At 39.8% G+C, this 288,358-nt stretch overlaps 1 protein-coding gene across 5 annotated transcripts; it reads left to right on the top strand.

Moving 5' to 3' along the window:
* Positions 1-51,127: 51,127 nt before the first annotated feature.
* fbxw7 (F-box and WD repeat domain containing 7) lies at positions 51,128-286,921 on the top strand. 5 transcript variants are annotated; one of them, XM_052010116.1, is made up of 12 exons: positions 51,128-51,782; positions 158,493-158,987; positions 261,485-261,567; positions 263,962-264,106; positions 270,899-271,033; positions 271,456-271,579; positions 271,781-271,917; positions 273,704-273,820; positions 275,421-275,602; positions 275,807-276,032; positions 280,530-280,740; positions 283,557-286,921. In XM_052010116.1, exons 2-12 carry the CDS (start codon positions 158,562-158,564, stop codon positions 283,823-283,825), a joined length of 2,055 nt encoding a protein of 684 aa, XP_051866076.1. In that variant the 5' UTR covers positions 51,128-51,782; positions 158,493-158,561; the 3' UTR covers positions 283,826-286,921. The 5 variants fall into 5 exon arrangements, with proteins under 5 accessions (XP_051866076.1, XP_051866075.1, XP_051866071.1 ...); XM_052010115.1 differs by lacking the exon at positions 51,128-51,782 and adding an exon at positions 99,138-99,333 and having other exon boundaries at positions 263,965-264,106; positions 273,707-273,820; XM_052010111.1 differs by lacking the exon at positions 51,128-51,782 and adding an exon at positions 99,138-99,333 and having other exon boundaries at positions 263,965-264,106.
* Positions 286,922-288,358: the final 1,437 nt, after the last annotated feature.

Raw genomic sequence — 288,358 nt, 5'->3', positions numbered from 1 at the left:
GTATTTGATTTACCTTCGTCTCATTTGCTACCAATGTGTATTTATTTTTCATCACTGAACACTGGACAGCAATCGGACATTAAAACCTTGTCTATATTTTCTGTAGACCAGATACATTAGTTTAACTGTAACATCTCAGTTATTTAACATAGAACAATTAATATATTGTTGTATATTAAATAACTAATCTACATTTAGGAAAAATGAGAGGAACAAGTTTTCATTTGGCACTGGCCATGTCATATTCTGCCTTATATAAATCAATTTCATCCCCCTTCTGCGCCCCTCCCCCTTGCTGGCACAGGCCGTGACCTTGACCAATCGCCAAATGTTCTGACCCTCAGGTATCCCTGATGGAGGCCCAACCCTTACACTCCCTGGGCATTTGAATATCAACTCCACTTTTGATCCTTGCTATCTGATTGTCATCTCTCCTCATAGACCACCCTTGCCTCACCAATCAGCTCCCCACTTCCTGAAGAATTGCCAACCTAACCAATCCCTCCACCTGGTTCTGATATGGTCAATCAGACCTGGTACTCTCTGCTCCCTGACTCCCTGTACCCAGCCTTGATTCCAGAAGGGACACTTTCCTTTCCATTCTGTAGCACAACACCAATGCAGCACCAGCTGAGGACTGCAGCCATGATACAACAATTGAAACAGTTAGAAGCAGACTGCGCAATGATCACACAGCACGCTTATAAAGACTCTCTACAATTTCTAGGCCAATCTGTTTTCATGTTATTGATGGAGGGATAAATATTGGCCAGGGCACCTGCTTTTCAAACTAACACCATGATCTTTTACATCCACCAAATAGCAAATGGGACTTTAGTGTAATTAGCTTGTCTGAAAGACATCTCCTCCAAAATACCTCAGTGATGTATGGGAGTCCCAGTTTAGAATTTTTTGCTTCTGGTATTGGTATTGGTTTATTATTGTCACCTGTACCGAGGTACAGTGAAAAGCTTGTCTTACAAACTGATCGTACAGGTCAATTCATTACACAGTGCAGTTACATTGAGTTAGTACAAAGTGCATTGATGTAGTACAGGTAAAAACAGTAACAGTACAGAGTAAAGTGTCACAGCTACAGAGAAAGTGCAATGCAATAAGTTGCAGGTCACAACAAGATAGATCGTGGTGTCATAGTCCATCTCATTGTATAAGGGAACCGTTCAATAGTCTTATCACAGTGGGGTAGAAGCTGTCCTTAAGTCTGGTGGTACGTGCCCTCAGGCTCCTGTATCTTCTACCCGATGGAAGAGGAGAGAAGAGAGAATGTCCCGGGTGGGTGGGGTCTTTGATTATGCTGGCTGCTACACTGAGACAATGAGAGATAAAGACAGAGTCCAAGGAGGAGAGGCTGGTGTCCATGATGTGCTGGGCTGTGTCCACAACTCTCTGCAGCTTCTTGCGGTCCTGGGCAGAGCAGTTGCCGTACCAAGCCGTAATACATCCAGATAGGATGCTTTCTATTGTGCATCGGTAAAAGTTGGTGAGAGTCAAAGGGGACAAACCAAATTTCTTTAGCCTCCTGAGGAAGTAGAGGCACTGGTGAGCTTTCTTGGCTGTGGCATCTACGTGATTTGACCAGGACAGGCTGTGGTGATGTTCACTCCCGGGAACTTGAAGCTCTCAACCCTCTCGACCTCAGCACCATTGATGTAGACGGGTGCATGTACACCGCCCCCTTTCCTGAAGTCAATGACCAGCTCTTTTGTTTTATTGACACTGAGGGAAAGGTTGTTGTCGTGACACCATTCCACTAAGCTCTCTACCTCCTTCCTGTACTCCGACTCATCACTGTTTGAGATATGGCCTACAACAGTGGTATCATCTGCAAATTTGTAGATGGAGTTAGAGTAGAATCTGGCCACACAGTCATGAGTGTATAGGGAGTAGAGTAGAGGGCTGAGGACGCAGCCTTGTGGGGCACCAGTGTTGAGAATAATCGTGCCAGAGGTATTGCTGCCTATCCTCACTGATTGCGGTCTGTTTGTTAGAAAGTCAAGGATCCAGTTACAGAGGGAGGTGTTGAGTCCTAGGTCTCGGAGTCTGGTGACAAGCATGCTTGGAATTATTGTATTGAATGCAGAGCTGTAGTCAATAAACAATAGTCTAACGTATGTGTCTTTACTGTCCAGATGCTCCAGAGCTGAGTGTTGGGCCAGGGAGATTGCATCCGCTGCGGACCTGTTTCGCCAATAGGCAAATTGCAATGGGTCCAGGTTGTCTGGTAGGCTGGAGTTGATACGTACCATGACCAACCTCTCAAAGCACTTCATGACGGTGGATGGCAAAGCCACTGGTCAGTAGTCATTGAGGCATGTTACCTTGCTTTTCTTTGGTACCAGGATGATAGTGGTCTTCTTAAAACAGGAGGGAACCTGTGATTGAAGCAGGGAGAGGTTGAATATGTTCGCAAATACTTCTGCCAGCTGATCAGCACAAAATCTGAGCACGTGGCCCAGGACACCATCTGGGCCAGGTGCTTTCCTCGTGTTCACTCTCCAGAAGACTGATCTTACGTCCTCCACTGTGATCACAGATTCAGCTGCGTTGGTGGCTGTCAGGGTGGATGGTGACAATCCATTTCCCTTTTGTTCAAAACGCGCATAGAATGCGTTAAGTTCATCAGGAAGGGATGCGCTGTTGTTAGCTATGCAGCCCAACTTCGTCTTGTAGCCTATTATGGCAAATAAGCCCTGCCATAACTGGCGGCTGGTCAGGGACTCTATTTTGAGTTGATATTGCCTCTTGGCATCCCTGATAGCTTTCCGAAGGTCATATCTCGATTTCTTGTACAGATCAGGATCACCAGATTTGCGTGCAGCAGACCTCTCCTTCAGAAGGGAGTGGATCTCCTGGTTCATCCATGGTTTCCTGTTTGGGAACACCTGTATTGTCTTCTTTGGTACACAGTCCTCCACACACTTGCTGATAAAGTCCATGATGGTGGTGACATACTCATCAAGGCTGGCAGCTGAGTCTTTGAACATGGACCAGTCCACTGTCTCAAAGCAGTCACGTAGGAGCTCAACTGCTTCCTCAGACCGGCACTGCACGACTCTCCGTACCGGATCCTCCTGTTTCAGTTTCTGTCTGTATGCAGGGAGAAGGAGCACAGCCTGGTGGTCTGAAGTTGATCTTGAACCCACAACCTGTCAACAAGGTAGGCAAGTTTGCTACCAACTGAGCAACAGCTGACCTAATACCTAGAAATACAGAGGAGTTTCTTTCACTGTGGAGTTTTAAGAAATGAAAACTGAATTTAATACTGTTCCATTTCTGGAATAATTTATGAAGTAAATTTTCATTTTAATTTTCCAGTTGAATGATTTTTCTGGCAAAAGTAATGAACCAGTGATAAAAAAACATGTAGTGTCCAGGTTTCTAATATTATGTATAAGCTTTCTTATGGTAGCTTATCAGTTATGCAGGAGACATCTATATGTTCGATCCAATGACTTATTTATATGTAAAACCCTAGTAGGCACCTTCATACAAGAGGATGAATAATCCACACATCAAAAATTTCATTTGAATGTAATTTTATGTGGATTGTCTTTGGTGTTTCTTATTAAACTAAAGAAGTAATAAGCAAAATCTATCACAGTTCTCTGATGTAGCATGAAATGCAAACCTAAACATAAGTCAACACTAGGGGGACAAAAGCAGAGGAAGGTACAATAATTTTACTGTAGTACCCAGAATGTTAAGAGATTTGGCGAAATAAGCAAAAATAAAGGCTTGTTAATTGCAGGTATTGTGTAACAGTGATTATAGGGAAGTAGATAAAGTAAATAGTCAAGCAAATTGTTTTGATCCTCACAGTCTGATACCCAAGTTAACTTGAACACAATTCCATAAGCACTGCATGCTCCATGAGAGCTTAATCAAATAGCCATTTATAAAATGTAGTCTCTTTTTTTGCTGATTTATTTCCTTTACTGAAGATACTGACATTTTATGGAGAGGGGAAACAATGGTTTTATAAATACTACACCAAATGGTTATCAACAATGGTTGGAGCTTCTAGGGATGCTACAGTTTCAGTTGATTTGCTGGCATCTATCCTGGTAAGTGTCAGAAAGTTTTGAGCTCTTCTGAGAAAGCATGGGAACTTCCTGGCAAAGTTCTGGAATGGACTTCTCATAGAAAATAGAAGCAGAATGTAAAATTGCTTCAATTCCCCAGAAGTTACGTGGGGGAATTTGCCCCTCATAACTGCATCAGGTTATATTTGGCCCAGGAATAGTTAATCTATTCACTTGAATGAAACATAGTTGATTTTTTTTAAATTACTTGAGCTTGCCTAAATGTTCCCAATTGCTTAAAAAGAGTGTGCAAGTGTTTCTGTCTTTTATTTTAAAAATTTGATAGTTTATAACATTTATAAAATTGTTTATTTAGGTTTAAAATATTTTTTGTATGTTTCCAAATATTCTGAATATCAGGGACATTAAGAAGGATTCAAAGTCTTGACAGATTTGACAACTGGACCCAAAGTTCTTTTTCAGCCTTTTCATGAAGCTATTAAGTTGCTCAAGGTCCTGACTCTCAGGGCTTCAACCTTTTGGATCAGGATGGTTTCCGCAAGCATGTTCACAATGGTAGATTCACAAAGGTAAATACATGCTTACAATATTTGTCAACAACAACTGCTGACAGCTCACTACTAGCAGCGAGGTTTGGCTTTAAAATCTGGCAGCTAGATTTTAGCAAGCAGACTGTTACTGTACACTTGTGGTAATCCTAACTAGGTTTAATTAAATCAGCACTGACCAGAAAAAATGATCTTGCTCAATTCCACATCAGAGACCCATTTACCCACTGACCCATTATTTGAACTTAAACATATTTGATAAAATACACAAGTGCAGAAATGCACGTGAAAATTATATTTGTCCTGATACCTTTGAGATATAAAAAATGCGTGAATATCTTGTAAAGGGCTGTTGAACTTGGTACAAGATACAGAATAAAAATTATTAATTAACCAATTGCTGTAGTGGTTCAATGTACATTTATCAAGGAATTTAGAGGAAAAACTGAATAATTTTACCAAATGTAAATATCCAAAAAGTGCTCAGATATTTAAAATGTACTGCTGTTTCCACACAACACTATCTATGGATAGTTTTCACGCACTGAGAAAACAGAATTGAACTAAGTTAACTGACACCATGATTCTCCAACAAAGGAGGGAAAAGGAAATGAATTAGTGCAAAGGAATTATATAAACGCATTCTTACTTTGCACCATAAACAATATGATCACTGTTTCATTTTCAGGCCCTCTCACGCGCAACCTTATTTTTTATCATATTGCATTGCTCCCTCTGAACCAGCCCAGCAACCATCAGCCACTCAAAGTTTCCTGCCAATGTGACATGATAATCAACTACACAGGAGATTGGTGTAACGTGCCTTCTAATTTTTCTACTCATTCTTTGGGAACTCACTTCTCCTCCTCAACACTGCTCTGGTCATCACAAGTTAACAAAGTGTGGCAGGGAATCGTTCATGAAAATGTAAGTTGTATTATCCTTCTCTTATCCTCCCACTCATTGGGCAGAAGATACAAAAGCCTGAAAGCACATACCACCAGGTTCAAGGACAGTTTCTATCCCACTGTTATATGTGCTGAGCTGCGTCCACAACTCTCTGCAGTTTCTTGCGGTCACAGGCAGAGCAGTTGCCATACCAAGCCTTGATACATCCGGTTTGAAGAAGGTTCATTTTCATAAGTACAGAATTTCAGCACACTGAACTATTATTTAAATCACTTCTATTTTACAGAGTTACTGGTGCAAGATGTCCCATTTTCCTCCCACATGCATCATCTTGATGTTGTTTTTTTAACTATTTTGAAGTCCAAATATTTAAAGGATATGGAAGCTTTAAAGAGGGTGCAGAGGAGATTTACCAGGATGTTGCCTGAATTGGAAAGCATGTCTTATGAGGATAGGTTGAGTAAGCTGCTGTTTTTCTCTTTGGAGTGAAGGAGGATGAGAGGTAGCTTGATAGAGGTGTACAAGATGACAAGAGGCATATATCGAGTGGACAGTCAGAGACTTTTTCCCAGGGCGAAAATGGCTTACATGACAGGGCATGACAGGGTGATTGGAGGAAGGTATATGGGAGATGTCAGAGGTAAGTTTCTACAAAGAGAGTGGTGGGTGCGTGGAATGCACTGCCAGCAGAGGTGGTGGAGGCAGATACATTAGGGACATTTAAGAGACTCTTAGATAGCCATATGCATGATAGAAAAATGGGGGCTATTTGGGAGGGAAGGGTTAGATAGATCTTAGTGCAGGATAAAATGTCGGCACCACATCATGGGCCGAAGGGCCTGTACTATGCGGTAATGTTCTATGTTCTATCACTTCAGAATGAAGGGCATAGGCAGTTGCTGGCCTGTTAGAATGTTCTTTGGTACTGGGCTCTTGGTGTCTTAATAAAGTAGTTTCAACTTATGAGAGAAAGTGATCAGTATTGACACAATTGTACAAAGAAAGTCCCCATCAGTGAATTTTCACAAACTGTTAATTAACTGTGTAGACAGAGTATACCCACTATTCATGTATAACTCATGATCAGTGGCATAAAGAGGAGGATACGTGACCTTATTTTTTTCTGTTTTCTTTTCATGGATGACCTTCATTGCATCCAAGGCAGAAAGTTGGGACTATGCAGCCCAGGGAATTTTGTCAGTGATCATCTGAGATCAAACAACACACAATTGCTCAGAAAATTGCTTATAAAATCTTTTTTTTATATGTCATCAATACTTCTTCATTGTTGCATGTCAAGAGATATCCATTTATCTAACCTAAAGATTTCATAATTTTCCTCCTTTTAGTCACTCAGTAAAGAAATGACAGAAAAGCATTTTCTTCAATCCACAGAATTTTTTTCTAAAATTTGTGCATATAATTGCTTTCTGCTCCTCAGGTGAGGGATCACAACACTGGAAAACTGAACCTCTTTCATTCAGCATCAAGGTAAAAGACTCCAAGAGTAGAAGCATTCACACATGTTTAATAATATTTTCTGATAATTAGCATGGCAATTTAATTTGACACACTGAATATCCCAGTGATTGAATAAAGAACAAGAAGCACTGTGAATGTTCATCCTCTAGACAATTTATCTGCATAAGACATTTCATCCCATCCTAACTAAAAGTAAATGAAATATATTAGGAGAGTATATTTTGATACTTGAAAAAACAACAAGATGCTGGAGGAACTCAGCAGCCCAAGCAGCATCTGTGGAGATTGTCAAAGCAAACAGTTAACGTTTTGGGTCAGGACAGATCCACTCCTCCCCTCCTTTCCTCCTCCCCCACATCCGCTGATCACTATCTCTTATGTGCAGCTACCTATCACCCCCTTGTGCCCACCCCACCTTCCTTCTTTTGTCCACCTATCACTGCTCTGTTCCTCCTCATTATATATTGGGCTTCCCCTTTTCCTATTTCAGTCTTGAAGAAGGGTCCTGACATGAAACATTGACCGTCTGCTTTTCCCCACGGATGCTGCCTGACCTGCTGAGTTCCTCCAGCATCATAGTGTTTTTTTTCATCTAGATTCCAGCATCTGCAGTCCTTTGTTTCTCTAGTATTTTGATACTTGCAGGATAACAAATTATTTTGTTGTTCCAGAAAGCTTGGCCTTCCGTCTTCTTAGTAAAGCTTTTAAGAGCCAGGAAGGACATTTATAGTCTCAGGGTCATGAGACATTTAGAATGGAAATGGGTCCCATGGCCCATTGTGTCTATCCCGTCATTAAGTACCCATCTATACTAATCCTATTCTCCAGCACTCAGCCTGTAGCCTTTAATGTCATGGCATTTCAAGTGCTCATCTAAGTACTTTGTCAATGTTATTACAATACCTGCTTCCACTTCCATCGGGCAGTGCATTCCAGATTTCAAACATCATTAATTCAGTAATTTTTCTATTTATGGTGTGGATGCCATATCTAAGTACCTTTGAGAAGATGGCACATTGCCCACATCTAATTACTTTTGAGAAGGTGGCAGTGAGCTGCTTTCTTTAGAACTGCTGTAAATCTTCTGGTTATGGTACTCCCATTAAGTTGTTGGTAGAGTTCCACAATTTAGACCCAACAACAAAGAAAGAACAGCAATATATTTCAAAGTCAGTAATGGTGTATGATTCAGAAGGAAACTTGCATGTGGTAGTGTTGGCATGCACTTGCCAACTTTGTTCTTCATGAAGGAGGTTTGGGTTTCAGAGATACTGTCAGAGTAGCCTTGGCAGATAATTTTGTAAATAGTAGATACCCCAGACACAGTGTGCCCGGTGCAGAAAGCATGAATGTTCAGAAGGGTGGATTATGTGCTAATCAAGTATGATGTATTGTTCTGGGTGGTGTTGAGCTTCCTAAGTGTTGTTAGAGCAGCACTCATTTGGGGAAGTGGTGAGTATTCCAACATATCTTGACTGCCTCGATAGTAGAAAAACTTTGTAGAGTCAGGAAATGAGCCACTTGCAGCAGGATACCCAATCTTTCTTCTGCTCTTGTTGTCAATGGATTGATGTGACTACTGTAGTCACTACCTGGTGATGGTAATGCCATTGAAATCAAGAATCAATGATTAAATTAAGAAGCAAAAGAACAAATAAAACTGAAATATCCTGTAATAACTTTGGAGAGAGAAGTAAAAACTGGTAATATTGCGTTCCAAATGCTATCTGTTTACTCAGCTACCTTCATGTTGCACCATTCAGACTCCTGCAAAGAAGTGGTCTTCTGCATTCATGACAACAGTGTATAAGAGTGAAGGATGAAGACACCAGGGATTACACAGTCTCTTCAATGAGGAGCAGGAAGAGGAACTAGAACGTGACCTTGCTGCCCAGGTTGTTGCCTTTCTGTCAAGTTTGGTTAGCCTCAGACCACAAAACTAAGACAACATTTAGGCATGGCTGACAAGTGACAAGTGACATTTATGTCACAGAAGTGCCAGGCAATGACCATCTCCAACACAAGAGAGTCAAACCGTTTACTCTTGACATTCAATGGTATTATCATTGACGAGTCCTCTACCAACAATATCCTACAAAAGTCACCATTAACACAAATACAGTGGCTACAAGAGCAGGTCAGGGGCTGGATATCCTATGGCAATTGACTTACTTCCCGCCACCCCAAGGTATTTCTACCATCTACAAGGCACAAACTAGGGGCATAATGAAATACTGTCCACTTGCTTTGATGAGCGCAGTGCCAACAACTCTCAAGAAACTTGACACCATCCAAAACAAAGCAACCTGCTTGACTGGCACTTCATCAACCACTCTAAAGATTCATTCCACCCGCCACTAGTGCACTAGTGGCTGTGGTGTGCACCATCTACAAAATCTACAAACCCGCAACCTTTGCCCCCAAGAAGGACAATGGCAGCAGGTGTATGCATACACCACCACCTGCATGTTCCCCTCCGAAGTGCACATCACCCTGACTTGGAAATAGATCACCATTCCTTCATCATCACTGGATCGAAATCCTTGAACCATCTACTCAAAAGCAGTATGGGAGTTCCTTCACCAGAAGGACTGCAGTGGTTCAAGGAAGTGATTTATATCCACCTTCTCAAGGGCAATTAGTGACAGACATAAAACATTGGCCTTGAAATATCTCAAAATTGAATAAAAGTAAATCCCGAGTGCTCCCACCATCCCTGGTACTTTAACCAACACAGTACAGCCCTGCAGATAGCCAAGCTAGCCTTCACTAATGCTAAGTGTCATTCCAGTCTCATGCTACACAATTTATAGTCTCATTCTACACAAGTTAAAAAGCCATGTGCCTGTCACTAACCATAAATGATCCTGACCTGAAAGCGTTGTCAGCAAATAACTTTTGTGCAAATCCAAAAACTGAAATGTAACACTCTAAGACTGTATAAAACACCCATATCTTTATCTTTATTCAACTACCAACAGTTGCAGCCTCTAGACCTCCCACGATGTGCCGAAGGGCCTGTACTGTGCTGTAATGTTCTATGATACAACTCTTCTGGGTTCAGCAAAGGTCCTTCTTCTGATTGCTGAGTTGCTCTTAGCCTATATCTTCAGGGTTTTGTAGTCCCACAATAGAGTGCCCCACCTTCACCTGTGCGGGGGCAGATTCAGAACAGTAGGCTGCCGAGAGGGTACCAACTGAGGAGGTGTGGTGAATGTGAAGCAGAAGTGTTTGATCGAAGCCCCTTCTGCCATGACCCTTATCACCATTGACTTATCCACACTTCCCTGCCAGCAGTGATCTGCTGAACACTTGCTACTGATCAGTAAAGCTTTGAATGATTAAGGCAAGCTTACCTGTCATCCTGCTAAAGCCAGCATTTATTGTGCATGCTTCCATGTGCTCATGTGATTGCTGCATTTGATATTCCATGAAGATCTCCACTGTTTGGACAAAGGCATCATTGCAAAAGGTATACAAGAATCAATCCAGCACAGAAGAACAGCATTCAGCCCAGCAAATCCATGTTGCCTCCTTCAAGAGTAACCTATTTAGTCCCATTTCCCCACTCTTTCTCTGCAGCCTTGAAAATTGGTTTTGTTCAAATGCCTATCCAACTCTCTTTTGAAAGTCCTAATAGATTCTGTGTCCACCACCCCTTCAGGCAGAGAAATATACTTCATACCACTCTCTGCACGAAAAATTTTCTTCGCAATTCTTGTGTCTTTTTCCTCGAAGCGTCCGCTAATGGGAACAGCTTCTCTCTTTACATCCTTTCTAAAATGTCAATCTTGCAATCTTTTATCAAATTCCCTCAGGAGTATTTGCATCTTTGCATCCTTTCTTAAATTTTATGACCATAACTGGATGTGGCCTAATTAATGTTTTATAAAGATTGAACATAATCTCCCTCTTTTTGTATAGTGTGATTCCATTTATAGAGTCACAGAATTATACAGCATGGAAGCAGGCCCTTTGGCCCAACTCATCCATGCTGACCAAGTTGCCTACCTGAGCTAGTCCCATTTGCCTGTGTTTGGCCCATATCCATCGAAACCTTTCCTATCTATGTACCTGTCCCAATGTCTTTTAAACCTGCCTCCACCACTTCCTCTGGCAGCTCATTCCACATACCCACCACCCTCTATGTGAAAAAGTTGTCCCTCAGGTCCCCTTTAAATCTTTCCCCTCTTAAGTCTTCCCTTCACCTTAAGTCCATGCCCTCTAGTTTTAGACTCCCCTACCTTGGGAAAAAGACTGTGACCATTCAAGAAGTCTTAGATTCTATTTCTTTATAAGCTGCTCTTTCAACATATCCTGCTGCTTTCAAAGCTCTGTCTTTACTGCTGTTTAGCTCATACTGCCTCTTTTCATTCTTTCTGCTAAAATGTATCATTTTTCTCTCTCCTACATTAAATTTCACATTTCAAACGTCTGCCTAATTTTCTAGTCTATATCCTCTTCCAGTCTATTACTATCCCCCTCATTGGTTACTACACCTCCCAGTTTGGTGGCACTTACAAATTTGAAATTTTACCCTGTGAAAAAAAGCAATGGTCCAAATCACTGACTCCAGGTGACCACCACTGCCAAACATCCCGCAGTCTGAAAAATGTTCATTTACCACAATGCTCAGATTTCAGTGCACGAGGCACTTACTTATCCATGCTACTCATCACTCATTTATTCCAGGGGCATCAATTCTGATAACCATCCTTTTATGCAGTACTTTGTCAAATGCTTCTGAAACTCTACAAAGGCATTGACTGCATTCCCACCATCAAACCATTATCTCATTAAAAAATTTCATTCTGGTTTGGGAACAGCTTAGCATAAATCTGGGTTTCCATTAGCAAAAATTCTTCATGATGAATATCCTGTTATTATTACATTAGGGAATAATAAAGAAATTGTGTGGAACTCATTAACATGCAAATTAGCTGCAATATTTAATTATTAATTACATGATATCTGAAAAAATGCCTTGGCAATATCTGGAGGGTAGCTGAATCCAAAGAGAACATAACCTTGTTTGACTGTGCTCTATTTTGTAACTTTGCCTTACGCCAAGTTTAATAAATAAAATGGAGGAGACTGGGGCCCATGGCAGAACTATATTAAAATTGATAATTAACTAATAATTCAAAATATAGGTTATATAGTTTAATGTTTACCCACTCATTGTCACATTCCTTCACATTTCATCTCTATTATAACTTGCTGTTTTTTTTTGCTGATTCTGGATTTCACAACAAAGTTAATGACTTGGAGTTTATGGTCAGCAGTGAACCAAAGGCAGTAGCTGCTAATCTTGAAAATAGTTCCCCACAAAGCTCCAACAATCTCTCTGGTGTGGCTTTCCCCTTTCCCAACATCATCAGGCATCAGTTCAATTCAGCAGCTATGAGGTCCAAGAGCTGGCTGAGCAACCATTAAAATCCCCATAGTCAGTACAGCCAAAAGCAAGAGGTGTAGAATATTTTACAAAATGCTAATGGAAGATTGGACTGTAAGTTTGATTATGGTAAAAATAGTATTTTTATTTTAAGATCTGTTAACTTTCAAAACATTTATCTGTGAAATGTACAACCCACTTATTAAATTAGATATTTAGTGACCAAATATTTGCAAAGCAGTTATTGTTTTGGGTTGCCATTAAAAATTCATGGACTTCGTGCACCGAATTGCAACATTTTCAAGACACTGCACAATCAAACTAGTTTGTAAATTGCTTAAAATTTGATCAATTTAAATAATTTCATTTGATTTTGTTGGAAAAGGCAGTAAAGAGCACAGATTGTGGATAGATTCCATCTCATTAACAACTTTAGGATTGCCACATTAATGCTTCTGCAGAAATCTGAAAGTTGCTGTCAGTTTCACACTGCAGTCATAGAAACTTATAGCACAAAGGAGGGCATTCATCTTATTGTGCCCATATAGGCGAAAAAAGTGTGACCACCAATCCCACTTCCCAGCTTTTGATCTCTAGCCTTCAAAACACTTCAAGGTACTTTTCAGATGTTGTACAGTTTCAATGGTTGCAAAGGTTCCTTTCCCTGAATTGAGTTCCAGACCCCTCCACCCCTTGCACAAAAAAAAATGATTCCTAAATTCCTTTCTAATCTTTCCACTGTCTACGTAAGATCTATGCTAGAGGTTATTGTACTTTCTGTGAATAGAAATAGATCCTTCCTATCCTCTCTATCTCACAGAATACAATCATAGAAATGTTATTGCCCAGAAGGAGATCGTTCTGCTCATCATATAAATGGCAGCATGTGTTAGAAGAATCCTGCCAGTCCCATTTCATAAAATTATAGTAATGACTCGTACAGCACAGAAAAGGGCTGTTCAGCCCACTACGTATATGCTGACCTATCTGCCCATCTAGACTAATCCCATTTGTGTGCATCAGGACTGTATCCTTTTAGGCCTTACGTATGTAAGTGTCTGTCTAAATGCCTCTGAACATAGTAGTTGTGTCTGATTCCACCACCTCCTCTGGCAACACATTCCAGATATCCACCACTCTTTGTGAAAAAAACTCACTCCTCAAATCCCCTTGAAAATTCTTTCCTCTGACCTTAACCCCATGCCTTCTTGTTTTTGATAGCCCTACCATGGGGAAAAAAATCTGATAACTACCCTATCTATCTCGCTCATAATCTTATATACTTCTATCAGCTCACCCCTCAGCCTTCTTTGCTTCAGAGAAAACAAGCCCAGCTTATCCAAACTCTTCCCACAACTAAAGTCCTCCAATCCAGCAACATCCCGGTGAATCTCCTCTGCACCCTCTCTAGTGCAATCACATCCTTTCTATTGCATGGCGACCAGAACTGCACACGATACTCCATATGTGGCCTAACTGGTGTTTGTAAAGTTGCAATATAACATCTCAATAATTTCCAGATGATACAAGAGTAGTGGGGAAGGCAATCTGTGATGATGATACGTTTAGTTTAAAAGAGATATTTTTGCTCTTTAAAAGATGCCACTTTGTTGATGACTGAGAGATGATTGACTGGGTGGTAATTAGACAGATTGGATTTGTGCTGCTTTTTGTAAAATGCACATACCTGACAATTTTTCACATTTTTATGCTGGTGTTGAAGCTGTGCTGCTTGGATAAAGGCACAGCTAGTTCTGGAACACAGGCCTTCTGGAACAGAGCAAAATGGTGAATATTGTCTCTCCTATATTCTTTATGGCAGCCAGTGCTCTCAGCTGCTTCATGGTAACATGTGGAGTGAACTGAATTAGCTGGAGATTAGCTTCTGTGATGGTGGGGGAAATCAAGATGAGTCATCTATTTGACCCCAAAATCTCTTGGTTATTTCTGTAATTTTGCTGAGGTTTTGTCAAATAGATCCTTATCACTAATTGAGCAAAACCTCAGTCTCCAGTTCGTTCAATGTGATAGCTTATACAATATACACAGTACCATGATAGCTCCTTTCTTGCTTTCTAACTCTAGTTAAATGGATTCTGTACTTGACCCCTCAAGGACTTCTTCTGTTTCCAGCATGATGAGATGTACTTGATATTATTCTCAGGCACTATTGTTGCCTACACTCCAGTATTACTTTTAGTCCTCCCACTTGAAGATATACCTTCCTTATTCGGTACTGCCACTCCAATTCTTTTAACTGCTTCCCTGTCTTTTCTGAACCTCTTGTATGCCCATCCAGGAATATTAAGTGCCTATTCCTTTTGAGGTCCCTACAGTGACCCTACATCTCAACTAAATCTCTCCTTAGCCTTCTCTTTCCCAAAGAAAACAATCACAATAATTCCAGGATGCCCTGATACCACATTTCAGCACAATTTTCCTAAATCAAAAAGTTTACAGTCCTCACAATATCTTCATAAATCTTTTTTTTCTTGTGCTCACATAATCTTCTTGTTAGGCACTGAGCAGAAGTGGTGCAGTATTCTAATTCTGGTCCAACTATCTACTTATATAATTCTGGCACAAGATTTCTGCTTTAGTCAACAAAGAAAAGTACCCTATTTGCCTTTTTGGGAACTACTGACTTTTGGCACTATATTTAAAGTGAAATGTTGGGAAGTGCCAATATTTTCAATCATTGCAAAACCAGACTTGCGGTTCAGTCACTGAGAAATGATTCAGTTATATTTACATTTGGCACTCTGATTAAATAATCCGTATTATGTTGATGAGTTTCCTGCAAACATAGTTTCAAAATTTTATTTATCCCAACCAATTATTTTGTCATATTATTCCCCACTTTCCTGCCTCATACATCTGCTCTTGAAAATAAATAGTTATGTCTATTTCTGTAGCATTACTTTCAAATAATTCTATCAACTTCAAATTTATATTCATATGTTCTTAAAAGTTAGATACATTGATACCTCACGTCGTGCTCAGGATGCATTCCCAGAAACAAAAGCAGTGATGGAATCAGCAGTTAAAGGGATTACTATGGCACTACATATATCCAGATGTGCTACTGACAGGGTTGTTGATCCATGAGTCTGCGATTCAGGGGTACTAGTACAAACCCTGCCCTCCCCACTGCAGTGACTGATGTGCTGGGCACCAGAGAACTTCTGCCCTCCATTAACACAGTAATAAATATGAATCACCCATGGCTTGGTATGTCATGGCTGGTGTGAGTGGTGCGGTCACTTAATGCTGCAACGTGGAGCATAGAGCTGCACCCTGGCCAGTAATGTGAGTGCAGGCCATTGCTGGTGATTTGCAGCACCTGCTCAATGTGATGAAAGACCACCTGGACCACATGGTGTCATCACCTCCTGTTGAAGGTTTGTTATCTGCCAGGGATTATTCAGGAGTTATGGAATTATTGGGGTAGCAGGCATTAAAGCAAATGAGAACCAGTCTTCAAAAAACCTGTTGAAGGGTAAAGTACGAGCAGTAATCAGCTTGAAATTAAAAGGACAGCTATGGAAACAAACAGTGCTGACTACAGAGCACTGGCCCACAGCAGGAGGCTGCTCATGAGATATGGTTTGTAAACTGACATGACCATGAGACATTCTCATATGCATCAGTCAAATGTAAAACAATAGGGTATGTTAATTGCCCTACATCAAACCAGACACCAGACTTAAGGACAACTTCTACCCCACTGTAATAAGACTGTTGAACGGTTCCCTTATACAATGAGATGGACTATGACCTCACGATGCACCTTATTGCACTGCACTTTCTCTGTAGCTGTGACACTTTACTCTGTACTGTTATTGTTTTTACCTGTACTACCTCAATGCACTCTGTACTAACTCAATGTAACTGCACTTTGTAATGAATTGACCTGTATGATCGGTTTGCAAGACAAGTTTTTCACTGTACCTCGGAACAAGTGACAACAATAAACCTATACCAATACCAATACACCTGCTAAGTTATTTTGTCACCTAGCACATCAAACATGGTCATAGGCACCTTTGCTCTCCCTATCAATAATTGGCATAATTGTGTACCCAGAAGGTCAGCTCTCACAACATTTTGCGTATCTGGGTTCTCTGTCTTCAGATGTTCTTAGACCACCCATGTGAATTACTTTGTCCAAGCAAGAAGTGTTGGAACATTTAGAGGTGTCTTGTCAGTTAGGATGTGCTCCTTTCTGTAACTATGTACCTCAATGCAACCATTTGTCAGACACAAAAGATAGAAGGAAACAATGTCGTCGTAGCTATTGAACTTGTATTGAATCACCTGCTGTTACTTTTGTCCTTACCTGTAGAAGTATAAAAATCTGATGTACTTTGAGTTCAGGGAGGTTCTACTGGAAGCGTCTCCAAGAGAATGTCTGCTTGTCGTTTCCTTTAAAAAAGTTTTAAATACTGAATGTATCGACCATGAATGCATAAGTTTTTTGCATTGTTTCTTCCTCTGTATATATTTTCTGTTATGAATAAAGACACAATCAGAAGCACAACAGCTGTGGCAGGGTTTACATGTTAGAAACCTAACAGCATAAGTGGCAGTAATGCTTCATTCCCCAATGAGCTCAATGCCTTTATTGCACGCTTTGAAAGGGAGAATAACACTACATCTGTGTGAATCCCCACAGCATCTGGTGACACTATGACCTCTGTCTTGGAGGTTGATGTCAGAACATCCTTCAAGAGGGTGAACCTTTGCAGGCCCCAATGGTGTACCTGACCGGGTACTGAAAATCTGTGCCGACCAACTGGCTGGAGTGTTCAAGGACACCTTCATAGTCTCACTCCTGCAGTCGGAGGTTCCCACCTGCTTCAAAAGGGCATCAATCATACCAGTGCCCAAGAAGAGCAGGGTAAGCTGCCTCAATGACTATCGCCTCGTAGCACTCACATCTACTGTGACTAAGTGCTTTGAGACGTTGGTCATGGCAAGAATTAACTCCTGCCTGAGTAAGGACCTGGACCAGCTGCAATTTGCCTACTGCCACAACAGGTCTACAGCGGATGCAATCTCACTGACTCTCCACTCAGCTTTGGAGCACCAAGACAACAGCAATACATATGTCAGGCTGCTGTTTATTAATTACAGCTTGGTGTTCAACACCATCATCCCTTCAGTACTAATCAACAAGCTTCAAAACCTGGACTTCTGTACTTCCCTCTGCAACTGGATCCTCGATTTCCTTATCGGGAGACCACAGTCAGTGCGGATCGGTAGTAACACCTTCTCCTCACTGACAATCAACACAGGTGCACCTCAAAGATGCATGCTTAGCCCACTGCTCTACTCTCTCTACAGTCATGACTGTCGGGCTAGGCACAGATCAAACACCATCTATAAATTCGCCGATGACACCACTGTTGTTGGCAGAATCTCAGATGGCGATGAGGAGGCATACAGGAGTGAGATAATTTGGCTGGTTGAGTGGTGTCACAACAACCACCTCACACTCAACGTCAGCAAGACCAAGGAATTGATTGCCGACTTTAGGAAGGGGAAGTCAGGAGAACACACACCAGTCCTCATTGAGGGGTCAGCGGTGGAAAGGGTGAGCAGCCTCAAGTTCCTGGGCGTCAACATCTCAGAAGATCTAGCTTGGGCCCAACACATTGATGCAATCACAAAGAAGGCATGCCAGTGACTCTACTTCATTAGGAGTTTGAGGAGATTTGGTATGTCACCCAAAGACTCTTGCAAGTTTCTACAGATATACAGGGGAGAGCATTCTGATTGGTTGCATCACTACTTGGTATGGAGACTCCAATGTGCAAGATTGAAAGAGGCTGCAGAGGGTTGTAGATTCAGCCAGCTCCATCATGGCCACAGCCCTGCCCACCATCGAGGACATCTTCAAGAGGCGGTGCCATCAGGGAGGAGGTACAGGAGCCTGAAGACCCACATTCAACATTTCAGGAACAGCTTCTTCCCCTCCACCATCAGATTGTGAACAGTCCATGAACCCATGAACACTACCTCGTTATTTCTCTTTTGCACTATTTATTTATTTTTGTAACTTATAGTAATTTTTATGTCTTGCACTGTACTGCTGCTGCAAAACAACAAGTTCCATGAAAAATGTCAGTGATGATAAACCTGATTCTGATTCTATTTTTGAAATTAAAAAAAGCTTGTCATTTTGAATAAAGACCTTCCACATCTACCAGTTTCTCCAGTGACAGCCACAGTCCAGTCCACTCCAGTCACAGTCACAACATCTTGGCCCATTCGGGTACATTGTGACCCAGTATGTGGCTAGCAACTTCAGCGGTCTAAGGAGGTAAACATTTTTAAGTGTAGCACCCCATCTTTAGATCTGTTCAGGCCAATGACCACAGGATCACGAAGTATCAAAGAACATGGCAGAGAGCTGCAGAAGTAGATGTGAAAGTGTGGTTGTGTGTCTGTGTGTGTGTCTCCAAGAGAATGTCTGCTTGTTTTGAATAAACACCTTCCGCATCTACCAGTTTCTCAATTTTTTCCAGTGATTTAGTAACAGTTGCAACATTATCTATGGTAACAAATTCAAACCACAGAGAAATCTCCAGGTTGGAGAGAGCCAAATAAATGGAGAGAAATCAGCAGCTTCTGTTAACATATGGAAGAGGTACTGCATGAGTGCCAGTAGAGGGGAGGGGTTCACACTCACTTCCCATGACAGTGCTCAACAACAGGGGGGCTGCTACACCAGTGTGCACCATAAGGAGATGTCTGAAAGTATGTATCTGCGAGTGTTTGGACTAGCTCTACAAGATATCAGCGCTTTGTGGGGTAGCACTAAATGGGGTACCACTTCCTCTCATAATTATACCATTCATCATATGGCAACATTGAAGGAAAACAAGACACAGTTCAGCAGTTTTCAACATGTGCTTCTCTTCTGCTGTCATTACATTTTGTACTGGCCACTAGAGGGAGTTGACAACAACAGAATCAGAGCACCTCTTAAAGGAACCCCTCCCATCAAGGACGACTGCATCTCTTCCCCCTTAAAGTGGATGAGAACATAAATATCTAAATTGCAGTCAAATAAAGCACAATCCTACAACACTGTAATTATTAACATTTCCACATTTACTAACTCTGATGACCTTAGCATGTTGGAGACACAAGAGACTGCAGATGCTGGAAATCTGGAGCAACAAACAAATCGCTGGAGGAACTCAGCAGGTCAGGGGCATCTATGGGGGGAAATAGACAGTCAACATTTTGGGTTGGGACCTTTCATTAGGACTGGAAAGAAAGAGGGAGATGGCTAATATAAAAAGGTTGGGGAAGGGGTGGAGCAAGAGCAGGCGGGTGATAGGTGGAGCCAGGTGAGGAGGGTAATAGGCAGATGAGGGAGGGGATAGAGTTGGAGTGATGTAAGAAGCTGGGAGGTGAGAGGTGGAAGTGACGATTCTCTAACTTCTTGTAACCACTCCACCCGTCCCCCTTTGTTCCCTTATCCCACCGGGCCTCATCAACCCATCTCTTTCCCCTCCCCACCCTTTCGATCTGCCCATTACCCACACATTCCTCCCACTGGTTCCCCTCATCACCTCCTTTCCTTTATTCCATGGTCCACTGTCCTCTCCTAACAGATTCCACCTTCTTCAGCCCTTTGTCACCTCCACTTATCACCTCCCAGCTTCTTACATCACCCCCACTCTCCCCCTCCCTCACCTGCCTATCACCTCCCTCACCTGGATCCACCTATCGCCCATCAGCTCTTGCTCCATCCATTTCCCTCCATAGATGCTGCCTGACCCATTGAGTTCCTCCACTGTTTTGTTTGTTGACTTGAGCACGTTGTTTCCACATTAAAATGAGCTGAAGGGATGATGAAATTCACATCTATATTCAAAATGTCAAGTCGATTGAGGAATTGAATTTTTGAAAATCAAGGACCTCAGAACTAGCATGGAGCTCATGGTCTACAGGGCAGCAGCAATCCCTACCCACCTCTATGCTCCTGAGACCTGGACAATCTACAGCAGGCAATCAGGACACTCGAAAAATACCACCAATGCCGTCTCTCCAAGATCATCCAAATTCACTAGAAGGACAAGGAAAGGAATGTCAGTGTCATCTCCCAAGTTAACATTCCCTGCATGGAGGCCCTTGTAACATTTCAGCAAGACATATTGTTTGTATTCCCAGTATCAGATCCCAAAGAGACACTGTAGCCATACACGGCGCGTGGCAGAAAAGAAAACGCAGAAATGCGGAGGCTGGACTGGAGCACACTTTACTGACTCAAACAAAGCGCGCATGCTCGCTAAAGTAACCGAGAGCCTCTCCGGCGGAAGTGATGTGCGGTCCCCGCTGGAAGGCCCGCCCCGCGGTTAGTCTGCGTCGCGCTCCCGCGCATGTGCCCGCAGCTGCTGATGGCGGTTCGAGTCCTGTGGGTCAGGGCCGCTACACCACCCCCCCCCCCCAAGAATCGCCCATCGGGGGTGTGGGATCCCCAGTCTGTGTGTCCCTTTTAGGTGGCCTGCCCCTCCGGCGCGGTGAGGGCACCTTCACAGGCTGTCTGACATCCAAATGCACCGGTTTGAGGCGGTCCACTGTGAAGGTCTCCTCGCGGCCCCCCACCTCCATGACACACGTAGATCCGTTGTGCCAGATCACCTTGAAGGGTCCTTCGTACGGCCTCTGCAGAGGGGACTTGTGCATGCCCCTGCGAATGAAAACGTACTCACAGTCCCTGAGATCCCTAGGAACAAAAGACGGTGTAGTGCCATGTCTGGAGGTTGGAACCGGTGCCAGGATCCCCATCTTGTCCCGCAGCTTCGTCAGCACTTCCACCAGCATCCCTGCTGGACCTTGGGCCAACAGCATGAACTCGCCCGGGACCGTCAGGCGGGTGCCGTAAACCAACTCCGCCGAGGAGGTGCCCAGGTCCTCCTAGGGGGCTGTGCGGATGCCCAGTAGAACCCAGGGAAGTTCATCTGCCCAGTTGGGCCATCTGAGGCGCGCCATCAGGGCTGACTTGAGGTGCCTGTGGAAATGCTCGACCAAACCGTTGGCCTGTGGGTGGTACACTGTGGTGTGGTGTAACCGGGTGCCCAGGAGCTGTGCCAGTGCTGTCCACAACCCTGACGTGAACTGTGCCCCTCTGTCAGAGGTGATGTCCGCTGGAAGTCTGAACCTGGCGATCCAGTTTGTGATGAGCGTGCTGGCACAGGACTCCGTGGAAGTGTCCACTAGCAGCACGGCCTCCGGCCATCTGGTGAACCTGTCGACCATGGTGAAGATATACCTGGCGCCCTGGGAGACAAGCAGGGGGCCGACGATGTCCATGTGGATGTGCTGAAACCTGCCGAGCATCGGTTGGAACTGTTGGAGGGGAGCCTTCATGTGCTGCTGGACTTTGGCGGTCTGGCAGTGTACGCAGGTCCTGGCCCAGTGTCCGACCTGCTTGCGCAGACCATGCCAGACGAATTTGTCTGAGACCAACTTGATGGACGCCCGGATGGACGGGTGGGCCAGGCCGTGTAGTGTGTCAAACACCTGCCGCCTCCATGCTGTTGGCACCACGGGCCGAGGTCTGCCAGTCGACGTGTCGCACAGGAGCTGAACCGCTGTAGGGCCGACGGGGACGTCCTCCAGCCGGAGTCCCAAAACGGCAGTGTGATAGGCCGGAATCTCAGTGTCTGCTTGTTGTGCCTGCACCAGCGCCGTGTAGTCAACCCCTGGGGCTGAGGTGGTCACTGAGTGGATGTGGGGACAAGACAGCGTGTTGGCAACCACGTTGTTCTTCCCCGCGATGTGGCGGATGTCGGTGGTAAACTCCAAGATAAACGAGAGGTGCCTCTGCTGCCAAGCCGACCATGGGTCCGATATCTTTGTGAGGGTGAAAGTGAGGGGTTTGTGGTCCGTATATGCGGTGAAATCCCTTCCTTTGAGGAAATACCGGAAGTGCCGAATGGCTAGGTAGAGCGCTAGCAACTCCTTGTCGAAGGCGCTGTACTTCACCTCCGGCAGTCGCAGGTGTCAGCTGAAAAAGGTGAGCGGTCGCTCAGGCCGTCCATGCGCAGGAGACACGCGGCTCGTTCGTGGCGGGAGAGTCTGAAAGTGCAGAGGAGGAGTGCCTTGATTTTAATGTACCTGTCCTCCATAGGTGGATGGTGCGGGAAGTCGATGATCCGCGCTGCCATGTCCTGGTTGAGCGCGCTGACCACGTTGTAGTACCGCGTGGCGTCGGCTGTAATGCCTCTGATGCTGAACTGGGCCTCAGCCTGCTCGAACCAAACATGGGGCTGAGCGGCCCCGAAAGTCGGGAGCTTGAGCGAGACTGCGTTGTGCGAGTCGTTGGGATTCATGTCGCGGGTTCCAGATGCCGTCTGGGAGCGTCGGGGTCACCAAATGTAGTCGTACACGGCGTGTGGCAGAAAAGAAAACACAGAAACGCGGAGGCTGGACTGGAGCACACTTTACTGACTCAAACAAAGTGCGCGCGCTCGCTAAAGTAACCAAGAGCCTCTCCGGCGGACGTGACGTGTGGTCCCCGCCGGAAGGCCCGCCCCGCGGTTAGTCTGCGTCGCGCTCCCGCGCATGCGCCTGCGGCCGCTGGTGGAAGTTCAAGTCCTGTGGGTCCGGGCTGCTACAACACTTTATTTCAAGCCCTGCCCTGGGAAGAGATTACCAGATGCACAGAGGAAAAGATTCCAATGTGCTGAAAGCCTCCATGAAGAAATGCATCATCCCTCTGACTGTTGGGAGTCTCTGGCAGTCAAAGTGGATAATCTGCCACTCGAAGTGGTGGAAGGAGCAGACCGCTTCACAAACTACCCATTTGTCCATCTTATCCACCTGCCCCCCTATGAAAGACTCTAAAGCTCCTACATTAGTTGCTTCAGAATCCACAAAGCCATAGCAGAAGCAAGTCATCCTCTATCTTGAGGAACTGCCTACAAAGATTTACAAATTCAATCTCTCTGGTGGTGTCCTTGTTTGTTGTGAATGACACAAATCAGTTTACACCTAACATCACTAGTAAATGCTAACTACACTACATCAATTTCAGTAACAGGTTAGGAAACTCATGAAAAGCAAGCAACACTTGCTCCTGTCATCATCCTGGTTAATCTTCTTTACCTCATTCTCAACGCCAATTATCATGACAGCATTGTTCAATGCAGGCAAACTCTGAATATTAACAATAGTTGAGCAGTTTTCATCATGTGCTTCAGTGTGCAAAGCTATTTTGTTTTGTGCTGATCTCCAGCCACCAGGAGTTAATAATTTCAGAAGTACAACAGCCTTAAGACAGACCAAGAAGGATGACCACATTACTGAACAGCATATTTTGAAAAGAGTGTGGAATTCATACATCACACTTCACAGCAAGAGACTGAAGGTCCTCTTACGGGTTTTACCAATTCTATGCATTTGCAATGGGATTCCAAAACAGATCTTCTTAGAAATTAAAAACAAAGGTACAACATAATAATCTCAGCAGATTTCAATACCCCTTTTACATAGCAATAATAGATTATAACACATTCAGATGAAGAGTTGTAACAGCTCCTGGATATGGAGATGGAGGAGTCCAGCAAGAACAGCAGTAATCACATCTGTATCAAGTGGCTGCATCTAGGCAATCCTCATCTCAGAGATTTTGATCTAGAATCAGTGCTGCAAACATTGCAATGCTTCAGCAAAGTGAAAAGTTTTCAGGATAATTTGATCCAGGAAACAATCACATCCATGAGTTAAGCAGTCTAAATAAAGCTGGTCAACAGACAAGGACAGCAGTTGTGTTTTCAAGTCAGATAATAATGAAGACCTAGTATTGAAGGATCTTGAATCTTTGATCTTGTTCAACAGGTACAGAATGAGAACAAACACTACATGAAGGATGGGCAATGTGGCCATGATACAGGAGGCCATTCAAGTGGAGATGGAGGGTGGGAGTGAAAAATTAGTATAAGGGTTGGTATAGTCTGAGGATTACATGTTTTCTGTTTCAAAGACTGTGTTGCCTGCCTGGTGCTGGAGTTAAAGATATCTCCTTGCAGCTGGAGAAGACCTGGATGGAGTGGGAAGGTTCCAGTTAGCACGGTCCACATAAGAATCAATGATATATGTGGAACTAAGATTGAAGTTCTGCTGAGAAAGTCTGAGGAGAAAGGAACCAAAGTGAAAAACAACACCTCAAAGCTAAAGATCTCTGAATATCTGAGTTATGCATAAAACTGGCACAGTGGAAAACAGATTAGAGTTAACTATGTGGCTCAAAGATTGAAGTGGAAGAGGAGGTGAAAGGGGTTCAGTTCAAACAACATTAACACTAATGTCAGGCTCCACTTAACTCCATTTGTACCTGTTTCCTGGTGAATTGATTAACTAGGCGTGCAGCCAAAGTCTAAACTAATAAAAAAGATTTTGGTTGAGGGTAGATATTGGGTTCAGGTGAGAGGAAACATTGGACTTTTGAATTTAATTAGATCTTGGGAGCCAATTCCAAAGCACAAGTGTCCATAAGTCAGGCATTCCTGACCCAGGATGGCCTATACTGGGTTTTGGAGCTTGACTGAGATGGCAAGTAGCCTGATAGAGCCTAACTCCCATCTCTTGCAGGTGGTTATAGAGCCTTAGAGTAATACTATATGGAACCAGGAGACCATAATTTCTGTTCTGGAGATAACAGGTGTTTTTCTGCACTTTATTTGGTTACAATTCTATCACAAAGCAACTACTGAGTCAGATAACAGCTGCCATGCAAGCATAGGCAGCAGGCACTCTACATTTTACCTGTTCGATGCAGATATAGCAACGAGTCTGAAGGATAATTTAATTGTGCAGTCTGGGTTGCAGCAGACTGGAACATCATTGTCTACATGGTCTTGAGAGATTCCCTGGCATGGAGGAGCTAGATACTGCTGTCTGCCATTCATGACATCAGCATTTCCCCTTCCAATACTGCCTCTCAGACAGCATACACACTATCCTCGAACTTCAGTTGGCAGAGGTCATCGGTATGAAGCCAACCATTAAGGATGAGAGCTACACATGGGCATCAAGAACATAAGCAATAGGAGCAGGAGTAGGCCATCTGGCCCGTCGAGCCTGCTTCACCATTCAATAAGATCACGGCTGATCTGGCCGTGGACTCAGATCCACCTTCCTGCCTTTTCCCCATAACCCTTAATTCCCCTACTGTGCAAAAATCTATCTAACCATGTCTTAAATATATTTAATGTAGTAGCCACTACTGCTTCCCTGGGCAGAGAATTCCACACGTTCACTACTCTGGGAAAAACAGTTTCTCCACATCTCCGTCCTAAATCTATTCCACCAAATCTTGAGACTATGTCCCCTAGTTCTAATCTCACCTATCAGTGGAAACAACGTTCATCATGGATATCTGCAAAACCTATCAGTAAAAGGGAAGAGCTACCAGCAGCTTAGCTGCCAGCACAGAAAGGGGCACTGCATTATAGTGCTAGGCTATCGAAACTCAACAACAAGGTGGTCAGAAGAGAACATCTAGGGTCCTTTAAAAACTACGGTGCTGCTGTTCTAATCTTGTGAAATATATCATGGTGATCAGAGACTTGTAGAAACAGACTAAATGATGGGACACCTCACTAGAGAGCTATGGATTGCCAAGTTAAGCCTTTGCCTCTCAAAAATTAAATCTATCATCTGGAATTGTGCCAGCGGTTGATATTTTTTTAAACATTCAGTGACTGAGATCTAGAATGTTTGTAAGTTCCATATGCCAGAAGCTCAAGGACATGCTTTTAAAAACTTATAAATTGCACTTTGTTCGATATACATGGTGCTCTAAAATTAACAGTTCCCATACATGGTATTTAGTTGTGCCAACACAGGAATGAAACTCCTGATTTCCAATTTCTTCATCTCTCAGAAATATCCTCCTCTGCATAGTATATTCTACAGAGCATTGACATTGCACCATCAGCAAGAAGAATTCTTGTGAGAGGCTTAGTGCTGTGAAAAACCCTAATACATATGAGTGTAGTGTCTCCTCACTGCAATGTAAGGTCATCCTTAACTCTGTTTTTTCGAGAGTGCTAAATGAATAGATCTGCTTGTGAAAGTCAACAGTAAATGCCCATCTAAAAGGTTCTTGCTGATTGAGTATTAACATTTGATTTACATGAAACAAATGAAAGTTGATGATCCTGGTGTAAAGCCTCAATCATTAGCTCATCTTTTTGCTTCTTGGAGGGTTCAGTTAAATCGATTACTTCAACTACATGACTCAATGAGTTCTGTGAGGGCTTTCCTCACTGCTGATTGAGCAGGCGCTTTGTAGGCTTGGAATGTTAAAACCCTCTTTGTAAAATTTTATCCTCTCCAGTCAATGTAACTGAATATATTTAAATATCCATTATTCCCAGCTGTTGTTGTGCAGGTATTAGGTGACCACAGATTTGCTAGTTAGATACAGTACATGATGAACTGCATTTGACCATTGGTTCTTTTGCAGAATCTCTCTCCTATGAGGAACCTTAATACGTGCAGGTTGGAGAGGGCTATATACAATGTGCCATCCTGAAAGACTAAGTGACATGCAGTTGATAGTAATGGCTTGAACTTGGTGTGACATTAACATGCTGAAAGTAATGCAGCTGCATGTGTACAACAGCATCTGAGGGGAACTGCATCTGTATGCAGTGATATTTTGTTGTTTTGTGCTGTTTCTAATTCCTATGTGAAGGTGGAGATTGGAGAGCATTGTGAGGAGATAATCAAAGTACTCTTTCTGTTTCTGCTGGTTGCCTTCAAGTGGCTCCTGTTCCTTTGGTGCCTCATCTCTTGGCTGGATTGCTTCAGGCATGTGTTGTGCTTTTCTGTTGGTGAGATTATTGAGCACAAAGGAAATAATTACATAAGTGTAGTGCAGCCCTGAACTCATGGAGATTGCAGAATCTTAGTTTAAGAAAGCTGTTAGTATTCTCCATGCTAACCTCATGGTGCCATGGTTCTCCTTGTGGCAATGCTCATTGGGAATGTTCAGACTGTGTACAGGAAGCAGAAGTCAAGTAATTAGTGAGTAACCTTTGCTTCCCAGGACCTATCTCTCAGGGTAATGCTGCCAACTAAAAATGTCCAGTGCAGCAGACTCATTAAGAATGAAGGAATCATGTGAGTTTCCAGAAAGTGTATAAAAGGACAAGGGAATATATAATAAATGGGAATATACTAAGAGGCATGGAAGAATGGAGCGGTCTTGGAATGTATATTTAAAATGCTTAAAGCTAGCACAATTGGTCAATGAAGTAGTTACAAAGGTACAGTATATGGGACACTTTCTTATATTAGGGTAGAATATCAGAGCTAAGGTTATTCTGGAATTGTATAAAACACTATTGTATTATATACAATTATAATTAGTAACTTGTAGTTTCTTTCACATTGTTTGTCACTGGTAAATAAGCTTCTTGTTCATGACAGCTGCACATTTAATTTGATGGCTAGCAAGGACTGATTACTAGCTGCTGATTCATGTTTTTGAAATTTCATCTGGTGAAAATACACAAGAATTTTGCTAATGCACCATCAAGTAGCACAGAATCCACATTTCCAGACCACTGCTACTAAAGAGTTCAACACTTGGGATTATGGTCAGTGGGAGATTGCACTAAGAGGAAAAGGTACTGGTATCTGCTTGGTGAGCTAATTTAATATATAAAGAAGCATGGAAAGGCACCTCATATCTGTGGAATGCACATCCTGTACCATGCAGGAACTCAATGAAACTTCCATGTCCTGCTCAACTAAAGGTACAGGAAGTACCATTAGCTGACAGAGCCTGAGCTTTGGATTTTCGGAGCGTGAGCAGCCGCTGATGTCAGATAAGCTATGGCTGTTTTCTTTGGAACAGAGGAGGTTGAGGGGACTTTTAAGTGAGGTGTACAAGTTAAAATTAAGTTGGAATTTGCATGTTTTCCCTGTGGATTTTCCCTGGTTACTCTGGTTTCCTTCCACAAGCTAAAGGTAGGTTAATTAGCTACTATAAATTACCCCTAGTGTAGGTGAGTGGCAGGAAAATCAGGTGACAAGAATTGATGGCCATGTGAGAGAGAATAGATTACTTTGAAATATGTGGGAGAATGGGATTGATAGATTTGCTCTGAGAGTCACTGAGCTGAGAGGCTCCTTCTATGTCTTAGGAAGTAGTTAGCCGAGATAAAGTAAATGGAAAGGGCACATTTTCCTTAACAAGGGTTCAAAAGTTTAAAACAGTATGGTAGAAGGATTAAACTAGGGATGATAAAAATATCTTTCACCCAGAGGGTAGTAGGGGTATAGAATTGCTGCTTGAAAGGGTGGTAGAGAGAGAAATCTCTTCATACTTATAACATGATTGGACTTGAAGACCTGTAACCTTCAGTGCTGCAGACCCAATGTTGGATGATGGAATTGGGCTGGAGAGTTCTTCTTTGACTGGCCCAGACAAAGTAGACTGAATGGCTTCCTTCTGAGTTGTAAATTTTCTATGATTCTGATGGTAAACAAGTCTTACTACTATTGTGCAATTGGTGAGATTACACTGGGCATGTTGTGTACAGTTTTAGTCTTCTTATCTAAGGAAGAATCTGCCTACTAAGGTAGTTGCATCATAGAGCCAAAGCGTGGAAACAGGCCTTTTGGCCCACTATATTAGTGTCAGTCATCATGTATCCATCTACACTAATCCTATTTTCTATCACTTAGTCTGTAGCCTTCTATGCCACGGCATTTCAACTGCTCTTCTGGTAGTACATAAATCTTGTGAGAGTACCTGTCTCAGGCAGTTGATACCAGATTTCAACCACCTATGGGTGAAAAAAATGTTTTCCTCAGATGTCTTTAAACCTCTTATCACTTACCTATGCCCACTAGTTATAGACCTGTCTAGTACCGGAGAAAGTTTCTCACTATCTACCTTATCTATGTCCTTCATAACTCTGTATACTTCAATCAGGTCCCGCTTCAGCCTTCTTCACATCAAGGAAAACAAACCCATTCTATCCAGTCTCTCCTCATGGTCAAAATACTCCATCTCAGGCAACGTCCTGGTGAATCTCCTCTGGAACCCTTCCAGTGCAATCATTTTCTTCCTATTGTGTGGTGACCAGAATTACACAATATACTCCAACTGCAGCCTAATTAATATTTTTATATAGTTGTATCATAACCTCTTGTTTCATATATTCTAATCCCCAGCTAATGAAGGCAAGTAACCTGTATGGCTTCTTAACCACCTTATGCACATGTGCTCCAGCTTTTAGGAATCCTTGGACATGTACATTAAATACTCTGTTCCTTAGCATTTCCTCATATTCTACCAATCATTGTGAGCAGCTTAGCCTTATTATTCCTCCCACAATGCAAAACTACATAGTTTCAGGATTAAATTCCATCTGCCATTGCTCTGACCACCTTACCAATTCATCAAAATCATTCCGCAGGCAAAAATTATCCACTTCACTGTCAACAACACCACCGATTTTGTGTAAATTTACTAATCATACCTCTGGCGTTCATGTCCAAATCATTAATGTATATAACAAATAGCAATGGTCCCAGTACCAAACACTGCAGTATAGCACTAGTCACAACTTCCAGCTGTAAAAGCAAACATCCACCATCACCCTTTGCCTCTTATCATCAATCCCATTTTAGATTCAATTTTCCAAAGTGAAGGACCTGGGTTCCTTGGGCACTTACTTTCTGAACCAGTCTCCCATGTAGGAATTTATCACAGGCCTTATTGAAGTCCATGTTGACTACATCAAGTGGTCTACCCGCAACAACATATTTACTTACCTCTTTGAAAGATCCAATCAAATTAGTCAGACAGGATCTCACCTAAACAAAATCATACTGATTAATCCCTACCTCTCCAAATACAGATTAACTCTGTCCCTCAGAACTTTTCCCAATAATTTCCCTACTGCTGATATTAGAATCACCAGCCTATAGTTCTATGGCCTATCCCTGCTGCACTTCTTGAATAGAGGTAACATGTTTGCTGTCCTCCAGTCATCTGGCATCTCTCCTGTGGTCACAAAAAAATGACAATTTCTGTCGGAACCCCAGCAATCTCCTTCCTTACCTTCCATTGCACCCTGGAATACATCTAATTCCTTTTCGTTTTCAATGGCAATTCATCTGAAATTCCACTTCTCTCTCCCCAAATTCTCCAACTATGGTGAACTACCTCACATGAATAAAGATGTGAAGTATTCATTAAAAACCTCACCTACATTCTCTAGCTCTACACATAGATTGTCTCTTTGGTCCCTAATGGGCCCTACTCTTTCCTTGGTTACCCACTTGCCTTGGAATTTTCCTTAACCTTGCCTGCCATTGCTATTTCATGTTCTTCTTTGCTTTCCTAATTATTTTTTAAGTACCCCTGTAAACTTACTAAGCTCTTGCATGATGTATCCTGTTTTCAGTTCTCTATACCTGCCATAAGTTTTTTTTCCCAACCTTCAATATCACTTGACATCAAGGTTTCCTTGGATGTGTTGGCCTAACCTTTTAAGGCTTTCTACAATTTTCTCACAATCCACACTGCTGCCCAGCTTGGTATTGTCAGAAAATTTGGCTATATTACGCTTGGTCAAAAATCATTGAAAAATGTTATGAATAGCTGGCGCCCAGCAACTAAACCTGCCTGATCAGAAAATGTCATGTTTTCTGACTGTTAACTTCAATCCACTGCAGTGTGTTACCCCGATCTTGTGCACCCTAAATTTTAGTAACTTCTTGTGTGTACTTGATTGAAGGTCTTCTGAAAGTCCAAAAACAGATCTTCTGCTAAGTACAACCTCAAAAACTAACAGATTTCTCTAACATAATTTGCCTTTTGTAAATCCACATTGACTCTGCTTAGTCTTGTTATCATTTTTGAAGTGCCCTGATACCACTCCCTTAATAATGAGATTTCTGCATTTTTCTCCACTTCTGATGTTGGGCAAACTGCTCTCTGGTTCCCCATTTCTCTATCCTAAATAGTGGGGTTATGTTTGCTACCTTCGAGTCTGTGAAACCATTCCACAACATATGGAATTTTGGAAGTTGACATCCAGTGCATTCACTATCTCCTTGAGATGTAAGTTGTCAGGTCCTAGGGATTTCTCTGCTTTCAGTCCCACTAATTATTCTACTAACACTACTTTTTGTTTACTGATGCTCATTTCTTTCAACTCCTCATTCATTCTGGAGGCCTGCTCCACAATTTCCCAGAGGTCTTCTGTCATCTTCTTCTATGAAAATAGGCACATAGTATGTTTAATTTCCCTGGTTTTTTCTTTATTCTTATCTCAGTTTGCAAGGGATCCACATTAACTTTTTACATATCAAAAGCAGCTTTTAAAGTCAGTATTTATGTTTCTCACCAGCTTACCCTCACATTCTACTTTCCCTTTCCTTTCAATTTCTTGGTCCTCTTTTGTTGATTTCTGAAATGTTCTCAATCCCCAGGCTTACTGAACTTTTGGTAAAAATTATAAGCCTTTTCCTTTGATCTAATATTATCTTTAACCTCTTATTAGTCATGGTTGGACCACTTGGGTTTTACTACCTTAAAGAGATATACATTTGCTGTAAACAAGGTATTAAATCTTTTTATGTTGGTCATTGCTTATTCACTGTCATACCTTAATACGTTGTTTCCCAATCTACAGTAGCCAACTCACACTCTGTATCTTCAGGGTTTTGTTTTAGATTTAAGACATGGTTTCAGATTAAACTAAATCACTCTCAATCTTTCTATTATATTATGATCACTCTTCTCCAAAGGTTCCTTAACTATAAGATTATTCATGAATTATTTCTCATTGTTCAACACTAGTTCATGAGCTCATGGAGTAAAAGTATTTTTATGGTGAAGTTTGGTGACAATATAGATGGGGGAAGCAGTAGAGGTCAAAGAATGATCTTTATTTTGGAACAAAAGTCTTGGGATACTGTGTGAAAAGTCTACGTTCAAACACGTTGCTCTGAATCTGAATCATCCTGCACTTTTCTCAGTGACTTGCCAGGGTACTGAACAATGACAGGTGCTTGTGAAAAATTACCGATTGTCAATAAATGGAATGCTTCCCTACATTCAACGTTGATTTCAAGTGGTATTTCTATTAAAATATACAAATATTTTCAATCCTAACCACATTATCTCTTCACCTGAAGACTAATTTTCTTTAAATGTGAAAGAAATTGATCATTAGATTCAGTTTGTGAAAACAAAACATTACTGGGAACATCAGGTAAGGAAGCCCTCCTAATTCTTTTATAAATGCTGTGTTAATACTTAAAACACATACTGGCAAATTAGTTCCTAACAACACTTAACACATGCTGGAATAAACAAAACACATGGAACAGTTCCAGAATAACAAACAGCAAAACAACAATATGAGAGGAAACAATGAAAGCCAAACCATTGCAAAATTGAAAAAAAATGAAGAAAAAATTGGGTTGGTGATGCAATGACGCTTTCCTTATGGCCAGGACAAGGGATGGATGTATGAGGTTGAGATACCTTCTTAAAAGTATTGACAATCTAATAAATGAGTAAGGTAATCAATTAAACTGAGGGGGTCAGATGGGATAATTAGTAAGAGTTTTTTTTAAGGGATTCACCTCTTTCCATTCACTCCTATTTTACAAGTAATTGGTCAATAATACAACAGATGAAGTCTTGAGAGTTTGCTGAATATTATCATATTCATTGTAGTGTGTACAAGGATTTGTTGGATGTGTTCCTTCTGGGTTAGCAAGTTTTAAATTAAAATTCATTTTAATTTATTTTACTAAGTTTAAAATGAGAAAGAAAAACAATAGCCAAGCAAGATAAAGGGAATTATATCATGATTGGGAAAAGATTGATTCTTAAAACTCAATGAAAAGAACTGCAATGAAAAAGTGGCAGAAGATCCATAAGAAGATCAAGAGTTTTTATTTCCAGCAGCCAACTTATAAGGAAACTCACCATTAAGTTTAAGCTTCACTGATAGTCTTACACGTGTAGAATTTTTGTTTATCCAATTGAAACTACACAATTCATTCCCACTGTGGTACATCTATTTAAACAAATCCAGAGAGCACAGACATTGTTACAGAGCCAATGCATCAGGAGTACAGGTGGACCATGAAGAAGAATCATATTCTAAAACAGACAAGCAATTGTGTTGGAATCATAAGAGACTGTAGATGCTGGAATCTGGAGTGAAAAAACAATCTGCTGGAGGAACTCAGGAGATCAAGCAGTATCTGTCAGGGGAAAGGAATTTCCATCAGTCCTTTTGCAAGTTCTCGACTTAAAATGTTACCAAATACTTTGCGCCCCCCCCCCCCCCCCCCCCCCGACCACAAGTGCTGCTCAACCCATTAAGTTCCTCTGGAAGTTTGTTATAAGCCATTTTGTTTTTTGGATCATTTTAGTAAAACGCCTGTGTGTGATTTCATTTAACATGGGGTGAACTTTGCAGCTACCTGACATGAGCAAGATTTTGGTCTAATGGCAATGGGATCTATAGTATTGGAAACCAGACGCCACTGCATGGATTTAACACTGCACATATATGGATGCTAATTCACACTCTAATGACACACAGATGTACTCTGAGCACACACACACACACAAGTAGGCAAACAGGCATGCTCTCGCTGAAACCCTCTTCCTCAACCTTCATCTCTCAACCTCCGTCACTTAATCTCCTCCCTCAGCTCCCCTTCTTCTAATTCTGCCTCCCTCAGTCCCCCTTCCATCTTTCACTTTCCTCTGCTCGCCCACTCCGCAGCTGTCAGTTGCTTGTTCTCTCCCAGGATGAAGCCCCTATTCCTCTGGATTGTCACTGTTTGTCCTCCCCAAGGTCATCTTTTAACCACGATAATCCTCTTCCATAGTCCCGGCAACCACACCCAGCAGGGGCTGTTGCTTAGAGGAGTATTCTCAAACCTCTCCAATAAAATTTAGAAAAAGCATTAGCCACCCAGCCAATGCCATCTCTTGTCAGCATATCACTCACTGGTCTACAGGCAGGTTGATAGTTCCCAGCAAGTTTTCACTGGCCAATGGGGGCTGCATCATTCTACGGGAGCAGGAGAGTCTTCCTCAGTTAATGCCAATATTTTTTGGGCAACCATGCAATCAGATCACTGCCCTCTGACATTATTGGCTTGGTTATATAATTTACCATTCAACTTGTTGCATGTTGCCCTGCTATGACTGTAATGGCCTTGTACATACTAAATAATCACTGACACATGTCTACAAGCTCCTCCACAAGCACAATTATTGAAATACGCAACAGGTCCATGCACTCTAGGAAGACTTCACATTCACTCTTTGAGGTGAATAAATTAAGCTGGCAGAGAAGATGGGCAAGATGACTCAGTGTCATCGTCATAATGAACGCATAAACTACCCCACCAACTATGTGGTGGTCCATCTTTGTCAATATCAGGATCATGTTCAACATCTTGGGGCAGAGAAATCTACAGAGTAGTTTCCTGGCTTAACCTGCAGAATCTAAATTTTACATTGATAGGTGAGACTGCAGTTTCAGTTTTCAATGTTACAATGGGTTAAAGTAATAGCTATAATTTGGTAGTAAAATTATTGTACTGAATAGAGGCAACTTGAATAAGTGACATTTCATTTGAAAAACAGCTGCCTGGAAATTTAAATATTAAAAAGGGTCTGTGTATTAGGAAAAATAACAAACAACAAACTGAAGTACAGTGGCACAGTTAGAACAGCTGCTGCCTCACAGTGCCATAGACCCGGTTCAGTCCTGGTGCTGTCTGTGTAGAGTTTGCATGTTTTCCCTGTGAATGCCTGGGTTTCCTTCAGTTCTGTTTTCCCCCACATCCCAGAGACATGTGGGTTGGTAGGTTAATTTTCCACTGTAAATTGCCCACACTGTATTAGTGAGTGGTAGAATCTGGGGGCGAGTTGATAAGAATGTGGGAAAAATAAAAAAAATGCAATTAATGTAAGATTACTGTAAATGGGTGATTGATAGTTGGATTGGACTCGGTGGGCCACACAGCCTGTTTCCATGCTGCATCTTTCTATGTTACATGGAAACATGAAACTGAATGTTCCTAACTCAGAAATAGAGCAAGTAATGTGCAATGTGTGTCCACAAAGTAAAATTAAAAGAAGTTTAACACAGAATTATTAACAAAACAATGGCTGTGATAAGAACCATGGCCATGACGTGTAAAAGAATAAACTACAGAAAATAGGATGGTACTGAAATTACTATCTATCCATCAATCCTTTCTTTTAAAACATTAAGTGGACAAGTTTAATCCCCAGAAATGTGTGGGTCAGTGGGGTTTTTAAATGTTAAAAACCTGCATCCTGACCTTTGGTTCTAACAGAAGCTGAAACCAGATATTGGGCAACCAACCAGCTTCCTAGAAGGCTGTTTGGCAAGTTATGTGTCATAATTAGGCTATGTGCCTCATATTTAACTACCATTTCAAATTTACCTTGGCCAGCCGAATTTACAGTACCCTGGATAAACTAGTAGGTAAAAGGAGTCGGGCATGGTTGGATCCGGCAATACATTTCCACTTATGACTGAATCTAGTTTATCTGCTTCAATAATTCCTACAATCCTTCCTATCTTCTCTAATAAGCCCCAATCCATGACTCGACCCTTCCAATCTCCATCAGCCTTAGTCTATCTCCCAAATCTCCTCCAATCTTGAACACTTTTCCCTACCTTTCAGGTCACTCTCTTCTTCCTCTCTGTTTTCCAGTTACTGCCTGGTGCTGTAAGCATAAAAGTCTGTCTATTCTACTAGATTTCAAAGCAGCAAACAACTGTGACCACCTCTTTCTTCAACTAAATGGTTTTGTGGTTAAGTTTGCGGATGACACCAAGATAGGTGGAGGAGTAGGGAGTATTGAGGAGACAGGAAGGTTGCAGAGAGACCTGGATAGTTTAGGAGAATGGGCAAGGAAATGGCAGATGAGATTCAATGTTGAGAAATGTGCAGTTGTACACTTTGGAAACAGAAATAAACGGGCAGATTATTATCTAGAAGGAGAGAAAATTCAAAGTACAGAAATACAAAGGGACCTGGGGGTACTCGTGCAGGATACGTTAAAGGTTAACCACCAAGTCAGATCGGTGGTAAAGAAAGCGCATGCTATGTTGGCATTCATTTCGAGAGGTATAGTGTATAAAAGTAAGGAAGTGTTGATGAGGCTCTACGGAACACTAGTGAGGCCTCATTTGGAATACTGTGCACAGTTTTGGGCCCCATATCTTAGGAAAGATGTGCTGATGTTGGAGAGGGTTCAGAGGAGATTTACAAGGATGATTCCCGGAATGAAAGGGCTTACGTATGATGAGCGTTTGTCAGCTCTTGGACTGTACTCACTGGAGTACAGAAGAATGAGAGGGGACCTCATAGAGACATTTAAAATGTTGAAAGGACTGGACAGAGTAGATGTGGTCAAGCTGATTCCCTTGGTGGGTGAGTCCAGGACCAGAGGGCACAATCTTAGAATTAGAGGGTACAGGTTTAAAACAGAGATGAGGAGAAATTTCTTTAGCCAGAAGGTGGTGAATTTGTGGAATTCCTTGCCACGTACAGCAGTGGAGGCCAGATCATTGGAGGCGTTTAAGGAAGAGATAGATAGATATCTAAATAGTCGGGGTATAAAGGGATATGGGGATAAGGCCAGAAATTGGGGTTAGAATAGTGTTTTTTTTTGCCCCCCCCAATTTCTCATTTCTTTTTCTTTTTTTCCCTTTTCTTTGGAGCAGACTCGATGGGCCGAATGGCCTACTTCTGCTCCCTTGTCTTGTGATCTTGTGAACTCCAAACCTATCCCCCCCGTCACTGCTCTCTACCTGCCTCCAAATTAATATTCCGTTCCAAATTTGATTGACACCAGTGGTATGAGGGCACCAGGTTAATTAATTAACTTGGTTTGTACTTAATAGCTTCATGTGATGCTAAAATCATTCTGCAGTCCCAGGACCGGGGGGGGGGGGGGGGGGGGTGAAGTGGGGGGTGTGGGGCTGGCATTTAAGATATGAGAAAGTCAGAACGTACTACCTGATAATTGGGAATTTTTGTCCAAGGTATCCTGTCCGCTTGAAAGTAATTAAGCAATCAATGACAACTTTTCACCAACCTCATAGTAGAGCATTCCACCTTGAGAAAAATCTAGCAGCACCCATTTGGAACCACTTATGGGCATAGAAAAATCTGTTGTTTGAACACTACCATCTTCCATTTGAGGAACTTGTATGGCAATAAGGGAAGTTTCCTTTCCTGAAATATCAGACTTGCTGAGTCTTACTGCTTTCAACTGAACAAACCTCTGTAACTTAGAACTTCAGTACTTGATTGATTATTGTTACATTGTTCAAAATGTCCTGCTGTGTCAGGATAAATACTGCAATCACAGTTAATTCTTAGAAAATGGAAACTTTTAATCAATTAAATATTTTTGTTAGCAACCTACCGAAACATAGATCAACTGAAGTAAATTACTTTTATACATCAAAACGTCTTACTGATTTGTGACACTGACCATAATTCAATAAATTATGGCATGGAGCTTTCCATGTTTTTATTTTGAATTAATCCATTCTTGCACAAAGTGAAATAGTCTCAAAGCAAATCCTTGTCAATAATTGATCATGTTTTTGTAAGCCTGAATAAAATAATTTCTATTAATGCTTAGGTCCTATCCAGTAAAACTTACTTTTCCTGTGCAACGAATTCTCTCTCCTTTCGAAAACATTAATTTCAATTTACTCAATGAAGGGGTGAAAGATCCAAAATCTCTTTCGTGGTGTGAAAAACAGTAGAAACTGTTTCCTTGATATTGTAATGAATTTATTCAGACAGTAGCTGATCTTTTTGGCCATAATCCCTGATCCATTGTTCTTTTCAGCATGTTCTTGACTGCATGACTCTCACAATAATTATCAACAAGTTAAAGAGGCCAAGTTCCCATTTCTGATTAGTATACCGTAACTACTGTTGGAAGGGCATATGCGGATGTTGGGTGAGGTTAACAAAGACAGGACTCAGCTGTGATATCCTGATTTTTGAACAGACCGTTAGCATACAATGCCAAGGCTCACCTTTGAACAATATCCTCTTATTGATGTAGCAAAGGGCAATAAGTCTGTGCATAAGAGACTGTTAGCAGACTCTATATTTAGAGAAAGGAAGAAAACTAGCAAGAAAGGGAATAAAACATCTTTGGAATCCGGGCAGATTTACTTTCAAACTTCCTCTTTATTTCCCAACTGAATATTTTGCAAGTATTTGGATTAATAAAGCCTTTCGACTTTTGGATCTCTGGTCAGTTATGTATTTTACAAAAAAAGTTTTGTAATTTATAGAACCATCTAAATTTTCATTGGATGAGGCCATTCAGCCTTGTGTCCCTGCTGGGCAAAAATGGACTAAGTTAATCATACTTCTCAGCCTGTGATCCATAGCCCTGAAGATTATAGCTCTTCAGCTGATCATTCTCAGTCCTCCAATTCTTCTCCTCTTAATATCTGTCTTCCTAAGTTTTGTTCTTGCTGCTAAAGGAAGTAGACTCTTCCTATTCACCTTGTCTAGACCTCTAATAATTTTAGGCATTTCAATTTAATCTCTCAGATTCCTTTGTTCCAAAGGAATGCATCTCAGCTTTAATCAATCTCTTCTCAACTAGGCCTGGCAACATGCTTGTAAATCTCTCTGCATCCTCTCTAGTGCTGCCACATCGTCCTTTATTAGGGTGACCAAAGCTCTACAAACTGTTCTATCTGTGGCTTAACTAGTGTTTAATACAGTAAAAACATGACCTTCCTGCTCTTATATTTGATGCCTCAACCAATGAAGTACCCTTTCCATCTTTTTAACTCCCTTATCTACCTGTACTGTTATCATTATGATCTGCGGACAGATACTCCAAGATCTCTCTGTTGCTCTACACTTCTTAGTATTTATTGTGTATTTCCTAAATGCTTTAGCTCATTCTTCTAAGATGAATTCCATTCTGGTTTATGCCCACTTAACCAGTCCATTGACATTCTCCTTGCCCTCAGACCTTATTCCTCACGAACAACCATGCTACCAATTTTAGTTTCATCGGCAAGCTCCTTATTTATGAGGACACAAGAGAGATTGCAGATGCTGGAAATCTGGAGCAATACACAAAACGCTGGAGGAATTCAGCAGATCAGGCAGCATCTATGGAGGGAAATGGACTGTCAATGTTTCGGTTGAGACCCTTCATCAGGACTGGAAAGAAAGAGGGGAAATAGCCAATATAAAAGGGTGGGGAGAAGGGGTGGAGCAAGAGCTGCTGAGTGATAGGTGGATCCAGGTAGAGGGAGGTTAAAGGCAGGTGAGGGAGGGGGAGAGTGGAAATGATAAAAGAAGTTGGGAGGTAATAGGTGAAAGTGACAAAGGTCTGAAGAAGATGGAATCTGATAGGAGAGGACAGTGGACCATGGAATAAAAGGAAGGAGGTGAGGAGGGGATCTGGAGTGAAGAATGATGGGCAGATTGAGAGGGAAGGGCAGTGGAGGGGAAAGAAATGGGGTGATGGGATAAGGGATAAAGGGGACATAGGGGAGTGTTTACTGGAAGTTAGAGAAATCAGTGTTTATGCCATCAGGTTGGAGACTACCAAGGGGGAATATGAGGTGGTGTTCCTCTAATCTGTGTCTAGCCTCAACTTGGCAGTAGAGGAGGCCATGGACAGACATGTCGGTGTGGGACAGACATGTCCTTATTTATGACCCTAAATTAACACCCAACTCAGTTATATATACAGTAAAAAGCAAGGTATCTAATGCTGAGTCCTGTGGAACTCCACTGTTGGAATTTTCACTTCTGATCCATATATACTTTTCCATTCACCAAAACTCCTATCAGCAATTACGCTCTACTTTTCCCCACTGAGACAAATTTTAATCCACACTGCTTTCCCTTGGATCAGTCTATACTTTCTGAAAAACCATAAAATGTCAACAACCTTCCAGTCCGTAAGTCGCCACATCCAATCCACTTTTGCTAAAGCAGATCTCAGCCTGAAAAAATTGGCTTTTTCCTAATTTAGGACATTTACTCCTGGTCTGCATATATTGTACCTCTCCAGTTACCAAAACTCCTGTCAGCATGTATCCTTTGCTTTCTCCTTCTGATTCATGTTTTAATCCAACTTGCTCCTGTGATTGAAGAGAAAGGGGCTTTTACTTCCTTGACAATTCTACAATGTGGGATTTGTCATAAACATTGCTAAAAATCCATGTATGTTATATCAAATGAACTAAGCTCATTGACATTCCTTGATAATTCCCCGTAAATTCAATTAAGTTTGTCAGACATGACCTTCCTAAACAAATCCATGCTGGCTGTCCTTGATTAAGTTGTATCTCTAAATGGTGACTTGCTCCATCCTTCAGAATTGTTTTTAACACTGACTGGCCTAAACTACCCGTTTCTTCTTTTTTGAAATCAGCACTATGTCAGTTTTTCAACTCCATTTCAGCTAAGTCAGATCTCAGCCTAATGAAAGTAGCTATGTTCTAATATGGAACTTTTACTCCTGGTCCACTTTTCTCCTCATTAGTCCGTTAAATCTCACTGAATCATTATTGCTGCTTCCATCATACTCCCCCCCACAGTAATCTGTTCCATTAATTCAGGTTCATTTCCTAAAACTAAGTCAAGTACTTCCCTCTCTCGTTGGGCTTGACACATACTAATTAAAATAATTCTTGAAGCATTTTAAGAACTCATCTTTTTTTAATGCACCCTACACTGTTACTGTCTCAGTTAATTTTAGGGCTGTGTTGCACAACATACAGCAGCAGGCAACATCTGACCTGCAAAATGGGTGTATCCAGTCTGCACTTGCAAACCTGCTTCTGTCCCATCTGGCTGCTCACCATGTTTGTTTCCCCCACATATTCTTGCCACAATGGCTGGAATGGTCTCCAGGACAGCCCCAACTCTTTAAAGGGTGTGACCTGTGACATCACCAGGAGACCAGAGGGAGGGTTTTGGCTGAAGGTAGGAATCAACTTCCTTTGCTGCCTGCCTGGCCCCAGTTCCTCAGAGCCTAAGTGGACTGTGTTTGGATTCCTGGGGCTCAAGCAACAGTGATGCAGACCTTCATGCCCACCTGGACAAGGGACCTGATTGGGCTGAGGACTGGGGTCAGATATCCAGGTACTATGTTGGGCCTGGTTTGATTCTCTGGTCTCGAGTCCAAATCCAAATTCATGTTCAGCTCTATAAACAGGTGTATACTATTGGTAGTCATGGATTTGTTACAATACTCACGTGTATGGGTGTCACTGTATGACATGGGTTCAAGGCTGTTGGCATAATTCTTTCACTGTATAACACTGGAGAACAATGCTGGTGAGCACAGGTCTGATGGAGTGGAAAGATGTAGTGAATGGACCAATGAGGGGACAGTAGGAAGGCAGCAGAATGGTAGTGAAGCAGCAGCAAGTAGACCAGTAAGGACCATGGTATTTCTGTCTTTAAACCGGACTAAACAATTTGGTATCTGGTATTGCATGGTTAAAACAAAGTGTGCATCTCATGAACGGCCCCTGGAAATGGAATGAATTTTAAACCTTGTCCTCCCAGCAAAAGTTGTGCACCGTGATGTTAGGGCTTTTGAAATCCTTTACTATAATATCCTTGTTATTTATTATCTTCTTAGAAATATACCAACAAATGTTCTGAATACCTCTAAGTCTAAGGTAGTGTAGCAGTTAGCGTAACGCTGTTACAGCGCCAGCAACCTGGGTTCAATTCTGCTATTGTCTGTAAGGAGTTTGTACGTTCTCCCCGTGACTGCGTGGGTTTCCTCTGGGTGCTCCAGTTTCCTCCCACATTCCAAAGACGTACGGGTTAGGAAGTTGTCGGCATGCTTAGATAAGCATATGAAGGAATTTAAGATAGAAGGATATGTGGGAGGAAGGGGTTAGATAGTCTTAGGAGTGGTTTGGAGGTCGGCACAACATGGTGGGCCGAAGGGCCTGTATTGTGCTGTATTGTTCTATGGTTCTATGTTGGTGTCGGAAGCGTGGCGACACTTGCAGGCTGCCCCCAGACCATTCTGCGCAAAAGATGCATTTCACTGTGTGTTTCGTTGTACATGTGACTAATAAATAAATAATTTTTTTTAAATTACGTACTTAGGAGCCTACAGACACACCAGGCAAAATAATTGCCATAATTTTACTCTAAAATTCAATCTGTTAGGGATTATTCTGGAGTTATGAAATTATGGATAGCATAATTATGGATTAATTAAAATGAGAACCAGTCTTCAGGAAATAAGACTTGTTCACAATTTAACTTCAACTGATGCTTTAAGGCTATTGAAACCAATCATTGGGTGTGGGACGTTCTGATTCTGTCCCATTGAAACTACACAGGGGAAGACAATAGGTGAATGTTCATGTTAATTGGTAGTCATTGAAAACTTCAGGATGAGATCAGGGAAGGCATTAAGTGACCATCTCCTGTATTAGCTCATTGTTAAAGGCATATCCCTGCCACTTAATGCACAGTTCAGGACAGGTCTGCTTTGTCACTCACTTAATATTCTGGCTAGTTGTATATTCAAGGAGCCATCCCTCAACACTGTGACAAAAGAGGTATATTTTGGGTGTCTGGAGTTTGTGCTCAGAAGCTTTTGAAACAGACACCAGTATTGAATATTCAAAGAGATTCTGCTAGTTGGGATATGCTTCCATTGTAAGTATGTAATTCTGCAAATTTACCTAACTATATTCAAAATGTTAAGGTTAAGTAGATGATTATAGCCATTGAAACCGTAGTTAATTGTTTATTGTTATCTTTGTGTTTAAACAGTATAAAACATTGTGTCAGGAAAGTGAGATTCTCTTAGACTCTCTCCAGAAGATCTGCTGTGTGAATAAAGACTTCTATATCTCCCAGTTACAGCTTCCCTGTGGCCCAGTTTATTCAGTTACAACATTTGGGGGTTCATCTGGGGTTTGAACCCAGGACATCCTTGCGGCCTCATTTGTTTATTTTCCTAGCAAATTATCCTACCACACAGCTGTACTTTTTTCCAATATTGCTCTACCTCCCCCATTTCACCTTCCAAAAAATAATTTCCAGAAAACCTGTAGTTTAGCTGACACTTTAAGCCATGTTCCAGTAATGGCCATGATATTATACTCCTATGTCTTTCTGTGACTTAGTTAGGTGTCTTCATTTCTTAACTTCTTACATTTTCAAGAGGTCGTGCCTCAAGAAGGCAGCATCCATTATTAAGGACCTTCACCACTGGAGACATGCTCTCTTCACGTTACTAACATTAGGGAGGAGATACAGGAGCCTGAAACCCACACTCAGCATTTCAGGAACAGCTTCTTCCACTTCATCATCAGATTTCTGAACGGTCCATGAACCCATGAACACTATCTCATTATTCCCCTTTTGCAATATATCTTCAATTTTGTAACTTGTGGTAATTTTTATGTCTTGCACTGTACTGCTGCTGCAAAACAATAAATTTTACAACATATGTCAGTGATAATAACCCTGATTCTGATTCTGACCTGGTACACCACACCTGGTAATAATTGAAAAACTAGTACCATTGAGGTTCTGCTTTTTAATCTCCTCCTTAGCTCCAGTTAATCTGCCTCCAGAATCTTCTGCCTATATAATTACCATAATGGACCATGAGTTCTTGGCTGTTCACTCTTACACCTTTGAACGTTCTGCAAAGACCCAGTGACATTCTTGATCTTGGCACCTGGGAGGCAACATACCATCTACCATCCAGGAAAATAGCCTGATATTTTAAATAATACGTGGCCAAAGAAACACCTATCGATCTATCTCCCTAACGATTGATCACTTTAGCACCCCTATCCTTTTTACCTCCACCCCATAAAGCTGAATCATTCACGGTACTATGGACTTGACTCTGGTTATATACTCTTGAGGAACATTCACCTTCTCCACTATTCAGAGATAAATACTGGTTAAGCAGCATGGTGCATTTAGAGGACTCCTGCTTGGTTTATCTAGCAAACACTGGAACTACAGGATAGCCACCACCTGGAATGAACTATTAACACTCAAATTTGTGGATATACTCCAGTGATGCTCACTGTTGTTCAAGGTCAGAAATCTGGATCTTAGTTTCTACTTGTTACAGATAAGACTTAAAATCCAACAACTCTCTCAGGCAAACACTCACAATACCAGGCTAATGTATGTTTTAATTGATTAAATAATTATTATTTTCTTCCCCTGCTTCACCAAGTTTCCATGTTTACTACATCTGCAAACTCCAACTCTTAAATTTTCACTCAGATAAAGATGCACCTATTTTGTTTGATCACCATTAACCCACTAAAAGCCCATTTCTATGTATTTTACCTTTTTAATACAAACAATATCTATGTTCACATATAGTTTTCTTATCAAGTCACCGCACTTTTAAAAACATCCATATCCTTACTTGAACCATCACCATTGTGGACAAGGTGGCCAACAGTGCCAGGATTTTATCATTCTTATACTCATTTCTAAACCATTCTACAAACTCTTCCCTTCCTACCTTTTAATATTTTTCAGTCCAACAACCCTTGGAGATTGCTAATTTTGGCATCTTGAATCTCCTTGATTCTCACCTCTCTACTACTGGCAAATGTGCTTTCAGCAGTTTAGGTCTTAAGCTCTAAAATGCTCTCCTAAACATAAAACATCAGTGGATCTCCACAACTTTTTAAACATATTTATTAAATAAATGAGACATTTATTAAAATCTGTCCCATTGACAAAGCTTTTCCTTACCTGCATTAATATCTTCCAATATGGGTCAGCGTTAAATATTCTTTGATAATGTTTACCTGAAGCATCTTGGAAGATTTTACCGGATGGCGGCAGATGAAGAATAATGTGGGAAAATATGAAGTTATTTACTTAAATGGGAAGGATTGAAAATCACCATTTTTATTTAATGATGATAAGAAACAAATGTTGTTCAGGTGCACCAGTCTGTGAAAATTAACAAGCAAGATACAGCAAGCAATTCATAATAGAAATAGTCTGTTTCCCTTTATTGTGAAGTACAAGACTGAAGTCTTACTATAAATTGTACATGGTGTTAGTGAGACTTCACCTAGACTACTGCGTTCAATTTTGGTCAGCAAGGATAGATATAGTTACATTGGAAGCAGCACGGAATAGAAATATTAGATTTATTCCTTGAAAAACACAATGCTGGAGGAACTCAGCAGGAAGCTCACCACCTCTTTCTGCCTTTCGCAGGGACCGCTTTCTCTGTGACTCCCTAGTTCACTCCTATCCCCCACCCCCACCCCCCACCCATCCCACCCACCCTGGGAACTTTCCACTGCCCATGCCATAGGTGCAACACCTGCCCCTACATCACCTCCATCCAGGAACCCAAACAGTCCTTTCAGGTGAGACAGAGATTCACCTGCACCTCCCTTAATATCATCTATTGCATTCAGTGCTCCAAGTGTGGCCTCCTCAATACTGGCGAGACCAAACACAAATTAGATGACCGTTTCACAGAACACCTGTGCTCCGTCCATAACCGTGACCTGCATCTCCCCATTGCCAGTCACTTCAACTCCCGCTCCCGCACTGTCAGTCCGCAGCCTCCTCCACTGCCAGGAGAATTCCAAGTGCAAACTGGAAGAACAGCACTTCATTTTCTGTCTTGGAACCTTGTAGCCTAATGGCATGAACATTGAATTCTCCCGCTTTATGTAATCCCCGCACCCTCCGCCCACAACCATCCCCAACCATGCCTCTTCTTGTCTTCCCTTTCCTAGCCTCTCTCTCTTCTATCCCTTTTTTTCCTCCTTACCTTTGACCCATCTCCTAGTGGATCTGCTCTTCCCTCCTCCCCCGCACCTACCTATCACCACCTTGTGCCCATCCGGCCTCCCCCCACCCCCCCCCCCCATCACTGCTCTGCTTTTCCCTCCTATATATTGGGCTTCCCCCTTTCCTATCTTCAGTCCTGAAGAAAGGTCCTGACCCGAAACATTCACCGCCTGCTTTTCTCCACAAATGCTGCCTGGCCTGCTGAGTTCCTCCAGCATTGTAGTGTTTTTCATCCAGATTCCAGCATCTGCAGTTTCTCTAGATTTATTCCATCATGTGAAGAGAAACTGAATGAGATTGGCTTAAGTTCATTTGAGTCTGGAAAAAATTAAACTATTCTGAAAGGAATGGACAGGTAGGTCCTAGGAAGCAATTTTCTTTAGCTGTAGAGTTCAAAATCAAGTTACGTGGCTTAGACCTGCTTCACCTGACTGTGCCATTCAACCTGAGGGCTTCTCAATCCACCAAATGGACTGTACAGTGTCCTCTGGCAAAGTTAGAGGCGGACGGGTCTGCTTCTTAATCAATAACTCGTGGTGCTTGGACATAGCAGTCCTGGCGAGCTCCTGCTCACCCAGTCTGGAATATCTGACGGTGAAGTGTCAACCATTCTATCTGCCACGGGCGTTCACTTCAGCTATCCTGTTGGCAGTCTACATCCCACCTCAGACAGTGATGAAGCCTGCACTCAATGAAATATACTCCGTGGTCAACAACCTTGAGACAGGATACCCTGAGGCCCTCTTCATTATTGCAGGTGACTTCAACCAGGCCAACCTCAAGAGTGTATTACCAAAGTACTACCAGCATGTCTCCTGTCCCACCTACATTAGACTATTGTTTATTGACTACAGTTCTGCCTTCAATACTATAATTCCAAGCAAACTCATCACCAAACTCTGGGACCTGGGACTCAGCACCTCCCTCTGCAACTGGATCCTTGACTTTCTGACCAATAGACCGGTGAGGATAGGCAGCAACACCTCCAGCATTATTGTTCTCAACACTGGTGCCCCACAAGGCTGCATCCTCAGCCCTCTGCTCTACTCCCTATATACTCATGACTGTGTGGTCAGATTCTGCTCTAACTCCATGTACAAGTTTGCAGATGATACCACCGGACTGGGCCGTATCTCAAATAATGATGAGTCGAAGTACAGGAAGGAGATAGCTTAGTGATGACAACACCTTTCCCTGAATGTCAACAAAAGAGCTGTTCATTGACTTCAGGAAAGGGGGTGGTGTACATGCACCTGTCTACATCAATGATGCTGAGGTCGAGAGGGTTGAGAGCTTCAAGTTCCTCGGAGTGAATATCACCAATAGCCTGTCCTAGTCCAACCACGTAGACGCCACACCAAGAAAGCTCACCAGCTCCTCTACTTCCTCAGGAGACTAAACAAATTTGGCATGTCCCCTTTGACACTCATCAACTTTTATTGTTAACACCATAGAAAGCATCCTATCTGTTTGCATCACGGCTTGGTATGGCAACTGCTCTGTCTGGGACCACAACAAACTGCACAGAGTTGTGGACACAGCCCAGCACATCATAGAAACCAGTCTCCCCTCCATGGACTCTGCCTATACCATTCGCTGCCTTGGTGAAGCAGTCAGCATAATCAAAGACCCCACCCACCCAGATCATTCTCTCTTCTTTCCTCTCCCATCAGGCAGAAGATACAGGAGCCTTAGGCACATACCACCAGGCTCAAGGACAGCTTCTATCCCATGGTGATGACTATTGAACTGTTCCCTTATATAATGAGATGGACTCTTGGCCTCACAATCTACCTTGTTTGCCCTTGCACCTTATTGTCTACCTCCAATGCACTTCCCTGTAGCTGTGACACTTTATTCTGTATTCTGTTATTGTTTTTACCCTGTACTACCTCAATGCACTCTGTACTACCTCAATGAACGGTGTAATGAATTGATCTGTACAAATGGTATGCAAGACAAGTTTTTCATTGTACCTCAGTACAAGTGACAATAATATACCAATACCAAGTTAGCTTTTTCTCAGGATAAGGGGTGAGCGATTTAGGGCTAAGATAGGGAAAAGGAAATAAAGGGATTTGGGGACTGGGTGGGAAAGTGGATGAAGTACAAGGTTTACCATAACTTTTACATATGATGAAGCAGGTTTGCAGAGCCAGATGATCATTTGCTCTTTCTTCTCATCATCTTATGCTGGTGCAGAGTACTATCTTAAATGAATTACCACACGAAGGGATCAGCTGATAATAGTTTGTACCAGGTGGTAGTAAAATACAGATTTTTATTAAGCTATGTTGTGGATGTTCATTCAACAACAGTTTGTATTTACACCTGCGACCTAAGAAAATTTCCCAAGACACATCACAGAATCCAAGGAGGCAAGAAGGAAAAGTGACAATTTCCATTAATGCAGCATCATTAATGTGGTAAAAGCAACTGAGGCTTTCACAAGAGCATCAACAAACAAAATTGTCACTGAGTCATGCAAGGAGATCCTAGAATAGATTTTAAGGGGAATTTAAAGGAAGAAATAGAGACACAAGTTTAGGGAAGGAATTCCATTGTCAGGAATTGTCAACTTAAGATAATGGTTGAGTGATTCATTTCAGGGAAGCTTGAGGCCAGAATTGGAGGATTGCAGGTTTTTCAGATCAGAGGCTGGAGATTATAGAGAGGGAAAGGTGAAATCACAAAAGGATTTGAAATTAAGTAATAAAAACTTTGACTTGCACTTAAGTAAATCTTCAGTTTCAAGGTAGGTTCGAATACACTGGGATGAAAGCTAAATGGAATTTGCTTAGGATGTGGGTAGCTGACTTTTCAAATGACATCAAGTTTACAAAGAGTATAATAATGACGGTTCTGGAATTGTCAACTTCAGAGGTAAAATTAACTACCAACAATCTCCTCAATGGTCCCCTACGTTCTTCACAATCTTGTCTAACTAATATCAGCTAGTGAACCTTTATATTACCAAGATGTTCCCTCTTGCCCTGGCCTACCAAGCTCAACTACAACCCTGAAATTCCTTGTTACTTACTGTCCTCTCCCCAATGCAATTTCTCCATGAAACACCTGCTATGCACTTACTTCCATTTTCACAGATTTTCTGACCCAGTCTCCATATCTACTAGTCTTTTAAAGAGAGTCATCAGTTCCCTCCTCAAAAAACTTGTATGCTATTCTTCTCTCACCCAAATTACCATCTCACTTCCAACAAAATATTACTCTTTCCAGATCCAGGCCTATCACCCCAAAGCAATTTTCCCTAGCTACGTTGTTTTCAACATTACCTTTAACTGTGATCATTGTGCATCGTCTCTCAACAATACCATTCTTGCACTGACCTGCTCCAATTACTCTCTTGCCTGGCTCACTCAGTTGAAATCTTGGATAAATAAATATAAACAAAAATGTTAGAAAAAAAATCAGCAAGTCAGGTAGCAACTGCAAGGAGAGAAATTGCTAACATTTCAGATCAATATTCTTTCATCAGACTTCTTTTCTCACCTCCACAGAATCACTTTTTAAATCTTCCAAGGAACCATCTTTATCCCCATCCTCTCTTCATCCATATGCTTCTCTTTGGCATTTTCATCATTATATGTGAACATGAATCACTTTCTCCTATATATCCAACATCTATGAGGTTTTCTACCTACCTATACCTTTCTTGCTCTTTCACCGCCTCAGTATTATCCAACATCAATCTTGGATGAGTGATAATTTTGTCTGGTTAAATATTGGGAATACCAATGCATCATCTTGAGCTTCTGTTACAAAATTCCTAAATCTGCTGCTAATTTCACTTTCCCCTTTGGCTATGGACTCAGTCTGAAACAGATTGTGTTTAACTGCCTGAACCCTTGCAACCCTGAGCTGAGCATTCAACTGTATATAACATTCATTACTGAGTGTTCCTATTTACATCCCCATAATATTCCAAGCCACTGATCCAACTACATTCATGCCTTTGTCACCTGCAGATTTTGATTAATGCAACATTCTTTGTAGCCTACCTTTCAACATCCACCATCTACAGACTGTTCGTCTAGAATGCTACTGTACATATCCAATTCTAAACTAAATTCCACTAATTTATCATTGCTATATTGGTTCAAATTCTGACTTGTGCCTTCTACACATGCATTTAAACTCTCTTAACTATGATGGTGAAAAGTCTTCCAAGATCTTTTCCAGTTTTGTTGCATTTTATTCATTGTAATTTTTTCCTTTCATTCTCCCTTATGCTTTCTACATTAATGCACCTGTATTTCAGCTTCTTCTCGTGCTATTAGTTATTATTTCCAGTGTCAAAACTTTACCTTTCCCCTTGGTCAGTGTCAACAATCCCTCATCTCGTGTTAATCTATAATTTCCCCCAGACCCTCACAAATCAACATCTTGGGTGTAAATTCATCAAAGGTGTCCTAGTTTCTACTCTTCCCCCCCCCCCCCCTTTTATAAATCCTTTGCCAGAATTCAAAAATAATCACCCTGAGGACTCGGCTGCTAGTTTGTAAACAGTTTTAATCATTCCCAGAATTAGTTCAAATAATCTGAGCGCCTGATCCTGCACAGTAAGTGTTGCATTGAACTTTCTCATCAGCAGGATGGGCGACCCTCCTGAACCACGGTGAGCTCAGAACTTGACAACCACGAAGACACGAACTACCATCCTCCCCTGCACTTACTCATTGCTTCCCCCGGCTGAAGTTTGAGCATTGCCATGGTTTCTCCTCCCTCTGCCTCTGACGCAAGCTGGTCAGTGGGGCTGATGTCATTTCCCCGCGCCGTGTGTGTGTGTGAGTGAGTGCTCGCTGGGGCTCCCTTTCCTCCGGCTGCCCCTCCCCCCTCATCTCCCAACTTCAGTGGAAGCGACCAGAACACCCGGCTCGCGCGCTGGGCGGCCCCACGGCGCGAGGCTGAGGTGCGCCCGCGCGCAGGGAGCCGCCCCCTCCCCGCGGCGAGAGCGGCATCGAAGGGGGGGGGCGATGCGAGAGGGAGAGGGTGGGGGGGGGAAAGGCGAGGAGCAGGGAAAGTTTGTAGGCAGCCCGGCTGGCCGGCCGTGAGCATCCGCTTCAGGATTTGCGCTACAAAAGAAGCGGCCGAGCCTGCTTGCTGCTTGGAGTGGGGTCGGCCTCCCTCTCCCTTCCCCCCCCCCTCAGTGTGGGGGGGGGGGTAGGGGGCGGGGTCGCCCCTGATGTTGGAGGAGCGAGGAGAGCCGGTGGCACTTGGCACAAGTGACGGGCGCCAGTCCAGTCCGCCCGCTTGCTATCCCCCGACTGAAGTACTGAAACTGAGCGGGGCCCGTGGTCCACCCCACCCCAACCCCCGGCTGGTGGGGGGGGGGGCGGGGGGTGGCGAGGAGAAACCGGGGCGGCGGGAGCTGGAGGTGTCGTCGAGCCGTTGTGAGCTGCACTTCATCTGGAGTCGGAGAGCGTCTTCATTCTCCCTGCCACTCGGGTAAGTTTCCTCATTCACACGCACATTGTGCTGTTGGTTGGGACCATCGAAGGGAAGGAGGCACCCTTGGGTGTGTTGGAGTGGAAAGGAGCGAGATCAGTAGATGTTGAAGACCGTAATTCTGTCCTAAACCTCATTCATTCGCCAGGTAGGCATCTCAGCGATCCCACTAGAAGTTGATCTACGCGAATGTTTGTTAAATTCAGATTACGAGATCAATTGATGGCATTTGAAATCAAAAAAATCATCGGCTCTCATTACCGTTAGAGGTGTCACGGATGTCTGGAGCTCCGATAATTTAAACGCTTTAATTCGTTTCTGTTGTGTGTATAATATCCTTTTATGTCTCCAGTTAAAAGTGCAAGTGTTGAGGCAAAGTGAGGTTTACAGCATAGTGCGCATCGCAGCCTTTGGTACCTAATCGTTCAAAGCTCCCCGCTGTTTTATTGGTCAAAATTAATTTAAAAAGATTTGTTTTGAATGCAATTATCTAAACTTGGCAAACAATCTTCCAATGGCTCCACTTGGTGCTCTCTCCCAAGATAAGGATCTGAATATGGGTTGTTTTGGATAATGTCATTTTGCAGGATAAATCTATAGTTGTAGTACGTATATGTTTTTTGAATTTAAGTAATATAATCATTACTTGCTCCTGAAGTCTGTCAGGGTGATCTCCTTATTGTGGCTTAGAATATTGTTTTTAATAGGCATTTATATTATACAAGATTAAATACTACTTTGGTAAAAAAAACAATGGTAAAATATACCTGTATGATTAAGGAAAACAAGAGAGTTTAACTCAGTTACTGCCAATAAAGTCATACATTATAGTCATTACCATCTCACATTGAGCAATTTCTTTATTAAGACCTTAACACCTAAGTTCAGTTCTCTCATGTGGTGTTTGTGTGTGAAGGAGGTTTGAGAGGGCATTACACAGCAGCCTTTAGGCAAAGGTCTTCTGCGTAAGTTGCATCTTGCCTGAGTGTGTCCTGAGTGCATATTCCTGAACGAGGGAGTGCGAGTTGGCAGTGCTTGGTCTTAAACAATTCTTTGTACTGGAACACCTGACCACAGGATTCCTTTTACCATGTTCTTGGTCTTGTTAGATATGTCTCTGGAACAGTTGGTAGAGCACAGATTCCTTTGTTATTGAGCTGTTGGAGATGAACTGGAACAGATTCCAATGCATCACCCTGCACACAGTAATGTGAGATTGCATAGAAAACTATGAAACCCATCTTTGATTGCAGAATTCACTATTGTAAAGTGATTAAGGCCAGAACTGAGAGATTCTTCAAATTCAAGGTATCTAGGGGGTAAGAGAGAAGTCACAAGTGGTGGTGCAGAAAACTATTAAAGTCCTGTTTCAACTACAGGAGTCAGTGGTAGTTGTTGTCAGGATAGTACTCTGAGGTGAAGGGCCAGGATGTCTTGCTCTTCATTCCACGGCTTCTAAGATCACCTTCCTGTCTGGAGTTCACTCTGTGAGGTAGGGTGAGAAGTGCTTGCATTTCTTCTGACGGGTGCAGGGAGGGAGTTTAATAATCCTGACACTGAATGAGGAAGACTATTTAGTGACAACCACGCAGTTCAATGTACTGGGGATCAGTAAATCCTTTTATTACTGAGGTGCATAACACAAAGTCCACAAACTGTATGGTATCTTGGAGCATATTATCCTCTACCAAGGAGGCCAAAGAAGACAGTGTACAAGTCTGAATATCCAAGGCTATTGCCAACAGGCACAGAGTTGCTATGGAGCAAATGACCCATTGTGGTCAGATCTGTGCTGTACCCGTCAGAGAATTTCCTGCTTGGCTTGTACTGATCAGCAATGTGGTCATCCATGTTGAGGACAAGTGGGGGAAAATGCCTTCCTTATCAGCGTGGAGCATGAGAAATCATCAACAAATTATCCCATGCCTGCATGCTGGAAGTGCCCAGCAAAATGAATATCATTCAGGAAATCTGCAATTGGAACTAACTGTTCTATGCAAATGTTCACAGTAATCAGTGGATAAAGCAAAAACCTTTCTGATTAAATCCAAAGATGGGTAGGGCTGCTGTCAACCCCCACCCTCAAACCACTACCATTGCCCAAACTCCTACCATTGCATCATGCTTGGTCCCATTTGTCAGGAGTGGTATATACACTGGGATGAACAACTCCACTGAAATCACTTTGTTCTGATCAGTAGTTGATCCATCTATGAGCATCTGATTGTTTTGAGCTGGTGAATTTAAGTGAGCAAGAGAAAGCCCTATTCTTCAGCACATATGTAAGGCATTCCTTTGTACCCTTCACCATTATGTTTGACTACTTGCAGATGCTAGGGATCTCGTTCTTTGGGGCCCAGGCTTGTATGAAAAATAGGAAGAATGAGTAGCCAAGAACAAACGGAAGCTGAACTGGTGGTAGGCACTTGCTGATTAGGTTTGCGATATCCATGGCATTGTTTGATGTACTCTGGTTTGGTCATTCCTGATAACACTCCTGTTGCATCCTTTGAGATCTTTCATTTTGTCAGGAAGTCTGAGGTAGAATGTGTACAGTATGCCACACAGTGAAATCTAGAGTACCAGGTCCTTTATTAATTTATTATTGTCACATGTACCAAGATAGAGTGAAAAACTTTTGCATGCCATCCAGATAGATCATTCTATACAAGTACATCGAGGTAGTACAAAGGGGCAAAGAGCATAATGCACGATATAGCGTTACAGTTAGTGAGAGAGTGCGATGCAGGTAAACAAATAAAGTGCAAGGGCCATGACAAGGTAGATTGACAGATCAAGAGTTCATCTTTAGCGTCCATTCAAAAGCCTGATGACAGCAGGATTGAAGCTGTCCTTGAGCCTGGTGGTACATGGTATGATTTTTGGGGAGGGGGTGGGGGAAGGAGAGAATGACTGGGGTGGGAGGGGTCCTTGATTATGTTGGCTGCTTTCCCAAGGCAGCGGATATTGTAGATGGAGTCAATGGAGGGGAGGCTGGTTTGTGTGATGAACTGGGCTGCATTCACGACTCTCTGCAATTTCTTGCGGTCTTGGGCAGAACAGTTGCCGTACCAAGTTGTGATGCATCAGGATAGGATGCTTTCTATAGTGCATCTATAAAACATGTTGAGAATCACTGGGGACATACCGAAGTTCCTTAGCCTTCTGAGGAAAAATGGTGGTGTGCCTTCTTGGCATCCATGTGGCTGGATCAGGACAAATTGTTGGTGATATTTGCACCCAGGAACTTGAAGGTCTCAACCATCTCCACCTCAGCATCATTGATACAGAAAAGGGCATGTATTCTGCTCTGTTTCCTGAGGTCAATAACCAGATGTTTTGTTTTGCTGACATTGAGGGAAAAGTTGTTGTCTTGACACCATGCTATGAGGCTCTCTATCTCCTTCCTGTACTCTGTCTCATCATTGATATGGTGGTGTCATCTGCAAATCTTGAAGAAAAGATGTATCATAATTGGAGGCAGTTCAGAGAAGGTTTATCTGCACAATCATTGAAATGGAGAGATTGTCATCTGAACAGGTTGCTTCTGTACTATTTTGAGCTTAGAAGAATGAAAGATTATCTTGTTGAAACATAAGATTCTGAGGGGGGTTTAGGGTAAATGCTGTGAGGGCATTGTTCCAGAAAAAGAGATGCCCACTTAAGACTGAGATGAGTAAAAGAACTTCTCTTAAAGAGTTGAGTCTTTGGAATTCCTTACCCCAGGGAGCTGAATTCCTGAATATATTAGATTTTGAGTTAGATTTTAATCAGCAAGATAATCTAGGATTATGAGGATTGAACAGAAAAGTGGATGAGGAAAATTGGATCAGCTATGATTTTATTGAATGGCAGACCAGGCTTGTGGGACCAAATAGCCTACTTCTATTCCTATTTTAATGATCTTATGGTCCAAGGTGCCACACAGAGAAGGAAAGCATTCCTATTAATCCTGATGTCACTTTTGTGAATGGCTACCTTTTGTTCGGGGGTGGGATTGTGGAGCCCCATTTTACAAACAAAATGTTACGTGATGAGGTTTCCACTTTGACATGGATGGATCTGACCATGCTAGCCTACCAGACAAAAGATGTCCCAGTTGACCGAGCTCTCAATTGCATATCCTCTTTTTTTTCTACACATCTGCTCTCAATCCTCCTTTCAGCCAAATTAAGGAAATGGTTCTCCTTGTCCTCACTTTTCACCTCACCAGCTTTTGAATTCAACGGCTCATCCTTCATAATTTTCACCACTTCCAATGGGATTTCAACACCAGACACGTCTTCCCCTCCTTTACCCCTTTCAGCATTCCAAAGGGACTGTTCCCTCTGTGGTTCCCTGGTCCACTTTTCCATCTCCACAAATCACCCCTTTCTCAAAACAATTTCCAATACAACTGCAGGAGATTTAATATCTCCCCTTTCCCCTCTTCCCTTCCCACTGTCCAGGAAGACTTAGTCTTTCCAGGGCAAAAACTAGTCCATTGTACTCAGTGATCACAATGTGACCTCATCTACATGGGACAAAGCAAATGCAGATTGAGTGACCGCTTTGCAGAACACCTTTGAACACTCTGCACAGGTGATTGTGAACTTCCAGTCCCCTGGAACTTTAATTCTTTATCCCTCTCTCACTCTGATCTCTCTGTCTTTGGCTTGCTGCATTCCCCCAACAATACCAGCATGAGCTCAAGGAACAGCAACTCATCTACCAACTAGCTACCTTGCAACCATTGCAACTTAACTTAATTAAATGTATTAATTTCAGAGTAAACCCCATTTTTACCAGTTGGTTATGCTTTAAATTGTTGCTGTATTATTTTGTTCTAATTGACTTTTCTTTCGAAAAAGTAATTGCAACCTTGATAAATTTGGTTTGTACCCTATCATAGATAATCCAATTGTTTTTCTTCGCCTCGCCCTCTCTCAAACTTAACATATACTTGTCTTCCCACTCTTACAGGTCTGACCCAAAACATACACTCTGTTTCTCTTGCCATTGACAGTGCTTGACTGCTGATTATTTCCATCTTTGTGCCAGTTTGGTGAATCTTTATTGAATTCCCACAATTCTTTTTCCTTGGATTGGGAGACCAGACCTACAAACAACATTCCAGGTGTGATCCTGGGCCATATTATAATTGAAGTAAGATGACATTATAACTTGGATCCTCTTGGAGAGGGATAGGAGCAGATGATATGGGAAAGTAGTTAATTGGGGGAGGGGGAATTATTAGGCAAGAACTTGGGAGTGTAAATTGGGAACAGATGTTCTTGGGGAAGTGCAGAACGGAAATGTGAAGGTTGTTTAGGGAGTACTTGCATAGTGTTCTGAATAGGTTTGTCCCATTGATGCAGGGTAAGGATGCTAGAGTGAAGGAACCATAGTTGACAAGAGATGTAGAATATCTCTTCAAGAGGAAGAAATAAGCTTAGCTAAGGTTTCGAAAGCAAGGATCAGACGGCTCTGAAGAGTTACAAGGTAGCTAGGAGAGAACTTAAGAATGGACTTTGAGGTAGAAGGGGGCATGAGAAGGCCTTGGCGAGTAGGATGAAGGAAAACCCCAAGGCATTCTACACGTATGTGAAGAATAGGAGGATGACTAGAGTGAGGGTAGGACTGACCAGGGATAAAAGAGGAAACATGTGCCTAGAGTCGGAAGAGGTAGGGAAGGTCCTTAGTGAATACTTTGCTTCAGTATTCATCAGTGAGAGAGACCTTGACATTTGTGAGGATGGAGTACAACATGTCGACGTGAGGAAAGAGGGTGTGCTGAAACTTCTGAAAAACATTAGGATAGATAAGTCACTGGGGCTGGATGGGATATATCCGAGGTTATTATGGGAAGCAAGGGAAGAGATTGCTGCACCTTTGGCGATGATGTTTGCATCCTCACTGGCCACAGGAGTAGTGCCAGATGATTGGAGGGTGGCAAATGTTTTTCCTTTGTTCAAGAAAGGGAGTAGGGATAACCTTGGGAATTACAGGCCAGTGAGTCTTACTTCAGTAGTGGGCAAATTACTGGAGAAGATTCTTAGAGACAGGATTTGTGGGCATTTGGAGAAGCATAGGTTGATTAGGGACAGTCAGCATGGCTTTGTGAGGGGCAGGTCATGCCTCATGAGCCTGGATTGACTTCTTTGAGGATGTGACAAAGCACATTGAAGGTAGAGCACTAGATGTGGTATACATGGATTTTAGTAAGGCATTTGATAAGGTTCCTCATGGAATGCTCATTCAGAAAGTCATGAGACATGGGATCCAGGGAAACTTGGCTGTGTGGATTCAGAATTGGCTCACCCATAGAAGACGGGGTAGTTGTAGGTGGAGCATATTCTGCCTGGAGGTCAGTGACCAGTGGTGTTCTGCAGGGATCTGTTCTGGGACCCCTGCTCTTTGTGATTTTTATAAATGACTTGGATGAGAATGTGGAAGGGTGGGTTAGTAAATTTGCAGATGACATGAAAGTTGGTGGTGGTGTGGACAGTGTAGAAGGTTGCTGTACGTTATAACAGGACATTGATAGGATGCAGAGCTGGGCTGAGAAGTGGCAGATGGAGTTCAACAGGGAAAAGTGTGAAGTGATATACTTTGGAAGATCAAATTTGAAGGCAGAATACAAGATTAATGGCAGGACTCTTAGCAGTGTGGAGGAAGAGAGGGATCTTGGGGTCCACGTCTATAGATCCCTCAAGGTTGCCGCGCAGGTTGATAGGGTTGTTAAGAAGGCATATGGTGTGTTGGTCTTCTTTAGCTGGGGTATTAAGTTCAAGAACTGTGAGGTAATGTTGCAGCTCTATAAAACTCTGGTTAGACCACATTTGGAGTATTGTGTTCAGTTCTGGTTGCCTCATTATAGGAAGGATGTGGAAGCTTTGGAGAGGGTGCAGAGGAGATTTACCAGGATGCTGCCTGGATTGGAGAGCATAACTTATGAGGATCGGTTGAGCAAGCTAGAGTTTTCCTCTTTGGAGAGGAGGAGGATGAGAGGTGAAAAACACTGATGCTGGGGGAACTCAGTGGGCCAGGCAGCATCCATGGAGAAAAGCAGGTGGTCACTGTTTCAGGTCAGGACCCTTCTTCAGGACTGAAGATAGGAAAAGGGGAAGCCCAATATATAGGAGGGAAAAGTAGAGCAGTAATAGGTGGACAAGAGAGGGGAGGCGGGGTGGGCAACAGGGTGGTGGTAGGTAAATGCAGGGAAGAGATAGTGATAGGCAGGTGTGGGGGAAGGGGAGAGCAGATCCACTGGGGATGGGTCAAAGGTAAGAAAAGTGAGGGGGAGAAGAGAAGTAGTATGGTGGGGGGGGTGGTGGTGGGAGGGTTACTTAAAGTGGGAGAATTCGATATTCATGCTGTTAGGCTGTAAGGTTCCAAGATGGAAAATGAGGTGCTGTTCCTCCAATTTGCGCTTGGAATTCTCCTGGCAGTGGAAGAGGCTGAGGACTGTCATATCACAAACTTTTCCCCCCAGACACAACCCCACCCCAACCATGCTGCTTCTCTTCTTCCCCTTCCCAGCCTCCTCTATTTTCCCTCTCTTCTTACCTTTGACCCATCCCCCGGTGGATCTGCTCTCCCCTTCCCCCGCACCTGCCTATCACTATCTCTTACCTGTGTCTACCTATCACCACCCTGTGCCCACCCTGCCTCCCCTCTTTTGTCTACCTATCACTGCTCTGCTTTTCCCTCCTATATATTGGGCTTCCCCTTTTGCTATCTTCAGTACTAAAGAAGGGTCCTGACCTGAAACGTTGACCGCCTGCTTTTCTCCACGGATGCTGCCTGACCTGCTGAGTTCCTCCAGCATCATCGTGTTTTTCATCTTGATAGAGGTGTACAAGGTAAGAGGCATAGATTGAGTGGAAGGTCAGAGACCTTTTCCCAGGGCGACAATGGCTAACACAAGGGGCATAATTTTAAGGTGATTGGAGGAAGATATTGGGGGGATGTCAGAGGTAAATTACTTGCACAGAGTGATGGTTGTTTGGAACGCACTGCTGGCAGAGGTAGTGGAGGCAGATACATTAGGGACATTTAAGAGACATTTAGATAGGCACAAGAATGATAGAAAAATGGAGGGCTATGTGGGAGGGAAGGGTTAGATAGATCTTAGAGCAGGATAAAATGCCGGCACAACATTGTGGGTGGAAGGTCCTGTACTGTGATAGTGTTCTATGTAAATGTAGTGTGCCTTCATAAATGTTGTACCCTTATTCTAACTTTGGTCTTAACTCCAATACTGTTCAATCTCTCACCATTTTACAAAAAATACTATTTTCTATATTTTAAAAAAAAAATCAATATTTTGTACCAAAGTGGGCAATTGCATGTTTTTTTTTGTTGTGTTCCGTCAGCCATATCCTTTCCCATTCACTTACTGCATCTTCCTCATAATTCTCACTGTCATCCAACTTTTTATATCATCAACCTGATTGGATATATCATACTTGGTACGTTCATCCAAGTCAGTGATGTAGATTGTGAAAAGCTGGAGCCTCAGAACTGATCCCTGTGGCACTGCATTAGTCATGATCTTGCAACTCAAAAATGGTCTGTTTTTTCCTATTCATTGTCTTGTGTCCATTAACCAATGCTCAATCGAAACAGTATGATGAAATTTAATCTTTCATGATCTCTTGTGTGGCATCTTATTAAAGGCCTTCCAAAAACCCAAATACACCACATCAACTGGTTCCTTTTTATCGATTTTATTAGCCAAAATCTCTAATAGCTTCATCTAACATAATTCCTCTTTCATAAATGCATATTAACTCTGCCTGATTTCAATTTGTTCCCTAAATGCCTTGTCACTACTTCCTTAGAATAGATTGTAAGAATTTCCCCCCTACCTTTGTCAGGTGAACTGCTTTGTTATTCCCTGTTTTTCCAATAATGGGGTTATATTTGCTGCCTTACAGTCTTTGGGAACAGTTACAGAATATGTGGAATTTTGAAATATGCAACCAGTGCATCTGCCATCTCTACCACCTCTTTAAAAATGTTGGGATGCAAATCATTGGGTCCTGAGGATTTATTCGTTTACAATCCTATTAATTTCCCCTTTTTTTTTCACTAATACTAATTTCTTTCAGATTGTTTGTTCTCTTTGGTCCTGTTATTCACCACTAATTATAGGAGGTTTATTGTGTTCACTGAAGACGGAGAAAATATTTGTTTAATTTCTCTGCTACTTCCTTGTTCTGCACTATAATTTCTCTGGTATCAGTTTGCAAGGGACTGATATATCAAATTTTTGTCTGTAAGCTTAGATTTCTTTTGAAACTAGATGCAGATTCAAATTCATGTAGCTACTTTGGAGCGAGGATATCCAAGAGTATGAAAACAAATTCAACCAAACTATAAATTTTATTGATTGAGTTTACCAGTGAGAGTTATGGTCATCAGCAATTTCACCTTGTTTTTTTAAAGAATAAACAAGGTGGCTTGTATTTTATACTAAATCCAAGGAGGAGGGTAAATACAAATGTGTTGCTTGGTGGGGGTTGTGGAGAAGAAAAAGGAAAGTGACAATGCAAGGTAGCAAAATTGGTAATGGTATCATAGATTGTCAGAAAGGAACAGTGTTTACAAATGTAACAATATACCTCAATTTAGTCAGAGGAAGGAATAATGGTACAAAGACAAAATTGAAGGCTCTTTATCTGAATGCAGATAACATTTGTGAGAAGGCATGTGAATTAAAGACACAGAAACAAATAGGTATATTCTGGTAGCCATTGCGGAGACATGGTTGCAAAATGATCAAGGTTGGGAGTTAAATTTTCTAGGATCCTTAAATGTTCGAAGGGCTAGGCAAATGTATAGGAATGGAGATGGGGCAGTGATGATTTTCAAGAATGGGATAAAGGCATTAGAGAGGGTTGATCTTTGTTCAGAAAATCAAGTAGAATCTCTTGGTGAAGTTACAAAAGAGCAAGGTGCAGAAAACTTTGCTGACAATTGGCAGATGGAATATAATGTGGGGAGAAAAAAGAAAAATCCAAGTAATCCCCTTTGATAGAGGAAAGGCAGAGTGTTTTTGTTTTGAAAAAGTAAGAAATTGGAAGGTGTTTTGTTCAGAGGCACCCAAAAGTTCATAAGCAGGCTCAGCTAGCAATGAGGAAGGTAAATGGTATATTGGCCTATTTGGTAAAAAGACTTGACTACAAGAATAAATCCATCTTAATACAATTATAAAGCACCGATGAGACCCCATCAGCAATATTGTGTACAGGACTTGTCTCCCTATCTAAGGAAGGTTATACTTGCCAAGTTCTACTAGATTGGTTCTTGGGGTGGCATTTTGTCGTGTTAGGAGAGATTAAGCAGACTAGGTCTGAACTCTCTTGACTTTTGAAGAATGAGAATTATCTCATTGTAATGTACAACATTCTTAAGGGGTTTGACAGGGTAGGTGAGGCATTGATGTTTCTTGAAGGTGCTATGGTGTCTAGAAGTTGGGTCACAATTTCATGCTAAGAAGTCAGCCATTCAAAACAGATGGGAAGAAATTTCTTCACCAAAGAGTGGTGACTCTTTGGAATTCCTTATCCAAGAGCGTTAATAAGGCTTAATCCCTTAGCATATTTAAAACAGAGAGCAATAGATTTTTAGACGTGTAGGAAAGTGGTGCTGAGATAAAAATCATTCATGATCTTATGAAATGGTACAGCATGCATAAATGGATGAATTGCGTATTCCTGGTTCTATCTCATAAGTTCTTAATAAAATTTTATTTGTGTGCCTGGTTTTGAACAGTACAGGTGATGGAGAGCTGAAAAATGGGGAAGTTTGTCATAATGTGATATTTCCTTGCAGTATAGAAGAAGGCTATTTGGTCCATTAAGTCTATTCAGGCACTCAGCATTTCCAACAGCTACATTTCCACCACTTCCTTGTAACCTATTGTTTCTCACATTCCATCAACTCCCCCATTTGCCTGCTGGCCATTTGTATTAGCAACAATTTACAGAAGCCATTTGACCTACCAGCACATCTTTGGGATATGAGAGGAAACTGATCACCTAGGGTTTATCCACGCAGTCATGGGAAAAGCTAACCGTGGCACCACTGTACCGTTGAAGTCATAGAGCAATACAGCACGGATACAGGCCTTATGGCCCAACGAGTCCATGCTGACCACGGTGCCCACCCAGCTAGTCCCAATTTCCTGTGTTCAGCCTATGTCCCTCTAAGACCCACCCCTCCATGTACCTATCCAAGTGCTTCTTAAATGATACTGTTGTACCTGTCTCAACCACTTCCTCTGGCAGTTCATTCCAAATGACTTGCCACTCTGTGGAAAAAGTTGCCCCTCAGATTCCTTTTAAATCTTTTCCCTCTCACCCTCAATCAATGCCCTCTAGTTTTGGACTCACTAACCCTGGGGAAAACACTGTAACTGTCCACCTTATCTATGCCCCTCATAATTTTAAACATTTCTATAAGGTCTCCCCTCATTGTCCTACATTCCACAGAATAAAGACCTAGCCTGGCCAACATCTCCCTATAGCTCAGGCCCTCTTGTCCTGGCAACATCCTTGCAAATCTTTTCTGCATTCTTTCCAGTTTAGTCATATCTTTCCTCTAACAGGGTGACCAAAACTGTACACAGTACTCCAAGTGCAGCCTCACCAACAACTTGTACAACTGCAACATAATGTCCCAACTCCTATACTCAGTGCCCTGACTGATGAAAGCTAGTGTGCTAAGCACCTTTTTCACTACACTGTCTATCTGTGATGCAGTTTTCAACAAACTATGCATTTGTACTCCTCTGTTCCATTACACTCCTTAGTGCCCTACCATTCATAGTATAAATCCTACACTGGTTTGACTTTCCAAGATGCATCACCTTGTACTTATCTGTATTGAAATCCATTTGCCACTCCTCTGCCCACTTCCCTAACTGATCAAGATCCCCATGTAATCTATGATAACCTTCTTCACTATCAACAACACCTCCTAATTTTGTGTCATCCACAAACTTACTGATCAAGCCTTGTGCATTTGCGTCCAAATCATTTATATAAATAAAGAATAACAAGGGTCCCAACACCGACCCATGCGGCACACAACTAGTCACTGGCCTCCATTCTGAGAAATAACCTTCAATCACCACCCTCTGCTTCCTACTTCTGAGCCAATTTTGAATCCACCTAACTAGTTCTCCCTGGATTCTATGGGACCTAACCTTCCAGACCAGCTTACCATGCGGGACCTTGTCGAAGGCCTTGCTAAAGTCCAAATAGACAACATCCACTGACCTGCCCTCGTCTACTTTTTTGGTGACATGAAGTGATGTAATGCACTCACTTGATTTGGATAGCCTTTACTGTTACAACTGGTAGTACACCTTAGACTTAGATATTTTATAATTGTTTTTCTGATGGTTGCGTATAAGCTTCAAAAAAAAATTTACATGTGGGAACTTCAGGAACTTAAGTACGAGAGCAAACCTTTCATCAAGTTGCACTATTTACATCTGCTTTTACTTGCCCTGGGTCCATATGCCTGACTACCCTTGCCTAATAAAAATCTATTACTTACAATTAACTGAACTTTTTAATGTAAGAATTCCAGATTTTTAATTATATTTTGTGTGAGGAAATGTTTTCTGCAATCATTCCTGAATAGCTATTTGTAATTTTAAAGTTGCGTTCTTTTGTTCTGGATTTCCACCAAAGCAAATAGTTTCTGTCTACCAATCCTATGAATTAATCATCTTAAACCACAAATTAGATCACTTCATATTTTTCTATACTTGGGAGAATACATCTAATCTAAGTAATTTGCCCTCTTTAACCACTTTTGGTCCTGATATTTTGTTGACTGTGCACTGCATCTTTCATCTAATGCAACTATATTAACATTCATACTTTTATAATAGAATAGAAAGGATGCAAGCCTGTTTAACCACCGAAGGTTCTTGGTCTTAAGATAATTCTCACAATTGTAATTCTTGTATTAGTTGAACAAAACAAAATCTACAGAATTAATAAGATTTTTAGCAGGTTTGTTAGAGTTGCACAGCACAAAAATGAGTCCTTCAGTCCACCATGCCCATGTTGACCTTTTCGCTGGCAGCAAGTTTTAGATATCAAGCACTCTCCATGTATAAAGACTCTCCAGTCAAATCCCCTATAAAACTCCTTACTCTCACCTTAAACCTATGCCCTCTTGTTTTTGATACTCCTACCATGGGAAGAAGATCCTGACTATCTACCCATATTTTATCTATCTCTTTCGGGTCACCCCTCACCCTCCTTCACTGCAGGGAAAACAAACCCAATCTATCCAATCTCTCTGCATAATTAAAGTCCTCCAAGCCAGGCAATATCCTGGTGAATCTCCTCTGCACTCTCTCCAGTGTATCCACATCCTTAGATTATGATGACCAAATCTGCACAAAATATTCCAAGTGCGATCTAAACAGTATTTTGTAAAGTTTTTATCTAACATCTCAACTTTTATGTTCTATGCCCCAACCCATGAAGGCAAGCATGCCATATACCACCTTCATCACCCTACCTACTTATGTTGCCACTTTCAGGGAACTATGAACTTGAATCCCAAGGTCCTTCTGTTCATCATCATTCCTTAGTGCCTGATCACTTGCTGTGTATGTTCTACTCCTATTTAACATCATGAATTACATCAACTCACACTTGTCAGGATTAAATTCCATCTGCCAATGTTCTACCAACTTTCCATCTGATCTGTATCCTGCTGTAGTCTTAGACAACTTTATTTGCTATCCACATCACCAATTTTTGTGTAATTAGCAAACAAGTAATATATATAATGACTTTTGGAGTGTCTGATTGCCTTACCACTGATTTGCATTATACCAAAATCATAGGTTCTTTTTAGTTAAAATACATGATGGATGCATGGTCTTTGTGATTTTTTAAAAAAATTAATGTCCTTATTGACTACAGTTAAATCATTTCAAACTGAACTTAAACCAGTAACGTGAAGTGTAAATGAATTAATTGGAACTGTAAAATCATTTTTATTGAATATACCAGAGCTCTCATTGTGGGGGAAATATCCATGATGTATAATTTAATGTGGAAGTATATTACCTATTAAATGTCAGCATTGTCATCATTAATCACTGCTTAAATTATTCTGATTAAAATTGTCCTTTAAACTCTTGCTGCATTGTGCTGGTGCTATCCTATTGAGACCAGTCATTTAATACTCTGGTTTACACTGGTTCAAGCATACATTGGTTTCCCCTGTCCTGAGAAAAGTTTTCTGCTATTTGTATGTGCTAAGTATTTCTTTTAAAAATTCAAGTTTTCAGAGAGTTTGAGTGGTACTTTATAAACACCAGGCAGGTGTAAGATTTAGCATTCAGGAGATCCAGCTGTCATGACGCAAAACAGTTTCCAATTTGCAACAACTCTAAAGCTGCAAAATAATATAGAACATAGAATACTACAGAAAAGTCCTTTCGGCCCACCAGATCTGTGCTGACCATCATTGCCAATCTAAATCGATGCCATTTCCCTAAACAAGGTCCACATCCCTCTATTCCCTGCCAGTATATGTGTCTAAATGCTTCTTAAACATTACTATCTTATCTTCCTCCACCACTTCCCCATCTAATCTAGTCCCATTTGCCCACGTTTGGCCCATATCCTTCTAAACCTTTCCTATCCATGTACCTTGCCATAGAGGGAGTGCAGGCAGCTTCACCAGATTTTTTTTCCTGTGCGGAGAGATTTAAGTAGACTGGGCTGATCTTCTGTTGAGTTTTAAACATTGAGAGGTGATTTCTGTGACATCTACAAAACCAATGCAGGTCTTGGTAGGAAAGGTATTGGGCCAATGTTTCCCCTAGCTTTTGTGTCACAAACCAGAGGCTGCAGTCTCAAAATCGGGGATTGGCCATTCAGGACTGAGATGAGAGAGAGAAGTCTTCAGAATCAGGTTTATCACTGTTGTATGATGTGAAATTCATTGTTTTGCAGCAGCAGTACAGCGCAAAGACATAAAATTACCATAAATCAACAAAATAAATAAACAGTGCAAAGAAAGGAAAAAACGAGGTAATGCTCATGGACCATTCAGAAATTTGATGGGGAAGGAGCTGTTCCTAAATTGAGTGTGGGTGTTTAAGCTCCTGTACCACCTCCCTGATGGTAGTCATGAGAAGAGGACATGTCCATGTTGGTGAGGGTCCTTAGTAATGGATGCTGCCTTCTTGAGGCACCGCCTCTTGAAGATGTCCTCGATGGTGAGAAGACTTGTGCTCATGATGGAGCTGGCTGAATCCACAACCCTTTGCAGCTTCTTATGATCCTGTACTTTGGAGCCTCCATGCCAGGCTGTGATGCAACCAGTCAGAATGCTCTCCACCATACATCTATAGAAATTTGCAAGAGTCTTTGGTGACATACCAAATCTCCTCAAACTCCTATTGGAGTGCATTCTTTGTGATCACATCAATGTTTTGGGCTCAGGATAGATCCTCTGAGATGGTGACGCCCAGGAACCTGAAGCTGATCACCCTTTTCACCACTGACCCTTCAATGAGGACTGGTGTGTGTGCTCTTGACATCCCCTTCCTGAAGTCCACATTCAATTCCTTGGTCTTGCTGACGTTGAGTGCGAGGTTATTATAGTAACGCCACTCAACCAGCCAATCCATCTCACCAAACCAGTTCAATCCATCTGAGATTCCACCAACAACAGTAGTGCCATCAGTGAATTTATATATGGGGTTTGAGCTGTGCTAAACCACATAATCATGAGTATAGAGAGAGTAGAGCAGTAGGCTAAGCACGCATCCTTGAGGTGTGCCTGTGTTGATTGTTAGCGAGGAGGAGATTTTGTTACTGCTCCACACTGACTGTGGTCTCCTGATAAGGAAGTCCAGTTGCAGAAGGAGATACAAGCTTGTTCATTAACACTGAGGGGATGATGGTGTTGAATGCTGAAGTGTAATTGATAAACAGTAGCTTGACATATGTTTTGCTATTGTCTTGGTGCTCCAAAGCAGAGTGGAGAGCCAGTGAGATTGTGTCCGCTGTAGACCTGTTGTGGTGGTAGGGAAATTGCAGCAGGTCCAGGTCCTCGCTCAGGCAGGAGTTAATTCTATCCATTAACCATCCCCTCAAAGCACTTCATCACAGTAGATGTGAGTGCTACCTGGTGATAGTCATTGAGGCAGCTCACCCTGCTCTTCTTGGCCACCAGTATGATTACTGCCCTTTTGAAGTAGGTGGGAACCTCGGAACGCAGCAGTGAGAAGTTGAAAATGCCCGTGAACACTCTAGCCAGTTTTTCAGTACCTGGCCAGGTACACCATCAGGGTCTGACGCCTTGCAAGGGTTCACCCCTTGAAGAATCTTCTGACATCGACCTCCGAGACAGAGATCACAGGGTCGCCTGATGTTGTGGGGATTCACACAGGTGTAGTGTTATTGTCCCTTTCAAAGCATGTATAAAAGGCATTGAGCTCATCGGGGAGTGAAGCATCACTGCCATTTATGCTGTTAGGTTTCACCTTATAGGAAGTAATAGCATGCAAACCCTGTCACAGCTGTTGTGCATCCAATTTTGTCTCAAACTTCACAGGCAATTGCCTTTTTGCTCTCACGATGGCCTTCCATAGTTCATACCTGGACTTCTTGTAGGATTCTAAATCGCCGGTGCTGAACGCCACAGATCTAGCCCCTAGCAAACTGCAAATCTCTTGGTTCATCTAGGACTTCTGGTTTGGGAAAACCCGGTATGTTCTCGAAGGCACATCGTCATCCACACAGGCCTTGATGAAGTCTGTGACGGCTGTGGCATATTCATTCAGATCCCCAGATGAATCCCCAAATATGGTCTAGTCCACCGATTCAAAGCAGTCCTGTAAATGGTCCTCCGCCTCCCTTGAGCACACCACCGGTGCTGCAGTCCTCAGTCTCTGCCCAGACGCCAAGAGTAGAAGTACAGCCAGGTGATCGGACTTTCCGAAGTGTGAGTGCAGGTTGGCAGAGTAAGCATTCTTGATGGTGGTGTAACAGTGATAGTGTGTTGGCTCCTCTGGTTCTGCAGGTGACACGTTGGTGGTAGTTGGTCAGAGACTTTTCAAGCTAGCCTGGTTGAAGTCCCCCGTGATGATCAGCAAGGCGTCAGGGTGCGCTGTCTTGTGACTGTTGATCATGGTGCTCAGCTCCTCCAGTGGCGGTTTGATTTTTGCCAGGGTGGAATGTACACCGCTACCAGAATGATGGCAGAGAATTCCCTTGGCAGGTAGAACAGACGACACGACCACCAGATATTCCAGGTCGGGGGAGTTGGACTGAGAGAGAACTGACACGTCTGTGCACCATGATGAGTTAATCATGAAGCAACTGCCATTGCCTTGCCCTTACCTGATGCCACTGTCTGGTCCATGTGGTGGATGGTGAAGCCTTTGGGTTGGAGTGCTGGGGGTGAGCCATGTCTCTGTGAAGCAGAGTACACAACAGTCCCTTGATGTCCCTCTGGTACTGCAGTGTTGCTCTAAGGTCTTCAATTTTATTTTCCAGAGACATTTATTGGGTGTAATGTACTCTTCATAATTCTCAATATCCATGAGGTTTGGGGAAGGTTCACATGTTGAGTACATTCAGGATTGTGATTGAATGATTTTCGGATGTTAAGGGAATCAAGGGATATGAGGTTAGTATAGGAAAGTGGTATAAACTCAGTCATGATCTTATTGAATGCTATAGCAGGCATGGGGGGCCGAACTGATCTATGCCGACCAAGATTCCCATCTAAGTCAGTCCCATTTGCTTGTGTTTGACCTATATCCCTCTAAATCTTTTCTGTCCATGTAACCGTCCAAGTACCTTTTAAATGTTGTTAATGTACCTGCCTCAACCACTTTCCCTGCCAGCTCATTCCTTATATGACCATTCCTTATAATGGGTGAAAATGTTGCCCCCTCAGGTTCCTATTAAATCTCTCCCCTTTCACCTTAAACCTACGGCCTCTAGTTTTTGATTTCCTCAATCCTGGGGAAAAATGTGTGCATTCAGCCTATCTATGCTTCTCATGTTTTTATACACCTCGATAAGATCACCCCTCATTCTCTTATGCTCCAGTGAGAACAGTCCCAACCTGCTTAACCTCTCTCCATGATTCAGTCCTTAGAGTCCCAGCAATGTCCTTGTAAATCTCCTCTGGACTCTCCAGCTTAATTGCATCTTTCTTATAGCAGGATGACCAAAACCAAGGCAATATTCCAAATGTGGCCTCATCACCATCTTGTACAACTGCAACATAACATTCTAACTTCCTATACTCAATGCCCTGACTGAAGGCCAGCATGCCTAAAGCCTTTTTCATTACCCTGTCTAACTGTGATACACTTTTAGGGAACCATGTACTTGTATGCTTAGATCCCCCTCTTCTGCAACACTCCCCAGGGCTCTACCTTTGACTGTGCATGTCCTACCCTCATTTGTCTTTCCAAAATACAACACCTCACACTTATCTGAATTTAACTCCACTTGCCATTCCTTGGCCCATTTACCCAGCTGATTAAGATCCCTCTGCAAATCCTGATAACCATCTTCACTGTCAATGACACCACCTATTTTAGAGCCATCTGCAGACTTACTAAATGTGCCTTGTACATTCTCATTCAAATCATTGATATAGATGACAAATAGGAATGGGCCCAGCACCAAGCCTGGGGAACACCACTAGTCACGGGCCTCCAGTCAGAAAAATAAACTTCCACCATCACCCTCTGCTTTTGACCATCAAGCCAATTGTGTATCCAATTAGCTAGGTCTCCCTCAATCCCATGCAATCTAACTTTCCATAGCAGCCTACCATGCGGAACCTTATCAAAGGCCTTACTGAAGTCCACATAGACTACACCAACCACCCTGCCCTCATCAACCTTCTTGGTTAATTCTTCAAAAAACTTATCAAATCTGTGAGACGTGATCTCCCATGCACAAAACTCTGCTGATTATCCCTAATCAACCTGTCTTTCCAAATGCTTGCACATCTTGTCCCTCAGAATCTCCTCTAGTAACTTGCCTATCACAGACGTTAGGCTTACTGGAATATAGTTCCCAGGTTTTTCTTTTCAGCCCTTCTTAAATAAAGGCACGATATTAGTCACCCTCCAGTCTTCCGGCTCTTCACCTAATGGCCTAATGCCGCTATTTCTTATGTTTCAACCTATTCACTGATGCTTGGTTTGGGTTTCGCCAGAACCAATTGGCTCCAGACCTTTTCGTAGACTTGATTCAAACATGGACTAAAGAACTGAATTCTAGAAGTGAGACGAGAGTGACTGTTTTTGATATCAAGTCAGCCTTTCACAGAGTGTGACAAAAAGAAGTCCTGGTAAAACTGAAGACAGTGGGCATCAAAAGCAGAATGTTCATGGTTGGAGACAACTACAGCAAATGCCTGAAAAACCCAGCAGCGCAGGCAGCATCTGTGAAAAGAAAAAAAATCAGTCAATACTTTAGGTTCTGATGAAGAGAGTTCACTTGCAATTATTTGATTTGTTTATTAAATTGACTTGTAATTCTTCAAAATTAAGTCCTAACAGTTGTTGTAAGAATGACCCTTAAGCAAATTACTGTTTTAATTTTTGTTCCCAACTAAGTTTTCTTCATAATTTCCTTCATGGGAGCAGATGAAAAGGCAGAAGCATTCACAACCATCTTTGGAGAGAATAGATAATCCATTTCAGCTTCCTCCTGAGATCCACATCATTACAAAAGCCAGTCTCCAGCCAATTCAGTTCACTCCACATGATCTCATGAAACAGCTGAGATCAGTGGATCCAGCAAAAGATACGGGACCTGACAATATTCAGCTTTAGTACTGAAAGTCCTATGCTCCAGAATGTGCTGTGCCACGAGCTATTAGTTTTCTGCATGGGAAATCTTGTCTCATGAATTTGATAGCTTTTTTTTGAAGACCTGGCAAAGAGGATTGAGGGCAAGGTGGTAGACGTTGTCTACGTGGACATTAGCAGGCCTTTGACAAGGTCCCACATGGTCGGCTATTGTAGAAAGTTAGATCGCATGGGATCCAAGGGGTGAGCTAGCCAATTGGATATAAAATTGGCTTAGTGGAAGGAGTCAGAGGTTGGTAATGGAGGGTTGTTACTCAGATTGAAGTCCTGTGACCAGTGGTGTGCTGCAGGGATTGGTGCAGTGCCCACTGTTGTTTGTCATCTATAGTAATGATTTTGATGACAACGTTGTTAATATGGTTAGTAGGTTTGCAGATGACACCAAAATCAATGATGTAGTGGGCAGTGAAGAAGATTATCTAAGATTACAACAGGACCTAGATTAACTGGGGAAGTATGCCAAGGAATGGCAGATGGAATTTAACTCATAAGTGTGAGGTGTTGCAGTTAAACCAGAGCGGTACTTTCACAATGAATTGTTGGGCCCTGGAAAGTGGTGTAGAACAGAGAGACCTTCAGAGAACAGAGGGGTTCCCTGAAAGTGGCAAAATGGGTATACAGGGTGGTGAAGATGACATTTGGCCCACTTGCCTTCATCAGTCAGGGCTTTGAGTAGAGGAGTTGGGATGTCATGTTACAACTGTACAAGTCATTGGTGAGATCACATTGGGAGTATTGTGTACAGTTATGGTTGCCCAGTCATAGGAAGGATGCCCTTAAGCTGGAAAGGGTGCAGAAAAGATTCACAAATAGGGCTTGAGTTATGAGAGGCTAGATAGGCTGGAACTTTTTTCCCTGGAGCATAGAAAGTTGAGGCTGCTCTTAATAGAGGTGTATAAAATCATGAGGGGAGTAGATAAGATGGATGGTCAGTCTTTTTCCCAGGATAGGGGAGTCTAAAACTAGAGGGCATAGATTTAAGGTGAGAGGGGAAAAATTTTAAAGTGACCTGAGGGGCAACTTTTTCCAGAGGGTGATGGGTATATGGATTGAGCTGTCAGAGAAAGCTGTAGAGGTGCATACAATTACAGTGTTTGAAGGATATTTGGACAGGTACATGGATGGAAAAGACCTAGAGGGATATGGGCCAAACACATGCATATGGGACCAGCTCAGATAGACATCTTGGTTGGCAACGACAAGTTGGGCTGAAGGGCCTGTTCTTTGTTGTACAACTCTGATTCTGTGATTATGTTTCAAAGTTGTTCCAGTGCAGTTACAACAGTATGGAAAGTTTGCCCATGTATGTTCTGTTCAAAAAAAAATGCAGGACAAATTCAGTCCAGCTCATTACCACCTGATATCCACTCGATCTTCAGCAAAGTGATGGAAACCATTGCTGACAGTGCTATCAAGCAATATTACTTGACAATTACCTACTTGCTGATGTTCAATTTGAGTATCCTTTAAGGATATTATTTGACCAAGTGTGGCATTGAGGTGACTTATTACAAGTAGTCAATGGGAAAACATTCTAGTGTATGAGGTATGACTCCAAGCAAAAGAAGATGGTTATGGTTGTCAGAAGGCAATTATCCCAGCCCCACAACATCAGTGCAGGAATTTCTTAGGGCAGCATGCTTGGTCCCATCATTGACCTTCCTTTCATCATTAGATCTGAAGTGGGGATATGCATTGACAATTGCACGATGTTCAGTTCCATTCACAACTGCTAGACAAAATGAAGCAGCTGCCATGCCTGTATGCATATGACCTAGACAATGTTCAGACATGGCTTGATGAATGGCAAGTAACATTTGCATGACAAAAGTGCTGAGCAATGACCATCTTCAGCTGGAGTGTCTAAACACCCATCCTTGGTAAAGGTAATGCAACTGGAAGTTGTGTCCACCACCATCATTATGGAGGTGACTTGACCAGAAACTCAAATAGGTCCATTACATCTATGGCTGGATATCCTGTAGCACAGACTCACTCATTCGTAAGGCCTTTCCTCCCTCTGCAAGGTTTAATTCAGGAATTCTTATAAGATATCTTTATTAGTGACGTATACATCGAAACACACAGTGAAATAAGTCTTTTGCGTAGAGTGTCCTGGGGGCAGCCCGCAAATGTCACCACGCTTCTGGCGCCAACATAGCATGCCCACAACTTCCTAACCTATACACCTTTGGAATGTGGGAGAAAACTTGAGCACCTGGAGGAAACCCGCGCAGAGACAGGGAGAACATACAAACTCCTTATAGAAAGTGGCTGAAATCGATCCCAGGTCACTGGTGCTGTAATAGCATTATGCTAACTGCTGCACTACTGTGCCTGTCCATCTAGACATGTGCAGGTCCAACAACTTCTAAGAGCCATAAAGGACAAAGCAACCCACTTGATTGGCACCCATCAACCCTCCCTAAATGTTCATTCCCTCTACTGGTACATGATAGATGCAGTTTATCATCAACAAAATGCACTCCAGTTACTTGCCCAGGCTGCTCTGACACTACCAACCAGACCCACGGCTTCTACCACCAAGAAGGACAAGAGCACCATGAGATGACCTACTGGTTCCTGTCCAGGTAGCACAACAGTCTGTCTTGGAAATTTATTGCTGCACTTTCACCAGTTTCGGAAGACAGCACACGATCATCTTGTTAAGGGCAATAAATAGCTGCCATGCAGATGATGCCCAGGTCCTGAAAATGAATAAAAATACAAAACAAATTATGCTAAAAGGCAATTTCACTTGAAATTTAGGTAGTTCTGTCATGTATTCTCTAACTATTTTTGAATCTTTAGTTATGTATCTACGGTAATCGTTCAAGTTAGGAAGTGGTGATCAGATGATTTAAGAGCTTATATTTCTTTTGTATTCACTTTTACTTGGTTTTCAATGTAAATGCATTCAGAGAATAGTGTCTCATACTGCTTCTGCATTGAAGAGTGATCGAGTGATGTAGAAACAACAGTTTTGTGGTGGCTCACTTTCCATGACAAACCAAATAACTGTACACGTGTGTTAGTTATGGCCAACAAGGAGAAAAGTTTTGTTTTAAACAGGTTGCTGAGTGAGGAAGGCAGAAGTGTCCCAACTTCTGTGGCTCCTCAGTCTGTGAAGATTTTAGCCCATCTATGTTGTAAACAGTCTATGTTTGTCACACTAACATCCAAAGATATCACTGAAACATCACCCTATCTATGGTTTGTAATGTCACTGTGACAACATTTTAGTACCGTTAACATCGAAGGGCTGGTGGGTAACATTGTAGATGGCTGAAAATCTAGTATGGCACCTGCATGCTTGCAAATCAGTAATGTAGATGCAGTAATAGCATTTGGCAGTTTCATTACACAATGAAATTTGTTTTTGAGATCATATGAATTGCACAACCATCTGCAGAAATGAAAATTTGTATGGGTTTTTAAAACACTCTTCTGGGACAGGTGTCAAGAAATAGTCACTATTGACAGCTTCACGGAGTTATCCAATCATGTTCACTCTGTCTTGGAATACATCATGATATACAGCCTTCAAGAAATGGTTGCTTCTCATTGTTAAGCTTTACCTCAACCATGTAAGATTCCAGATTCAGCATGAATGAATGTATTTATAGTATGAGACAATTATCCAACCACTTTCTTGACTATGTTGGATGGATTGTTAAGTTGATCTTTGATTTCCTCTCATCTCTGCATTGATACGTTTTAATTGAAAACTTAAAGGAAAAATGTCAACCTAATATTTTTGTTAAAGCTATTTGTAATGGATATTGTATTATACCTAATTCCCATATGAAATCAATAAATTACATTTTAAATGCTGTTGGCTGTGTCCTTCCCAGAAAAAAATTCTAACTAAATTTAGCAAGTCGCACTGAGCAGCCAAAACCACTGAGGAGAAAGTAATTTCTCTTGTATTAGACAATTTGAAATTTGGTTTGGAACTTTTAAATTTTGTTATCCTCAATTTTCACCCTTAAAGGTGTTGTTTGGTGACATCCAGCTGCTCTGTTACTCTGCTGGCTGCTAGCAGGTGAAGTGATTTTTGAGATGGTGGGGAGAGTATGGGGTGAATTGACAATGTGCTGCTTCTGCAGGTAAAGGGCCTGTCTTTTTAAATATTTTTCCCCTTTTACTTTAAAGACTCATTGTCCATTTTGTTTACAACTGAAGGATTTATGATTCAGTTGACCATATTTTGGTGGTCAAAAACTGACTTGGATCAGCAATTTTTAAGCTGGTTTTACTGCCCATTCCAAAGTTGTTTTTGAAGGCATTGTTAAGTTATCTTGGACTTTGAGCCAGTAATAATAAAGGAACAGTAATTATATGTCCAAATTGGGATAATGTGTGATGTTGATGGGAACTTGATAGATGATGTGTTTCCCTGCACTTCCTGCCCTTGCCCTTTTAGGATGGAGATAGTGAGCTTGGAGGTATAGTCAAGATGTTGTTCCAGTACATTGCTGTATTGGTGTACCGATATCAGAAGGATTTGATATTTGAGGTGGAGAATGTCTGCTTGATCAGCATCTCTGGTTTTGAACTAGGTGCCGTTGAGCTTAAGTGTGGTTGCATTGTCTCGCATTCAAGCAAGTGGAGTGTTCCATTACACTCTTGACCCCATGTGTTGTAGGAGTCGGGAGATGAGTTCTTGCTGCAGAATACCCATCCTTTGACCTCTCTGAATTATTGTACATTGTTATTACTTGAAAGGTTTATTTTTCATTTATTGCCAAAATGGGTCCTATTTAGCTGGAAGAGCAAGGTGATCTGCAGCATAAATTCCTCAATAAGCCATGCTAATTATATGATCTCATTTGATGGATGGAACAAATTTGCTTGTAAATGTAATGCTAATTGGATCCTCCCACCTGGTTGTATGCCATTGTAAGAATTGTCATACTACCATAATGTCTTAAGGATTGGTAAGGATGAAGTATAAAGTGTGAAAATTGTGATTTAAAGACTGAAGTTTGGGCCTCCCTCAGAAGCAATAAGAATTTTATTTCGTACTATATATTGTTTCAGCAGATTTTTTTGCATAATTTTTTTTGCTTTTTTTAAAAAAACTTTTAATAAACTCTGTCTGTGTCAGGTGAGAGTGCAAGTGTGCAAGCTACCACATTTTCTAACTTCAGCAGTGCTTCAACATTAACTTCCTGTACACATATCTTTAGAAATGGATTTGAGTCTACAATGTGAAAGAATGTGGTTTTGCAGCCAGATGCACATACTCCAATATTACACACATTCAGTATTTGTATATGTTCCTTTGTATGAGCAAATGATATGGAGACATTTTGATAAGTAGCCTGTGTAATTGTGGTGCAGCTTGCAGTCGCTCTTTTGCCACAAGACTGCATATGTGCTATGACTAAACAATGGGAATTGACAGTGATGACCTTTGTTTTGTGAGCTCTCAAGACCACTTTCTTCTGGCACATTCACACAAGCTTGGCATTGTTCCAAATTTATTTCTCCTTTACTGTCACCAAACTTGTGGGTGTAAGTAGAGTTCAAGGGCCTTTTTGATAAGTGGAGTATACTCTTGGCTTTCACCTTCACCTAGCTGGGACTTGATTCCAGTTTGAATGGCATTTGCGTTATAATCCAAAGCTTTGGTACAGTGCCAATGTACTTACTGACTTTAGACCTGTATCAGAATTTAGCACTAAGCAGCAACTGGGGACCAAAAGTAAGTTGTGATTGAACAAATGTAATGAAGTAATGATCCATTTAGTATATATAATAAAAACACAACTAATGGCTTATTTTTGATGGAATGTTGATGACAATTGGTGGGTTAAAATATAATATTCTTCTCTTTATACTTGTGATATGGACAACATTGACAAGGCTGGATTTGTTACCCTGAGAATGTGATGAAAGTTCAAAATACTGTTCTGCAGTTTTTTTCTTGGCTCAAGAAGTCTTAACTTTTGCTTCAGGCAATAATGTCTCTCTCTCTCCCACTTATGGCCCTTATCCAGAAAAGCCCTGCTATAATTTTCTAGATGTTGGTTGAGGACAGGATTTGGCTGATTGGCACTGTAGTGCATTGCCCATGGAATTTGTCCTAAAGAGACTTGGTGTCAAAGTTAATGGGGTTGGGGGTCAAGGCACAGGGATTGCAGAGGGGAGACTAATCTACTGTGTGTCTTGGAAGTCAACTATGTGGTGTTCAAAAGTGGCAAGGAGCTGGAAGCAGAATATTCCATCTACCATTTCTCAGCCCATTTGACCAACACATCAATATCATCCTGTAGCCTAACAATACCATCTGCACTGTCAATAACTTCACTGATCTTTCTGACATCTGATCATGTTTCCAACATTAATATCTAAATCATTTACGTGCATTAGGAACAGCAAGGGTCCCAGCACTAATCCCTGTGGAACATGTCATAGGCATCTACTATCGCCCTCTGTTTCCTATTGCCAAGCCAATTTTGGATCTAATTTACCAACTTGTCCTGGATCCTGTAGGCCTTAACCCTTTGGACCAGTCTCTCCTGCAGGACCTTGTCAAAGACCTTACTGAAGTCCATGTAAACCACATCCACTGCACTGCCCTCATCAATACACTTGGTTATCTCTTCAAAAACAAATTGTCATATTGGTTAGGTAGGATCTGCCCCTGACAAAACAATGCTGGCTATCTCTGATTAGTCCCTGCCTTTCCAAGTGATTATTAATCCTGTCCCTTAGAATTGTTTCCAATAACTTCCCTTACTACTGATGTTAGGCTCACAGATATGTAATTGTTAGGCTTTTCTCTGCTACCCTTGAAAAGGGGGACCACATTTCCAGTCATCTGGTTCCTCACTTGTGGCCAGAGAAAATTTTAAAAATTTTAGTCAGAGCCCCAGCAATCTTTTCTGTTACCTCCCATTAACAGTTTGGGTTAAATCTCATCCAGCCCTGGGGATTTATCAACATTTTAAGACTGCTACTGCATTCAGAACCTCCTCTATTTATGGAGACTTGTGCTAAAATTTCTCCTTCCCCTTTTTTTTGAATCTTCCAACTATCAAGTCCATTTCTTTTGGGGATACTGATGAAAAATATTCATTAGGACCATCTATATACATTGTCTCCATGCACAGATTGCCCCATTATTGCAAATTGGCCCTTCTCTTTCCCTGGTTATTCTTTTGCCCTTAATATACTTAGAAAATGCCTTTGGATTTACTTTAATCCTGTCTGCTAATGTTTTGTGACCCCTATTTTCCTTTTTAATTTCCTCCTTTAGCACCTCCTATACTTTTTATACTCTTGATGGGGCTTTCCCATCTATATTCCTCTATACCTGCATATGCTTCCTTTTTTCCCTTTTATCCAGCTGCCAACATTCCTCAACATTGTTCTCTGTGCTCGTTAACCTTGGCTTTCACCCTTGCAGAAACACATTGGCCCTGAATTCTCATTATTTCTCATTTGAATGTGTCCTACTGTGCAGATATAGACTTAACTACAAATAGATGCTCCCAATCTATGTTTGCCAGGTCCTGTCTTATTTGAATGAAATTGACACTACCCCAGTTGAAGACCTTTCACTCCTGGTCCATCCTTATCTCTTTCCATAACCACTTTGAAATAAATGGAGTTATGGTCCCTATCTCCAAATTGCTCCCCCCACTGATACTCCTTCCACTTAACCGGTTATGTTCCACAAGATGAGGTTTAGTAATGCTCCTTCCCTCATTGGTCTATCAAAAAGGTTCTTTTGGGCACATCTCAAAAATTCTGTGAGAGGAAGGGAGAGGAAAAACAATAAATGGGATGTTATTTGAGTGAGATTATTTAAGTAGCGAGGTTGAATGGATGGTAATAAGCTACCTTGAATAGGTTTAAAAGTGATGCTCTTTATTGGTCTTGGATTGCAGGTCTGCTTCCTTGAGTTTTACCAATTTGCTTTTATATTTTGGGGTTTCCAAACACGAGACCATTTTCTAGAAATTCAGTTTGATAATGTATGCTTTCATGTTTAACTGAGTACCTCGTGCTGTGTGTAGCAACTGGTCAATTGAATAATCTTGTGCACAATCTTAACTCAAGTCCAAATGCTGTAGGCTGTAAATCTATTAAAAGAAAATTGTGACCACTGGACTAAATGTAGTGCAAACAGGCTGATGTGTCGAGGAAGATCAGGAAGAAGTCTTATATTAAAGCAGGATGCTGTCAGTGTAAGATTGACTCCATATCTATGGGTCAGAATATACAGTGGCATGCAAAAGTTTGGGCACCCCTGGTCAAAATTTCTATTACTGTGAATAAGCAAGTAAAAGATGACCTGATTTCCAAAAGGCATAAAGTTAAAGATGACACATTTCTTTAATATTTTAAGCAAGATTACTTTTTTTATTTACTTCCATCTTTTACAGTTTCAAAATAACAAAAAAGGAAAAGGGCTCGAAGCAAAAGTTTGGGCACCCTGCATGGTCGGGACTTAGTAACACTCCCTTTGGCAAGTATCACAGCTTGTAAACGCTTTCTGTAGCCAGCTAAGAGTCTTTCAATTCTTGTTTGGGCGATTTTCGCCCATTCTTCCTTGCAAAAGGCTTCTAGTTCTGTGAGATTCTTGGGCCGTCTTGCATGCACTACTCTTTTGAGGTCTATCCACAGATTTCCGATGGTTTTTAGGTCGGGGGACTGTGAGGGCCATGGCAAAACCTTCAGCTTGTGCCTCTTGAGGTAGTACATTGTGGATTTTGAAGTGTGTTTAGGATAGTTATCCTGTTGTAGAAGCCATCCTTTTTTCATCTTCAGTTTTTTTACGGACAGTATGATGTTTGCCTCCAGAATTTGCTGGTGTTTAATTGAATTCATTCTTCTCTGTACCAGTGAAATGTTCCCCGTGCCACTGGCTGCAACACAAGCCCAAAGCATGATCGATCCACCCCCGTGCTTAACAGTTGGAGAGGTGTTCTTTTCATGAAATTCTGCACCCTTTTTTCTCCAAACTTTCTTGCATCCTCACCACAAAATTCTGCGTCAGAAGTTTGCAAAGGAATATGTAAACGAGCCTGATGCATTTTGGAAACAAGTGCTGTGCACTGATGAAGTTAAAATAGAACTTTTTGGCCGCAATGAGCAAAGGTATGTTTACTGTTTGTAAAAAAAAAAGCTGAAGATAAAAAGAGGATGGCTTCTACAACAGGATAACTATCCTAAACACACCTCAAATTCTATAATGTACTACCTCAAGAGGCACAAGCTGAAGGCTTTGCCATGGCCCTCACAGTCCCCTGATCTAAAAATCATTGGAAATCTGTAGATAGACCTCAAAAGAGCAGTGCATGGAAGATGACCCAAGAATCTCTCAGAACTAGAAGCCTTTTGCAAGGAAGAATGGGTGAAAATCGCCCAAATAAGAATTGAACGACTCTTAGCTGGCTACACAGAGTGTTCACAAGCTGTGATACTTGCTAAAGGGGGTGTTACCTACTACTGACCATGCAGGGTGCCCAAACTTTTGCTTTGGGCCCTTTTCCTTTTTTGTTATTTTGAAACTGTAAAAGATAGAAGTAAATTAAAAAAAAAGTAATCTTGCTTAAATATTAAAGAAATGTGTCATCTGTAACTTTATGCCTTTTGGAAATCAGGTCATCTTTTTCTCGCTTAGCTATTCACAGTACCAGAAATTTTGACCAGGGATGCCCAAATTTTTGCATGCCACTGTAGATGAGAAATAAGTGGTAAGGAATAGATCGTAGGAAGTGAATATCATACAGGAGATTTGTTGGCAGAGATTAAAATTAATAATAAAATTAGATTAAGTCATTTGCACTCGGTGTTAGAGGTTTTTGTTGTTGATCAAGTTTAAGAATGAGGAAGGAAAATTCATCATGGTCGCATGTGATGGGTTTTGTGATTTTTTTTTAAATTCTGATTTGGTCCAGGTTTAGATTAGAGATCTGATTGGAGGGGTACAAAAGAGGTGTTGCAGGAAAAATGAGCACTGAATTGTAATGCATTTTGACAACTGAAGTTCAGCAAAAGTTTACAGATGCTTGTATTTCTGCACAAAAACATGAAGGTAGGGATAGGGACATTTTGTCTGTACTCCCTAGTTTGTGGAAGGAAATATGAGAATGGCAGAGGATCTACATTTGGTCCAGAATCCCCAAATATACAAGGTACTTGCTGCAATGACATCTCCTGGAAGTGTATAAAAGGTCAAGACAGTGATGGTGCCAAAGCAGTGATTGTGCATATGAAGTTTTAACATGTTATGGGAGGGAGAAAGTGGATTGAAGAGGGGGAGAGGATAATCTGGTTTACTTTGGTACCACAAGTATAATGAGAATATACAAGTTCTTTTTTCTCTTTTTTTCAGGATACCCAAATGTTGAGAGAATTCGCTGGATTCATAGAAATATGGATGTGTAATGGGGACTTGATTTTAACGGGAATGTTTCAAGTAGCTACTGTTTGCACTATAGGACATATTTGGAAAAAGTTGTTTCCAATTTTTAAATTTTCATTTTTTGAGGTTTATAAAACTTGCTACAAACTTTGCCCAGTTAAGTAATATCATTCAGAATTTTGACTTAGCCGCAAAAATACCTTGATCCACAAGAGTAGGGACATCATGTTACAACTGATAAAGGTGTTGGTGACAGCACACGGAGTATTGTGTGCAGTTCTGCTCATCTAGCTATTGGAAAGATGCCATTAAGTTGGAAAGGGTGCAGAAAAGATTCACAAGGAGGGCTTGAGTTATAGGGAGAGGCTGGATAGACTGGAACTTCTTTTCTCTGGAGTGTAGGAGACTGAAGGGTGACCTTGTAGAGGTATATAAAATCATGAGGGGCACAGGTAAGGTGAATGGTCACAGCCTTTTCCCCAGGGTAGGGGAGTCTAAAAGTCGAGGGCATGGAATTAAGGTGAGAGGGGAAAGGTTTAAAGGGAACATAAAGGGCCAGATGCACAGGATAGTGGGTATATGGAACGAGCTGCCAGAAGAAGTGGTTAAGGTAGATACATTAACAATGCTTAAAAGAAATTTGGACAGGTACATGGATAAGAAAGGTTTAGAGGGATATGGGCCAAACACGGGAAAATGGGACTTGCTCAGAAAGGTCAGCATGAATGAGTTGGGCTGAAGGGCCTATTTCTGTGTTGTAAAGCTTTTCTCTATGACAAGGTCAAGTTTGTGGACTGGCCACGGTGTATACTGCAGCCAGCAGAAGTTTACACATTGAATGCAAAGTCACAGGAAAAAAAAATTGCTGGAGGAACTCTGCCGGTCAGGCAGCTTTTGTGAGGGCAAAGGGATAGTTGTGGTTTCAGTTCCAGACCGTGCATCAGGATTGAGAGTGTAGTGGGGAGATGGCCAGTTCAAAAGGGGGAAAACACAGAAGGGCGAGGCAGGGGCTGACAGGTGATCTGTGGAACCAGATGAGTAGAGGCATGATGAGCAAGTGGGGGAGGAGTGTGGAGTTGGGAGACAGTAGCTGGTGGGTGATAGGCAGAGACAAATAAAGAGAGAGGAAAAGAAAGGAGGCTAATAGAACCAGGTGGAGGTAGAGGCAGGCTGGAAGGTGATGAGACAAATAAGCTGCAGATTGTTAGACTCTGATAAGTAAGGAAGGTGGAACCATACAAGAGAAGGATGATGGGTAGATGGAGCCCTGTTTGCTCATGAACCCACTCCTCACCTGGTTCCACCTATGACCTGTCAGTCCTGCCCTCCACCCCCCCCCCCCTCCCCCCCCAAACCCTGTCTCTATACTGGCCATTTCCCCTCTACATTTTCAGTCCTGATGGAGGGTCATGACCCAAAATGTCGACTATCCCTTTCTCTTCGCAGATGCTGCCTAAAACCACTGAGTTCCTCTAGCAGTTTCTGTTTTGCTCCATATTCCAGCATCTGCAGTCTCTGTGTCTCCAAAGTTATAGAACCTGTCAAAAATAGAAGGCTGGAGATAACAGCATTGTTTGCTGTTGCTCTCAATTTGGATCTCAGCTGCTAAATGAGAGGTGACAGTTTATCTGGGATGTTCTCTACTAGAAGGCATGTAAACGGGTCTAACGAATGCCAAATTGGCATTCTCTTCGTTGTGAGACACAAGTATGCTGAATTTGCCCCTGTATTAGAGCAGTTGATTTGTATATAGAGTTCAGTAAGTATTCCAGTGTAGGCTTCCCTACCATTAGAACATGAATTAGGATCTAGGCTAAACTGTTCATCCCCTCAAGCCTGCTTCACCATTGAATAAGATCATGGTTTATCTAATTGTAACTTCAACTCTGCATTCCCATATATTTGCAGTAACCTTTTTCCTCACTTACCTATCTACAGTACTTCTTCCTTAAAAATATTCGAAGATTCTGCTTCCACTGACCTTGTGAGGAAGAAAATTTCAAAGACTCGCAGCTCTCTGAGCAAAAATGTTTTTCTTTATCTCTGCCTTAAATGGGTGACCCCTTATTTTTAGACAGTGACCCTAGGTCTCAATTCTCCCACAGGAGGAAGCATCTTCTCCACATCCACCCTGTCAAGATCCCTCGGGGTCTTGTATATTTCGGTTAAGCCCCTCTCTCTATTCTGAACTCCAGCAGATGCAAATCTAGTCTGCCCAACCGTCCTTCATAAGGCAACCTGCCCATTACACCTCCAAACTGCTTCCAATGTATTTACGTCCTTAAATAAAGAGACAGCCACTACTGTACAAAGTATTCCAGATGTGTTATTAATGTCTTGTATAGCTGAAGCATAACCTCTCAATTTATAATTTGTAATTATTATAATTTGTATTCAAAATTGATGCAGGGTTTTGACCTGAAACAACAAAAATTCCTCTCCTCCCACAGACGCTGCTCAACATGCTGAGTACCTCCAGCAGATTTTGTTCCTTCCAATTTATAAAGTTAATTGGAATGATGTGTGCTGTTGCACCTGCATACTACTCTTTAGTGAATCATGCACTGGGACACGCAGATCCCTCTACACCTCAGAACTCTGCAATCTTTAACCATTTAGCTGATGTGGTTTCTTATTTTTCCTGCCTAAATGGACAACATCACTTTCTTTTAAGTGATACTTCATTTGTCAGGTTCTTGCCCACTCATTTAACTTATCTACATCCCTTTTAAAGTCTCCTTAAGTCTACTTCACAACTTATTTCCTACCTACCTTTGTGTCATCAGCAAATGTAGCACCCTACCTGAAGTACCTACATCCAAGTTAATTATATAAATTATTGAAAGTTGAAACTCCAGTACCACTTGTTACATCTTGCTGAACAGAAATTCCATTTATGTCTACTGTGTCCTGTTGGTCAGCCAGTCTTCTGTTTATGCTAATATGCTTATTACGACACTGAGCTTTTATTTTCCATAATATTTTTTGATGCTGCGTCTTATCAAATTCCTGCTGGAAATCCAAGTATTCCCCTTTATCCATAGCATGTGTTATCTCTTCAAAGAATTTCAATAAGTTGGTCAAATGTGATTTCCCTTTCACAAAACTATGTTGACTTTGCCCGATTATCTTGAATTTTTAAGTGCCCTGCTTAACTAGCTACCCTGTGATTCTTGCTTTGTCTCCTTTTTTTTGAATAAATGAATAGCATTTGTTGTTTTTCAATCTAATGTAACCTTCCAAAAATTAGGAGAATTTTGGAGAATTAGATCCACTGCATCAACAGTCTCCACAGACACTATTTTAAGACTCTAGGTTGAAGTCAGTCAGGACCTGAGAACTTGTCAGCCTACCGCTCCAGCTATTTGTTTGATACAGCTGTCTTGGTGATTAATTTTCCAGAATTCTTCCATTCCTTCTGACTCCTAACTTAGAAATATTTCTAGGATGTTACTTGCATTCTCAATAATAAAGATTGGTGCAAGTACCTGGTTAATTCATCTGCTGTCAACTTATTTTTCATCATTGGTTACCAATGTTCAATTTCTGTAGAGCTGTTGTTCACATTATTAACACTTTTTAAAATATCTGTAGAAAAGCTTGTGATCTGATTTAGCTTCATCTTGTCCTCTAATTTTTCCCTTTATTCTGAATGCTATGTCTGAGAACTCTTAAAAGTAGGGATATTGCCAACCCTGGAAGAAGTGGGATCTCTGTTTATATTGGTGTTGGGAGGGATGGGGGAGTGGCATAAAACATCTGGCCTTGAGTTCTTTTGCTTTATGCATCTGTGCAATCAATATATAATCAAGGAATCTATAAATCTTGGTTTCAAAATTGGCAGGCAGGTCTTCACTCACATACCTAGTTGCACATGTATGTACATACTTTTGCTCTTGCTCTCTTCCCCCACCTCCCCATCCCTTTTGGGTTCTTGTGACACATGAGATTGCAAAGAAACAAGATCTTGAAACAAGTTCTATTACCTGCAGTTGGATAATGTCAGTAGAGCAGATAGGTAGCCCTTCACTTCCACCTGTACTGGGAAGGCAGTGGGAGTAGAGGGAAGGGTCTCTGGTCCCAAGTCCAGTCTTAGGCTGTCAGTATTGTATCCTAAGAAATAGGTTGTGGGCAGAGCTGGTAGACAACAATACTAGCCCTGATGATAAATATGTACTTAAATAATAAAAAGAAACACACTTGGCATTGTTTCTCTATTCAGGAAGGGGAATTGATCGGCAATATTTTATTTCAAAGTATTTATGGAAGCCCAGGGTAATGGAGCCTTTTCTACAGATGATCACTTGCTCAATGAAATAATGTTACTGCAGACCATTTTTTCTGAGCCACCCCCACCTCCCCCTCCTCCTCCAAGATTCTATTGGTTCTCTGGTTCTATTGTTATAGATCAGAGTAAACAGCATATCATGGTCTGCATTTGAATTCTAACCAGGTAATAATGGCATTCTTATCACCTCATGACCTTTTTTCTGTGAAAATGTCTAATTTATATGATCAACTCCCTCCATCCCTTCAGTGATCCTGATTTGTTCTCTTTGTCATTTCATTTGCCTGCAGTATCCTGTTTTGTATTATAGTGACTGGAAACATACAGCCACACTACAAATACTGTGTATGAAGTGGCAGTATTACTCATTGTTTTGGCTCAGTATGAAAACAATCCAGTGCCTGATTGCCTTATTGTGTCCAGGCATTGTTGTAATAACTTCAGGTTATTGTTAATCGGCTCCCTCAGATCATTTTCATTTTCCATGCACACATTTTTCCAAAAAATAGTTTTTAAAAAAAAATAGTCCCTTGCAGCTGGCGATTAATACAAATGTTTTGTAAAGCCTTTATTACCAATTCCTGGTTATGTAATTGATTTCCATTTGCCTGGAATCATGGCACATAAAGCCTGAGGGATGTTTCTGTCTGGTGAGTGGCAAGCCACCTACTTGATATCAGCTCTCCCCTATCTTCTCTCATGGCTACGATGGGAGATGTAGATTAAAAATTCTGACATAATCCCACTAGTGGCCCATATGACTGAATCGATAAGGACATCAGCCTCTGGAAAGGTAAATCTGGTGGAGTTCTCCTGATCAAATATTTGGTATCCTGGTCTTGTTATAAGAAAAACATTAGATTTTATTGGAAAAACTAGCACAGGGGACCTGATTTTCGGAAATCCGACTTTACACATTTTCCTATACAATTTTTTAAAACATTTTTCATGATGTAGTGGTAGTAGTAAAAATGTTTTGTGGTATTCATTAATGACTAGATATAGTATATATTTCATTAATTTAATTATGGCTAATATTAGGTTGAATATTTGAAATGAGAGAATTATAGCAAGTGTATGAAAAGTGATATGATATGGGTAGCTGTAGAAAATCAGTTACAATTTCTGATTTACAGAGAAATGGGCTTACGGACCATTCTTGGGAATGGAACCCTGTGTAACCTGTGGATGAGACCTTATGGCAATACGCATTCCAAATATTGGAACTTACTGGATTATGTCATTGTCTGAACAAGGGACCCCAAGGTGATTTATATCACTTGCACCATAAGAGCTGCCAATGACTGTCAAACTGACCACTGCCAATTTGGTCTGTCATTTCTACCAAAGCCCTTAAATGATAACAGCAGTGACAATGTCACTGCAGGAAGATCCATGTTGAGGGTCTGAGGACCCTACAAGAAACAACTCCAGGTGTCTTAGGGACAACCTGGTGACTCTTGACCAACTACAACCTCATGTTTATAGTACTTGGTCTACTTTGAAGTCTACCATGATTAGCACCCACGTGGAGACTTTTACCTTCCCTGCCAGGAAATATTGAAACTGGTTTAATGAGAATAACCAGGAGCTCCAGGAACTAATTATTTATAAATGCAAAGTATGGGAGTGGACACATCAAGTCTCAAGGGAGACAAAAAAAAATCAACAGGCATCTGAAGGATAAGCTCCAACAAAAAAAGATGAACTATAAAACAGATTGTGGGTCACAAGAATCCAGGAGGTCCAGAAACTAGCCAATAAGCACATAATGCCTGGATTCTTAAGCACTCTTTAGAACATACGCCGCTGAAGTACTGAAGGACCCACCCCACCGAGGGCCAAGGATTGACAAAAACTTATCAGGGATAGAGAAGCAGTTAGTTCCCATCTTGAAGGAGCAGGCCGATGTGCTCAACTGCAACTGTCTTTTGACATGAATGTCCCTGATTTCATCCCACAGCACATTCTTCTGCAGTCTTGATGTTACCTCAGTCTGCCAAGTGATCGAAAATGCCATCCAATATTTTAAAAATGACAGGTCCTCTAGAGAAGTGAAGTCCTATTGAAGTACTAAAACATGATAGAAAAATACTTCTCATATAAAGTTGTGACCTCAAGTCCTAATCTGGGAAGAGAAGAACATATTGGGGGATTTTGGAGGAGCTGTAAATATGAACATTGAGAAAGGAAATGTATTTGAATGTGGTTACTACAGAAGGGTCTGCTTGCTTTTAGCCACAGGAAAAGTAATCTCATGGATACTCTTAAACTGTGTCTTCCCTATGGATAAGAGTGTGGTGAATACCACTTCCTTCACACACAGGATAAATTCCTAGGAACAAGTGTGCTAATGGAATCAATCAATGCAAGCAGGGATTATAGTAGAATTATGTGTAGATGAATGCATTCCAGGTTGTGCTGCTGTACCAGGAGCCTGGTATGATCCCCTGCCCGCTGTGAAGGTAGTGCATTTGATCAGGCTAAGTGGATTTTAGCAAGGTGTTGATAAGGTCACAAGATACAATGAGGACAGGTAGATAAGATAGTTAGGAAGACGTGCAGAATACTTTCTTTACTGGCTGAGGCATAGATTAGAAGCAGGATGGTCATGCCAAAACTAAATAAAAGGTTAATTGGGCCAATGCTGGAGTACTACATACAACTCTGGTCATCACATTACAGGAAGGAGGATTTAGGATAAGAGAACTTTCAGGAGTGATTTTCCTTGGATGTTCCCTGCCTTCCTGTATGCTTCTGAGACATGTACTACTCACAGCAGGCATCTGGAAACAAACCATCAACTCTGTCTCCTCAAAATGCTCCAAATTCACTAGAAGGCCAAGCAACCCAGTGAGAGTGTCCTCTCCAAGGCCAATATCCCCAGAAGTGAGACTTGAGTTGAGGAGAAATTATCTTCTTTGGCAGGCTGTCATTCACATGGCTGACACCGGACTCCCGAAAGAAACAAACTATTCCAAGTGCTGTCATGTGAAGAAAATACCAGGCAGACAGAGAAAAGTTCAAGAATGTGCTCACCGCCTCCCTGAAGAAATGTAATATCTTTCAATGACATTCCCTCTCTCATTCTTCTAAACATGGGGATATATGGACTCTTCAAACTCTTGAAATTGAATAATCCACAGGAATCAATCTGATAAACATGGTTGTATTCTCTCTAGCACATTTATCCTTCCTTGGGTAGGGAGACCATACCTATCCATGGTATTCTGTGTGCAATCGCACCGGGGCCTAGGTTTTGTAGCCAAACATCTTTATTCTTGTATTCAAATCCTTGTGATATAAAGGCTGATATGCCCTTTACCAATTAATTACCTGCTGTTTATTCATGTTAATTTGCTGAAATTCATGTGCAAGGACAACATGATCTTTCTGAGCACCAATACTTTTAATCTCATTTAAAAAAAACACTTTTCTACTTTTTCACCAAAGTGGATGATCTGTTTCCCATGTTATATTTTCTCTAACACATCCTTGCTCATTCACTTAACCTCTTTGAATTCTCTTGCACTTTTGCTGCATCCTCCTTGTAACTTACACTGCCAAACAGCTTTTAATCATTAATAAATTTCACTATTTAATACTTCCCTCCCTCATCCAAATCATTGATATAGATTGTATGCATTTGGGCACCAGTACTGATTCTTGCAGCATTCCACTAGTTCCACCCTTCCAATCTGAAAGTGATCTGTTTATTCCTTCTGTGTTCTCTGTTAACCAGACCTCAATCCATGGTAGTAAATGAAAATTTTTTTAAAAATGCATAAACTGGAAATTTGAAATTAAAATGAAAAATGCTGGAAACCGATCAGGCAGCATCTGAGAAAAAATCAAGTTAATGTTTCAGGGCGAAGACCCTTTGTCAAAACTGGGAAAGTGAGAAATGTTGGATTTGAATTGCAGACGTGGAGAAATGAATGGCTGACTTATGGACGGACACCTGTACATTAGCATGAGCTCCCATAAATATCATCAAATTCAAATAAGAATCAGTCTTGAAAATCAGACATGTTTACCTGCAACCTCCCCACAGCATTCAGACACTTATCTTTTAAGAACACAGGCTGCTAGTTTCACCATAGGAAGCTACTTAAGAGTGTTGCTTTGGCAATTGACAAGCAATCACTTCGATTGACACTTGTGCAATGATACTCTATAAACAATGCAACTTGCACTGATACTTCAAGCTCATCAAAACCAGCCATTGAGCATGGGAATCTTTTGTACCTATTTGCCTAGTTACCGTTGTAACTCAGTAGGGAAAAATAATAAATAAATGCTCATATTAATTGGCCCTTGCCATCGTTCATTACAATACCGTAGAGGTATTAGTACCATGTCAAGTGATTTTGCGTATTTCCCAACTTACTGACAAAATCAACTCATGGACTTCTGTGAAAACAGAATCCATTTATAATCTGGGTCAGCCTGGATCTGTGAGACTGTTGTGGTTGCTTTGTGGACAAAGTCGTTGATGAAGATATTTGGATAATGAGTTAATGAGTGCAGTTGGAGAGAGAAAACAAAGGAACATAAAAGCTGTAAAATAAAATGTGGAGGAGGAAGAGAGTGAGAGTGTAAAAATGTAAAAGCTGTGAAATGCAGGGCTTCAGGAAATGCACAGTAGGTCACGGGGATAAAAAACGAGTTATCTGAAGGTGTAGAATTTGACCTAGAGGTTGGAAGGCAGCAATTTGCCTGTTGCTACACCTGTCTTCTTGCTTCTTGTCTTTCTCCCCACCATCCAAGAATAACTGCTTCCAGGCGAAGCTGTGATTTACTTGCACTTCTTCCAATTTAGTGTACTGCATTCAATGCTCAGAATGTGGTGTCTCCATTGGAGAATCCAAATGCAGATTGGGTGAAGGCTTTGCAGGCTTATTGTCTTATCCATCCTTCCTACCTTCTTTGCAACTTAAATCTAACTTGTTTTCTCCTATTCCCAGTTTCAACAAAGGGTTTTTGACCTGAAGTATTGACCGTAATTCTTTCTGCAGATGCTGCTTGACCTAGTGAATGTTTCCAACATTTTTCAGTTTCTTTTCCAGTTTATTATTCCCCATCCAAGTGCTGTAATTTTGTACGGTAATCTCTTGCCTTGTAAAAGTGCAAATGCACAATATTCTTTGGTTTCCTCCTTATCTATTCTGTTACCTACAACCACAAAGATATGTCAGACATTGTATCTCATTTATAAATCCACACTGAGTGTCTAATTCCATTATTATTTTGAAAGTACCCTGTTACCACTGTCTTAATATTAGATGCTAGCATTTTCCCTATTACTTATGTCAGGCTATCCCAGATAATGTCAGTTTCTTTCCTTAATTACATTAACAGGTTATAGATTACCTAAATATCTTTGAAATATCAGTTGTGACGATTTTTATGCTGCTGCATATACCAAGTTCATTTTCAATGCAGCTATGCCTATAAAGTGCTTGAATTATTTTTAAGCAGCCTATGGACAATCACCATTGAAGCTATGGTTCATCTGGTAGTTCTTCATAACATCCTTCTGCATAATCAATAGACTATTCTGCTTTTGCTTGCAATGCATGGTTAAGAGGGAACTGTCCTGAACCTTGTCCAAAAAGATTGACCTCCAAGGCATGTTTCATATTCGGCAATCTTCTGCAGAATTAGTTGGCTGCCAAATAGCAGGAATATGCCTTACTCAAATAAAAATATTCTTCTAAGTTAACTCTTTGTGTGCTAAATATTTTCTTTGGCAGCCTACAAAGTTCTTGCCATTTTACCTGCAGCCGCTAGAGAAAAGGTAAGTTGGCAAGTTACTTGAGCATGAATAATTTTGCTTCTGCAGATTACAACTCCAGCTGTCTCCAAATGCATTGGATAGAGGAATGCTGCATTTCCCTCATCAATCCTCTTAGTTATTCAGGAAAGCAGCTATCAGTTAAGCAAGACAAGATTTACTTTTAACAAATCTATGTTGGCTTTCTTTAATCAATTCACACTTATTCTGTCCTTGATTGTTGTATCTGGAGCTTTCACCACTGCAGAGGCGAAACTTGTCTGCAGCTTCTGGGTTTATCCTTGCATACTTTCTTGAACATGCTGCTTGACAGACAATACTCTGAACTGAACTGTGGTTCAATAATAAGATGCCCTCAAGAGTCTTCTGAACTACTTAACTGTTCTATTTTGTCTCCTTGGTAATTACCCATTCCCCTTCTGCCTGTATTCTTGAGCTGTGGAATAACTACCACCAAAGACACGCTAGCCACAAAACACGGCTTCACAATAGACTGCAGTGACATCAGCTTTTGGTCATGTTCCAAATCTTGGAGCCCAAGCTCTTCCAGCTAATATTTTCTGCATCAGTAGTTATCGAGGACATGGAAAGTGTCCTGCATTCTTGTGATGCAGGATGTGGGTTCCATTGGTCTGGAGTGCCCTGCAAGGCCAAATGGAGAAGGCTCCATGTACATTCAGAATCCCTAAGATGGTGAAGCCCAGCAAGCAACTACCATAGACTGGCCTGATGGATTTGCAGCTATTTTTGGCCTAAAGTATCATGTGGGTGATCTGTTCCTGCATTTTCCTGAAAACCTTGTCATCTTCTACTAATTCATTTCAAGTGATGATAAGCTGGTGGAAGCACTGGATGTAACAAAGGCTTCAAGATTAGGCAATATTCTTGTACTGTTGAAAGACTTGGGCTCTGGAACTATCTGGCCTCTCACCAAGCTGTTCCTGTACAGTTAACAAAATTGATGTTTGCCTAACAATGTGGAATATTGCCCAAGTGTATCCTGTTCACAAAAAATGCAGGATATATCCAATTACTGCCCCATCTATTGATTCTCAGTCATAAGGAAAGTGTTGTCAACAGTTTCTGCAAATTGACATTTTCCAATAAACTTACCGATTCTCAGCTGAGAGTTGCCAGGGCCATTCAAACTCAGATTTCATTACAGCCTTTGTCTCAACATAGACAATAAGTTTGGCCTGTTATGAAAGGGAATTATAGAACTATTACAGTTTAGAAGGAGGCAGTTTAGTCCCTTGAATCAATGCAAGCTGCTTGCATGAGAAATTCACTCAGTCATATTCCTCCTCTCATTCCCAGTTGCTCCACAAATTTCTCAAGTACCTTAAGTTTTTTTTCATATCTCCCTGATATCTTTTGCCCATTACTTTAAATCTTATGTCCTCTGGTTCTTGCGCTATCTATTAATGGAAACAATTTCTTTTCCCCATTTATTTTTTCTCAACATGTTACGTACAGCTCTGTCCAACCTCCTGAATCTTTTCTACAAGGTAAACCATCCCAGCTTCTCCAAAATAACTTTGTAATTGAAATTCCTCATTCCATGAACCTTGATTCCTTGAGCTCTCTGCGCACTTGTTTGGGCCTTCACATTGTTCTACTGTGGCCTAACAATTCTAGCAAGATTCAACAAATAATCCCATTTTTACATCTGCTTCCATTTTTGAAGCCCAGGATCCCGTGTGCTTCACTAACTGCTCTCTAAAGTCCCTCCATTTTCAATGATTTAGGCACTTATACAACAGGTTCCCTCCATTTTTGCACTTTCTAGAACTCTGTCATTATTTCTCATTCTTTCTGAAGCATGTGACTTCACAATTGTCTGTATTTAATTTAATCTTTCACATACCTGTGCATTCTGCCAGCCTATCTAGGTCCTCTTGCCGTCTATTACTATTCTCCTTGCGATTTACCACAAGTTTCATCATCTACATATTTTGAAATTTACCCTGTGCTCATGCCCTAGTGATTGGAAAAGAAGTTTTCTTGGTACTGATACCTGGGAAACAGTACTGCCAGTCTTCATCCAGCCTGAGAATTAACAATTCATCATGGTTCTATGCTTTCTGCCCATTGACCACTTCCTTCTCTATGAATCCCAACACCCATTTAATTCACTGGGGCTAATTTATTGCTTACCAGCTTTTATGTGAGATTCTATTAAACATCTTGAGAATCCAAATGGGTACATTTACATGCATTCCATTATCAGCCAGCTCTGTTGCCTCAAACAAAAATGCATCATGTTAGCCAAGTGTTGTTTGCCTTTAAAGAATCTGTGCTGGCTCTACTTTTAATTTGAATGTGAGGGGATGTTCTTCTAGTTAGCGTTTGGCCTAGCCCTGGCAGTAGAGAAGGCCAAGGACTGGCAGTCACTTTAGGAAGGGGAGTTGAAATAGCATGCAACCAGGATGTCAGGTTTCTGGTTCTCCTATCCTCTCCCCTGAACTGGTTCTATCTGCCCCTCATCCCTCCCTTTATCTGGTTCCTTATCACCTTCCTTATCAGACTCCAGCATCTGCAGGCTCTTGTGTCTTCACATCACTATCCAGCCTCAGTCTCTCCCTCTCTCCCCACCTCCCCTTCCTGGCTCCATCTGCACCCATTTTTTCCTGTTTCCTTGTTTGTCTCTACCTATCACCCACTGGCTACTGTCTACTGACTCCACTTCTCCCCCTCTCCTACCTGGCTCCATCTGTCCATCTCCCTCATCACCTGGTTCCACTTATTGCCTGCCAGAGCTTGCCTTACCCCTCCCTTTCACCTTTTTATACTGGCTATCTGCCCTCTACACTCTGTCCTGATGCAGAGAGTCGACTCAAAACATTGACTATCTCTTTGGCTCCACAGATGCTGCTTGACCTGCGAAGTTCCCCCTGCAATTTGCTTTTTTTCTCCAGATTCCAGCATCTGCAGTCTCTTGTGTTTCCAAAATGTTTAAACCATTGTTTTTTATTCCCAGCTCCACCAATTACCTGTCTGATTAATATATCCCTCCCTCATATTTTATACAAGAGTTTCTCTGAAATGCCTTTAGGACCTGAAAGGACATAAAAAGATGGGTGTTATATGCACCATTCCAACTGCTGTCTCATGTGACATGTTTGGTAGCCTCAAAAAAAACACACCTAAATTGAAGCATGAATTGGGAAAGAGAGCTATTTATTTTTGATGAACCAATGCATTTCTGAATTTTCGGTAATGATATGGAATTCTAAAAGTTTGCTCTTGTATTAGTTTTACTGGTCTAAAATTGCCATTTTTGTTGTTCTTTTCCTTTTGATCCATGGTTCTGTCTCTCTAACCTGGGGTGCAATTTCTTCATTGAAGTGAACTGAAAATATTGTGACTATAGCTTCTGCATTGCCATTTCTATAGCCAAGAAGCATATGTTTAAGAACTGAATATAGTAATGGGCTCTGTTACAATAAGTTCCACAGTTTTGTAACATGGTGCCATTTTGTCTTCTGGTTTGAATCTGGAAAAAGGAACTTGATTGATGCACTGGAGGCCTCATCCCATTAGAACCTAGCTTAGGGATATGCCTTCATGGAAAGGGGATGGAATGGAAAATGGAGAGCAGCAGATCCAATTGAAAATAAATTGTGATGTTGAAATATGCCTAATTTGATTGTAAACCTTCAACATTTTAAAGATGTTTGTTTTTCCTGCTAATCAAATGATATAATTGGGAAACAAAATAACATGGATTGGCATTTGCATTTCATTCTGGTGGCTGCTCATGAAACTTCTGAGATGGGAAAGATTTGAGTGAATAGTACCCAGCTGGGACAGAATTGTTTTGATTTAGTTGCTTAGCTTCTTCTTCACTGCTTGGGCAGTCCCTTGGGATTGAACAGGATTTGTTTCTGCTTCAGCTCTGAGAAATGGATGACACCTGAGCTTGAATTTTTTTAATGTGGGGTGATTATTGCAGACTAGCTACCATTTGCTCTTGAGTGAAGTTTTGGGCAAATGTTAAGGAGGCCAAAAGTAATTGGAGACCTGGCCAAACACATCTTATCCACACTCCTCGGTGGCTTCCCCTCCCCCATACATTCTCCCTTCACCATCATTTTGATTCTATCCCTTTCTCAGTCCCTCTTCCTTTAGTCTACCTAATTTTGTTCCCTTATTTATCTCTCCATGTCTCTCTCCTCCCACTCAATTCCTTTCCCTTTCACACATCTTCTCTGCATATTCCTCTGCTCTCTGTACCCTCCTACCCCATCCACCTGCACTCTCCAGTGCTTGCTGGTCACTGTCTCCAATGGTGAGACTGCTCACCCTCTTGCCACGCTCCAGTTGCCAATCACTTCCCACCCATACTGGGTCCCAGAAACCTCACTTCCTGAAGCCTTTGGCCTAGCCTAGAACCCTCCCAATAAACGTTGGAAAAATCTTCAGCTGCTCACAGCTGCAACCTAGTGTCATCTAAATGTGGTCTCCTAATGCTCTGCAGGTGGGCTGGTGAGTCTAGGGGGCTCTGTAGAAGCAGATACATTCTGTAAAATCAGGAACATTTTAGTTGTCAGATATCATGGTGCAACAACAAAGGGATTGGGAGGCATTCCATAAAGTAGGATTTACTATAGATTTTCTAGCCAACATTCCTGTGTAATGTTGCAGGCAATTTCTTTTGAGGCAAACAATATAAAACTGCAAACACTGCAGTTTTAAAAATAAGATGTCTGTTTCCACAGATCTTGAAACTTAATTATGTGAGGTTGACAAATAATTTCATGAGGCATTATGTACCAGAGGTTTACACCATTATTCAATTGCCTCAAGTTATCTTTTGCATCCATGCCAGGAAGAAACTGTCTATTTTAATTCCTCTTGGACAAAGGCCATACAACTAAGTAATTTGGCCATATTTAAAATATAGCTCATTGGAAAATGTAAAGGCTCCTTTAAGAGGTGTACTTTGGTGCTAAATTATTCTGTTTGAATCTACTTTCAAACTAGCTCATTTGTGTTGTGATTATATCTAGTTATATTTATTTAAAAGGATTTGCAGATTCTGACACATTTTCTAGGGATTTCTAGTTTGGGATCTTCTGTCAAAGACTGTGAAAGCCCAACTGAAAAGTGAATTTTGGGGCTGATTTGGCCAGAGAAAAATATTTATGTAACCATTTTAGTGCTATTTGAATATATAACTAATCATATGGTGTTTTAAATCTTGCTTAGTATGGGGAACTATACTTTATATCATTGCACAACAGTGGTCCAAAGGGCAACAAAACTGTGGGTGAATTTTTTGTACCTGCTCAGTAAAATAGCTTAGATTACATATGAATTCCTTGATTACATATGTTCTAGCTCTAATATTGTCATTTACTGCTGAAATTGTGTGAATGCTTGTAAACCTCCAAATACATATACAATTGCTGTTAATGAACATTTGCTGGGAGCTGCTGGTAGCTTGCGATACACTGTTTTTATTTTACACTGTACAGTGGCTCTTTGAATGTGATGTGATAAGTGTTCTGTCTTTGGGAGGTGGCTTTGCAGTAATGAAGCTTGCTAGCAGATTTATGTAAAACTAGCTATTTTCCCCTCAATTTTTAAATCCAGGGCAGGTATGTATGTTTTGATCAAATTAATAGGATCAGATGCTAAGGCAGCTGAATCATAACTGCCGATTAAGGCTGAGGATTCCAAGCAACATAGAGCAGTAGATTAGCAAAAGGTTAAATCATTTTCCTCTCTTCGTTCACAATGTAGTGTGATGCTTTAAATTCATGAGTAAAGGTATCATTTTCAAAGGAACCTGAATCTTGGATTTTGAGAAGAGTGATAAATAAAAGGAATCGTGGAAACTAGCTAAATGACAGTGTTGTATGTTTTTGTGATTTTTTTTTCCCTGTTTGGGCTGGTATTTAGGATGCAGTACTTTAAATATCGCTTTTAAACTGAGATGACAATTACATGATTTTAATTATGATATTACTAAAATAGTTGCATGATAGCTTTTATTTGTAGCTGAGATTGAAGGACTTGTGCACTAAGAGGGCTAGTTATTTAAAATCTGTTTATCTGGTGAGTAATCAGGTTAAGTGTCTGAGGCAAGATAAAGGCTCTAACCATTGTGAATTTCCAGGGTGGGGGTTGAAAGATCCACTATGAACCTTAACATACACAAAAGCCAGTTGCATGTGATGGGTGGATATTATTCATTTAATATGCTCACATGCATTCTATATCAAATTGAACTCGATTATCACCAAAAAACTGTTATTGTATATGGAATACATTTTATTAGTTCCAAACTGCAACCATTTTTAATTTCATGTAAATAGGTATCTCTAAAGGTTTCCAGTTTTTTATATTAAACTATCAATTGTTTCAACATAAATCCCTAGCGAGCAAAGCAGTATAATTATCTTCTTGTGGTTCTGACTGTGTGATTGACAGTTGTTTAAAGGGTAGTGTCAGGAAGGGTGCATTGGCTTTAACTGGGGGTGGAGAGGGAGGAAAATACATTGTGTTTTCCTGTTGATTTAAGCACTGCAGCAGCAGTCCTCTTTAAGGTATTGAGCAGATTCTGGGCTGGGGACAGAGGGGTGTGGCCTACTTCAATTGAATGTTGGGAACAGCAAGAGTCCAGTGACTGAGGGAACAGATTGGTTTGACTGTGCTGAAGTGGCATATAGCACGGCCGGAAACATGTGTTAAGGACTGTTTATCAATGGCAGTGGCTGGAGAGAGTACTGTCACTTTCAAAGTCTTCCTCAAATTTATTCTAGCAACAGATTCTCAGCTTTTGTTTCCTGCTGATTCCAGTATTGGAGAGAGGAAAGAGAGCCAACATCACTTTACCTCCCCCAGCTGTGATTAGCTAACCAGTCTTTACTGACAGTTAAATTGACAATGAGATTACGACTACTACCTTTCCAGGAACTAGGGGGTTTTCTCTTTGTCAGTCGTGATTTAAACTGGAGAGCTGTGGAACGAGGCACTTGGGCATTTTATACATGTGAGATGATACTGATTTACTGAGAATATCTGAAGAGAGTTGTCTAATTCAGTAAGTCAATGTGTGGCTGTGGTTGCAGTATAATTTCTTCTTTAATGAAGAGGCTGGGACGCCCAAACTGCTGCAAAGATCATCTTTCTTGCAGTTTTACGTCAGGACAACTAGAAAGACTTTCCAATGGTTTGGTCAACCATCAAAAGGTAAATACGCTCAAGTTCATTACATGTCCACAGTAATTTCCAATATATTTGGTGCAGTATGGAGTGAAAAAGGATTATTAAGAATATGTGCCAGTTCTCCCTGACCTTGCATGTAGCTATCCAATATCATATTTGGCCATGATCAGTCTGTGAGCAATAGAAATGTACTGCAGTAATTGATTTTGTAATAGGATCAGGTGATTTACTGACCTTCCTCAGAAGTTCTTTCCACTGGAATAGTGCATCACCACCTTAATGGTTTCTGTGATTTGATGTTTTAATTGGTATTAGTCATACAAGTTTCTGGAAGTTGAGACATGTTTAATTTTGTATAGCTGATGGTGTTTGTATGCGAATGTCTTCTTAAAAAAAAATCAACTTCCCTGCTATGAATGCTGTACTTGGACTAAAGTAATTATCTAACAGTTTTGTGTGCATATAGACGTTAAGATTAAGTTACTGGTCATAATTGTTGGATAGGATTAACAAAGTTATTTGTGCTTTCCATTGTTAAGAAAGAATTGAAAAGCAACTTGTGGTATTTGCATATGCAGAGTTGAGGTCTAAAATCAAAATCACTATTCGGGGTCCTGTTTATTTTAAGCTTTGTTATACCATATCTCTCATGAAATTTTGAAGTTGCAGAACTGCCCACTAGAGATTTATAAACCACAGCAGAAAGAGTTGCGGCTTGTCCATTTGAGTGTAGATGAATTTTCAACAGCATGATATATTAATATCTATTGAGCAGCCTCACTAGCTTTGCAATTTAACTTTTACATCTGTAGTGCCTCATCCTTCAAATTTTAATAATTGGCGATTTTATAAAATTGTAAATATTTGCTTTTTCTCTGGCCCTTTTAATCTTTATAACCAACATGATTCTCCTTTGCATTGTGCACTCTGATTTTGCCTTGCATTAAGTCTCTAACTTGCAGGGCCTAAAACAGGAAGTACTTGGCCTTGTACAGATTCTTCAGTCTGACTGGTGAAGAAGAACAAACATGGTACACCTTGTTCATACAGGTTCCAGATTCTCTGTCAAGAGTGCCATACTGTTATGTCACCCAAAAGTTCAGTAAAGTCAGTTTTCTTCACTTAAAGTTATTATCTCTCTCTCTCTCTTTTAATATATATTTAGTTCTGATCCATCCTACTGGATATCACAATATACATGGCAAACGTTTAATATTTATTTGTTAATTTACTTGAAAGTATGGTCTCTATGTCTGTTTAGTAATTCAATCTTATTCGTTAGTTGTGCCTTACATTAAGGGGCATAAAATGTAGTCATCGTTACAACAGATTTTTAAAAAATGTGGCAAAAAACATAATCCTTAATGTAAAATCTACTTTTGTAATTAACCGGTGAATGATTAAATGTTGTAATTGTTTACAGCTCTCCATTCTTGGCATGTAATTTTTCATTTAGCAAAAATTGTAACTACTGAGATGAAAAAAAGCACTTCTGTGTATATATGGCTGTGGGTAATTTCTCGATAGAAGAGGAAGCAGCAACCAGCTTGCTGCACATTGAACGCTCTTTTGGTGAATGAGAGTTTAACCTTGGACTTGCATTATGTAACAGAAGTTTTTGTTGTTATGTGGGGATGGGGATACTGAAAAGTTATTAATTTCTCCACATCAAATGCAGTAAATACAAAAGGTTTTGAATCAGATTGCTGCAATCTGATTCGCAGCTTTCATTTAAATTCTTCCATTCATCTGCCTCCCATTCTCTAGTGCAGGTATTTGAGCAATTCATCACTGCACTATCAATCTCTTAGAAAAGAAGCAAGGGGTATTCTGAGACAATTCTTTTACACTCCATAACATAAGCATTAAGGGTCCCAAGTTTCATTCCCTAAATTTAGAATCTTTTCATTGTGAGTCTTATGTATGAATAGCAGCAGGGCTTTTTTTGCTTTAAGAATAGTAACATTGATTTCCAACAGCAGCTATGAATCTGCAGAAAGAGGATACAACAAGCAGAGGATTTGTTTATGGGAATCTCAAACACAATTTGAGGTACACAAGGTATTGATGCCTTTGCAGTGTGCTGTAGTTTCTCAGCTTGTTCTGTATCTACATAATCCTGCTTGAGATTTGTGATTTTTAACAACATTGAATAATGAATAGTTGCACTATAGAATTATGAAAAGCCATTATTAGAGTTCAACAGCAGAGAAATGGCCCTTCAGCCCATTGTCCATGCTGACTATCAAGCTTCATTTGCACTAATCCTATACTAATCCCATTTTATATTATCCCCACAATATTCATGGCAATTAATTTACCAATCTACATTTCCTTGGAGAAACCTAAGTACCCAGAGGAAGCCCACACAGTTCAGAGAAAACATGCAAACTCCACATAGATAGCACCAGAGATCAGGATTGAATCTGGGTTTTTAGAGCTGTGTGTCAATCCTTAGTTGATGACAAAGTTAAGTATAGGACACACCAATCAATCTGTTGCACCAGAGATGGCCAAACCACAACCTGCAAGATGTCTATTGCTCTTTTACGTTCGAAGTGTGGCCTTCAAAGATGGATACTCACACGTGGATATTCTAACTTCGTCAGACATACATCAGAAGGACTGTGACTTCCACTGTATTCTCTAACTTGACATGTTTCGGGGTTGGGAGGGTGGTTGTTGTTGCAGTGGGCAATGCGATTCAGCCCAAGTTGCCCTCTTGCCTCATTAGATTGGCCACAAAATGATCAATGTGTGTTGCATTGCAAGCTTATGCCATTAGATTGTCGAGGAGTCGGGCTGTATTCAGCCTTTTTAGGAATACATGGTGTTTATGTGATCTTTCCGCAACATATTTCTATAGAATACATAGTCTGTGGATTACAAGATATGCTTGCTGCTCCTAAGATTTTGAATGTTAATAGTCCTGCATTAATTTCAAGGATGATCATGACATCAAATTATAAGAAACTTGGCAATGGAGAAGAAAATACAAGTTTTAGCATGAACTTGTTTCTCCTGCTAAAGCTGAGAAACTGCTTTACCTTATTTCTCATTCCCACAAAGAAAAATCCAGACTGACACGAATCCAGCTTGGAGCAGGAATTCACTGCAGTTCTTCAGCACTTCTGCTGGGGTATCTGCTCACCAAATCTGCAGCACTTTCAACCTAGCACAGTAACAGTAAGCCAATTAATTTAAATGGAGAGAAACAACTTTGGGTAATACATGTTTTGTATTAATTGATTTTAGTTTTGATTTCAAAATTCTAATCATTTTTTGAGTTCTTTTTGTTTCATCTGCGTGGGTTTCCAGGTGCTCCAGTTTCCTTCCACATTCCAAAGATGTACAGGTTAGGAAGTTGTGGGCATGCTACGTTGGCGCCGGAAGCATGGTGACACTTATGGGCTGCCCCCAGAATACTCTACGCAAAAGATGCATTTTCACTGTGTGGTTCAGTATATGTAACTAATAAAGATATCTGTTCTGATCTTATCTGATCTGAGTTTTGTATGTTTTTAAATTACAGCTATTTAGAAGCATTCAAAATCCTTGACATATTTGACTACCAGATTAGCAGAGAGCATGACTAAGCTAGTTGTCAATTATTTTAGTTATTACAGTAGTTTTCTGGGCAGGGCTTACACTGGCCTGCCCATGTGATGCATTACATTATACAATATCTTGCTGCTGCACAAGGCTGATTATTGCTTATGTAGGTGGCACGTGCCACAAATCCACTTATGTTAATTATCTACTTACCACCCTAGTCAGTAGAGTGTGCAGGGCTTGCAAGTCTGATATCTGCAGACAAGCCCTTGGTAAAACAATTTCTCATCTCTAATCTATTTCAGTGTATCTAGTACCTTTTTCTTTTGTTATAACTACCTCATGTATATTCCTCCTGGATATGTTCCAGATTTAGGATGGTATGTGTCATGAATGCCATACCCACAATAACCTCTCTCTTAATCCTTGGTTGGAACCAAATGTTCCTTAGCTGTTTCGAAATTTATCCCTCTTTGCTAATCTCCACCTTAAAAGATATAAGCAGAACTGGCTTTTCTAAGCAAGAACTTACTCTGAATCTTTGGCTTCACACAATTCAAAAATCCAGAATATTTTCTTACATAAAGCTATAACATGGTGCATGTACATGTAAATTCTTTTCCTTCTGAAATTTTTGCACATTATCAGCTGATGAGTGAACAAAACACGTACACAAGATGGCCAAATTGTTAATTTATATTGACAGTCTTTGAGGAAGTCAAGCTTGGAAAGGTTAAGAGTTTTAGAAACTGGCATGGTAGTGTTGTGGACATGGTAAATTCATAGATCAGTAGACAGCATTCTGGTTCATTAATCCATAGTCATGATTGTGCTGGATCCCCATCATCCTTTATTTCTATAAATGCCAATGTTGGGGGGGTGGGGGAGGGGGAGGTTTAAACTAGTACAGCAGGGGTACGGAAATCCATGCAGAAAGACAGGGAACCAAAGCAAAAGTTAGAAAAGAGAAAAGTAAGAGTGGAGTACAGAAAAGCCAAATGCAAAAGACACAAAGATTATTAGATTCTAAAGGGACAATGTGTGTTAAGGGCACTTTATCTGAATGCCTGTAATATTTGAAACAAGGTGAGTGAACTTTTGGCACAAAGCCATTACAGAAACTTGGTTGCAGGGTGGAGATGATTGGAAATTAAATATCCAAGGGTATCAGGTAATACCGAAGGATAGGCAGGAAGATAAGGGAGGTGAGATAGCACTCATAATTAAGGATAAGATCAGGGCCATAGTGAGAGACGATGTAAGATCTAAGGAGCAGAATGTTGAACCCATATGGGTAGAGATTAGGAATAGTAAGGGGAAAATAATCACTGGTACGAGTTGCCTATAGTCCACTAAATAATGACATTACAGTGGCACAGGCAATAAACCAAGAATGGAACAGCAGTTGTCGTGGGGAGCTTTACCTTGCACGTAGATTGGGCAAATCAAGTTGGTCGAGGCAGTCTTTAGGAGGACTTCATTAAAGTGCATCCGTGATAGCTTTCTTGAACGGCATGTTACTGAACCTACAAGGGAACATGCTATCTTAGATCTGGTCCTGTGCATTGAGACAGGTAAAATTAATGACCTTGTAGCTTGGGACCCTCTTGGAAAGTGATCACAATATGATTGAATTTCTCATACAAATAGAGGGTTAATAGTTCGATCTAAAACCAGTGTATCATGCCTAAACAAGGGAGACTACCTCAGGATGAAGGAGGAGTTAGCTCACATAGACTGGGAACACAGGCTATATGGTGGGACAGTTGAAGAGCAGTGGGAGACTTTCAAAGAGATTTATCACAGCGCTCAACTGAAGTATATTCCGGTTAAAAGCAAGGACAGTAAGGGTGGGGAGAACCAGCCTTGGATAACTAAGGAATTAAGGGAAGGCATGAAACTAAAAGCTCATGCATACAAAGTCACTAAGAGTCGTGGGTAACTGGAAGATTGGGAAAACTTTAAAAATCAACAAAGAACCACTAAGCAAGCAATAAAGAAAGGGAAGATAGATTATGAAAGTAAACTAGCACAAAATATAAAAACAGTAAAAGTTTTTATAATTACATAAAGCAGAAGAGGCTAGCTAAAGTGAACATAGGTCCCTTGGAAGACGAGAAGGGGGAATTAATATTGGGTAATGCAGAAATGGCCGAGGCTTTGAACCTCCACAGTTGTCTGGGTTAGAGTATTCCAAAGATTCAAAAGTTTCTTGTCTGAGAGAAGTTTATTCTTGTCTCCATCTTGCACAAGAGACTTCTTATTCTAAAGCTATGCTCTTGTAAATCAAGACCCCGTCTCAGCATCTTTGTTGTCAAGCTGCTGTGGTATCTCATGTTTCTGTAAGATACTCATTCTTCTAAACTCAATGTGTTCAACCTTTCCTCATAAGATGACCCCTTCAAACCAAGAATTTATCTAGCAAACCTTTGAACTGCATTCAATGCAAGCATACCCCACTTAAATAAGAAGCAAAGGTGTATATATAGTGCTTCATTTGTTATCTCAATAACCCTGTAGAGTTGAAGTATGACTTCGTTTAGTCCTCCATTCCCTCTGCCATAAAGATCATCCTTCTATTTGCCTTCCTAATCAACTACTTGCTAATCTTATGTTTCATTTATGAGTATGTCCAGATCCCCTTCTGAAGCACCATTCTGTAGTCTTTCTATATATAAACAAAAAGGTGCTTTTCTGTTCTTCACATTTCCTCACATACTCAGCTGCCAATTTTTCTCAACTCATTTAAACTATACATCTTTGCAGACACATTGTGCTTCCTCAAAACTAAATATAGAAATTCCTAGGAATGCGATAGAATTCAAGCAGAACTTTGAAAGGTTTGTTCAAGAATAACAACTTAACACTGCAATTGAGGATGTTGACTGCCAGTAGTGAGAAATTCTAGAAAAAGCTTTGGAAATTCGATGTTAAAAATGTAATAATTCTTATAGCCAACAATAATGACAGTGGACTTTACTAAATAAATGGTCTACTCTTTTTCCTTATCCCTCTGATGCAATGAATTTGAATTTACAAGAAAGAGTGATTTAACCAATTCGTGTTTGAGATCAATAAGATGGGATACTGTTTGCAGACTGGTTATCAAATTAGTTACCTGAACTAGAATTTTTTTTGGAGTCCTGCTACATGCAGGCTGGTGTTTTTGTTTTCTGCTGTTCTTTGATTTTTGAAGTTCCTATCACTAAAATCATTAGCAATATATTTGAAAATTTTGGGGGGGGAAAACTAACATAACCTGAGATCACAAATACTGATTTAAAATTAACAGAATTTAAGTAATTTAGTGTAAATCATTGGTTTAATTCAACAGGTTTGTGAAATTGTTTGCAACTCATATCAGTAACTCCAATACCCAGATGGTGTCTTTAACCTTGAGCATATTATCTTGTTTTCAAATCGCAGCTATCTAAATACAGTTATTCCAGTGGGACATTGAGCTGAAAATTTAAAAAAAACTGCCTTGCTGGAAATATAAAATAAAAACAAAATCCTGGAAACACTCAATAGGTCAGGCAACACCTGTGTAAAGAGAAACAGAATTAATGTTTTTGGTCAAAAACAATTTGTCAGAATTGGGAAAGAAAAAGCCATATAGTTTTCAGTCGCAGAGAAGGTGGGGAGGGATGGATAAGGCGATGGGAATATCTCTGAGAGGGTTTGGTTAAGGTTGCTGAAGAATAAATTGTAAAGGCATTGAATTGTTTGGTGAAGAATTTGCTTTGGTTAACAGGTCTGTTTATCTTGTGTATGAATTATTTTATCAACAGACTGAATCGTTACATCTACGAAGCAAACTGCTGTAGATGTTGGAAATGCAAAATAAAAACAAATTCCTGGAAATGCATGGGAAGAGCATTATTTGTGAATAGAAAAACAACTACAGTTTCAGATCAATAACCTTTCATTATGACTGGAAAATGTTAGAAATCAACAGATGTTAGGATACAGTGAAACTGGTTTGGGAGGGGAGAATTAAGGGAAAGGTGTGTGGTGAGGTGAAAGATGAAGGAGCTTAAATGACAAAAAGGGATGGTAGTGCAAGAAGGAGATGGCAGTGAGAGAATTTGAATCTGAAATTGCTGAAGGAAAATGTTATGAATGGTGGAAATCTGAAATTAAAATGGAATAATCATTATCTGAAATTGTTAACCTCAATTTCAATAAGGCTGTTACGTACCTGACAGAATGACGAGGTACTGCCCCTTGAGCTTGCATTGAACTTCATTGGAACAGTGTAGAAGATGGAAGACACAAGCCTGATTTGGAGTGAGTCTTTCTAATAAACTTTATAACCTCACTTCAGAGCCAATCGATTATCAGGTAGTATTAAAAATGGCTTACAGAGCCAAGTCTAGAGGTTGCAAAGTTTGTCAAAGAATGGATCAAGTTTTGTTCTCTTCTATCCATTATCAGCCTAAGGGTGGTTTACCATCATCAACCCAACTGGGATCTTTAAATACACAGTGATCTTCCTGGTTGGTATGGCTCAGCATAATTTCAGGTGATGTATTTTAGTTTGGTTATCTGGATTCATTAATTCATTTCTAATTAAATACTTATCTTCCTTTTCCTATTCAATGAAATCTTGTTATGGGGATTGCACATCTTATGGATACCAGGGAAATGCTTTACAGACTGTATCCCAGTTAATTTAGCATATAATTAATCTTAGAAGTTTGAAAACAAAGATTTATAACTATGGAAGAATTTCATTAGAAATTAATATAACTGGGGCACAGAGACTTTGGAATACACAATACCTCTCACATGTATTGAATAAATAAGCCAGCTGCGTTGGAAAGAAAAACAGAAAATTTTGTATCATTAATACCAAACATGAAGCAAGCAATGTATCCAAGAAACCTACTTTTGAAGAACAGTAATCTTCTTGACTGTTTCCCAAATAGATCCATAACTAAATAAACATATAACACCAAAACCTCTTAAAAGTTGCTTAATATGAAGAGAATAATATGGCTAGGTCTGCACTATGGCCTTATGAGGTAAGTGCACAGGCCAGTTGTTTATCTTTCTCCTGTTTTCCCCTGAAGTAAGGGAAATCTTCATGTTCTCTGTGGAAAGAGAAACAGTGTGAACATTTCAGATCTGTAATCCTTCATCAAAACATTGCTGGCCTTAGACCTGAAATATTAATTTTATTACCTTTTCCCCACAGATGTTGCATTTGTGCCACATTTTCTGCATTTCACAGCATTTTCTGTTTTCACATTTCCAGTTTCTGCAGATCTTTTTATTTTCGTCAGGTTCACTGTCCTTTCATGACAGGTCAAAATACTTTGAGTCACCTTGTATATTTTCATTTTCCATGTCTTACATGTGCAATTAAATGTATGTTTGTGTCATATTTTCTGATTATAATATAAACAACTGTTACTTGCCTGACTTAAAACTTGTTTCTCCCCACTGACATACATGGTAGCTGGGAAATTCTAGAATGCTAATTACAAAAAAAACCAGAAAATGCTGGAAATACTTAACAGGTCAGGTAGCTTCTGTGGAAAGGGAAACAGAGTTGACGTTTCAGGTCGAAAACCCTTCTTCACAACTGAAGTGTTTTTGGTTCTACTGAAGCAACTGTTCTTGCTGAGTGTTTCCATCATTTTCTGTTTTTATTGCAGATATCTCAATGGCTTTTTGGTTGGGTATATTTTATAGTTTGATTATGAGTCGTGAAAGCCAGGTCAATCCTAGGTTTGATGCAGGTTTTTGCTTTATCATCTGACCATAGCCATACGTGTCAGAGGTGCTGCAATTGCCCTCCTTTGTATTCAAGGACTAAGATGATGGAATATCAGCTGAGGTAAAGGAATATTATTTTTTTTTGACATGGTTGCTGACAGCTTAATATGTCCTGTGTACAACTGGCAGGTCAGGCAGGACAGAGCTTCATGTAATCCTTTATACAGAAAAACAAAAAACAAAAAAAATTGGTTGAAATCAACAGTTTGCCTTAGTTATGGTACAGAATTTTGTACTTCTGCAATTTTTACCCTTTATTTCCTATTGCAAATATTTCATTCCAAAATCAATTCAGAGGATAGAACTAAATAGAAGATATTTGTGGATTTGGCAAAAACATGATAACATTCTCTGCTAGAATTGAACAAAGAACTTCATTTGGAGTAGGAATACATTCCCTCAAGTTTGCCCCCAATCAATAAGATTTTGGTTGATCAACTCCCTCAACTAGTTTCCATACTAGTTCACTATCTCTTGATTCCCAGTGTCCAAAATTTTTTGTTCTCGGCCTTCAATTTATTAAATGAGCTGCATTATCTGACCTGCAAATGGCCGTGACTACTGTACTCACCTGTATTTACCGACATTTCCAGTTGGAAAGTGGTTGCATTCACAGAATCGGTGGTAAACTGCTGACCCTCTAACTACCTATATGCAGATAATCTGATCCCTTGTTGCAGAGGAAAACAGTTAAAGATTTAAGGTGTAATAGTTTGTCATATGGTACCTGGAGGCAGCCAGCAGCAATGATGATTTACCCTTTCCTCTTGGATCCATAGAACACAAGAAATTTAGGAGTAGGGCTAGGCCACCTGGCCCCTCAAACCTGCCCACCATTCAACAATATCATGACTGATCAACACTGGCCTCAACTCCTCTCCTGTGCCATTTCCCCACAGCCCTCAATTCCTCAACATTTCAAAGAATTATCTATCTTTACCTTGAATATTTCAAATGATCTTGCCTCCACAACCCTTTGGGGTGGAGAATTGCAGAGATTCACCACCCTCTGAAGAAAAGAATTTCTACACACCTCTGTTTTAAATGATTCTGCAACTTGTAATAGAGCAAGCTATTAAGGCTGCTGAGAGAAGGGCAGAGGTGAGGAGACTTGCTTCAGATGTTGAGTTTGAGGGCCAAGGTTGAGATGTTTAAATGTGATATACTGTTTTCTTAATTCTCTACATTCTGTGCAGGAATTGAAATATGTAATTAGTTTCACTATCACAAGAGACTATATGAAATGGATGGAGGAGCTGGTGGGGGCGGGGGGGGGGGGGGGTGGTGGGGTGAGAAATGAGAGAGCCATCACAAATTGTACAAAGATCACCCTTACAATAAGACCATCATTGTCTAGCCTTTGCCAGCAAAATGAGCAGCCAAACTGTAAGTAGCTGTCAAAAAGCAGAGTGGATATTCTGGTCCCTGGGGATAATTCCAAAGACACAGTCCTCTAAGAAATTTTTCTTCATCCAGTATGAACTGTCTCTCCTGCCAGAGAAAACAACATCTTAGTATTTATCATGTCAAACCTTCATGAAATCTTGGATGTTTCAAGAAAAATCACTTCAGTCATAATTTCAGAGAAGGTAATTCCTTTCTATGTGATGCATCCTTATGAGAAAACCTTCCAATTCCAGGAATCAAGATAATTAAAATTTATTGCATTAAATGTTTCTTATGTAAGGAGACTGAATTTGCCAAACTCTTTGTATTGGATCACAACTTCGTTACTCTTGTAATCTAGCCTCTTTGAAATTAAGACCAGCATACTCTTTGGCTTCCTAATTCTGTTCTGATTTGTGTGCATGGGAAACGGTCTTTGCTGCGTATTGGCACTTACCAGTCTCTGTACCTATTTAAATCTGCTTTCCTGTTCTTTCTTCCAAAGGTGAGTTTCACATTTCCCACACTGTTTCCACATTTTTGCCAGTGATATGCCTTTGCAACCTCTTGCATTTTTTTTTCTCATCTGGATATAATTGTCACCAAATGTTGATGCATTGCACTATGTTCTGTATCTAAGACATCAATTATAGATTGTAAAGAATTGAAACTTCCACAAATTTCCCTGTAATGCCCCCATACTTGCTGATCTAAAAATGACCTGATATTTTCTACACTGCTTTGTTGATTGAGAAATCCTACTAAATTATCATTAATTTCTTGTGTAAGTGCCATTATGTGGCATTGTACTGAATAGACTTTGAAAATCCATATGTAACACATTCATTGGTTATTCCTACCTAGCTTATTGATTACACTCTCCGAAGAAAAACTGAACTGATTTGACTGCCCGATTTGGGAAGAGCAGATGTGATGGAATAAGATGAGAGTGGGGGAAGAGGTAATAGTAGCTCTCATGATATAGGAATGACATAAAAGCAGAATCAGATTTATTATCATTGTCTTATATGACATGAAATTTGTTTTGCGGCAGCAGTACAGTGCAAAGACCATAGAAGTACTATAAATTACAAAATAAATAGTTCAAACAAAAAGGAACGATGAGGTAGTATTCATGGGTTCATGGACCGTTCAGAAATCTGTTGATGGAGGGGAAGAAGCTACTCCTGAATCGTTGAATGTGGGTCTTCAGGCTCCTGTACCTCCTCCCTGATGGTAGTAACAAGAAGAGGGCATGTCCCAGATGGTGAGGGTCCTTAATGATGAATGCCACCTTGAGACCCCGCCTCATGAAGATATCCTCGATGGTGGGGAAGGTTGTGCCATGATGGAGTTGGCTGAGTTGACAATCCTCTGCAGCCTCTTGCGATCCTCTGCATTGGAGGCTCCATACCAAGCAATATTGCAACCAGTTAGAATGCTCTCCACCGTACAGCTATAGAAATTTGCAAGGGTCTTTGGTGACATGCCAAATCTCCTCAAACTCCAACGAGGTAGAGCTGCTGGCATGCCTTCTTCATGATTGCATCAATGTGTTGGGCCCAGGTGAAGCAGTGAGGAATCATTTTGGTCCAGATGAGCAGAAATAGAAGTAGCATTGGTAGAGATAACAATAGGTAACGAAAATGTGAATGCAGTGCTTTACAGGTCCACAATAACAGTAATACATGAAAACAATTAATTAAAAATAAAAAAAAATTTGTTTCAAAGGAAATACCATAATCATGAAAAACTTCAATTGTTTTTAGACTGAGCAGAGCAAATCAAATCGCCAAAGATAATTTGGATGATGAGTTCTCCAACAGTATTTTGGAAAAATGTGTCATGGAATCAAATGGAAGAAATTCTACTCTAGACTTGTGTAATGAGACACAATTAATTAGTAATCTTAGTGTAAGGAATTCTCAGGGAAAACTGATTGCACTATGACATGTTGCATACATATCGAGAGAGACTCACTAACTAGCGTCTTGAATTTAAGTGGAGCAAATTATGTGAGTAAAAGGAATGCATTGGCTAAGATTGGGAAATTAGATTAAAATGGCAAGTATTTAAAGAAGTATTTCAAAATTCTCAACAAATATTCCATTGAGAAATAAGACTCAGCATGAAAAGTGATCTGTTTTCCATAAGGAGTTAAGCAAAGTGCGAAGTTTCTTTTACAAAGAAGCTTAAGTTGTCAAGAAGACTAGTTAACTTGAGGATTAAGAAACCTTTGGGAAGCACATATTTATGACTACAAAAATTAATAAAGTTAAATTATGAAGGTGGAAATTAATAGAGGGGAAGTGAAATTATGATAGTAGATAAGCAAGGAAAATTAGAAAAAACTCTAAACATCTACAGCTGTGTGTGTGGGGGAGAAAGTAGCTGCAAAAAATATGTGGCTCATAGAGCCAATGAATTGAGAATGGGGAATAAATGGCAGAACAAAACAATTATTTTGTTAAATCTTTGCTGCAGAAGATGCATCTTCTGAAAATAGACAAGAAATGAATGCTTAATGACAATGAGGAACTGAAGGTAATTAACATCACTAAAGGGGAAAATACAGGAGAAACTAAGGGGACTGAAACCAGACCAATCCCCAGGACCTGCCCTCTTGCACCTTAGGATTTTAAAAGAGGTGACTGCAGAGAAAGTGGGTGTATGAATGATTGACCAGTCCATTGATATCTTGCTGCAGCCTTGAAATTTCTACCTCACTAGCAACTACATGGACAACTTTGGTATCATAAGACTTATTAATTGTGGCCCATACAAGTCCAAACCACTAAAACAGTATATTCTGTGGAACCACACTGCCCTCATTTTACCAAAATTACCCTTGACTATTACCGTTTGTTGTCTCCTACTGAGTCAATTTTTAATCCAAGTTACCACTTTCCTGTGAATCTCATGGGCTTTTATTTTCTTGATCAATGTGCCATGTAGGATTTAATCATTTAACTTTATCAAATGCTCTACCCTTGCTAAAGTTCAGGTAGACCACATCAAATATGCCATCAACACTCCTCCTTATTTCAAGAAAATGAATAATCAGACATAACCTTCGCTTAAATCCATGCTGATTGTCTTTCAATAACTTGTGCCTCTTAAAGTATTGATTTGTACCATTCCACAGTATTTTTTTCAAGGAAATTTCTACCATTGATATAATTACTTGATCTTGGTGTCGAACTGCTTGATTGTTCTTGAAGCTGCATTCATCCAGGCAAGTGGAGTGTATTCTATCGCACTCCTGACTCGGAGTCATAGAGTTATACTGAATGGAAACAGGCCCTTTGGTCCAACTTGTCCATGCTGACCAAGATCTCTGTCTGAGCTAGTCCCATTTGCCTGTGTTTGGCCAATATCGCTCTTAGCCTTTTCTATCCATGTACCATGACTTGAGCCTTGCAGATGGTGGACAGGCTTTGTGGATTTAGGTGGTGAGTTACTCACCACAGGATTCCTAGCCTCTGACCTGCTCTTCTAGCCGCATGGTGTATGTGGCTATTCCAGTTCAGTTTCTGGTCAATGGTAACCCCCAGGATATTTGATAGTGAGGGGTTCATGATGGTAATGCCATTAAATGTTGGGGGTAATAGCTGGATTCCTGAATTCCTCTGCATTCTAGAATGATTTACTACACCCCTACCTTCCACATATAAGTCAAAATCAATTTTGCTCCTCATCCTTAAAAGTATTGTTGTATTCTTTTTCTATGTTATTGATACCCATGTGGACAACAACCACTGATTGTTCATTCCCTAACCAACCAAGAATCTCCTTGACCTGGGCACCTAGGAGATAACATATCATGAAACCATGTGTGTGACTACAGAAATTGCCCCTAACCGTAGAATCCACAATCACAGTAGTTCTCTATCTGACCCTGTACGGTTGAGTCAACCAAGATGTCTTGAAGTTGACTCTAGTCATGCTCCCTTTAGAAAGCGTAGCCTTCTCCAGTATTTTAAGATGAATACCAGTTAGAGAGCATGGTGCGTTCAGGGGAGTCCTGTACTAGCTGTCTGTCCCTCCTGATCACTTGTTCCCACTGCCTGCAAACATTAAGCTTACTGGATGACAACGTCCTGGAATATGCTATCCACATAATGCTCTGCCTCACACATTCATAGTCATGACATCAGTTGATGGTCAACTTCTGATATCTGTATCTTGAGCTCCTTCAATTGATGGCACTTTCAGTATACACGTTTTTCCAGGGTGTGAGAAGTATCCTGGACTTCTATCATGCAACAGGATGTGTGTTCAATTTATGCCAACTATTCTCTTTGCTCTGTAGTTAATTAATTTCAGACTGGTTTAATTAATTAAATTTATTTTATTTTATCTGTTACATTTTTAATACCAAGCAGAATGAGGTTCCTTGAGCATTCCCATCTTCATCAATGGCAGGGCTCATTATGTGACTGCTGGAGACAAAGCTGAAGTACTTGTAAACATGTTCAACCCGAAGTGTTGCATAGATTACCCAACTTGGCTTCCTTCTGAGATTCCCCACCACCACAGAAGCCAGTTTTCAGAAGCCAATTTGATTCATACCACCGATATCAAGGAACAGCTGAGAGTGCTAGATACAGACAACGTCCTGGCAGCTGTACTGACTTGTCTCCAGAACTTTCTGTGCCTCTAGCAAAGTTGCTCCAGTACTGTTACAATATTGGTATCCAACTGAGGATGTAGAAGATTGCCCAAGTATGTCCTGATCACAAAAAGCATGACAAATCCAATTGTTTTACTCTCAATCGTCAGCAAAATAGTGGCATTTGCAGTACTATCACATGATCCTTGCTCACCCGTAACCTGCTTAGTGATTCCCAATTTGGGTTTACCCGGGACCACTTGGTTCCAGAAGTCATGGTCTTGGTCCTAACAAGCGCTGAATTCTACAGGTGAGATGAGATTGATTGCCATTGATATTGAGGTAGCATTTGATCAAGTATGATGTCAAGGAGCCTTGGTAAAGTCAGGGTCATCAAGGGGAAAGTATTCCAATGGTTGGAGTGATTCTTTGTGGTGTTAGAGGTGATTGATCCTATCAAAGGACACTGCAGCATGAGTTCTTCAGGGCAGTGTGCTAGGCCCAACTGTATTCAGCTGGTTCATCAATGACTTGCATCATATATTCACCAACATTCTGGGATACTATTGATCAGGAACTTTTGTCAACATAAATATTGTGCAACAAGAGCAGGTCAGAGGCTTGTTATCTTGTGGCAAGTGATTTGTCTCCTGGCATCCCAAACATTTTTGCTCCATCTGCAATGCCCAAGTCAGAAGTGTGATGGAATATTTTCCACCCACCTGGTTGAGTGCAGCTCCAAAAATACTCTCAAAGCTCAGCACCAGCCAGGACAAAACATCCTGCTTAATTGACATAAAATTAAAACACAAATTGATGAAAATACTCAACAGGTCAAGCAGCATCTGTGGAAAAAGGAACATAGTTAATGTTTCTCAGCAGGGCAAGCAGCATCTGCTACTATGTGTTTCCAGCATTTTCTGTTTTTACTTCAGACCTCCAGCAATATTTTAATTTTCACTTACTGTTTTATAGGCACTCCATTCACCACCATAAATATTCATTCCTTGCACCATTGGAGTGCCAGTGTACACAAAATACACTACAGTTTGTTACCTAGATGACATCTGCCACCATGGACAAGGGTAAATAAATTGGTAAATTGGTTTATTATTGTCACATGTACCGAGGTACAGTGAAAAACATCTTACATATACTGTTCATACAGATCAATTCACTACGACAGTGCATTGAGGTAGTACAAGGTAAAACAATTAAAGAGAGTGCAGTGCAGGTAGACAATAAGGTGCTAGGGTAGCAGATACATGGGTACACTGCCACCTACAGGTTTCCCCTCCCAAGTTGCGTACCATTCCGATTTTGGCAGCGCTTCACATGTAAATCCATCGGGGTCACCTATTGCATCTGCTGCTCCTGGTGCGGCTTCCTCTACATCAGTGAGACCTGACACAGATCTGGGGGGCCACTTCGTCGAGCACCTTCACTCCACCACCGCAGTAGCCAGGATCTTCCAGTGGCCAGCAATTTTAATTCACTTCTCATTCCTGCACTGATGTGTCTGTCCACGGCCTCCTCTATTGCCACGTTGAGGCCAGATGCAGGTTGGAGAAGCAACACCTCGTATTCCGTCTTGGTAGTCTCCGACCTCACTGCATCAACAGTGATTTCTCTAACTTTTGGTAACCACTCCCCTATGTTTTCCTCCTCTCCCCCTCCCCTTTGTTTTCCCTCATTCCTGTGGCCCTTGTGCCTCTTCTCTTTCCCCTCGCCTGCCCTCAGGACCCACCCACCTCCTTCCCTTAATTCCATGGCCTACTGTCCTCTCCTATCAGATTCCTTCTTCAGCCATTTGCATCTTCCACCTATCACCTCCCAGCTTCTCACATCATTTCCCTTTCATCCCCCTCCCCTACCTACCTACCTTTCCCCCACTCACCTGGACTCATCTATCACCTGCCAGCTCATGCTCCTCCCCTTCCCACTACCCTTTTTATTCTGGCTTCTGCCCTCTTCCTTTCCAGTCCTGATGAAGGGTCTCAGACCAAAACATCGACGGTTCATTTCCCTCCATAGATGCTGCCTGACCTGCTGAGTTCCACCAACATTTTGTGTTCGTTGCTCCCAGACTTCCAGCATCTGCAGTCTCTCTCGTGTTTCCATTTGCAAAATATGTTGCCATTCATTCATCACTGGGTTTAAATGCTTGAATTCCTTAGTCAACAATATTGAGAAAACACCTTCACCAGAAGGGCTACAGTAATTTTAGGAGATATCTTATAAATACCTTCCAAAGGCCTGTTATGGATGTAAATGCTGGCCATAGCACATCCAAAAAAATTAGAACTCCTTTACACCTCTTTACTGAATTTCCCATGCTTGCCAAATTCCCAATTTTTGCACTCTGGTGTTTCATTTGTGTGTAAGAGCAAACTCTTCTGCTCACGTGCATTTAAACCATGCCATAATTCCCCAATTACTGGCTTAGCATCTGCTGATAGTGAGTATCTACTGTTTATGTTGTCAGTTATAGCTGACCACCAAATTTACTGTCAACTGCACACACAGCCATGATGTTATTATTGAATCACACTGTAAAATAAACAGTTCAATTCTAAATGGAAAAACCTAGACCAAATTTTGGAATGAGATCAGTCCCTCAAATTCCCATGCTTACCAATCTCTGTTGCACACTATTGAAGTTGAATTCAGTTGAAATGTAATCACAAAGACATCAACGTGGCTTATGAAATGAAAATTGTGTTTAACAAATCTAATAGATTTTTTTGAGAGTGTAACTAGCTGGGTAGATAATGAGAAACCATTGAATGTAATGTATCTTGATTTTCAAAAGGCATTTGGTAAGCTACCATACAAAAGGTTGTTACATGAAGTACCACAGGATTGCAGTAAGCATGGATAGAGAAATCAGAGACTAGGAATAGATGTGTTGTTTTCTTTTTGGCAGACTGTTAATCATGGGGTAACAAAGGAATGAGGAGTGGGCTCTTCAGCTCTTCACAATTTATTATAATGACTTAGATGTAAAGGCAGTATAATGTATTCCAAGTTTGCTGATGATACAAAGCAAGGAGAGAAAGTAAATTGTGAGAAGAATGTCAAGGAATGTAGACTGGTTAAACCAATTAACAAAAAGAAGATGGTGGATTGTAAGGTGGAAATAAAATATGAGGTTGTGTACTTTGGGAATAATAGAAGACTTTCAATGGTAAATGTTGATGTACAGTGGGATCTTAGTGTCCTGATACATAACACAAAGTAAACCTGTCGATGGAGCAAGAAAGTAATAAAGCAAATTATATGCTGATCTTTATTGCCAAGTTGTTGAATCACAATAGTAAATTAACTTTTCTGTGATTATGCAGGGTTTTAGCGAGACATCATTCAGAATATTATGCGCAGTTTTGGTCTCAATACATTTAAAAAAAAGGATATACTTACTTTAAAGTTGGTGCAGCATATATGACTGGGACTGAGGTATAATGTGGAGAGACAGAAAGATTGGCCTATATGTATGAGATCATAACTCATTCTCTTAAATTCATCAAGTCATTCAAGATTCTGATTAGGATTGACATGGTAGATTCCAGCTGGGTGTTTTCTCTAGCTGGAGTCAAGGAATAAAGTGAAAAGTCTTAGGATAAGGGGTTGGCCATTAAGGACAACAAGGAGAAATTTCTTTATGTAGAAAGCCACAAGACTTCTGAATTCTCCAAGTCATGATTGTGAATACTCAATTGTCATGTATTTTCAAGGCTGAGATTGATGGATTTTTGGATTAAGGGAATTGGTGGACATGGGGATTGAGTAACAAAGTGGTTTTGATGCACAGAATCAGCTGTGATCTTGAATGACAGAGTAAGCTTAAAGGCTTATTGAACCTACTCCTGCTACTCTTTATTATGTTCTATTCATTGCATTGCCAAAGCATACTATGATCTTTCCAAGCAGCTTATAACCACATTCCTAATGATGGAATCTAGCATTCCCCTACCACTATCAGGCCTATTTTCTCTGTCCCTCCTTTATTGGTTTTATTTGCTACCTACCTATAAGTTTGCCAAGTTTGATCTGGAAGATGAAAATCAATGTATCCACCACTTCTGCAGACACCTCTGTTATCCTAGGATGCTCAGAGTATCATCTTTGTGATATTTAGGGGATGTTAGGTTCAGGGAATTTAGTATTTTTTGCCCATTTGACCTAATCGAGCCTTTGACAAGAGTTGAAAAGTCAGAAGAGCTGGGTGCAAAGCCTTGCCTCCTGTCAAATCTGTCAGGGATTATATAAAAAAATTAAATGTCTGTGATAGCTGATGACTTTAGAAAACTATTGAGACTACTTTAGAACATTTTTAAAATAACATCAAACATATTTCAAAACTGAAAATGCAACTAAAAACACATTAAAGCACTAAGAAATAATTGAACTTAAATTACATTTTCCTATTTAATCTACAGAGCTGGGAATACTTATGCAAATCGGTGGGGTTATCACCACAATACCAAGTCTGGCTACTAAAGTTCACTGTCCAACGACAGAGTGTAGTGACTGCTATGCCGGCATCTGTCACTCAGCATGTGTGGGACTTGCCGGTCCTTGTTAATCCAGGACTTTCTGACCTTTGGAGCTGCCTACCACAGACAACTTGATTTGGCTCATTAATTTCTCCTGTCTTTTTCTTTAATTATGTCAATTAATATTAATTCCACATTGACATGAGTCCCTTGGCTCCCTATAATTTATACAATGTTTTCGTCTTCCAGTATAAAGCCAGGTACCAAATGTTCTGGTGTTTCCTGGGAGTCTTTCAGTTGCTGCTCTCACCATTTGTCTAGCTACTAAGCCCACTCTTACATTGATTGGATCCTCCAGCAAGAACTGCAAGAAGGCCAGCTCCAGCCCAATCAAAATCATGTTATCTCTTGAGAGGTAGTTAAACTACACATTAATTCACAAACATTCAAAAATTATTGAACAAGTAAATATATAATTCATAAGATGTTAAAATTCAGTTTAAAATTATAATAAATAAATAATAGTGAATATATGAAAATATTTAAGTAATTCAAATCAAATCTATCAGTTTAAAGATAAAAGCAAATTACCTGAAATTTACCTGTAATGGATAGATTCCCAAATCTGCGCCAAGTTATGACTTTTGGAGAAACCACAAAGTTTATGATCCAGCTCTGAGAATCCCAGCATCCAGTGCAGTGTACTTATGCATTCTACGTATTTGAGTAGGGACCAAACTTCCTCACAGTTACAGAAGTAAATACCAACAGTTAATGAAACTTTAATTTAAAGGACTATATGTTTGTTGAAGAACTGTGTTTTTAAAAAATATTCCCTGTGGCTTTTTATTTAATCTATCTTAGCTGACTCAACTCTTCCACTAATTTAATTGGCTTTGTTTAAATTTATGTCCCTAGTTCCAGACTTAATCACGTCACTCTTCTATAGAATCCTTCACCTAAAAATTCAACGACTAAGGTATTGACTTCCTGCTAATTTGCAAAGAGCATGTTCTAACTATATTATCGAAAGAATATTGTGGGAGTTAAAGGAAGTCAGTTTAAATTGTAATTTTGGAAACTCAGTTAATTGAAGGCATTCAAGCTTTAGAGAATATTATTAATATAAAAGGACAGATGCAAGGAAAAACTGGAAAATGTTTGAGTGTTCAATTTGAAAACAAGCAACTTTTAAAGGATACTTTAGAACCAGTGCTGTGAATATGTTAAATCTAGAATGTTAATCTTCAAATTCAACCGTGGCAGTCAGCAAATAGTCAAGTTCAAAATAACACTGATTTCAAAAAGTTCCTATTTAAGCAATGAATGCCATCTGCTATGGCTTTTGGTTAAAGTAGAAGAGGCAAACGCTGAGAGTTATTTGGACCTACAGTAAAACTCCGAAATCTAGCACATTTGGGACTTCAGTGGTGTCGGGCTGGCCAAATTTCCTGACTATTAAATGATATTTCTATTAATACTCCAAACATACTTTTGATTTACCTTTTTTTTGAGATATTAGGCAGTATTATAATAAATTTTCCAGTGAACCAAGTGAGTGAGAAGAGAACACAGGAACTGGGGCCTTGGTGAGTGCAAATTGAGTGTGGGAATGGCACTGGTGATTGGGAAAGGAGCCAGGCAAACAACATCTGCAGTCTCTTGTGTCTCCATTACTTGGTGAGCCAGATGCTGAGATACTGGGATTTCTGAACAGTTTTGTAGCAGATTCTCAGAGTTTTAAAATGAAATGGTTATTCTCTTCTGCTTTCACTGGATGGACAACTGTGCTAGGAGTGAGAAAAATCTGTAAGTGGTCTGGGCCTCCGTACTTATGATCAATTTGTTCATGCATGATATATGCACAGTTCTCCAGCATCCCAAAAGAAGTCTACATCTTTCTGTTAGCTGATTTGGATAGCATTCTGACAAAGGTATTTCTGGTATACTTAGGTACAAAAGATCTTCCTTTTACTCATATTCAACACTTGGATGAAATCTCAAAAATTATTTTTACTAAGGAGGTCAGTCTACAAACTTGTGAAACAATTTTGCTGGAAGTGAGTGTGATGGATTTGTTACTGCCTGAGTGAAGGTGGTACTATTACCTTTATCAGTAAAAGAGAGAAAGCAAATTGTGGCATCATAAATACTTACAGTATAAGAGAGCCTTTGGTCCATGGTATCTGTGTCACATCTTTATTAGACTAATCTAAATTTTAATTCCATTGGCTGAAGTATCCCCATAGCACCTTTCTTTTCCTCACTTTATGCAGTCAGTTAAGCAATTATATTACTCAGGTTTCCTGGACTTGCTATCTACACCAATTCATATGAGTGATCATTTTAAAATGTTGACATCAACCTAGGGGCCCCTTATACAAATTTAACAAATAAACAATACCAGCTACTCAAGAAAACATGCTCATCATTTTCAATTTAAGCATTTCTGTTGAATTATTTCAAACGTTGAGAGTTAACTTTGTAAAGGTATAAGATTAATTCACAAATCCCTTTGGTTTGGGCATCCCCATGTTAAAAAATTCTCAAATGAATGTTCTTGTGTTACATTTCTTAATATTATGATATTGCTTTTATTTTGGAATTATCCTGCAACACATAGATGATTCTTGGCTTCTCTTCAGTACAGTGTGATTTATGAACCCCTTTCTCAGCTATATCACTTGCAACAAGAGCAAAGAGCACCTGGACCTTTTCTCTAAGATTGTGACCATTCATTTTACTGTCATCCTGCACCTTCTCTCTCAACCCAAAACTCAAGTCTTTTTCCAGTGCTTTCCTTTCCCATTATGGTATCTCCAGGCTCATCTTGTCCATGAATCCCATCCTCATGATTCTTTACCCATTCCCATCAAACAGCTGACTCACACCTTACTCTCCTGGCATCTGTTTGCTGATATCATTTATATCAAGTTACATTGACATCACCCTCATCTTCCTCAACCTCTCCATTGCCTTTAATTCAGTGCACTGTTTGTCCAGCATTCCAGTAGTAGTAAATTAAATTCCTTCCAACTAAATATTGAAAAGGCCAAATTCATTTTCTTCAATCCCTTGCACAAATTCTGATTCTTTGTCAGACTCCATCCCTCTCTCTGGTAACTCTCTTGAGGCTGAACCAGATTGCATGCAAACTTGGTAATTTTATATAGTCCAAGCAGAACATCTGACTACCCATTTGCACCATTAACAAGAGAGTCTGCTTTTGGCTCTGAAATTTCCTGGTTCTACCTCTGCTTCAACTGAAATTCATACTTTTATTACTCTGGATACGATGATTCCAATGTTCTTGTGAGCAGTCTTCTATTTTCCACCTTTCATGAATGTGCTCATCTAAAAGTCAGTTGTCCATATTCTAACTAAATAAAAGCCATGACATCAGTGCACACTGATTTGCTCTGGTTCCTTGTCCACCAGTGCTTCAGTTGTTTCCATTTCCATCTGTGGCCTTGTTCCTGTCTGTCACTGCAACCAGACACCACATAAATGCAATTTTTTATTAAATTTTCTATTAAATGCAATTTTCTATTAAATGTTTGTGTCTGCATAAAGTCAAAGAAAGGATATCAGTGTAATGAGAAGTTGAAAATTCCTAAAGGAATTTTGGACCATTTAGGTTCCAAAATTTTACTCAAATGTTCTGATTTTATTACTAATTAAGTACCCAATTTCTTGCCAATGAACTTAGGTTACTATCTAAGTCATTCATTCTCAGTTTGTTAATGGAAAATGGAATAATTTCATCCTTGGGTCATACCAATGCTAAATTTGGTATGACTTAAAGTATGCCATCATCTTGGTATAACACTAAAAGGAGAAATGTCAAAAGATTGCAGGAATCACTCAGTTTAAAGACATGCTCCTGAGAATGAGAGTCAAAAATATACCATGTTAAGTTTGTAATTTTGAAAACTGTATAGCAAAGGAATACAAAGTGAAGTATATAAGGAAGAAAACACAGTATAGCAGACTCAAGGTGAAGGAACTTAGCTTGAGCAAACTATGTACTTTAAAATAAAAGGGAAACTGGAAAACAAAATAGAGAGGATGTCTGTCTTGGCTTGTTGATAGTGCCTTTACTTCTTATTCAGAAGATTGTGATTGCTAAATGCTTCATAAACAGGTGCCACATTTTGTAGGAAAGGTTAAACCAAACACCATCCCCAGCCCCATCACCCTCACCCCCATCATCTCCACCCCTATCCCCCTGACAAACTTGGGTGTACATTTAATAATCCTGTGGGATTGAAACATAAATATGCAAGAAGCATTATTGTACCGTACCTCATAAACATGGGAAAGTCTCAGACTGACATTCTGTCACCCATAGGGTGGTACCAAAAATCAAGTATGCAAAAAGAATGCTGAAAAATAGTTCTTTTTGGAAATGTTATTCATACTTAGAAGATCTTCCAGAACCAATAATAAAGAGGCAGTTAGGTGTAATATTGGAACAACCTTGTAGCTATGCAAATTTCGGTGGAAGCACAGGTAAAATAAGCAAACTGGCTTTCCTGATTAGAATGAGTCTTTAGTCACCTTGAGGTTAAAAGGAAACAATAAAAAATATTTTAAAATATTCCCTTCCTGTTTCAGAACTTGGGGGTATCCTACTGTTGCCTAACAAGTTACATTTCAGCTTCTTCCTCTATGGATCAGAAGAACGTAGGATTTTCTGTATATGAAGTTAAGGGTACAAATAAATCTTATTACTCTAATAATTTAGGACAGTTATCAGACAAATATTTAGGGTATAAATGAGTAGAATAAACAAAAATCATGCTGGACAATTACTTTCAGAAATCATTCTCTCATGGGAATAAAATGCTGCTCATTATTATTCCACAACTATACAGTCCATCACATACTTAGCTGCAAACTTCAAATTTCAGCCATGTTGTACTGGTTGGATCCATAGCATTCTGCAATCAATATTCTCCTGTGGTTTATGGAGATCCATGCTGGCAACTAATTCCACACATGAAGAACATTCTATTGAGAAATGTCAAGTGAATTCCCTTGGGAGAATGAGGACTCGGCAACCATCATCCGGATGGATTGGTTTGTTTGCTGTTGTATTCCTTCTCATGGCAGGTTATCGAATATATTCAGTGATTAAATCATGTTCCCTGAGAAAGTGTAAATAAGATCCAGATTCTACAAAAGACATTCAGTCAAAGGTTTTAATTTTATGGAATCGCCACTGTTGTAATTTGTCATGGGAATTGGGTAAGGAAGTTTGGTGGAAAGTTTAATGTCCTAAGTAATGAAATATTCCATTCTAGTGCAAATGCTGCATTAGATCAATTGTTTTGTTTTAAAGTTTTTAAAAAGCCCTGTGCCATTTTATTTCAATAATCTTTTTGTTTCAGTTTGTTTGCTATTTCAGCTGCTTTACCAGAACTTAAAAACTGGAGACAAATGACCTAAATCAGAATCCTCATTCAAACCAATACCTTGTATTTATGTAGTGCTTAAACCTTTCCAAGGCGCTTGGAAAGTTACTGAGCAAGTGGATCTGTAGCCACTTAAGAAAATATTGGTCCAGATCAGGTTTAGGGAGGGAATTCCAGAGTGTGGGTCTTGGCAGCTGGAAGCAAAGAAAATCAGTAATGTGCAAGAAGCCAAAATTGGAAGAGTGTAGAAATCTCACTGTTATGGGACTTGAGGAGATTAGAGATGGAAAGGGATGAAGATATGGAGAGACTTGAAAGTAAAGGTATGAAGTTTAAAATCAAGGTGTAGCTTAACCAGAATGGGAACATGGGACTTTGCCTATGTTCACTGAACTCTCTCGGAGATTTGGAAGACCTTGTACTAGCATTGGTAGTTTTCAGGTACGAGGGAGATATTTCCCTGCTCTCCACATTGAAAAAGGTAACAACAATTTATAATTTGTTTATTTGCTTTATTAACATTGTTGATTTGTTTATTTTCTCTCTAACATTGCGGCATTTTGATCAGCTTTTTTCAATTTCATGTTATTTTTCCCCTTGTGACCTCATTTTCTTCATCTCATTACAAATTTTGTTTCTCTTGCTCAATTTTTTTCCCTCCAGCTTTGAGTGTCTTTGCTACAGAAGTTTGTACCTTTTTGCTGTTAAGATCGATGCAACTATTTGATTCACTGCAATACTGCATATTTTGTGTATCACACTTTGTCCTGGCTCCCACACAAGCTGGCAGTTTAAAAATCCGTGGCATACTCATGTTTTACATGGTCAGTCCTTATCTTCTCTTGGCTGAAGCTGCATGTGTAGAGTTTTGAACCATAAAATACGAACATTAAATTTTGAAAGAGAAAGATTAAACAACAAAGCGATGATGTTAAGAAAATAGAATTGCAGAATGATAATGTTCTTTCCAGCAGTGATGCCTGGCATGATATTTCTTTAAAGCCAGATGTGATTTGTAGCAGTCAGAGGTATATTGATCAATAGATTGGGAATGGCACACCTACAGCTAGGGGCACTGCTGCTAGTGAACATCAGCAATGAGATGCTCTGATGAGCACAGCAGGGGAGGCATTCATAATTTACAACCTATGTAACCTGGAAAATAAGGAAAATTTTCAATGCAATGTAATCTGCCAAGATTATACAGCGTGTCTAGAAATTAAGTATCTTAGCCCTAGGGAAAGTAATCAAAATCTGAAGTAAATAAATTAATATATAAACATCATTAAATTTCAGAATTATTTGAGGTATTTCTGAAAATAATGCAAGCTATAAATTACACAACAATGCACCCTTTTTTTGTCACATTTAGCTGTCAAGGCACACAATTGAAATGAAGGATTTTATCATTCTAATTAGTAAGTCATTTTTATGTGGTTGACTGGAACAAGATTAATTATGGTTATAAGCCACTGTAAATTTAGTTTATTTAGTTTATTGCTTTTTGTTTAGTGAAGCAAAATTTTAAAATTGGGTGCATTAGGGCAAATCTTATTGATGTTTATTGTTTATTATATATATTAACACAAGTCAAATCTAACTATCAAGACATAATTGTACACACAGACCACAGAAAAAGTAAAAATTAGAATGATTTGAAAAGGATGCAAAGTTGAAATTGAAAATGACTTCCTTATTCTTATATTGCACCCCCTACCCCTTGACTTAAAGGGCAACATTTCATTTGCTGCTTTATCTTTGTGCTAACATTGTTTCTTGTAGGAAGATTTCTTGAATAACAGCAACACCCTCACAATATTTAAATAAAACTAGGACAGTACAGCTGGTAGTGCTAGAGACCCGCGTTCAAAGCTGACCTCAGGTGCTGTCTGCATTTAGTTTGCACATTCTTCCTGTGATCACGGGGGATTCCTCTGGCTGCTTTGGTTTTCTCCTACATCCCAAAGATGTGTAATACGTAATTGGTAATACGTAATTGGTAATACGTAAATACGTAATCTTTCTTTTAAAAAAGAAGGGATTAATGTCGGATTAGTGTAAATATGTGGTTGATGGTCAACATGGACTCAGTGAGCCAAAGGGCCTGTTTCCATATTATATCTCTTTATAACCATGACTCTGAAACTCTCTGCTTTTTCATTGTATCTACCAAAGATGCTATCTTCACATTGCATTCTGGTCTTTCTTTTAATTCATTCAGCCTGCCCATGTCCCTTTTCAGACTTTGTGTTCTCTTCACAGCCACATTCCCATTAAAATGAAAATGCTGGAGATGCCTGGCAAATCAGGCAGCTTCTGTGGAAAGAGAAACAGAATGTTTTAGGTTGATGGCATTTCATTTGTTTTTTTTTGCTTTTTGATTACTTGCTTGAGTGAATGGACAAATACACTATATGCAGTACAATATAGGTAAATGTGGAGTCATCCACTTTGGTAGGGAAAACAGTATTATTTAATCAGTAATGGACTGGGAAATATTGAAAAGCAGCTAAGAAAGCAAATACTATATTAGCCATTGCAAGAGGTTTTGAGTACAGGAACAAAGATGTCTTAGAGCACTTATACAAGGCATCGGTGTGACCATACCTGGAGTATTGTCCATAGAGGGGTGGCAATGTATGTTCGTCTGACTTATTCCTAGGATGGTGGGATTGTTGTATGGAGAAGGATTGGATCAACTAGACTGTATTCACCAGAGCTTGGAAGAATAAGAGGAAATCTCATTGAAGCACACACAATTCTCGCAAGGCTTGACAGACCGAATGCAGGGAAAATGTTTGAAAATAAAAAAAAAACTGCAGATGCTGGAAGATGTTTCCCTTGGGTCAGGATTCAAGAACCAGGAACACATTCTTAAGATATAGGTTAAGACATTTAGGACTGTAGTAAGAGGAAATTTCTTCACTCAGATGTTGGTGAACCTGTAAAATTCTTTTTCACAGGGCTGTGGGGGCTAAGTTGCTGAATGTATTTAAGAAGGAGATGGATAGATTCCTAGATACAAAAGGCATCAAGGTACTTTGGGAGAGAGCAAGAATATGGTATTGAGTTAGAGGATCAGCCATGGTTGTATTGAAAATAGACCAGATTCAAAGGGCCATCTAATTTTCTGCCTTTCTTTTGAGCTATCATTGTATCATGTACAAACTTGGGTTGGGGGGAAATCAATTCTATTCTTGCATCTAAGTATTAATAATCAAAGGTCCTAGCATTGATCTCAAAGGCTGCTTGTTGTGGCTTACAAACCTGAAATAATTCATTTGTCTCTTCTCTGCTTTCTGTTAACTAACTCACTTTACAAACAAATATGTTATCCATGATTCTTTGTCTTATTCAGTAACCTTTCATCCGGCACCCTATCAAATGTCTCTTAAAAATCTAAATTGACTACATTCACATGCTTCCCTTTATCTTGCAATTTGTATCCTGTTATTTGTTATTTTTTTTAAAGACAATTTCCCTTTCACAAAACCATGTCCATCATGTTATGCTTTATTATGTGCTCTGTTATCACTTTCTTCCCAAAGAATTCCAGTGTTTTGCTGTATGGGGTAACTGGGCTGTAGTTTCCTGTTTTGTCACTCCCTTATTTAAATAGTGCTGCTTCATTTGCTGCTCCTCAGTTTGGTTATTGTTTCTAGAAGCATGAGAATTTTTTTAAGACCACAGTAAATAAATTCATCATCTGCAGCCATCTCTTTTAGATCTGCCATCACATTCTGTGCTTTATCTCATTAGTTGCCCTTTCTCAGTAATATAATTTGTTTTCAGTTCCTCAGTCTCTTTTGTCCTTTGGTTATCTGCTATTTTTGGCGTGTTTTTAGTGTCTTCAGTGAAGGTAGATTCAAAATAAAATTGTTTAATCTTTCTGCCATTTCAGTACTCCAAATTGATGATTCCTCTGTTTCATTTTATAAGTGGCACTGCCCCTGCCCCCCCACCCCCACCCCCACACCCCGCCGTTTACTTCTGTTACTTCCATTCTTTTGGTCTGTAAGTAGAGCTCCCAACTCTGAAATTTACTCCTGTTCTGTGCAAGTTTATAATTTTTTTTCCTTTCAATGTAATACCATCCTCAGTTTTTAGTTAACTACAGATGGAGACATTACTCTGGAATTGAGATAAAACAGTGAATTGTTGTATTTCTGTAAGAAGCATCATTATGCAATGAAGAGTGTAAACAATGAAAAGGATGCGCAGAAAGCATAGGAACAGTTTGTATAAGAACAGTTGATTAGAATTGGAAAAGTAAATGTCTTGGAGGATGAAGGAATGCTAGAGAAGCATAACGATTTTTTTGGCTGAGTTTTCAGCATCTGCTTTCAATATTCTTTCAATGAAACTGTTTACCCGTCTCACATCCATATTGAAAGTGATTTGAGTATTACATCCCAGTTCTGCAAGTTTTGAGTATTAATGGAACTGAAAGAGCAAAGTTGGGAGATTAGGGTAAATTTATTGAATTACTCTTTGAAGACTAAGGTGTACTGAAATAGAGAAACTCAAGAGAAAGACGAGGAGAGCACACGTCCCAGGAAGAAAATTCAAAGGCTATGATTGTAACCTTGCATACTTCCTTATTTATGACTATCTATACTAAATTTCAGACCTCTCTTCATAAAAGAAACAATAATACACTTGTAACTAAAGTTTCTCGTATCTGATATTTTCTTCCCTCTAGCATAGTGTGAGGGGATGTAAGGCATTGTAGCTGTTGTGATACAAGGTTGAGGCTTATTGTAGAAACAAACATAAATTTCTAATAGAAAAGTCAACTGACCCTAAATTATTTGAAAAAAGTGGTAAATAAGAATAATAGATGTAATATTATTTGGATTTTTAAATGCTTCTATAAGTACTTTCAACTAAAGTCAGAGTATGTAGAGTCGGAAAGCAATTATAATTATGGATAATAAAATATCTAAAAGTGGGTAGTAGTGTTCCTGAGAGACTGGGAGCACTGTTCATAATTTATATTAACAACTTGGACTGGCAAAATCAGAAGTACAATTTCTTAATTTGCAGATTACATAAATTTGTATAGTTAATACATAGGAAGAATGCAACAAATTACAATTAGTAATAAACTTGCAGAATTGGAATGTAATACACAAATCAATTTCAATATGGATGTTGGAAGGGTATACAGTTTCATTGGAAGAATATAGAAAGCACCTGCTGCTTGATTACTAAATCTAAATGAGGTGGAAGAGCAAGGGAACCTGAGATTGCACATAATCAAAAGTAGCAAAAGAGGTTCAGTTTTATCTTGACAAAAAAGCAAACCAAACACTGTGGCTCATTCACGAGATAAAGATGAGTAACAGGAAAGTATGCTCAGTGCATTAGGTGAAGTTGAGATAGGCGAGGGCTCAGTAGCATGAATGCCCGGTGGGCCTGTGCTGTACTTATAAATAAATTATTCTCTTTTTATTAGAATAAAGGAAGCTAGACGTATATCTATGCTCAACTTCTGCTGTTTTTATATAGTTAGTAAAAAAAGAAAAATTTCTGTTGGTTGCAAAATTGGCAGCTTAAGGTCACAAATTTAAAATATAAACGCAATGGTTGGGAGAATTTTAGCTGCAGGAAGGCTTGGTTAGGAAATGGAATGTCTCACCAGAAATCATGGTGAAAGCTGAATCAGTGGTTGCTTGTAAGAGGCAAGTGGGTAAATATTTGAAAGAGAAACATTTTAGAATATAGGGAAAGGGCATGTAAATAGGACTAAATAGATGATTCTTTCAGAACACCAGTGCAGGTGCTTCAGTTTCAATGGTCTTCTGTATTGCATAATTTTGATTCTACATGTTGATTACACCTCTCTTTTTCCAAATAAAAAGGAAAATGAATTAAAGTTAATGACACCTATACTTGGACAGTGCCAGTCTTATATTGGGGATTAGTTATCCTTCATGTGAAAATTTTCTTTACGTACACATTTGCAAAAGCCTAACTTGTGAAATTTACTGGTAAGCATTCAATGCTGATATCTAATGACGGTACTGAATTGTTGGTGGTTGCATGCTGTCAATTAATGTGAATAAAGATTGACAGTATAAATTGGAGTTGGTTATTGCTTTGACAGATACAGGTACTATGTAAAATGAAGATATTAAAATAGTATTTTACTAACACATTAGTATTAGTGATATTATTAATAAGCACTTCATATTAGGACAAGCATATTTATCATAACATGGAGTTGGGAGACAAGAAACAGAAAGAATAATAATGTCGCGAATTTGATCCAGCACAAGATAAAATTCACCAGACAGTAACTTATTTTACAACTATATTTCTTTATTAATCGCCATTATTCAGTTAGTTACAAAGAATTCCAAGACTTGCAACTTAGTTTCAAGAATTCCAAAACTCACTACTTAGTTTCAAACAATTCATAAAACTTACTACTTGGATTTGGATATTACTGGCTCTGGATGAACCTGGCTGGGGTTCAATGCCGCTGACTCAGGATCATTTCTACAATGGTTAGTCTCCAAAGTTATTTATGTCAGTTATGCTGTGAGACACCTTTTTATGCATTCCTCCGTGTATCTCCCAAACATAGCCTGGTCCTTTGTCAAATTGCATGTGGCTATAAGTTAACTCCTTTCCATGTATGTACTGCTTCTTGAACTCCTTAAAATTCCTGCTGGCTCTATTCCATAATTGCAATCCATAATTGCAGCTGTATAAAACTTTGGTCAGGCCACATTGAGAGTATTGTGTACAGTTCTGATCACCGCATTATGGGAAGGATGTGGAAGCTTTGGAGAGGGTGCAGAAGAGGTTCACCAGGATGTTGCCTGGATTAGACCATATTAGCTATAAGGAGAAGTTGGACAAGCTTGGATCGTTTTCACTCGAGTGTCGGAGTCTGAGGGGCAACCTGATAGAAGTTTATAATAATTATGAGAGGCATAGGGTAGATAGTCATTTTTCCATCTCCCCCCCCCCCCCCCCCCAAGAGTCCTCTATGATTATACAGGGGTGCAGCAGGCAGTGAGTAATCCAACACAAGATACAAGCCTATTTGACTACATCCTCATCACCAGCTAATGGGATACACTCAGACAGATCTGGCAGCTCAAAACTAGACGTCCATGAAATTGTGTGGACCATCAGCAGCAGCAGCAGGACTCTATACCACCACAAACTGTAACCTCATGGCCTGGCATTGCCAAGAACACACAAAAATAGGAGCAGGAGTAAGCCATCAGATCCTTCAAGCCTGCTCTGCCATTTAATATGGTCACTGTTGATCAATGCTGGCCTCAACTCTATTCTGTGCCATTTCTCCATACTCTTCTGTTCCTTGATCTATGAACCCACATCAACTCTATTTAGTCTTTCACTATTTAACAATTACTTTGCTTTTCTGTTCCATGTGCTGAGTGCCTCACATTTTTCCACATTGGACACCATCTGCTCGAACCTTGTTAACTAACCTCCTTTGTGGGACCTTATCGAAAGGCTTCATGAAATCCAAATACACCACATTCACTGCTTCTCCCTTATCTAATCTATTGGTAACACCATCAAAGGACTCCAAGGATTAGTCAAACATGATTTCCTCTTCATAAATCTGTACTGACTGCTCAGTCCCATCATTATTTTCAAGGCATTCTATATTACATCTTTTATTATAGATTCTGGTATTTTTTCCTGCCACTGATGTTAAGCTAACAAGTCAGTGGTTACCTATTTTCTCTCTCCCTCCTTTCTTGCTTGGTGGGCTCATATTTGCCATACTCCAATCCATAGGAACAATTTCAGACTCTACAGAACATGGTAAGATGATAACCAGAGCAACCACTATTTCTAAAGCAATCTCTTTCAAAACTCTGGTATTGATTTGCTTTAAAGGCCACACATTGATTCAATTTCATTAGTACAAACAAGTCCTATTTGAGAAAGTGGTCAATGGGCACAGGTACTGATCTTGCATTTATTTTTGAAGATTTCAGAAAACCTTTTTTTAATTTAAAAGAACATGCAGCATTTTTTCTTGTTTCCAATGTGCTGGTAATGCAGACTTTTTCTGGCTTAAATTAACAAAACATATTCTGAATCATCCTTAAATCATTGATAATTTTAATTATTATTTAATATTTGGATAGTTTACTCATCGTTTCCTGTATTTTCTTTTACAAGTAATTAATGAATAAAAGTGTCTATATGCATTCTAGTATATGGAGCCAGAACTTTGTTTATGACCAAAAGAAGTATGCATTAGAACAAGTGAATGATATATACTAGGTTGTTCTCACAACTGAGAACCAGGCTGTTTATAGAAAGTTCATGGGAGAAGTAAAAAAATATATATATATAGACACACAAAAAGAGAACATGAGAAAAGACGGGCAGCCAACAAAAAAGAGAATCCTAAAATATCCTGTCAACATGTGAACAGGAAAAGGGTTGTGAGAATAAAGGAAAGGTGAGACTGATCAGAGACCAAAAAGGAAATTTACTCATGGAGTAAGTGGAGCAATGGGCTTAACTGAGGTGCTGATCAAGTCTTAACTCTTCAACAAGGAAGAAGATACTGCTGGAGCCTCATCAAAGGAAGATATAACTGAGAATCTAGATTGGATAAAAATTGATAAAGAGGAGCTTGCTGCAAGGACTAGCTGCATTAAAAGTAGGTAGATCACCTGGTCGAGATGGGGTGGATCTTAGCTGTTCAGGACGGTAAATATGCTGCTGAAGTCTCAACAAACAAAGATGTAATTAAGATTCTGGATGGACTAATAATAGAGGAAAATTATTGAAAAGGCTAGCTGCACTTAGAGTAGCTAAATTACCCAGACCAGGTAGATTGAATCGTAGGTTGAGGGAATTAGTGGAGGAAATTGCAGAGGCCTTGGCCATAATCTTCCAGTCATCTGTTGATTCCTGGTGTTGCCCTGGGACTAAAAAAAATCAAATGTTACAACCTTGTCCAAAAAGGATGCAGGAATAAACCCAATAACTACAGTTAATTTTACCTCTGGGTTTGAGAAAGTTTTAGAGATAATAATCAGAGACAGAAAAATGTGAATTGATTAGAGAATGCCAGTGTGGATTTGTTGAAGGGAAATCATACCACCCCAACTTGATAAGAGTTTTTTGAAAAAATAACAAAAAGGTTGATGTGGGATATGTGGATGATGTAGTATATGTGGACTTTGAGAAGGCATTTGATATAATAGATAAGATGATATAATGAAGACAATGGAATAAAAAGTGCTGTAGCAGTATTCATAGATTCACAGGACACAAAACAAACACTTTGTAAACTGAGGAGGATAATAATAGACTTCAAAGAAATAGAGAACATGTTGGGATGGGTGTCATGTCGCAGATGAAATTTAGTGCTGAGAAAAGTGAACTATTACATTTTGGTAGGAAGAACGGAGAGGCAATATAAACCAGAGAGAACAATTAAGGGGTACCAGAGCGGAGATCTGGAGCTGTATTATCAACAGTTCATCAAAACCTACAGGACAGATTGTAGAAGTATGTGGGATCCTGGGTTTAGATGACTAATGCTAGGAAATCATAATGAAGCTTTATTTTTTAAAAAATGATTGAGCAACAACTGGAGCATTGTGTCCACTTCTGGACAACACACTTTAGGAGAGGCTGCAGAAGAGATTTACCAAAATGCTTTTAGGGATGAAGGGTTATAGTTATGTGGATAGATTGGAGAAGATGGGGTTAGAATTGGAATGGAGAAGGTTGCAGGAGATCTGATAGTTATTTAAAATAAAGAAGGTTGTATATTGAATAAATAGTGAAAAAATTGGCTCTGGTCAAGAATGGAAGTATAGTGAATCAGTGTGATTAGCAAAAGAATCAAAGGTGATACACAAGGAATTACTTTTTCCGTATAGGAGTCTTCAGGTTCTGCTGTGCACTTCCATGGGTCATATTGGAGATATTCAAAAGGCAGAAGCATAACTGTCTGGGAAGAGGGCAAGAAGGGAAATGAACTGGAATGCCTTTACATGGAGTCGGTACGGATATGACAGACCAAATGGCTGCCTCCTGTGCTGTAGCCATTCTGATATTGTGATGGGATTTAAATAAATGTCAGGGTCATTAATCAAGTGTTGACACCATAAAGCCATCATTATTCACCACGATGTTGCTTGGATTGGAGTATATTAACTTTAAGGGGAGGTTGGACAAACTTGGGTCATTTTCTCCGGAGCATCAGAGGGTGAGGGGCAACCTGATAGAAGTATATAAAAATTATGAAAGACACAGATAGGATAGACAGTTGGAGTCTTTTTCCCAGGGTGGAAATCAAAATCAGATTTATTATCACTGACATGACGTGAAATTTGTTGTTTTGTGGGGGAAAGTCTAAAAAAGACTTGCAAGTTGGTTTTTTTTTGCACAGAGTGGTAGGTGCCTGGAATGCACTGGCAGGGGAGGTGGTAGAAGTAGCTATGACAGCAGCGTTTCAGAGGCATTTAGACAGACAAATGAACTTTTAAATTGCCTTTGATTAATTTTGTTTTTATTAGAACGAAGATTAATGGTACTGGTAAATTGAATCCTTTCTATCTTGGTGTCAAAGACTTCCAGGTCAATTAAAGCAAGATCAAATTCAAAATGGGGGGCTCTTACTGCTCTTTTAGAACAATGTGCATTGGCCCCACTCTGGAAATATGCCATGCAACACCAGTGGCCTTTCATCCACTGTCTAAACCCATCATTCTGTAGCTTTAAATTAAATCAATACGAAATGAATAGCCTCTATCAATTTTGGACTGTAGAAAAACAGAGAAACAAAGGACTGCAGATGCTGGAATCCAGATGAAAAAACCACTATGATGCTGAAGGAACTCAGCAGGTCAAGCAGCGTCTGTGGAGAAAAGCAAACGGCCAGTGGTTCGGGTCAGGACCCTTCTTCAGGACTGAATATAGGAAAAGGGGAAGCCCAATATATAGGGGGGAAAACAGGGCAGTGATAGGTGGACAAAAGGGGGGAAATGGGGTGGGCACAAGGTGGTGATAGGCAGACACAGGGGAGGGGGGGAGAGCAGATCCATCAGGTGATGGGTCAAAGGTGCGGAGGCCCTATCTCTATCACTATCTCTTACCTGCATCTATCTATCACCACCTTGTGCCCACCCCAGCTCCCCTCTTTTGTCCACCTATCACTGCCCTGTTTCTCCCCCCTATATATTGGGCTTCCCCTTTTCCTACCTTCAGTCCTGAGGGAGGGTCCTGACCCGAAACATTGACCATCTGCTTTTCTCCAAGGATGCTGCCTGACCTGCTGAGTTCCTCCAGCATCTTATTTTTTCAGTTTTGTACTGTAGATCTATGCCAGTAACTGGATTGAGTTTATCCTAATTTATTTCATGTGACTTCTTCAAATCATTAGAATTTAGCTTGTTGTCAGGACTGGATTGGAATCTCATGTCAAAAGTGAAAGTCCAGTGTCGATCTGGTTAACCAGCTATTTCGATTACTTGAAAATATCATCCAGCATAATTATTAGCACATGTTATTTGGAAATCTTAGACGTTGGGTAGTGTCTGTTTATTGGAAATACTTTAAATAGTCCTAAACTAAGTTCTGTGTACAACTTGCAAAAAGAAACCTGCATGGTGCAGTGCAAATAGGCCCAACAACAACAACAACAATTTATTTTGCACCTTTTAATGTTGAAGAACTATCCTTGGGTGCCTCACAGTGGTATGTCAGGCAAAAATTAACAATGTGCCACAGTAAATAATTTGAATGAAAAATGTGCTAGAAGTAACAGTTTAAGTTGCAGTTAAATGTGTTAAAGTGCAAGAGCAGTAAAATACCATTTAATCATGACTCCTTGCGCTTGGTTTTTCATCTCAATAGTATTTCATCTAACACTTAACAGCACTCTGTAAGCACTAGTATTTGCAGAATAATTTGTTTGCTCGAGCTGTCCATGTATTAACCAGTGCAGTTTTGCTGAGACAAGTTTAGACCTGCAGTAATAATAAAATTAATTGGATTGGATTTTTGTTTCAGTTCTGGCTTTACACTAAACCAGATGTATTGTACTTGGGCTCTGTTTTTGATGGAGTGTGACCAGAAGTGAAGTTTAGGTGGAGTTGGTGTGTGGTCTCATTCCTAAAACCTTTCTGTAGAATCTTTGACAAGAGAGCCACAGATTTTCAATTGTGTTGTTGTTATACCAATGGGCTAAGTAATAGTTTGCAGGGTTAATGGAAACAGAAGTCACACAGAGCTTGAAGTTTTATTTTTTTTTAGTTCTATGCACACATCACTATTAGACACAGGAAAAAGCCCTTCCACCAACCACGTTGCACTGACCATGATGTCAATTTAAATTAATCCCATTTGCCTGCACATGGTCTGTATCACTCTTCCCTCCTTGTTCATTTGTCTGTCTAAATGCCTCTTAAATGCTGCTGCCATATCTACTTTTACCACCTCCCCTAACAGTGCATTCCAGGCACCTACCACTCTATGCAAAAAAAACTTGGTTTGCAAATCTCCCTTAGACTTTACCCCGCAAAACAAGAAATTTCACGTCATGTTAGTGATAATAAATCTGATTCTGATTTCCTCCTGAGAAAAAGACTCTTACTGTCTATCATTTCATAATTTTATATGCTTCTATCAGGTTGCCCCTCACCTTCTGATGCTCCAGAGAAAATGATCCAAGTTTGTCCAACCTCCCTTTATAGTGAATATACTCCAATCCAGGCATCATCGTGGTGAACCTCTTCTGCACCCTCTCCAAAACCATCTCATCTTTACTGTACTGTAGAAACCAGCACTGCACTCTAAATGTGGCCTAACCTAAGTTTTATACAGCTGCAACACAACTTCCCAACTTTTATACTCAATGCTCCAACTGGTGAAGGAGAACATACCATAAGTCTTCTTTACCACCCTATCCACTTGTGTTGCCACTTTCTGGGAGCTGTAGACTTTCACTCCAAGATCCCTTTGTACATCAATGCTCCCAAGGGTTCTGTCATTTACTGTATACTTACCTCTTGCATTTGATTTCCCAAAATGATGCATCATCTCTTACTTGCCTAGATTAAACTCGATCTGCCAGTTCTGCACCCACATTTCTAACTGACCCATATCCTGTTTTATCCTTTGACAACCTTTCTCACTATCCACAACTCCACCAATTTTCATGCCATCTGCAAACTTACTAACCCGAACACCCACATTTTCATCCAAATCATATATATATCACATACAACAGAGGTCCCAGCAATGATCCTTGCTGAACACCACTGATCAGAGACTTCTAATCTGCAAACAACCCCTCTACCGCTACTCCCTGTCTTCTAAGACCAAGCCAATTTTGGATCCAATCTACCAACTCGCTGTGGATCCCATATGATTTAATCTATTGGTTCAGTCAACCATGAGGGACCTTGTCAAATGTTTTACTAAAGTCCATGTAGACCATATCCATTGTCCTACCCTCATCAATCATCTTCATCACTTTGTCAAAAGAACCAATCAAATTTGTGAGATAGGTCCTCTCCTGCATAAAACCATGCTGACTATCCATAACAAGTCCATGCTTTTTCCAAATGCAAGTAAATCCTGACCTTGCGAATCTTCTCCAGTAATTTCCCAACCACTGATTTAAGGCTCACCAGAATATAATTTCCTGGTTTGTCCCTGTTGATCTTCTTAAAGAAAGGAAAAATGTTGGCAATTCTCCAGTCTTCTGGCACGTTGCTTGTGGCTAAGGAGGATACAACGATCTCTGTCAAGGTCCCAGCAATCTCCTCCCTTGCTTTCCTCGTTATCCTGGGATAGATCCCATCAAGCCCAGGGGACTTATTCACAATAATGTTTTTCAAGATATCCAATACCACCTCCTCCTCCTTAATGTCAACATGCCCTGGAATATCAAAATCCCCTCACTAATCTAATGATCAGCCATGTCCTTCTCCCTGCTGAAAACATAAGCAAAGTACTCATTAAGGCCACTTCAATGAATCAACCACTTCCTCTGGCTCCACACATAAATTCCTTCTTTTGTCCTTAAGTAGACCTACTCTTTTCCTAGATACCTTCTTGCTCCTTAATATATGTATAAGACTTTGGGATTCTTTTTAATCCTAGTTGCCAAGGACATTTAATGGCCCCTTTTAGCCTTGCTAATTTCTTCATTTCCTTTCTATTACTTACTGAACGTTGTAAAATTTGATAAAACCATTTAGATTTTTTCTTTCATGTAGCTTACAAGCAATAAATCAGTTTGGTTAGGAGAGTTGATTCATTGAGGTTTTGGAAAGGGACCAAAGACTAATTGCACATGAGGCTGAAGCTAACAAATGGCTAACAAATGGCATTCAGTGAGCAGCTGGGGCCACATAAAGCACTGAAAAAAAAATAGATTGCCAACAGGAATCTGCAGAGTGGCAACAGTTGTGAATTTCAGCTGATACCTAAAACATAACTGAAGCTTGAGTAGTTTGTATTTATTAACTGAGCTCCCAAGATTGCCTTATTGAGTTTGGAGCCTTTACACGTTGAAATTAACTAGATAATACTTTTTTTCCTCTTAAACTCTTAACTGATCTAGAACTGAAATATTTATCCCCACAAAAGGCCAATACTTAGTTTCTTTTGGCAAAATATGCAAGGGATATTGAGTAGTAGTTTGTATAGAGGGATTTTGACATATAATTTTACACTTTTTATTTGCTAAATATAATTTAAATACCACACCTAGTGTCTCAGTTTGTAATCTTTTTCCCATCCAGTTCTTCGTAAAGTCTTGCAAACTCCTTTTATGTTGAACTATTTGGGAACTAATTGAATGCATATCAATCAGTTGATTTTAAAACATTGAAAGGTTACCTTTTTTTAAGCAGTGAGTTGTCATTTATATTTGAAACAATTATAGAACATTAGACCAACTCGAACAGCTGATTAGGCATTCTTCCTAATTAAAATGTTATTTTCTCTAAGCATTTTTATTGGATAGAAGAGGCTGTTTTTCTAAATTCTGCTTGATAATATTCACATTCATTGGTTTTGCTGTGATTATATCTCATTGAAATATGAATGTGCAAATTGTGTGATTCTCAAGCAAAAATCTCATTACTTAAAACACACTTTAGGGGACTGATTATCTCTGGCTATAAAATTAGTAAAATTTTGGCATGTTTTCTGTGAATTCATCTATTTAATTTGATCTAGAATTGTCAAGACCTATTTAAATTATTTGACTAAGTTGATTGAGTTATTTCAGTGACATCTCTACTATTATAGCTAGGCACTGAAGGTGAGTTTATTTGTCCAAAATCAGCAGAATTACAACATAATTAGGTAATTTCAATGGGCTCTAATTGTCATTAAATATAATAATACAGCGGTGGCTTAATAGTGAGGAAGAACTTCTCAAATAATATTTTTTTGAAGGTTAGATATGATAAATGTTTTTGCACAGAACAAAGTAATTTGTTTCATTTTGCTTGCGCTTGTTTTCTGAAAGAGTAGATTATGTAATCTTATTCTCTTACTTGTATACCATTCAAATTTTTCTTTTAAAAAGTTGCTATGAATTTTGAATCTCCCACAAATTATAAAACAAATTTTCCTTTATTCATATTATAATGTTTCCCTCTAGCTTGATTAATGAAGATATTTTCTTCCTGATTTATCCTATACTTGGTATCCAATTTAATTTTACTCTTATTTGAATGTCGATACCTGCAGTATAATTTTAAGTAAAGCTTGACATTATATTCATAAATTCCTTTTGAAACTTTTTTAATGAGATTAAGGCGTCCAAGGAATATTTGTTGGCTGCAGTTAAAACAATGAATTCCAAAAAATAAGCTTCACATGTTTGCTTTTGAACTAAATATCAGCATCTAATCTTGGGGTCAAGGATGATTTGCTTCCAGTCTGCCTTTGTCAGTTCTGAGGTGGCTAATGAGGCCAATATGAGAACAGGAGATTCTGCCACAGATGGAATGGGAAGTGTTTGATGGATTGGGCAAGTGAGGTGCACTCCTCCTGTCACTTGCACAGAGCTCCTTTATTTCTGGAACATGAACTCAAGGTTTTCAATACCATCCCAAATGTTGCTTCTTCATTTTGTACAGAGGTTCCCCGTAGTAAGTAGCGATATTTTTTCAACCAAGTTTTGAGCACATCCTTGAGTATTTTCCTCTATCCACCTGGTAATCTATTCTGGTGAGACTGGACATGGAAGGCCGTGACTATGGAAGGAGTGCAACCGTTCATGATATACATTAACGATTTGGAAGAGGGAACTGCGTGTAGCATATCTGAGTTTGCTGATGACACTCAATTGAGTGGAAAAGCAAATTGTGCAGAGTATGCGGTGAGTCTGCAGAGAGATATAGATAGGTTAAGTGAGTGGGCAATGGTCTGGCAGATGGAGTACAATGTTGGTAAATGTAAGTCGTCCACTTTGGGAAGAAAAATACATCAGTGTGGCGACTCACCGTTTAGTCGGTCGAACTGGCTCGGCAGTCGGGTCGAGTGGCGTCGGAGTGACGAGGCCCAAGATGGCGGCGGGCCTCGTCTTTCCCGAGCGACAGGGAGAACCCGCGCGCGGGAATGTCTTGATGACGTAGTACTTACGTCATTGCCGGTTGGATTGGGCGGGAACAGTCTCCCTTAAAGGGCCCGCGCAAGGCGGGAAAATAAACCAGTTCTTGTTCGACAATCCTCCGACTAGCGTCTTGTTTTATTTCGCGGTAGCAACCGCTACATTGGTGACCCCGACAGTCCAAATGGGTTTTGGACCCGCGCAATGGATGACAGCGCAGCAGCCAACGCAGTGACCCTCAAGCTTCCCACCTTTTGGACACTTCGGCCCAGCATCTGGTTTGACCAGGCCGAAGCACAATTCCGCCTTCGGCAGATCACCTCCGACTCCACAAAGTACTACCATGTGGTTAGCTCTCTGGACCAAGAGACAGGTGCCCAGGTTGGAGACTTCATCCAGTCGCCTCTGGAGGAAGATAAGTACCCAGCTTTCAAAGACCTTTTGATTCGGACCTTCGGCCTCTCCCGTCGTGAGCATGCCGCCTGCCTGCTTCATCTGGATGGCCTGGGGGACAGATCCCCATCCGCCCTAATGAATGAGATGCTGGCATTGGCCGAGGGGCACAAGCCATGCCTGATGTTCGAACAGGCCTTCCTCGAACAGCTCCCCGATGACATCCACCTGTTGTTAGCTGACGCCGACTTCAGCAACCCCCGTGAGGTGGCCGCCTGGGCAGATGTCCTGTGGAGGGCCAAGCGCGAGAGCGGTTCGTCCGTCAGTCAAATCACCAGGCCGCAAGCTCAACGCCTGCCTCGCCCGGCCCCAACTACCGAGGAACCACACCCCAGGAACGCAAATGACGACACGGGTGACCAGCTGTGCTTCTACCATCAGAGGTGGGGTGCGGAGGCCCGTCGATGCCGCCCACCCTGCAAGTTTCAGGGAAACGCCAGGGCCAGCCGCCGCTGATGGTTATAGCGGCTGGCCGCCGACAGAGCCTCTTATTCGTTCAGGACAAGAAATCTGGACGGCGTTTCCTCGTTGATACTGGAGCGGAGGTCAGTATTTTGCCCCCAACCGGCCACAACACTTGTAACAGGCCACCCGGTCCTCTACTCAATGCCGCCAATGGTACAACGATATGGTCTTTCGGCACCCGTACACTTCAATTACAATTCGGCGACAGCCGTTTTACCTGGACCTTTACTCTTGCCACCGTCGCCCGACCACTCCTAGGAGCCGATTTCCTTCGGGCCCACAACCTGTTAGTCGACCTGCGAGGGAAGCGGTTAGTCCACTCTAGCACCTTCCAGACCTATCCCCTGGGAGAAATCAGCACACCAGCCCCGCGCCTGGACTCCATTTCCCTTTCTGGCGACGATTTCGCCAAGCTCCTAGCCGAATTCCCATCAATTTTGGCACCTTCGTTTACGAATTCTAGGCCCAAACACGGGGTACGACACCACATCATTACTACAGGGCCACCCCTTCATGCCCGAGCACGACGATTACCTCCAGACAAGCTCCGCCTGGCAAAGGAAGAGTTCCGTCACATGGAGGAGCTGGGGATTGTTCGCAGGTCAGACAGCCCCTGGGCCTCCCCCCTGCACATGGTCCCTAAAGCCACCGGAGGGTGGAAGCCCTGCAGCGACTACCGCAGGCTGAATGACGCCACCACCCCGGACCGCTATCCCATCCCTCACATCCAGGACTTCGCAGCGAACTTACACGGGGCCCGCATCTTTTCCAAAGTGGACCTCATTCGGGGATACCACCAAATCCCGGTCCATCCAGATGACGTCCCCAAGGCTGCGATTATCACCCCATTCGGCCTGTTCGAATTCCTTCGGATGCCGTTCGGCCTTAAGAACGCCGCGCAGACCTTCCAGCGGCTGATGGACGCGGTAGGCCGAGACCTGGACTTCGTGTTCATTTACTTAGACGACATACTGATCGCCAGCCGTAACCGCCAGGAACACCTTTCCCACCTCCGCCAGCTGTATTCCCGCCTCCACGATTTCGGCCTCACGATCAACCCGTCCAAGTGCCAATTCAGACTTGACTCTATCGAATTCCTCGGCCACAAAATCACCAGCGACGGGGCAACACCCTTACCCGCCAAGGTGGACGCTATCTGCCATTTTGCCCGCCCCGACACAGTCAAAGGCCTACAGGAATTCCTTGGGATGGTCAACTTTTACCATCGGTTCATCCCTGCAGCAGCCTGTATCATGCGCCCTCTGTTCTCGCTGCTGGCTGGTAAGGGCAAGGACATCACCTGGACTGACGAGGCTGCGGCTGCTTTCGTTAAGGCCAAAGACACCCTGGCAGACGCCACGATGCTTGTACACCCTAGGACTGACGTCCCAACCGCCCTCACGGTAGACGCGTCCAACATTGCGGTGGGTGGGGTACTGGAACAGCTACTCGAAGGCCGCTGGCAACCCTTGGCATTTTTCAGCAAGCACTTTAGACCACCCGAATTGAAGTACAACGCTTTTGATCGGGAACTTCTAGCACTGTATCTGGCGGTCCGGCATTTCCGATACTTTCTAGAAGGCAGGCCTTTCACCGCTTTCACCGATCATAAGCCTTTGTCCTTTGCCTTCTCCAAAGTCTCCGATCCCTGGTCAGCTCGGCAGCAGAGACATTTATCCTACATTTCCGAATTCACAACTGACATCCAACATGTCTCCGGAAAGGATAATGTCGTTGCTGATGCACTTTCCAGACCGACCATCCACAACCTATCCTTGGGTGTCGACTACACGGCCCTAGCTAACGCACAGCAGGCCGACGACGAACTGCCCAGCTACAGAACCGCAGTCTCGGGCCTGCAGCTCCGAGATTTCTTGGTTGGTCCAGGTCAGCGGACCCTACTTTGCGACGTTGCGACTGGTCAGCCCCGCCCTATAGTCCCTGCAGCCTGGCGGAGACGCGTTTTTGACTCGGTACATGGGTTGGCACACCCGTCCATCAGATCAACTGTCCGACTGGTCGCCAGCAAGTTTGTCTGGCATGGCCTGCGCAAACAGGTCAGTGAGTGGGCCCGGACTTGTCCGCACTGCCAGACGTCAAAAATCCAGCGACACACCAAGGTCCCGCCACAGCAGTTCGAGCCTACCCGTAGGAGGTTCGACCACATACATGTCAACCTCGTGGGCCCTCTGCCGGTTTCAAGAGGAGCCCGGTACCTCCTTACCATCGTGGACCGGTTCATGAGGTGGCCTGAGGCAACCCCCCTGACTGACATCACAACTGATTCCTGCGCCCGGGCGCTGCTCACAACTTGGGTCTCACGTTTTGGTGTTCCGGCCCACATCACTTCAGACAGAGGCACCCAATTCACTTCCAGTCTCTGGACTGCATTAGCGAACCTGCTAGGGACGCAGCTGCACACCACCACGGCCTACCATCCTCAATCGAACGGGTTGGTGGAACGTTTTCACCGCCATCTGAAATCAGCCTTGATGGCCCGCCTGAATGGTCCTAACTGGGTTGACGAGCTGCCTTGGGTCCTGCTCGGCATATGCACTGCCCCCAAAGAAGACCTCCGCACTTCATCAGCTGAGCTTGTGTACGGGGCGCCCCTAGTTGTCCCCGGGGATTTCATGCCTGCCCTTCGGGACCAAGGGGAACAACCCCCAGCAGTCCTACAAAGACTGCGCGAGAAGCTTGGCGACTTGGCCCCGATTCCCACCTCACAGCACAGTCAAGCCCCATCCTGCCAGCCCAAGGATCTATGGGACTGTAAGTTTGTTTTTGTTCGCAGGGGCACACCTCGGGCGCCGTTGCAACAACCATATGAGGGACCGTTCCGAGTCATAAGGAATAATGGATCCACCTTTATTTTGGACATTGGAGGCAGGGAACAGGTTTTCACGGCGGACTGCCTCAAACCGGCCCATTTGGATCTGCAGCAACCTGTCGAGGTTGCAACGCCGCGACGCAGAGGCCGGCCCCCTAAGCAGCAGCTGGCACAGCCCACGGACCTTGGGGACTGTATCGCCGGTTCTGGGGGGGGGTTGTGTGGCGACTCACCGTTTAGTTGGTCGAACTGGCTCGGCAGTCAGGTCGAGTGGCGTCGGAGCGACGAGGCCCAAGTTGGCGGCGGGCCTCGTCTTTCCCGAGCGACGGGGAGAACCCGCGTGTGGGAATGTCTTGATGACATAGTACTTACATCATTGCCGGTTGGATTGGGTGGGAACAGTCTCCCTTAAAGGGCCCGCGCAAGGCGGGAAAATAAACCAGTTCTTGTTCGACAATCCTCCGACTAACGTCTTGTTTTATTTCGCGGTAGCAACCGCTACATCAGATTATTATTTAAGTGATGAAAGATCGCAGCATGCTGTTGTACAGAGGGATTGGGAGTGCTGGTGCATGAATCACAAAAGGTTGGTTTGCAAGAAGACAGATGGAACGTTGGCCTTCATTGCTAGAGGGATTGAATTTAAGAGTACATAGGTTGTGCTGCAACTGTACAGGGTACTGGTTAGGCTGCACCTGGAGTACTGTGTGAAATTCTGGTCTCCTTACTTGAGGAAGAATATACTGGCTTTGGAGGCAGTGCAGAGGAGATTCACCAGGTTGATTCTGGAGATGAGGGGGTTAGCCTATGAGGAGAGATTGAGTCGCCTGGGACTATACTCGCTGGAATTCAGAAGAATTCAAAAGAATCTTGTAGAAGTATAAAATTATGAAAGGGATAGCTAAGATAGAGGCAGGAAGGTTGTTTCCACAGGTAGGTGAAACTAGAACTAGGGGACATAGCCTCAAGATTTGGGGAAATAGATTTAGGACAGAGATGAGGAAAAACTCATTTTCTCAGGGAGCAGTGAATCTGTGGAATTCTCTACCCAGGGAAGCAGTGGAGGCTCCCTCATCAAATATATTTAAGACAGTTAGTTAGATTTGGCATAGTAGGGGAATTAAGGGTTATGGGAAACAGGCAGGTAGGTGGAGCTGAGTCCCCGGCCATATCAGCCATGATCTTATTGAATGGCGGAGCAGGCTCGACAGGCCAGATGGCCTACTCCTGCTCCTACTTCTTATGTTCTTAAGTCTACTGACTGGTCTCATTTTGAGTTTTTTTTTCATTACTGCTGTATCTTTGGACATCTAATTGATTTGTTCCTCTTTTCTCCCTTCATTCTCCCTGCAGCACGATATTGTGAAAGCTTATGATAAACTACTGATTCAGTTTGTTGCCATTTCTTGAGACTTAGTAGGATTGTCCACTGATTTCTCCTATCTTTATCTGCTTGATTTTGTTTCGAGGATCTTTTGATATTTCTCTTTATAATGCCTACTAGTTTTTTTTCATACTTTGATTTATTCTTCTTTGTTTTTGCTTCCTCTCTATTTGTAATATTCATCTTGATTCTCTTCATCTTGACAACATTGGGCACACTTCCAAAAAGGAAAAGGAAACAAAAATGACATTTTAAGCTCATGCATTTACACTGAATGCTAAAGACACAGTAATATTTTTTGGTGTTGAGTAATCTGCTCCTATCTAGATGATGATTTCATCATCAGCTGTTAGACTGTGTGAAAATTCTTTGAAGTCGATATGTTGGCAGTTAGGTCTTCAATTAGTTTTAGACTGCATGGACTACTGATGGGAAACTTTTACTAGCCTATAGATTGCATGAATGCTCTCACCACAAAATACATGACAGCTTCCTTTTAGAATGTGATGCAACTGCTGTCCATCTCAGCTTGGCTTTTGGTATTCTCTGGCCTTGAGTAGGCACTGATGTGAGCTGAGGATTGTCCAACATACTGTAAAAGCACTGCAGTTGTACAGTTCTGGATTTTACAATACCTTTAAATTTAGAGACTGGATGGAAGTCTGTTTTACAGGGGATATTTAGAAATAAACAATGTCCTCAACTTCGCAATATTTTTTCTTATCATAGATATGTAAAGATGAGAGAAGCATTGACTTTTAGAGTACTTGTAAATTTTGAAGTTTAATTTATATCTGATTGAACTGTATTTTCCATTAATCACCAATCGAAGTGAGCATAATACACACCAGGTACCTCAATGTGCCTTTGACAATGTATCATCAGACTCTTTATATTTTAACTTGTAGAACTTTGCAAAACCATTTTAATTCCAGGTTAGAAAATACATTTATTGCTCTTGCAGTCTAAGGATGCATAATTTATATTGTTGAGTTCCATTTGACCAAATCCCCATTTTTGCTTTCCACCTCCTTCACCTTCTGTCTTGCTGCCCATAGTTGTTCCATTGCTGTTTTCCTCTTCCCATAACCAAAAATGAATTTTCATTAGTAGTAGTAAGGCTTCAGATGGATTGTCAATTTGTGTGCAAGTTGTGAGCCAAAGTATATGCTGATCCCACAGCAAAACAGTCTCCTCCAGAAATTCTTGCTCCTCTTTTCCCTGTAAAAGTTGCCACCTCAACATACAGTGGCATGCAAAAGTTTGGCCACCCCTGGTCAAAATTTCTGTTACTGTGAATAGCTAAGTGAGTAAAAGATGACCTGATTTCCAAAAGGCATAAAGTTAAAGATGACACATTTCTTTTAATATTTTAAGCAAGATTACTTTTTTTATTTCCATCTTTTACAGTTTCAAAATAACAAAAAAGGAAAAGGGCCCAAAGCAAAAGTTTGGGCACCCTGCATGGTCAGTACTTAGTAACACCCCCTTTGGCAAGTATCACAGCTCGTAAACACTTTCTGTAGCCAGCTAAGAGTCTTTCAATTCTTGTTTGGGCGATTTTCGCCCATTCTTCCTTGCAAAAGGCTTCTAGTTCTGTGAGATTCTTGGGCCGTCTTGCATGCACTGCTCTTTTGAGGTCCATCCACAGATTTTCGATGATATTTAGGTCGGGGAACTGTGAGGGCCATGGCAAAACCTTCCGCTTGTGCCTCTTGAGGTAGTCCATTGCGAATTTTGAGGTGTGTTTAGGATCGTTATCCTGTTGTAGAAGGCATCCTCTTTTCATCTTCAGCTTTTTTTTTACAGATGATGTGATGTTTACTTCCAGAATTTGCTGATATTTCATTGAATTCATTCTTCCCTCTACCAGTGAAATGTTCCCTGTGCCACTGGCTGCAACACAAGCCCAAAGCATGATCGATCCACCCCGTGCTTAACAGTTGGAGAGGTGTTCTTTTCATGAAATTCTGCACCCTTTTTTCTCCAAACTTTCTTGCATCCTCACCACAAAATTCAGCATCAGAAGTTTGCAAAGGAACATGTAAACAAGCCTGATGTATTTTGGAAACAAGTCCTGTGGACTGATGAAGTTAAAATAGAACTTTTTGGCCACAATGAGCAAAGGTATGTTTCCACCTTCATTTAGAAAATATAGTCTAGAACTTGAAACTAGATCTTGTGGAGATGAAAGTACCATGCAGTAATCAAAATTTATTTCAGTGTAATTAATGGTGGTAAACATGGTATTTGAATACCCCACATTTAGAATAGTTCAAGTTCTAAGACTGAATTTACACCTTGGATAAATAATTATTCTAGCAAAAGTTTAGCTTTATCCAAATATGGATTACATGTGGTGTCTTTATTATAAACTTCGGAGCAAATTAACAAGCTCTTAATTAATAGATAACAGATTTGTTTCCTGATACCAAACTAAATTATATCTTTAATCCTAAACTGAAACATTTATAACCCATAGACCACAGTTGTGTTGCCCACTGATGCAGTCGTATGCTTTGCATTGCTCCTATAACTTTGTCACACTTTCCCCCCTCAAATTTCAGGTTATCTGATTGTTGGATTTTTTTTTTCTTTAACTGTTAATATTTTGGATCAAAGTTTTCCGTTTGATTGCCATACCTGAGCTTCAGTAACTAGAAATGCAAAGCTATTAACCCATAACCCATTTAAGCATGCACATGCATCCTTGGAAACAGTGGTTTTAAATCATAATACAATACAGTACATAAGGAGATTATTTTGCCCATTGAATGCCTGCAGCTGTTTCAAAGAGCTATCCAGTTAGTCTGACTTACTTTTCCTATATCTCTGTAATTGTTGGTCTTACAGATATTTATTGAATCTTGTAGATATTTATTGAATCAGACAGTGCAATGCAAATACTAACCATTCATCTAAAAAAAAGACATGTCACAGCTGTTTTTGTCATTTGTCTTCAAACTGTTCCTCCTTATTTTTGATCCTTCTGCCATTGGAATCTTCATTTATTCACTCTGTCCAAATCCTTGATAATTTTAGTACCTCTATATCTCTTCTGGCTTTGAAGAAAACAACTGCACTTTCTCTGGTCTATCAATTTAACTGTCATCCCAAGTCCCTGGAAGAATTCTAATAAGTCTCTTCTTTTCTCTCTCCAAAGTCTTGAAGTCATTTCTGAATTATGGTCCCAAAATTGCATATGATACTTTAATTTGAGCTGAACTAATCTTTTATTAGATTTTAGCACAGCTTCCTGCGCTTCACTTTTAAAGGGTTTTATGTTACATTAATTCCTTTGATTTGAAGCCTTCAAAGTTTTGTGCACAAGCACCCATGAGGTCTTTCTGCCCTTGAATGTATTTTAAAAAATACCATGATTTTTGTCATTGTTTCTCCTCATTCTTCCTTCTAAATGCATTATTTCATCCATCGTGCATTGAATTTCATCAGCCCAATGCCCATTCTTTCCACCATCCTGACAATATACTTCTTTCTTGTTGTTCACCACTCTCCAAAATGTTATCATCTGCAATTCTCAAAATTGTGGCCTGAGACCCTAGTCCATGTTTTTTAAGTATATCAAAAAATGTTGTCCTTGTGCTGAACCATCAGGAATACCATTATGCACTTCTCTCCAGTCCAAAAGACAGCTGAATGTCACAACTGTTTTCTAACCCTTATACAGTTTTGATTCCTTACTGTTATCAGGGCTTCATTTTGCTAACATTGCTATCATATATTTTATATATATGTATATGATATATATTGAAACTGATATTCATAACAGGTTTTGCATTGGTCTCATCAACTCTCTATTACCCATTTAAAATAAACTGAAATCAGATTAGTCAAGCATGATTTGCCTTCAACAAATCTGTGCTGGCTTTTTTATCTAAGTGACTTCATTTTATCCCAGCTTATTATTTCTGGGTACTTTCCTATTACTGAATGCTTTCTCTCCTTTTCCGATATAACATTTTGCAAGACTGAAAGATTCTGTTCACTCCTTTGGGTAGGATTGGAATATTATAACCGGCACCTTCACAATTTCTTGGAGCTTAGGATATGCCCCATCAGTACTTGGTGATTTCATCAACAGCCTTTCTAACTTCCTCTTTATTGGGTTTATCAAATCCAGCACCAGGCAACCTTTCAGTTTGCCACTAATTTAACAGTATTTTCCTGGTAAACAGTTCTAAGTACTCCTCAAGTGCCTTGCCCATACCTACTAATCCACCAGCATATCTCCATTTTGGTTCTTAATTGCCTCAATAGCTTCTATGACAACCCTTTTGCTGTTAATGTGCCTTTAAAAGTCTGTTGGATTAACTTGGACTAGCCACTTATTTACCCGTGTTCTGCCTTTTTGTCTTCCTTTTCATTTTTCACTTATCTCTTGGTTTTGGTTGCCCTTGCTTCCCTCCCTTGAAGGAATGTTATATATATAATCCAAGGGAAAGTCTATCTCAGCTGAAAGTAGAATATATGTACGAAACATATATTGCACCCAAAATGGAGAAACCCAATAGATACAGCAGTATTTTTGATGTTTAATTTTTATTTCTTCAATCTACATATCACACAGTCTGGAGGATGTTGTGAGTCATCTCAATTCACAGAATCGGTTGGAGGGAGAGCTGAGGGAGCAGGGATGGCCAGGCATTCTACTAGACATTGATTTAGTGTTCAAAATTTGAACTTGAGGCACCATTTCCCATAACTGCCTACACCTTCTAACTGAAAGGCAGATACCCTACAACTATCCCAAAGGCTTGTTTCCCAGTTTATTCGTTATCAATTAATAACGTTCTTAATAACAAGTGAGGAGATTGCTGGGGTTTTGACAAAGATCTTTGTGTCCTCACTAGCAACAGATGAGATCCCAGAGGACTGGAGAGTAGCAAATATTGTGCCTTTGTTCATGAAGGGAAATAGGGATAATCCAGATAATCTTAGGCCAGTGACCCTCAAGTCAGTGAGCTATTGAAGAGGATACTGAGGGATAGGATTTATACACATTTGGAAAGGCATAGCCTGCTCAGACAGTCAGCATGGCTTTGTGCGGAGCAGGTCATGCCTTACAAACTTGAATGAGTTTTTTGAGAAGGTAACAAAGGAGTTTGTTGAGGGTAAGGCAGTGGGCGTTATCTATGTGGACTTTAGTAAGGCATTTGACAAGGTCCTTCATGGTAGGTTGATTCAGAAGATAAAGATGCATGGAATCCAGGGTAAATTGTATATTTGGATTCGGAACTAGCTTGCCCACAGAAGACAGAGAGTAGGGGTGGAGGATTGTTATTCTGGCTGGAGGTCCATGACGAGTGGTGTTCCACAATGATTGGTGCTGGGACCTCTGTTTGTGATATATTTCATTGATTTGGATGAAAATGTAGATGGGTGGATTAACAAGTTTGTGGATAACACCAAGATTGGTGGAGTTGTGGACAGTGTAAAGGACTATCAAAGAATACAGTGGGATATAGATCAGTCACAGATATGGGCAGAAAAGTGGTAGATGGAGTTTAATCTGGGCAAGTGTGAGGTGTTGTGCTTTGGGAGGTCAAATGAAAGGAGTAAGTATACAGTTAATGGTAGGCCCCTTAATAGCATGGAGGTACAGAGGGAGCTTGTGGTCCAAGTCCGTGTTTCACTAAAAGTGGCTAAGCAAGTGGATAAGGTGGTAAAGAAGGCGTATGGCATGCTTGCCTTCATTGGTAGAGGTGTTGAGTTTTAGAGTAAGGAAGTCATGCTGCAGCTATATGAAACTTTAGTCAGACCACACTTGGAGTATTGCGTGCAGTTTCGGTCGCCCCATTATAGGAAGGATGTGGAGAGGGTGCAGAAGGGGTTTGCCAAAATGCTGCCTGGATTAGAGGGTATGAGCTATGAGGAAAGTTTGGACAAACTTGGGTTGTTCTCCCTAGAACGTCAGAGGCTGAGGGGAGACCTGATAGAGGTTTTTAAAATTATGAGAGGCATAGATAGGGTAGACAGTCAGAATCTTTTCCCCAAGGTAGAAATGTCAAACACCAGAGGACATGCTTTTAAGGTTAGAGGGGAAAGTTTAAAGGTGACGTGAGGGGCAAGTTTTTTTACACAGAGTGGTAGGTGCCTGGAATAGGTTACTAGGGGGTAGTAGTGGAAGCAGGCAGTTTGGTGGCGTTTAAAAAGCTTTTAGATAGACACATGAATATGAAGGGAATGGAGGGATAAAGATGATACACATTAGGAGGACATTTAGTATAAATTGGCATCATGATCAGCACAACATTGTGGGCTGAATGGCCTGTCCCGTGCTGTACTGTTCTAAGTGCTAGAATTTCTCCTTCAATTTAAACTGCTACAGAGAATTTTAATTTTTGCCCAAATTTTGACTTGTGTGGAAAATTACTATGTCTCTTTTTCAGATTGTATCTTGAATGAAATTTCTTTGGAGCCTGCCTTGATCAGTTAACCCACATGGCATTTGGCTGTTCAAAACTTTTTAAATATTGTGGGTTCCTTAATAATTGATAGGCAATGCCCAGAGAACAATATTTGGAAGTGTGATACCTGCTTGAAACTCATTTGACTAGTTTTGCCTGTTTAAATAAAAAGATCTCTCCTCTCCCAACGCTAACAACTAAGCATGAGCAGGTAGTTATAGATCCATGTGAAGAAGCACGAGCTGGTAAGTATTTTGTATCACCTTGCAGCTACAAGAGAAAAATTGTTCTTGATGTAATGGCTGGCACATCCAATCCACTGGATTGGCTCCAGGTTAGGTTTGTTGTCTTTTGCAGCATACAGTTGCAGTTCAGAATATTGCAATTAACTTTGTAGATGTGCCTGCAAGCCTTCCTTCTGGTACATTCAATTCCTTCTGGTACATTCAATTCTATCTCCATGTTGGAGTTGCAATATAATTGAGAAGATTTGTTTCAAAGCACTGAATACTAGAAGCTGCTATGTCTCTCAGGCTTCTGAAAAGTTTTTGGTCCTGAGTCATTCTATGTGACATGAAATACAGCATATGCTCTGGGATTCTAAAGATTGTCTTGGATCTTTTATGGATCTTCTTTTAGAAAATGAGTTGCTGCCATGTACTTTTCTTTTCAGCCTTTTTGTTTTTGAGAATTTGTAATTTGATCTGGTATTTCCTTTCTACCCCATGTACAGTATATAACCAGCACAGTTGGGTTTATGTCTCATGGTCAGGTTCACCACAGGAATCCCCCATCGTACTCAACCTAATGCATCATGTCTTTGGGTTAACAAACAGCAATGAGCTTGTGGCCAATTGATCAACTTTTCGTAGTGTTGAAGAAGCAGCACAGGTTAAGCACATTTCAGCATTTGCTTATTTTGCTTCATATAATGGCATTAAGTTCAGGTCAAACACAGTCCCGCTTTCCTTGCACTCAGTCAACCAAGAAAATATTTGTATTTTCGGACCAAGAAATGATTTAACACAGGCTGTTCTTCTGGAATTGTTAATGGCAGCATAGAAAGCATAAATGCACTGTTTTCACCTCATTTATCACCCTCTGCCCCATTTCTCAGGATATCTATGCCAATCATTGCATCCAGTAATTTCAAAAAGTAATTTCTAAAGGATGATCTGAGTACATTGAATAACTGATGACTTCCAAGTCCTTGTCTTTACAGGCTTTGTTCGTCCCGTTTCTTTTACATAAGGAGCTGCAAGTGTATCTCCTTGTGTCAACAGCCAGTCCAGTGCCACCAAAGTATACATTCCTAGCCTTAGTCTGTTGGTTTTATCTTGGTATTTTGAGATCTCAACTTCCTGAGTGCTTATAATAATGAGTTATATGTGCTCCCTTGTAGCTGAGATTCTGTAAAGAACAATCACTATGTCCTTCACGCTGTTCAGCTCTTCTCTGAATTGCATCCTGCCCATTGAAATGCCGAAGTCAGAGATGTGTGGGGTGTCAATACCAGTGCACTTAACTTCTTGCTCCTCTGTAAGCACTGTAATGTTGAGCTGAGGGACTTTAAGACGTTGGTAATACACAATCTAATTTTTGAAAATTTCAGCACTCTTTTGGGATTTATTCTGTTCTGTCTATTTTCCACATTAATTTTCAAAATGTAAATTAACTAATATCTACTTTTGTTCCCTGCAGCTGATCCTTTCCATTGAAATACATGGGCCCACTGTTCTCATGCAATTTCTAAGGTTCAACAGGCAGATTGAAAGTGGTAAATATGGGGAGTTGTCACAAGTTTGCACTCTGCCATTGAACCCTGTGAGGAGGTCAACTTCGAATGTCATAGAAGACCATTCTCCAAGACTGGGACATGTATCTTTGCACCGGTATCCCAAACATGACAGTGCTTAAACCAAGAATTAACACTATTTCTGCTCAGAATTGCTGGCATTTCCCAGCAATTTAGTGCCTGATAAATACAGCTCCCTTCCTCAGCATACCAACCACATCCCTCTCCTACCCACCCCCCCCCCCCTCCACCACCCTCTCCCTGCGTGGGACCCTAAATAAAAAATATTCAACAATAATTGTATCCACTGAGTAATGCATGCTTTACAAATCTACATTAAGCTAAGGAATCATCCCAAGCATTTTGCTGAACATCATTTTGTTCAAAACCCAGTCAAGATATTTTAATCCTTCAGCTAACCGTAATCATTCTGTTTATGGTAGATTTCCTAAAAATGAAATTCACAATGTAAAATGAGAAACATGCATTTGTATATTGCCTGTCATGACACTGGGGAATCAAAAAGTGCTTTATAGTCAGCATTTTGGAAGTGTGAGGTTTTCTATTTTGGAGAGTAAATTGTGCCCATAATCTCAATGTTAACATTATCTTTTCCTTTTAATATAGAGAATTATAGAAATTTTGAAAGTTTTTTTGTGACGATTTTGATTTTTTTTTTACAGAATTACGATGTGAATGGTCCTGTTTTCTGCTGCTATTTATTACTATATTTTTATTTCTATGTCTCAAGTATCTAAGGGGCTAAATTTCACTGCAATCCCTCTTTCCTTAAAACAAACATACCATGTTCTTCAAGCAGCTAATTCAAAAACAAAACAGCATTTCTAGCAGTACTAAATGGACATTTAATATCTTATACTGGGTGTATTGAGATTTGTTTTCTGGCTGCAATAACTTATAAAAACTGCTGCATTGATAAATATTTCATAGGACACAAATGAGGTTTTAGTTGTGATATGATAACCTGTCAGTGTGCTTATGAAATGCATGCTGGGTAGATACTGTTCATCAAATGCACACTGGGTTAGATGCAGTTAGAATGCATTAGATCACCAATGAAGCAGCTAGTATTAAACGCCTAGGGAATTTCTGGTTGCTATCTGTGTTCCCAGTGAAGAGCTTGCAAAGATTAAGAAAAATATGTCTGATGATCCTTTTTTATACTCACTCTGTATTGCATAACTCTTAGTGGCTACAGGAAAGGGTAGCTGGCTGATTAGTCATTATTATTGATTGGAGTATGCAGGTAACCTCAGTGAAAATGCACCATGCATGGAACTTTAACACTGTATGGTTGGAAAGCATGTTCATTCACAGTTGTTTAAGCCTGGAGCTGGCTGTGGTTTAAACTGGCCAATAACGTAATATGCAGTTTCCCTAAAAAATTCAGTTATATCCCATAATGTGCAGTTTCCTCAGTTGATTCTGTCTCATTTGCAATTTGTTTTAGACATTGTTCACTAGAGTCAGGAAAGAGGAATTGCAGTGAAATTTAGCTCCTTAGATACTTGAGACATAGAAATTCCTCATGATGTTTGAAGGGAAAGATACAATGCAAAAGCATATCATTCACAAATATTTCTAAAAATGCTACTTGAATCTTTTGAGATACACAGGATATATATATGGAAGCACCAGTCTGTCCCCTTCTGAGTCTTTCCGAGGAGCATTTGTGTAATTGGTTGAAAAAGTATAAAAATAATCATATACTGCATTACGGCATTATTGTGAATGATTTACTAATGTGTGACATTCATGGCTGGAAATATTGATAGAGTTTATCAATATATTTGGAATTATTTGCAACCTGAGAGCACTTAATTAGCATAACTAATGTCAAATAATACAACTTGCACAAAATGCTGTATTTTGTGGCAGTTGATATGATTCTAAACGAAACTTAAAATATAATCAGAAGGAAAGAAATAAGAAAATATTTAATTTATATATCTAACAGTATAGTTTTCTTTCTGAATAACAAGGTTGCTATTGAGCAATAACTTCACTTTTCTTATCCTATATTTAATTGGACTCATCCCCAAGTAGATCACAATTGTGATTTTAGACTGTCTTTACCCGGCCACCTATTAACATTTGTAAACTAGCTTGTTAATAAAGCATGAACTTACCACAAAATCAGTGTGCTGTTAATCATTGACAGAAGTTAATTACGTTGACTTTTTCCATGTGGGCAGGACAAATTCTAAAACCATAATTTATGCTGGAATTTTAATGTCAACTTGTATGAAAGGCATTCAGTTAATAAGTCCTTGATTTTGTACTCAATGAAACAGAGCTTCTCGGATACGTAAATTTTGCATCCTGATGACTGTAGTTTTTAACCTAATAAGTAGTTTCTTTCACTGGGCTTTGGGAGATGAATGTTAAGTGCTGCAAGCTGTGTGCAAGACTTACTTTTGTGATTATTGTAAGGGATATTTGATTGGGATAAATACAATAAACTTTGAATCCTTATTCTTGCTGTTCAAGATTCACTTATCATAATTATTAATGTGTTTGTAAGTGACACTGTGTAGCAGATTTCAAAAATTGTACCTGCAGTGTTTACTCGAGGCTCTTTCAAGGGCACGAGGTATTAGTCGATTTGTATTCACAAATTGTCTCATGTAAGTGAATGTTTTTAATTCTATGTAATGGTGGGAATTGAATTGATTTATCACACAAGTTGGAAATGTCATCAATTGTATTGAAGGACAGAGAAAGAAAAATTACATTCTGATGCACTGTTTTGATTATTTTCAAAAAGCTAGTTCCTCCAGTCCAGTAGAGTAGTAATTGTATAAGATCCATGTAAACTGGGAAGTTCTAAATGGGTGAGCAATACTAGTGCTATAATTGGCCAGAGTGTCCTGAGGTTTGGGAATGAAAAGTTGGCCTGCCTACCACTTACTTGTTAAGCCAAGAAGCCCGCTGGAAATGCTTCCGGGAATGCCTGGGGAAGACAGGATCAGGTGTGACCTTACCTCAGCCAGTACTCAGTCTTCCATTTCCACCTTGAACTCTAGTCCACTTGGTGAGATACAGGAGAGCAACCACTGTTGCTGTTTGAAGATAAAGGATTAGCAAGATTGTAGAGATGAAAGGAAAAATTGGCAATAAGAATAAAACTTGGCATTTTGGCCATTAAATTTAGCCTGTTCTCTTTGAGCACTTGTGTTTTGAATGTGTCATAAAAAGGTTTTGTGTAATTTTTTTTAATACAGGAAGTTATTTCCATAATACTTTTATCTTTGTTGAGTATATAATTTAAGGCAAGTGAGCTAACTCTGGCAATTAAGTTATTTCTAATAAACAATTATTTTGTCGCATGGAGACATGAGACTGCAGTTGCTGGAATCTGGATCAACAAGCAATCTGCTGGAGGAACTGTGGGTGGAGCAGCGTCCTTGGGGTGGGGAGGGGGGAAAGGAATTGTTGATGTTTCAGAAAAACTGATTTTACTTTGCAGATAGCTAGCTGCTCAGTATCCAGACTCCATTTCCATCTTCCTTATTTTCTGGTTGAATTTTCTCAGTACAGAGTCTTCCATGCATCTAAAATGTTTTGAAATAAAAACAGAAAATGTTGGAAACACTGAGTCAGCAATATGAATGAAGAGGAATTAATTTTTCATCTGCTGAGTATTTCCAGTATTTTCTGCTTTGATTTAAAACTTCTAGCATCCACAGTAATTTAATTTCACCATGTTCAATTTAATTTTATCTTTATCCCTGTGTGCTGTATTGTTGAATTATCTTGAACCATAACTAATGACCAAACACATTTTGTAAAATTATCAGAACAAAATTTACATATACTGCACTTCTTGGTATTCAAAGTTTTCAAATATTTAAGTATCAATTAAAAAATATTTGGTGTCTTTGTTGAAAATTTTTGGCGATCTAATATTGGAATATAAAGTAACTTTCTCTAATTTAGTCTCATCTCTTTGGTTCTCAGGCTGCAACAACCTGTACACGATCCACCAATCTAGCAAAAATTCAGGAAGTAGCAAGCTGGCTGTTGGACATGAACCAGGAATTGCTGTCTGGGGGCAGCAAGAGGCATCGAACTGGAGGGTCCCTCCGAGGTAATGCCTCATTAAGTCATGGAGAGGAAGACCAAATGAATAGAGTCGTAGAGGTACAAGAGGGGAACTGTATAAGGAATGCTGATGGCAATGGAGCTGAGGCATGTAGCAGCACCAGTGAAGAGGCTCCTGCCACTGCAACTGATGAAGAAGAAAACAACAACCAAATCACAACAGAGATCAAAGAAGGGAACAAAGAAGAAGAACAAGATGATGAAGAGGAAATGGACCAAGACAGTGATGATTTTGAACAATCTGATGATAGTAGTAGAGAAGAATCTTGCACAAATGGAAATGATGTAACTGATCAAAATTATAAAGATGTTGTCACACAGCAATCACTGGCTCTCTTAACAAAGAATCACGTAAGTAAGAATTAGTGGCTGTAAAGTGTTGAATTCAACATATAAGAATGCCTTATAGTAATATAGATTTATAGTATAATGCAATTCTTTGAAATATTAATAACTGCCTGTTATATGAATGCGCAAGTTATAAATGTATTGCAAATAAGCATCAAGGGTGTAACAGTGAACTTGATGGTATTTATATGCTAATATATTACAGAACTATTGACAAAGGGAAAAGTATTTAGGTATACCTGTTTTAACAGATCCCCTTTAAAGTAGTTTCACAATGCATCTATTTACAAGTTTTATTACTTATAATGCATTTGAAGTAGAGCATTAAATCTTAATGCACAATTTAATGAATTTAGTGTGCAGCAGTGTAAATGGTTTTATAATTTATCTTGCTTTTGTGTTCTGCATTGTAGAATCAAAACATTAGAATTTAGCATTGCCAAATATCCTGATGGCTAAGATTCTTAATCAACTTAAAAGCATAATAAACAGGGGTAGAAATGTGCCATATGGCCCCCTCAACCCTGCTCCACTTTTCGCTAAGGTGATGGCTGAGCTGATCTTTGGCCTCAGCTCCATTTTCCTGCCCAATTCCCATAATCTTAGATTTTTGCATTATAGTGGAATCAATCAATCTCAGCCAGTATCTGCAGCTCACTGGGGTACAGAATTCCAAAAATTCACAACTCTGAAAGAAGAAATCTATTCTCACCTGAGTCATAAATGGCCAAGAATTTTCCCTCTGCCTGCACTTTCTAGACAAACCCACTGCACTTACCCTATCTAAGGTCACTCAGTATCTTGTGTTTCAATGAGATTACCACTCATTCTTGTAAACTTCAGTGTGTAGGCCAGTTCTTTCTTTTTAGTCTGTATTCCTCATCTACTGAGTCGTTGCTGCACTACCTGAATGGCAAATGTATCCTTAAATAAGGAAACCAGAACAATACAGAGCGCTCCAGGTGTGGTATTACTCAAACCCTGTGCAGTGACAATAACATTACCTTAGTAATGATAGGCCATAGATCTGAAACGTTAACTCAGTGTCTCCATCTGCAGATGTTACCTGTCCCACTGCATGAATCCGGGAACTTCTGTTTTATTTCAGACTTCCTTACTCTTGTAAATGCCAAAGTTCAAATACGCTTTCTTATTACTTGCTATAGCTGCATGCTAACAATGTATTTCTTGCATGACAGCTCTCTGAATACCACTTAGTTATTAATATAATTGAGGACCCAATACTGATTTTGCCTCACTTTACTGGTTACGTTTTATGGCTCATTTATTCCCCACTCTATTCTAATATATTGTCCTCAAACTCATGAAACCGTAACTTGTGTAGGAACCTTTCATTGAGCAATTTATTGAATGTCCTTTAGAAAGGCAAATGCACTATATCCGCTGGCTTAATTTGACCCACCATGCAAGTTGCATCTTCAAAGAAATTCAGTGACACAGTAGCATAGCTGGTATAGCTCCAGTGACCTGGATTTGACCCTGACCTCAGATGCTGTCTGTGTGGAGTTTGTATGTTGTTCTTGTGACTCTGTGGGTTTCCTTCAGGTACTGTGGTTTCCTCCCACATCCCAAAAACATGTGGCTTGGTAACTTAATTGGCTCTGTATATTACACTACTGTGTGGATGATGGGTAGAATTTGGGGGTGGGGAAGAATAAAATGGGTTAGGATGGGATTAATGTAAATGGGTGCTTGATGGTTGGCATGGACTCAGTGGGCCAAAGGGACTGCTTCTGTGCTTTATTTCATTATGACTTTGTGACTATAAATATAATAAATTAGTTAAACCCTAATTCGCTTTCACAAAGCCATATTGATTCTGTCTAATTGTGTTGTGTTCTTCTAAGTGGTCTTTTATCACTTCCCTAAGAATTGATTCCATCATTTTTCTAATTTCTAATAGCTGAGTACTCTGTCATTCCCTGTATTGTATGTCTTTCCTTTCTTAGATAGCAGTGTCATACTTGCTGTTTTTCCTATCTGGTGGGAGCTTTCCAGAATTAAGGGAATTTTGGAAGATGCTCACAGCCAAAGTATCCACTAACTTTTTTAGAACTGAGCGAATTAACACTGGTTTGGGGATATATATGAAATGTATTCATTAAATAAAGCTGACATATAGACAACTCACATTACTTAAATCTAGCTAAACTTTCGTGCTATATAGCGTAGCAACCCTCTAACATTTCACCAATCTCAAGATTATGTACAAGTTTCTAAGGTGTAAAATCTTCAAATAGCCATCTTCTTTCTCATTGGCTGCTCAGTGGCATCATCTAATGTTAAGTTATTGATTGTTATCTCACTCCACTTTCAATAAATTCTTTGATTACGTCAAATTTACTTCATCTCTTAGGGTTTCTTGGGCCAGTGACAATCTTTTCAGTTTTCAGTTTCTTAGTGGTTTTTCCAAGTCTGTTATTTTCTCTTGATGTTCATATCACCATTAGGCCTCTTAACCTTTTAATTCTTTGCTTTATTATTGCTTCTGATTTTAAATGGTCTCCCTAATTTCCACCACCCTAAATCTTCACATTCAACAAATAAGGAGAGCAGGATATGCCAGGAGTAGCACTAAGTGTACCTGAAAATGAAATGCCAACCTGGCAAAGCTGCTATACAGGATTACTTGTGTGCTAGGCAGAAAACACAGCATGCAGTAGACATGGCAAGGCACTTCCACAACCAATGAATCAGACCAAAGGTCAACAGACCTACCACATCTAGCTGTGAATGGTGGTGCATAATTAAACAACTAATGGCCAGAGGAGATTGCTAAAATATCTCCATCTTTCATGGTGGCAGGGCCTAGCACATGAGTAGTAAAGACAAGGGTGAAGCACATGCAACTAAATGCTTGACTTAAAGTACCACATAAATGATCCAATTCACCTTCCTTCTGATATCCTCATATTCAAGGAAAGCAATCTTCAGCCAATTTGACTCACTCCACCAGATACCAAGAAATGTCTGGATGCAGAGGAAGCAGCACCCTGACAGGATGTTATACTGAAAACCTGCACTCCAGAGCTGGCCATGCCTCCAGAGACACTGGTATCGACCTGGCCATAAAAAGCAGGAATTATCCAATGTGGCTTCTCTTGATCATCGAAAATGTTGTCACCAACACAGTTCTCAAGCAACACTTACCAATAATCTGCTCACTGATGCCAGGATCAAACAGCTCCAGACCTCATTATGCCTTTGCTCCAAGCATCAAGGAGAAAACATTCCAATTTTTAGAGTAATACCTTGCATGTAGGAAGATAGTTGTGGTTGATTGGAAGTCAATCATACCAGCCCCTGGACATTAGTGTAGGTGTTCCTCAGGCCAGTGGCCATGGCTCAGCCAGCTTCACCTGTTCCATAAATTACCTTCCATCATCTTAATTCAGAAGTGGGGATGGTCACTGATTGCACAATTCTATTTGCAACACCTCAGGAAATGAAACAGTGCATCCCTGCAAACAGCAAGGCTCCATATCATTTCAGCCATGGGCTGATAATCGTCAAGCAACACTCATGCTACAGAAATACCAAGTAGTGGCCATCTCAGCCAGAGAGAGTTTAAACACCAACCCTTGACGTTCAATGACACCACCATTTCCAAAGCGACACCACCAATATTGAAGGTCAGTCTTGACCAGAAACACAACTGAACAAGCCACATAAATACCATGGTTACCAGAGCGGGTCAGAGGCTGAATTTCCTGTAGCAACAGTCTCACCTCCCTGAAGCCTCAAATTTTAGCAGTTTTATTGGATCAGAAATTTGGCTTCATCTTGGTTTGTTTGTCTCAAATAACATCAGTTAATCGCTGAGCTTGGATAACTAAACACATCCCAGCCAAATCAAACATGTCTTTTGTATAGCCTGCTTATTAAATTGGAGTGTTGCAGGTGGCAAATAGCTAATTATGAATGGTAGCTTTGACAGGAAACATACATTATCTACAGGGCACACATCAGGAGTACAATGAAATATTCTGGATCAGCACAGCTCCAGTAGTTGAGATATACAACACTGTCCAGGACAAAGCAGTCCAGTTAATTGGCATGAACCACCACACTAAAAGTTAATTCCTTCTGCAGTTATTCCAACAACATCTTTCAAGCCTATAGCCCTACCACCAAGTAGGTAAAAAAAAGACAACAGGTGCATGAGAGAAGAGAAATGGAAATGCAAGGAATGATGTTGCCTGACTTGGAGCATAACCTACTGTTCCTTCATCAGCACTGGGTCTAAATCATAGAACTCCCAACTCATCGTCATTGTGGGAATCCATCACCAGAAGAATTGCAGCTGTTCAAGTAGGTGGCTCACCACTGTCTTCTCAAGGGCACTTTGGCATAGGCAATAAATACTAGCTTTTGCTAATGTTATCTGCATCCAGTTAAATGAATATAATACATCTTAACTGTTGAGTATAAACCCTTTCAAGTTCTCTCATACCTTGGGGAGAAGAGGGTTGAAGTCACAGGAACAAAGTTTCAGATGTGGGGTACAACATGCAGCCATTACTGTATTTCATTTTCAATGTACTATGTGCAAATCTACATAAAGATGAGATTCCCTTTGCTTGCAATAGCTGAAGCAAGTTTGTGAGTGGAATATTTCATGGCTGAACTTCATTTTAAGAAGCACCCAGTGTGAAGGTGAAACATTATCTATCATAATGTTTTGTCAGTGTTTCTTTTGTGTGGTTCTGATATTAACCAATAGTTCAGTATACCCTAAGAGAAGGGGTGTGCTCAAAATGTTAACTAATTTACTTGGTTATTTTGCAAATAACTGCACTTGTCCCCTGATATAGTCACATAGACACATAGCATAGGAACAGAATTTTTGGTCCACTGAGTCCGCACCGACCATCAAGCACCCATTTAAATTAATTCTACACTGATCCTATTTTATTCTTCCCTCATTCTCACCAACACTAAGGGAAAGTTACAATGATCAATGAACTAACCAACCTACACATATTAGGAAAACTCAGATTTAGAATAATGTATAGATTTATTTAAAAAACTTACTTATTTGGTAAAAATTTCTAGTAATATTTGGGAATGTGAGCGCAGAATTATTACAATATGGTTTAAGTCTATTACTAGTTTCTTTTTTTTAAATTTCACCCACCTCATATCTGATGTGCCATGCAGTGTTTTACAGATCTGTGTTATAAACTGTAGCTTTTCAGCCAACTGTTCAAATGTTCAGGTAAATGATTTACATTAGCAGCTGAAAAGAACTGCAATAGGCAGTCTAATTTACCTTCCAATGATGAATGACAATACCAACAATCATGGCAGAACCAAGAGGAGTTTAAAACCTTCACTCTTTCCTCAGCTGTATCTCTATTTTACTTTCCCAATTAATTTTAGCTCTCAGGTACATGCCATGTCTTCTCTAATCATGGCCTCCAATGTAGCATCTGCATGTATTTGAAACTGGAATATGGGCAAGGCAAATGCTTTTCGTAAAACCATTTTTGTCCTCTTCTTTTCTCTGGAAATACCAGTGTACTTGATTACATTTTAATAAGCATTGCCACTTAGCTCTTGAGGCTATTGCAGATCCAGTCTGTACATTTTTCAACGAAGCTCACTTTTAATGAACAAGATAAGGCATGACATTGCAAATCCATCCCAATTGCAAGCAAGCTCAGACAAATTGTAACAGTGTAATAGTATCTTCTAACTTACTCTATAAATTAGCACTTGCACTATCTTTTTTATGATCAACCTTACAACTTACTCTCCTGAATTATTTCCCATAATCATGGACCACATTACATAGAACACAGCACAGGACAGGCCCTTCAGCCCACGGTGTTGTGCCAAACTAATTAAACCAATGACTCCTAATTAATCTAATTCCTCCTCCCCACACATTGACCATATCCCTCCCTTCTCTGCATATTTGTGTGCCTAACTAAGAGTCTCTTAAATGCTCCTATGCTATCCGCCTCTACCAGCACCCCTAGCAGTGCATTCCAGGCTCCCACCACACTCTGTGTATGAAAACTTGCCTCACACATCTCCTTTGTACTTTCTCCCTCTCACCTTTAATACATGCCCTCTAGTAGCAGATGTCTCAGTTCTGGGAAGAAGATACTGGCTGTCTAATCTATCTATGCCTCACATAATTTCATATACTTCTATCAAATCTTCCCTCAGCCTCCGCCGCTCTAGAGAAAACAGTCCCGGCTTGTCCAACCTCTCCTCATAGCACATGTCCTCCAAACCAGGCAGCATCCTCGTAAACCTCCTGTGCACCATCTCCAAAGCTTCCACATCCTTCCGATAATGAGGCGAGTAGAATTGAACACGATACTGTGTGTCCCAATACTAAGTGTGGCCTGACCAGAGTTTTATAAAGCTGTAACATAAGTTCCTGGCTCTTGAACTCAGTGCCTCAACTAATGAAGGCAATCATGCCATATGCCTTCTTTACCACCCTATCAACCCGTGTGGCCACTTTTAGGGATCCATGTATCTGGACCCCAAGTTCCCTCTGTTCCTCAATGCTGTTAAGGATCTTGCCATTAACTGTATATTCTCCCTTTATGTTGGATGTCCCAATGTGTAGAAACCTTGACCAGATTAAGCTCCATCTGCTACTTCTCTGCCCATATCGACAACTGATCACGCTGTATCCTTTGGCAATCTTCTATGCGATCCACAACACCACCAATCTGCGTCATCTGGAAACTTACTCACTCACCCACCCTACCACATTTTCATCCAAATCATATACACTTATGACAAACAACAGAGGTCCCAGTACAGTCCCTGCAGAACACCACTTGTGAAAGACCTCCTTCCAGAATAAGACCCATCCACCACTATCCTCTGTCTTCTATGGGCAAGCCAATTTTGGATCCTGTCAGCCAAGTCACCATGGATCCCATCAGCCAAGTCACCATGGATCCCAAGCATCCTAATTTTCTGGATGAGCCTACCATGCAGAACTTTGTCGAATGCCTTAATAAAATCCATGTAGACAACATCCACTGCTCTATCTTCATCAATTACCTTCATCACCTCCTTGAAAAACACAATCAGATTAGTGACACATGACCTACCTCGCACAAAGCCATGTTGATTGTCCCTAATTAGACCATGCTTCTCCAAATGCTCATAAATCCTATCCCTAAGAATCCTCTCCATTAGATGCCCACCACTGATGTAAGACTCACTGGTCTATAATTTCCAGGATTATCCCTATTTCCCTTCTTGAACAAAACAAACAACATTAGCTATCTGCCAGTCCTTCGGAATCACACATGTGGCTAGAGAGGACACAAAGGTCTTGGTCATTGGCCCAGCAATCTCATCTCTCGCCTTTCTCAATAATCTGAGGTATATCCCACCTGGCCCTGGGGACTTATCCACCTTAATGTTTTTCAAGAGACCTAACGCTACCTCTTTCCTAATCTTGAAATGCCCTAGCGTCTTAGCATGCTCCACTCTGATCTCACTATCCTTCATCCTTCTCTTTGGTAAATATCAACACAAAGTATTCATTTAGGATCTCACCCACATTCTCCACCTCTAAAAACAAGTTCCCTCTTTTATCCTTGAGTGGTCCTACTCTCTCCCAAGCTATCCTCTTGCTCTTGATGTGTGTGTAGAATGCCTTGAGATTCTCTTTAATCCTACTGTCCTTAAACAACCTCCACATGTCAGATGTGAATTTGCCCAAAAACAACTCTTCCCAATTAACTCTCCCTAGCTCCTGTCTGATTACCTTATAATTTGTACTCCCCCAATTTAATACTTTCCTACAAGGTCCACTCGTATCCTTATTCATAGCTATCTTAAAGCTTATAGAGTTGTGATCACTGTTTCCCAAGTGTTCACCAACTGAAAGGTCAGTCACCTGGCCAGGCTCATTCCCCAGTACAAGATCCGGTATAGCCTCCCCTCTAGTTGGACTATCCACATACTGCTTCAAGAAACCCTCTTGGACACACCTATCAAATTCTACCCCATCTAAACCTTTTGCACTAAGGAATTTCCAATCTATGTTGGCGAAGTTGAAGTCACCCACAATGATAATCCCTGTTGTTTGTTTTTGCTCCTTTCTCATAATCTGCCTACATATCTGCTCCTCAGTGTCTCTATGGCTATTTGGGGGTCTATAGTATAAACCCATCAGAGTGATGGCACCATTCTACATAGACTCATTCGATGAGCCCTCCATTTCTTCCCCTCTGAGCGCAGCAGTGATCTTGTCCCTGACTAGTAATGCAACCCCTTCCCCTCTTTTACCACCCTCCCTAGCTCTTCTAAAACATCAAAACCCTGGAACATTAGGTAGCCAGTCCTGTCCCCCTCTCAACCAGGTCTCTGTAATTGCTACAGCATCGTAGTTCCAACATTCAATAAAGTTATAAATGTAAATGTCAGAAATTATTACATTGGTTCTATATCCATGTCCCATTACTGTTGTAGCATCTTGTATTGCTGACAGCACTAAACAAATCTTGTCAGAATCTTTAACTTTACGTGATGTCATCAACTAAAATTCTTAATTTTATAAACACTTAATGTGTTTGAATTTCTGTTACAGTGATTGCAACTCTTGTCTGTTCCATTTATGATCTCTTGAAAACTGAACTTTATAAATGATTTGCCTCAGAACATGCCTTGCACATTTCAAGTTGTAATGGAGTAAAGTTTCCATGAGCATTGCTCACATTCTTCTTTTTAGTTGTGGTCTTCAATAGAATTTGATTTTAAGGGTGGGGAGAGGTGGTGTGGATTTTTGGAAACATTTCTGAAATATTTCCTAATTCCAGCTGTTGCAGGCAGAACAAAATAGATGTCAGTGTTCAAATTAGCCTCTTAAGGTACTAGGACAATTAAAGCAGAAAATAATTTTCTGTGTATTTCACTTTAAAAGCCTGTTTCAGTCCAGCCTGATTTAAACTGTAACCACATTGGTAAATTTAAACTATAGATTAAAACAAATTGTGGTGGTCATGAGTTTAGAAGTCATTTGTATCCAAGCCTGGGTCTGATTGAATAGTTTGTTTTGCACGTGTAACTAGAAATTGAATTATAGTGTATTTTTAAACAAAGATCTTATTTTCCTTCTTGAGTATAATTTTCTGCTGTACATGCTGCACATAATCCCACAGCCATGAAGCTAATATATGATCACTCTGTTCTTGCTGGTCTGAATCTGCACAATAAGAAGTTATTGAGTGGATTACCACTCTGAAGGTTCCTTTCCTTGGTTAAGAGATCTCCTTCCAGATATGCCTGACCTCTTGCTGCTTTCTCCTTTATGGTTCAATATGTTAGGAGCACTACTGTGTACTTCAATAACTAAAATGTTTAGGTAAACAAATATTGTATGAGAAGGTTGTGGCCCAATACTTCAAGTGAATCAATCATATCTTGTGCCATTGCACCATAAATGTTGAATAATATGTAAATACTAAAGTTAAATACGATGTTTGATCCTCAGTTTGCAATGAATGTTAACTGTGGTGGAATGATAATTAAGGTGCTGTGGTGCCTTCTGCATTCTTGGTTGAGGAAATCATACAGTGTTTCCTGTTGTATACAAGAATTGGAATCTTTTTTCACTTTCTAGTTCCCCTTGCTGAAATGAGAGTGGGAAGTGGTGATATCTTGGTATTCAGCGTATCTGCAATTCCCAATATTTCCAATGAAGTTGTTTCTCTGGAAACACTTCACTTGGGTGTGTTATTTATTTCAGGCTAAGTGTTGAAAACTGCTACCGCAATGAAGAGGAAATGGCAAAATCTCCAAGTTGTGGCATAGCTGTAATATTGTCTGTTAATTTAAGAGCAACCATGGTCAGCCAGAAACACAACAGGATTTAGTCAACGATTAAATGTTATAGATGTGGCGGCTAGTCTCAGGAGTTATGGATCAGATATTAGAGGACTCCAGTCCAGGGACATTGAGGGTTTGATTAAGCAACCAATTCCATTTTGTTCAGTCCTTTATCTCTTCCACCTATCTCCTCCCAGCTTCCCACATCATTTCCACTCCCCTGCCCCCCCAACCTACCTACCTTCCCCCCTCACCTGGATTCACCTATCACCCACTCGTGCTTCTTCCTCGCCCCCCCCAACCCTTCTATTCTGGCTTCTGCCCTCTTTCTTTCCAGTCCTGATGAAGAGTCTCAGCCCAAAATGTCAACTGTTCATTTCCCCCCATAGATGCTGCCTGACCTGCTGAGTTCCTCCAGCATTTTGTGTGTGTGTTACATATGATTACTCTGGAAAGAGTTGCAGAGGAGATTCACCAGGATATTGCCTGGTTTGGAGAGTCTCAATTATGAGGAGAGACTGGATAGGCTGGGTTTGTTTTCCTTGGAGCAGAGAAAGCTTGGGGGAGGGGGGGGGCTTAAAGAGATATGCAAAATTATAAAATGTATAGATAGGGAAGACGGTAGTAAACGTTTCCCCATAGCAGACGTGTCTATAACCAGAAGGCATAAATTTAAGGTAAAGACCAAGAGATTTGGAGGGGATAAAATGAAGAATGTTTTCACTCACGGTGGTTGGAGTCTCGAATATACTGCCTGAGAGGGTTGTGGAGGCAGAGACTCTCACAGCATTTACAAAGTATCTAGATGAGCACTTGAATTGCCAAGACATAGAAGGCTACAGACTAAATGCTGGTAAATGGGATTAGACTAGATGGTACTTGATAGTTGGCCGGAAGAGCAGGAAAATTATCACTGGTGTTCTGATAAATAATTATTCCCCACTCAGTGTCACTTATAACAAATTGTCATCGTCATATTGCTATTTGTGGGGGCTTGGTATATGCAATCTGGTTATGTCACTTCCTATATTGCAACAGTTGCTGAAGGTGCTGAATTAGCTGTGATGTGCTTTGTAAAGTCCCAAAGTTGTGAAAGGCATTACATCAGTGCAGGTCTTTCTTTTACTATTATTGAGATATGACCAGTAAATTAATTATCTTATTATAGATTTGTGTTCACTGAGGTGAGATTTATAGAGTGACAGTTTCTGAAATATACATATTGTGCTTGCCTTACACAAAAAACAATATGGAATATATTTGATATGTTTGACAGCTGGAAGTATAGCCTACTGAGGCTTGTAAGATTAACTTGCAGTCAATTACATTTGATCCCACCACTCCCTTAATTACTGTTTAGGAAAGAGAACTCTGTGGAATTTCTTTTGCACGTTTATAAGTTGTGCAGCAATTGCTGACTGCTTGCCTTCTGGCCTGGACAAATGGCAGTGTGAGCAGTATCATACTTGCCTCTTGACCTTTGTTCTGAATAAGTGGTAACTGAATTGACCAATGTTGATGTTCAATGATGTGCTGGTGCATCAAGACATTTCCAGGGAAATACTCATCCATATCAGGACCATTCAGTTTATGCTGTTAACTGCCATAGTTAGACAAAATTTTCTTAAGTTGTGTACAACAATTTTCTGCAACTAGACCAAACTTGAGAATCTACTCTTCTTTCCATTTTTACTTCTGCAAATGACAAACAAGCGGATGAAACAAATTACTAGCTTACTGGTATGTTTCAAGTTGTTTACGCATGTTTTTTCTCATATTAATTGACATTTAAAATATAGCTCCATATAGCAACTCAAACTGAAAAGTAATGTACATATCCATTAGGTTCCTACCTTGCTGCTCATGTTTCTTGCATCGAACACAGCACAATGGTACTACAATTGTGTATCAAAATGTGCTTTACTACCAAGAATGAACATCTTTTTCTATAATGGGGTAAATCATCTGTTAATGTCCTTCTTGAAAATGTGAAAGTCCTTCATTTTTCGTAGGTAGGAAAATTCTGAGCATAGAGGAAAATAGGAAAGAAGGACAAAACTAAGATGAGGAATGGACACAGCTATGGAGAAAAATGTTAGAAAGGGATCATGGTGGTTGTTAGAAGAAGGAAATTGTGTAGATCAACGATAGCTAAATATTTCATGCAATATGTGATGAAGGTAAAATGGTGGAGATAGATCTAAGTCGTCCCGATGGATTACTGCAAAGCATAATTCTCGGGTTGAAAATGATGTCAAGGTTTTACGGTTGATTTTGTCTTGAGGCACTCAGAGTAGAATCATAGAAAATCATGGCACAGAATGAAGCCATTGTGTCCATGCTGGGTAAATTGGACTTGAGGTTAATCTCATTTCCCAGTTGTTCGTCCATGACCCAGTAGTTTCTGGCTCCACAGGTTCTCATACAGGAAATTTTTAACTGCTCTGTCCATGGCTGAGCTCATTTTTTATCCTTTTTTTTAACTAAATGTCATCTTTACATTTACTAAATGACATTTTTACTAATGTCATCAGTTGCACTCTTTTGAAACCATGCATTGAACAGTCAACTAGTTGTGGACTTGTATTTCTTTGTTATACCTCATTTATAAATATAGAAGTGAGAAGCATAATTTTTGACTTGGCTGTCCAGGGATCAAGACTACATCCAGAAGAAACATAAAGTCTTCAAATACTTTATTGTGTTGCTGATTAGGGGTGTATTTGAGTATAAGATTAAAACCCAACCCCAGCCAGTCAGACCATGGCTGATATGGGCCTGGCTTAAGCTTGACCACATTATTTTTCCAGACCTAAACTGACCATAAGGGTAAACCTAACAACCCTTTAAAGCTGTTCAATCAGTAATTGTAAACAAGTTATCTTGACACAAAGCCCGGCTGGCACAGCTCAATCTAACCCAAAACTGAATATTTTCAGAAAATAAACCAATATATTTACATCCTGTTGGACTCTTGTCAAGTAGTCATGCTCTAATGTGAAGTTGTCCCAGTAAAGTTATATTATTTTGTTTCTTGAATCCTATTCATGGTGTTGACCTGTATGTGACAAGTGATCAAAATGGTAATATATCTTTGTTATAAAAGTTGGTATTGCCTGACTTTTCATTTTAATCTTTGGACGTTGGAAGCAGTCATCATATTACGTATTCAGAATCTGCAAGCAAGAGCTGTATTTGCAAGTGAGACAACAGAACTTAGCACTCACTGTCAGGAATGTCTGAAATCTTCATTTTTGAGTATTCTGTTTCTTGTTTTACATCTCTCATTTTCCAACCATTAATTAAGCCAATTCTTCGATGCTTAATTAAAGTCATCATTGGAATCCACTGTGATTGTGGAGTGCAATCCATATTTATACTACATGTCCTCTTTGAAGCCTTTAATGCAGTCGACTATGTCCTGCTCCTCCAGCACCAAACCTTGGCTGAGTGTGACTGCTCTTGCTTTATTCCACTAGTATCTAACCAGTAGGAGTAAGTAAATCTTCATCAATGGATTTTCTTTCTGTACCTCAAGTCCCAGAAAAAATGCATCCTAATCTTAGTTAAATGCTGCTTTTTGGTGATTTGATGTACAGATAGGTCTGGTTTCATGCAAAGCTGGATGTTGTTGGCATACCTTGTCTGTTCTTTTCTCAAGTCACAGCAGAGGAGGCCAAAAGGCGCTTTGTGACTCTTTGGTTGAGCGATCCAATTAGTACTACTTGATAGCTCTTTCTGCAATACATTGTAAATTATTTTATTCTTTTTAACTTAAAAATTATCTTTGAATCTGCATCCACCATCCTTTATGTAGTGCATTTCAGATCAAAACTCGCTGTGCAAAAAGTGTTTTCTCTTCTTACCTTTGATTCTTATCAGTGTAAATCTGTATCCTCAGATTATTAATCCTTTTACTATTGGGATAGCACAACCTGTATGTAACCTTTCAAATCGCACATCATTCTAACCTGGAAGTATAACACTGTCCTTTCATCGTCACTGAGTCTAAATCCTGGAGCTCTACGCAGTTGTGGAGTACCTTTACTAGGACTGTAGTGGTTCTTGAGTAATTAGGAATGAGCAAAAAATGCTAGCCTTGCCAGAGGCACCCATGAACCAAAAAATAAATTAATACAAGTTGCTTAGCCCATTTTTTCTAAATCAAAACACTTGATGATTTTGAATATCTCCACCAAATCTCTTAAACTTCTCTGCTCAACCCTAGCTTCAGAATCTCCACATAACTGAAGTTGTCCTACTCTGAAATATTTTGGTGAATATCCTCTCAACTCTATTGAAGGTCTTGACATCATATTTTTATGTCTAGTATCTAGTCATGAACACATTTCTCCTGCCAACTTGGCACCAGTGTATTACAAATGTTTAGTATATCTACCTTGTAGTATATATTATGCCTATATAGAACTCCAGGTGTCTCAATTCCCGCACTCCCTTTAAAGCTGTATTGTTTAATACATATTGCATTTCCTCAAAATGAAACACTTCACTCTGTTCTATCAAATTTTATCTGTTGTTTTTGCCCTATGTTTTTTGCTTCTCTCATATGTCTGTCTGTTATTATTATTTATGACATTTGCAAGTTTAGTGGGTTTTTTTTTGCAGACTTTGAAATACTACTCTGAATACACTGTCCTAGGTCATTAATATAAAAGATATCATTGGGGAAATGCCACTGTCTTTCTGGTTTGGAAAACCAACTGTCCACTGCTACCACTTGCTTTTGTCCCTTGAACAAATTTGAATCCCTATGTCCCTTTAATGCAATGTCTTTAATTTAACTAGCAACTTCATTGTGTTGTATTTTATCAAATACTTTTTGAAAGTTCACATCTCATCAACACTTGCATAACTTCGTTAAGGATCTTAATCAAAAGCAGTCTGGAATTTTGACAAACCTAAGTTGACTTGTATTTGTTATCCCATACTTTTCCAGATGCAATTACATTTTCCTGAGGATGTATCTGGAATTTTCCCATTATCATTAGATGACTGGTCTAATGCTTTGTGTTGTATTTTATGTTTACTTTAGACTGTCAGTGGCTGCATTTCTTTTATTGTTTTTAATACAATCTACTGGTTGTGATCCTTAAGGTTCACAAAACCCAATCTGCAATAGAATCATCAAATTCTGCTGGCAACATTCAGCTACTCCTTTCATTTGCTCCTGTCAATTCCTATAGCACTTCCCTCAATCCTACTAATGCTTCCAAACTATCATACCATATTTTGAATTATGTTTGGGCTTTTTTTGAAACAGTAAGAAATTAGTTCACTAAGAGATCAATAGCACAATTTTCTATCTCCTCCAAAACTTTACCTTAAATTCTATCTCTTGATGGCCTCTCACTCTGAAATAAACAAAGTATAAGATGAATGTCCTAGTTTATACTGAGCTGAAATTTATCTCTAATGTTACAACCACGTTGTAGAGTGCTTATTTCTAGCCACACAATGTTTTCCATATCTGCACTTCCAGCAGTAAAACTCTCATGGTTTCTAGATTATATTTCTCTAATATGTTTGCTGGCCTTCCACGCTCCAACAATTCCAGTCAATCTAATAATTGCCAGTAAGGCGTCATGCCTGCCTGTCATTGTCAGTGCTCTGACTGTGACCTCTAATGCAATTACTTCCACATTTCACCCCACTGCAGATGGCAAACCATTGTCAGCTCACTCCTTTTCTTGAGATCTTCCTTCTTGAACCTATCTGCTACGTCTCTCCACCATTAAAAAGTTGCCACATGCCATTGTTTAGCACAGATATGTTTATCATAGAATCGTACAGCACAGAAATGAGCCCTTCTGGCCCACTTCATCCGTGCTAATTTATGCCAACTTTAAACATATTATAGATGTTATTGATTTTGCTAATTCTGCATTCCCATGGGTCTCCATAATAATTCTAACAAGTATCTCTATTTCTCAAACTTCTGATTCATTGATGCAAGGATAGACCACTCAGCCTCTCAAGCCTGTTCAGCCATTCCTTTCAATCATGACTAATCTGTATTTCAACTCCAGCTGTCTGCTTTGGTTCTACAACCTTGGATTCCCTTCCATAACAATCTTATCATTCTCAGTTTAAATATTTTCAATTGACCTAGTCTCAAGGGCATTTAAGGAAGGGGAGTTCCTGTTCTTTTCACTACTCTTATTATGGAAAAGTGTTTTTTGGCACTATCCATGAATGGCCTAGCTCCAATTTTAAGATTATGCCTCCTTGCTCTGGGTCTCTCACCAGAGGAATTTCTTTCTCTTTCTACTCAATTCAATCATTTAATCAGCTGAATACCCTAATTGGATCATCCTTCATCTTCCACATTGAGGAATAAATACCTGCCTAGTATATGCTACCCACCTTAATTATCTATACCATTTAGCCCTACTATCATTCTTGTAAATTTGCCTATATTCCCACTAGGACTTATTCACTCTTTCTGAGCATTAAATGTAATTGGATTCTTGATAGAGTTCTCCACAGCTGTGACTTCATTTCCACTCCTTGTTACAAGAACCTTGAGTTAATGGCCAACATTCCATTATCCATTTATATTATTTATTAGTACCCATTCTCTAACTTTCAGTTACTTGTTCACTTGAATCATTAAATCTCTCTACTTATCTATAGTTGCTATTTTCTCACCATTTAGAAAATACTCTGATTTATCTACCTTAAGCCCATGGTAGATGACTTTGCACTTGCATATAAATAAGATCCTAATTTAAATGAAAAATTCAAGCAGAATTTGCATGTTATACTGGCCAGTTAGCAAACCAAATTAAAACATGGATGACTTGCTAATGACATGAAGATATACTAGAAAATGAATTCTAACATCTTGATCTCCAGCAATCAATCAGCACTTGCATGATGACCACTTTGTAATGTACTCTGGGGCATCAACAGATTAAGTGAACCTTGAAGCTAGCCTTAAATTTATTTTTCAGGTGTTGCAAAGTCAATTGCATCTTCAGATTTCATGTTATTTAAAATCATTTATCACCAGTTTAAAAATAAATATAATCTTTTTCTTAAGAGGAGAAATCTTTGGACATCCTGCCTTTGCTCTGCTTCCCCCTATCCCCAATAAAATATTGGAACTTCCATGCTTTGTGCTCTATTGGTTATTTCTAGATCTGCTACACTGAAGAAGGCACAGTGCATGTTTTTACTGCAATACAAGTATATTGTGTGTACTCCTAAAACTCTAGTCACTTTGCAACTTAATTTCATCAGCAAAGTATTTTGGTGTTACTTATCACAGAAATTGCAAATGTCCCCAAATTACTGATTTAAAATGTCTAAGAACCCCATTCAATAAGAGCAGCGCTTAGTTTCCTTGGTTAATGTAAAAGAAAGTTGATGCTTATGTCCTAGGCCTATAATCAGAGTTTATTTTTTCTCTTTTGAGTTTGGAGCTTTTTTTGGCTTACTTGTTTAATATTATTTGTTAGCCTTGAACAACACATGCCAAGTTAAGCCCAGACAAGCACTAGCTGTTGGAAGGAAAATTGAAGGAAATGCAGATTCACAACTTAATACAACAATGCAATAAAAGATTGTTTTAAAGAGTATGGGAGGGAGATTATAAGTCTATTTAGTCCATTATCAGTTGTGAAGAAGATATTGACATTTTTTTATGATAGTTACTGAACTAGATAAATGAACAGGAGCATAAGCAGATTTGTAATGGACAGGTCATGTTCAACATACATAGCTGAATTTTTTTTGAAGAGGAAAAGCATAAAGAAATCATGTCACATCTCACTACTTTGATTACATGTGGTGTCCCCCAGAGATATATATGATGCCCTCAGCCTTTCACAATATGTGCACATGACTGGAAAGCTGCCATGGCAATTGGACTGAAGTATAAGGAAATATGTGAGAAATCAAACTCTCCATCATTGAAAGAAGATGATTAATTGAGAAACAAGCCTAAAGTAAACTTGAGTGCAATAGAAGAGGCTAGTACAGAGTGATGTTTGTCAAATTAACCCAAAAGTGTAAGGTAAAGAGATGCACGTAAAAAAAATATACTAACTAAATATCTAAAATTGCATCTTTTCCCAAAGGATGACCAATCCCCAGAATTAATCTCTAGAAGGGTTAGTGGATACGATATTTCTGGATTCATTAAAAAAGGAAATTGAATATCATGATGAACTGAAAAAAGGGTGAGATTGGATTCATACACCTATGCTTACACTTATGAAAATCTATTTTACAATGGGAGTTTGGCTGAATGAGACAGAAGTGCCTTTTCCAGTTTGGAAGAATGACCTTACTAAAACATAAGATCTTAAGGAGACAGACAGAGTAGATGTTGAGATTATTTGCACTAATGGGAGAGAAACAAAGGGACATAATTGGATGGTCATTTAAAATTGAGGTGCATAGGAATTTCTTCTTTCAGTGAGTGGTGGATCTCTGAAGGTTGTGGAGGCAGGCTCATTGATGGTACTTGCAGAGAAGATCGACACATTTTTCAAAAATCAGAAATTCAGAGCTATAGAAAACTGGCACAAAAGAGGATTTGAGGCGTAGGGCGGTTCAGCCATGATCATACTGAATGACAGGGCAGACTTGAGGGGCCAGATGGCCTGCTCCTGCTCCTATTTTCTCATGTTCTTGTGTTTATATATAGTGTTCCCTTTTTTCAAGTTAAGCCCAGATAGAAAACAAGTTCGAGCTCATGTCTTGAAGTTGTATTTAATTTGTTACAGTTGTTTTTGTGGTTTCAGAGCAGGTCAGAGGCTGGGTATCCTGTGGTGAATGACAGGCCTCCTGACTCCTCAAAGCCTTTCCATGAGCCTCTGAACAGGCACATTAGGATTGTAATGGTATGGATAAGATCAGCTCCAAAATTACTCTTTCAAGACAAAATAGTCATTTAATTATCATCCCCATCTGCCAGCCTACATGTTCACTCCTACCATAGGTTCATGATGGCTACAGTGATGGCTTTCTTTACAAAAAGCATTGCAGCAACTTACCAAGCTTTGTACAACAGCACCTCACAGAGCTGCAACCTCTACTACCTACTACCTAAAAAGGCAAGGACAGTAGGTGTTTGAGAATGACGTTACCTGCAAGATCCCCTCCAGATCACGCACTATCACCGTTCCTAAAAATTGGAATTCTCTACCCAACAAGACAGTGAATGTACCTTCATCACAATTGAAGAGGTTAGCTCGCCACCACCTGGTGCATTTAGGTTTGCGAAATAGATCCTGCCCTTGCCAGCAATGCCCAAATTCCATAACTAAATAAAGATAACCAGGGGTTGATCCTGCCACTTCTGCTCGAAAATACTAATGGCATTGGGGAGGGAAGCTTTCATGCAGTTAAGAGATATATACAATGGTGACACACTGTCAAACAATGAATTGAAGACAAGTCAATTTGAAAAGCAAAGGAAACAAAAACCAGAGCAACTTTCTCCCCTTAAAAGTGATATGAATTTGGCCAGGCTGCAGCTCCTTCAGCTGCAATAAATCAAAGATAATTTCACATTGTTTTCTAAAGCAGTAATATGAAATTTGAAGTGCTGGAAAAAATTACTGCATAACTCCTTGTCATGTTAATTTATAAGTTGCTTAATTTGTAATTATCTAATGTGATTATCATCGATTGTTACACAGCATGCAGACCAAGGTATAAAGCAAGCATGGAATCAATATTTTCCTGTTTTGATGTTTGTTGAGAATGAACTCATCTGGTATTGTTGTTGGCCAGAACACTGTCCAAAAGATGGCACTGTTGCAATTTAGACTTTTCCCCACTTATCTCTTGTGCTTTTTTTCTCACTGCATTCTTTTAAGATGAATGTCTCTGAATTGAAACCTACATCCCTGCATGTACTATGTGAAGTACGCATAACCACCTTAAACAATTGAACCCTAATTGCATATTCTACACTGGAGATTTTGTGGGATGGCCATCACCACCTCTGTTAAAAAGTGGTTTGAAGCAAGTAGATGATGCAGAGCTGAGGGAACCTGAAGGATTGTAGGGCTGGAGAGGTTTAGATGAAGGGGTGAGGCTATTAGGGACTTGATGAGGATGAAAAGTTTATTGATACTGAAGAACAGGAATTAAATTTTGGTCAGTAAGAACTAGAATGACAAGTGAGCAGCTGACTGGCGCAGAATACAATAGGGACAGTGGAGTTCGTGATCATCTGCAATATACAGTGAATAGAGATGGAAAGACATTGGATCAAGGGGTGACAAATGCCTGTACAGGGATTTTAGTGATGGATAGGCTGAGACATGACATTGCTGAATTGGTACTGGTAATCTTTGTAGTGGATTAAATAGGTGAGCAACTCAGCTTGGTTTAAAGCGGGCACTGCAACTGCAAATGGGCCAGTTCATTTTGAGACTATGTTCAGGAAAATGAGCACCTGCTGGAAGGTGTAGTGATTTTGAAGTGAGTGCTCCAAATCTGGCTTCAGACATTGCACTCTCTAATTAAAGCAAGTTACAGCTGATCCATAGCTGAATACAAGGCAAGCAGTGGCAAACACAGGGAAGTAGAAGATTTGAGAGGGAAATTAGACAGATAAAGATTTGAATCATCCCTTAGCATGTGGAAGCTCATCCCTTCTCTCCAAAATGCTACAGAAATATACCATTGAACGAAGCCAATTCACTGATTCTGACATTAAACTAAAACAATCATTTCTTTACCATAGGCACATTCAAAATGTGTCATAACCCCAGATTATGAAATTACTGTTCAAAACTCGATCATTTACATAATGCCATGAATATGACTTCTTGACGGGAGGAAGATTTAACATTTTTAAAATAATCTGTGGGGCTTTAATTATTCATTAAATATTTTAAATGCTCATTTATTGTAGTTTGTTTAATGATTGTGGCTATGTTAAGCAGCTGAGCAGTCTCAGAACAACTGCAGAAGTTACTAACAGGTGGTCCACTCCAGTACAGATCCAAAAGTAAAATTCCATTGTAAGTCTGGAATCCATAAATCCTCTCAGACAAAGGTGAATTGAAGCAATTTAGGAATGCCACATAAAAGCTAGCAAATTGTCTGATTCCTTACATGGTATTCTGATGCTGAACTGTTATAGACGTAAAAGATAAAATTAGCCTGAATATCTGCCAAGATGATGTTATCCTGCATTAGCCTCCCATTACTGCTTCCAAATGTGCTGAAATAGGCATAAATCCTTAATGCCTCAAAAAATCCTTTATATTTTGGAGAAATTCATCTATATTTGTTGATTTATGCCAAAATCTGGATTAAAAGTTACTTTTTTTGTGTACGCTCTGTTCTAATGTGAGTGATTTAAGTATTAAACTTAGACTGCCTTTTTGTTATGTGTACCATTTTCTTGTATTTCAAAATACCTTGGTGCAGTTTATTGTAAATGTAACCCATTTCCAACTGAAAGATAACTTGAGTGTAGTTCATCAAAATCATCCAACACCTATTCTCTTTCATCTTCTGTCCTAAAAGTTCAAAGCCAGCTGGCACTGGATTAAAAATCACTGGGTCTTTTTGTCCTGGTCTTCTAAAACCCCTCCAATAAGTACATCACCATTAGATGTAGCTGTTAATGTAAGGCTTTAGGATCACTTTTCATAGCTGCACTTCTTGCTCAGCTTCAATCACTGTAGCTTCACTCATTGTTTCTTCGTTCACCAATTGGCTTCTTAAAGAAATAATGATTTTTGACCGTGCCAATATAGTAACCTGAATCATATCTGGTATCATTGCATCAATGAAGATCTTTATTGATTCCCTTATGCCGGCCTTGACTGAAGGTCCACCACAGCTTGTTGTAAGTGCATAGCTAGGAATCAACCTTTCTGGAGACATTTTAAGGTTAGTTTTAATCTAAGGAAGCTTGAAATTGCAGTTCAAAAGAAGTATCCTGAGGGGAGAGCATGGTTAAATATGCCCAATTCTATGTGGTCATGCAGGAAGATACCATCATGGTTATCACTAACATTGTTGGATTATCTGGAAGGGAAACCACATTCATCTCTGAATGGAGTCTGGTCATGTTACTGGGAGAAAGTTGTCATATTCCAGAAGGTTACTTCTCAGACTTTACTTCAATAAATTGTATGTTTCTTGGAACAGCCAAAATTTTCCTATCAATGAACATTCCAGTTTAGAAATTTGGAGATTTGTTTCTCCAGACAAAGATTCCACAACACAGAAATAGCTGTGGGTAACACAATATTTCTTCCTCTGTTGTGAAATTTCAACCAACACAATGAATGTTTGTCCATGTATTACTTTACATTCGTTGTACAGATACTTCCTTTTAAAAATAAGCAATTTTATACAAATTCTTTGCTTTCATCCATCTACAATTGCTTGTAGCAGACAATAAGTGATAATAAATTGGTAAATTGGATTACTATTGTCACATGTACCGAGGTACAATGAAAAACTTTTGTTTTGCATACCATCCATACAGATCATTTCATCACATCAGTACATTAAGGTAGTACAAAGGGAAACAATAACAGAATGCAGAATAAAGTGTTACAGTTACAGCGAAAGTGCAGTGCAGCCAGACAATAAGGTGCAAGGTCATAACAAGGTAGATTGTGAGGTCAAGAGTCTATCTTATCGTACTAGGGGCTGTTCAGTAGTCTTATAACAGTGGGATGGAAGTTGTTCTTGAGCCTGGTGGTATGTGCTTTCAGACTTTTGCATCTTCTGCCCGATGGGAGGGGGGAGAAGAGAGAATGTCCAGGATGGGTGGGGTCTTTGATTATGTTGGCTGCTTTACTGAGGCAGCGAGAAGTGTAGATGGAGTCCATGGAGAGGAGGCTGGTTTCCATGATGTGCTGAGCTGTGTCCACAACTCTCTGCAGTTTCTTGTGGCCTCTGGTAGGGCAGTTGCCATACCAGGCCATGATGCTTCCGGATAGGATGATTTCTATTGGTGCATCTTAAAAATTGGTGAGTGTAAAAGGGGACATGCCAAAGTAGCTTTTGAGCTTTCTTAGCCGTGCTGTCTATGTGGTTGGACTAGGACAGGCTATTGGTGATGTTCACTCCTAGGAACTTGAAGCTCTCAACCCTCTTGACCTCAGTACTGTTGATGTAAACAGGAGCATGTGCACCCCCTCCCCCCTTCCTGGTCAATGACCAGCTCTTTTGTTTTGCTGACATTGAGGGAAAGGTTGTTGTCATGACACTATATCATTCGGCTCTCTATCTCTTTTCCATACTCGTACTCATTGTTATTTGAAATTCAGCCCACTATGGTAATGTCATCTGCAAGCTTGTAGATGGAGTGAGAGCAGAATCTGGCCAGGCAGTCATGAATGTATAGGGAATAAAGTAGGGGGCTGAGGACGAAGCCTTGTGGGGCACCAGTGTTGAGGATAATCTTGGCAGATTGTCGTCTGTTGGTCAGGAAGTCAACGACACAATTCCAAAGGAAGGTTGTTGAGTCCCAGATCTAGGAGTTTGGAGAAGAGTTTGCTTGGACTTATAGTATTGAAGGTGGAGCTGTAGTCAATAAACAATAATCTAACATGGGTGTCTTTACTGTCCAGATGCTCCAGAGATGAGTGTAGGGCCAAGGAGATGATGTCCGCTGTGGACCTGATTTGGCAGTAGGTGAATTGCAGTGGGTTGAGGTTGTCTGGGAGGCTGGAGTTGATGTGTGCCACAACCAGCCTCTCGAAGCACTTCATGATGGTGGATGTCAGAGCCACCGGATGGTAGTCATTAAGGCACGTTACCTTGTTTTTCTTAGGTACTTCTTAAAGCAGGTGGGGACCTCAGATTGAAGTAGGGAGAGGTTTAAAGATGTCTGCAATTACCCCCACCAGCTGATCTGCTCAGGGTCAAAGGACACAGCCAGGGACTCCATTCAGGCCAGATGTTTTTCATGGGTTAATTTTCTGAAAGACTGGTGTGATGTCTGCAATAGTGACTGTGGGTACAGGTGCATTGAAGGCTGTCGGGGCAGGTGGTGACATTCCATTCCCCTTCTGTTCAAAACATGTATAGACTGTGTTAAGCTCATCAGGAAGGGATGTGCTGTTGTGGGTGATGCCGCCCGGCTTCATTTTGTAGCCCATGATAGTATGTAAGCCCTGCCATAACAGATGGCTGGACTGGGACTTAATTTTGGATTGGTGTTGTCTCTTGACATCCCTGATATCGTTACGAAGGACGTACAATTTTCATTACTTCAAAGTCTATTTGAATTTACATTATTGTCAGTAATGTTAGTACTCCCAATTTATCTGGAATTCTGGAATTTGTGTACTTTTTAATCTTTTTTTTTATCTGATCCTGTTCCTCAGGATCAAGGATAAGTTACTTCCACTCAGGTTTTGTGGTTTCTGAGATGGTTAATGAGGCCAATGTAGGACCTCCGGACTTTCACAGATGAGGCGAGAGCTGCCTGGCAGAGGTCAGATGTGAGGTGATGCACTGCTACAGCTTGTGCAGGGCTTATGTGCGCATCCAATGAATAGATGCATCACAGTCAAGTATTATGTTCTTTAAAAGGATGTAATATTATTGTTATCTGACAATCACAATTATAGCTGTTATTTAGGCAAGTGTGCATAGAAGACTTCCATACACACAAAGGTGAATCTTTAATTGTGCTGTTTGAAGGAGAGATGCTTGCTATTGGATGATGACAAATCCTAGCTTCTCTGCAGATAATGCCAAGAGATTATTTTAGTCTATTGGCATTATCTGGATCATAGGCAGTAGAATTGCAAACTGAGCCAAGATAATATTTGTGTCATGATTGATCAGAACTGGAATGGGAAAACACTTTTTATTATCTCCAAGGATCAACTGGAGAACTGCAGTTTCTGCCTTAGTTGAAATTACCCAAGATTGTGAACTGAAATGGTACTCTTTGATGTGATTTATTATCACCACTCCATTGGGGAAGCATAATGTTAGCATACGATACCAACTTGGAAAAGTAAACGTTCTGTTAAAATGGGTACTCCATCCAGTCTTCACTACTGCACTCCATTAAAGCCAGACTTGTTTTTAAAAAGAAGTAATCATAGTATGACCTTAAGCTACACTGATATCTCTGGAATAAATCAATTTTAAACAAATGCATTGTGAAATTAGTGAAAACATGCTGGTGAAATGGAAAATTAATAGCAAGGATTATTGCTGAGTTAATTGGCTTGAGGAACAAGAAAAACATTATGATAAAATGCAACTTGAATGTTTATTGAAGGCTTTAGTTTCAAATTAGCTGTAAGTCATTACTTATGGAAAAAGAGCAAAGGACTGTACCAAAACTGTGGGTGGCTTTTTTTGTTGAGTTTGCACATTTGTGATGAGCCACGGGGTTAACAGCTGTGTTGTAAAATTCTACTATTAGAGTTGCCAGCGATATAATTAAAACAGAGTGGTGATTTTAAAAAATTCTTTAAATTGTTTAAAGTTTAATCAAACTGTGTGCAAAGAGAAGTGAGGTGAGCATACCATGATTGTAGCTTTGTTCTTCAATAATTCTGTTTAGCTGCCATATCTTAGTGCATGTGCATGAAGTTGCATAACTGCCAAGTGTACACTTGTGTTTAATGAGCTTTACTTTTACCTGTTTGACTTGTGAACTTCACCGGCATTGAAAAAGCAGGACACCTAGAATTCCTTTCTATAACAATTCATTCCTGAGTAAACCATGTGCAACCTTTGGATTGGGCAATCAAGTACTGCTATCACATACAAGTTGGAATCTAAAACACAACCAGAGAGAATACATTCCTTTGGTAATCAGCCTGACTTCTCCAAAGTACACTAGAAGGGTGGCCCTTGTGGATGGCATGCATAAAGCTGCATCAGCTGCGGGATTGGCAGTCGTTTCCAATGATGTCAGCTACAGAAGTAGTTTATAGTCACGCTGGAGTGTGTGTTGGCTGTGCTGAGAGTATTTGAACTTCAAAGCTTATAGACAGGGGAGTGGGTTGGACTTTGAAGCTGGTGGGTGAAGATCTCGAGAACGGCAGCAGGCCTTAGGATTACACTAATCTTTTTATATTTTGCAATGTTTTTAAAAAAATATGCAATGTTTCCAAAGTAGGAGCTCATGGTACATCAAGTAAATAAACCCTAATTATCAGCAAGGGAAAATGAGCTATTCCAAGCCATAATTTGGTCTTTGCTGACTTGATGAGTGAAAAAGAGCCTTTATCGCACCATTCGGTGCTCAATATGTTTAACATGAATATTGCCATCAATATCATCACCCAAGGCCTTCCCTGCTGTCGGAGACGGGTGAGTCGCATATTCAGTTGCTGTAAAACTGCTGTTGCTATTGCTCAGCAGTAACCACACCGCTTTATTGCCATGCACTTTATATGAGAACATTGAGTGCTATATAACTGCATTAAATTACAATTCTAAAGATTTGAATTAACATGTTTCAGTTTAGCATAGCAGTGGTGCTTATTTGTGGGCAGTGAGGACATGAAAGAAAGTAAAATTCATGTTTAAATTCTAGAATCAAAATTAAGCTGCTTTTTTAATGGATGGGTTCTATACTGTAGTACTTGTTGGTGACTTCACATGTAAAATCTGCACTGTTAGTGCTGTTAAACATAGGGATATGTTTAATATTGTGTCATCAACATTATAAAGTTAACAACCTGAAGAAGGCCACTATTTTTATATGTGCTAATTCAACAAATTAATGGATTGTGCAGAAACCATAAATATCTGATCCAAGATTCAAATAAGTTAGCCTGTAAGTTTTTTTCCTTCAAACTGCATAATTCTTGGAACTATGTAAAAGTCATTTTACAAAACTTCTATGTTTCAGTAGATGCTGTAATTGTTTGAATATGAGGTTCTGAGGAAGATCCTAAGTTTTCTTCTGTGTATTCATGTTCCATGTTATTAGTCACTGAATCTAATGTATTTTTAGTGATGAAAGGGACGTTAATACATTTGGGAGTGTTTCTTAATTTGTCTCCTTTACATGGTCAAGAATTACATTGGTATACTGAATATGGACATGAAATACAATTATCTTCATAGAGTATCTTTGGAGTTATTATTGTCTGTTTTGAATACATTTTAAAAGTAGGCTTATGTTATAGATATTACTTTGGTACAAAAATAAAAGGTAAATCTTAGCCTAAGGTTAGCCAGGATTTGAAACATGTTTTTATTGGATGTAATAATGCTGGAAAGACATGTTAAATAAAACATGGCATGTGTTTTGTGGCAATGTTTAAGCATTTGTTCCTGTGCCTTTTAAATAAATGTATTTTCTGACAACCTGATTAGAATTTACAGCGATTGTGATATATTGTTATGAGTTAAACCTGATAACAATTCTCCTATATTATCCATTTTTACATTTCTAAGAGATGATTATTTTAACTCTGATAATATTTGTACTGAAAATGTATTGACAATGTTTGTTAATTAGCAATCTAACCTAGTTTAAACTTCTCCTGTTTGCTCTAAGTAGGAAGTATGCTCTTACATTTAATAAAACTGGTATGGAAATGGCAGCAAGGAATTTAATATCCTTATGTTCATGAGAGTTTTTTTTGAATACACATAGTTCTAGGTAAACTTGAGCTGCACTTTAATATGAACCACAGAATGATACTGGCTATACAACCATCTGCACTTAACTTTGCTGATATTCTCTTCTATTAATAACCTGCATTAGGAGATCATGAGTATCCCACGATATATTATAACAGCTGACAAAAATAGTTGCAGTTTTTGCATATCTTTGCAGAACAGTGGGAAGATGTTCAGATTGCAGTGGGTTTCATTGTTTATTAAAATTTGCAATATCCATTTAACCCCTATATCTAAAGTTTATGACTGATGCCTGCAAATAAATTGGTTTTGTAAAATTAGGTACAGTGAGTTCATAGTAGGAATTAGCAGGTTCAAAAATCTAAAATGTCACAAATGGGATGATTGAATTAACTTGGAAACATTTACTCAACAAAGAAGTACATAATTTTGTTTGCTCAGTAAAGTATGTTGATGATCATCAGCCAATTGTATCCTAACTATTCTAGCAATGATTTTCCATGTGCCTTACGATATAATAGTTGGTCACCACATTAATAAACATTATCCTTCAAAACTAAACAGGCAGTCTCGTTTTCAGAAATTTGCTTAAAATATATCATTTTAATTGATATGATTTGATGGTTTGGAAACTTGATATTCTTTTACGTTCTATTCTATCTACCTAAATGGTCGTTCTGAACTATCTGAGGAACAAAAAATTTACACAGCATGCCATACCATACATAGTTATGTCATGCATGTGTAAAAAAAAATATAAATAGTTTTAGGACTTTTAAAAAAGAATTCAGATCAAAGCTGACATCTACAAGCCATTGTGGAGACTCTCGCTGGTGTCTGCCTAGAGCCTCCGCAATCTTAATTCTGGTCTTTGGGGGGTATGAAGAAAAATGAAAATTAAACAAATGGTCCATTTACATTTTGTAGTGTTTAATACTCTATTCATCAATAACAACAGTAGAAATGAAAGCATGAATTGATGGAAATACTGAGGCAGCACCCATAGGGAGTGAAATTGTTTTTCTTTCCAGACATGTTGCCTGAGCTTTTATTTCCAGCATTGTTTTTATTTCAGATTTCCAGCATCTGCAGCGTTCTGCAAAAGAAATTAGCTAGTCTCTACTTCACTTGTTTGTGTAATCTGCAATGCAGCAATAAATTGTTGAGAAGAATTGTTTTGAGGCTACTAGAAGCTGCAACACAAATACAAATATATTCTTTTGTGCAACATCAACCATTTACCACTGTTATTTCCATACTATTTGACATTATTTAATAGGGGAGCAGAGCATCTTATGGGTATTTCTAATTAAAACCAAGGGATTAATTTATATTTGCTGATATTTGCAAATCAATTTCTATTTCCAAGCTTATGCAATGAATGGCTGAACTATACCAACTAGGATGTATCAGAATCATCTTAATTGGCTACTAAAATTGGCAAGAGCCTCTCATTTAATTGAAAGGAGTGGGCTTAAGATAGGTTAGTGATCCTGCTGGAACTGCTTACAACTATACCTGTAGAGTCATTTTCAAGATTTGTAATTGTCAACATAGGAGTAAACAAAAAAAATTAAAACAAACAGCCATCAGCTGCAGTCTCTCAGTGGCTTTCTGGGTGCTTTTGATATTGAGTGCCATACTGAACTATATGGACTACAAATTGACAAGTATTTGTTAACTTCTAATTAAGCAAGAGTGAAGATATCTTAACCAGATTGCTAGAAAGGGCAATATGTCAAGGTTCACAATTTTAATTGTTTTTTGACTGGTGCCTTCCAGAAGTTGTATATTTGCATTGTTGATGAGGATTGGACCTACGTAATGACTTGCCTCAAAATTTTGAACTTAGTTGACCAGCTGCTTACACTTGCATTTGAAGAATTGTTTTCTGAAATGCTCCTAATACCTAGGAATGTCATAAAATACCAAAGAATGACAGAAGAATTTTATTTAATTCAGCAGATGTCTAATATCCATAGAAGGCAAACATTATGCTGGAATCTCCATGACAAACATTCTCAATCAATAGTATTTCTTTTTGATGTGGTCTGCCTAACCTAAGTACGCTCCTTTCAATTAACCAAGAGGCTGTTAATCTGCCTGCTCCTTTCATAGAAATGCATCCCATTTATATAGGTTCTAAAAAAAATGTATTGCAGATTGGAAAGAACCCAGTCTTGTAAGTTCCTGTTTAGCCAGGTAACTAATGGGATTTAACTAAGCAAAACTTTTTAGTTTTCTAACACGAGACATGCAAGAATCCCAATGCAATTCTAACATTAACTCAGAAATATTGGTGGCCTGTGCAACTGAGGCATCAGAAGGTGGTCAGTATTTCGTAGAAAGTGGGGGTGATGTAGGATGATTAGAACATGGAAGAGAAAATAATAAGTTAAAATGTTGAATTGATCTTAAATTGTTAATGAATGGCTGTGATAACTATTACTAAAGTTAAAAAGCCAAACAAGCCTTAGATAAAGTCAGCTTTCTTGTTCTTTAAGCAGTTCATATTCAGCTATGAAAGGCTTAACTAACTTTTGCAGCACTGTGACACATCATATGAAAACAAGTGAAAGATTTATACTGTAGATATTTGAACACAAAATGTGGTCTACAACTGAAGTGATGCACTGAGGATAACAAAACTATTGTCAAAAATGGTTTTGGATGAGAATTTGAATCAAGAAGCCACCTACCCTCATGGGTTTATATATATTTAAAAAATCCCATGTTACTAATTTAAAAGCACCTGAACACTCCACTATTTACCCCTCAACAATATCCATGAGTGTCCCATGTAAGAGAACTAGTGAAGAGTCAGCTTTGTCAAGCAATATACCCAAACCCAATTCAGTTGTTTTTATGTATGACCAGTGGAACATTATTTCTCAGAATGGGAATTGTATTTCCTGAGCACTACTTCTATAAGCCCTGCATATCTACTGATTTTAAATTTTGCTTTGCATTAGCACCCATTTCTTCATCTGCCTCAGCCAGTGCAGTAGTCCGTCACCTTCTTCCAGGTAACTGAGAATTGAACCAGCTGGCAAAGAAGGCAACTGCAGGGTTGAATTTGTGAGCAAAATGACTTTGTTCACAGCAGAAAAGCAGGGCAGATACATTCCATAATATTGAAGAATATCCTTCCCAGAATTAGTGGCAATAAATGGGTGGGAAGGAACATTCTGGAGGCGTAGCACTCTAATCAGCTAATCATTATGCATTGTGTGGAAACAAAACCTCTAAGAAGCAGCACGCTGAGGCTCAGCATTTCTGAGAGACTTCAAAATAGTGTTCAACCAGTTCAGAGGCTAGAGTTTCTCTGTCAATATCCCCAGCCTTCATCTCCAGACATTACCGTGGCCCAGACAGCTGCCCCTCTTCCCAGATCCAGTGACTCTTTAAAAGGCAGATATGTGCATCTCTCATATCAGAGGAATCCCATCCCAACCCTCCTGGCAATGGAACAGTTTCTAGCACGGTCCCTTCACCAACCAATGCCTTCACACTTAGCCTTCCAACAAAAACAAATACAGAACATTCAGACCATTCCTGGAGTTTCAGACTGGCTGACTCTAAGACTGCAAATTGCAACAGTAGCCTCCCCTTTTTTTTCTCTGAGACCATACTAAGTTATCCTAATTACCCCATCAATGACATCTTATTCCATACATGCCAAATTTTTTTATCCATACCAGATCCATTTTGTCCACACAAAATTTGTGGTATTTGTCGCCTAATTTTTCTATCTATCCCAAACTGATAGTAACTGAACTATAAGAGACTGGGTTGAGGAGGATAGAGGTATATGCAGGGGAGGGAGGAATGGAGAATGGGTGGTGAGTGAATAACAGCATGTCCTCCAGGCTCAGGAGCAACAAAAGCATAATTGTAAGTGAAAACCCGGATCAAAGAAGGAGCCAGTAATGGGCTGATTAATACCTGGAGGCTTCACGGTAAATGGTGAAATATATTTTACGTTGATGTCTAAATGGAAGACAAAGAAGCATAGTAACCTACTCCAGGGCATTGTCACTATTTATTGTTAAATTTGAAAAAGATGAGGAAAAATTAAGTCAATATAGACTATGCCAAAAAAACTAAATCTTGGTAACCTAAAAAGCTCAACCTTTGAAACAGAATGTAGAAGGAGAAGCAGAAAATTCTACATATAATGAGTATGCAGAATGCTGGAATCCTAGTCTGTACTTTGAAGGAAAAATGCTGATTTTTCAATGATTTTTGTTATCAACAGTTATGACTTCGGCCCTTATTGTGGGTAACAACTATAAGATGAATGGAGAGGGATACTATCCTGGTGGCTGAAATCTTAACAATTAATAATAAGAGGCTTAGATTGAGTGGATAGTCAGAGACTTTTTCCCAGTGCGACAATGGCTAACACGAGGGGACATAATTTTAAGGTGATTGGAGGAAGGTATAAGGGGGATGTCAGGGGTAAGTTTTTTTACACAGAGTGGTGGGTGCATGGAACGCACTGCCGGCAGAGGTTGTGGGGGCAGATACATTAGGGACATTTAAGAAACTCTTAGATAGACACATGAATGATAGAAAAATAGGGGGCTATGTAGGAGGGAAGGGGTAGATAGATCTTGGAGCAGGATAAAATGTCAGCACAACATTGTGGGCCGAAGGGCCTATACTGTGCTGTAGTGTTCTATGTTCATATAGAACATGTATCTTATAAAGTTATTGTTCCTCCATCAAATTCACTAGCTTCAAAGCTGCCTTTATATTTAAAAAGAAATCTTGCATCTTAAAAAAAATACTCCTTTAAAATTTTCTGTTGCTGTACTTTTGCAGTCCCTTCTTAAATTGAATGGTTTGTAACCCAGATCAGGCTCTGTACCAATTAAGTAAATTATTCAAACATCAGATTACTTCCATACTTCTTTGGAATTTGTATATGGAGAAATGCTGCACCAAATGATTGTTGGAGAGCAAAGAGCTGGCAGTCATTCATGTGGAAACCAATGTGAGGGTGAATTGCAGAATAGCCTTCCTTAGTAAAAGACCAGTGTGCCATTCATGCCAATGACACTAAAATAGATCATCTGGTCATTATTATTAATACATCATTGCTATTTGTGAGAGCTTGCTGAAAGTAATTTAGCTGCCTATGAAGTTACCCACATTTGACAACACTTAGAAAGTGCTTCATGGGCTATGGTGCACACTGGAATGCTTTGAGGTTGTAAAGGTGCTGTATAAACACATGATTTTACAGTCATTGTTTCAAGATACAGTGTACATGTGAGCTGGTCCCCCAGGAAGAGAATGAATCCATGTCCATTGACCAGTAAACAAGCCACTGGAACCCAACAGTCCATCCACAGCATACGAGGAGAATGCATACTGCCAACATTAGACAGTGTCGGGGAGCTGACTGCAGCCTTTCACATTTTCAGAGAAGGCTTGGGAAGAGTCTCAGCCTCAGACACCACAGCCACTGGGACTGGGTTTGAAGTCACTCAGCCAAATTCAGGCAACATTGAACAGGGAAATGAAAATATTCCCAAGGTTTCGACCAAATGTGTCAAACAGATAACAAACTTTTCCCCTTTTCTTTATCGGACTAGTGAGCAGAGAGAGGACGAGGAAGAGTCATGGTTGGGTGGGAGAGAGAGGAGAAGTACTTTTGGGGGTGTGGAGAAAAGGAGCTGTGGTGAAGAAAAGAAGCAGATTTTCAGAGAGGAATGGAAAGAAGGAAGGAAGTAGTAGGCTGCATGAGAAGTTGGGCAGGGGGAACCAAGAGAAGGAGAGACTGAAGGAGAGTTAAGGTTGGGGAGAGTTGAGAGTACTTTAGGAGAGGCTGGGTTATGGAGGGGTGAGTGGTAGAGGATAAGGGCATATGTGCTGTAACCAACCTATGTGTGAATGTGTAGGCGGGCCTTTGTATTCATTTAAGCATGTGAGTTAATATCTAAGCAGTATAACGTGGCGTCCAGTTATCTTTGACCCCCACCCCCTGCCATTGGACCCAGACCTCACATTGTCTAGTGCATGTGGTAGCAGGGACCTTCCACTCTTCAGTACAAGTTCAGGACCATCAGGAACCTCGCAGACAACTACATCAGCGACAGACTGAACACCACTCTGCATCATAGCCCAGTAACTTAGATGTTCGCACAATGACTTCACTGATCTGAGTATGAGAACAAGTAGAAGATGGCCAGCTCAAAGATCAAGCCAGGGGCATACCTCCTTTTGGAAGGACAAGTTGGAAGATGAACAGTTTTCATGAGGTGGAGTTTCACCATCAATAATTAACTAATCTGCTTTCTCCATTTTATTTTCCTCTCTCCCCTGTGAAATGAGTGAATATTTCATGAATCTAGCTCACTTCAACTCACTCTAACCTGGAAGTAGCACATCATGGTTGTCACTGCAAATGCACCACCTCTGGAAACTGCAGATGAGGTCAAGGAGAATTTCTACTCTGACCTTGAGAAAACTCCTGGCCCATATTCGAGCCAGAAACACATTTTTATTTGTTCTGGGAGACCTTAGTGCCAGCATCCAAACAGACACAAATCTTTGGAAAGTGGAATGCAAGGAAAGCGTAGGAAAAGCTAAGTCTAATGGAATCCTCTTTCTGACGAAATGCTTGAACGTGACCCTGTCAAAATCAACACTTTGTTTCATCAGAGGGACGTACAAAACCTCATGGCAGTACCCTCAGTCTAGGCTCAGGCATCTGTTAGATTATGTTATCATGCATACAAAAGACTATGAGGAAGTATACATCATCCACAGTATAACAGGCGCCAATGACTGTTCGACTAAGCCGCCTGATCCACTCTGTTATTTTCATCAGTCTGGTCCCAAAACAGCCATGGCAACAGAAATGTTGCTGCAAGATAAAAATTTTTCTAAGTCATCCTCAAACCCAAGGGAATCCCTAAGAAAAAGGAAATTTTGGTAATTGTCCTGTGTTTGTTGTCACCCAATACAGGCAGTTCCCAGATTATGATAGGGTTCCATTCCTGAGAACTGTTTGAAACCTGAACTATTCATAAGTTGGAAATGAACAAAAGCTGTGTGAGAAAGGATCACAGAAACAGCTGTCTCAGGAGTGTGAACAGGCACAGGAAGACCAGAGGCTAGCCGACCTCACTGATTCAATGAGTGAGCGAGTGACTCTGCTCAGCACTCCCAGCTTTGCTCGGCTCGACCCAGTCCCCAATTGTTGTGGCTTGGGGGAGGTGGGGAGAGAAGGCATGCGGAAATGCCCCACCCACAACGGCCGGCAAATCCATCCCCATCCTTCCCATGTGTCTCCCAAATGTTCGTTCGTATGTACCGGCTACCCATAAATTGGGTGTTAATAACCTGAGAAGGAGTTGTATTATCTCTAGCTGGAAGGAGTGAAACAAGATAGTTAGCCATTTTTGAGGGTTATGATTTCAACAGAGATTTTGGAGCAAATGGAACATCTACATTTGGTTTTAATCACAAAATAGGAAACCTGCAGGAGTAATCTGTTTACATCCTGCAGAGTTCACATTATGAAGCCAGATTACTGTGTGGCTCTGAACTGCCTAGAAGCTGTTTTGTATCAGAATATTCAGAAGCCTGTTGCAGATTAAAGTATTCACCAGTATTTTGGTGAATATGCCCATTAACAGTGTGCCCAGATGTTTAAGTAGTACTTATGGTTCTTTTATTATTTTATTGTTGTACAGTTGAAGCCTCCTGTTCAAAAGTTGAAAAGACATGCTTTGAAAAAATACTTTGACATCAAAACATTTTGATGAGAACTTTAACATTAAGACACACAAAATAATGAGAACTGTGTCCAGTTCTGGTCGCCTCATTATAGGAAGGATGTGGAGGCGTTGGAAAGGGTGCAGAGGAGATTTACCAGGATGCTGCCTGGATTAGAGAGTATGGATTATGAGGAGAGACTAAAGGAGCTAGGGCTTTACTCATTGGAGAGAAGAAGGATGAGGGGAGACATGATAGAGGTATACAAGATATTAAGAGGAATAGATAAAGTAGACAGCCAGCGCCTCTTTTCCAGGGCACCAATGCTCAAAACAAGAGGACATGGCTTTAAGGTAATGGGTGGGAAGTTCAAGGGAGATGTCAGAGGGAGGTTTTCCACCCAGAGAGTGGTTGGTGCATGGAATGCGCTGCCTGGGGTGGTGGTGGAGGCTGATACGTTGGTCAAGTTCAAGAGATTGTTAGATAAGCATCTGGAGGAACTTAAGATAGAGGGATATGTGGGAGGAAGGGGTTAGATAGTCTTAGGTGTGGTTTGAAGGTCAGCACAACATGGTGGGCCGAAGGGCCTGTATTGTGCTGTATTGTTCTGTGGTTTAAGTTGTATTTTATAACTGCCTACCATGCTGTAGCAATTTATTTAAATGATTTAAAAATACGTTCCAGTTACAGTATTCGCTTTACCAGACTGGTTTAAATGGTTTTATTGCAGAGAGCAGCAACAAAACTGGTTTAAACATTTACAAAACACAGTACAGTGTGTAGAGTACAGGTTTAACATCAACAGTGTGTCTTCCAAAGTGTCAGTATAGAAGTTAAGGAAATGCATGGTCATGAAAACATTTCTATATCTCTCCACAGTTCTCTTTGTTCATTTTATTTTCATTGGTAGAGTATAGATGCACATTCAGTGTTATTTAATGTTAGATAAAATCTAGAATTTGCACTGTTTCCGGTGCATCCTTCAATGTTTGATTGCTCATCCACATGGTCAGCCTCTGTGCAGTAAGTCTGCATTGGGGTACTCACACCTGGTAGTCACTTTCATCAGGCTTAGTTACTGCAGTCACAAAACTATTGATATTAACAGTTTCTAGTGATCTCATAAGAAATACAAATAGAAGCACGAGTAGGCCTTCCAGCAACATATGCCTGCTCTACCCTTCAATGAAAAGTCGCAGTTAGACTTTTACCTCAGCATATAACTCCATTTTCCTTAATTTGCTTTATATTTAAAAATCTATCAATCTCTACCTTGCATATACTGTATTCAGCAATTGAGCCTCTATAGCCTTGAATAGAAATTTCAAAAGAGTCAGACTCTCTGGGTCAAAGAATTTCTTCTGCTGGCCTGAATAGTTGAGTCCATTCTTCGATACTGGTTCTAGACATACCCAAAGGAAACATCCACACAAGCTTCCAGAGTGTTTTGCACTTTTCTATGAGTTCACCTCTCACTCTTGTAAATTCAGAGTAAAGTCCCAACCTGTTTAATGTGAACAAACGCACCACCTTTGCAAGTATATCCTTCCTTAGGTAGGAAAACCAGACCAAATTCCAGATGCAATTGTACAGGGCCCTATCCAATTAGAGCAAGACATCTCCACTGTTATATTCATATCCTCTTCCAAGTGGGGTCAATAAACAGATTGTCCGCCTTTCTAACTGCTTGCTATTAACTTCAAATGATTCATGTACAAGAACAGCCAGGTCCCTCTAAGCATCAACACTTTTCAGTATCCCACCATTTGGAAAACAAAACTTCGCTTTTCCAATTTTTTCTTCCAAAATGGATGACCTCACATTTTTCCACAGTATATTACATCTGCCTGTACTTGTCCATTTCACTTAGTTTCATTACATCCTATGATCTGCATGGCTACAGAATGTTTTTTGTGTGTTCCCTCTTTGTACATGCTTTCATTGCTTATTAATTGGTGCAGTAGAAAATCTGGAGCATTAAGTTAAGATGACAGTTAAGGGAATTTTTTAAATTCTGGAGTACCAAGGGTCTTTAGATGAGCAGGAAAACTTCTGTCTTAAACAGATCCATCTGAAATTCTGAGATCTACTTTCAAAAGTTCACTTGCTGTTTACTACTTTTTACGGCCTTTTTCATTTAATTGTATGCATCCATTTTTGGATAGATAATTATGATCTTATCACTCAATATTAAAAGGCAATTGTCACTTGTGCTATCATATGCCTAAAACAAAAGGCATCAATTATTTTTCTTGCATGGGCATTTCATCCCTTTTGAAGTCAAGTATTTTGCATGATGAGAGACTTGCTTAACTCCTCTGTGATTGGTAATGTGCATCAATGCAGAGAGCTGGAGTATTGCCAAGTTTATCTTTGGCATCAAGGAGTTGGCTATACCACTGATGGTCTGAAATGCCGTTCCATTGTGAAGCTGGACAGTGTTGCCTCTGCAAAAACATTTAGCAAATCCTAATCAAGCAGATGAAGTATCTTACCCTTCACGCTACCTTTCATTTTGATAAACAAGGAAGTTATGCTTTTATAACAGATTTTTAAAGACATTTGGCAGAGAAAAAGAAACAGACTTGGCTTTTCAGGTCAATGACCTTACATCTGCGGTATTTTGTTTTTGTTTCTCTGAGTTGTGGTAGTTATTTTAAGAACATAAAAATAGAAGCAGGAGTAGGCCATGTAGCCCCTTGGGCCAGCTCCGTCGTTCAATGTTATGGCTTCTTTTCAGCTTCGACTCCATTTTCCTGTATCCATACCCTTTGATTTCCTAAGTGGCTAACAATTTATCAGCCTCAGCCTTGAATATAACAACAACTGAGCACTCACAGTATTTTAGGTACGGAATTCCAAAAGTTCTCTGAGTAAAGGGATTTCTCATCTATCTGAAATAGCCAACCTCTTAACCTGAGGCAATGCTGCAATTAAGGACTCTCCTGTTAGAGGAAACAATGTCTCATTTTCTGCCCCATCAACCTCTCTCAAAATCTTCTGTTTAATTATATCTCGGTCTTCTAAACTTTAGTGAGTATAGACAAATTCAAGTCAAATTTTTATCCTACAACAATGCGTTCACCCTAGAAATCATTCGAGTAAATTTATGATGCTCTACATAAATTTACTTGCTGTATTCATGTTTGCTGACAAAACAAAGCTGAGTGGGTAAATTTAACCTCATTCTTTCCTTAACTTTTTGGGTTGCCAGTGGATGGATCAGTCTTTTGTGAAGTTTTTATGTCTCAGTAGAAATCGTGTGTTGAGAATTCTGATAGATTTATTTAAATATTTGCAATCAATACAGCTACCCATTTTTACCACTGTAATTGGCTTTAGTCCAATATTATATTACAATTGATTTTGTGATTACATAATATGTATTAAATTATGAGAGGCATAGATAGGATAGATAGCCAGTGTCTGCTTTCCATGTCAGTGTTGTCTAAAACTAGAGGGTATAATGTTTAAGGTGAGACAAGGTTTAAAGGTGACCTGAGGGGTAAATTTTTCACCCAAAGAATAATTGGTATCCAGAATGAGCTTCCAAAGGAGAACAGTAACAATATTTTAGAGGTATCTGGACAGGTACTTGAAATAGCAGGGCATAGGGGGATATGGAATTAATGCAGATGGGATTAATATAAGTAGGCATGATGGTCGGCATAGACGCAGTGAGCCAGAAAGCCTGTTTCTATGCTGTACGACTCTGTGACTCTCATGCCTAATCAGGAAATTACCAGATTTATAAAAGACAAGATCTGAATCATCAGTTTGCCATATTGCTCCAGGAAACTGTTGTGAATGCATTTTATGATATTATCTTCTTGACCACTTCTTTCAACTTTATTTGCCCACTATATGAAGATTAAAGTTCCCTGTGATAGTTGTATTATCATTGTTAAAGCTCATCTTATTTTTCAGTAAATACTTTTTTGGGATCCATAAAGTCCTATCACAAGTGTTATTTTTGTCCCTTATTTATTCCTTATTCTTCAGTATCTTATTATACTTTTTATTATACCTCATATTGCAGCTTTCTTTTTCTACTCCCTTTCCACCATGTTATTTCTAAACATAAAGTACTTAGTTCTCAGTGTGACTATTGTGCAACCATGACTCCATCGTGGCTATTAGAACAAACCCACATCTCTATTTGTGCCATTAATTTACCAGTTTGTTATAGGATGAAGGCTTTACAAATAGAATTATATAGAAAAGTAGAGTTCTAACAGGTTTTAAGCAGGAACAGCAGTGGAGAAAGGAGAAAGGAACAAAATGGAAAGTCTGAGATGGTGGAAGGTAGGTGAGATTAGGTGCCAAAAGGGGAGATGGTGCAAAACAAAAGTGGGTGCTAACAGGACAAGTAAAGAAAAAATAAGTGATCAAATGGAAGGAAAAATCGTAAAACTAACAGCCATTATTAATATTTTCATTTGACAAAACATGAGCCAAATATAATGAACTGTTTGAATCTGGAAGACAGTAAAAAAAAGGATCCTATTCGTCAAGCTTCCATTGAGCTCAGTGTAGCATTATAAAATGTTAAGGGCAGATATACTAAGAATTAGAGAGGGATGGAAAATTATATGACATATATTCAAAATCAGGGTCACGTAATCAAGGTTAGATTTGAACTGAGGTGCTATGCTGTCATCCAGTCCGCATTTGGCCTCCTCAATGTAAAGGAGACTGTTTTGTGAGTGACAAGTACAATGCATTCAATTGGAAGAAATTAGTAAACCGCACTTTAATTTGTAAGAAATGTTTGGGGCCCTTGAAGGATGGGTAATGGAATGTACCATTGGAAGTAGGTAGGTTAGGGTGTTTGTTGTAATTGAAGAGTGTATCAGGCTGATGCAACAGAAATTGTCCTTTCAGAATGCTGTAACAAGGGGAATCGTGTCATTATTCTAGGCAGGAGAAGAATAGGTGAGACCACATATGTGGGAAATGCAACCTTATCAGCTGTAAAGAAGGGGAATAATTGACTGAGAGAAAAAGTTGACATATCATAAACATTTGCATTGATACAATAAAGAAAAGAAACCAGGATTCTGGAAAAGGTCATTTCAGACAAAGGATTTGTGACCTGAAATGTTAACTCTTTCTCTTTCTACAGATGCTGCCTGGCCTGTTGAGTGTTTTCATTACTTTTCTGAGACTAAAAGAGGGTCCTTAAAGAAAAAGGGGAAGGAGGAAATATAATAAATGCAGCTGTGCAATCAAAGGGATTTTGATCAATAAGCAGAAATAGAGAAAGTAGAGAAAAGGAAAGTGTCTGAGATGAACTGCATAAAGGTGAGGGATGGGTGAACATTGCAAGCAAAGTTATCGAAATTTTACATTACAAAATGAGAGTCATCAGTTTACAGTCTCATTGTTCTGGAAAAAAGTGAAAGAGGAGACTGTTGCCAGATTGAAGAATATTCTACATATACTCAAAAGGCAGGCATTGCTAGGACCAATATGAGTTCATTTTGTGCAAGCCTTTGCTCAGGGACCTCCACTATTAAAAACGTTCTTGCATAGAATGAGACTAAGGCTAGAGATTGCTACAGATCACATCATCTTTGCTGACCGTTGAGGTAGTGAGAGTCTGGTGTGTAGTTTCTTTTTGGGTAGTTTACTGCTTTTCTCCCTAACCCATTTATCTCTCCTTTGTCCCACCTCCCTGCTTTCCTCTACTTCCTATCTCACCTATTTCCTCTACTTCCCATCCCTCATGCTACCTATGCTCCACAACTTCCCCTTCCATCTCGCCTCGCTTCTGCACTGATCTTTTCCCCTTTAACATAGTTTTAGGTCCACCATACTGCTCCTTACCCCCCTTTCTTTCCCTTTCCCTTCCTGACCCCTTCATCCTGTTTCACCTTGTACATTGATCTAGATGTACCCTCTGTCCTAACTCTGCTTGAATAATATATTTGATGGTGCTATTGTAGATTAAAACTTCGATACTGTTTTCCTGATCCATTTTGGAGATGGATATTTTCTGGCACTTTTGTGAATATATACACTACATTTGTATAAATGTTATTTTCCATCTATCAACCCATGGCTGAATGTTGCCCATATCTTGCTGACTGCAGGCATGGGCTGAGGAATTGCAGATGGAATTGAAATTGTGCAATCATTGGCAAATACAACCAGTTCCGACCTTGTGCTGGTAGGAAGGTCAAGCTGAAAATGGTTGTACCTAGGCCACTGCCCTAAGGAACTCCTGTAGTGATGTCCCGGGGCAGTGACAATTGACCTCTGACATCATCACCCATCTTTCATTGAGGTCTGACTCCAACCACTGGAGCTTGTTCTCTTTGATGCCCATTGGCATGGATTCCAGGTTCTGCAATCCAACCCTTTGATAGTACAATACCATTTATCATGTATTTCCTTGCCTGGCTTTCCCTCCTCAAATGCATTATCTCATTTTTCTGTTGGTTGAAATCCATGTGGCACTTTTGTGTCCATCCATTTATGTCTTCCTGCAACCTACAAATTACTTCCTCACTATCAATACCTTGAAAGAGCTATCCCATTGGCACCACTCTATTCTTTAACCCACTGTTGGTCAATAGGCCACTGCAAATTGCCTCTGGTGTGTAGGTGAGCAGTATAATCTTGGAGGAGTTGATGGGAGGGCGAGGGAAATGGGTTATAGAAAAAATTAATGGGTAAATGGGATTGTTCTGTGTGCTGGCATGGATTTGAAGGGCCAGAATGGCCTCCTTCCACATTGTAAGGAACTATGTGGAGCATAGCTCTTCAAATTCCAACCCCCACCCAACATTTACCTAATTCTTTATGAAAGTTATTATTGAAGCTGTTTCTGGGCACACCACCATAACTAGCGGCATAAAAAAATATTTTCCTCGTGTTTCATATTCTGTGGTTGTAGAACTCTATAAACAGAGAATATGAAACATATTTTCACTCTACTCATTCTTTTACCTCTTGTTCAGTCTCAGTCTAGGCTATGTAAATTCTAGATAGTAACTTCATCCCTATTTAGAAAATATCCAGATGCTAATCTTGAGCCATTTAATTCATTAATTCATACTTAAGTCACAATTTTGATGTACAGGTTATGTTTCATTGGAATTAATCATTGATTTAGACTGTACTTTACCAAAAACTACTTGAGCATTATTTTTCTGTTTGCAGAATACTTTAAATTCTAATCTGCTTTTTCTGGAGATGAGGTGGGTCTGTAGTAATTGTTAACATGGTCTATCACCTCCTTGCCCTAGTATCAAAATGTAATTTTTTAATTAATGGTGCAGTGAACATTGGTCACACAGAGATGATTTTGAATTTAACTGAAGGTTGATGGTTTATGGCAAAAGGTCACCTAGAAATTTAATGAAACTGTAGACTGTACACCTTTATAATTACTGAAACAGTGCAAAAAAAACATGGAGGAAACAGATATCTTGCATTGTTAACATGCACCAGAGTCCCATAAAGAACAATGAGATCAATTAATCTTTTTTTTAATTCATAACCTCTAGAGTTGGAGGTAAGATTGCTGCCATTGAGTCAAAGTGCCAGGATTGGGATGTAATGCATTTTGAGTAGAAGAATTAGAGTAAATATACAATACATTGTAAATCTTTAAAGGAACACGAAAGATTGATGCTCAGGAGTGGGGTTGGAGAGCTGCTGGTGTTCAGACACTCAAGTCTTTAAATGTGGATACCAAGTGATACAGTGGAAAGAAACGGTACATTACAGTAAAACACTGATGATCCGCTGTCTAATTGTTTGGAAATCCTAATGGTTTGGCATCTGGTTTGCCAGGTGCTGATTCCCGCACTCCCTTTAAGCTCAACAGAACCTTGGTCCCTGTGCTCTCTTTATACTCACCCGGGGGGCCCTAATTCCCACATTTCCTTTAAACTTAACAGGATCTCAGTTCTCACATTCCTGTTACACTCATCAGGGTCCCAGTTCCCACACTCCCTTAAAACTCAACGGGACCCTGATAGCTGTGCTCCCTTTACACTCACTGGGGCTCCAATTTCCAAGCTGTCTTAAAATTTAATGGGTTTACTAGAAAAATCATTAAACTACTGTGCTGTGTAACAACTTAAAAAATTATTTGGAATAACATCCATTAGTCTGGAAGATAGAATCATACAGCAAGGAAGCAACTCTTTGGCCCAATGAGTCTGTGCTGACCAACAAATGCGCACTTTTACATTAATCCTACTCTAACCCATTTTATCCTTCCCACATTCACATCAACTATCCCCATATTCTACCACACAGTTACGTATTGTGGCCAAATTACAGTGGTCAATTAACCCACCAACCTGCATGTTTTTGGGATGTGGAAGGAAACCAGAGGAAACCCATGAACAGGGAGGACACAGAAGCTGCGAGCTGCACCAATGAACTGGCTTGTTAATTTCTGGTAGACTAGAACCACCAAAATGCTAATGAGTATGCCAGATTAATGGAGTTTTACTATATATCAATGCCTGGCAAAAATCTAAGTATAAGAAAGGGCATGCTAGTGCCATTATCTGATGTCAGTAATTTTGATGTGAAAAATATGGAGATTGAAAGAAAATGAAGAGGGCCTTTTCTAGACATCTGTTTCCTGTGAATATTCTATTTAATCTAGAATAAATCTTCATTTTCTAAATGCCTCAATAAAAATCACATATGCTTGTTTAGATAGAATTCAAGTTATAATTGCATAGTTTTTTTAACTTGTGCTACTGCTCTTCTGCACCTCCTTGTGGCTATTTCATATAAATGATTTCTGTAAAGATGGTGAGAAGTTTTGTATCTTCAAACTAGTACAACTATCTCACTTCATTGGTGAAGAGACATTGATTGAAGATGTTATTTCATCAGGGGAATAAATTACTATGGAATATCAATTTATTACCCAGCTTTATGTGTGTATATAGCTATCAAAAACAACTGTTTGCAAGTGCAATAGTCATGCCTTAACCATGTGTAGTCGCTGCAAAATATTAAGTGGCTACATTTTCTTTTATTTTAGAGTCGGCAAGCTTCCATGTTACTTTCACCCATGGTCTTTTCCTGTAATATACCAGTACTGTGATGCATAGGTGGCCAGTGTATGTTTAAATGCAATTTTAGTTAATTTTAGAATGCAGAATTGTTGCTTTGTTTTTCCACGCAAATGATATAGAAAAAATAATCCCAGAGAGAGTTTAAGAAGATAGACCAAATCATGACAAATAAAGCATGAGGTCAAGCAAATTTTTATTCCTATTTTTTAAATACTTGCTTAGCTAATTTTACTCTATAAATTACACGATAATAATGAGAATGCAAGTGCTTGATGTTACCCTGACGAAACAATTACAATGAATCTGCTGGGTGTCTGACATTGGTTTGGTTTTGCTTTATTATTATTGTCACATGTACCAAGATACAGTGAAAAACTTTGTTTGACATGCCATCCATACAGATCATTTCAAAACACGAGTACAGCTAGATAGTACAAAAGGAAAATCAATAACAGAATGCAGAATATAGTGTTACAAAGAAAGTACATTGCCGGTAGACAATAAGGTGCAAGCGCCATGATGTAGATTGTGAGGTCAAGAATTCATCTTTATCGTACAAGACGTCCATTCAAAAGTCTTATAACAGCGGGATAGAAGCTGTCCTTGAGCCTGGTTGTGTCTGTTTTCAAGGGTTTGTATCTTCTTCCTGATGGAAGGGGGGGAGAAGAGAGAATGTCCAGTGTGGGAGGGGTCTTTGATTATGTCGGTTGCTTTCCAGAGACGACATTGACCTGTGTTCTGCCAGCAATTCACACTGCCTTATAAGTGCAGGCAAGTTCCAGACTTAAATACAAACAAGATGTCCCAGAATTGCAGGCTGAGCACTGTTGGTGATTTCTGAGCTACATTGCATCACTAGGCTCATTATGGCATTTCCTGAATTTCCCTGGTCTTTACAATGAAAATTGACTCTCAGGTCCTGTGTCCACAAGCTGATTTATTACAACAGTTTGTTTTTCAGCTGCAAGGAAGAATAAGTTGGTCTTTTACCATTTTTGGGATTTTGTTAGAATGCTTTAAATTATACGTGTTAATTGTGTTAGGTGATGTTTATCTATATTTTAATATATTTTTATAATTGTTACTTTTTATGGTTTAAAGATATTTCTGAATACTGTATAAGGTGCATTCAGAAGCTTCAAAAAAACCTTGACTGCTTTAACAGATTGCAAAGCTGGGATGGGACTCTGTCATTGGACATTTCATGGACAGGAAATGAAAATCAAAAAAAAATTGCAGATGCTGGAAATCTGAAATAAAACAGAAAATGTTGAAAACACCCATCACGTCAGGCAACATCTGGGGACACAGAAACATGTCTAATGTTTAAAATGTTCTTCTTTCAGGCTGTTATCATAATGAAATTGGTATTAGTTAATTTTCATCCAATAAATTATAGAATCATAGAATGGTTACAGCACCGAAGGGCACTCAGCCCATCCTGACCATGTTGGCTCTCTCCCAGAGCAACTAGTTCCCTCCTGGCCCTACTCCATAGCCTTCAAATTTTTGAGCACAATACTCCAGAGTAGGCCACGCCAGTGTTATGTGAAGGTTCATGTGATCTCCCTACTTTTATATTCAGTTCCTCTATTGAGTATAAAGCCCAGAGTTGTGTATTAAATACTTTCTGAACATGCCCTGCTACTGTCACTGACTTGTGCACCTAATACCCCCAAGTCCCTCTACTCCTGCACTCCTTTCACAAAAGCTTTCTATATTGTCTCTCCTCTTTCTTTCTGCCAAAATGCATCCCCTCACATTTCTCTGCATTAAACTTCATCTGCTATGTGTCTACTCATTTTACAGTCTATTTCCTGCTGCAATTTATCTCTTTCTTTTTCATAATACTATCAAATTTTGTGCTATCCACAATTTTAGAAATTGTCCCTTATTCTCTCCGTCTAAATCATTATTTATAGATCAAAAAAAGCAATATTTGGGGAACTCCACTATTCACCTTACTCCAGTCTGAAAAATGACCATCTACCAGGACTGGAGAAAGGTGAATAGTGGAGTGGTGTCCATTATTTGGCCAACTTCATATCCATGCTATCAATTTTGCTGCTATACCACATACTTCAACTTTGCTTATCAAATGCCTTTTGGAAATCCACGATCACCACATTGATTACATTACCTTCTTCAACTTTATCTGTAAACTTCTTTCAAATTTGTTAAACGTGATTTGCCCTTAATAGATCCTTCATTAATTCATCCGATTAATCTATTAATTCATCCTATTATTCCCGTCCCAAGTTAATGTTTCTAAAAGCTTTGCTGAGGCTAAACTGACTGGTCTGTAGTTGCTGGGCTTGTCCTTACACCCTTTTGTGAACAGAGGAGTAACATTCCACTCGCTAGTTCTCTGACACCTTATCTAAAGAGCATTGAAAGATAATGGACCATGGGATCATGAGAAAGAAATAGTGAAGTTGAAGAATAGTATTATGTATGTAATTTATGGTCACGAGAAAATTCTTTTGAAGGTATGTACTATGTACTGCTGCTTTGGCTCAATAATTTGTTCTCTTCTGACAAAAAAAGGACTCTTCTAATAAAAAGATTGCAAAGCTTGGGAGGACCAGTTTACCTTTACAAGTACGACAGCTTGTGAACTGATAGGAATTGTATAAATTTTTTTTTAGAATGGTTTGCATTCTTTAACAAAATATGAAATTCATTTACCTAATTTTGCAAGTTATTAGATGAGAATAGAAAACTCTTTATTTTAATTGCTCACATTGAAGCTATTCATTACTGTTTCTCTGATGAAATGTTAGACCAAGGACCTGTCTGCTTTTCATAGACATGAAAGATCCTGTGCCACTATTTTAAAGAGCAGGGTAGTTACCCCAATATTCTGACCAATATTTATGATACTGATACTGGGATGGGGCGGCACAGTGGTGTAGTGGTTAACGTAACGCTATTACAGCGCCAGCAATCTCTGTTCAATTCCACTGCTGTCTGTAAGGAGTTTGTATGTTCTCCCCATGTCTGCGTGGGTTTCCTCCGGGTGCTCCCATTTCCTCCCACATTCCTAAGATGTACAGGTTAGGAGCTGTGGGCATGCTATGTTGGCGCAGGAAGAGTGGCAACACTTGTGGGCTGCCCCCAGCACATTTTCAGTAATGCAAAAAGACGCATTTCACTGTGTGTTTCAATGTACATGTGACTAATAAATAAGTATTTTAACTATCTTAAATAATGCTCCTCCTGGCTAGCGTGTCTTGAATGAGGGGTAACAACCTCAAAATAAAAATTTGGCCATACAAGAATGAGATGAGAAGAAATTTCTTTACCCAGAGAATAGTGAGTCTTTTGAATTCTCTGTCTGAGAGGGCTGTGTCAGGTCATTTACTGAATATATTCAAAACAGAGATCAACAGATTTTTTTATATTCTGTAATCACAAACAAATGTTTGTAATCACATTTCTTGAGGTTCCTCACCTCGGGTCAGCCAGGGAAAGTGACCAGTTAAAACAAAGACAGCTCTCAATTGATTTCCAAACATTCAATCCTCACAGCCCACTTAAGGGATATGAACAAAGACATAGGATGGCCCTGCTTTTCTGCATCTAGTTTTGGGATGAATGGGCAATAGAGTCATAGCATAGAAACAGGCCCTTCAGCCCGACAGGTCCATGCCGACCATCATGCCTATCTATTACTAATTCCACTTGCCTGCATTAATTCCATTTTCCTCTATGCTTGCTCATTCAAGTACCCGTCCAGATACCTCTTAAACTTTGTTACTGTTCCTGCCTCCACTACCTCCTCTGGCAGCTTATTCCAGATACCAATTACTCTTTATGTGAAAAATTTATGCCTTAAATCTCATTTAAACCTCCTCCCTCTCACCTTAAATCTACAGCCTATAGTTTTAGACACCCCTACCATAGGAAACAGACTCTGGTTATCTCAATTATCTATGTCTCTTATAATTTTATACAACTCTATAATGTCACCACTCAGCCTCCTTTGCTCCAGGGAAAACAGACCCAGCCTATTCAGTTTCACCTTATAACTCAAGCTGCCTAATCCAGGCAACATTCCTGTGAATCTTTCTTGTAGTGTGATGACCAACCTAACCAATATTTTTGTGCAATTGTAATATAACATCCCAACTCTTGCACTCATTGCCTTGGCCAATGAAGGCAAGCATGCCATATGCCTTTCTCTCTACCCTATCTGTGTTGCCATTTTAAGGATTTATGTACTTATACCGAGGTCTGTCTGTTCACCAACACTCCCCAGAGCCCCGTCATTCACTGTGTACATCCTGCCCTGGTTTAACTTCCCAGAATGCATCACTTCACATTTGTCTTTGTTGACTTCCATCTGCCATTCCTTTGCCCATTTTCCCAATTGATCAATACCCTGATGTAACTCAGACAATCTTCTTCATTGTCCACTTATACCACCAATTTTGGTGTCATCTGCAAACTTACCAATCATGCCACCTACATTCTCATTCCAAATCATTAATATATATGACGAATAACAAAGGACCCAGCACTGATCCATGCAGCTCACCATTGGTCACAGACCTTCAATCTGACAAACAACCCTCCACTATCACCCTCTGCCTTTGACCACCAAACCAATTTTGTATCCAAATTGTTATCTCACCCTGGATCCCGTGTGTTCTAACCTTCTGGATCAGCCTACCATGCGGGACCAAAAGCCTTGCTAAAGTCCATGTAGATAACATGCACCGCCCTGCCTCATCAATCCTCTTGGTGACTCTTCAAAAATCTCTATCAAATTCATGAAATATGATTTCCCATGCAGTAAGCCATGCGGACAGTCCCTAATCAGCCCTTACCTTTCTAAATGCAAATAAATTCTTTCTTCCAGAATCCTTTCCAATAACTTTCCCACCAAATACTCAAGAACTAAATGTTGAGGGAAGAGTGCTTTTTGTAGAATTATATAAAAAAAATGTTGAGTCTCATTGTGAAATCTCTTCTGAAGAGCTACGTAATTACTTGAGAAGCCAAATGTACTGCAGCTATGTGAACCGACATATTCCAAGGGCCTATTCCCTGATGGGTGTGTAAGATTTCCAAACATATACGTTGATGTGTTTACTACTTGCAAGCCAACATTTCAGACATTAAGCAGTAACTTTTCCGTAATAGAAGTGTGGATCTATCCCTTGATTCTTATCTGCCATGATATATTGATTTCTACAAGTTTCTTTAACATCAAATCAATACTGTAGTATTTTTTAGTCCTGAAAGGTAAGTGTTGAAGAAACTCAGTAGTTTACCAGCACATTAGTCACAACATATTTCATGGGGAAATACTTGAAGAAATTTAGAATATTTAAATGCATAATCCTTCCTCATTTGCTGTTTGTGAGAATTCTTTGAAGCAAATGGCTCCTCAGTCAGTTTAATAATATCACGCATAATCCCACGTCCCACTCCCATACTGTGACATGTCTATCCACTGCCTCCTCTACTGCTATGTTGAGGACAGACACAGGTTGGAGGAACAACACCTCATATTCCACCTTGGTAGTCTCCAACCTGATGGCCTCAACATCCATTTCTCTAACTTCCAGTAACCCCTCCCCTCTTCACCCCCTCTTCCACCTCTTTCTTCCCTCTTTCCCCTCCTTTGTTTTCCCTTATTCCTGTGGCCCTTTCCCCCTTTTCTTTCTCCTCCCCCACCCTCATGACCTTCCCTTCCTTCCCTTTATTCCATGGTCTACTGTCCTCTCTGACCCGATTCCTTCTTCTACCTATAGGCCTCTTGCCTCTTCTACCTATCACCTTTCAGCTTCTTACACCACTCCCTTTCACCCCCTTCCCCCACCCACCTACCTTACCCCTCTCACCTGGATTAACCTGTCACCTGCTAGCCTGTGCTCCTCCCCTCCCCCAACCTTCTTATTCTGGTTTCTGCTCTCTTCCTTTCCAGTCCTGATGAAGGGTCTCAACCCAAAACGTCGACTGTTTATTTCCCTCCATAGATGCTGCCTGTCCTGCTGAGTTCCTCCAGCATTTGGTGTGTGTTGCTCCAGATTCCAGCATCTACAGATTCTCTTGTGTCTCCTTGATAATATCACAGTTGTTTAGAAGTCCAGAATACTTGAAACCAGATAACAACCCACTTTGAGAAATGAGAAGCCTGTGCCACAGACATTGCTAGATCTTTGTGGGAAGCTTTCTTGTGACTCCACAATTCGAAATCCAGGTTATTGGTTTAGGTTAGTTTAGTAATCTTTAGGTACTGCGTGATTTCTTGTCTCTTAGATTTCTGCATCATTGGACAGAAAATAAGATGATAAAAGATATCTCTATTAGTCACATGTACATCGAAACACACAGTGAAATCTTTTGTGAAGAGTATTTCGGGGGCAGCCTGCAAGTGTCGCCACGCTTCCAGTGCCAACATAGCATGCCCACAGCTTCCTAACCCATACGTCTTTGGAATGTGGGAGGAAACCGGAGCACCCGGAGGAAACTCACGCAGACATGGGGAGAACGTACAAACTCTTTACAGACAGCAGCGGGAATTGAACCTGGGTCGCTGGTGCTGTAATAGCATTACGCTAACCGCTACACTACTGTGCCTGCTCCCTATTTGTCTTGATGTGTAATAAATGGATATTCTATGCAAGTAATCCCTTTTGTATGTAGGATGGCATGGAAAACGTTTTCCAGAGGTTCCTGCATGTCTCATGTATAGATGCTATGGTAGGAATCAAAAAATTCAGCTTGTTTGTATTTTACTGCAGATCAATGACCGTAGTACCTACTCTTGACACTGAATGGCACTGTAATAAACCTATTGCACATAATCCCTGCTGATTCTGTACATATCTGAAGCTTCCAGATATCAGAGGAAATTTCCATTTAAGTTTCACTCCAGCAAGGGGTTATTCATCATTATTCGACACCCCACCCCAAACCCCAAACAGTTGCAGCATTGCTGGTCAGAATAACCCCTTCTCAAAAGCTCTGAAGGAGGCCATGTTTTGACTTACCAGGAAATGCTTCCACCTGCTTATTCCCCTCCATGTTATAAACTATACTGTTTTGGAAATGTATCACAATTCCTTCATTGTCACTGGGTCAAAGTGCTGAAATGTTCAATTTAGCATACTATGTGTGTACCTTCACCACAAGGATTGCAGCAGTTTAAGCAGGCAAAATGTCATCAACTTCTTGAGAGCAATTAGTCATGGTATTAATATTGCCTCCCCAGCAATCCCCATCAAACTAGGGCAGAGGAGTGGGAGCTACAGGCAAAGGTGTATATCAGTGAAATTGGGTCTGTAATTGTACATCAAATCATACAACAAAGAAGGAAGTTATTCATCCTGTCCTGGTGCCACATCTTTGAAAGGGCTGTTAAATCAGTCCCAATCAATGTTTTATTCAGCCTTGTAACAAAAGCATTATCTTGACCTCCAATGTATGTTGAAGCTGTTGCTGATGGTAGAGAGTCCCAAAAGCTGTGATTATCAATAGGCTGAGCAACTGAGATATTCCTAACTTATTTGTAAAAGAGTGTTTGTCTCTCCCTGTCTATATGTTGTTTGTTCCAAGTTTTGGATAGGGAGATACAGTGAAGAAATTTGCAAACGCATTTTGCATTTACATGGAGATTTCAAAAGCAGTGGCACTTGTGGCCACTAAATATGTGCTGTTTATAGTTTCATGTGAAGTAAGTGGTGAAGTTACCAATCCAAAGAATGCATTCAAGCATGTTTTAAAGAATGTTCAGCTTGTTGAAGCAGCTTTGCAGCTTGTGTTCTGAGGTTAGAAAATCTAAGATGGTAAATGAATAAAGCATGCCTCATTTATTTCACCCGAGTCATGGCAAAATAGTTGTGAATGCTATTGCCTTTAAATCTAATTAAAATGGGTATGGCAGATCAGCCTAGAGTGTGCTTTTTATGCTTGACAAACACACGCTCTACAAAAGACCAGTCTTAAAATATCTTTTTGTTTGAGCAGTTAAAGAAATGTCTAAAATGAATCTAATGAAACTCCACAATTTTTGAAAAAAATATATAGGATGGTGATGGCTCACAAAAATAAATTGTTAAAGCTGGTATGGGATTAGTTGCAGCAAGGTGACAACATATTGTTTCTGTGTTTTGATCAGCGCATGGAATTTAATTGTAAATATACTTAAATGATTCTAAACAAAACAAATTGAAAATTTAAATCCAGGCTCTGCTGTCTTTGTATTCATTCAGTTGCATTCAAGCACCAGCTAAAGAAAAAGTACAATAAATCTCAAGTTTTCAATTCAACATCCACCTCAAAGTCAAAACATTTTTCTCTTTTAAGGTAAGTATTTTCTATCTAGAGCAGAAAGATGTTAGATTTGGAGAGCAGTCTCTTTGGAAATCACAGCAGGTGAGAACTTGGTCTTCAACTAGTGTGGTGACTTGAGTGAATAGGCAAATTTGAGGTAGTCATTGTGCCTGGGGCAGAGTGGCAAGTAATCCCAGTGATCCTGTAGAGAGATTATGAGACCTTGATGACTAACTTTAGGAAACAGATGTGCAGGCAGTTGCCAACTCTGCCTTTAACATTGTTTTTTATTCCAAGGAGTTGTCTGTTACAGTTGTGTGTAACTTTTTAGACTGAGTTGAGGAGGAGTTTTCTTTCAAAGAATTATTTACCCCAGAGAGCTGTAGAGCCTATGTCATTAAGTATATTGGAGGTTTAGACAGATTTTTGGATTGTAGAAGAGGTACAACAACCAGGCAGGAAAGTAGAGATGAGGCCACAATCTCATTATTTGTGACCTCATTTAAAGTGGAAACGGCCTCGAGAGGCTAAATGGTCTGTTGCTTTTACTTCTGATGGTATTACTTTATTACTTCAGATTTGTTTATTAGATTGTATTGTTTTCATTCATGCATTATTGACAACCCTGTGTAATTACTGGTTGATATAGAATAAAAATACATATACTTATTTGGGGTTATAGATAGAAGCATAGAATATGAAAGCAAAAAGATCATGTTAAACTTTTTAAGTCACTGATTAGGAATCAGTTTATGCACTGCAGACAATTCTGAGCACCACATTTCAAAAGGGATGAAAGGCTTTGGAGTGCAAAGGACATCACAGGAGTTTTGGTTATCCTCAAAACTGATGAATTTTGGGGAACGAAGGGAATTAAACTTTCTGTTCCAGTGTGGAAAATATCTTCATTGAACTCATGTTAAAATCAATTAATCATGTTGTGATAGTCTCCATTTAAAAAATAAAGATGCATATTTAATTAAGAATGTGAAGAATATTAGATTGACTGTAGAGACAAAGATCAGATGCATTGAGTTATACTTGTTCGTCCTTTTGAACTACAAGATTGGGATATAACTTGGCAAAGTTGAATTATTTGGATGGTCATGTTTTAAAATAAAGCTTCAGGTTTTGCTTGAACACCCAGGAGGCATTTTTTTCTTCTGACATATATTTGTAAACATCCACCAATTTGAAGATTAAAGCCACTTGAGCTAACGGACTAATTCCTATTGGATCTAGTACAGTAGAAAGTGCAAAATACAATAGCATTTGCTGCATCAAGCTTCAGTGCGTCCCTCAGCACATACTCGCGCAGCTTGGGATGTGCTAGGCAGCAGTATTCACTTACAGAAGAAGTAGAAAGACCTTAAGGTTTTGAGCATACCAAAATGCCCCTTTTACCAAATTGATCTTCCAGCAGCTTTTGATGTTTGTCTCGGTGTGCATCCCTGGGAACAGCCTGTGGATCAGAGTCCTCTGTTACACAGCTATCCAGGATAAACCTTGATAAGGACCCTTGCATCCTTTTCCAGACCTTCTTGACAAAAGCACAGTCCACAAAGAGGTGGGAGATTGTCTTGTCCTCATCGCAGCCGTCTTGAGGGCAGCATGCATTGGGGAGTAAGATTCTGACCATGCAGTAGGGATCTGACAGAAAAGTCCCTCTCACTGCCAGCCAAGGGAGGTCTTGATGATTGTTGGTGAGTTCTGACAATGAGGCATTCTGCCAAATGGTTTTGACAGTCTGCTCAGTAAACAGGATCCATCATGTCCTTTTTCTGCAGGATGTTCTGTGCAGACCATTACCTTTGCGATCAAAGGTGTTCATCCACAAATACTTCTGTACAAAGTATAGGTGTTGCAGCAAGGTCCAGATGAATGAAACATTGCACAGCACTGAGGTCAGGCCCATCTTTCGCAACATCAGGGACAGGTGTAGTGACAATTGGTGTTTGCGTACGTCAGTTCTATGCACAACTTGATGCAGCCACGCAAAGGTGGCCAGAGGACAAGAGTAACATTGGGCACACTATTTCCCCTGTTCTCTGGTCACTTGTTGGATTTGCTCCATCTTGGATCTCCAAATAAAACAGAAGATGACTTGGTGATAGGCAAGGCAGAGCTTTGGGCATTGGGGCTACTCCTGCACCGTGTCTGAACTCTAGTTCAGTTGACCAAATGACAATACTACTACTGATGTTTCCATGTGCTTGCTGCCTCAACGCTCTATTCAGCAAAGGTCACTGATTTGCTATTGAAAAGCATTGGTGAATTGCCATGTGTGGCAGTGGTGCAGAAAATGAATGTTAAAGATAGTGATGGGATGCCAGTTCAGTGGGCTCTTTTGTGCTGGATGATAATGAGCTCCTTGGGTGTTATTGGAGCTGTACTTATCCAGGCCAGGACTTAGTTGATGGAGAAATTAGCTCAAATTTCATTACAATTTGGCTCAGCTCCATTTTGCATGAATTTGTAGAAATGTGTTTATTTACTTTGAAGATTTTTAGGTGACATAGGAAGAATGAGTTTAAAGAATGCTGTGGTTGCCTTTTGTTTTGCACTTCTATTTCTATGAACAAAATGATCATCGTGTGTTCTTTCAACTTTTTTCTTGTCTGCCACAAATTGCCAGCAATAATGAGCTGGAGCAGGTAACATGGGCATAACTAGTAATTTGCATTACGTTAGCAATGCTGTCTCATGCAGGATGATGATAATATCACTGGATGCAATTTAAACCTTGTGTGGAAGGAAAGGCAACCCATGCACACTGATGCATTAATTCATTAGTGTCAAAATCTTGTTCTATTTACCCTGCTGCCTCCCTATAGCCCTGCAAGTTACCAATGTAAGATTTTTTTTTAAGCATGGAAGATTACTTTTCTTGATTAATGCCCTTTCCAGACCTACCAAATGTGAACTTGAAGCAAACTTCCTGCTCCATTTTGAAGGAAAAAGACTTGCATTCAAACTGTATTGCCAGCTCCTTGGTAAATCCAAAAACACTTTAAAACCGTTGGATTAGTTCTGTTTAACACTTTTACATAGATAAATGCAATGTTCAGTGTATATGCAATGTTCAGTGTATAGTTTCACAAATAAGGAATGAATGAAGGAAAAGATAATCTGTGTTCAATTATGTTGATTGAGAAAATTGTGTTCTAAGTTTCATAAGAATTTACTTTTCAATTAATGATATAATCTCTTATGTCCTCTTTAGCCAGTATGCAGTGCTTACCCTATGTCATCTCACCAAGAACACATCTCTGACAGTGTTTAATGCCATAGTGAGAATTCAGCCTAATCCTGATTCAAAGCTCGAGCTGTTAACTTATCCAGGCCAGGCCATATTTAAAACCGAGGTTTTAATCTTAACTAAATTTTTAAACTATATGAATCTTCAAACAAGAAATGTAGCTGGTCTATTTAGGAATGACTGTTCTTTTTATTTCAAATTCCATTCCAGTAATCCCAACCAAGTAATTTTATAACGAAAATATTTGCAAAATTTAACTACTAATCAATACTTGCTCTTTCTGAAATTCTACCTTTCCCGTTGTTTTCTTCCAAGTAGAAAACTATTGTCAATGACATTCTATGTACTCTATTTCTTTTGCTGATATTTGGTTCTTGCTCAGGAGGAATTGGCTTATTAAGTGAGGAAGGGGGTTCATCTGCTAGTACTTTAAGGTGCAAACCTGTTATATATCAAGCTCAGTTTACCTTTCATTTGTGGTTTCAGTATGTCACAATGATGTGCCTAGATATTTTGACATCTAAGTTTGGAAATGAAAGTTAAATCTGCTGCTTTGTAACTTTGTCTGAGAGTTCTATTAGTCTTTACCAAGATTGCAAAAGAGGCAAAAGGCAGACACTACATCCACAGTTAATTTACTATAAAGCTACCTACCTGCTCCTTGCTGAATGGCAATGAGGTCAGACATGAGGAAAGACTGTCTGGAATGGCTTTTTATCTTGTGTGCTTTACCCAATGATATCCACAACTTCTCTTTGTTCTCCTTGGTTCCCTTTCTCTTTTCTTACTTGCACATTGTTTTATATTACCTTTTTAAAACTATTTCTTGGTTTGGATAAATAATCTCAAGATAGGCAGTACCTGCTCCCATAATACATGGTGATGGAGGCTGATTATAAATTAAAATATAAAATTGGATCAAGACATCGAGTGCTTTAAATATCAAATGTTTTTTTTATTTCTTATCTTGGACTTTTTAACATTTAAATGCAGCAGATGTATAATACTTTTCCTGAATAGCTCTTAAGTTCATAACACTGAAGATCTGTTGAATGCAAGTATTATTCATACAGGGCTTATTGCTGTGCAGTGCTTCTCAGCTGTTTCTGCTCATTACCATACAGCTGGCCTATCAAGTAAAGAGGCAGGCAGCAGCTAATGTTGTCCATCTGGATAAGGAGAGTTTAGCAATGCTGGCTGTGACAGATGCAGCCTTCCGTTGAAAATGATTATACAGATAACAGACTGCATTAAGAATCATTCTTTTGAAGTGAAAATCTGCTGCACAGATTTTGTGAAGCACTTTTACAAAGTTCTATTTATCATGATTTGAAGAAAGTAATTGTCATCACATAAATAGTAGATGCTATAAATACTCATCAGGTCATATAGTATTCATGCCGAGAGAAATTTTGACAACTTGCATATCTTTTTTCATTGCAGGGTTACTTAATAAAACAATGTATGGCCACTACTTATGAGATAAATAAAATCAGTTAAAACTTGAAATTGAAGTATTTTTAATTAACAAAAGTCAGAAGGTGAAAGAATTGTGTAATGCTAAAAGAAAGTAAAAATAGGGGTCTGCTTGACTTTCATTTCCTTTGGAAAACATGCGCTTAACTGATGTCTCAGGTTTATGTGTGACTGACTTGGGAAGGTTGACATTTTGTAAGGAGTCTTGAGCTTTGGCACATTTCACCCTATTTGTGATATTTTGATTTTAAGGAATCAAAGCAGTTATACTGTAACTGAACTATAAGATTACTTTTGTGACTAGTATCAAAGATTTGCATTATTAATTTCAAGGGTACACTTTTTATAGTGTCCTGTTTATTTGTAGCACATAATAGCATAGATTCAAAGTGATTATTTTGAAGAATAATCAAATGCAAACAGGAAATGAAAATCGAACAACCCTCAAACATCAAACACAGAAATTCCCTTCACAGCTCCCTCGTTCCTGCTTCCATCTCCACCAACCACTCCCCTTCTTATAACACTTTCCCATGCAGTTGCTGAAGGTCCAACATTTGTCCTTTTAGCTTTCATCTTCCCACCATCCGGGGACCCAAAAAATTTTTCCAGGTGATGCAGCGATTCATTAGCACTTCTGCCAATCTAGTGCGCTGTTCTTGGTGTTCACAATGTTGTCTACTTTACATTGGTGAAACCAAACACAGATTGGGTGACTGCTTTGTGGAGCACCTGAATTCAGTCTGCAGGGGTGACCCTGTGCTTACTGTGGCCTATCGCTTTAATTCTCCATCTCACTCCAATTATGACATTTAGGATAAAGGTGGGAACATGTGCTTGGAGGCAGAGGATGTGGGCGAGGTCCTAAATGAGTACTTTGTGTTGATACTCACCAAGGAGAAGGACATAGAGGATAGTGAGGTCTGTGTGGAGCATGATAATATGCTAGGCTTTTTGAGATAAAGAAAGAGGTGGTGTTGGGTGTACTGAAGAACATTGAGGTGGATAAATCCCCAGGGCCTGATGTGATATACCCCAGATTATTGAGAGAGGCAAGAGATGAGATTGCTGGGCCATTGACCAAGATCTAGCCATAGGCGAGGTCCCGGAGGACTGGCGAGTAGCTAATGTCCTTCCTTTGTTTAAGAAGGGAAATAGGAATAATCCTGGAAATTATAGGCTGGTGAGTCTCACATCAGTGGTAGGGAAGCTATTGGGGAGGATTCTTAGGCATAGGCTATATGAGCATTTGAAAAAGCATGGCCTAATTAGGGACAGTCAGCATGGCTTTGTGCGGGGCAAGTCATGTCTTACTAACTTGATTGAGTTTTTCAAGGAGGTGAACTACGTAATTGATGAGGGTAGAGCAGTGGATGTTTACGTGGATTTTAGTAAGACATTCAACAAGGTCCCTCATGGTAGGCTCATCCAGAAGATTAAGATGCATAGGATCCACAGTGACTTGGCCAATTGAATTCAGAATTGGCTTGCTCATAGAAGACAGAGGGTAGTGGTCAATGGGACTTATTCTGCCTGGAGGTCCATGATGAATGGTGTTCTGCAGGGATCCATACTGGGACCTCTGCTGTTTGTGATTGATATAAATAACCGGGATGAAAACGTGGATGGGTCGGTTAGTAAGTTTGCTGATGATACAAAGATTGGTGGTGTTGTGGATTGTGTAGAAGGTTGGCAAAGGATACAGCAGGATAGAGATCAGTTGCAGACATGGGAGGAGAAATGACAGATGGCGTTCAATCTGGCAAGTGTTGCACTTTGGGAGATCAAATATAAAAGGAAAGTACAGAGTTAATCAAAATCAAGCTTATCATCACTGACATACGTATGTCATGAAATTTGTTGTTTTGTGGCAACAGTACAGTGCAAGACATAAAAATTACTATAAGTTACAAAATAAAAAAATAGTGCATAAGTGGAATAACGAGGTAGTGTTCATGGGGTTCATGGACCATTCAGAAATCTGATGGCAGAGGGAATGAAGCTGTTCCTAAAACGTTGAGTGCGGGTCTTCAGGCTCCTGTAACTCCTCCCTGATGGTAGTAAAGAGGGCATGTCCCAGGTGGTGAGGGTCCTTAATGATGGATGTCATCCTCTTGAAGTTGTCCTCAATGGCAGGGAGGATTGTGCCCATGATGGAGCTGGCTGAGTTTACAACCTTCTGCAGCCTCTTTCAATCCTGCACATCGGAGCCTCCATACCAGGCAGTGATGCAACCAGTCAAAATGCTCTCCAAATACATCTGTAGAAATTTGCAGGTCTTTTGTGATGTACCAAATCTCCTCAAACTCCTAATGAAGCAGAGCCACTGGCATGCCTTCTTCATGATCGCATCAATGTGTTGGGCCCAAGATAGATCCCCTGAGATGTTGGCATCCAAGAACTTGAAGCTGCTCCCCCTTTCCACCGCGGACCCTCAATGAAGTCTGGTGTGTGTTCTCCCAACTTCCCCTTCCTGAAGTCCACAATCAATTCCTTGGTCTTGCTGATGTTGAGTGCAAGGTTGTTGTTTTGACACCGCTCAAACAGCTGATCTATCTCACTCCTGTACGCCTCCTTGTCGCCATCTGTGGTGTCATTGGCAAATTTATAGATGGCGTTTGAGTTGTGCCTAGCCACACAGTAATGAGTATAGAGAGAGTAGAGCAGTGGGCTAAGCACGCATCCTTGAGGTGCGCCTGTGTTGTATGTCAGCAAGGAGGAGATGTTATTACCGATCCGCACTGACTGTGGTCTTCCAAAAAGGAAGTCGAGGATCCAGTTGCAGAGGGAGGTACAGATACCCAGATTTTGAAGCTTGTTGCTTAGTACTGAGGGGATGCTGTTAATGGCAGGACCCTTAACAGCATTGATGTACAGAGGGCTCTTGGGGTCCAAATCCATAGCTCCCTTAAAGTGGCCGCACAAGTTGACAAGGTAATAAAGAAGGCGTATGGTATGCTTGCCTTTTAGTCGAGGCATTGAGTTCAAGAGTCAGGAAGCTATGTTGCAGCTTTATAAAACTCTGGTTAGGCTGCAATTGAGTATTGTATTCAATTCTGGTCACCCCATTTTGGGAAGGATGTGGAGGCTCCCCTCTAATCAAGTCACACTTCAACTTGGATCCATCTGCAATAATTCAAAGATACAAATTCTGTACATTTAGTTGCCTAAAGAGGCAATTGATGATTACATTGTGAATTTGAAAGAGTTAGTGAAGCACTGCAATTTCAGAATGCTCTTAGACCAAGCATTGAGGAACAATTCAGTGTACAGATTAGCCAATGAGTGATTACAAGCCAAGCTTTTTAGTACTCTAGACCTTATATTTGAAAAGACAGAGGTGGTAATAGTGGTGTAGAGTGTATCTTCTTTGTGGCATGGTGACACAAGGGCTAAGGTAGTTTTTGCAAGAAACCAGGAAACCACTTGTATCTGAAAGGCAGGAAATCTACAATTCACTGGACTTCAAAAGGAAGAAGTCCTTGCTATTGATGATAGAAAGTATGCAGCCTTGGTTTGTCCATTCAGTGGAATCCATTGCAATATTTGTAGTAAAATAGAATATCTGGCACATTTGCAGAAGCAGACAGAATATAGCAAATATTGAAAGCTTACAGTCAGGGAAACAAATATACAAAGCAAACCCAGAGGTTTTGAAGTCCAGTGAATTGTAGATTTCCTGCCTTTCAGATACAAGTGGTTTCCTGGTTTCTTGCAAAAACTACCTTAGCCCTTGTGTCACCATGCCACAAAGAAGATACACTCTACACTCTACACCACTTTTCAAATATAAGGTCTAGAGTACTAAAAAGCTTAGCTTGTAATCACTCATTGGCTAATCTGTACACATGAAGAATGCATACTAAATGGTACTTATATCACAGATGGTGATAAGGGAAAGACTTTAAAACTACTGCTGAGATAGATAGCATATTGATACCACAGCTGATCACTGTCATGGAGAGAAGCACCTACAGGCACAACTTTATACAAGTCCTGCTAACTAAGAGCAATGTCCTATTGTGCACATACATAGAACACTAGGAGAGAGATATGGTTACTCAAAGTACAAGGCAATTGAGCTGCCAACAGCATTGGGCAGAAATTGGATTGGAGCACTTGGACTAATATATCCAGTTTTGAACTCAACACCGAGCAGAGTGAAAGAAGTAAGTTTATACATCTGCTCTCCCTCCAGAGCAATCTGCTTTGCCTCTGGTTCCATACAGTGAAATGGACAAATGAAACACACACTCAAGGGAACCAGTGGTTCAAGCTGAGGGCAAAAGTGCCTGGGAATTTCAGGAGTGAAGCCACAAGTTAAACTGGGAAAGGCTATTAACAAAGGAAGTGCCCACGGCAAAAAACAGTGGAAAAACATGTTGGGCAAATTAAGCCAATAATTTACAAGCCATTGTACAACTTACAAAAGGATGGCTCACTTGTGATTGTGAATACTTTGAGGAGTCACTCAAAATAAATATCTGGTTTAAAGCAATGATGTGCCAAGAGAAAATGGGAATGTATGGTTGGGCTTTTCCAAGGCTTCTTGGGAATCTGAATGAAAGGAAAATATCAGGGGATTAAAGAAAGCATTGACAACTTTCTTTTGGAACAAAGTACATAGTCATTGAGTGTATATATTGGGTCCAATAAAAGATAGGTAAATTGGTTTATTATTGACACATGTACCGAGGTACAGTAGAAAAACTTGTCTTGCATACCATTTATACAGATCAATTCACTACACAGTGCATTGAGGTAGCACAAGGTAAAACAAAACAGAATGCAGAATAGAGTGTTACAATTACAGAGAAAGTGCAGTGCAGCAGACAATAAGGTTAAAGGTCATAACGAGGTAGATTGTGAGGTACCTTGTAACTGAAGAGCATTTGAATAAAGAATGCATTAATTGTGCAGGTTTCTCAAAAAGAATCTAAAAGAGTAATTTTGTCTGCTTGGATGTCAGTGAATATGAGCTTGATGATGATCTGTGATACAAGTTACAGAAAGATCCTGACAGACTTTAAAACAGGTAGCAAGACAGGATGAAGTTGAACTACAGGATTGGGCAGCACAATAGCACAGCTAGTAAAGCTGCTGCCTCATAGCTCCAGCAACCCAGATTCAATCCTGACCCACTGTGTTGTCTGTGTGGAGTTTGCACATTCTTCCTGTAATTACTGGTTTCCTTTGAGTGCTCCAGTTTCCTCCCACATCCCAAGAATGCGCAGGTTAGGAAGTAATTTGGCCACTGTAAATTGACACGTGTGTGGGTGAATGTTAGAATCTGGGGGTGGGGACAGTGGAAGTAATGGGAGTATGGGGAGAATAAAATGGGATTCGTTTATGATGAGCGTAATTGGGTGCTTGATGGTCCAAGTGGTTGTGTTGGGCCAAAGGGCCTATTTCCATGCTGTATCATCTATGACTCTATGACCAGGAGTTACCATGAGAAAGACTCAGTTATTTAAGAGACCTGTAATATGTCTTAATGTCATTTACTCGGTGTATGTCTGTATATAAGTGTGTGTGTGTGTGTGTGTATACATACATAAGTTCTTGAATATAACTAGTAAGTTCATGACTGACATATTAACTCACTGATGTGTAGAAATTCTTACGGTGAATATATTCACTGGTCTGTTCAAGGTTGTTTGTTCTTTTGAAGCAGAAGTTACATAATGTATGTTTTATTAATTTGTGGCTCATAAGTAGCTTAAATGTGTAATTTTAACTTTGATGTTGGTGGGTTGCATAGTTAACTTAGCACCTGATGCTTCAGCTCAGTTTAGAATCACAATAAATATGTTTCCTTCATGTGGTTCACGTCTAAAGGAATTTGTAATATTTCATAGTAGAGTTACAAAAAGAGCATAAAGACTAAGCTGCCATCTGGATTTTTCAGTTGCATACAGCATTGTTAGGTTCATTATAGGCACTTGTCACAGCCAAGTGACTGTACTTGTCTAAAAGGTCAAGCTTCCTACAGGCGTCTCATCAATGGACTTTGACTTCCAGACCTAGAGACTTGCAATCATCAGCATGTCTTAATCTCTAGAGTGAACTAGTTGAAGCACCATTCTGGGACATGAGGGCACAAACCAGATTGATACTTAAGGCAGAAATGAGAAGTCACCATATAGTCAGAGGTTCTGTCTTATGCATGAAAAATAAACTGAAACTCCCTGCATGATCAGGTGTTCCAGCTAGTGTCTTGACCAACATTAATTCCATTAGTTAATAGCACTAAAACATATTTTCATTTCTTCAATTTCCTTTTGCGTACACAAATTGGAAGCCAGATTTATTGGGAAAATGCCAGTAACTATAACTCAATATAAATAATTATATGTGAAGCGCTTTTGGGCACCGAAAGTAATTAAAACATTATGGCCCAGATTTTGAGATAAAAATAACTGAGGCTATCAATACTAGGTGTAAATAGCACTACATATTCTAGGTTTACATATGTGGAATTAAATGCAGATATTAAAAAGCTGCTGTGCTCTTCTTCTCTACAAACTTTGCTATCTTGAGTAGAAAATTGGCATTCGTTTACATGAGACCATGAACTTGTAGAACTTAACTATTAGATTCCCATCAAATATACCAAAAAGGTTGAGACTTCTTATTCAAGTAGAGGTGATTTCATAATGGCATAATAAGTCTTAATTACTACCAAACAAGCCTTCCAGCACTGAAAATTACATGTGGCACCTCATTCCTTTTAATTAGATGATTTGTGCTTATTGCTCAGTTTTAACTCTGTATTAAAACTTTGCATGAATAATATACATACTTAGTTCATTCCTCGTTTCTCTCCATCTACAGTCCTGTAAAATTTTTTCCCTATCAACCATTCTTACATATGAAAAGAAAATGCACTAACTGCTCTTGAATAAAGACAAATTTAATTGAAAGATTACTATGCTAATTGGAAGAAAAATACATAATTTTATTTAATTCAAATAACAGAGCTTCTAAATATGCAACCCACATTGTTTCAGACATCATATTTATTTACATACAATTGGGTTTTGTAACACTCCTTATAAATGGAATAAAATCTAATTTAAATATGTAATTATCCCATGAATAATATAATCAGGGGATTAAAATTATGTAGTTTAATTTAAAGTTGCCAATAAAAAAAATACACACTGAACATGGAAATATATACAAAAATTACATTTAATATGGATCTCTTTAAGTAGGTATTGCACAATGTGTAAATTTAATTGATTTCAACATTGAAATGTATATTTTTTTGCTTTTGAATCCAGTGTAAAAATGTATAGAATTTTTTTTCCCTAACTCTGTAGCAACTGACATGGGAAAAGTATTGAGTTTCGAGATAAAGGCCAACAATTTTTCATGATTGTCCTTGTTAATACACATCACAAAACTAAGTCGAACAGGGAACTGAATTTGCTTGTACCGAAAAGGTAGATCAGATGGGATAATTGGTTTCTGACAGATGAAGACATTTTCCCAACAGCGTTACCAGTCATTATTATAGCCTCCATAGCATGTAATAGTGATTTTTGATCTGATAATCTTAATTTGTTGCATAGTATTGATGGATCCAAATTCTTGAGTAGCATGGTTGGAGCTCCTTTTAGTTCAGGATTATATGATGGCACACCAGGTGGTGACAGAGTTTAAAAATACAACAGAAAAATGTACAGCCTCATCAAAGTCTGTCATATTGCAAATAGATTTATATTGTTCATTTGATCGAAAGAAGGTTTTTATTCATGGCCTGTGCTCAGTCAATTTTTGGTGCTAAATTTCAGGCAACTATTGGTAATTCAAATAGTGTTGAGTGACGTTTGGGAAAACAGCCTGCATCAGATCATGAAGTGATCTAACAATTCAAGCCAAGTTTTTCATCAAAATTATTCCTGCTGAGTCTTCATGTTTAATTTCCCCAATTCCTAATCTGAGTAAACTTGAAGCAAACTCTCTTGCAGATGGATCACCTGTCAAGTGCACCTGCATATTGGCATTCAAGTGTAATCATTTAACATTTTCCCAAATATATAATACTTTAATACAGGCTTTCGATTCATCTGCTTTAGTACATCATGGAATTACTGGTAGCATTTGACAAAAATCTCCAGCAAGCACTAAAGTAACAGCTCCCATTAATTTATTATTATGTCTAAGACCCTGCAACATTCAATCTAATGCTTCAATGGCTGCTTTGTGAGCCATTGTACATTCATCCCAGACAATAAGTTTAGAATCTTTTAGAATTTTCGCCTCTGCAGCCACATTTGTCAAATTTAAAAGGAGCTTAAAAGCCAAATGCGCAATTTCCCCCCTGTCAATAGCTTTGAAGCCATGCCTGATGATGTCACGGTCAGGGCAATCATGTTTTGTATTCGAACTTTAGCCAAAAGTAGATTAATAAGGAAAGTTTTTCCCGTTTCATCAGAAACATCCAAAACAAAATGATTTCTTGATCACTGTAAACAGCCTCTGTAAAAGTAAGGCATTTTTTTGGTATGTCACTGAACTTAGTTCCTTCTCTCAGACATATTTGTCTAACTGTAATCATTTACCATCTTCCCAAATATATGGTACTTTAATACAGGCTTTCAGTTCATCTGCTTTAGTACCTCATGGAATTATTGGTAGCATTTTAAAACATATCTGGTCTTCCGCAGAAACTCAGTACATAAATTTTCAGTTTCTCTTTGTGGTTCAGGTAGTCAAAAATATTTAGGTCCTCCCAAGTACGTAGTACCTCAGAAATAGATCTGAATAAAAAAACTCATCAATTTTCAATGGGAAAAATTAAAATTAGACTCCCTTTGGGCTAAGGAGGGCCTCTTATAGGGGGTTTAGGAAAAACTATGGGGGTTGTAGTTCATATCCTTGTGGTAAACTTGACAAAAATTTCAGATTTCTAGATTGCTTCATTACTCAGCTGTGCATGAGACATTCTATTTTATTATAGATCTATAGATTAATGGTATTAAAATGAGAGATTTCATTTTCTCTTTTAACCCCAGGCACGAAGTATAACTTACGATTTTTTTTCAATAGTTGTGACCTACCTTATACAGTGCAATCCAGAAGCTATAACTATCATTTAAATGGAATTATACCGTTGAATGAGTGCACCGAATACAGCTAAGGCCATAGATCGTGACAGCATTCTGGGCAAGCTGTTCCTTTGCAGTTCTAACACAGCCATCTACTAGACAGAGTGGGAAAATTGCCATGGTATATCATCTCCACTAAACTGTAGGAAAATCTAAACCAGCCAGATAACTGCTCCATAGTCTCATCTTCAGTCATTAGTAATAGAATGGAAGAGGTTGTTAATAGTGCTGTTAAAGCCCAGTTACAAAATACCTCAAATTCAGATTAGTTTATTGTTATATACACCAGGGTGCAATTCATTCCTTGTTTGCGTGAAGCTCACAGAGTATACATGTATACTCATATACAGTACAAATGGTAACAATAAATACAGAAATAAAAACAGAAATGTAAGCTGTATCATGAGCGCAAAATCAGAAGTAGTGCTAAAGTAAATGCTAAAGTGACAATAATGGAATAACTGAGAAAGGTAGAATTAAGAGTCTGAGAACGTAGGGGATGTGAACGAACTGGTTGGTTCAGAAGTGTGATAACAGTGGGGAAGAAACTGTTCTTAGATCTGGTCTTCCAGGCTTTCAAGCTCCTGTATCTTCTCCAAAAGAAAAACATTGAGAATGCCAAAAGTTCAAAATAAAAACCAAAATCACTTGAAGTACTCAGGAGGTCAGATCTCATGATCACCAATGTTCAAATTGGTTTTACTAAGACCATTCAGCTGCAGGTCTTGGTACAATCTCAGTCCAAACATAGACAAAGGAGCTGAATGCAGTTGTCTTCAAAGCAGCACTTGATAAAAGTATTATCTCTGAAGAGCTCCAGTAAATTTGAACTCCACGAGAATCAGGGAAGACTCTTCACTGATTTGAATCATATCTAGAAGAAACACAGGTGGTTGTGATTGTTAGAACACAATCACTTCAGCCTAGAAGTAGGAATTGATAAACATGCCTCTATTAATAGGTTAGAAATGATCATGTTTACAGATTTGCAAGCTTTGACCTCCATTTGCAACTCATCAAAAAATGAAGAAGACCCAGACCAAGCAGCAAGATCTGGATAACATTCATGTCCGGCCTGAGAAGTGAAAACTAATATTATTGCTACCCAAGTGGCAAGCCTTGAATTCCTTCAAGTGAGAATTAAACCACTACCCTTTGACATTCAAAGATATCAATGTTGTCTTTTCTCCCCCAATCAATATCCTGAGGGATCACCATTGACCAACCATATAAATACAGGCAGACCTGAGACGTGTTCATAACCTGAACTGTTCATTAGTCAGAACTGAACAAAAATGGTGTTGGGGACAGGATAACAGAAACAGCTGTGACGGAGAGCGAGCAGGCGCAGAAAGAGCAGCTGCCAGCCAGCGTCACTGACTCAGTGAGTGATTGATTGAGTCTGCTCAGCACTCCCAGCTCTGCTCAGTTCGACCCAGCCCCTGATTATCCGATTGTTGGCAGCTTTGAGGGAGGTGGGGAGAGAAGGCACACGGAAATGCCCCTTTACCATCTGACAGTCCCACAGCACCCAGCGAATCCATCCCACCCAGTCTCCGAAAAACTTGTCTGTATGTACAGGGTGTCCATAAGTCTAGCATTCATAACCTGGAGAGGACCTGTGTTGTTGTTTATTTACAGGGTGTCCATAAGTCAAGCATTCATAACCTGGAGAGGACCTGTGTTGTTGTTATAAAAGCTGGTCAAAGGCTGCATAATCTGTGATGAGTTACTCACTTAAAGCAATGGTGCAGAGATAGGATGACCATTTATCCATTATGAGACACTGACTTTTGAAAACTGGGAAGGAGTACTCCAAACCCCACAACCCGCTGTGTCTGTATTGAGGCAAATTGTTGAAAAACACAGAAATGTAACACATATCTTCAATCTAAAAAATACTAATTGCTATAACATTATGATAAATTAAAAAATGGCAATAACTACAATTAAACAGATCTTCAGATAGGGCTCTCACACTTTTGATTCTGCTTCCTGTGGATTGTATTTTTCTTTTCTGAGATCTGTTGTCTTTCAGTCACATCAGTCAATGTCAAAATTTACCTGCACAAACAATAGCCTTCATTGCCAAAACCCCGAGGCGTGTCTTTTCAGGTAGCCAAACTGTATTCACTATTAAAAAGACTTGTTGTACAAGGACTGTGCTGCCAGGTGCATACAATGTAAACTCAATTGCCTTTGCTTGATCGGAGTATTCTACTGCATTTCTATCTCCTGAAAAACATTGCACCACCTTTCCTTTTTGTGGAAAACAGAATCAGTCAGTAGATTATTGATTTTGCATTTGCCCAATCATCAAAAGACAATTCCTCATCTATTAAACTTGAAGTGCCAGTTTGTTTTTGGCAAGTGGCAAGGTTGCTTGGCATGTCATTCCACCCTGGCACAATCATCAACAAGCCCCTGTCCAGTTGTTCTGTCCATTCAAAAGGCTGGTTTCCACGGATCCAAGTAATTTAGTGCCGCTGAAAAAAATTATCTACTGCATTATAGAATTCTCCTTCACTAATCTCCCCATCCTCAACCAAACACTAAGAATATCTTCTCTGATGTGGTATTACTTTCTCTGAACCTCTCTGCTAAGTTTTCTTGAAAGGCATGGATTTACACTGCAAGTTCAGTCACTTAAGATTGATCATTCTCAGTAGTTTCTTTCATCTTTCGTTATTTGTTTACAAAAAGGCCTCAGTTTGTTACAAGGGTCCTTGAAGATAATTTCAACAGCATCAGACATTTTTTCTTGGAATAGAATATACACCTTCAGTTCCTCAAAGCTCTGTCTAGTACTGGTCCAAAAGATAGGAACTATGTGCTGTCATGTTCTTGTAACTTACATTGCTCAAGGCTCACAAATCAGAAGTTAAGGTTTTTCCACCTGAACTGTGTAAATGTGAAAGTTTTAATGAACTTTCACAGCAAAGCACTGTATCAAGACGGTCAGTTGCTGTTCGTAGGCAGTTGTGAACGAACTGAGCACCACAATACCAAATATTTCCTTCCACGGTTTGACCTGCAATTTTCACCAAAATATTGTTTTTCCCAGTTCATTTAACACCACGAAAATATGTATTGGTTTTGTGTGGCCAAAATCAAACAAGCTTTTCACTGAAATTATATTTCTCTATGAGTTGATGAAGAAATCCACATTGCAAATCAGATGTTTCTAATAGAGAAGTTTGCATCCTGGTCATTAGAATAAAATCGCACACCAGAATTGGGAATAGCTTGTGTCTTTTCTCTGGTGCATCCATGCTCAGTAATATAAATGAATATTTCTTGAAACCACCAATGCCAATAATGTATTGCAAATGAATGCCTCGGATTTTGCCCATGCATATGAAACTTCATTTGGTAAAATTGGTTTAATGAATTGCAATGTACAATCACAAGATCTGAAACTGTGTCCATAGCGCACGAAACAGTAAGCAAACAGTCTCATTAATAAGAGTGTAATCATCTTTTGTATTTTGCTTTACAAATGAATGTAAAACATTTGGAGTTGTAAATTTAATTTATTCAATGCCTTTCTGTTCAAAGGTGCTGAGCAATATCACTTCAGCTGCCATGAGAAATCAAAGTTTCCTTCACAAATTACACTGTTGTTATCAGCAACCAACATATCTTTTTACAAAAAACTTTTGAATGTCCTTATTAAAATAAACTTTTGTTTCATATCTGCATTTTTGTTTCATATCAAGGTTTGAAATATTGTGCATTTAGCATGATATGTGGAGTAGAAGTTGTCTGTATTTGGTTTCTTTTGATATGGGTAGGCTTTGATCCAGTGGACCAAGACAACTAGAGACCAATTTCTGCTGCTTGGATATTAATGCTCACACATTTGTGGGCAAGCAGCTTGGTTCCACTTAGCACGTGCAAACTCATTTTTTCTTTGCCTCACACACGTACTCACACACATGTGGGCTCAAGTACCAGTATCCTTGCCCACTGCCTCCCTCCTCACTTTGGCTCCACCCTTTGTCCATCCACATTACCCAGGCCCTTATGGCCTCATTCCTCCCTGTCCCTGAATCCCTTCACTTTGAGTATCTTCCATCATCCTGATTCTCTGACCTCTCCCTCCCCGCACTCGTTGTTGGCCACATTATGACCCTGGCATCCAACCATGCTCCATTCTCCAGTTTCTATTTATGGCCACACACCTGGCTTTTTTCCACTGTGCTCCAGCCACACATCTGCCCTATTCCCAGCCATATTCCTTTACATAAACCTGGCCACACTTCATACACATGCCTGTCCACTTCCCAAATCTTTTTCTTTCCACACATCTGGCCCCACTTTCAGCTCCCTGCCACGTTCTGTAGGTCAGAGTGTAGGGATATTCCCAGCCACTCATGCATGCTAAGATCATGTGTGACCCCGTGGGGACCTTGCAGGTAATAGTGTTCCCATTCGCGAGCTACCCATGTCCTTCCTGGTGGCAGAGATTGTGGGTTTGGCAGGCTCTGTCAGATTATTCTTTATATGTAACTATGGTGCATTTTGTAAACGGGACACTTTGCAGTTTGGTGGAGCGGGTGAATGTTTAGTACAATTGAATATGTGCCTGTCAAATGCAGAGTTGGAGTTCTCCACCAAGTGCAGAATATTCCATTGTAATCCTGATTTTGGCCTTGTAGATAATGGATAAGTTTTGCCATTTAGGGAGCAAGTCATTCCCCACAAGAAACCCGGCCCCTAACCTGCTCTTACATCCAAACTATTATGTTGCAGGTCCAGTTGAGTTTCAGATAATCGGGGACACTCATCATATTGAAGAATGGGTATTCAGCGATGATATTAGTTCTCTTTTATCAGAGATAATCCTTGTCTGGCACTTTTATGGCATAAATGTTGCTTGTCACTTATCATGCCTTGTCTGAATATCGTCTAGGCCTCACTGCATGCAGGCATAGACTGCCTCATATTCTGAGGAACAGAGAATGGAATTGAACATGATACAATATAATCTGAATATCTGAGTTTAAAATGGAAAGAAAATCATTGACCACATGATGCTGCCTCAAAGAATTCCTAGGTGATGTCCTAGGGTCAGGCCAATTGACCTCCAAGACTATAGCCATCTTCCTTTGTGTGAGCTATGACTCTAAACATGGGAGTGTTTTCCACTTGATTCCCGTTGACCAGTTTTACCAGAACTCCTTAATGCCACGTTCAGGCAAATGCCACCTGGAATGTGTCAATCTGAATTCCTCCATGAACTAATGTTAGTTCCCTGGCTTAATTTTAATGGTAGAGTGGGAGATATGCTGGGCCACAAACCTACAGATTATTATGGAATGCACTTCCGCTGCTGCTGCTGATAGTCCAAAGCAATTTGTGGATTACTAGCTTTGAGCTGCCAGATCCGATCTGAGTTTCTCCAAGCAGTAGATGGAAGTGCCCTTAATGTCATTCATGTAAAGGTAGGACTTTGACTCTACAAGAATTGTGTGATGATTACTCCAACTACTGACACCATGGACTGACACATTTGCAACAGACAGATCAGTGAGGACAGGGTCAAATACATTTATCTCTTATGTTGATTCTTTCACCATCTGCTATTTTCTTGATAACCTAGTCAGCGCAGTCAGTGATGGTGCTACCAAGCCAATTTTGTCAAAGGGCACTGAAGACCCCTCCTGGAGTATATTTTGTATCCATGCCACCATTGCTTTTACCAAGTGTTGTTCAACATGGAGGAGTATTGATTCATCAGCTAAGGCCAAGTAATCAGTAATAAACAGGAGCTAGTGTCCTTGCCTTTGCTTAGCCTAATGCCATGAAACTTTCCTGGGCCATTCCCGTCTGCTAAAGTACCACTGAGATGCAACCTCTGGTGGATCTGTCCTGCCTGTGTGACGGAACATACCCAGCTATTATGATGGATGAATCTGGATGTTGGTTGTTAGATATGATTCTATCAGCACAACCATGTCAGGCTGTTCCATAACCAGTCTGTGGGTGGCTCTTCAAGCTTAGAAACTGGTCCCCAGAAGTTCACAAGGAAGCTCTTGCTGGTTAATTGGGATATGAGTGACATTCCCCGTCCAAACTTAGTGTCTAGGTCAATGCCAGCACATCTGTTCAATCTTACTCTGTTTTAACTTAGCAGTTTTGATATAACTGAATGGTATGCCAGACAGTTTCAGAGGACAATTAAGAATCAAGTACAATGCTTTGAATCAAACAGAAGCTAGATGAGGTAAGAGTAACAGATGTAATTCCGTGAAGGACAATTGAAAAATCACATTTGAGAGTCAAAATTGCAGACACAAAAATCCTGAACTTCTTGAGTGGTCCAGTGCAGGCAGGCCAGCTTCCAGCAGTTTCTAGCAGTTACAGTGGAAATCTAGGCATGAACCTTGTGCCAGGTTAGACCTAGCGCACAGTCAGTAACTCCATTTGTTTCAGTGAGAAAACAACCTCTAAGGAGATTGGCAAGTTTCTGGTCATTTGCAGTATTTTGAATTGAATTAATATCAAGAATTTAATTCAGTGTTTTCTGCTCTCTTGAAGTGCCCTAATTATTTGTAATTCATTGAAATGATACTTCTTTTCATATTATACTTAATTTCCTTCTAGGTTTTGAATACTTTTCAGTGCTTAAGAGACATTTATAGACATTTAGCATTTAACAGTTTGGACAGCCAATAAACCTGATATGACATAGCTGTCAAAGTAGTAATGGGGTTGGGTTTGGATTTCTGGCTTGAAGGCCTTATGCTCCACAAGGCCTCACTAATCAGGAGCTGGCTTTAGGAACCATGTTTCCATCACAGAAAATTGCAGATAGGAGAGTTGGAAGCAGCAGGGAACTTGTCACTCACTTAGGTGGGCTAAATCAAACTACCCTTCAGGTCAGATGTTGTGGACCACTACTTTAAGCTTTTCTTTCATCTACAAAGCATGCATCAGAAGTGTAATGGAATACTTTCCACTTGTCTGGATATGTCTAGCTCAACCATCCAGGACAAAGTAGCCCACCTGATTGGCAGGCCATCCATCTCTTTAATGATTCACTTGCACCACTGGCTAACATAGTACAGTGTGTACCGTCTAAAAGATGCACTGTGCTAACTCATCCAGGCTTATTTGACAGTAACTCCCAAACCCATTAACAACTAGGAGGTTAATGATAACAGGTACACAGGAACACAGCACAGAGTAGAAATATATTGTTGTTCCTTCATTGAAGTTGATTTAAAATCTTGGATCTCACTTACCTACTATCATTGCAGGAGCGTTTTCACAACTGGGACTGCAGTAGTTCAAATTGGCAGCACATCATCACTGGTTTAAAAGAATCAGAGATAAACAATAAATGCTGACCATGCTAACAACAACCACGTCCCAAGCATGAATAAAAATAATGCAAGCCTGGGGTAGTGGTCTTGGGTTACAAAAACCTCTTGACCATTATTAAGGCTTGTAACATTAATACTGGACCCTGAAACTCAGATCTGTGCATGGTTCACTACAGGTCCATTAAATCAGTCCTGCAAAAAAAAACGCAAACATTAATCAGATTATTACTTCTACTAAAGTGGCTGAGGGACAGACTTTATTCTGAATGATCTTAATGATGCTTGTCGAATAATATTTTTTAGCATTATCAGGACACCCCTGTTGAATTTGTCAGTGACAAATGTTATTAGTAATAGAAACAAAAACAGAAAGTGCTGGGAATACAGAGCAGGTCAGGCAGCATCTGTGTAGAAGCAGAGATAATGTTTCAGGTCTATGACCTTCTATCTGGTTCTGATGAAAGGTCATTGATCTAAAATGTTAACTGCAAGCTTTAGTACTGGTACTTCTGGACACCTTTTCAGAAAGCTGATTAATTATTCTCTGTTCATCTCTCCTGAATTTGAACTGCTGTACAATATTTTCAAATATTGACAGAAAAATTGACAGAAAATACTGGAAACACTCAGCAGGTCAGGCAGCATCTGTTGGAAGAAAAACAAGTTAACATTTGAAAACCCTTTGTCAGAACTGGGAAAGAGAAAAAAGTTACTTTTAAAGTACAGGGGTGGGGGGGGCGCGGAGGGATGGGTAGATCGTAAGGAATATCTGTGATAGGTTAAGGCCAGGATTGCTGTGGGGATCAGTTGGTAATGTGAGCAGTTAGAGGATGACAAAGAAGTGTGATAGTTTGCAAATAGCAGGTTCTGAAGTGCTAATGGCGAGGGTTAAAAAAAGCTGAGCCAGTATCTCAGATCACAGCAACAGCATTTCCCTCTGCAACCACAGCAGATACAACATCTACCTATTCACCTCTTTCCTTCTCATCATTCAGGGACCCAAATAAACTTTCCAGGTGAAGCGGCAACTTACTTGTAGTCTGAGTCAGAGTCATACAGCACACAAACAGGCGAACATGGTCCACCATGTTCATGCCAATCTTTTGCCCATCTACACCAATCCAATTTACCTGCATTAGAGTCAGAATCAGGTTTATTGATTCTGATACTGACATCTGTTGTGAAATTTTTTGCGGCAGCAGTACTGTGCAAGACATAAAGACATAAAAATTACAATAAGTTACAAAAGTAAGTAGTGCAAAAGAGGAATAATGAGGTAGTGTTCATGGGTTCGTGGACTGTTCAGAAATTTGATGGTGGAGGAGAAGAAGCTGTTCCTGAAATGTTGAGTGTGGGTCTTCAGGCTCCTGTACCTCCTCCCCAATGGTAGTAACATGAAGAGGACATGTCCCGGGTGGTGAGGGTCTTTAATGATGGATGCTGCTTTCATGAGGCACCACCTCTTGAAGATGTCCTTGATGGTGGGCAGGGTTGTGCCCTTGATGGAGCTAGCTGAGTCTACAACCCTCTGCAGCCTTGTTCGATCCTGCACATTGGAGTCTCCATACCAAGCGGTGATGCAACCAGTCAGAATGCTCTCCACCATACATACATCTGTAAAAATTTGCCAGAGTCTTTGGTGATGTACCAAATCTCCTCAAACTTCATTAGAAGTTGAGCCGTTGGTGTGCCTTCTTCGTGATTGCATCAATGTGTTGGGCCCAAGATGTTGACACCCAGGAGCTTGAAGCTGCTACCCCTTTCCATCACTGACCCTCAATGAAGACCGGTGTGTGTTCTCCCAACTTCCCCTTCCTGAAGTCCACAGTCAATTCCTTGGTCTTGCTGATGTTAAGTGCGAGGTTTTTTTTGTATCCTTCTATACCTTGCCTGTTTAAGTGTCTGTTTCAATGTCTCTCAAATGTAGTATGGTACCCAATCCCACCACCTCCTTTGGCAGTGCATTCCTGATATCAACCACTCTCCGTGTTTTAAAAACTTACCTCAGATCCCCTTTTGAAACTCCTACCTTTCATCTTAAAATGATATCCTCTTGTTTTTCATACCCCTTACCATGGGAAAAAGATTTTGACTATCTGTCTTATGTATGCCTCTCATAATCGTACATTCTTCTATCAGCCTCCTTTGCGCTCGTTAAAACAAGCCCAGCCTATCCTATCTCTCCCCATAACTAATCTGTCAATCGTAATACTGCATTCAATGTTCACAGTGTAGTCTTCTCTACAATGAATAAACGAGTTGCAGATTGGGTGATCACTTTGTGGAACACCTGTGTTCAGTCCACAGTGGCATTTGAACAGGTACTTAAATAGGGAGGGTGTAGAAAGATACAGGTCTAATGCAGGAAAATGGAATTCGCATAGATAGGGATCACAGCTGGCATGAACAAGATGGGCTGAAAGGGCATGTTTCAGTGCTGTACAATTCTAAGAACTTCAGCTTTGAAGTTGGAGTAAAAGCCTATCTTTCTTGTGGACTCTCAGATTTCATATCAACCCATTTAAATTTTTTTGTTTTTTATGTATAATTTAAAGCTTTTGAGAATGCAAACAAATAATGAATATTTTCTTTAAAAATCTACAAATGACCATCCAATTTGAGGCAGGACAAGGCCACTTGATACCTTGAGCCAGAGGATTTGTCAATCCTTGGCTCCAACAATTTGTTTAAAAATACTTCCCTGTTGATTGTGTCTGCTACATTAATGCCAAAATCATTAGTTATTCCAAACAAAATATTTAATTATTTTGATCCTATTGTGAATTGAATTGAACAAATTACTCAGGCTACATAGAACACAGAAGAACAGTTATTTTTAGACAATATTATGTCTTTGATCAACTAGAGAAAGGAGGAAGCATAAGCTCAAAATGTGACATCAAATAAGAGTCCAAGAAATGAGACCAGGTATAAGCCTCGAAGCATTTCAAGCCTGCTCTGCCGTTCAGTAAAATCTTGCTGATCATGGAATATCATATAAACATTTCTTTTTGGCCCCTGTACACTTCTAACCCATGAAAACCTGTGCGGGGGAGATCGCCCAAGGTGATGAGGTCAGTGATGGTGCGGGACGCTTCTCACCCACCTCCCTTGCAGTTGCTCATCTTTGCAACTTAGGAAATCTTAAATTGATTGTCCTTCTTTATATTGCTTTGATTTTTACAAGGGAATCGTTGGGACCAACAAGTATCTGTATTATCTATCTTGATTGGCTTTGCCAACTTTTTCCTGTCACTCTAAAATGCATAATGTTATTCACTCCTTGCTTTGTTATGATTACAATTAAGGTACTTAATATTTTTTCATGTGGTACACCCCAGTCATTGTGTCAGCTTATGTGGTTACTTCAGGGATAATGTCCCAGGCTGATTCAATCTTCAAATGCATATTTGGGCTAAGATGTTCAAAAACATAATACTTAAAATTGTCCTTCTATAATGCCTATGCCTGCTATAGTAACCGAAAATAAGGTCTTAAAATAATTCTTCTGTAAACCTCCATATTAAAGCCAATCTGAATTCCAGTTTTCTTGTTTGAAATCAACTAATGCAATAAAGAGTAGGAGTGAATCATATACAGAAAAGGTCACAGGATAATTATTAGTCAATTCTCACTCACCATCCCCCACCTCACTGAAGTAAGATTACGTTCGCCCCTGTGGCATCAGTTGATGCAGCATAGATTCAGAATTGTAACTGGTCTATGTAACTCAGCTACTCACAGAATAAAGTTGGTAATGAGCACATGATGTGCTTTTGAAGGTGAGCCAGATGCACCAACCATTATCTAAAATGCTTGGTAACTAAAATTGCTGCAAAATAGATGACATAAAATTTTACATTGGTGAACCTCTATGCCATGGAGCTATGAGGCATAATTTATATACTTTTAAAAGTATATCTCACCAGACAGACTACATCCTTCATGAACTAGCAGCATATGAATTTACATAGAGTTATGAACTTAATCAAGGAAGGGTGAAAAAGTACTAGGCACTGGCACCACTACAGATGTTGTGTTGAGAGTGAAAGGTTTAAATTAACACAACGTTAGCATCAAATCCACAGCATGTAATCAAGGAGTCCATCCTTTAACTATGACTCTGCAAAACAATGATTACTATGATAGTCTCTCATTCATCGCTAGTTTAAAGCAGTCGGTCACTGGTGAATGCAGTTCTGTCAATGAGTGATTGTTGTCAAGATTTTAGTATTAAAGTGAATTTATTCTATATCTGTGCATTAAGATTCTTATCTCCTCCCATTAGAGATGTTATGCTTTTAACTTCCTTTCAATATGGGTCTCATGGCTAGTGTTTGAGTAGCATACCTCTGAAGATTATTTGGGTTTGAGAAAGAATCACTTCTAATTCAAACATTTGTTCAAAACAATATTAGAGGTGACATAATTTAAAAGGTTTAACAAAAATTTAATACAGATTAGATCTTATTTTTAAAGGAGTCAAGTGACATTCTCTCATGACCACTTTGGTGGTGAGCTATAATGACCTAGAGCTATTTTTTAGTCCCTTCTTGTATCTGCAAGGAGAGTGATCCCTCTCATTAGTCGGCTCAACTCACGTCTATAATACATGCCCAGGAAAAGGAGGGGGATGTTTCAATTGGGAACTAGATAGGCATTTGATAAAATATAATTTGCAGAGCTATGGGGAAAGAGCAGGCGAATGGGACTGAGGGGCTTGTGCTACCAGGAGCCAACATAGGCTCAATGGGCTGAACGGTCTCCTCCTGTGCTAAAACAATTCTATGATTCTCCAGTTGTTCATCCAAGTTCAGCTTTCCACCTTCTGTCAATTGAAGCAGCAGTCTGAATTGTCTGTTTGTGAGATACAAACAAGTGTATTACCTGAAGGGCACTGGTGGGAGGGGAAATGGTGACCATAAGAGGGAGACAGCTGTGTCCAATCCTTCCATGTCACTGGAACTTTCAAGGGTCCAGGTGGACATGGTGCACCTATCTGTTGCAAACCTGCACTACATTATCTTTGCTGCAAATTCCAATCCTGTTGCAGAGGATGTTGACAAACCCTAACTCTCAAATACCTGTTTCACAATTTCTGTAAAAGAGTAATCTGTTCACATGAAGCATCTTTGTCCCCAGAAATACTTGACTTCTTCCTGGCCAATCTATCTATGCCAAATGCATCTGCTTATACTTGCATTAGTAGAAATGATCACCATAGTCTTTGTGAAGATGAAGTTCCATCATAATGAAAACACCCTCCATTGTGTTGTGTGGAACTATAATCCCACTAGATGGGATAGATTCAGAACATATCTGGCAGCACAAATCTGGGAATCCTTTGTCCCTGTAGGCAATCAGTATCAGTAGAAATGTACAGTGCCACACTCTAACCTCATAGCCCCACTTATCCCTCAGTCTACCATTACTATGAAGCCAGCAAATTAACCCTGGCTCAATGAGGAGTTAGAAGGACATGCTGGAGCAAAACCAAACGTAACTAAAAATGAGGCGCCAACGTGAAGAGGCTGCAACATTGGACAACAACAAAAATAGCATGCAATTAGTTAAGCAATCTCATAATCAATGGATCAAATAAAAGCTCTGCAATCCTGCCACAGCTAGTCATTAATGGTGGTGAATATTCAAATGGCTAAAGGGAGGATTAAGAGGCTCCAAGCACATCCACATTCACATTCTCAACAATGATGAGGCCCAATGTGCAGATGAAAAACATTAGGCTGAAGCATTTGAAACCATGTTCAGGCAGAAGCACTCCCATTGGGGAGGAGGTACAATAGCCTGAAGACCCACACTCAATGTCTCAGGAACAGCTTCTTCCCCTCCACCATCTGAACAGTCCATGGACACTACGTCATTATTCCTCTTTTTGCACTATTTATTTATTTTTGTAGCTTATAGTAATTTTTATGTCTTTATGTTTTACACTGTACTGCTACCACAAAACAACAAATTTCACAATATATGTCAGTTATAATAAACCTGATTCTGATTCTGAGTTGGTGACCATGCTAACAAAAAGCAGGACAAATCCAATCTATCTAATTACAGCCCAGTCATTCCACACTCAATCATCAACAAAGTGTTGGAAGGTGTCACTGACAGTGGTCTCAAGCAATACTTACTAAAAGAAAATGATCTGGTCATCATTTAACTAAGTGTGATATTAAGGATCTCTGGTAAAACCTATGCCAATGAGCATCAACCTCTCACTCAATGTTAGTAAAACTAAAGAGCTGACTATTGACTTCAGGAAGAGGAAGGAGGGCGAACATGTGCCAGTCTACATTGGGGGATATGGAGAGAGTCAGCAGCTTTATATTCCTGGGCGCTAACATATCAGATGACCTGCCCCGGGCTGTGGACATGGATACAATCACAAGGAAAGCGCGCCAGCATCTTTACTTTCTTAGGAGGTTTGGCTTGTCACCGAACACTCTGATAAGAGAAAATCTTACCACTTATCCTCAATATTTAAGGCATCCCCATCATTAAGTTCTCCCATAGCATTCTGGGGGTGGGGGGTGGGGGAGCAGCATCATTGATCAGAAGCTCAACTGGAGCAGGCACATAAATACTATGACTACAAAAGTCTGAATATCCTGCATCAACTGATTTATCTCCAGATATTAAAAGTCATTCCCATAATTGCAATAGAATATTCTTCACTTTCCTAGATGTACTCTGTGGATCTATCACCTGACCCATTATCCTGTTGTGTGCCAGGTATATTGCTGATCCCTTCTAGAGAAGTGCAGGTCACCTTCAGAATAGAGTTACCTGAAACCCACACCCCCTGTGTTTTCCTCCTGCACCCACTCACCCATCCACCTAGTTTTCTTCTCCCATTCTTCACCTTTCCCAACCCTCTCACCCACCTGGTTCTTTCTGCCCACCATTCCTAACCCCCCCCCCCCCCCCCAATCTGGTTCAACCTATCAACTTCTGTCCCACCTCTCTCTCATACTATGTACTAGCAATCTTTCCTCTTCCCTCTCAGTCCTGATGCCAGGTGTTGATCTGAAATGTCAATTTGCACCTTTTGCCTCCACAGATGTTTCTTGACCAGCTAAAGCTTATCAATATACCAGTTATCTCCATGATCACCTCCAGATTGTAGTACTCATCCAATTGCTTCAGGGCACTGCATGTGCGGGCTCCTTCTGATGAACGGTCATTGACCTGAAAAGTCTTTCTTTCTCCACAGGTGCTTCCTGACCTGCTGAGTATCTGCAGCGTTTTCAGTTTATACTTTAGTTGTTTTACAAGAAGCATTTTTGTAAAATGATTGACATCATTAGGGTTGTACTTGGTACTGGGAAAACGTCAGTTTGTGTGATTTGACCCAGAAATAGTTGCTAAAATGATTTACTTCAGGTTAAATTGATATTTATTTACCTAGTATGAGAAAAACAGCATTATGCTATCCAATTTCTAGGCAAATATAATTATCTACCTTTTCTAACAATTAGCATTGTTGGAAAAAATCAAGCAATATGAATAATCTTGTTTTTGAAAAAAATTATGCTTAAAAATTTTCTTGTTTATCATCTGAAGAGCTTGAAATTAAAATGGAATCAAGTAATCTCCCTTGGACTTCTCGTTTTAAAAAAATAATCACTTCTATTTGTTCATCTAAGAGTAACGTACATGAGCAAGGTTATTCATATTATTAAAATGCATGACAAACAGGAAATTAAGCCACAGGATATCTGACAAGCCACCTATTTCTGGAAGGTTAAAAGAACCTTTTGGGCTGGGCAAGTTTTGGAGCTAATGTATCCAAGCTTCTTCTTGCTGAAGTGGCAATTATGAAGATAAAGAGCTGTAACATGAATCATACCAGGCTTATGTAAATTTTAAAATGCAGGCAATGATTCAATTGTAATCAGTACTTCTAAAGTAGTATCTAAAAGGGAAGAATTTGGGCAGCAAAGTGGTTCGGCAGAAAATCTTGCTGCCTCTCAACTCCAGAAACTGGGGTTCAATCCTGACCTCTAATAAAGTGTATGTGAAGTTTGCATATCTCTCTGTGACTCTGTGAGGTTCTCCTCGATGCTCCTGTTTCCTCCCACATCCCAAATTGTATATTACCCCTCATATAGGTGGCTGCTAGCAGAATCGTGGTGGAGTTGATGAGCATATGATAGAGAGTAGATTACAGGTAAATTAGTGGGGTAATGGGATTGATGAGATTCCTCTGAGAGCCAGCATAGACCTGATGTGTTGAATGGCCTCTTGTGTGTCAAAAGAGAACATGTGAATTCAGATATATCAAGTATGAATGCTTTGATCTGCAGTTTCGAATTTGAATCCTCAATTTCATGTATATATTACTATAATCTTAACTAGATTTTTAATAGACTATCAGTAGCTGAGAAACAGTTTTTCTGCAAGTCCAAGGTGATGTGTACTGTGCTTCTTTTGATCTGGTCTGGAGCTGAGTGTCACCTTTACTCATTTACTTAGAAGGTTGCATCAAGCAAATGCAATTGTTTATTGTGTCAGTCAGTCTGCATCAGAACAGCAAATGCTTTTTATTTCAAAATATTCTTTATTCATAGAAAACGATAAAATAAATAAATATTAACATTCAAGTCAACATTTTCATAGCAAGTAATGTTATTCCATTACTTAACATTAACACATCATCGGTTATCATTCATTAACAAACTTAAAGCAAATAGATCATGGGGTTTCAACACATATTTTAACTAATTTGTGTGCAACAGCAGGGAAGCCCTAAATTGTGACCCTTCCCCATGGAGCACTGACAATTTTGTTAAAAAAACAATAACTTTAATTATTTATTTACAATACTCACAATAATTTTAGATTAAAGTGTAATCCTTGCTATCCAGGATCCACTCTGGCTCCTGCGGGACTCACCAATCCCAGAAGGCCTCCAGCAAGCCAGCAAGTACCATGTGCTCCCTCTCCATGCACACTTGAACACTGACATATCCTCAAAAGAGGGGCAGGTAGTCAGCTTGGATGCACCCCTTGACTGCCCACTGCAAGCATCTATGAATGGCCACCCTGGTCAGGCCCAGAAGCAGACCAACAAGGACGTCCTCCAGTTGAAACACTGCCCCCACCTCTTCCTGCTCCGCAGTGGGTGCCCAAAGACTGCGATCATAGTGCTGCAGTGCAACAAGAACTTTAAGAGCAGCCCCTTTAAATACTTAAACAGGGGTTGCTACCTCTCAGATTATGTATAAATCACAGGTGGCCCAGGTATACATGAACCAATCTAAAAATTAGTTGTATGGGATTGCTTTGTACAGCACTCTCCTCCCTAAGTCCCGATGCAAAGGGTATGGACTCCCAGACAAGGATGAAGAAGTAGGGAGAATGCAGGATTAGCCCACACAATAAAGGCCTCAGGCACAGAAGGCATCTCAAAGAGATGGCTCATGTTGTGTGGGACTGGGTCCTGAGGAAGATTTCAGAACCTACGGCCATTGAACAAATTTGGCCAGGCAGAGATTAGTGGAGTTCACTCCTGCACTGTCTGCTCCATCCCTTTGCCTGACTGCACAGGCAGCTAGAGCACCTCCTTCTGCCAATGGGGGAGCACTTTGACTGGAGTTGACCACACCCCAAACTCTGAAGAGGTCCTGGTAAAAGACAGGCAAGTCCTGCAGAGCAGCACAGCTGACATTTGCCACGTGTCATCCTGAAGGCAATGTCCCTGGCAGAAGAACTATACTGCCAGCAATGCCACCTGGAGGATGCTATGCATGCAGATATCTCCGCAGGGTTCAAAGGCAAAGGGTCGTCACCTGGGTACAGACTCACACCAGCGAGTGAAAGCCCAACTCAATCAGGAGACTCAGAAACACAGCAGTGACCAAGTGTTTTGCCATAGAAGGAATCCACTGGTGGCAAGCATGGCACAGAACCAAAGTGACCAACCGGTACCACAGTAAGGATGGCACCAGTTGGTTTATGACCTGTGCTCAACCCCTGTAGAAAAACATCTTACATGCAGTGTTACAGAGATAGCCATGTGACGCAGCCTCTTAAGTTTGCAGCCATCCACCAATCTTAAGATTGCAGTTTTCATTCATGGCTAATGGATGTACATCATACTACTTCCCCCAGCTGCTGGAAATCTGAAACAAAAACAGAAAATGGTAGAAATATCAGCAGGAGAAAGAAACAAGTTAATGTTTCAGGTTGAACCATCATCTGAAACACTCAAATGTTAACAGACAAAAATCATTGGCCTAATACATTAACTCTGTTTCTTTCTCCGCAGGTGCCGCCTGACCTGCTGAGTTTTTATTTCTGTTCAATAACACTCTCAGACACATTGCAGGTTCCTTGTTCATCAGAAACTTTTTAGTGGCAGAACTTTGTCCTGTAATTCCAATTTACTCTGGGAATTCCAATCAATAGTATCTATGATCCACATCAGTTACATACTGATAGACATCTTCACAGGCACTCTTATCTGGACATTTCTGGATTGCATTTGTTGTAGTCTGACTTCTGGCTCTCTCCTCAAACCCTTCTATTCCTGTGCTGCTCCTCCGTTTACGATACATTCTCAAATATTGTTGCATTGCTCCACTCCACTGCTTCCCTCTTGAGGTTTGATTTGCAGATGTCATCTCTGCTGCTACTCTGGCCTCTCCCTTTGCCCAAGCACCTTGGAACTGACTTTGCCATGAGCAATTGCATATTAGCAGCAACAATAATTTGTTTGTTGCCTGAAGTCAGTCACCTATTGACCCAATCATGAATAAAACTGCTAGGTCTTGGTTTTGTTTATTGCTTCTTGCTTTGACTAGAAGTTCTCGTTCTGTGGTTCCCAAAGCAATACTGATCAGACAAAAATTATGAACATTCTGTATGTCTCAGTCACAGTCCATATTCCCCTTAGACTTCTCTTGAACCCTCACTGGTCTGGTTTTCACAATTCCCTGTCATAATTTCCTTTATGCTCTGAATTAAGAAATGCAGACTTCTTTCCAGTATTGATTCTAGCACGACCTCCACTTCTGGAATCCATGTTAATTTTAGATTGGTCTCATCCACAACTTGTGATTTCCATCAGCCTCTCTGCCCTTTTTCCATTTGATGCTGTTCATGGTCTCACCAAGTCTTCCTTTGGCTTTGGCACTCCCCATTGTATTGTCTTCATCATATTTATACTGGGAATCCCTGGTGCTCTTGACCTCCTCCCACTAAGATTAATGATGTCTCCTGGTATCTGTTTTTGTGACTTCAGCCTATATTGCTGAAGAGAATTCCTGTATTTTGTTCCCCATGTTATGTCACCTTCATCTTGCATGTTCCTATGCTGTCTGCAAAGTGGACAACCATAGACTGATCCCTAACTGCTGTATCTTGCATTAATCTCAATATTGATTCCACATCATTCCCAAGTTCAACAAATACAACATTCCAAGCACAAAAGCCAACTTGAGATGCAGGAATTCAAATGAGAATGGCATTCTAGAAGATTTTCTTTCCTGTAGCGTTGTGTAAAAGATTCTTGATGACCCATTCCTGTTTTGCCCCACACGTTGCATACTTTTAACAGCTTCCTTCCACCAAGTGGTACAGCTTGAATCATCTCCTTGAGCAGGGCCTTCTCCTTTAATGCATATTCCAATTACTAGTAATTGCTTTAAACTAGTGATTTGCTCCTGTATCAAATTCAAGTTGCTGGTAAGAAGACTAAAGCATTTTGTCTTTTTCTAGATTCAGATGATTGCTCCTGCATTTTGACTATTTGACCTTGTAAAACCCTTATGTCCAAATGATGACTTGGTGTAGTTTATTCATTACTTGCTTTGTCTCTGTCTCTGCAGTACTTTTCACAGCATTTCTGCTGCTGCTCATCATTCCTATTGCCACATCCATTTCTAGTGCTAACTCATCACTGTGCTCTGACCCACGCCTGTCTCAGCTTCACTATTAGTGCACTTGGGTGTCTTCCTTTTCACTCTATCAAATCAAAGGTGAAGGCAGTGATTTGGAGGAAAAGGTCTTCCTGTTCGCACTTTATCTTTTCCTGCTCCAATAAGCATTGAGCTCGAACAGAATATATTAAACTAATTGCTCCAAACCAGTCTGTGCACAATGCTGTTAGATCTTAGGTATAATCTGCCACGGTTATCGGCTACTCAACTTCCCTGCATCCTCAGGGCATGGAACACCCAATTTCTCCTCATGCTTGCAACACTTCTCTGGAGTGTGTGCACAGTAGGACATTACCTTTCACTAGCATAACTTTTCTAAGGTTGTGCCAGCGGATGTCTCATCACTACTGAGCCATCTGTTGCCATATCCGTACTCATTAAGATGCCCTGACCATTTATTTTGTTTTTCTACTGTCTTTTATTATGTCACCATCTATGATGTAGATACTATTAATTTTATCTTCCTCACATTTTCACAATTCATATTTTCCTCATACTTTCTTACAACATTGGAGGCTATTTGGCCCATTGAGTCTATGCTGGTTGTATCAATCCCATTCCCCCACTTATTTTCCTTGTATTCTGTCTTGTATGTCCATCAACTCCATCCTGATTCTCTTACAAGCCACCTACACTAGGGGTAATTTACAGTGGCCAATTAACCTACAAAAAGCATGTCACTGTGATGTGAGAAGAAACAGGGGCATCCAGGTATTCACAAGTAGAAAGTGCAAAGACCATACAGACAGCACTGGAGGTCAGAAATGAACCCCAGGTTGCTGGAGACTTGAAGCAGCAGCACTACCTGCTGAGATACTGTGCTACCATTAGTCATTGTTAATTTCAATGGTATTGAAAGGACCACTCTCAGTATAATTGGTTGACATATTTCCTGGCAAATCATGGACTGCAATTCTCACCCACATTCTTTTAGTTCCTGCTAGATGTCCAATTTTATTCATTATAACAATGTTTGTGGGTGTCAGCATTTTCATCCATAACTTCTATAATGTTGAAGTTATCGATGAAAATCCTAAATGGGCAGAAGGAAACTAAATTGAGTCACTGACATTAGTAAAAAGGCTTCACGCCTTTTGTGGTTGTGGCCTGCAGTTCTCCCACCTCTCAGCTTCCAACAGTTATCTAGTTTCCAACAAAGAGAAGGCACTTAATGCCCATGTGACCAAATTGTGATGCTGCCATTACTATCCCTGCAACTTTGCCCGATAAACTCAAGTTTTTACCTTCAGATGTGAAACTCCTTCATATTTTTCAGTGCCAATTCTATAGTGCTTACAATTCTACAGTCATTTACATAATCAAACTCTGATGTATGAAGGAGCTTAATTCTAACATGTTCATTTGTCAGGCTACTGACGAAATGATCCACTAACACAAAGTCCAGAAACATCCCAATCAGACAATGAGGCAATAAACTCTTTAGATAAGTGATAATCAATTGTTGTCACCCCAGGTCACTGGGTGTACACAGGCAAGCTCTGGAGACTGCCAAATGTGCTGTACTAAAATAGGCTAAATAGATTAATAAAACTTTTTGATTTCATTGAACAGTATTTTGAGTGCATGATATTACCAGCTAGATAGCACTACACATGTACAGAGCTGAACTGCACCAAATGATAGCAATTTCTGCTCACGGATTTCAACATTATGATTTTCAGAATTTTCATCCATAACTTCTATGATATTGTTGGCCATGAGGATCATATCAAGATATTCTAAGTAAATATTAAGCATGAAATGCACTTTATGGAGTTTTCTAGTGTAACCCTTTTGTGATATTTCTACCATCTTGGACTCCCATTTTACATCTGCTAATTTCAAGGAATGCCTTTTCTTTAGCAAACTTTAAAAAAAACTCACCCAGCCTTTCTTTCTATCACATGGGATATGCCCCATCTTCATCACCACTGGAATGCAAAAGAATAAAATAGGGCAACCCACTCAGCATCAACATGGGTGCAGAATTCAAACACGGCAAAGTCACTACCAGCCCAGCTGACTTTGTAAACTGCTTCTCAGAAACACCTGGGGACAGGTGTCTAAGTTGGGAGAGCTATACCCCAAGATGGTCAATAACAGCTTGATGTAGGCACACTCACAGAATCATTTCCTAGAGAAAAGAAGCCAAACTCCTCTATCACAATCCCTGGGTACACCGTTTCACTAGCTGGACAGACCCACCAAAGATGGCATTACTGTGGTATACAAGTGAAAGGAAGTAGTCTTTGGAGTAGAAAACATGTCTCATGGCATCAAATCAAACATGGACAAGGAAAATTCCAGATTACCACCTATGGTCCTCCATCAGTAGATGAAGCAGTGTTCCTCAATATTAAACAACACTGAGAAGAAGTACTGCAGATAAAACAAAAGCACAATGTTTTCTGGGTAGATGACCTTAATGTCCATCATTAATAGTAGTTTGGTAGCACAATCACTGAATGGGCATGTCCTAAAAAATGCAGCTGCCAGACTGGGTTAGCAGTAGGTAGTGAGCAAAGCAATGCAAGATAAAATGCAACTAATCCAGGGATCAACAGTCGTTCAATAAGAACATACCTGGAGGACCATATATGTACTAAACAGCAAATGCTGAAGACATGTTCAGCCAAATGTGCAGAGTGAATGATCCATCTCATACTCCTGAGATCCCCACCATGACAGAAGCTGGACTTCAGTCATTCAAATACAGAAAATGTTATGGAGCCAGAGTATTCAGGTGTGGTGCTGATGAGTTTTACTCCAGAACAGGCTGTGCCTCTGGCCAAGCTGTAAAAGAGCAGCTTCACCACTGGCATTTACTCTACAATGTGAAGAATTGCCTAGCTATGTCTTTTTCACAAAAAGTAAGACAAATCCAATTCAGCTAAAAACTGCCCATTCAAGTCTACACTCAATCATCATCAAAATGATGGAAAGTGTCATCAACAGTGCCCATCAGGCAGTACTTACCAATAACATGCTCATCAATGTCCAGCTTGGGTTTTGCCAGGACTACTTGGCTCTGAACCTCATCAGAGCCTAAGTAGAAATATGGACCAAGGAGCTGAATTCCTGAGATGTGAGTGACTTGCCTTGAAATCAAGGCAGCGTGGACCATGTGTGGTAGCGAAGAGCCCTGGTCGAGCTCTGGTCAAGCCCTGACCATTGGGAAATAAGTAGAAAACACTTCAATGATTGAAGTAGTGCCTTGCACGAAGAAAGAAGTTTGTGATTGCCAATCATTCCAGCCCCAGCACATCGCTGCAGGAGTTCCTCAGGACAATGTCCTAGAACCAACTATGTTCTGCTCCTTCATCAGTGGACTTCCTTCCAACATAATGTCAGAATTGGGAATGTTTGTTGACTATTGCATGATACTCAGTTCCATTCATAACACATCAGCAAATGTAGTGGACCTTGCACACATGCAGGACAACCTAGATAACATTCAGATGTGCACTGATAAGTGGCAAGTAATATTCACACCACAGGAGTGCTAGATGATGACAGATTCTAACTAGCTACCCTTGGCAGTCATTGGAATTACTATCACCAAGTCTCCCACCATCAACATCTTGGATATCATCACTGACCAGAAACTCACTGGACCAGCCACATAAATATTGTGGCGACAGGTGTAAGTAAAAGGTGTGACTCACAGTCTTTAACTGTCTACATGGCATACATAAGGAACATTATGGGTGCTTATGTGCAAGGCCAGCAACACTCAAGAAGCTCTACATCAATCAAGATTGGCTTGATTGGTACCTAATATACCACCCTAACATTCATTCCCTCTACCACTGTGTATGCCAAATACAAAATGTACTAAGTTACTTGCATAGGCTACTCTGACAGCACCCCACAAATTCACAACTTTTATCATCAAGAAGGACAAAGGCAGCAGGCAAAAGTTTCTCTCCAAGTCGCGCACCATCCTGATGTGGAAACATATTGTCCTTCCTTTATCAACACTGGGCCTAGCTCCTGGGACCCTATCCAACAGGAAGTACTCTCACCAGAAGAATTGCAGCAGTTCAAGAAGCTGGTTCCCACTACCTTTTGAAGGGCAATTAGAGAAAGGCAATAAGTACTGGCCTGCCAGTGAGCCCAGGTCCTGAAAAATGAATGAATTTTAAAAAAAGTGGGTTCTCACATATTCTGAAAGCATCAAGTAAACTATCTCTTGTAGCAGTTGGTATTTAACTGAACTGCAAACAAAATGCAAACAATGTTACAAAAGATAACCACATGGAACATCTCCTAAGGAAATAATGACCACCAAACTTAAGGCAGCAGTTCTCCTTAGCAGGATGATATGACACGACGCAATATATAACATTGATTACAGATGTAGTTGTAAACCGCTTAGTCTTTGGTTACATTTTTAAAAATAAATTTCAGTCTTAAATTAATTAATGGTGAGGCAGACTAACCAAGGCATGAAAATCTGAGTGTAACCTTGAGCAGAAATAGTTTAAAAATCACTTACATAAATTTAGATTAGTAACGTGCAGTAACCTATATAAAAATTTGAAAAGTGACCTGTCAAATTTGAATCTTACTATACCTATTTCACAGATACTGGTTCATTCTATCAGACATGACATAAGTTATAAAAGCTTGATCTCCTCAGTTCTTGGAACAGATCGGAAATATTTTTGGTGTAAATGCAAAGGGACATTATGTTCCCAACTGTATTTTTTTCAACCAGTCCAGGAGTTGTCTAAAAACACAGTTGTGATTGGAATTTATCTATGGAAGGCCTCAGGTTTCCCTTTGAATTCGCACACTGTTGGTATCTCCCACTGCATTTTTCAATTACTATCAAAGTTTTAAACTCTGAAATAATCAATGAGCAAATGTAATGCTCAATATAAAATTTGTCATACTCCAAAACTGAAGCAATCATTTTTTGGTTTTATTTGCCTTTTTATTGCAACTGATTTGCTAACATTTATGAATACCTTAAATAATGCCTACCGAGGAAATCTTGTGATGTTTAAAAATCTAAAATGCTCTGAGGATAATCTCTTCAGTTGTACAGCATTTATTATGGCTAAAGAACGTCAATATATGTCTGTATGCCATTTTAAAGCTGCTGTACAGATAGTTGATGGGGCCAATCTTCCGCCGAGGTCAGCATGAATCTTATAGCAGGTATGCCCATAGTGAGGTTATTCCCAAATAGAGGGAATAATGCTGCCTTCTGCTCAGTAGAGCATGAGCTAATATCACATGTGCTATGACAGTAGACTTCTCATGGATTCCTACATGGCAGCACAAACTTATGCAGATTTCCCACCTCTCAGTTTAACCTAGCATAAACTAATAGGCCGAAAGGAATGAATGGAAGAAATTGCCTGCAAGGAGAAAGGTAAATATTTTTTTATTTGATTTAATTAAGTTAGTTTAGACATATTAAGTCTGTCTGGTTTTAGTCAGACAGTCTCATTGACTGAAAAACATACTCTATTAGCACAGCCAACCATTTGTACTGAGAGACTATGACTGGAAGCTGGCCTCCCACAATAGACTATGCCCTAGACTACATTGGAAGAGACAGTGTGGGCTAGGGCACCAGTAATCTCAGGTTTGTGATATTTGATAGGTGGAGTTTAGGGTTTATTGCTTTCACTCTTTCTTCATGTCATTTTATTTACCTTTTACTCCAGCAGTTGGTCAACTCAATTCCATTCTGCTATTCTTTTTGACTGAGATTAATAACTCAACATAATAGCAAAACAAGTGAATGACTACTTTTGGAGATTGTTTATCTTCTTTGGGAAAGTTTCTAAGTATTTTTGCATTGTATATGTGTTAATTAATCCAGATTCTATGGTGACAAAAGGAATTAATCCCATGCATGATTGCATATGCTCTTGAGGAGGGCACAGGGAAGTGGCATTTCTTAGTTTCTCTCCGTATTTGCAACAAAAGATTTTGTCTTTCTGACTCACCTATTGGATTGGCATAATGGTGCATGTTTTATATATTTTTGATAGCACTTGTATCCAGGTTATACCAATTGTAAAATAAAATAATCTTATCAGGGCACTGCCATAGAACATAGAACCGTAAAGCACAGGAACAGGCCCTTTAGCCCACAATGTCTTTGCCAACCATGATGACAATTTAAACTGCACATCTGCCTGCACATGACATATATCTCTCCATTCCCTCCCTGTACCTGTGCCTATCTGAATGCCTCTTAAACACTGCTATCATATCTGCTTCCACCACCTTCCCTGTACCTAAAGAGGATCTCTATCAAAGCCCCAGCAATGTCCTCTCTTGCCACTCTTAAATGACGTGGGATAGATCCCATTAGGCCTTGGTGACATCTACCTTAATGTTTTTCAAGAGAACCAACACATCCCCTTCCTTGATATCAACATGTCTTAGAATATCAGCATACCCCTGCCTGTTCTCACTATCCTCCATGTCCTTCTCCTTGGTGGTACCGATATGAAGTACTCATCTAATTTGGCATTTCTTTGTTGCTTCCACTGGCTCTGTGAATCCCTGAAACACTAACTAGTTGTATTTGATTAAGATTTTGCTTCTTTAATTGTGCAATTCTGTTCATTCATATATTTTAACATATCATCTGTATATTTTTAATACACAACTATGAAAAATGAGGTTAATAAAATCTACTAGTCAGTAACATATTGCAACTATTTTGTTGAAAATTAACCAACACACAATTGTAGAAATTTTAATTAGTTAATCTGCCCATTCCTTTTCTGGCCCAAAATACCAATTTTTCTTTGGAACATTAGTCGAATGTTCACTGTCCCTAAGCAGCATTTCTTTATAATTTACACATATTCTCTTGTCCTTTGAACAGTGTGTGTTATACTTGACAACAGAACAATTAAATATTTTTTTTCACAAAGGATAATATTTTATTCAATTGATGTAACTAATTAAAATGGTTTGCCATGTTCCAGTTTCAGCATTTATTAATTTCCACCAATTATTGCATTTGTTTTTCATATCTTATACAACATAACTTTATTTATTTAAAACCTTTACACTGCAGAACTCCCTAAAGATGTTCAGAGGAGTGTTAATAAAGTTTGACACCATGCCTCATAAAAATACATTAAAGTAAATCAAAAGCTTGATCAAAGGGACAGGTTGAAAGAAGAATCGAGATAAAAATTTTAAACATTTGCAGATACTGGAAATCTAAAATAAAAACAGAAAATGCTGGAAACACTCAGCAAGTCAGGCAGCAACTGTGGAAAGAGAAACAGCTAATGTTTCAGGTCAAAGAACCTTCTTTTACACACTTACTTTGCCTCTTGTGGCATATTCAGGGAATCAATGGATAGTTGATCACAGAATAACCTTCATTGAAGATTAGCTGCAATATAAGTACGGTAGCTGACAAAGAAGCCTCCATGGACTAAGCAACAGCAGATTCAACCTTGGTCATAAAATCCTTAATGGCAGAGCAGGTGGAGGAAGATATCATATCAGAATGAAAGGTGAATGAAAGTTGCATTACAATACAACCTCCAGTTTTTTTGGTATTGCTGACATTGATTTAAGGCCCTACTTTGTCACATATTTTATAACATCATTTTCGTGTTAAAAGAAGTCACGTGTGGGACTTGGATCCATGGATCATCATCTCCCAGCATTTTCTTCAAGCCCATTTGGCTTTTCATGTCTTTTGGTGATCAGCAGTTATGCCAAGGCAGGATTGTGAATTCTAGAAGCTCTTTGTCTCAAAATAGCACAAAGTTGATAGCCACAAACAGTTTGCTTTCACTTGGATGAATTGTGAATGATCATCTACTTTTGAGTCCATGTTGCTCACCCAACATGAGGAGAGGATTACAAAAGATGTTCTAAATATTTCATAACATTATAGAATGAAGCTATTTTGGTCCATTGAGTTTATGCCAGCTCATGGAGCAATCCCATTCTCTCACAAATATTTCCTGTGACCAACTCCCCACCACCAACCCCCTCCGTCCAACAGTTGGAGGATTGTCCAACAGTTTCAATGGCTCTCAGGAAGCTCAATGCCATTAAAGACAAAACACCCTATCTGTGATGAATGTTTAGAGTGGTGCACTCCATCCACCACTCTAAACATTCATCACTCTCCATCACTGGTACCCAATAGCTCTATTGCACATCATTTATCAATGCACTGCAGTTACCTGCCTATCTTACTGAGAGCATCTCCTAAATCCATTTTGTCTGTCTTCAAGAAAATCTTTGGCAGTGGGTATATGGGAAATTTACCACCTGTAGGTTCCCCTGTACTGGAAATACATTGCATTTCCTACTTTATCACTGGGTCTAAATCCTGGAACCCACTACTGAACAGAATTGTGGGAGCATCCTCAGCAGAAGCACTGTAATGCTCAAAGAGTTGGCTCACCACTACCTTCTCAAGGGCAGTTAGGGATGACAATAAATATGGCATTCACATCCTGGAAAATGAACAAAAAAAACACTGGAAGACAGTGTTTATTGTTTCGGAAGATCTTTGTCTTGGTCTAAAATTCTAGGATTTCAGTTTTGTATTGAGAATATTTTCCAGGTCAGTTTAGTGTTCAGTGAGGATTAAAGATAGTTCTAGTATGTTGTTCTAGAAAATGTGTGTAAGTAAAAGAAAATAAGAAGACATACAAAACAGTGTCACATTTAAGAGGCATTTGGATTGGTACAATGGAGGGGAGGGGCTTGGAGGGGAGGGGCTTGGAGGGTTATGGGCTGAATGTGGGCAACTGGGACTAGCAGGGAGAATGATGTGGTCGGCATGGACCAGTTGGGCTGAAGGGCCTGTTTCTGTGCTGTATTACTCTATAACGACACAAAAGTTGAACTAAAGCATTCAGAGAAACTGGGACATAAGTGGAAAAGAAGTAAGCTAATAAGATTGTCACAGAAAGATTTGGAGAAAATAGATTGCAAACACAATAGTACTCAGGTTGTTGGTATATAAACTGGACATGTTGTCACCAAAAAATAGTCCTGCTGCAAAAGATTTAAGAAATGCTCTTTGTGAGCGGACCTTGAGTAGAACATCGACATTGGCAAGGATTTGAGGGACAAGTGTATGTGCTATAAATATTATGTGAAAAGCACACTTTCAATAGATGTGTGGAGAAATTAAAACTGAAATGACACAGGCATATGACAAAAATAGCTCTAATAATACACTTAATGATCAATCATGCAATAGAAAATGTAAAGAGGAAGCAGAAATCCAAAAGTTGTGTGATGAAAGATGATTAGGTAACAAAAATGAAACATCAAAGGATTTTATAAACTATGTGCAACAGAATGGTGGAATGCCTGAAATACTAAATGACTTTTTCCAGAGCTTTTGGTAGACATGATAATGCAAGTGAAGGGACATGTGGATAGCTATGGATAAAGTAGTGCAGGAAAAGTCAAGTGGGCAGAAAGTGGGAATGGCACCAAGCCTTGGCACATCTAAATACATTTTAGATGCAATGAGGGATTCTGCCCCTAAATCCCTTTTCAGCAATGAATTTCAGAACCTAAGAGCCTCTGTGTGAAAAACCTGTTCCTTTTTTCCCTCAAATCCTTCTATACCTTTTATTTTAAATCCAAGCCTCCTGGTTTTTGCTCTCTCTGCCAATGGAAATAGGTGTCTAATATCTACTGTACCTAGGCCTTTTATAATTTTATACACCACAGTTAAATCTCTAATCTTCCTCTGCTCCAAACAATTAATCCAAGTTTATCCAATCTTTACTCATTGCTAAAGTTTTACAGTCATGACAACATTTTTGTAAATCTCCTCTGTAACTGCTTCAGCACAAGCACATTTTTCCTGCTACATGGCAAAGAAAACTGTATACAGTACTCAATTTGTGTCTATCATTGTACATTATTCTAGCCTAACTTCCCTGCTCTTATATTCTGTGCCACAGCTAATAAAGGAAGGAATCTGGTATGCTTTTCTAACCATGGTATTGATCTATCCTGCTACCTCTAAGGATCTATGGACATACATCCAAGGTTCCTGTGTCACACTGAGATCTTGCTTGGTGCTACCCTGTAGAGAGCTGATTCATTATATTACTCTTGGCCCTGGATGATTTGGTGATTTCATTTTGCTGCATGGTTCGGTGTGGAGTGAACCATCAAGGCTTTATGCAGAGGATGTCTGTGAGGACTAGGATAAGCGGTGCCAGCCCTCAGTGCTGTGATGTATGGCTCCGTGCTGCAACCTGCCCAGCAAGGTGAGTCTGGGCTACTGCTAGAGACAAGCAACAGCTGCTTCACATGTTGACAGCTCACCTGGATCCTATGCTCTCTCTCACTTCACCTCCTGTTGGATGTTATGGAAGCTGGGGGAAGCTACTGTGCCACCCAGGTACTTCACCCTGTAGAACTCCACTTTCTAGTCAGGAAAACAGCTATCAGCCATTACCTTTTATATCCTGGACACTGAGCCAATTTTGGATTCAGTTTGGATGCTCCTGTGAATCTCATGGGCTTTTACTTTTTTTGACTACCTGCTATGTAGGATCTTATCAAAAGCCTTGCTAAAATTCCTATAGACTACATCAAATTCACTGCCCGCTTTGTTACCTCCTCAAAAAAAAATCAATCCAGTCAGACAGAAACTTCCGTTAACAAAGCCATACTGACTTTCCTTAATTTGCCCTTCTGTTCATGCTGTTCATGCTGATCCTTAGAAATAGGTCCAATGGTTTTCCTACCATTGAAATTAAACTAACTGGCTTTTTTAATCCCTTTCTCCATTTTACTATATCACTACTCCAATGCAGAACACCCCTATTTTATCATTTCTCCTTTTCCAGAACTATGCTAAACGTAACTGAATTATGCTCACTTCCACTAATACTGTTTCCATCAGGCTAGCTTTAATCCCTAAGCACTAAATCTAGAATTACAAACCACCTCCTTCATAGTCTTTCTTGGTAGGCTTGCTACATACTTGGTAGAAAAGTTGTCCTGAACACAGTTCAGTAATTCTGTGCCCTCTATATTTTTTACACTGACTGTTCATAACAGTTAATATTAGGTTAATTGAAATCCCCACAATTAGTGCTCCAGTGATTTTTCAATTTTCACATATTCCCCCTGCAATTTTCTTCAACCGAATTCTGTGTAAAAATTATTGCTACTTAATTTAAATGTAGCAGTGATACTTCATTTAGCATGCAGAATGCATCCCCAGAAATAAGAGTACTAATGCAATCAGTGCTAAAGTGGGTCATTATGGCATTACAAATAGAGAGATGTGTTACTGACAATATTGTTGAGCTAGGAACCTTGCATGAATGCCTGGTGTCCCTGGTGCTGTACTGGGAACCTGGGTACCAGGAAATTGTCACTCAGATGTGGGGATTAAGGCTGCACCCTTGCTGGCACATTGAATGCAGGCCATTATTGGAGACTGCCACACCTGCTCCAAGTGTTGACAGACTACCTGGATCCTGGAGTCTCCCTCATCACCACCTGTTGGATGTGATGCAAGCCTATTTTCCTGTATCTTTGTACAGCTTTATGGCTCTCCCCAACCAATAGATTTCTCTATGGCAACAAGTGCAATAGTGGTCATCAGTGGGACTCAGGATGCTGGCACAGTGGCAGGGAGGACAGGGATTCACCCCAAGCTCACAGCACAACAGCCTGACTTGCTCATCCCATGCAGATGTTCTTTTTAAAATACAGGAGGTACATGTTCAGACCCTAGGATCAAGAGCACCATAATAAATGGGCACCGAGTGGGCTAACACCAAGTTAGCTACCATTGTATAAAGTTTTCATTAGGGGAGTTTCTCTGACCACAAACTTCACCACCAAATGTCCCAATTTTTGATTATATTTTCTGATAACACATTTTGCAATGGTAAACGATAACAGTTCCCATTTCATCTTGTTGGGATCACAGTCAGAATATAATTGTTTCTGAGGTCACCAAGGAGGTTTTGAATATATTTCTGGAGAGTGCCTGACCCCTGTATTCCTTCATAGATCATCTTTTTCTCTGGAGAGAAAATTCAGTAGTATGCACATATCAGTGATCTGGAATTAGATATATGGAATGCAATATCAAATTTTTCAAACAAAATCAAAATAAAGAGCATTAGTAACTGCAGAGAGTATTTCTCCACCATAATGATTTTTTACTTGCCTGAACCCCCTAATATTTGCTCAGAGGGTTACATTATGTTGAATTCAAAATCTTATCTTTACCTTTAATTTCCCTACCTTCCCATTCATTCTTCCTTATCTATGCAACTACCTCCCGTCCTGTACCCACATCTTCCACCCACCTCCCCCAATTCTAACCTTTTGTGTATTCCAACGTTCTCCATTTATATCAGTAGATTTATAGAAATTTATGGGACACCTTTAAGCCCATAGTGTGCATGCTGGCCAAAAATGTACAATCTAGCCTTCAGGGCCTTCTTCACTTAGAAGAAGAACATGGTTTGTAGGTGGTGAAGGACTAAGTTTTTTTTAAATATGCAGAATTTTATATTATTTTCAGACTACCTACAGACATTTAAAATGTCCAAATCTTTCCTGTCAGTGCTTAAATATGTGGCAAAAGATACACGAGCATTGTGGTAACATGTATGACAATACAAAAGGCCTGTACAATGTTTCCAGAAATAAGGGTTCAAATCCCATCATGACAACTGAGAAATTTAAATCCAATTAATTAAATTCAAGTGGACAAAAAAATTGGTATCAGCCACAGTAACCTTGAAAATAGTAGATTGCCATATAAATTCATCTGGTTTACTGATGTCCTTCAAGAAAGAAAATAAGCCATCCTTGCCCAGGTTGTTGTAAATGTGACTCCAGACTGGTTTACTCTTAGCAGCTGTCTGAAATAATATTTTGCACTAATGTGTTGGTGATGAAAATTAACAGAGTCCTCGTGACACCACACCTGGAGTATTGTGTCCAGTTAAGGTCTCCATAATTAAGGAATAATGTACTTGCAATGGTGGTGTTAAGTGAGGTTCACTAAGATGAATGGGTTGATGTTTGAAAAAAGGTTGAGTAGGTTGGGCACATGCTCATTGCATTTTGAAAGAATAAGACGTGACCTTTTTGAACCATATTGAAGCAGATTGACAGAGTGGATGCTGAGAGGATCCTCATGGGACTATCTCGAACTGAGGGGAATAATTTCAGAAAAAAGGGGAAGCCTATTTAAAACCATGATGAGGAATTTCTTCTCTTAGAGGGTTGTGAATTGTTGGAATTCTCTATCCTAGAGGAATGGAGTTATTGGATATATTTAAGGTGCAAATTTTCGTGAAGTCTAGAGGTGTCAGAGAGAATGGGAAGGTGGTGCTGAGGCGAATATTGGATCAGCCATATCTTATTGAATGGCAAAGCCGGCTTTTGGGATAGATTGATCTATTTCTGCTGCTGTTTCTTATGTTCTTTAAGGGTAACATCATCATTGTGCATTATAGGTCAAGTTTTCTGTTCAGACTAAGATGGTATTTGAACCAATCCTGTGTTCACTGTGACATTATCTTATATGGGTTTAGAAAATGAAGAAGTGTGCATTTGATTGGCACTTTAAAAAGGCTTTTACACGCCCTTCATTTGGGGGGGTGGCAGGGGAGGGCGGCAGAGAGAAATAGGGTGTGAAATTGATTTTGAGCTGTTAAAGCTCAAGTAGACACCTGTTTTGCAAAGGTTCCTGTCTAGCTCTGAAAATCTCAGCCTACCATCTCGAATCTTGGCGCAGTTGATCAGGAATTGCACACCAGAAGGTTAACGTCACAGGGTTACGGATGCTTCAAAGAACCAATGTGACCTCTGCATGCTTGGCATTCCACTCAGATCTGTAAAGGTTGGGAGTTACCTCTCAGGGGTTCCAAGAGCGCACTTGAAGCAAAACTAACTCCGAAGTAGGTGGCCGACCTCTGCCACTTCAGCTCCGATTGCTATGGCAATGGAAGATCATTGGCAGATGGAAAACCCTGAGTTTTGGCCCACATACCACCTGCATTATGTTTGTTATGAAGAAAGGCAGGTGAAATAATTTAAACACGCTGAAGGACAAGAGGGTGGGTGGCGGACATAGGGGCTTAATTTGTGTGGGTACCGACATACAGACCGCAAAGTAAACAGCGGTGGGGAGGAAAGGTCTATTTTTTTTTAAATGTGAATCAGTGAACACCGGAGACAAAATCCTCGGATCCATCAATAATTCCACACATTCCACATGCCCGCATTATGCAAATCGGAGGGGAGGGGGAGGGAGGGAAATGAGTTGTATTTAATCATGTGAAACCGGCTGCATTTCTCCTTCCGTTTCGCTCCCCCCTCAGCTTCCAGGCTCCCTGGGGCTTTGTTCATCTAATTGACGTGCAGCTCACATTGTTGGTAGCTGGACTGTGCCATTCCTTTTGTACAAGGCGGGGGGTGGAACACAGTGCAGTTCGATCCATCTGCTAGACACAGAAGAATCTGTTCATTGGACAGCAGCTCCTCCAAGGCTCGCTTCCCTGCATCAGCTTCCCCCTCCTTTTTTTCCCTATGTCGCTCCCCAAAGCCCAAGTACAGCTTGTCGTTTGAGAATTTGCTCGCCGGCGAACTGCATTGGCTTTGGAGACGGCGGTTTTCTCGGTTGTAGTGTAAGCTCGCCCATTCTTTGACGTGCCTGAGCATGTCCATGTTGGGGACATCGCACCATCTACCTGAAGAAGCACTGTATCCGCAATCATCAGCCGATCTCGCAGGCATCTGAACCAACAGTAACGATGGGTTTCTACGGCACTTTAAAAATGATCTTTTTTAAAGTAAGTCAACGTGATTGTATATTGTAGAAAGTGCAGTAATTAAGCGTCACTAGATTATGGCTATATTAATCTGTTCTTTGGAAACCACTGGCAAAAACCTATCGGTGCAAAATAAATTTGCTAGTTGCTTGAAGTAAAGTAGGCATCTATCCTTCACTTTAATAATGCGAAGTCGCCAATAATAATTGTTTCATAACCTGTGGAAATCGTCCACCAGAAATCACTGAAATCTTGCTACCTGTTACCCAACAACTGCGGCTAATTCCTTTTAAAACGGAACAGGGTTTAGAGTATTGTCATTTAAATTCTGCAAATGACTTGAATTGATTTTAGGCTTTTATGATAACACCATTTGTTGTCTTCCTCCTCCGCACCCCATCCCCTCCAAAAAAAACCAGTAGATTTTCTATCATAGAGGCATAATTTTGGCGAATACAACATTGAATCGAGGGTTTATGAAGTCAAGATACAGCTAAATTTTCTGTGACTTTGATTTATGTCATTTAATAGTTGATCGACCTATGACTTTACAGCAGCTCATAAAAAAACTGTCGCAGCTTCGCAAATAACTGCAAATATTCACGTCATTCGTTGAAAGGTGGCGAAGTCGAAGTGACAATTCCCTTTCTGGGGAATGTAGATCATGGTTTGTTTGTTTTATGTAAGACAAGCAATAAACTACCAATTAGATTCTCTTCTGAGTATGAAGAATTTATGGATTACATTTGTCCTATGCAACGTTAGGTCCTGTGCTGCACTGTGCTAGAAGAAATGGCAAGCATGAATAAGCTATTAAAAATCTCAAATTGTTTCACATTAGAGTTATGGATGACTAACACTTTATTTGGCAGTCTTTTTCACATTTTTAGGTTGGAACATTACTGTATATACCAATGTAATTAAATACTTAAACCCAAAACCATAATAGTAATTTCCTTCTCCATTGTACTAGTTAGAGCTGGCATATTATTGATCATGTTAAAGAACGGTAAATTCCCATTTCTTGGAATAAAATAAACCAAGTGACCTGGGTATTTATTTTGTAAGGAAAAAATTGCATTTGGCTGGTTAGCTACCTTTTTAGCTGACTGAATGACTCATTCCTTTGCTGTAAATTGTACACACTCTGCTGTCTTTATGCCGCACGGTTTGGATCTGAGGTCAGGCATAAACATGCAATGACTGAATAATCTGATTTTAAATACAGTGCTACAGTTAATTTTTAAATGTATTTCCCAGGGAAGGTTATTATTCCATTTTATGATCACTTAGTAAGAATAATTTTACTAATTCAGTAAATTCTTTCTTAAAAGGCCAAAGATCCTTGCAGTAAATTTAACCCATGTTAAATACAGTGAAGCATTTAACAAACTGCGGTTCCTGATGCCTATTGACAAGAATTCCTCCCGCCGTCTTAAATATTTTAGTTAAAAAGGAATTGTTATTCTGTAGTACATTGTGGAAGCTTTATGTACACTGGAACAATTCTTTCCACTGTTCCAGGTTAGGTATGTGAAATCTTTCCCAGAGCAGTATCCAATTGCATATTTAAAACTGCCTTGTTTTACATTTCCATTAGATATTTTTAAAAAGCCCATGGAACTCGAGCAAAGCTAAACCTTCTCATGCCTTGCAAAATACCAGTGATAACCATTTATTCCATTCAATTTAGTTGATTAAACTTCTTTATGACTCATTAAATAAATTTATGTTTAAAAAAACTATGTACAAATATACTTTAAAATGTTGTAACATTGAAAAGTTTAACAAAAGGAGCTGAAAGCATTACATTAAAGAGCATCAGATATTTTAAGTGATAAGCATTTAAGTCCCTTCTCATGAATTCAATATTAAGAATGCTGAGATAGCTGATCAGTACTTAATCCATGATGAAAATGCTTTAATTATTATGTGATTGTTATTATTTGTGAAACTGAACAGCAATATACCAGGTTTCTTTATTGTTGTGATTGTTTATGCATGGTAATACATAGTTGGCTCAAATTAAAAAGTAGAGTTTTCAATTCTTTGTTTGAAACATTTCTTTTCCTGTTTCAGATGAAGAGAAAATTGGACCCTGGCCCTGAGGTCCGGTCTTTCTCTTCAGGGAAGAAACCTTGTAAAGGCTCAGACTACAAAAGGTACCTTGGATGTCTTTGTTATCATGAGATACTAGCAGGGTTTGCATGCTGCATACTTCAATGTTTCCTGTTTACAAAAATAAGTAGTCTCAGTTAATAATGATAGATGTGAGTTTTAAAAGGGAACTTGTGTAATAAATGCACAACCTGAATGTTTGTTGCTGTATTATTCCTCCGCTCTTGCATGTTGTCTAGGTTCCTTGTTGCCATATAAAGAGAGGCTGTGATGAGGCAGGTTCTTGGCATAAAATCCAAAGCATGAAAATTGGACTAATTTTTGTCCAATTATAAACTGGCAGTATAAGGCCACAGGGTAGAAATCGTCACATCCATTAGCAAACAACTGCTACTGACATGGCAACAAATTCTATCCCATAGATACAAGACCTAGCCTTGCGGGAGATGGTTTCCATCATTTGATTTCTCAGACCCACAGTAATGTTTTCATTATTGGCAAATAAAATCATTTGTTAATGTGTTAACATTTTAACCTGTCATGTTCTCAGCTGTCAAGCTCATAAGGTTGCTTAGCTGTAAAGCTTTAATTAAACAATATATAGTATATGTGCAGCACAAAATGGATGAGTAGAATCTTTGTAAATTATATCTCTTATTATTGTGTTTATTTGTTCTTTATTAGCAGTTAACTAGAATAGGGACTTCCAAGATTATTTTGTTTAATTGTTAACAGCATTCTTGTACTGTGACAATATTCCTTAGTGATCATGAGCACAGACAATGATGCCTCATATTAATAAAATTTTAGATGAATTATAATGTAATTCTGAAGTCTTAAAGAGATTTAGTATAAAATTCATAAAACAGTTTGATACCTCTTTCAGAAATGTCAGTAACTTCCTTCTGCTTTCAATGTTTAATTTACGATAAGGAGTTTTTAGTACAAAAGATATGTTGCAGTTATCATCTGAAAACAACAAACTTAAAAAGTATATTTAAATTGGTTGTGACTCAAGGGAACAATATTAATCAACCATTGGAAATGTTGGAGATACTTCAGAAGAATAGGTATTTAATACCCATTGAATGGGCTCATGTCTTCCCATGATGCTTTGCAGCATATACTTTGAATTGGTGCTGTTGGTAGTATGAGCATTCATTGTGAGCATGTGTACCTCCACAAGCCATAATTTGATTTTCAGATTTTTTTTATGTTGTAAAACAAAGCTATTCGTTTTGGGCTCTCCCCTACTATCTTCCCCACCCCCACTCAAAAAGCATTTTTGTCATGGACAACACAAACAGGTAATTAAATTGAGTGAAGCCTTGACCAGTTGAGCTCTGCATAGGTCTGGCAAGGAGAATAAGACATTTTATATTCGTATGTATCATAACTGAGATTGAAACTCATTAGAGGTTTGGTTCAAAACTATATTCCAGCATTGCTAGGTTCCCTGTGTTGTTAATCCAATATACTGACTCTCAATCCAACCAACAATAATGCTACATACTAGTGTTCTAGTGTGCCTGAGTGGTATTGCAGCTGAGTCAGGCATGTGATCAAGCTCCAATACTTCATAATCTAGTCTTGCTTAAAAAAAAATTAGATTATGAAGTCATATTATCAGCAATGCCCTGCTTTGAAGAACACATACTGTGAACCCCATATCTGCATAAAAGTTCCTGTGATGCTCTAAGTAAACCAGTTCTTCTGGTGCCCTGGCCAATATTCATTCTCATTTAATGAGCAAGTTAATTGTTAATCTTATGTTTCTGTGAGGAATCTTGATGTGTGCAAATTGACTGTCATACCTGCCTGCATACCAACAATTCCAGCATTTCAAATGAAATTTACTGGCATTAGAGTGCTTTCTGATATCTTGGGAAAATGAAATAAAGTACATGAGTTATTCCTTTTCCCCTTTCTTTCATCTTGTTTTTTTGCATTTTGTATAGAAGTGGCTACAAATAAAGGATTGTTTTCAGTTAGATTCTAATGGTGTTCCTGAACTTGCTCTCATAAAAGCTAAAGCTAATTCTTTTTGAGCTATCAACACTTTTTCAGGTTGGATCTCCATTCATCAGTAATCCATAAACACAAATCCATCCATATTCTGTTTCTCATATAACAGCTCAAACCAAGTGTCATTCCTGTGTCCTGGTCCGTGGACCCTTCAGTTGTAAAATTTTCATCCTTGTTTTTGGATCCCTTCAATGCCTCATCCTTCTCTCTTTTTATATGATTACAATTCATTGAATCAGCTGGGGATATTTTATAATAAAGCTACTATATAATTATATGTTTACTTTTGTCTGCTTCAGCAATACAAATGTCATCCTAGGTGAACAGGATGTGTTGATATGTGAAGTATTTGAAGTAATGATACATTTTTCTGTTTTTAACCAAAGTCTGGTTTAATAATCTACTTTTGCCAGCAGCACCACTGGGCTGGTTCCATGTTCAGCAACACCTACCACTTTTGGTGATCTGAGAGCAGCAAATGGGCAAGGGCAACAGCGGCGCCGGATCACATCTATTCAGCCCCCTCCAGAACTCCAGGATTGGTTGAAAACTTTTCAGGTTAGTATGTGCTAAAATACCAATGAGCTATTTATCATGAAGAATTATTGAAATTAAAACAAAAATTATGGTGCTTACATAAAAGGCCACTAAGTAAAATTGAGGCCTGTGGCAGCACAGATAAATAATTGACTCTTGGGCTGAAAGTGTTTCAGATTGGAGGATGGTATGTGGTGGTAATCACCTGGGGTCAGTCCTTGACTACTACTTTTTTTGATGTATATTAATGACTCAGATATGAACGTGCAGGATAACATTTCACATTTGTAGACCCCACAAAACTTAAATGTATGGTAATTGGTGAGGTGGATCGTAATAGACTTTAAAAGGGGACAGGCTGGTTGATTGAGCAGACAAATGGTTGCTGAAAATGATTACAAAAATGTGAAATTGTACATTTTGGCTGAAAAAACAAGAAACATTAGACTAAATAGCACAGCTCTAAAATTTATGCAGGAATGAAAGAGGCCAAAGTGGCAGGACATGTTGAGGGAGTCTTTACTAATGATACTGGATCTGCGGCATTATATTTAGAGTACTATTGTACCAAGCAGGGAGACGTTGTTCAATCCTTAATAAAGTACTGGTTAGACTGCAACTAGAGTTTTGTGTCCAGTTCTGGTCAACACATTTTTAAAAAATGTGAAGGTTCTACAGAAGTACAAAAGAGATTTACTAAATTTACCATGGATGGTGGATTTTGTCGTCTTTAGACTTGAGTTGCTTGGATTGTTCCCCTTAAAGGAAAGGAGGTTGTGGCTAAAGGTATACAGAATTATGAGTATAAACAGGGCTAAATAGAAGCTATTTCCATTGGTAGATGGTTCAAGATCCAGGAGAGAGAGATTCAGGGTGATGTGGGAAGTTTTGTTTACATGGGGAATAGTTATGATTTAAAACATTGCTCGTAAGGGCAGTGGAAACCAAGTCATTAGGTCCTTCAAAAGAGAATTGGATACACTCTTAATTAAAAACAATTTTCAGAGCTACAATGTAAGAGCAGAATGGGACTGAATAGCTTGCTCTGCAAGGAGCCAGCGGGAATTTGATGGACTGCATGGCTTCCTGTGCTGTTATGATTTTGCTTCTGCTTTTATGTAGCATATATGCCTTAAATTCTTTAGCATATATATACTGGGCCTGTTCCTGTGCTGTACTGTTCTATGTTCTACATTCATATATTCCACTACCAGATCTTGGAGAAACAAATATTTGCCTTAAGTAAATATTTTCTGATAAATATTCATGAATTGTTGGGTTTTTGTCTGTATTTTGAAGAATAGTGGGAGATTTATTTGCATTTTGATTGTTTTACCTCTGATCTATAATAATTTTTAGAATATGAAAAAACAATGTGACTGTATCTCTGTTTCAGATGTGGAGTCAGACTTAAAAGAATTGCAAAACAAATAGCTCTCTAATGACACTAGACAGGACTCAGTACATCTATAGTCCTCACTTCCTGCCTTTTAATATAAAACTATTTCCTCTGAGTAGCATAAATACACAGTCTAGAAACTTTCTGTCTGTCACATTCGAATTACATCTGTGGAAATAGTTCGACTCTGCATGCAATTTGTGTGAAGTGGTCCACAACATTACATGAAATTTGCTTCAGCTTTTCTATTTAGCTGAAAATTTATATTTTCCATATGGAAATAAACTTTGTGCAAGTGCTCAATGAAATTTGTTTGGGGCTGAGGGTGTAAGATTGCATCAGTCCACTAAGCATATTTTTCAGCACTGATATAAATGCATTACTGATAGGGCTTCATAAGTCTCCAGTGTATAAATGAGTTTGGTGTGTAATATTAAACATTGCAAATGAAGAAGCTCACTGCAGCAACCTTTTATCTAAGTGATCCAAAAAGACCAAGAAGTTGGTGTTCCCCAAGGCTCAATCCTTAGCCCCCTTCCTGTTTTTTATTTGTATACAGTCCTTCAGCCACATCATCAAAAATCAATTTTCATGTGTACATTAATAACACTCAGTGCTTTCCCTCCCACCTCTCTCAATTTCCTCAGCTATCTTGTTAGAAAATTTAAAAATGCAAATGCTGGGAATCTGAAATAAGAAAAGAAAATGCTAGAAAACTCAGCAGGTCAGGCAGCATCTATGGAAAGAGAAACTGTTAAAGTTTTGATTCTGTGACCCGTCACCAGAACAGAGAAAGAAAGATGCAAATTAGCTTTCAATAGGTGTAGAAGATAGGGGATTAATGTGTAGAACAAAGGGAGTGTCTGTGATAGGAAGAGTGGAAATGTTTAATGGTGGCATTTACCAACATATTAAGCTTGGTCTGTGCAATGTGGTGTTAATGATGTAGTGGGACCTGCCAGGCAGGCTAGACTCTTATGTGAGCTAACATGATATGAAAATGGAAAATGCTGTTTTTAAAAAAAAAGCAGGTCATGGAGCATCTGTGGAAAGAAAAACAGTTAACATTTCAGATGAGTGACCTTCCATCAGACCTGAGAAAGGGAGAAGCAAATTAATCAAGGTAGAACAAAAGGAATTTCTCTGATAACATGAGATGATGTGGCTGGTGAGATCAGATAAACTATTATGGCTGTGTAATGTATTGCTGATGTGGTTCTGGCATACAAGGACATGCCCAGCAGGATAGGCTATACACAGAGGAAGAGGAAAAAAGGATGGCTGGCAGAAATGGTTCTAATATAGAAAGAATGGAAGAGAATATTATCTAAAGTTAGAGAATTTGATATTGAGTCCTGCAACATTAAGATGAGGTGGTATTCCTCAAACTTGCATTTGTTTTTATAACAATATTGGATAACCAGAAATTTCCTTCAACTAAATATTGGGAACATAAAAGCTTACAGTCTTTGATCTCTACTATATATCACCTTCCCTGAAGATTGATTCCATTCCCTTTCTGAGACTGAATCAGACAGTTGGTATCATATTTCACCTCAGTGAGATTTGCACTATGTACCATGCCTTCACAAAGACTATTTATTTATATCTCTATAACATTCCAACTCCACCCTTTTTCGGCTCCTGATTAAGCATTACTTAAATTTTAAAATTCTCTTGTTTTCAATTTTTCTTTCTATGGCCTGAACCCTGTCCATCTGGTGCTGTACAATCTTCTCCAGTTCCACAATCCTCCAGGATTTATGCACACTCCACTCCTGATTTTCACTATTCTTCAATGTGGCTGTGCCATCAGCTGCCAAGGCTCTAAGTTCCACAATTCCCACTTTAAACTTAAATATCTTCCTCCCATTTTACCTTCAGGTGGCTCCCTAACACCTAGTTAGTTGAGTGAGTTGACTATAGCATTGGCAGAAATGGGTGGATAAAAAGCATTAAGTTTCAATCTACAAATACAAGTGTAAAACAAACACTTCAGATGTACTAAGTAAACCCATAATGAGCAGCAGATAAGTAATTTTGGATGATGATCATATTGAGTGTGCTGCTTATTGTTCAAGAAAGGCAACAGCATTAATCATTTTTTTCCAAATAGACCAAGAAGAGTTTTGAAATGGTATTTTAGGGTTTGGAGCGAAGGCAGTTGAATGCTGGATATGTAGAACAGCCTGTTATCAGCTTGGGTGAGGAAAAGGGTCTTTTGTTGTTTCATTAAAGAGTGCTAACGATGATAGAAGGAATGCAACCATTTACATTGTCAATTGTGTAGTTGTGAAGAGGGCAGATTAGTTTTGGAAACTGAGTAAGGATGTTGAGTAAAAAAAGAGACTGAGGGAACAAAAGATGTCTCATAAGAAAATTAACCTAAGGAGGCCATGAATTGACAAGAAAACCGCACAGGAAAGGAAAAGGCTTTGGGGAGAGATCAAGAGTAAAATGAAAAGGAGAGAGTTACCATTATGGGCAGCCTCATTGTACTTAATTAAAAAAAAGTTAATATTAGAGGTGGTTGTGAACAGGGTAAGGGAAAGGAATGTGAGAAGGCACTGAACAGTGCAGTGAAGAAGCCATAGATTGCCTTGTTCTTCCCGATTCATCTTAGCATTTTCTATAGTTTTAGCTGAGGCATGTGAAGCAAAGTGATAATTGGTGTGGTCATGCTACATTTGGCCGTGAATGCCCAGATCAAATGTATGCCAGGTCCAAACCAGGAGTAAGAGTTGTTAGTGATTCAGCAGGAACTTGTTCATCAAAGGTGGAGGCAGAGGAACTGTTACTTAGCCCACAACTGCATAATGAAGAGGACAAAGGGCCAGAAAAGAGCTTGAGTTGTATGTGAAGGGACTAGGATAGAGAAATTCCCTCTGAAATTTAGTGAGTGTAGTGGAAATGAGACCATTTGGAAATTGAGGAAAATGTAGAAGCTAACTGTAATGGTTTGATTATTGCTGGAAGAAAAGCTATGAGGTGGGAAACTCAACCTGACACCTGAAACCTGTGGGTGGGAGAGTATTGTGAGTGAGTAAGTTTGGCAATGCCCCATATCCATGCAGGGTAGGTCATCATAACTTCAAGTCCACATTCCCCACCTGCCCCAGTAAGCACTCTTCTATGCACATAAAGAATCTACCTCTGCCATAAAAACATTCAAAGACTCTGCTTCCACCACCTTGAGAGAAGAAATTTTGACACATTGCTGCCTTAGGTGTGCAGATCCCCTGCATCTAAACAGTGACCCCTTGGTCAATGTCCTTTCCACATCTCCCTCAGAATCTTGTATTTGGAGATATTCATATCTGGTGATATTATGGGAACTGTTGTGTTAAACCAACAAGCTTATTTGAGAGATGTAAATAGAGAATATTGCAAATACTCGGGTGTTTGAGAAGCATAGAGGAAGGGAGATTAGAGTGAAGTTGACGCAAAACTAGAGCCCTCAGAACATAAATAACTCTCGGTTTAGCTCAAGGTAGCATAGCAACTGTAAAAATGAGGAAAGGTAACATGTAAAATCAAAAGCAAACAAAGTAGCAGGACTAATGGCAATGGAAAACTTAGTTTCTGCTGTCCACAAGCAGTTTAAACTGAACTAAACTGAAGAATCTGCAGTGATGTCAGAAGGCAGGTCTGCAGTGCCTTGGACTATCCTTCTCTTTTCATTTTTCCCTCTCTTCACCCCACCATGATCTGTTGAGCATTATTAGATCAGAGGATGACCACTGCTACATTTAAATCAATGAACCCTATGATGCTGTTTGCAGATTGAAATGTGGTCTGAGTCTGCAAAGGTTTCCTTATCGAACAATAGAATTGAAAGATCAAAGTTTTTCTTTACAATAGTTATTTTCTGTCCCTAAAGGATTTGTTTCCAACTTTGCAGAATAACATGTTGTGTTTTATGTGATTTAACTCCTGTTATAATTTCAGGAGTTCCTCAAGGCCAAGTCCTAGGTCCAGTCATCTTGGCTCTTTCATCATTAACCATCCCGTTGCAATTAGACTGAAAATTGTAATATTTTCAGATAATTGCACAGTACTTACAGTTCCTCAGGTGACAAAGCAGCCTCTCCTTATATACAACAAAATCTGAATAAAATCCAACTTCTAAAGTACGTTCATCACAAGGACTGCAATGGTTTCAAAAAGTGGCTCCTCATCACCTTTTTAGGAGCTAGGAATGGGCAATAAATACCAGCCTTGCCACTGACACCTGCATCCTAAGATTAGATATTTATAACTGGAACATGGATGGTCATTAGAAAGTACTATCACTATATTTGTAAGCAATTTACTAAATTATTAGATATCTAAGCTGAAGTACTCAGCGGTTCTCCCAAATACCTGCCATAACATTGACAGACACACCAGAGAATCAGTATAAACAGCCAATTATCATGTTTGTTTGGGGTTTCTGCCAAAGTTATGGCATACAGTCACAAATTTTGCCCCTAAGTGTCTAGTACATTTTGGGTCTTGTGCTTTACCACAGTTGTAAAATGATACTAAATGCTTTGTGCTTCTGAATTGCCCACCACAATATAATGTCTAATGTTCCTTCAGCAAAAAGTGAAACATGCTAACTCTCAATAATTAGATTTTATTGTGCTAATGGAGCACCAGTTCATTCCAGACAGAAGAATATCATCTGCATATAATCTTGCATGTCAGAACTGGCTCTAGTCTAACCAATGTATTCCAATATGGTTTCAATGCTTATATCTACCCACCAATTTAGAAAATTACCCAGGTATGTCCAGTCCACAAAAAAAAGTTTTTCTTCCTAGCTTGTGCTTTAGCTGGCCCCTCACTTTTTTTTGCTTTCATCATTCTGTAACCTTTGCTGTTGCTTTTCTTCAAAACGCACTTAAATTTCTTTTTACTTTAGTTTTTATTGCTTTCATTTCCTGTTTCCATCAAAGTAATATCCTTTTGAATTAATTGGCCCATTATTTTTTTTGCTGTCAAAACAATGGCAAAGCTAATAGCTCCCACTGTTACTTATGAGCAAATGCTCTAGCAACTTTGGATGAGGGGCAATGCAAGGTTATAATCAGAAATCTGAAAGCTGGTGTTTGGGATGTGCAGTTGGTATCATTATAGTGGCTGTATTTGCAACAGAAATCTAAGTTTTGTCCATTTTATTCTAAGCACTTTTTAAATAATGTGATAAATGTGAATTATTGCCACTCAGCAACATCTCTAGCACCTGTCCCCACTACCACATTATCAACTTGTACATTCAGTGCAGTTCAAAAATTAAAAACGTAAACGTGCAAAGGTATGTTTTATTAAACCCCTCCATTAACTACTACATTATTTCTATATTTATTAAAATTACATGTTTTTATTATACAAGTATTTTTTCACTAAATGTGGTTATTTTACTTCTTTAGAGTTGGAGTGGACCAGAAAGATTGCTTGCATTAGATGAATTAATTGACAGCTGTGAACCTACCCAAGTAAAGCACATGATGCAGGTTATAGAACCTCAGTTCCAACGAGATTTCATATCACTCCTCCCAAAAGAGGTGAGATTCTCGGATAAAGCTATATTCTAGATTTGGCTGGTATTCTTACTAATCGTTATTGCAGCATTGACAGTGTAATAATTCATTAATACAGTTTTGGTTAGCAATACTTATTCAATGTTTTTATTTTCTGAAATGTGTTGCAGTGTATAGAAATGACAAGAATTCTGTTAAGAATTCTTTGTTTACACAAGTGAAAACCACTAACTTGAAGGTTGAATTGTTGATCTCATTTGTGTGTAAGACAATAAATAATGTTTACACAATCCTGTTGTGTGAGAGGCATTATCTTGCTCTGGTATAACTGCTTTTGATGAGTTTATTTTGTGCTTTTTTTTATGCTCAGCTACCATTTCAATGAAGAACCTTTGCCATTTTAAAAAGATAATAATTAGATTTTTTTCAACTTATTTGCATTATAGCTGGCATTGTATGTTCTTTCATTCCTGGATCCCAAGGACCTGCTACAGGCAGCACAAACCTGTCGCTATTGGAGGATACTAGCTGAAGATAACCTGCTTTGGAGGGAGAAATGTAAAGAGGAAGGTTAGTGCATGGAAATATATTTTAGATCTGGTATTTGCAGCTTTGGAACATAACACTTTTTACTGTGGTTGGCGTCTTTTATCTTAGAAGATAAATGGAATTATGGGTGCCAAAATTATTTTTTTAAGTCAATTTTGTTCTTTTTTTTAAGGAGTCTTTACCAAACCAGTTCTTAAAAATAATACATTCTTTCCTATCTAGGAATAAACGAACCTGTATACATCAAAAGAAGAAAAGTGATCAAACCAGGCTTTGCTCACAGCCCTTGGAAAAGTGCCTACATCCGACAACACAGAATAGACACTAACTGGCGCTGTGGAGATCTAAAAACCCCAAAGGTACTGTCTAAAGAGAATTAAGGAGCTGAAGATTTGGAAACTATTTCATACTGTATGCTATTTTGTACAAGTGTATTAAAGTCTTGATGAAGCAGCTGAGGCTAGATCATCCAACCTAACCTATTGACTGCCAGCAAAACTAGTTCCTTAGCACTCATGCCATTGAGAGCTGATTCTCTCATCCACTCATCAGCAGGCAGTCTTCTCTTCCAATCAGCTGTCCAAGTTCTGCCACAAATTCACCTGGACTTCTGATTGGCAGAATACATCAGGCTGAGTGAGACCATGGGAAGGAAGAGGGATCTCTGGCTCAGTCTGAGATTTTGACAGAGTGAATTTGGCAAAGATGGTTTCAATTATTTTATTTTAAGATGAATAGTCACATCAAAACAATAAAAGGCTTGGGTGATTGGTGTATTAAAAGCTAGCATTGATGATGATTCTCCAAATATTACAAAAGAAATTGTTAGCCAATCTCAGCATTTGAAGACTTCTTCACCTACTTTGTGTTGGGACAAATTTCTTCATAGCAAGAAAAGGATGGGGACACCCAGTTGTAAAGTCATATCTTGTGGCTTTGTTTCCACTGGTGAGATAACACAAACCAGCCCACCTATTTATTAACCTGTGTGTAAGGCTTAATTAAATCCACACAGTGGTTTATTATAATTAAATGTTTTGTGAAGAATTTCCAATATGATTATGCTGCTGCTGATTTGTATTAATTTACTTAAAGATTAAACATTTCAGAACTACATTATTTGGTCATCATGAGCAAAGATATAAAATAGAGCAAAGTGAGATTCCATTGAAAACAAAATAATAACAATCCATCTGTATTTATCATTCAACAAGGGACCTTGATCCCAGGGCTTTTGTTGGCCTTTGCCTTATTCATCTCTTCTTAAAAAAAGTCCAGTAGGAAAATGATTAGTTAACAGATATGTTAAACACTAGAATATTGTATTCAATCCAGAACATAATCAGCTTCTATACTGAGCAGTAAGCACTGTTCTGAGATTTTCTGCAAGATTACCCTCAATAATCTATTTGTTATATTTTAGCTGAAACTTTCAGTTATGTTCATACTCTTAGAGATTATTTCAACACAATTACATTTTTTTTGTAAATTATTTACAAACCTTTCCCAACATTATGCAGTATTCCCCTTATAATTGGATGGCTAGGCAACTTAGTGAAATGATACCTTATTGGGAGTAGGGATAACACAAATGTCCTAAAATAATTGTTCAGTCTGATTTTTTTTTTTCTCCTACTGTTTGTTGAGAGGGATGCACCCATTGCTCCTTGTTATCTCCACACCTCAACTTTAATCTTTCCACAAATAATGGGAGTTCGATGTTTGGGAATCAAAACTTCTATGTTATCAGATTGAAAAGCAGCACTTTTTCCTTTGCGCTGATTTCAAAAGAAATCTTAAAACTGGTAGACTTTCTTTTTCAGTGTGTGTTGGAGAATAGGGGAGATCAAAGAAATTTAGCCAGGATTGCTAATTCCAATTGCAATGCATTGGTTTCGATTAGAGGTTCATCTTAATGGAGGTGTGGTGAAAACTGCCTTAAACATGATTTTGATCAGCTAGTTTACAAAAATGTACCAAATAGGCTGCTATTTTTAAAAAAAATTGACTGGATTTTCATGAGCAGCTGGTGTGCCTAGAACTCTTTGGGCATGAAAAATTAAAGTGATAGATGCATTATTTTTGTAATGAAGTACAGTTAAACCCAATTTATCCTGACTTTGAACATGAAATATTCTTTCTCAGCAGGTGCTGAAAGGTCACGATGATCATGTAATCACATGCCTACAGTTCTGCGGTAACAGAATTGTCAGTGGTTCTGATGACAACACACTAAAAGTGTGGTCAGCTGTTACAGGAAAGGTAAGTTTTGTCAGTTCCACGTATTGCATGATCATTTATTAAGCCAAAAGCCAGATTTTGTGAATGCTGAAAATCTATTTTCATGAATTAAAATCAGTTCCAAGGAAACATCATTTACCTGAGATGTTAACTCCCATTTTGGTGCGTTGTTTTATTTTAATTACTTCTATGCTTGTGAGTTCTATAGAACAGTAGAGCGCAAGAACAGACTCTTCGGCCCATAATGTCTGTGCCAACCATGATGCCAAATGAAACTAATTGCATCTGCCTGCACAGGATCCACATCTATCCATTACCTTCATGTCTATGTGTCTATCTAAATGCCTCTAAAAAGCAACTATCATGTCTGCTTCCACCACTACCCCTGGCAGTGCGTTCCAGGCATCTACCACTGTCCATGCTTTTAAAAAAAACTTGCCCTGCCCATCTGTCTTAAATTTCCCTCTTTCACCTTAAAGCTATGCTCTTTAATTTGATATTTCTACTCTGGGGAAAATACTCTGACTATCTGCCCTATCTATGCCCTCCCCAGAGAAAACAATCCAAGTTGGTCCAACCACTCTGTATAGCTAATATTCTAATCCAGGTAGCATCCCAGTGAACCTTCTCTGCACCCCCTCCAAAGCCTCCACATCCTTCTATTAATAGGGCGGCCAGAACTGAACGCAATACTCCCAAATGCAGTCTAACTAAAGTTTTATACAGCTGCAATATGACTTCCTGACTCATATTTAATGCCCTGACCGATTTAAGGCAGGCATGCCATAAACCGTTTTTAACCACCGTATCTCCCAGTGTTGCCACCTTCAGGGAGTATTGACTTGGATCCCTAAGACTCCTCTGTACATCAGTACCCCTAAGGGTCTTGTTGGTTGAATTTTCTTTTTTTTTCTGGTGCTAGTTATGAGCATTGTACTTTAATAGGAAACTGTTTAGAAAAATGAAAAGTTAGAATTCAGTGCACAAACTAATCTAGTTTTAAAAAATTAATTTTGTTTCCTGTTAATCATAACTTGACTGTGAAGAAAAAATGGTAAGGTAAAAAGAGATTTGCCTTCTGTATTTTCCAGCCTGGTTAATGATTGTTGGTTGAATTTTCTTTTTTTTTCTGGTGCTAGTTATGAGCATTGTACTCTGTTTCTAAAATTCAGCTCGAATGAAGTCAAATTTCAACTGCTGAATACATTGCACAGCTACCACCACAAATGCATATTTCACACAAATGAAAGATGACAAATTTCAACCATGTTTTTATGGACTCCTTATTTGTCTAAAGTAAAACTTAGAGCATGTATTCACCTTCTTTAGAGGCAGATGCGGAACTTATTTTTATAGTATTACTTTCACCACTTTTGATCTACAGTATCTTTCAATCAGTTTACTTATCCACTTCAGATTGTTTTAATAGTGTCTGTACAAACTTCCTACAATGTAGTTTTCCCAAACAGAAGTAATAAGATATTGCAGTGAAATTATTAGAAAAAAGCCAATGAGAATAATTTATTTAAAATAATTTTACTGAAGAACTTACCTTTCAAGACTTTGTAGATACTCAGAGTTTACAACAGTTCCATTACTTTGTTGTTTTCCATTTATTTAGTGTTTACGAACATTAGTAGGGCATACTGGTGGTGTCTGGTCGTCACAGATGAGAGGCAATATCATCATCAGTGGATCCACTGACCGGACATTGAAAGTATGGAATGCAGATTCTGGAGAATGTATTCACACATTATATGGTCACACCTCCACTGTACGTTGCATGCACCTCCATGAAAATAGGTAAGATTGTGCTTCTCGTTACAGAGATGACAATATTCCTTAAGATATTCCAAATTGTATCAGTATTAATTAAATATACAATCAACAGAAAAGTTCTCTAACATATTCATTATAATTTGAAACAAACTGACATAATCACTATTTGGTTAACGTGATCTATAAATATATATGATCTAATACCGCAGCTCTTGTTTATCATTGCAGAGTTGTGAGTGGATCTCGAGATGCCACTCTTCGTGTCTGGGATATCGAAACAGGGCAGTGCTTGCATGTGTTGATGGGGCACGTAGCAGCAGTGCGATGTGTACAGTACGATGGACGAAGAGTTGTTAGTGGGGCGTATGATTTCATGGTTAAGGTGTGGGACCCTGAAACAGAAACTTGTCTGCATACGTTACAGGGACATACCAATAGAGTCTATTCATTACAGGTGAGAAACTGGAGTAATCATGTTAATATTTTTCCTTTCTAAATGTTTTCATTTTTGTCTGCTACAGCAAAAGAAGAATGTATTTGTTCCTGTTCAACAGGATATGTTGATCTACACGTGCCTAATCATTTATAAAAAAACACAGTAAGACGGCTTGACATATGGATACTGTATGATTCCATGCACTTGGTAACCTTTCCATGCATGAAGCATTGTTCTGCAATGCCAAACACAGGAGATTGACCACCTACCTGATCAGACTTGTGGGTGGAGAGCAGGAAGGGGCTGGAGCACAGCTTGTGGATAGGTGAATTGAGATCAAATTGGCAATGGAGCTCAGGAGTTGAAAACTGGACAACCTCCCCAAAGTTGTCCAGCATTGAAGAGGCTGGCCAACCAGCACTGCAGTGATTTGCAGGTTTTGGGAGAGTAGGGGAAGGATGTAATTATCATCAGGGGCACTGGCATCAAGACAATGCTCTAAAGTTTCAGTAGGGGGGCATGGAAGAAGGTTTGGGTTAATTGTGGGGGTCTCCATTACTACAGGGAGAGGAGAAGATTTAAGTTTCTCAATAACTTGCAGGTTAGCAATGCAAAATTAAGATCACGTTCCCATGGGAATAGCCTCCAACACGCAGTTCCAAGTCAACACAGTCCAAATTGCATTGCAGTGCTTTAGAGGGGATGTTACATGAGGAATTATATCATCACAAATGTCATTGGAAAGGAAATTAGACTGGGGTTCAGGAGTACGCAGTTGAATTGGCGTGATTTGACCCAGAAATGGTTGCAAATGTGATTTACTCTGTTCTAAATTGATTTTCAATTACTTGGGGGGGGTGGGGGGGAAATAGCAATATGCCTTTTGAATTTCTACCCATGTGTCTCTTAACAATGCTTGTCTGATCCCAATGAGGAGAAATAAGAGAATTTTACAGGCAGTGGTCCTATGTGCTATTTCCCAGCACAGTCTCCATGGATTAGAATTATAATAAGCTGAATTTCAAGTTAATGACTGCTGTTGCTGATGTGGCAGCCCTTTCGTAAACGGTAGCTATAGCACTGGATCAATGGTGTTTAGTGGCAGCAGATTACGCAGCCCCCAAGTAGATGCTGCTTCACATACTGTATGCTATGCTGTACAGAAATGCTGTTATCTTATGAATGCAGCCAATTAATTTTGTCTCAGAATTCTCTCCAAAAATTTCACAAGCTTCATCCTTTTTATCTGTTTTTATTAGACTATGGAGCAGTTTTAAAAAAATCGTGATTAATCAAGCTTTTGAAAAAGAAATTGAGTTAATCATTGTTCTAATTATACTGTTAAACAATGAGGTACCAATAATTTTGAATGATTCAGAGGAAAACTCTGGCTTTATTGCCACTAATGATGCAATTTAAAATTCTGATTATGTTCAAATCCATCTGTGGCTTCTCTATCTCTTTAACCTCCTCCTGTCCTATAATTTTTAATATTTTGCATTCTTCCCAGTTAAGCCTCTTGTACCCACCATGCCAATAGTGTGCTAATAATCAGAGGTTGTTACACTCACTGCTCAGCTTATACAGTAGTTTGTTTCCTAGATGAGCTACTGCAAGGAAAGAGGTAGAGGAGAGGGAGACCATGAGTGATAGGGAGAGATTTCCACAAATGCTGGAGCCAGGACAATTGCTCCAAGTCCACTGCTGCCATTTGGCTGGAGAACAGGCAATGAACCTCTACACATCTCTTTACTACTTTCTCTTTTCTACCCTTCTCTACCTCTCTGATCTCCTTTCCTTTCTACTTATTTGCTCTCCAGTGCTTCAGCATTGCTGCTTCACATGCCCAGTAACTGCCCCTCGCTCTCCCCTTGTTGCCCCTCACTCCCTTCTCCCTTCCTTTCCCATTACAGCCCCTTACTCCCCTTTTTCCCCCCATTGCTGTCTGCACTCCCCTGTCCACTACCTCATTATTGCCCCCATGTTGCTCTCCCTCTCTCCCAATTCTGCACCTTCCTGCACCTCACCTTTCACCTTGTTCCCTTTTTCTCTACATATGCTTTGTCTTTGATTCTGTTTGGGTCTCTCTCTCTCTCTCTCCTTCCCCTGCCCCAGTCTGTACGTGCATGCTGCTCTTTCACTGTCTCTTTCTCTCTCACAGATCTTCTCTCTTTCTTCCACTTTGCATCACTGTCTTTGTGCATGTTTGTTTCTGTCTCTGTCATTCTCTCTGCTCCTGTCATCTAGTGATGTCATCAGTTGAGGTCATTTTGGTGCTATCTTTACATCAGTGCTTTAAGATTAACATAGGCTGCTGAAATAGCTGGGTTGTGGAGAAGTTATGGTGGTGGTATCGAAGAGTCAGTCCAACATTAGAATGGATGCCTATGGGGGGGGTCTGGCTGTCCAATTTACAAGATAATATCATGATTCTTGCATGGTTTGCAGAAGTTATTGTGAAATATGTTTTCTTGAAATAGACTAATTTGCAATCATGCACTTTTGTGACATAATAAACAACCTTAATTTTTGAGCTATAGAATAACACTACTGCATCCTTCTTCAAAGTTACATCAGTAGCATCTCTTCCTTTGTGATGTTGTCCACAGCATATTCATTTAGTGCTTCAGCCATCTTCTCTGCAAGATCTGCTCAATCAACCCCACATTTTGTTGACAATTCTTTTACTGTGGGTCTTTCTAAGAGGGCATGAGTCACGTTTTTTTGCAATGAGAGCCTGATTTGTAATCCTAGCCATTTCCAAAGGTCACTCACAAGAAGCAGCTTTTATTTTAATCATGCGTAACTAGATACTGATACCTCTAGTCATAACAAAAGAAATTGCTGCAAGTACTCGGCAGGTGAGGTTACTCCATCATAAACATTCCATTTGTTCTCGCCACTCCTCCCCCTGCAACTTAAAGCATGCATTTTTCTCACCTTTTTTTTTCAGTTCTGTTGAAGAGTCATCAACCTGAAATGTAAACTGTTTCTTTCTCCACAGATGCTGCCTGGCTGCTCAGTATTTCCATCTGCAGTTTTGCATTTCGGTCTCTCATATTTTTAAGTCACACTGCCTTAATTCTTGCTGCTCTTTTACCGGCTACTCATTCCACCACTTGCCACCAATTCGCTGCATCAGCTGCCTTCTCAACATTCATTTATTATTCCATTTGCTGACCCCATGCAGGTCCACTCAAAAATCTCCACTGCTCCTTGCCTGATGTTTGCACATCTGTGCTGTACCCCAGTATTATACAGTGAGAGACCTGGGCCTACCACAATTTTACACCCTGTTATATAGTAAGAGACCTGTTCCCACCAGTACTATACCCATTTTACATTGAAAGAAACATGCCCACTAGTACAGTACTAGAGCTGGATCTGGACTCTGGTCCACAATATTGACCTAGGTCAAATCTTGGTTTCTGATTCCTTGGTGCCTCATCCTTGAGTCTAAGGTCAGGCTCCTGGCTTTGGATGAATCCAGGGGACAGAGCAGACAATAGAGTCCAATATTTTGGTCTTCAGCTGCAGCCTTCATAGCATTCCTCTTGCAGTCCACTTCTTCGTCCTTGGCATCATAGGCATCTCCTTTTAAGAAATTTGTGCCTATCACGGGGATTTTTGGTAAGCTTACAGTGGGAACATCTTGTGTGGCGGATGGCCAAAGTGCACAGAAGCAAGGTTGAGCAGATAGTGAGTGTGGACCAGGTGGATCCATCCTGGGGACCAGAAGTGGTCCGCCATTTGTATATTGTGCACCACAATGTCAGGTGCTAATCTATTCTCATATACCTTCTTTGTTCCTGTTATTCCCTTTTTTAGATTTCCTCTTTGTTGCTGCATTCAAAAGCAAAGCGCTGCAAATGTGAATAATGATATCTAAGACAAAACACTGGAAATTGCATGTCAAACAACATCTGTGGAGAGAGTAACAGGGTTAACATGTTGATGACCTTCTGTTGCTTTATTCAATATGGTTTTTATCTGTATAAGCCTTCCTTCTCTGTCTTATTTTAACCTTTCGTATCTTTAGTTTTATTTGGATCTCTAGCTGCATAGCATTCCTTTCCCTGTAATGTAAATGTGAATGTTCAAACTAGCAGTTCTTTGAAAGCCTCCCATCCTTCTGTTAATATTTTGTTTAGTTCCAATTCATTCCAAGTTGGGTCTCTTAGTCTAGTTGGCTCTCCACAAATTAAGTACTTTTGCACCATTGATATTGTGAGCTTGTTCCCCAAAGCAATCTCCAGTTATTCATTCACCAGAATCTGGTTATGCTACCTTTCTCATTGGTCTGAAAACACCAATCATAAAATTTTCTTGTACACATTTTGGAATTCCTTGCCTCTGACATTGTTGGTTCAGTGCATGGTGTAATATTGTATACAATACAGTTACGTGAAAGCACAGGGTGCAATTAAAAATACATTGAAAACTATTTAGTGTTTTCTCGGACTTGTCTTGTGAATCTAATAGTAGATGGTGTGCTTCTTTCCCTCAACATTGTAGTTTGATGGCATCCATGTAGTAAGTGGTTCTCTTGATACCTCTATTCGTGTATGGGATGTGGAGACTGGGAATTGTATTCACACGTTAACAGGACATCAGTCATTAACAAGTGGAATGGAACTGAAAGACAACACTCTAGTGTCTGGAAATGCAGATTCCACTGTAAAAATCTGGGATATCAAAACAGGACAGTGTTTACAGACATTACAAGGTGAGTATATATATAAAAAAAAGCACCTTTCTACCACAAAATGTTGAATTGAAATCCCTTAAGTTAAAGCTTTATTTCCATTGGTAAATCACAAATTTAGTTCTGCTTTCTTTAGTACAGTTTATCTTTAAATTATTTTTTATATAGATCATCAGAGGAATTATCTTTGGTGTCCAGGAATTAACACTCAGTTGTTGTCACTAATAAAACCAGATTATTCAATCTGGGAGCTTGCTCTGTGAAAATTGCATCCACACTTGGTATTGGTTTATTATTGTCACTTGTACCGAGGTATAGTGAAAAGCTTGTCTTACAAACTGATCGTACAGGTCAATTCATTACACAGTGCAGTTACATTGAGTTAGTACAAAGTGTGTTGATGTAGTACAGGTAAAAACAGTAACAGTCCAGAGCAAAGTGTCACAGCTACAGAGAAAGTGCAGTGCAATAAGGTGCAAGGTCACAACAAGGTAGATCGTAAGGTCATAGTCCATCTCATTGTATAAGGGAACTGTTCAATAGTCTTATCACAGTGAGGTAGAAGCTGTCCTTAAGTCTAGTGGTACATGCCCTCAGGCTCCTGTATCTTCTACCTGATGGAAGAGGAGAGAAGAGCAGCAGTGACTTCAACCCAGATATATTTATTTGCGGTCACGTAGAGTGCTTAAAACTACAAGCTTTTTTATCATGTTTGACTATTCAAACCGTGAGAAATGCGAGAGAAACTAATTAAGAACCTCTCGCAGTACAGGCTTGAATGATTAAAAATAGAAACTCAGCAAAACACACTGGCTATCCATTTTGAAAATTACACTGTTTAATATCTTTTGGTTTCAAAGCTTTATTTAACTATTTTAATTTGGTCTCCAGATTTTTTAATTTAGTTTGTAAACTAAGTGATTTTGGGTTGTCTGGCACTTTAGGTTACTAACAAGTTGTACAACAATTTTAAATGAGACACGAGACTGCAGATGCTGGAATCTAGTGCAACAATATTATCATTAATGCAAATGATATCAAGTAGAAGATCCTAATGTGGCTTATAAGCATTGTTCTTTCCAGTGCTGAGAGGAGAAATGGATTGAAAGGTGCTTTACTGAATCATATGGGAATAGAGACTCCGGATTTGATCTTTGATCCAAACCAAGCCAGCAATGGGATTATAACAGTTGTTTCATCTTGCTGATCAGGGCCAACACAGATTGAGTGGAAAAATGAGTCATTGTTCATAAACCTAGTCTCTGTCATGTGATGTAAAGGGGATGCTGTAGAAAAGAAAAATTTGGAATTCATAGGTTTAACAACTCGTTCCTGTTCTGTGCCAATGGGGCAGTCATGCTTTAATACACAGAAATCCACTGTTACTAATCAAGTTGAATAATAACTTTGTAAAATAAGCTCCTACAATTGGCAGTCTATCAACACAAGGAGTTAGTGCTGCTAATTCCCAGCAATGGCCCATATTAAAATGTGCTGGCCAAGGTGCACCATTGAGCCCCACATCTTGGTACAGAGCAGCTGCCCAACCTACACCAACCCTCACTTGCATCCATGGGGCAAGTCGTAGCTGGATTCACGCAAGATCTCTCCACTACAGCACATATCAGCGGATAGAGCGGGGTTTCATGCTAGGTTCCCAGCACAGCAGCACTGTCAGCAACACATCTCTGTATATGTGATAGCCCCTTTTAGTGTTGATTACATTGCTGCTCTTGTTCCTGAGAATGCATCCTATGTATATGCCTAAGAATTATCATCTAATTCTCTGACAGGTGGATTTAACAGATGTTTTTATATTTTACAAAATGTAGGAGACAAAGGCATCATTTGTTTGTAAGCATGAAATACCTCTCATTAGTTTCAGTTGTTTTGTAGGATTAAACTTTGGGATATACAGGTTGCACTTCCAACCTATCTCCAATGTGATATATTGTGAAGTAGAATATGGCCTATGGTCATGCATTTTGAGGAAAGAAAAAGTGACCAATTGTTAGAATTACTGCCAAAGCAGTAGGAAATGAATTTGGGGATAAAAGCTTTTGGGACAGGTCAGGACATTCAGTCCAAATTGACTGATTGGCTTGTATGAAAATCTATATAAATTGTCATTTATGAGGGCAAAGTTATGAGGGCATATTTGGCACAGATAAGGTGGATGGTAAGTCTTTTTCCCAGGGTAAGACAGTCCAAAACTAACAGGCATAGATTTAGGGTGAGAGGGGAAAGATTTAAAAGGGACCTGAGGGGCAACTTTTTCTCAGAGGGTGATGAGTATATGGAACAAGCTACCAGAGGAAGTGGTTGAGGTGGGTACAATAGTATCATTTAAGAAGCACTTGGATAGGTACATGGAAGGGCGGGGCTTAGAGGGATATGGGCTGAAAGCAGGAAATTGGGACTAGCTGGGTGGGCAGCGTGGTCGGCATGGACTCAGTGGGCCAAAGGGCCTGTATTGCTCTGAGGGAATTACGCTTAAGTTAATTTGCACATCATCACTGATTTGGACATTTTCAACAACAGAAAAAAATAAATCCTAAAATTAACTTTTTTTTTGTCTTAAGTAGCTGGCAAATGTTGGCCAGTTCTTTCTCAGTCAATCATCCAACATTTGTGGCAATTTTTTGTATTAGATAATTCAGGTTTATGTATTAATCACTCTTTTAATACAGAAAATTAATTTGGATCACAACTTTCAATTGTTCATGATGTGTGAAAGTTCATTCCTGTCACCTAACATTTTGACGTTATTGTTTCTAGTGCATAACTTTTTTAAGCAATTGGCTTGTTGATTTACTTTGTTTTGTTTTCTTCCTTAGGGCCTAGCAAACATCAAAGTGCTGTGACATGCCTCCAATTCAACAAGAACTTTGTGATAACTAGCTCAGATGATGGCACTGTAAAACTTTGGGACCTGAAAACAGGAGAGTTCATTCGAAACTTGGTTACACTGGAAAGTGGAGGCAGTGGAGGTGTTGTTTGGAGAATCAGAGCATCGAATACAAAGCTTGTGTGTGCAGTGGGAAGCAGAAATGGGACTGAGGAAACAAAGCTGCTTGTGTTGGACTTTGACGTGGACATGAAATGAAGAAGTGAAATAGGAATTTATCTATCTATTAAGTCAGTGTACATCACCCTGCTTGTCGGTGGGTACAGGATGTTGGCTTGGGTCAACAGGATGCCATGATGAAGACGCAAAGACCTATGGATCGCCGGGAAAGGGAGCAAGGGAGGACATATTATAACTGACAGAATCTGACTTGGTCAGATGCACAGATTGTCATGTTATATCTGCCTTCCCTTTGACCCTGGGCAGTTTTGTCCAGAAAGACTTGATACAAAGCCTAGTGCAATTATTATTTTTTTATTGATTATCAGCACCCAGGTCACAGCAGCAAGGCATAAAAAGTTTATTTGAGAAGTTGTGTTTTAAACAAGCTGCTTATCAGGCCAAGAGCTGATTTTCTTAAAGACTTGGGTTATGTCTGCCTCAGTTTGTCCTTTCAGGTTTCAACATTTGAAACCTTACTGTGAATTTTGTACAATTTTTTATATATATATTAAAAGAAATAAATATATATATATAAAAAGCCTAATGTTGCCAACAGTCGGTCACAGTATTAACATGTATTTCTCTATTTATTCACCATTGCTTCCAGATTGTTTTAATGAGGGTTATATAGTTCTTCAGAGGCAAATTATCCTGAGTGATCTAAGTGCTTAAAGAACTCAAACTTGTAGAGTTCTTGAGATTATTCAAATAGGTCTTGCTAAAGTTGTCCCATCCCTGTACTGTAATCCCAGTGGCCAAATAATTTGCTGCTATGTCTTCTATTGTGACATTTCACATCCAGATTCTAGTTCTAAATTTGATCTGGTATGAATAATTTTTGACTTTTTAAAAAAAAGGCAATTGCCACAGAAACTTGAGCCAACTGTGCCTCTAAGAGGCTGAAAGAAAGAAGGAGATGCAAAATGGCATAGTGTGATTTGCTTGAAAGAAGGAAATTGAGAAGAGTTAAGTGCTATATCGGAATGTTTTTTTGTTTCCGGACAATGTTGAACACATTCCTTCAGATGGGAGCTCTTTCAGCCTGTACTCTAGAGAATTTTATTGTGAGGACTATAGTGGAACAGACAAAAGAAACAATTAAGGTTACTGACATGATGCAAAAAGAACACACAATTTAAGTGAGATGTGCATATAAATAAAAGGTGTCATTGCTGGTCAGTCTTAGTGTAAACAGTATTGAAATATCCAACTGCTACAGTTATTGCTGTGAATTACTGACAAAACAATACCGAATGTTTTGTCCTGAAACACAGTGCAGGCAAAATAGCTAAATTGTTCGTCTCATTTATTATTCAAAATCCACAACTCAACATGAACTGTGAAAGTGGTTTAACACTGTATACTAAGCAACCTTGAGTTAGATACTTTTGTTTTTCTTTTTATTTTCCTGTTAATTTATAGTCTGGTTTTTGAAGCAAAAAAATCAGATTTCAGGTATTTTACTTTACAGTATGTAACTGCCTGATGTAATGGTGAAACCTAAAAGGGATTGTGTCTATGGTTTGATTCACTTAGAATTTTTATTTTCTTATAACTTAAGTGCAATAAAATGTGCTTTTTCATTGAAATCGTTGTGCATGTTTAGTTTCCCCATTGGACTGTGTGGTTTGTGTTGAATCCTATTTTTCTCATTATTCAAATGTTGCCTCACCCAGGCCTGCTATTTTCCTTATATTCTAGTGCAGTGATCAGCGCTAAAGTCATCAGTTTTCACGTGCTCATTTGATTTTTTAATGCAGTTGGATATAAAACACAGGTGTTTTTGCAGTGCCTTACTGGAATGGATGTGAGAAAAAAATATTCAATGTTATAGTTATGCCTGTTTTGGCAATGGTTGCTCAAACAGGTTCAAAAGATGCTAATTAAGTTTTATATAGCAAGGAACAGATAAATTGATTTTATTTTTGCCAGCACCATTATTTATATGGGCTTTCCTCTCTTCCCTTTGCTGTAAGTTCTGTGATTGCATGGATCAGGACCTTCACAGTTTTTGCCAGTATTACCTCAAGTCAACCACTAGTGGAGATGGCTCACTGAATTCATCCAAGAGCTGAGATACATAATCTAGGAAAGTATTGAATTTGAGGTTCAGCTAATTATAGAATTAAATATGTATTTGTCTATTTAATAGGATGCAACAAGCCGTATGCCTGGAGTTTCTGTGCTGGGACTACTTCTATATGTGATGTATAAGGCCCCACCTAAGCTGCAAAATTGTGGATTTTGCAATATCAGAATCTAACTGCAGTTGGGCCAGATCTTCTGTCCTGCTCCCAGGACTTCTGGTGCTCCTCTCATCTACTTTGCTGTCTCTGATCCTTCATCTTAGTTGTATCTAGGGTATCTTTCTTCCATCTCACCCAGTCCTAGGGTTTATGACCTCTTATTTGGCCACATCTGGGGCTTCCAGTCTGCCCACCCAATTCCAGACCCCAGACGTGTGTCTCTCTTCAGGAAACGTGCATGCCAAACCAATCGTAGCTCTGGATTGGAGCAATGGACTGCAGTGGATGCGTAGTGGGGGAAAGGCTATAGTTACAGGTAAAAACACTCCACAAACATGATTAAATGATATGATTTTAAGTGTTTCTGAAATATATCAGATGTGCTTACATATTTTCCCCCTGAAACAAATATGCCCACTGATTTTACAAATTACTGGTATTAATAAAAGCCACCATTTTGTTCACCTTGTTTGCAACTCAGCTGCAATTGTTTTGAAGTTCATTTGCAGTTTAGGTAGAGTCTTTGAGGAAATAATAATGTTTGCTGGTACCAAAATAGGACATTTACTAGACCCAGAGAATCAGCAAGAGGGCATGAACAATTTAATGGGATTGTGGTATACTTTACTAGTTGTCCTCCTCACAACTTCTGTACCATCTTGGGAATGTAAATGAGAACACAATGTATAACAGTTTAAAATTTGTTTCCCTTTCAATTTGTTACGTGGATAATGTGTGCACAGTTTTCCAGGTGAAATCCCATTTGTCAAGGCATAAAGCTTTTTAAAGTCTTTCTGCTCATGATTTGTTTTGCTTGTATTTTCCAGATACGATTGAATAAAAACTTATTTGTGGGATGATGGGAATAATTCCATCGTTGAATGAATTGAGTAGTTTTGTTTCATTGGTTCAGAACAGAAGTTCTTTGTTTACAAAAGAGGTTCTTCTTTGAATCATTCCAATGATTTTGGGACCCGTGGAAATTGTGGAGCATTTAAAATTTGAGTTGAAGCATTTTAAAATATGGAATAGAAGCCCCTCCCCCCCACTTGAAACCTATTGTTGAATTATACAATGTTAAGTCATCATCTTCTTAGGCAGTTCCTCTGAATCTAGGATGACTTGCTTCTATTTCTGGTTTGTGTATTCTGCAGTGACTACTGAGGCCAATGCGTGACTGGAAACCACAAACAGGCAGAACATGAGGTGTCTGCCAGCGATGGGTAATTTGTGAGATGGTTTGCTCCTCCCACCATTTTGCAGGACTTCTGTGTGGTCCGAATATGTGGACTAGAGGTTCTCAGTGTCATCCCAAATGTTAATTCTCCACTTTGAGTGATCAGGTGGTCAGGGATTCCAAAGAATCAGTGGGAATGTTGCAATTCTTTTCATTGAGGTTTTGACCACAGCCATGAAGCTTTTCCTCTATCTGCCTAATAATCTCATCCTAGGAAAAAGCTTGGACTAGTGTCTATTTATGGAGTCTGGTGTCAGGTATCCACACAATGAACAACAGACATAAACGGCACCTCTATATTCTCAGATCAGATCCTCCTTGTCACTTCAAAATGCCAATAGCAATGCTTATGCCAGAACAATCCCTATAATTGTTTCCAGCCATATATAATGGTTAATCCACTAAATCACACAGGGAAAATGAAACCGGAGTTAATATTTCAGAATTGATGAAGACAGATAGTTTTACAATGCAGAAACAGGCCCTTTAGCCCACCCAAGTCCTCGCCAACTATCAAGCACCCATTTACATTAATCCCATTTTATTCTCCATACATTCCTATTAACTCCCCTCAGATTCTACCACTCACCTACACATGAGGGGCAATTTTCAGCAGCCTGTTAACCTACTAAACCACATGTCTTTGAAATGTGGGCAGAAACTGAAGCATCCAGGGGAAATGCATACAGTTACAGGGAGGGCATGAAACTATAAAGAGGTATTGCTGGAGCTGTGAGGCAGAAACATTAACTCTGTTAACTCTCTTTATCTCTCCACAAATGCGACCTGACCCGCTGAGTATTTCCAACACTTTGTTTGTATTGCTCTAGGGAATAGTTCACTTGAATCTAGTTAAGGATCTTTTTGTAGATTAATCATGAGTAATGGCCTAAGTACTCATCAATCAAAAACATTTCAAATCTCATTCCAGAACTTGTGCATTTTTCAGCCAATGAAGAAGAGACATTAAAAACCATGGACCTCACTAAAAGTTCAACAGATTCTGCAGCGTGGACTTGTAGAGTATAGCAATGGGATATTGCCAAGCTGAGCAGCAAATCAGATGAAAGAGTTTTAACTGACTAT

This window comes from Pristis pectinata, chromosome 2 (assembly GCF_009764475.1).
Source record: "Pristis pectinata isolate sPriPec2 chromosome 2, sPriPec2.1.pri, whole genome shotgun sequence".
NCBI lineage: Eukaryota > Metazoa > Chordata > Chondrichthyes > Rhinopristiformes > Pristidae > Pristis > Pristis pectinata.
This window is presented reverse-complemented; position numbering and strand designations above follow the sequence as displayed.

Bases quoted from the DNA above. Each gene is read 5' to 3' on its own strand.
- fbxw7 (XM_052010110.1), top strand. From the start codon at position 99,193: ATGTGTGGCTGTGGTTGCAGTATAATTTCTTCTTTAATGAAGAGGCTG. The intron at 99,334-158,492 runs GTAAATACGCTC...TTTGGTTCTCAG, and splicing joins GTTTGGTCAACCATCAAAAG to GCTGCAACAACCTGTACACG. The intron at 264,107-270,898 runs GTTAGTATGTGC...TTACTTCTTTAG, and splicing joins ATTGGTTGAAAACTTTTCAG to AGTTGGAGTGGACCAGAAAG.